The following is a 288,358-nucleotide window of genomic DNA, read 5'->3' as shown; positions in this document are numbered from 1 at the left end:
AAAGCAAAGAAACTATTAGATTTACTTATCGAGGGACATGACACATTTTTCCATAAAATATCTGAGGAAGTCTGAGGAATACCAGTATGCCCTGTCCATGTAGATATATAGAAACATTTCAGAGTATAGAAATGTTCCTGGCAACAACCCTCTTTGATGTTTGCATTTTGATAGTTTACAATAAATTCTATTTATTTGAGTTACCTTCTTATGTGGACTTCCACCTTTGAGCTAGTTCGTGACAAATAGGGGCTCATCCAGGATATTAAAAAAAAAAAATCAAGGAATTAAATTTTGGAATTCACCATTGTGACAAAGATGCTTGAGAGCTCTGCAAAAGATGTTGTTTTGTTTGTACTGGGTATTTTAATAACTTTAGTTGAGTTAATTTTTGTTAGTGTTGGAGGAAGGCAGCACCAGTCGCTATTTTGTTTGGCTTTCAAACCAAAGAATTAAATTTTAAGATTTTACATGTTGTTTTGGGTTAAATATAGCCATATTTCAACTTCCATGAGCCATGCATCTCTTTAGTGGTTGATCATATATAGGCAAGTTTGTGGCTGAAGACAATGTCTTGGGAGCATTTCCCTGGTTTACAGATGGTTCCCAGTTTTTGGTGCCAGTGGAATCAGTGCGTAAGTACCCAGCACACGTATCTGTCCAAAGACTAGGGTTGAGATTAATTTTGAATGCACTGGCAAGAACTAGGGAGCTTGGAATTTCTGGCTGTTACTGCAACACTGCATTTGTTCTGGTACATGTGTTTCTGGGTTTGCCGTATAATTTAAAGACAAAATATATGGCCAATAAAGTGGTCCCTTGTTTATCGCGGGAGTTACATTCTACAAATAACCCACAATAGGGGAAACTTTATTTTTTAGATAGATGTTTTAAGGCTGTAGAACCCCTCACTACACACTTTATACACTGTTTTCAGACAGGCATGAACGTTTTCAAAGTTCAAACCTTCATAGAAAAACAAGTCCAGTATTATAGAATGAAACCCTGTTTTCAGGGTATAATATAATATAAGGGTATAATCCAAAAAATATGGTAACTTCTACCTTCTTTTAGCATGTCCAGATGTCCAACTTTTTGTGCGATGGTTAGCATCTTCCTCTGCCTTTTTGGGTGCTTTTGGCGGTGCAAAATGTTTCATCGACATTGTTGTGTTTATTGGGGAGAAACTTACAAATATACAGTACAGCACTTCAGCATCAAACCGCTAGCGATCAAAGATTTATGTATATTTGACAAGGTGAACACATTCTGTACTGTACAGGAGACATGGCACGGAGGAGATTGATTGAAAGTGGTTTACAGCCAATCAGGATGCAGAACACAGAACTGCGTTATAGCGAGGGACCACTGTGTATCCAAAATGCTTATGATATTTGGTTAACATGGCTCAGTATGGTATAACTAATAAGTCTATGAAGATTAAGTGACCTTAATGTTAAATGGTGTTGTGATATCTGTAACTTAGAAGCTTGGCCTGGTAGTTTTGGTGTACACCACTAATTGTGCTTTGAGTTGGTTTAAGCTTTTTCGTTGCTTGGTTAACTGTTGGTGTCTTGGGAAGTTTGGGCTTGTCAGAGAGCCTTTGTTTGGAGGAGCCTTTGGCTATGCTAATTTGGCTCGTGCTCAGACTTCAATTCCAGTTTTTTGTTTAGTTGCTGGAACTTTAGCAGCTTCAATTCATTTAGCTCCACTCCACCTGGCATCAGCCCTCTTTGATGTTTGCATTTTGTTAGTTTATTTGCAGTAAATTATTTCTAGTGGATCAAAGTAAGTGACTCCCTTCTTCTCACCAACCTTGAGCCAATTCTCGGCACAGGGTAGCAATATAACACAATATGTCTGTGAAGGTTCTCAGTCATCCAGGTCATCGTAGTCAAAGGAGCTTGCAAAGAAAAGCGTCTGGACTTCTTTAAGTTGCTTGAAGACGTTTCACCTCTCATCCGAGAAGCTTCTTCAGTTCTAAGGTCAAATGGTGAAGAGTCCCAGATATAAACCTAGTGGGAGTGACCCCCCACAGAGGGACAAAAGAAGCCATCTATGTCCACTGTGAGCGACCATCTTTGAACAGAGGCGGGGGTTTACGACACCAACTCTCTGCCATCTATAATCCAGTTTTGAGATCCCTTCCCAGACGCTTTAACGCCCACTCACATCCTGGGCCATCTGACCTCAGGAATTCGCATGATAAGGTGGGGCCAGGTTTCACAATGAACACACCCGAAACTCTGGCTGATTGGGACCCACGCCCAGTTTCCCACCTTGGCTCAGGCGATTAGAGGATCATCAGGGGGTCCTTTTGTCCCTCTGTGGGGGGTCACTCCCACTAGGTTTATATCTGGGACTCTCCACCATTTGACCTTAGAACTGAAGAAGCTTCTCGGATGAGAGGTGAAACGTCTTCAAGCAACTTAAAGAAGTCCAGACGCTTTTCTTTGCAAGCTCCTTTGACAATATAACACAATATTAGTCACTAGTCAGTAAATCCTGCTGAGATAACTTGTTTGATATAGAAAAGCTATAGGGAAAACACTATTCTTCATCTAACCAGAATGTATTCAGCACTGTACAGCTGGCGATGATGAGTCACAAGCAGAGACTTTGAGTTTCAGTCTCACTGTCTTAAACTGATAATATCCCAGAGATAAAACCAAGAAGGTGGACCATGTGGAGAAAATGTAAATGTATTGTCTTGGTATTCTGTAGCAGTTTTAAGGTAGGCGGAAGTCAAGTCAACTTCAGATAATTTCACATTATGATTAATTTTATGTTAATATTACAGTCATTTAAATGCCAAAATGTAAAATACTCACAGGAGAAAAACCGAATACATTTTTGCCTCGGGTACTGTGCTGTATTTTGCAGCAACAGCAGAAAATCACACCTCTAACTTTTTAATCACCCCCTTGAGAAGCACAGTTGACCTGTGCAGTGATGTCTGCCTCTCTGAGCATGACTTCCCCAGGCCAACCTCGGGTCATCCTCTCCGCCCTGCACCCCAGAGATCTTCTTCTCAATGAGGCCCGGAGTGCTGATGGAGTCTAGAGGTGTGACCCATGAAGTGGTCTAGCCTTCCTCTCTTCAGAAACAGAGCACCTACTCTTTCTCTAATTTAGTCCTCAGAGCTTTCAGATTCAGGTGTATACAGACACACACGAACACATGCACGCACAACACACATATACGCACGCGTGTGTGCATGCAGTAGGAACTTTCTTCAAATCTTTTTGTGGCATTAAATGAACTATTTTCTTGCAATTTAGATTCAAGATGAATTTGGCAGCTTTTTAAATGTTCCTTTTATTTCCAAAACTCAAATATCTCCATAACTGAAAAGGTTCCCTGTAGTTAGTTGTATAATCATGTCTTATGAATGTAATAGCTGTGTGAACGTGGAGGACGTAGAAGAAGAAAAACAGGCTGTTTTCTCTTAGCATCTTGCTCTTGTCAGTATTCATCTCCTGCAGATGATAATGGGGTTGACTGATGTACAATATGCAGACTCACACTGGTGTTTGTGTGAGTGAACGCGCCCATCTGCAGCTGTGCTCATGCATCGCCATTACGTTTGTATCTGTAGATAAAACCAGACACACGGCTTTGTTTATTCGTGTCATTTCATGCATGTGGCTGTATGTTTACGTACCAGACCGAGCCCATTTGCATCCGCCTTTTAGAATAGAATAGCCTTTATTGTCATTGTACAGAGTGCCACTCCCTTGCTGCAAGATAAATAATAAATATAAATGTAAAATATAAAAAGTACAATAAAATAATCGCAAGTACTCAAACAATAGTAAGTACGATATATACAGGATAGAAAGATTTTACTGCCATTCAAATCATTTATTCACCTCCCGGCCTACAGCGTGGCTTCTGGCCTGCAGCTTTGTTGGTTGCACAGCCTTCCCCAGGCTTCCCCCCGCCATCACTGGCTTTTTAACATGCATGGCACACCGCTGGACTACTGCAGGCACAAAGCACTTCATCACCACAGCCTGCAGAGAGAAGCAGAGACAGACTAGAAGATAGGCTTAGGGTTCAAGAAGTCCCCTATTTGGATGGGATATCCCATAGATTACAAGCTGCATATTTCTTGCCTCAGTTTTAAACATAATTCAAGGGGTTACGGGGTAAAAAGAATGTCCTCGTGTTTTTAGATTGCTTGCAAATTATTCGGCGATGAGGTTAGGAATCCACATTATTTTAATTCAGTCGAACCAGCAGGCGTTTCTGCCCTTAAACTCCAGCCTGAGGGGATATCTTCAGCTAACAGCCTTGTGTAGTGGTTACAGTGCTGAATTCTGTCAGAGGACATCTCCGCTGAGAGAAAATGTTGAGTTGAAACAGAGGGGAGCGCAGGAGGGAGACTGTTTCCTGGTGTCAGCTCTAACTGGGCTGGGAGTATTCGAGCTTCTCTCAGGTACAATGATATCATCCCTGACTGCATGCTGTGGAAAGAAACAGTTGCACCGAGGTGTCAGCTTTAAGTGGGTAGGGGAGTTTTGTCACCCATCAGCTATCAGCATTTCACAGTGACTCCTCACTGAGGTGTTTGTCTGAGCCCTCTGAATGTGGATCCTTTCCTTCCTTCCTTTCCTTTCCTTTTGATTTCTCGTCCTTTAATCTTTATCTACTCTGCTCAGTATTTCCTTTCCTCTCCTCTCTCAGGAGAGTGAATAATCTCTTTCACTATCATGGATAATGGCTGTTCTCTATAACAGTGCTGTCTCTCCAATTCATCAGGTCTGACCTTCAGGATGCATCGTGATCAGAGCCGAAGGTAATGACACCACTCTACTCCCCGGCTCCCGTAGAGGAAAAATACCCACAGTGGTGAAAAGACCATAATCAAATCAAGTTTGCATCTGATGTGATTGTTTGATCTGATCTGATTGTTACTGCGATGATACAGACTGACAAAGTATTGGCTTTTTATTATCATTATTATTAAGAGTTATGCTTCAGTGCTACATACTCTTGAGTCTCTCATTTCATTTTCCCAAAATAATCTTTTCTGAATCTGACGCTAGTCCTTGGGAGAGGTTTGATATTCAACAAAGCGAAGGAAATTGATTTGTCTGGGGTTTGAAACTGTATTTTAAAGGGTTATACAGTGTCCCTGCAGGCACCGGGACATGGGGAGGAAAAAAAAGAAGCGGTGGCCGTGTAGCGGTGCAGGCTGATCTCCATAGAGACTTCTCTATTGTCTGTCTGCACGTCTGTTCTGCTCCCTGCCAAATCGCCGCCAAGACATAGAAGCCCGAGCAGAGTCGCTGCTTCATAAAGGACATTTTCTATCCGCTCCTGGCTCTGGGCTGCTGTTCAACCGTAGGCAGACTGCATCCTGCATGTGTGGGTAGAACAACTCTATATCATCTGTTGGTTTGAATAGACAGCTCTTTGTGGAGCAGCTTAGTGTGTGTTTGTCACAGCCCCAGCCAACACATGTTTGACAGTGATCAAATGTTTGTGGTATGTGTGGAACCTCCTACTCAAAGCAGTGAAGGGCAGCGCCGACAAATCAATAGATATCAGTTTAAAGGGATGAAAATGATGATAAATGGGTTAGGGGGGGATCAATGAGCAATGGCCTCTTGTCTCCTGGCTGCGTGCAACTTTTCTCTCGGGCTGCGCACACAGGTACATTTTAGCATTTCAGCTAAATCCTGATTAGCAGGAGTGCTAATTACACAGACAGGATTATCTGGGTCTGTAAGCAGCTGGGATTAACTGTGAGTAACTGAGTAGTTTGTCACTATGTTAGTGCACATGTCCATCTCCAGCCGTGAAGAATAATTTCTTCCCCTAGAATGATCGCTGATGCCTCAGACAGGAGTCTTCTATCTCTGAGTTAATGAAACCATCCTGACACATCATTCTCCCAACACTAACTTTTATCTCCCGTCCTCCTGCAGACTGCAGTAAAATGACCATTATTCTTTCTATGAGCACGTCTGCGTGCGTGTGTTTGTGTGTGTTTATGCCTATGGCCTATGTATGCGTGAACAGCCTTCTCTATTCATCAAAATGTCACCTGTAATGGCTGCTAAATTAACCATGTGTTTCGGGGAGCAAAGCTGGCTTGATAAATCTCTCCGTGGCAGGAGGTGTGTGTGGTCCACTCCCATCCACCTCTACACTGACCTTCCTCTAGTGGGGGGGGGGATCCTCCACTGAGGTTAGTCACAGTTAATCCAACATGTCCATAGAAGATTGGACATACAGTCACCCAACTTTCCAGCATCTAAAATCTGTTTCTATCTATTCATTCACCGAGAGTTCAACTTTTTTTTAAAAATTAAATTAATGTCTTTGAAGTAACACAAATGAATTCAGCTTTTGACTGTCCAGTTTAAAAAAAAAAAGGGTCCTATTCATAGTGATGAATCATGAATAACTTAGCTCATGGTTTTAGTTCTATGTCGCATAACTTTAATGTTTGCTCTAGTCCACCCGAGCAACCTCATTTAAGGCAAAACGTTCAGATAAAAAACCTCAAACAGCAGGTACGCAAAGCAACTTAGTCTGACATGTTGTGGATTTCACTTTTAGCTCCTAAAGAGTTGGATATTTCTCTCAGGAGGTGGTGAAGACCATAGCAAAAGATCAAGGAAACAAACTTAAGTAAGGCTGTGAGCTTTTAATTAACTTCAGTAAACTTATTCTCGCAACTCTTGGCAAGCGTAGATTGCTTTTTTTGTATTTACTTTGGCATTTAGTATTTCAAACTTTGTCCTTCATGACTGATTTCGCTTTTGTGCTTGCAATCCAATTAGATCCGAGAACACTAATCTAAGACACGTGTATGAAAAGATGCATAAAAACTACATTAATCTAACTGTTTTTTATTTTGGAAAAAGAAAAAAAAATAGATGGTCCAATCAACTGACTTTCAGATTCTGAAAATGAAGCTGAATAAGCTTGAAATGCCAATCAAACATAATTATGCTGTGTTAATAAATATAGGAAAATGTTACAGCAGAAAGTCCTTGCTGGTAGTCAGGCTTTATACACGTCCCTTGTACTGCTGAAATCCTCCACATTAGTCTGATTTGCAAATTGAAATGACACAAAGCGTTTCTTCTAACTGTGTCACAGGTTTAAAGAGTAAGAGTCTCTAGTTGCAAAGTAGTACACGCTGCAAGACAGTACAAAAGCTGAGCGAGCATCCATTGATTGCTGTACACTTGGGCCATGCTATGCCTTCTATTTGGTGCCATTTCATGATAGCACCATTCTCAAATTTTCTATGATTCTCTCTGATGGAGAACTTGTTAAATTATCAGAAAATATATTCCTCAAACTGAGATATCACGCTAAAACAATTTTGTCTCCTTGCATGACGTGTCCCTAAATGTCCCTCCTGTTACGAGACAATATCTAATAATAAGTGTTTTGAATGTACAGTCACTTACACATTTGCATTTTCCAAGAGCTAAAATGTCCCCGTCTTTACTTTGCAAATATATTTTAAGAGGGTGTTAATAAACAAGTATCACGCCAACCTCCTTGATAATCTTTTTTGAAGTAGAATTTGTTGAATTCTTTTATTGAATTTATTTATTATGAAATTTTGTTAATTTATTACCTTTATTTAACCACAAAGCTACATACAATACTGATTTCTTTAATTTAGTTAATTTTTTGAAAGCAAAACAAAGAAAAAACAACAGTTAACAGGATGGGGCTGACCTCACACCAGTGAAAGCTTGCCTCACGCTATAATAAACCAGTGGGAACATGCAATTTTGACTTGATTTCACAGCTAGGGCTTAGCAAAAAAAGTTTTAATTTACATTCATTAGATGAAACACCCCTTCTTCAACCTCATTCCCAATCATCCTTATTTCACCCTGTTTAAGAAAATCATAATCCTGCGAAGGTTTAAAAATCTCTAACACCTATTAAATGAAAACAATAACCATAATAATAAGTCACATTAAGCAGTAATAACGATTTTAGGGATTTAATTTATAATCCTTGCTTTTAATAAGACTTTTAATAATTTCTTGCAACAGGACCACCTTACTTGTACTATTACTTTCAATTTAAGCAGACTTTTACATTTTTACACATTGGTGCCTGTGTGTAATAAAATAACATATAAACTTAAATGAAATAAAAATCTTTTATTTTACATTGCTTGTACCACATGAGATGGAAAGTGTTCCAGCACTACAAAACTTTTCCTCCAGCCATAAGGACTCCATGATGTGGTCCTTATGCCTGGATGATGAAATATGAAATAGGAGGAAACATCTTTTTCGCTATTATTACTTTTTAAATTAATCATAACAAGTCTCAAAAGGATTTCCATAAGAGTAATGGGGGACAGGTAATTCAGGGAATTATTTCAAAGACTTAAAAAAAATATGTAAATAGAAAAAAAAATTGGTGCCAAATATTATAAGTAAGGCTGTGCAGCAGTAATAAAAAATGTCAAATCGGTTGAATTTTTTATAACTTCTATAAGTAAATGAACTTGAATGAAGATGTTTGGAGGCATTTAAACCACTTGTGCTAAAGAAAAAATCTGTGATTGTTTTAAAAAAAATTTTTTAAAATAAAAACTGTTTTTTATGGTTGGGGGAGGGGTGTTAATTAATAGTGTAAATAAGTAATGGCCCATTTTTATACATATGGACCTGGTGGTGGACTCAAATAGCACTAGATAGTTATTACAGTGTAATAAAGCTGTGGTGTGCAGAAATTAAACAAAAGTGGAAAAACACTAATTTAACCATAAAACATTAAAAATTAAATTAAAAATTGGCAATTTTCTTTAGTTTATCCATAATAATCCAAAATCCCAAGCTATTTCCAAAATATACATCTTACGGTTTCATCGTGGCTCAAGAGTTGGCAGTTTGTCTTGTAATCGGAAGGTTGCTGGTTCAAGCCCCGGCTCCGACAGTCTCGGCCGTTGTGTCCTTGGGCAAGACACTTCACCCGTTGCGTACTGGTGGTGGTCAGAGGGCCCGGTGGCGCCAGTGTCCGGCAGCCTCGCCTCTGTCAGTGCGCCCCAGGGTGGCTGTGGCTACAATGTAGCTTGCCATCACCAGTGTGTGAATGTGTGTGTGTGTGTGTGTGAATGGGTGGATGACTGAATGTAGAGTAAAGCGCTTTGGGGTCCATATGGACTAAGTAAAGCGCTATACAAATACAGGCCATTTACGAATAATATGGGTGAACAATAAGAAACTTACCTAACTACTTTTTGCCCCACGTTGTTATAGATTTTCCAGCACATAACAGCTGAAATTCAAGGTGTTTTGCTCAGTATTTCCCAGCTGAGGAACAGAAATGAAATGCTGAAATGGGAGTCATTAAGCCTTACATTTTTAAGGCTTAATGACTCTTTATCTTTGTAATTGCTGTTTATTTCAGGATAATTGCGAATTTCAGATTTTGCACTGCATGCTTCCCTTTCTAGTAAAACTTAATTTGAACTAAATAAGCAAAAAATAAACTCAAATTCTAACAACTGTTTGAAAACAACTGCTGAAAGTATGACTTACCTTCTGCCAATCTTACTCTGGCCCATGCACTGCCGGGGCTTTTTAGGCTGATGTTGATAGCACTTATTCCGGATGGGATAACCCTGTTCCGACTTTGCCTATTCAGTTCCGAGCTGATGCAAACTCTTTTGGTCTCCTCTGTGTGTTACATCTGTGGCTAATAGCAAGTATTAGCTTTAGTAGGCTTCCATCCTGACCCCTCAATCTACCAAACTAAAGAACCTATAGTCATTTATCTTGTACAATAAACCACAGGAATACCTCTGAAGTGGCAGATGAAAGAAACCCTAAATGACAGATTGCACCGCATTACAGACGCTATGTGGCGAACACCCACCGGTATAAACTAAATCAAAAAGCAGAACAAAATACAATTCAAATTCTGTAATGACAGTGAGGAGGAAGAAAGGATTGAAGGTATCGCACTTTAATGATTTTTGGCACTGCTTCAGAAAAATGGGGAGGATTAAAGAGAAAGAGACATAAAAGTACAGGGCCTGTAACAGAGAGGAGAAACACAACAAAAGGAGTAGTATCCCGCGGTGCAGATTGATTCCTATCAGCTGGTACATAGACAGTGACCTGCAGGGAGAGCTTATCTTGGCTCATGCTCTGTCTCTCTACATTTTGATCTGACTGCTGCAGGGTGCGGACTGGTTAGGAGGAACAGAAGAAGTGTAGTTAGCTGTGTGAATGGACGGACGGATCCGAATGATGAAGAAATAGTTTTATGAATATACTGATGCGGGAAGAAGGCGATGAATGAAAGTTGGGAAGTAAGGTTGAAGAAATGGAAAGAATATTCCGAGGGGGGCTGACAGATGGAGCGACTGTGTGTGGAGAAAGTCTTGATGGATAGGGGACAGAGTGGGGAACATCCGGGGAGAAGGACGGTTTGACGGGGAAGAGCCTCCCTCTGCAGAATAATCAGGGCATGATCAGCAGATGGGAGGGCAGGGGGAGAGGAACTGAAAGGGACAGCTGGAGAGATGGAGAAGATAATGCAGAGATAGGAAAGAGGAGGGAGAGCTGTAGAACAGAAGCATGGAGACTGGCCAGCATTTAAAAAAAAAAAAAAAGGAGAAGATGAAAAAGGCAAAGCACAGAAGCAGAGAAACAAAGCGAGTGGAAGAGCAGACCCTGACAGAGAAGAGGATGATAAAGTGTTCACTTAAACAGGCTAACACGCTCACCGCAGGGTGGAGGGACAGGCAGTCACATATATGCACACGATCAGTCAAATGGACAGAAGATGAGAGGATAAAAGGAAGACACAGAGCTGGTGCTACTACCAACTCACTGAAACTCATGTGTTTTCCCCTTTGTACGATTGTATGATTACAGCGAGGACTAATACAGCGCAATAAACTTGGAGACGAGCACGTTATGAGGCTATTTTTTCTCATTCTTTATAGTCTACTTGGATTTTCCTTTATATTAATTAGTGAAATCAGTGCTGATTCACTGAACCTGACCTTCCCTCCTAGCTCATTACTCCTTCACAAGTAGATAGAGTTCACCGTCAATTAACCAACTTTTAATGAAGAGAAGGGCTGTTGAGCAAGACCTACAACTGTTCCAGTGCTAATGTAACACGCCACTACCTTTACTGCTTTTAATGACAACCTGCGAAGCTATCATCACACAGGAATATAGTTTGGAGAAGCGAGGAATATTAGTGATGAAGGGCGCTCTTGTCACATTTTCAGGAAAGTATCATGAGAGAAAAAGCTCCGCCTTACAAGCGATAACAAATGTGCGCCCTTATATCTCAAATAGCCACATACTTGCATAATGTTAAATGACTGCTAAATATAGCTTACACTCTGTATTACAAATGCAGTGCTATGATTTTTAAGCACTTTGTGGCCCCATAAAATAGTCTGCTAAAATGCTCATTAATTGATTCATTCACATATGCACTCATAGATGGTTGCATTTGTCCTCTAATGCCAGAAGACCTTCATCCTTAAGCAATAATACACACTCACCTGACATGTTATTACCGGATTGGACAGTCTTTTGCTGTCAGAACTGCCTTAATTCTTCATGGCACAGATTCAAAAAGAGATTTTGTTGAGATTTTGGGCCATAATGACATGACACAGTTGCTGCAGATTTGTCAGATCCTGTTCCACAGCATCCCAAAGGCACTCTATTGGATTGAGATCTGGTGACTGCGAAGGCCGTTTGACTACACTGGCAGTGTTCTGACTGGCATGTTGAAGAAATCAGTTTGAGATGATTTGAGCTGTGTGACATGGCGTGTTATCCTGCTGTAAGCATCTATTAGGTAATGGTTATACTGGTCATAACAAGATGGACATGGTGGGCAATAATCCCCAGGCTGTGGCATTTCCCTGCCATCCAAATGTCATAGCAGATATTGAGACTCATTAGACCAGGCAAGAATTTTCCAGTCTTTGATTTTGGGGAGCCCTTTCAAACTCGGTCTCAGTTTCATGTTCTTAGCTGACACCCGGCGTGATCGTCTGGTGCTGGAACCCATCTGTGTGTTGTGCAGTCAGCTTTTTTGGATACTTTGCTTGTAATGAGTGACCATTTGAATTACTGTTGCTTCCTATCAGCTCAAAGCAATCTGGGCATTCTTCTCTAACCTCTTGTATTAAAATTGTATTTTTGCCCAGAGAACTGCCGCTTATTGGATATTTTCCGTTTCACTGACCATTCTCTGTAAACCACAGAGATGGTTGTAAGTGAAAACCCCTGTAGATCAGCAGTTTCTGAAATATTCAGACCAGCTTGTCTAACACCAACAACCACGTCATGTTCAAAGTCACTTAAATCTCAGTTTTTCCTATTCTGATGCTCAGTTTGAGCTTCAGCACACAGTCTTAACCTTGTCTACATGCCTAAATACACTGAGATACTGCCATGTGATTGGATGATTGGATATTTGCATGAGCAGATGAACCAGTGTACATAATAATGTGGCTGGTGAGTTGACATGTTACAGTAGACTTCAGGTATATTTTAAATATAGTGCTGTCATTACTTGAAATCTATAAAACTTGTAATCTATAGTGCAAAAAGATACATATTTACCTGATATTTATATATGTGACATTTGATCAATCATATCAGCTTTGTTGAAATTATATGCTTTTAAATTCAAATTATGGAATTATTAGTGCTCAATTTTTATTAAAAGGTGATGATAGTTCTAAAACTTGTGGTTCTGTAAATCGTGATTTACATTTGACAACGGAAATAAACAAGAACAATTCAAATACCATGACATGACAAAAAATATAAATAAAACTCCACTTTTAATGAGAAAAACACTAGTAGGCTACTTTATTTGCACAGTACTTAGCACAGATGAGCAGCTATCTGTATATTGCACATATATTCTTTGCTAACCAAGCTTGCTAGTCTAAGCTGATAACTTCACCCTCATTTCAGATTTCAACACTTCTGGCTCCAAGAAACAATCCTGGCGAGAACAATAACACTAAAGCTCGGGCTTCCAAATGGAAGCTGCAAACAAATGGGTGATGTCACTGTGGCTACCCCCATCTCTCTATGCATGAGCATGTTGACATTAGCATTTGGCTCAAAGCACTGCTGCAGCTGCAGCTGCACTCAGCAGCTAGTATGGCTTTCAGATTCATTTTTAGAAGATTTGTCAAAGTTTTAAAACTTGGATAAAAACTGAGCAGCAGTCTCTAAGTAGAAAATTAAAGTTTTCTGCACTTCTGCACCTTTAGCAGTTACTCTTACCTTTTGTGCACAATAGCTGGTTTGACCTTACTTGTCATGAAGCTTCTGCTAGAAAGTCTCAGTTCTTTAGGTGGCGTGATTTCCACAGAGTCAATTCATATGTGACCTTGTGGGTTCCTTTCATCAGTGCATCATAGCAGAAGTACTGACATGTGCCCTTCCCATGATAGCAAATAAAAGGATATCTGTGATGTGCTGACAAAAATATAAGCCTCTGTCCATGCTGGGGAGAAAGTAAAGGCCATCACCTCTTCACCCTGGAATAATAAAATTGAATAAAAGATATGGTAATGTAAAGATTTCTGTTGTGCGATTACAAAGCACGTCTCATGGCTGTTATTTGTGCACTGCTCTCCAAAGACCCCGCACCGCCTTTATGAGCACTCACCTTCTCATCAAGGGCAGACTGTTTCTTTCAGTTTTGTGCAACACTGTCGAAAGCTTGTCTGGAAATTTTCAAGGTGGCTGTGTGGGAACAGTGTTATATATTAGGAGCATTTTAAAATCTACAGATTATGCTCTGATGGCGGTGAAGTGGATAGAACCGTGGCCTTACAGAAGGAACTATCTTGGTTTTAAACATGCACTGTCCTGGGGCTATTTTGTCCAAAGTTCGCATTTTCCTTTCTCTACCTGTGTGGGTGTTAGTCATTGGTGTGCATTTATATATTTTTGATGTAATGTTTTTAATGCGGGTGTTATGCTCCTTTCTGCATGCTGGACATGCTGCTTATAACGTACAGATCAATGGAGCCTCTCACGCTGACATAAACACCAAATCCATTGCTGGTTTATTCAAATAAAGGTTAATCTAACAAGACAGGAGTGTCCAAAAATTGCAAAAAGAGATAAAGATATATTTCCTTGCAGCTTTTCAGTGGAATTCTACTATGAATGTAAACTAAGCGAGGGGGAAAGCAATTGGGTTTAAAATAAAAATGTGCAGCCCCAGATGGCTTGAAGATGGAGGCAATGGTAATTCTGTCCTTCAGAGAAGTTCACCTTTATATGCCAACACAATCAAGACTTCAGTTATAGCTGTAATAGTTTTTAATATTATCTAAGTAATCTTTTACAAGATCACTACATTTCTTTTGACAGCAGCCATGTCCAAAAATTAAACCACAGAGATACCAACCTTCTAGAAATCTGATCATCTAAAAACCTGATTGGTTAACCTTCTCGAACTGAACCTCAAGTAACACGCTGGCTGCTTATGTAAAAAATAAATCAAACACAGCTAGGCTAGTAGTTGCAGTAAGATATTTACACTTGTAGGAAAAAGCATTCCCACTGTTTTTCTCACAGCATGTATGTGCAACAATGACATTTAGTATTTTCACTACTTATTGTTGTTACTTATTGTACTTACATGTTCTACATGAAATTGCTCAAGCTGAGAGCTTGGTGGAGAATTTTCAGTGCTCTTTGTTTGTTTATCTGCCTGTTTTCAAGGTTATCTAAAAGCTACCAAGCCCTTTTAATTACGGTTCAGTGTCCTACATCCTACTTCTAGTTTTGGCAAAAGGTTTGTAAGAAATATTGATAGACTTAGACAGAAATAGTGCTTCCATCCATCGGTCCATCCATTTTCTTCTTCAGGTCCAGGTTGGCAAGTTAACTAAGAGACATAATCTCTGTAGTGTCCTGTGTCTGCCTCAGTCAGAGACACGTTTCCAAACAAGCTAATTTCCACCATTTGCAGAGATCTGACTTTTTCGGTCACTGCTCACAGTATGTGGCCACTGGTGAGGGTAGAAACATAGGTCAACCGTTAAATCCACAGCTTGGCTTTCACAGTCAGCCTCCATATCAGACAAGTACAGCCTCTGTATTACTGCAGGAGCTGTTCCAATCCACCTGTCAGTCTCCTCCTACCTTCTTCTTTAACTCATGAACAAAATCCTTGAACTGGGAGCCCAACTTCTCAACCCATAGTGGACACGCCACGCTTTTCACTTGGCACAAAACCAACCCAGTGCGAGCTGGAGGGTAGAACTGACAGAATCATATCATCTGCAAAAAGCAGAGACGAGATCCCGAGACCAACAAAGCCTCCAGCACCTTTCCATAAAACGTAGGACTTGTTATTAGGAAGGGACAAGGTGTCTAAAATGTTCCTGTCTCCTGAAAGATCTTTGGTCAAGTATTTGGATTTTACCTTTATTTTAGAAAATAAGATTTTGGATTAGATACAATGCAAGCTCTCCTGAGCAGATACAGGAGCATCACTGCATTTAACCTTTACATATCAACAAAGCATGACCATGTGTTGGCACATTGCTAGCTAAACTTAGCAGAAACACACTGCACTTTCATAACAATCAAGAACCAAAAATAACATGAGTAAGACTGAACAAGAACACTAATAATCCATTGAGTGTTTGCTTTCTCAAGTGCAAAGCTGTCCATAGTGTGAGAGACCACCCTTGAACTCCTCAGTTTGTTTTGTTATCGCTGTCTTATGAAAGAGGATGGTTAAAATGCTGTTTCATGATTTTTGGCCGACAGTTGTTTCTGTAACATTAACTGACACAAAACTGGATTTTTAAACCACAGTACAGTGACATTTCACATTTTGTTGTAAATCATTTTGAGCTTTAACCTTAAGCTTCTGGCTTCAGTGGTTTAGGCTGTAATACATTTTCAGTTTCCAAAGGTTGGGAATTTGAGACACTTTCTTGGCCTCACCACACAACTGGCTCGCTCAATAGACTTTATATAAAACATGGGCATAGCCTCAAACCAATGTAGAAGTGCTTCAAACTTATATTCTTTCTAATCTGGTTTAAATAAACCAAGATGGTAATAAACAAAAAGCTGAATTTGAGGCTCCACAATATAAGAAAACAACACCACAGCAGTAAAGCTCATCTTTTGAAGACAATCTGTTGGAGTACCAAAAAAAGATTATTACAATTTATCAGTTGAATTCAATTTATTTATATAGCACCAAATAACAACAACAACAACAACAACAACAAAAAACCTCTGGCAGAGCCAGGCTCAGGAGGGGCTGCAACCAGTTGGGGCCGAGGTGAAGTAGGCAGGACAAATGAAACATTTTGAAAGAGAGCCGGAAATTAATAATATGAATTATAAACAGAAACCTAGTAGGAGAAAAGCATTTGGTCCAGACTTCTTTATCACGGACTTCAGGTTTTTTGAGTACTTTTGTCCAAACAGTGTAGATGTCCTAGTAAATTTGTATGTATGGTTACAAATTATATATTTATTTGTATGAACATTACAGACAGGTTAAACGAGGAAAAGTACACTCAGATTTTGTTTAGGTTAAAGTCCCTAAGAATTTTTAGTGACTTATTTCCAACATATATAAGTTAAAAGAAATGTTATCCAGCTTGATCTTTTCATACTTCACTCACCGCTTCAGCTGTTGTCAGTGGAGATGGTGGATGTACTTAAATTTTGACTGGTTGACTGGTTTTGGCAAGTATTTTGTTCAAAATCCATTACCCGTGTGGTGGAGGCAGACAAGTAGAACAAGAGCAGGAGGGAAGGATGAGTGAGTCACTCAAGTACCCAAGGCATTTGCCTGGTTAAAATGTGCTCAGCTGTTTGTGGCAAAACGCATAATCTGACAGAAGTGCTAACACACATTTCATTTAATGGACACTTATCCCAAAATTCAATATGAATGCAAGCATTTATAGCACGTCGGTCCCACTGGGACACAAACCCTTGCGTTCTCACTGAACTATACAACACCAAAAGCTATGTACTTAGTGAGTGCAAGTTGACCTCCCAGCTTTGAGAAGAAGCTCTTAAGGGTTTGTTGATTTGTTTTTACTTTTTACACTAGAACTGAAGATGCTGTCAGAACATTTTAGAAAAAAAAAATTGCTCTAAAAGTGACACACGCTTTTCACTCGTAAATTACAAGGTTCATTAGAGGCTCCGCAGTACCATGTGTTTGTTTGTTTCAAAACATCGAGAATATACTTACAACAACCATCTGCTGGTGGTTAAAGATTAAATTTATACTGGTTTTCTTTTTAACCTCATTCAAAAGTATGAAGCACAGTTTCTTAGAGCTTAATCCCCCCCCTATTAAAGAGTAATGTTTTTATCTGATGCAATTCATTCTTTTGGCAAAATAGCACACAATACATAAATGATCTAAGTTATCCCCATGCAGAGCAGATGGCAGCCAGGAGGCTGTTTCTAGGTTGCGTCAGAAAACTTATCAATTTAGGTTAATTTTTAATATATATGTGTGTGTGTGTGTGTGTGTGTGTGTGTATATATATATATATATATATGTGTGTGTGTGTGTGTGTGTGTGTGTGTGTGTGTGTGTGTGTGTGTGTATATATATATGTGTGTGTGTGTGTGTATATATATATATATGTGTGTGTGTGTGTGTGTATATATATATATATATGTGTGTGTGTGTGTGTATATATATATATATGTGTGTGTGTGTGTGTGTGTATATATAAGGTTATATATATATATGTGTGTGTGTGTGTGTATATATATATATATATATATGTGTGTGTGTGTGTGTGTGTGTGTGTGTATATATATATGTGTGTGTGTGTGTGTGTGTGTGTGTGTGTGTGTGTGTGCGCGCTTATTCCGTTTCTAGAATAAATACTTTATCGAATAAGATTTGGGGTATGATGGCTTTCTCTGCCCTGCACCTGTTACACATGCGTTTTGTGTGCTCACGAAACAGAGAGCCTTACACAATCAGCTCTGCTTGAAGGGTTAGTGGAGGGCAAACTTCATCAGCATGCACGGTGGAAAAATCTGGGCGCCAAAAATTTGCTTTCTGCCTTCATTACACTCCTAACCTTGACCTTAACTCTCCATATTTGTTTTAACAATTTCCAAACTTTTGAAGCTTTGACCTTTGTAAATATTCATATGAAGAAAAAAAGTATGTATCTGAAAGCTAGTGAGAGTTACCGCGGAGGTTGGGTTGGTGGTAAGTTTGGGGGCAGAGCGCTGAAAGGCAAGGTTGTGCTTCTCCACGTTTGTTAAACTCTCCGCCTTGGTTTAAGTGTGCGCCTCCATGTGAAGACTTTTTGCCTTGAGTTTGTGTTGCTGCTGTATTATCTCTGCATGTTGGATGGGAGAGGTCACAGCTGGAGGCTAAGCTCTGCTATTCCATGTGAAGAGGCTGCTTGTTGTGGACCCCAGCTTGCTGCTCTAATGAACTCTCTCACCTGCTACAGCCTTCGCTCCGTTGTCAGAAGCTGAGGGCCAAGCTAGACCAGAACAGCATGATGTAGTGTGAAACTGCATTAAGCAAGTAATCAGCTACAGAGGCGGCAGAAGGACTGTTTTTCTCTGAAGTATTTTTTGTTGCATGTTGTAAACCGCTGAAAAGAGATGTGCTATTTTTTTTTCATCCACAGCCACTGTCCTCACCAGAAAAACAATGAAATTTCTTGTTCAAACCTTTGAAAAAAAAGTCTGTTTATGTTTCCCACAGACAAGCGGCCCCTTGCTGTTTCGTGAATAAGATTGTCCTCTCGTAGCAAAGGCGGATATTGTGTGATATTGTTTTAAAACTACAAAAGCTTTTCAGGAGGAGGTCACGCTTTTTGGGGAGCACAAAGTGTGCGGCTTCACCCCACAGGAAAATGTGCTCATATCCTGTTTCTTCAACAAAAGATTCTTTTTATCTTCAGTAACTTTAACTGTGACCATGACCTTTCTCTAACAAAGCCATTTTAATTTCCTAAACTTCTGTTCTGTTCCATTCTTCTCATATATAAAAAAATAATCCTCTGTGTTTTCTTTCTTACTTTTCTCTAAGGCACAATGTTTCTATCCACCCAGGTCTGGACCAGGAGTGAAAGCGCAGATATTCAGACATCCAGTACAGACAAAACAGTGTGAGGTCAGATGATGTGTGAAACTTAAAATGCGTTGTGATCACTGAACTGTAGGGGGGTATTAGGTGGTCAGCGGTTTTGTCTCATTAAGAAGAGGAAGAAAGAAAAAGATTCGGCTAACATCCTGTAGTGACCAGAGGACGGTGCTTTGGCCATGGGCAGAGCAAAGACTCATGGGACTGTTAAAACTCTTGCTCCACATCATAAGTTAGCATTACTGCTATTGCTTCTGCTCCTATGTTGTATTTAATGTTATTTCTGTCTTTTTTGAGGTTTAGAAAAGAGTTAAGCTTAGAAGCTTACTTAGCAGGAGGCCACTGTGGCTGAGGCTGAACACGTGATTTACCGACAGTATATTTAAAACAGCAATCCTATAGCTGCACGGTGTATGAAACATGTAGATTTGTAACTGTGAGTCAAGATTTTTTTTTTCTTCTTGTTATTTCTGTTGCACACTTAGATTAAAAGGATATGAAATCAGTGTGGCTTTGTGAGTCTGCCTTTACTGTATATTCTGCAATCATTACATATTTGACTCACTCAGCTCATTAGGCGCACTGCGTTACTCTGAGTCGTCTGGCCTGATTCAAACTCAAAACACCAATACTTCTTACAGTACAATAAATGAAATAAACATAAACAGCCAGGTACAGGTGTAGATCCACCACAGCGCCACAAGGTTTCCACACCTAGCGAATTAGCTCTAGCTGCTAATCATTAGCTTCATGGCTAATCTATATGCCTACCAATAAATGTACACTAAACACAAATAAAGGTAATTGACGGCCAGCTTTCTCACATTCTCTGCAACCCTGTGGACTTATTCTTAGACCAAGTTTAAGTTATTTACTATTTTGTATCTGCTTTCCTATCCGGTTGTTCAGTGATGACGCGACGAATCCTACTTCCGGGTCTAAAGTAGTCTGCGTTTAATATGGCTTTTGTGTTGTTAACATGTTTAATGTTATGTATTTTCTTCTATTTGATCTCAAAAAGCTCCTAAAACAGTCAGTGATCCCTGTTGACCTCCCTCGGCTTTTATTACCGCTAATCATTTATTTAAGCTCAGTTTTTAAAACCTTAGGATGTAACTACAGCCCAGCCCATGCAGCAGTATATGAATGACTAACCTCGTATTGTGGATGGATTATCTCAGTTGTTCTCCTGGCTGAAGTTTGGTCCTTTTACAGCATCCTGCCATGCGATTACATTTGTTCCTGACCACCGACAACACTCACATTAACTTTTATCGAGTGGAAAAAAAGTTAGCTTGTTTATATTATGCTAACATAGCTGTGTCGCTAGCTGTCACGTAGCACATCATTATATACCAGCTAGCCCAACTTCAGTAACCCTACAAACGTCACTGCTGTTTAGTTTTCTGTCTTCATTTATGCTGGAAGTGATAACAGAGCTGTACGTTTTAATTTGTTTCCAAAACCCCGCAGTCAGGACATGCTATATTGTATTTAGATAGAAGCTAGCGAGCTAACTCCCTGCTAACTTCTAACTCCGTGCTATGCTATTTAACTTTGGCGTGCTGTAGATTATGTAAGTTTCACTAGAACCTAAATTCCGTTTTCATGGATGCCTGGATGTTAAACTCAATTGTTACACCTGGTAGAGCAGAACGCTGATCATTTTATTAAAGATGAAAGACTTTAGACAGTTTTTCAACTCTCAGTAATGCCATAGTGATCGTTTGATATATGGACCTGCAGCGGAGTTTAGACCCAGACACGGCTAGTGACGTCAGACTGAACAACCGGATAGACTTTACTCCCACTAGAGCTGCTCATTTTAGGAGATACTCCCTCTTGTGGTGTAACGGAGGAATAGCTACTCTTCTTGTACTGTCTCATCGGTGACTCGGGCACACATTATTTTAAAACAACTGAAGAAAATAACATATTTGAACAAACATATCGTTTTAACCAAATACTCTTTTGTAAATAAAAAGTGCTGCATTTCTTGTCTTTACATTTTCCCATGTTGTGTCACAGTTTACAATAAAATTATTTTAGATGAAAATGACAAAACCTGTGATTAATAGAATAGGCTACCCTCTTTTGTGATTACTTGTTTTTTTTTTTACCTTATGCCTTTTACTGGATTATGATGGATGAACCAGGGACAGTGGTGATGCCTGACCTAGAAATAATGTGGGACAAGGGGTTTTAAGTGGGAAGGCCAATGGCCCTTTTGCCCCTACTTACAGATAGCCACAGTGTAGTGTAGAATATTTATAGCACTGCATATTGTACTAGTATGCGTAATTAACTAAACTTAATTCAAGAGACTCTGTATCATTTAAACCAGGCATGCAGTGCAATAATCTAACTCATTTATGTGTTTTTAGTGGTTTTGGACGATATTGTTCCATGGCCCTGAGGAATGAGTCTTTAGTAGAATAGAAAATAGAAAATTGTTGGCAGAACTCAGAGTTACTTAAATTTTTTATTAGTTTTTTTTTATTATTTCATTTTGAAAAATGTTTCATTTTAGTTTGGTTTTTATTAGATTTAGTCTTAGTTCAGTGTTGTAGGGACAAAATATTTGAAATTTCAGAACAGGTAGACATCCAGAGTCAAACTAAGATGCCTCCCGTTCTTAACTGTATTGTCAGATTTGACAGAATTCAGATGAAAGCCTTTTAGTTGGTATATTGATTTATTTTATTTAGTTTTGTGAGTAAACACAGTTTTTTCAGTTAGTTTAAAAATATATATATTTTTATTTAATATAGCAAATATGCAGTTAGTCGGGTAAGGTTACTTATTCTGCCCATAGGTATGAATGTGAGTGCAAATGGTTCAGTCAGTCTCTATGTGTTAGCCCTGCGACAGACTGATGACCTGTCCGGGGAGTATCCTACCCTGAAACAGAAATGTGGGCTTGACACTGAGACATAAAGGTAAACAAACAGAGACGGGGACAAGAGTGAGCCACAGAGGGAACCACAGAGAGCCTGAAAATACACAACCTAACAACTAAAATAGCCAAGGCACAGATAACTGACTAATAAGGGTCAGGAAAAGCAAAACAACCACTATAAACAGAATGGCAAACAATTACACAGAATATCAAGATTAACCAAAACTGCAAAACTAGAGAAACCTAAGAATCCCAAAACTAAAGAAAAATTAAATACTCGCACTATTAACATCACTGTTTGATGAACACTTATTTACAGACCCCAAAGTGCCACTGCGCTGAAAATTGTTAACAAACAATGTACACAGACACATATACATATATAGTGTGTTTCCTTCCAATTGATTAATGTGTCCAGGAGGCATTAGGGAATAGACATACATGCTAGAGCTGGGCGATATATCGAGTTTTTAAAACATATCGATATATTTTTATACGAGATATAAGATGTGACAATATCCTTTATATCGATATAGTCTATGTTACGTTATAATTATAGTTGTGGAGCCGCAAGTTTGCCTCTCTTTCGTCCACTTTTGTGCGTTACTCGGCCTCGCCTCTCTCCTTCACTGAAGACAACTCCCCCTCCTCCCCCATCGCTTCACGTGCAGGCAGCGACAAGACGTTAACGGAGATTTGCCGTGTCCGAGTTACTGCGCATCGCCCCATGCGTGGGGCTGGACGGCGTCAACGTGTTAACGAGCTAACCATGCTAACGAGCTAACCGCGCTAACCCTAAAATCCTTTCATTCTCTCAAAAGTTGACAGTGCGCCTTATGTATGAATTCTGGTTGTGCTTGATGGCCGCGAACCGATTTTATGTGGTACACGGCGCTCAGCAATCTGTCACAAATGTTTGAGTACGACTTTGGTAAGCTACGGAGCTGCACCGCTTGATAGATTGTCGGCACATTACGGCTACTGAGGAGCTTCGCGGAGTGATACGTACTGTGCTTCAACGTAATATTACCCTACTGTGTATAAGGACCATAAATGGCACCTGTAAGAGACGTGGTTATGAAGCGGATTTCAAACTCCAGGCTATCAGTCACACAGTAAAACTTGGGAACAGAGCAGCTGTGAAATCTGTCTGTCTTTGTTATTACGCTCAGCGTCTTTTAGTTTACATTTTGACTGCACAATTGTGAGCTCTTTGTTTAGCACAAAAACAACATTGTTTTCTTTTATTTATGGAGCATTATTATTTAATGAAAGCTCATAATTTAATTTTGAGTAATTTTTCATGTACATCTGTGCTGTATGTTAATAAAAGTGCCTGTGTGACATCTGGGACACAGCTTTGACTAAGAACTCTCTTTTTGTTCTTACTTTATGGCTTAAAAAAAATATCGAGATATATATCTTATATCGCCATCCAGCTAAAAAATATCGAGATATGAATTTATAATATATATATATATATATATATATATATATATATATATATATATATATTAGGGGTGCAACGATATTCGTATCGATATTGAACCGTTCGATACAGTGCTTTCGGTTCGGTACGCATATGTATCGAACAATACAACATTTGTAATTTATTTTATCAATTTTCCTTCTGACGATGCTGTCTGTGTTGAGCGCTCAGTGAATCTGTGTTCGACTACTCCGCCTAGGCTGCACTGTCGAGCGCAGATCCACTGAGCGCTCAACACAGACAGCATAGTCAGAAGGAAGAGCGCAGGGCAAGCTAGCGAGACAGAAGTTAAGCTCTCCTTGCAACAGGCAAGTTGAACCTCATTCAGATCTGGCGTTTGGAATTATTTTGGTTTTCATGTGACATATGACCCTGAAGGTAAGCGAGTCATGGACTAAAGTAAAACAGTATGTTGGATGTGCTACGCAATGCTTAATTACATTGGTGTGAACTAGTGTGTTAGCGCAGTTAGCTCGTTAACGTGTTGGCCGTCTAGCCCCATGCACGGAGCGATCGGCGGTAGCTCGTTAACGGAGATTTGCCGTGTTGTGGCGTTAAGGTCATTTCAACGAGATTAACCTGAAAGCACTAGTGGGAACACAACGAATATGAGTGCACATTTATGCCGACATCATCCTAGTGCAAAGACAAGTGGAAGCAGACAAAAAAAAGCAAGCATGCTACTAACTTTAGCCGAGTCATTTAGACAGCTGTTAGCACATGATTCTCCTTATGCTGCTGAGAATATAGCCCAGAAGAAGCGGATAGTATAGCTTTTATTTTGGAAAGAGCCATTTCTCTGTAATAAACTCTCTTTTCCAAAGATGAGTGATTCCTCAATCAGATACAGGGCTTGCAATATCGCTAGCCCGACGTCCCGGAGCTAGCGATTTTTTTCAGTTGGGCTACCAAAATCTATCTCTTCCCTGCCCGTCGGGCTATTGTAGGAAAAATATATGTCAATGCTTTTGCATTCTTTCAGAAATGTAGCTGGGTAATTATGTCATTGGCATCGGTGAGCCACTGTCAATATGTGACATATTGAAGTCGCGTTTGAATTTTCGCTTGTTTTTTTGCTTTCACTTTGCAATCGTGCGAACTGTGTATAGAGAGCGACAGCACTGATCTGTGAGTGATGATAATTTGTGCACCAATTCCTCTGACATCGTCTTATTAATCGTTAGCTTACTATGCAAACTATGCAAATCGAATTTCCCAGAGGAACCCACCCGAGGGATTAATAAAGTTCTATCTAATCTAAAAAACATGACAAGTGAAATCTCCCGCAGCAAGCTTAAACATGTGAGAGGTTGATCGCGCAGAGAATCGCTGAGCTTATGTGAATGCGTGTGTAAAAGCATTTCAGTTCTGCTGAGCCAAATAAGACAGGTCAGGGTGAAGAAGTGACAGCCAAAGAAAAGCTTACCACAAAACGGAGAAGTTATGATAAATCAGACTATAAGGCAAAAAGAAAGTGCAGCTTTATGGTTTCATGGACAAAAGAATTTCTGTGGCTGCAATATGACGAGCTAAATAACCAGGGCTGCACATAAGTGGTCCGCAGGTGCGCATTCGCTGTCAAAATAAAAAACACACACAAGGGTTAGGGTTAAATTTAAAAACTGTACTTTTGAGTTAAAATATATATTTATAATTTTAATAAATGACAAATTAAAAATGCATGAACATTTTTTTGTATCGAAAAAATATCGAACCGTGACACCAAAGTATCGAACCGAACCGAATCGTGAATTTTGTGTATCGTTGCACCCCTAATATATATATATATATATATATATATTAGGGGTGCAACGATACTCGTATCGATATTGAACCGTTCGATACAGTGCTTTCGGTTCGGTACACATATGTATTGAACAATACAAAATTTTTTATTTATTTTATCAACTTTTCTTCTGATGATGCTGTCTGTGTTGAGCACTCAGTGGATCTGCATTCGACTACTCCGCCTAGGCTGCACTGTCGATTGCAGATCCACTGAGCGCAGCGCAAGCTAGCAAGACAGAAGCTAAGCTCGTTGCAACATGGCAACTACCTCAGCGCTACCCGAAATTGAACCTCCCCCACCCTCATTCAGATCTGGCGTTTGGAACTATCTTGGTTTTCATGTGAAGCGTGATCCTGATGGTAAGCGCGTCATGGACAAAAGTAAAACAGTATGTTGGATGTGCCACGCAATGCTCAATTTGTGGGAACTAGTTAGCTTATTAACGTGTTGACGCCGTCCAGCCCCACGCACGGGGCAATCCGCGGTAACTTGTTAACGGAGATTTGCTGCGTTATGGCGTTAATGTCATTTTAACGAGATTAACGCTGACAGCACTAGTGGGAACACAATGAATATGACTGCACATTTATGCCGACATCATCCTAGTGCAAAGACAAGTGGAAGCAGACAAAAACAACGCATGCTACAAACTTTACCCGAGTCATTTAGACAGCTGTTAGCACATGATTCTCCTTATGGGGACCTAATATGTTTAATATGCTGCTGAGAATATAGCCCAGAAGAAGCGTATAGTATATATATAGGCGAGTGGCTCCAGCAGATCCCGGGAACAACATCGGAGATCTCTGTCCAGAAGAGCGCAGTCCTAGGAACAGCTAAGATACTGCGCAGGACCCTCAAGCTCCCAGGCCTCTAGCTTGAAGGATTGACTGCCCACAGGGGCGAGTGGGGAATTATCATAAAATATAATTTTCCCCACATAGTTTCCAATGAACAATGACATTACAATAATAGAGCACCCAATTTAATTATACTAATGTGCCAGCAGCTAAAAAACTGAATATGTTGCGCAAACAGGTGAGAGATAACACTGATGATTCTAATAGTAATGTTTTGTCACTGAATTCATTTTTGTGATCTTGTGTAATTGATTTTTACATAGTTTTTATTATATATTTCATTTGTGTTATTACGCTTTAGAATAAAGGTCTGTTTTTACTCAGGCTACGAGACAAGCGTCTGTTAGGAACTAGATATCATTGGTGGAAGAAATTGGAAACAAATACTTTTAAGGACCTGTTGGGCAGTCGTACACGATGCATAAAAATCAGAAATGGCTGACCTATTGTGGCTGATCACCCCTACATCTCCTTCTGTATCTTTATACAAGAGGCTGATTAAACCCTAACCCTAATTGACAAATAAAGTTTTCTATTCTATTCTATTCTATTCTATACCTGATTTCAACATGGACCTTAAACTTGGGCACAGAGCAACTTCTGTGTCAAAGTGACCCAGCTTTACTTGTAGAGGATCTTCACTGGTAATGAGAACTGGCTTTCTGGCTATGACCCAGGGACCAAAAAGCATGTCAATGTGCCATTCAGATAGCACATAGCACGCTGAAAAGACATAAGATTTTTGGCCACGCGTAGACAATCTTAGCTTACCGCCAGCCCTGCTCGCCACAGTTGGCTCCCTGTGACTTAGTCCTCTTTCAGAAAAATGAAATTGAAGTTAAACCGGTGCTGTTTTGACATGCTGGATTAGACCAGATCCACTGCTCATTGCAGATAAAACACAAACGGTCATACGGGGACTTCTAGGAAGCATTTAAGAACTAGCAGCAGTAGTAGAGGTATGTTTTTGTTTTTTTAATAGGCATAAACTTATAATGGTAAATGGCCTGTATTTGTATAGCGCTTTACTAGTCCCTAAGGAACCCAAAGCGCTTTACGCATCCAGTCATCCACCCATTCACACACACATTCACACACTGGTGATGGCAAGCTATATTGTAGCCACAGCCACCCTGGGGCGCACTGACAGAGGTACATCCAGATAATCTGGATCCTGGATGTAGTTGCACTTGTTCTTACTCATTGTATAATCTCAATTATAGTAGAAGAGTAATGCCATCTTCACCATTACCACGTATCACCAACATTTTCCATTATTTGAAAATGGGTGTTGGTGAAGCGAAGACTTTCATCAGTACACTACATATGAGAAGTCAGTCACAGTCAATAGGTGTCAATGAGGGGGCCAAAACTCAACCGAACCTCTCGACTATCACTCTTGTCTTTCACATATCAATAGGTGTTTGCAGCTCTGCATCAACTTTAATGAAGTCTGTCCCATTCTCTGCTCACACCTTTTAATCTTGTATTGACGTTTCTTGCCAGCCTTGTGATAATAGCTTATAAGTCACCTTTATGGAGGCAGCAAATAAAGTGGTAACTACAGCTATTGAAAGGGCGTCAGAGGCAACAGAGCCAGTAAAAGTAAGAAATATGTAATAGGATTCTCTTTATTTCTGATAGAGGAGAACTGCTTTGCAGACAACGATTGAGAGAAAATTGAGGTGAGATTGAAAGTGTTTTTGATGTCTTACTTTCCCTTCTTTGATGGGGGAGGTTGTTTTTTTTTTTTTACTTGGATCATTGTGAGTACATTCAGTCTGGCTGCTTTTTGATGGTTGGCAAGCAGGAGCTGGGGTGGAAATGCAGGTGCAGCACAATGTAGAACATCTGCATCTACGTCTCGGTGGAGAGAGAGAGAAAAAAAGAAAACAGGCATTAAAATCGAAAAGCCAAAGCAAAATGGAACGGCATCTGTCCTCTGTGTTTAATGCGGGCCGACCCCTCCATTGTGATGCAGATATGCGTCACCCCAGCAGCACCTCAGGTGATTAGCTGCACTGTATTTGTGAAAGATTGTATAAACAAACAGGTGTCCTCCACTCCCTCTGCAGCTCATTATGCCTCCGCTCATTTTGTTTTGCTTTATTTTATTGCATCTTTATCAACCGAACAGTGACTATTTTGAAGGAACAGCAGGCTTCCTGAGTGAATAACTGTGTAAATGTGTGTGTGTGTGTGGATGTGAGGCAAGAGAGCGAGGGTGCATATGTTCTGCACAGAGTGTCCTAGACATATTGGGGGCTATTTCCTAGTCTCTAATGGGGTGTGTAGAGAACAGTCTCCCTTGTGTAAAATGTGACTCAGGCAGACAGATCATGTTGCCTAATGGCAGGTGAGAGATGGAAATGCTTCACAAAAGAGGACAAAAGCAGGACATTCTGGTATGCTAATGTTAGCTTTTAACATACACGGAACAAAAAAAACATAAAAAGAGGGCTGAGACTGAGGAAAATGATGCAGAAGACAAAACAAGGTGATGTCTAATGCAACCCAGAGTGAGCTAAGGTAGAATAGAGTATTGTTAGGCGAGCAGAGCGGGGTGTTAACGGGAGATGTGGCAGATGCATTTATGAGTTTGTGTGCATTGTGTGCGCGCAAGCTCGCCTCTGAGCTTTTGTGCGAGTCATAGAGTGGGTGGCTTTGCAGCACGCCTCGAAACCTCTGCATCAGCATCTTCTCTCTAGCGACCAATTAGCTTAGACATTCAGAAAAAAAAATTCAAAATAACTTTTCTCCATTTGCATCTTTTTCATTTGCTTATCTCTCATTCAACCGGCAGCGCTCTCTCTGCCTCCTAGACTTTCTTCAGCTTCAGTGATGTCACACCTGCAAGATAATTGGATAAACTCAATTCAAAGCGAAAGCTCACGGAAACCAAGACAGTGAGGCACCATTTAACTGCTGCAGAAATGGGGCATTGCTGAATATATTCAGGAAGGAAACGCAAACACTTACCTGATACCCGATACCTCTGTGGCATTTCACCCATCCTCGTTATTTTATTTAATAATGCAAGTCATCCTGACGTTAACGTATGGGGACATGTACATCTTGTTACAACGCCCGCATAGTTCCGCTTTTTGTGTGTGTTTCTTTTTGGGTTGGAGCGTACACATGTAGATGTAAAGAAAAAGGTATAGTTGCAAGTCTACAGCACGTGCGTTAAGGAGAAAATCTCCAACCCTGCTGTCTGCGAAGACTCTGCCAGCTTTATGGATCAATTCCCTCTGATTCTGGATGAATTATTAATGCCCACATTCTGGTTTTTACTGATGGGCAAATCATTTGGGATGGATTTTTCTTGAGCTCCGAATGAATTCATCAGTTGTTTAAGGTGTCAATATTATTTCCTGATTTTGCTTCTGCAGAAAGAAGCGCTGATCCCGATCCCTAACGCGGGGACGTTGATGCTCTGACCTTGAGCAGAATGCTTACAGGGATCACACCTGCCACGCGCCACCAAGAAGCCGCGTGTACACAGCACGCTCATCTGCGGTCTGTTACATTGCTTAGCATAAATTAGCAGCTGCCAGTGTATCATGCATTTTTTTTTTTTTTTTACATGCAGGCAGTGCTGCTTCAATATGATAATTCAGGTCTGAATCCTTTAAACGGCTGCTGTGAGCACAAGTAGAGCTTAACATGGGTTATGCAGACGCCAGTTGAAGTTTCATTACTGCTTAATTAAACTTTAAATTTAATTCTGCATCTTTAGAAGCAAAATGCGAGCGCGTTCTTCCACAATTGCCCCTAAATAAGTATGCGGCAGAGTGACTTAAGAGACAAATGATATTGTTAGCTTTATGTCAAAGGTGGTGCCAATGCTGCTTTGAGACAGTGACTGACGGCTCTGTTTGTGCGAGAGCTCAGCCAGAACAGGATGAATAGAGCACAGTTAGCGTTGCCAGCTGAGATCAATAGGCTACAGTCTCAGGTAAGCACCACGGCTCACCCTATGGGTATTCCCTGAAACAATGATAAATGCGAGATGTTGCCTGCTTTGAAATGTGATATTTTTCATTTGTCGTGTTATATCACGTCATATCAGTGATTATACAGGGAAAGAAATGAGGCTAGCGTGAGACATTATTCCATTATCTCATAGAGTAATGTTTTACACAGCCTCAGTGGACCTCGATAACAGCGAGGCAATAACAACACCAGGATATTAGAAATCCATGTTTAAAGTTTTTGCACTTCAGTTCTTGTGATGAAATATCAAAGGGAACCAGCGCTCGGGCAGTGCTAGCAGCAGCTTCAAAATTGTCCCACATGATTTAATGTGTTCTGTGCAGACTTTATAAGATGCCACTGTCAGACACGCAGATGTGAGAAAGAGGGAAAGCAGGAGAAATCTCCCTGCAACATGACCGCCTGCCTGTGGTAGCAGTAAGACAACCACGCCGGTACCCAAGGGACCTATCAGCATCTGCGGTAAGAACAAATGGCTTCGCTGGCTGGTCCTGTACAGCGACCGCAGAGTGAGAGGGGCTCTGGGAATGACCTGTAAACCAAACACATCACCACATTTAGTCTGTTGCCTTATTAATCTAATCAACAGCTCATTCAGTGCTCCTCAGAGACGGCCATCAAAGCACGGCCGAGAAACCAAAAGAGACATGACATTCTGGTCTGTGAAACCTGCTCGGCAGATGAGTTTATTTTCTGATTCCAGTCTGAAACGGTCAACTTTGTTTCAGTGGAACCATGAAGGTGAATGCTGAAGTTATCCTTTGTTTGCCAATATCCCACCATGCTTGCATTTACAGTATGTTGACAGAAGCAATTCAGCGCTAAGACCTTGGAAAACCTCTCTCTGTTTAGTCCAAAAGGGAAGCTGATAAATACCCCCTCACACTGCAGTGCTTCTCTTACAGGGTGCTGCCCTAAGGATGAAAGCTACAGTCACAATACTCAGTAAGCGGTAAAGGATCCTAGACCCTTATATAATAATAATTGTTATTTCATCAGATTCACTCTGTCAAGTGTGTCGTTACAGTATGAGGTAGTTAATAGCAGGTTTCACAATCTCTACAAAAAATAATGTAAAAAATTAGGAAAAATTTGATTGTATATCCTTATTACATTATCATAAAATCGTTTTTCATGAATATCTGCTCGATTTTCTGCATTACTTAATATTAACAACCGGGATTATAACTGAGAAACAGTTATTATTACAACATTGACTAATCTGATCAACTACTTTCTTTCAATGTATTTGTTTTGTGTATAACTCATAACATTTGAACCATCTGTCTAATATTGCCAAAACAGCTCTGACCCATTGAGGCACGGGCTCCTCTAGACCTCTGAAGGTGTGCCGTGGTATCTGGCACCAAGATGATAGCAACAGATCCTTTCAGTCGAGTAAGTTGTGAGGTGTGATCTCCATGGATCAGACATGTTTGTCCCACAGATGCTGAATTGGATTGAAATCTGGGGAATTTGGAGGACAAGTCAACACCTCAAGCTTGTTGTTGTGCTCTTCAACCCATTCCTGAAACTTTTTACTTTGTGGCCGGCTGTTTTATCCTGCTGAAAGAGGCCACGGCCTTTAGGGAATAGTTTCCACGAAAGGGTGTTTATTATCTGCAATAACGCTCAGGTAGGTGGTACGTGTTAAAGTAACATCCACATAGATGGCAGGACCCAAGGTTTCCCAGGAGAACTTTACTCAAACCATCACACTGCCTCCACTGGGTTGCCTTTTTCCCATAGTGCACCTATCCCCAGGGTAAGCCATGCACGCACACCTGGCCACAGTTCTGAGGCTCACATGCTCATTGCTGGTGCTTTTGATGGACAGAGGTCAGCATGGGCACCTTGACTGGTCTGCCGCCCCATACTCAACAAACTGTGATACTCTCTGTATTCTGTAGTGATGGGTCGTTCGCGAACGAAATGGCTCTTAGAGCCGGCTCTTTGACGTGAACGGCGCGAGCCGGCTCCTTATCGCGAGCCGTCACGTGGGGTTTTTTTTTTTCTTTCTCTCACCCTCTCTCTCTCTCTCGCACTTTTTTTCGCTTCACTCTGCACTCGAGCCTTGTGCTTTACGCTGGGCAGAGGGGGGAGGGGCGGTAGTTATACTCAGTAGCACAGGAACAGAGCCAGAGGGAGAGAGAGAGAGAAAGAGAGCCAGGGACAACAACATCACATTAGAAAGGTATAGTAATCATCCACAACTATTTAACGTTGCAGATGATAAAGGATTCAGAAAGTTTATTCATGCAGGTCCATATGACAGAGAATATGCATGTTCTTCTTGTTTTAATATTATAATTTATATTTAATTGTGTTGTGGTTTGCAGTGTTGTTTTCACTTTAAATTTGTAAAAGGAAAAAGCTGAAAATTTAAATAGTTAAAAGTTGAAATGTAAATAGTTGATTTTTGTATTATATGATTTATTTATTACATTTTATGTGGAGTGAATAAATAAAAGTATATTTACGGTGGCCCCTAGAGACAAAGCACATACAAACTTCAAATCACGTACGAACTCTGAAGCATGTACAAACTCCAAAACACGTAAAAACACGTACAAACTCCAAAACACGTACAAACTCAGAAGCACATAAAAACTCAGAAGCACATAAAAACTCAAAACACGTACAAAAGACAACAGAATTGCTCCAGGATGCCAGGCGCAGTGTTGAACTTTTGTTATCTTGTGGCTACACAAGCCAGCAAGTACCAACGACCGGATTTGGTGTGTGGTAGTAACAGGTAAATGAACTTTTTTTTAAATTATTTGAATATATATGAGTGCCTGTGTATAAATACACAAACAATACACACATGCTTTCAATTGTGTAATTTAAGTGATCTAGTAGCTCTGCTTTGGAAGTTCAGTTCATGCTAGAAATGTGTTTTGGAGTTTGTACGTGTTTTGTCTCTAGGGGCCACCGCATATATTTATATATAAACATATATAAATAAAACCACTTTTTTTTTACATTAGTAATTCCTTTTATGCATAATTTTATATTATTGTTAATAATAAATAAATTAAAGCAACAAAACAACCTGAAGAGCCGGTTCGGAGCCGAAAGAGCCGGCTCTTTTTAGTGAGCCGAACCGAAAGAGCCGGATCGCTAAAAAGAGCCGGAAATCCCATCACTAGTATTCTGACAGCTTTCTCTCAGAACCTGCTGGGCAGACGAGGTTTGAGCTTGTCTGTTTGATCGAATTACCGGACCTGCTTCCAACCCTCACTCACCACATGCATCTGTTTCTTCCTTGGACCACTTTTTATAGATACTGACCGCTGCAGACCAGGAACACCCCCCAAGAGCTGGAGTTTTGGAAAGCTTTAGTTTACCTATTTTTCCTGCTTCTAACACAAACTTTGAAGAAGATTTGTTCACTTGCTCCCTAATATAACCCACCCACTAGCAGATGCCATGACGAAGAGATAAAAGTGTTATGTGCTTCAACTGCCAGTGGTCATAACGTTGTGCTTGATTGGTGTATACACACAAAAAATGTGAATAAATATATACGAGTCACTGAAGTCCAAATAAACTGTTTATAAGCATTACATTTACCCTGCTAAGCCAACAATTTAGTCTTCAAAATGATGGTGAACAAAACATGAATCTCAAATTGCTTTTTTGTTTTCAACCAACAGTCCAAAGGCCAAAGAAATTCAACCTAGTGACAGACAAATAAATTGTTCTCATCTTAGAATTAAAAAGAAAGGATGTTTTGAAGGTTCGCATTTTTAACAACATTAATGTCTGCAGTATAGGTGCAAGTGTGAGAAAATCAAATCTCTGAGCATTCGAATGCAGTTCCATCAGTTGAGCCTCCAACTTGTGTGTAAACTCAAATAAAATCGAACACTCACTGATCAGATTTACAGACAGAATATTTCTAAAAGGTTCGTACGGATGAACTGATTTATCATCTCTATCTGCGACTGGAGCAGAGCAAACAGTAATGGCATTTCCAAAAAGTCACCTCAAATGCATCATTAAGCAGAGGCAGAATAACGAAATTATCAGCTATGAATAAATAGACAATGAAGTGAGGGAGCTTGAATTCTTGAAAAATGCATGATTTTAACCTTCTGAGTCTGATTCTTATTTGGGATGCATTTTAATTTCTCCTCACTATTTGTGATTAGTTGGACCTGTTATAAGTATGGTAAATGGCCTGCATTTTTTTATAGCACTTTACTTAGTCCCTAAGGACCCCAAAGCGCTTTACGCTACATTCAGTCATTCACCCATTCACACACTGGTGATGGCAGCTACATTGTAGCCACAGCCGCCCTGGGGCGCGCAGACAGAGGCGAGGCTGCCGCACACTGGCGCCACCGGGCCCTCTGACCACCACCAGTAGGCAAACATGGGGTTAGTATCCTGCCCAAGGATATTTAGCATGCAGCCAGGAGGCAGCCTGGGATCGAAACACCGACCTTCTGATTAGTGGCTGACCTGCTCTGCCACCTGAGCTACAGCCACCCCACTTATATACCCCAAGTATATAAATTTACGAAGTTTGCAGCAGAACACCATAAGAAGTCTGTGTGAGCTGCTGTGTTTCTGTCTAGAGGCGAAACACTAAACAAAGTAAAAAATACTGCTGAGCAGAATGACGAAAAAGTAGCAGAAAAGCCAAAATCATTTCCAGATACAGTGGGGCAAAAAAGTATTTAGTCAGCCACCGATTGTGCAAGTTCCCCCACCTAAAATGATGACAGAGGTCAGTAATTTGCACCAGAGGTACACTTCAACTGTGAGAGACAGAATGTGAAAAAAAAATCCATGAATCCACATGGTAGGATTTGTAAAGAATTTATTCGTAAATCAGGGTGGAAAATAAGTATTTGGTCAATAACAAAAACACAACTCAATACTTTGTAACATAACCTTTGTTGGCAATAACAGAGGTCAAACGTTTACTATAGGTCTTTACCAGGTTTGCACACACAGTAGCTGGTATTTTGGCCCATTCCTCCATGCAGATCTTCTCGAGAGCAGTGATGTTTTGGGGCTGTCGCCGAGCAACACGGACTTTCAACTCCCGCCACAGATTTTCTATGGGGTTGAGGTCTGGAGACTGGCTAGGCCACTCCAGGACTTTCAAATGCTTCTTACGGAGCCACTCCTTTGTTGCCCGGGCGGTGTGTTTTGGATCATTGCCATGTTGGGAGACCCAGCCTCGTTTCATCTTCAAAGTTCTCACTGATGGAAGGAGGTTTTGGCTCAAAATCTCACGATACATGGCCCCATTCATTCTGTCCTTAACACAGATCAGTCGTCCTGTCCCCTTGGCAGAAAAACAGCCCCATAGCATGATGTTTCCACCCCCATGCTTCACAGTAGGTATGGTGTTCTTGGGATGCAAGTCAGTATTCGTCTTCCTCCAAACACGACGAGTTGAGTTTATACCAAAAAGTTCTACTTTGGTTTCATCTGACCACATGACATTCTCCCAATCCTCTGCTGTATCATCCATGTGCTCTCTGGCAAACTTCAGACGGGCCTGGACATGCACTGGCTTCAGCAGCGGAACACGTCTGGCACTGCGGGATTTGATTCCCTGCCGTTGTAGTGTGTTACTGATGGTGACCTTTGTTACTTTGGTCCCAGCTCTCTGCAGGTCATTCACCAGGTCCCCCCGTGTGGTTCTGGGATCTTTGCTCACCGTTCTCATGATCATTTTGACCCCACGGGATGAGATCTTGCGTGGAGCCCCAGACCGAGGGAGATTATCAGTGGTCTTGTATGTCTTCCATTTTCTGATGATTGCTCCCACAGTTGATTTTTTCACACCAAGCTGCTTGCCTATTGTAGATTCACTCTTCCCAGTCTGGTGCAGGTCTACAATACTTTTCCTGGTGTCCTTCGAAAGCTCTTTGGTCTTGGCCATGGCGGAGTTTGGAGTCTGACTGTTTGAGGCTGTGGACAAGTGTCTTTTAAACAGATGATGAGTTCAAACAGGTGCCATTCATACAGGTAACGAGTGGGGGACAGAAAAGCTTCGTACAGAAGACGTTACAGGTCTGTGAGAGCCAGAGATTTTCCTTGTTTGAGGTGACCAAATACTTATTTTCCACCCTAATTTACGAATAAATTCTTTACAAATCCTACCATGTGAATTCATGGATTTTTTTTTCACATTCTGTCTCTCACAGTTGAAGTATACCTCTGGTGCAAATTACTGACCTCTGTCATCATTTTAAGTGGGGGAACTTGCACAATCGGTGGCTGACTAAATACTTTTTTGCCCCACTGTATGAGGATGTGAACTCTCAGAAGAATTATTTTAAATCAGTCCTCAAATTCAGAGGTTCAAAACCAGTCGGACAGTTGACTGACAGATAGTTTCATGGTGAAGTGAGGCCTGTTCCCTTGATATTCCATGACAAATCAAGCCGATTAATTATTTGGATTTCATCACAATTTTTAAAATTGTATTTGGTACCATTTCACTGGAACCTTCAGTATGAGGTTCGGAGCAAGTGAGAGCAACTATCATTACACTAAGAAACCAAAACAACCCTATCAGAGAGAACAAGAACTCAAAAGTCTGGTATAGTCTTAAAAACAATAAACACACTGACTAGTTCAGTAGCACTAAAAGGCCTGAAAGACCACGGAAGAAAACTAAAGTGGATAATTGCAGTGTTATTTCCTTGGATAGGCAGAAAAAACTTCTTCACAATAACTAACCAAGTCAAACACATTCTCGAATAGGTCAATGCCAAGATCTACAGTCAAGTGATGGCTGTTTATGACAAGGTGCAAACCACCAGTTACACTCAAGAGTGAGAAGGCTTTGCTTCAAAAGTTGGGAAAACATCTTTGGACAGATTGAATGGAAGAGAAAAGTACAGCGAGGGAGAGAAACGGCTCGGGAAGATAGCACATCATCCGTGAAACATGGCCGAGGTAATGTTATGGCCTGGTCATGTATGGCTGCCAGTGATAGCAGCTCACTAATGTTTATTGATGATGCGACTGGTGATAGAAGCAGCTATGAACTATGTAATCTGTACTTTCTGCTCAGATTCAGCCAGATGCTGTAAAACTGGTCATACAGGGCTTCTCAGTGCAAATACATAATAACCCAAAGCATACTGCAAAAGATATCCTTCAACGGCCAAATCAGTCACCTGATCTCAACCCAATAGAGCATGTTTTTTTTGGGGGGGGGCTATGTCAGGAAGTGTATCCGGTATAAAAACTGCCAAATCAAACATGCTGAGCTACCCGCTGTGGTGACCCCTTGTGACAAGGGAGCAGCCAAAAGTAGCTAAATACAAAACTGAAGGCAGAAAGACCAACAAATAAGCAGCAGCTGAAGGTGGCTGCTGTGAAGGCCTGGCAGGGCATCTCTAGGGAGGAAACACAACATTTGTTCATGTCCATGGGTTCTAGACTTCAGACAGTTATTGACTGCAAAGGATTTTCATCCAATGCATAAAAAACAATTCTTGTATTTAAGAATATGTTTGTTTGTCTAGTTACTTTTGTGCCTCTTGATATAGGGACTGTGTACAAAAATAACTGTAATTCCTGAACAGTTAATGCAACACTTTGGTTTAAAGTCTTGACTCAAAGCTGAAAGTCTGCACTTCAATCAACACGTGATTAATCTAAAATCCACTGGGTTAGTGTACAGAGACAGAGAGATCATGCAGGAGGAAGCGCGGTAAGATGTAAAACATATGCAAAAACTAAAACTGAAAATCAGGTTTCTTGAGGAGAGTTTGCAACATACACATTTACCCTGAAAATGCATTTGTTTTTTCAATCAGAAGGCAACATTATATTTACTGACAATGCTTCGCCATTACTTTTGCCATTTCAATCGGTACACTTTATAATCACATATTAAAAAGAGGACACTACCTTTCTGTCGACTCGCTCTAGTGTTTGGTAAATCCTCAAATTCACCAGCTGCTTTCACGGTTTTATCCCACAACTAAATAATAGTTCTGGCTCAGGCTGTATTTACAGGGTAATGAATGGGTGCAGCTTTCGCATGCTCATACAGCAAAACAGCCAGCAGTCACTTCCAGGCCATGCTCAGACACACATACTCGCACACACATACTTGCAATCATAAACACACACCTGTGAAAGCAATGATGGGAGTTTGTCTGTTTGTGCTCGCAGGGTCATGTTTGCCTCATTTAGTCACTATTGTTGCGATGATAGAAACTGTATGCAAACTCATTTGAGAGCGGGACACACAGTCAGTTTGGATTAGGTATCTGAGCTCTCAGCGTTTGAAATTAAATTACAAAGTGACAACAGATTAAATGTCAATTTGTTGCTGAGAGACACTGCTGGAATTTGTTTGCTCCAACTTTGTAACTGTGCTTAGCTTTAAGTAATGAACTAGTTTGTTTACTGAAAAGTGAAGCAAAATTTCCATCGTTCAACTGGAAGAGAAGTGCATATCTGAAATTAGGCTAGACAGACGGACAGACAGACAGATTTTGCAAGCAGGGATTGTTCAGTTAATGAGCTAAAAGACAATGAAGGGAAACTGAGGTGGACTTTATCTACTTTGAACAGCAAGTGGCTGATAGCATAGAGTCATAAGCGACTGCAGCTCACCTGGGCCTTCCTCTATAAAAGCTGCTCCATGTTTTCATTTGCTCTCTCTCTCTTCTCCATCTACCTGACATCATCCCTCTTTGGTGTCTGTGGTTTTCTTTTTATTAAATTCTATTTTTATTTAAGTAATTATCTTGTGTGGGCTCCCCACTCGGCACTTACATAGAGCCATTGTGTGACCGTAAAGATATAGAAGTACTGATGTCGGAAACATTATAGGTATTACAGAAGTTCATATAACCTGTAAACATAATAAATGCATTAAAAAAAGAACTAAGCATGAACTTATTACACAGTAAGGCAAAACAGAATGTGAGCAAAGACGTGTAATAAATGACTCAGCGATTTCTTACTCATACATACAGTACTGCACAAAAGTCTTGAGTCAACCCACATTTCTTTATATTTTAAGAAATACGTGCAAAGATTTATTTAAATATGCAACCATACGTACGACATATGAGGAAAAACTACGGTGGCCCTGAGAGGCCAAATGGACTGCAACTTAAGAAAACACCAGCAATAAGAAAAACGCTGCAAAAGCACACAAAACACAACGGAAATAGGAAAAACGAAATAAGAAGAAAGAAAACAGAAATCGGGAAAAAAAAAAAAACATATTTCCAAAAGCACAAGGGAAGTGTTTCTGGGGAGACAATAACCCGACGGACCAGTTGCAGGAACCAATATGCTAAGAATTGCGCTGGGAGACACAAGAAGTGGAGGATCTGTCGGTTTTGTGAGGAAAGAAAAGATGAGAGGTAAGTGTGTTAGCCTAACTATTAGCCTAAAATCCGTCATCAGTATTATATGAATCATGAGATTAAAACACTTGCCTAGCATGTTTTGGTTCCTGCAACTGGTCCGTCGGGTTATTTTCTCCCCAGAAACACTTCCCTTGTGCTTTTTGGAAATCATTTTTTTCCTATTTCCGTTGTGTTTTGTGTGCTTTTGCAGTGTTTTTCTTATTGCTGGTGTTTTCTTAAGTTGCAGTTCGTTTGGCCTCTCAGGGCCACTGTAAAAAACAGAGTTGGTTCATAACAAGCCTGAAAGTCAATATTACAGCTCAAATTTACGCAAGCTTTCTTTTAATTTCTTTCAGTAGACTCCAGGCTTCATGAAGGACATTTTCTGCTTGTTTCATTGTGTTTTTCTATTCAGGTATGATTTTACTACATGGGATCATTGTCATCCTGAAAAATGGAGCAGACTCCCTCCAGATGATATTATACTGTGGATCAAAATCTAAAGGTGGTTTTGACATAGGCTGTGTCGTGTTTTACAGAAGGCTGCAGACACTTACTGTTGTACTGCTGCCCTGACTTCCTCTGCACATATTGATAACTTGAACCAAAAATGTCAAATTTGGTCTCATCACTTCATAGAACCTGTAGCCACTGATTTTCAGTCCAGTTCTTGTGATATTTGGCATACTTGAGCCTTTTCGTCCTGTTTCCGTTCATTAAAAATGGCTTCTTGGCAGCCGTTTTTCTGATGAGGCTTCGCCGAGCAGTAGATCGATCAATTGAAGCACCAGCTGCATCTCTCACTTCCTGTGTCAGGTCTTTGCTTGATTTTTTCCTGTTACTTCAGAATATGACTTTATCTGCTGAAGAAGTTTTTTTTTAGTCCTGCCACTTCTTTTGTCCTTTTTGTTTCTTCACATTCTGTAAGGACACTGTGCACACCATGCTGAGATATGCGAAGGTTTCAGGTAATAGTCATTTTTGGACTCACTTTGTTGGTGCCAAAAGACTATTTTGTGTCTGTCATACTGTGTTATGTTTGGCATTTTCATAGGCTAATCTAAAGAAATGGGAACAAATAATGTGTTTTTATTACAAGCTGCTAGTAACAAAGTGACTGAATTTAAAATTGGTCCTTTGCTGTCTGTAATGTGTAGACACAACATTGGTTCATCCCATGCCTTGTTTATGCATAAATGATTCATAGGTCAGTGTTAAGTGGCTTTACCAACAAAAACATTCCTGTGAAAATGGTCAGGTAAAATCAATGGACTGAAAATCAGTGGAAAAAGCAGCCAATTTCCAAAGAAGAACTTTAAAAGACCTTCAGAAATTTTAGACAAGTATTTTAGACAACAAAAAAAAAGAAAAATAACTAGAAAGCATGGCTCCTTCGAAACAAAAATATAAAAAATTAGGGTTGCAGTGTTGCGGACTTTATACCGGTCCATCATGATGAAAAGAGAGCTGAGTGGAAAAGCGAAGCTCTCAACTTACCAGTCGATCTACGTCCCTACCCTGACCTGTGGCTACGAGTTCTGGGCAATGACCGAAACATCAATGAGCTTTTTCTGAAGCGTTGTTGGCCTCTCCCTTAGAGTTAGGGTGAGGAGCTCAGCCGTTCAAGAGGGGCTCAGAGTACAGCTGCTACTCCTCCACATCGAAAGGAGCCGGTTGAGGTGATTTCAGGCATCAAACAAGGATGAGAAAGGCATGACCCTCTGGGAGGAGGCCCTGGGGCAGACCCAGGACACGCTGGAGAGATTATATCTCTTTGCTGGTCTGGGAACACATTGGTGCACGCCTGGATAACCCTGTGACCTCGGATGAGTGGAAGAAAATGGATGGATGGGTGACACAGTATTGTACATTATTTCTACTTTACAGTAAACAAATCACATTTAAAGACCAAAGCAACAATTTTTCTAACAACTATTGCAGCTAGAGCCTAAAGTTTAATATCATCTAAACTATATTAAATGACAATACACAGCCACATATTGCTCGATCAATCCACACACTAGTGTTGTGCTGTAAATATTTACTGCTGGTTTGTGCATTTATCCTCAGCTGCACAAAATGCACTATTTACTCTTAAGTAAATATAATTTCATAAAGAAACTGCAGAGCCAAGCTGTCTTAGGAAATTAACAGAAGAAATATGATTAGGGTTGCCAACCGTCCCTTAAAATACGGAATCGTCCCGTATTTCGAAACAAAAGTACACGTCCCGTATTGAGCTAATAAGGGACGCACTTTGTCCCGTAATACAGTGAGAATCAAAAGTAGTCTATAAATGTTTATGGAATTAACACTTTGTTTGAAAACATAATTCCCAGCCCCTCTCCTGCTTTGTGACCAATGAGCTGACAGCACACTTATGACAATTCGAGTATGACAATTCAGATTACCGCTCATCTCATTGGTCGAGGAAAGGTCGCTTGCGGAGAAAATACCGGAAGACGACAGATGACCACAACAAGAAGCATGGCCAACAGGGAAACAAACGCCGACACTGCGGTGCAAGTCTCGGACGACAGTACACCTAAAGCTGGACATACACTGTGCGATTTTCAAACTGCACGATTGACTCGCCCGATGCTCTGATGCGACCTGAGTGCTCACACTGTGCCTCCATAAAATAAAGGTTATAACAGAAAATCTGTCGCTCTCTCTCGCTTTCTCTCCCTCTCTGTCTCTCACTCACACAGACACACCACCACCATCAACTTTGCTAAATTGCTAATGAAAAACATTGATCAGGCAGCTGTGATTAAGCAGCAGTGTAAATCCAACTATTTTCACGGTTGTTGTGGTCGTGATCATTTTGTGATGCCACATCGAAAAGGCTCGGATGAGCTTTCCAAAGTTCTACAAGTTGTGCCTCCATCGCTTGTGTCCAGAACACCGTCTTTTTCACCGACGTTTATGTGTTTGCGCGTGAGCAGTGTGAGCGGCTGCGGTGACACGTCACGAGCGATTGATGATCGGGAGCTGGTCGTGAGGTGTTAATCGCTTCTCGTTACCCCACGTATACTACACGACGCACGATGAAGGCCAAAATCGGTCTGATCACCAAATCGGTCGCACGACTCAAAAATCGTCTCAAAATGGGCCAAAAATCGCACAGTGTAAGCCCAGCATTAGAGCAGCAATGTTTGTTCCCCTCAGAGAAAGGGAAGAATGGGAAAAGGAAAACACCTGGCTGGAAAAAGTTACTATGGGCATGTGCAGTGAATATCAGCGCTATGTGGCCAGAAGTGTGATAATATAACTTATTTTGTGTAATAAACAACTGCAAGGATAGATGATTACAACAAATAGATCACTAATACATAAAAGTAATACATAGATGAATAATGATGATGAGTTATGGTGCGTAATCATGGGAACAAGTGGGTTTACAAACAGGAGCAGCTGATTAGCATTAGAAAAGCTGAAATAATACCTCAACTGAAGCCAATTGTACTAAATGCACTAAATGTGCACTGTTACAAGAATATTTTTCTTTCTATTGTTTTCTATTATTTTAAGTTAAGCAGGACAGAGTGCTTTTAAAGAAAGATTTACTTATATTCTCAAAAGTTAAGCATGACAGGCTTCTGTTTAAGAAAGAGACCTGTTTTATTGTGTTAATGTTGTCATTTTGAGCTAAAAATAAATGGCTAAATGATCATTTGTTTCCCATATGGTCATATCACAAAGAATATGCATCTGCTTAAATCAACTTCAAGTCAAATGGTTAAAAAAATAATTTCACACACAAAAAAAGAGCTACCACACTGGGAAGGGTGAAGACAACTGGCCCTGGCCACGAGGTGTCCCTTATTTATTTTTCAGGGAGTTGGCAACCCTAAATGTGATGTTTCTGTAGCTCGACGGCGTGGAGCATATAAAACTGGGAAAACTGTCCAGTCACTATATGGCTTTGCAAAGTGCGAAAACTGCTGGGGGTGGGGGCTTATTTTGGACTTGTCACTGTATTTTGCACCAGAAAGCACTGTGTTGCAACTCATTAGAATGGCTCATGTCATCAAAGTGACTATCTAAACTGTTAATTACATTGAGCCAGAGGTCTAATTATGTCAGTTTTACAGCCTTTCTTACTGACAAAGACATTACCCACAGCCTACCCATACCAAACCAAGCTGAGGATGAGTTTCTCTGATGGTATTATTTCTGACTGAGGAAAACAACTGCAATTGCATATTTCTCGAGACATCTCAGACCGGTCACCATCTGTTCATACTAAAAGGAAGGGGGGGAAATTATGGGGGCAAGTTATTACGCAGCCATTTTACTGGTCACACTGGGCTGTATGTGGCAAAATGAATTTGTGTCCTACTTTAGGAGGAACAACTGAGCTTGGGGCTGCAAGAATAGCGAGCTCTGAGTGAGAAGTGAGATAGGCTAACAGATTGCTTAGGTCTTGCCGTGGGATTTATGGAAATTCTATAAAACATAAAACATGGAAGAACACCTAGAGGAAACATTTGTTTCTATGACAGTCTGCACTTTGTGTGGCTTCTGCACGTTTCCGATGACAGAGATGAACAAAGGGTCAGCGATGTGACCCAGGGTCATAGTGCTGTCCAAAAGGCCAATAATGCCTGTGACAAATGTCAGAGAATCTGGTGTTACTGTGAACCTGCATGGATTTATTGATTCCCTCTCTTTTTGTTTCTGTTCACAAAAGCTCTGACTCAAGTTTTATGCCCACTGCAAGCCATAAACATTTCCCAGAGTCAACAACATCCCTCCATTTTTTACACAGTCTCCCACCTCTTCCCTTTGTGTGACCGGCCTCTTCATTTGAGTGGATTTGTTTTGTCCCTCTTGTTTAGGCCTGGGCTAATCTCCCTCATCGGCACAGCTTTGGCCTGCTCTTTCACCCACTCTCCCTTGGAAAGACTGTTTGTAGTAAAGATTGTAATCTAACGGCTAATCTTTACGGCTTTCTCCAGGGCAGGGGCACAGAGCCTGGCCGAATGATTTGCCAGAGATGCAGAAACTTCTTTGTGAGCTGGGATTGAAGGAAAGAGATTCTACACATATTCAGATGTGGCAGCTGTCGCTGCTGGAGTTGTCAGATAGTGAGCCAGAAGGTGTGTCAGGTTGTATTTGTTTTATGATAACGCTCATTACTTATAGATTCTCATACAGTTCAGTTTTCCTTACTGTATAGAGAGCCAATTATTCAAAAACAGAAGATGTGTGTCTGAAGTGTTCCCTACTACTCTTCCTCTCTTTGCTAGTAAAGCCACATATGTCTGTCATAATGAGGCACAAGCAGTACCACCAAGCTGCCTCTCGTCACTAACACAACACAAAGAGATTTACTAATGCAGACTGTTAACACAGCCAGTTTTAAACACAGCCTGGGTTTTATACAGCACTACAGCAAGCAGTCCCTGGACGGCATGCATTATACACATCTAATTAAGTCTTCACATGTCTATAATAAACCACATTATGCCTTTGGGGGCTAGAGGGCAGGTCAGTAGCTGGCGTCGAGCTTGTGTGAGACAGCCAGTTGTCAGCACACATGTGTGCGTGCATGTCCGAGTTTGTGTTTTTTCAGAATCATGCCGATGATAGCTATTTAACTTTCACTAATTAACCCAGAATAAATCAGGACACCACAGTAAATATTTGTAGCCAAGGGAGTAGAGCGACGGAGATGCTCCTCTGCGGTGCTATCACACCACTGGTTGATGAGAAAGGACTGTGGCGGGGGTTGAGTGAAAGATGCACAGAGAAAGGGACAAACTGAGACAGAGAGACAGAGATGGAAAGAGAGCATGGCTGAGGAGGGCAGCTGGCCAGCTGTTAGTATAGTTTGATTGGCCTGTGGAGAGCTGCCTCTGTTTTTTCATGGCACCAGTAAAGTGCAGTGCTCCCAGTAGCAGGTGGCCGCTGCCCATCGCCTACCTCCCCCTGGGACAGCAGGGACAAAGATCATCAGTCGCTCCCTTGTTTTTTATTAAACACCTTCATGGTCTGCGGCTCCATAGCTACTGAGAAGGAAACAGAAAGGCTCTTTTTTCACACAGAATAATTAATCAGCACATTAAAGTCAGGAAAACTATTTTTAATGGCACAGCTACACTGCACTCGCTACTCCCCCCCCCCGTTTCTCTGACATCAAAGTCTCAGAAGACCTGATGCTACAAATCAGAGGCGCTTCAAACAGCCCACACAGATTTACACAGGTTGCTTCAGACATGGCATAAAAGTGTGGAGTAGTCGGCCTTTCCTTCACGAAGCCGGGCTTGGCAGTTGGAGGGATAAGGCTACGGTAAACCGAGGGAAAAGAACAGCCTCTGTAAGTGCTCTGAGTGCTTTCACCCCCCTCTTCCTCTCCACCCGAGCAGCTTGACAGCCAGGTCTCGGTGACCGTGTTTGTGACAATCAGGCTACCTCACATCATCACTTGGTTTAGCTGTTGCCATAGCAACGCACGGTACAGTAACACCGCCAGCCTCGGCTCGATTGTGAGCTGATACTCCTGGTGTTTGCTCTTTTCAGTGCCAGAAAACTGTATTTCCACATTGTTAGCCACACAACGCAAAGCAAACTCCAATTTCGCTCAGTGTCTCCATTTTTTTCCGTCTCTGTCTCTTGCCCCCCCTCCACCCCCACGCTCTCCTCTCTCCACTCCGTCTCTCCAGAGGGGTGTAATTCAATTCTCTGAATACACTTCAGAGAGGAGTGTGAAGACTCATTTAAGCCTCTCTAACACTTGTGAGTTTTTGTACCAAATGTTACTTATTTTCACTGGCTTTGGATCCTGGAAGGCCGTGCGTTTGTTTTTTTCTGGCTTCGTCCAGTAATTCAACTATTCTGAGGATTATTTTTCCTGGAATCTGAGATGAAATTCAAGCAAACTGCAAAATCAGTTTGGTTTCAAACTTTGCAAAATTACTCCTATTTTTTGCTGAAACAATTTTGTCTGATTTCTCATATTTTTCAGGGGTGATAAAATAATAAAAATAGCAGCACCGACCAGGATTCACTGGCGTTTATTGTAGAAAAAAGCCTAATAAATGAATGATACCACATATTAGCCTGCGCGGCTATTATCCGAGGAAAATGAATGTGAGGTTCATTCGTTAACTGCCCCTCTTTGTTATTCAGATTCACTCCATTGTGCAACTTCAGCACCGTGAAGGCAGAGCAAAGAATCAGAAGTTGTCTGGCGACAAAGGTGTTACTCAAAGGTGAGACAGACTGATGGGACAAAAGCTTTGAGAGGCATATTGTAACACTGCTCCTCCTTGGAGTGGTTATCTCCCTCCACTGTCCTTGAGCTTTTTTGAGCAAGTCAGCAGACATTCTGCCAAGCAAAGTCCATTTCTTTAGAGGTACACGTTTATATAAAAGCAAGGAAGCAATCTCTTACCGAACGGTTGTCCGTGTGTAATTAGGATTACAGTCACATTTAAATGGAGTGCTTACTTGGCTCTGTGTCGTGAGCTGTGGCAGCGAGAGCTTTTCTGCTTGTGGATATGAGCTGGCAAGAAGGTCAGGATGTGGGCTGGCAAGAAGGGCACCGTGTCACTCCCGACCTCTCGGAGGGGCTTTGCTGCGAGGGGTGGGGTGGGAAGGGGGACGATGACATGTGTCTCGCTCTGCCAAGTCCTGCTCCAGCACTGTAATAATACCCAATTATAACCTGGACTAATTGGAATGGCGTTTTGTTTTTCTTTCTGTTATTTCAGAAAGCTGACAGCAACAACTCACGGAAGGATCGATGGCGGATTACGAGGCTCATGGAGCTGCATAGAGAGGAGGGCTCAGACTGAGGCAGCAGCTCTCATTAAAGCCCAGCCTGATCTCAGCCAAGCCCTGGGAAAGGAGGGTGAAAAAGGCAGGAAAAAACAGAGGAGGGAGGAAGAAAGGGGAAAGCTGCAGGAAGAAAAAAACACAGAGAAAAGTTTACTGTCCCCTTTGGACATGGCCTCTGCTGGACTCTTATAAATGGGTATTGTTCCCCATGAAGCACACAGCGACTGTTTACAGTTTCCCATAAAGGAGGGCTTTATTCCTGCTCAGGGATGCATTGTGACAAGATAATTTGAATAGCTGAGGTCTTACCACAAAGCTATAAACATTTACGGGCAGTTGACACGGAGAATAAAGAATGAGCCACGTAACCTCTGCAAGATGCCGGCCTGACTCCTGATGACACAGCCAAAGCTCAGTCGACTACTTCCAAACTCTGCCGCCGTCCTCAACACGCTGGCAGACGGGGCGAGGAGGAGAGACAAACGCAGAGAGGAAAATGCAAACGAGCACATAAAAAGGAGCAAAAGAAAGACAGATAACTAAAGAGAGGCGATGCAGGTCTCCGACGTCCCCTTTGACTTGTTCCACAATGAAATGGCGGTGTCTTGTTTTTATGTTTTATCACAGAAGTCGACCGCGAGAGCAGACCCACGGGAGCAGCCAGACATGAGGCTGAATTCGATTAGACGGTAATCGGAGATGGACAGGCAGTGGTGCAGTCAGCGCCCGCGAGCCGAGGGGACTCCATAAGCAAACTATCCCCATGACTTTCTAGTTTAGCGATCCGTCGCGGTGGCCTTTATGAGTGTTTATAATCCACGACTTAGCTTGGTTTCGAGCTTTGTTTTAACTCTCAAAACCATCCTCTGGAGTGCGTGCAGTAATAATATCAGGACTCAGATCCATTAATGAATTACCAACCTCATCTCACTGCTGCTGCCATCTCCACGGGCTTAAGTAGGGAAACTGAGGTCTTGGGGAATTAATCACATTGGATTGCATTTTCTTTGAGGCTTTCCCATCTACACACAATCTTCCACCTCTCTGTCTATCTTTCCCGCTCTCACTGCTACAAAGTTGTGTTTCCTTTTTCCCTTTTTTCTCCTTGTGCCTTACTTGGCATTCTGTTCATTCTCCAAGATGTTTCCAGCGTAACCAATGATTAACAATTATGCCAGTGCATCTAATTAATGCCGGCTAATTACGAGGTTGAGATGCTGATGGGGAATGGGGGGTAGGACTAGGAGATTGCAGCATCAGAAATAATCAGGAGAGAAGAAGAGGCTGTAGCAAAAAGCCAAAAAAAAAAAAAAAAACAGAAGAAGATGAAGAGAGGGAGAAGATGAGTGTCTTAATTGGCGTGCTCAGTTTTTGTCTCAGGACCCTGAGCTTATTACATTAAAAAAAATTGGAAAAGTTGTGCATAAAATTGTTATACATACTCATCTAATTTATTAGCCATGTGCATCACATTAAAGAAAAAATAAAAGGGATACACAGGATGTCTGTTTTCCCACTTCTGAACTGGATGGGAATTAAGTTTAAACCACGTGAGGTCCCTGGAGTGGCGGGGAAACTCAAGCCATAATTACGTCCATAAAATTCCCACAGACAACTAATTTGCTGTTCATTTGTCAAGAGCTGGTAAACCGAAATAGCCAACGCATGCACGAAACACGCACACACACTTCGACCTTTAATATATATATAAATCACACCAACTAACGATCGCTCGCTCTTCATTTACCCTATTTCTTTTTTCCTTCTTTTACAATCCACACACCATAGACCTCTGCCCAGTTTCCCACCTCAAGCAATACTTCATTGGGAAAATAGCCAAGAAAAACGAGCTCTCTCCACGGCTCATAATGAGGCTGCACGGAGCGTTCATTAGCATAGTCAGTGTCTACGGTCCTACAGTATATCGGGGCGTTATGTTCAGTGACGTTTTTATTCCTACAACTATTCTGTAAGGGCTCCATAATACTGTCCAAGAAAGAAAACACATCATATATTAAAGGGACATGATTCCTGCTTCCTATTCAAATGAGCACATCTGAAGAGAGCAAAGATGGAAGAGGGGGGAAAAAGAAAAGGGAAAGGGGGGGGCGTGGTTGGGGAATTACCCGGAGAATAGTAATTATATTCAGAGGAACCAATTTAGAGTGCATGTTTGTTGTTTTTTATCTTTCGGCTCAGAGAAGAGGTAGGAGGCTGCGCAGCTCGGAGCGGTGACACGGGTCCTCTTCAGTCTTCCGAAGTGCATTAAACTAAATGATTGACAATGATTGAAACCACATGGAGCCTGAGGCAAATTACCGGGGGTGAGACTTCATTGTGCAGATCTGCTGCTGAGCTGCTTTCACAATTCATGTTTAGAGTGGGGTGGGGAGCTTTCTGCAAAAAAGGGATATTTGTTAGTCATACAAATGTAACATAAAGTTCAAGAGGAGGATAAAGAAACGTTTCCGCATCCTGTAAGAAAGGATGTAGCTCTCAGTGGGTTGTGAGAGGCTGAGCTAACACTGCGGCCTGCTCAAACACAATCAGAACAGCAGCAGGTGAAGTCAGGGCCAACAAGCTCGACTCCAGGGATGTTTGTCATCGAGTGTTGAACAGGGCGGGTGGCGGTGGTGGGGGAGTGGAGGGTTATGTTTAGCGCTGTCAAAGCGAGCTATTTGTGTTTGAGATGCTGCATTGAATAGCGCTTCCACCTGGCAGAACTCAGCCTGAGTGGATTTCCATCTATTTTCCAAGTCCTCACCCTTTTAGTGTCAAGGTAGGAAGCGTTAAGTTCGATGGGAATCTTAAATAATAAATCAATAGTGCGGCATTTATTTCTTTATTTTCATTCAGGAAGTTGCATCTTAGTCAATATCCTGCTTCATTCATCCTCACCTCCATCTTCCTCGCAGCATCGTCGAGCCTCGCGTGCACATCTGACCTCGTTAAGTTCAAATGAAAATGTGCAAAATAATCAGCGGCTCCCATCAAAAGCAAACAAAAAAGAGCGAGAGAGAGAAATGGGAAATTTTAGGAGTGTTTCAAGACCACCCGTGAAAAATAAACATTAAAATTCAAGGATTGCGTGCAGTCTTTTTTTTGTAAAGCCTTCTCTTTACTTAAAAGTCCATTAAGTTGTTTCAAGCTGTGAATGGTGCGCATATAAATGTGAGCAGAGACGCATATTAAACCCTTGCTTTTCATAAGTGACATTTTTGTTAACGGCAGCTTAAGACTGATTTCTTTTTGAGTTCGGAGAAGCTGAACTTTGGGCATTTAGTCGCTGGCTCTCGACAGAAGTAAATGTCCAGTTAATTAGTTTCCAGGGTGTATGGGGCATTCGCAAGCAGGAAAAAGAAAAGGGGAAAAAAGCAACTGTCAGCTGAGTGTGCTTTTCAAATTCGTATAGCAAATGCCTTGGGGTAGGGTGGCAGGAGCCAGATGTAGTTGTCTGAGGACGAATTGAAAAATTCGTCTAATATCATTCCTTTTTGGAAGCATTACATTACATAGGCATGAGGGGGTCTCTGGCAGTTCTGCTTCCAGTGAGACAAACATTTTTATCTTGCAACATCTCCTATCATGTAGGTACATTGCTGTTTAAGTTATTGTCTATGATGTAATAGCCAGATCCAGTGTAGTAAACATTAGAAGGGAATAGCTCACTGAATACTGTTGTGAAAGTCAATAGGGCTGCAATAACATAAATCAATGGCAGACAACAGCCCAAAGCTTATGCAATGTTCTACTAAATTAGGCATGTAACAATTAGAGCGGTGCATTTCTTTCCCCTCCCTCTCTCTGGTGTGACCTTTGATTAAGGTTCTGTCAGTACAGGGGTGTGAGGCCGAAGGGGTGTTGGGGGGAGTGTGTCATGCATGGCCCCGTATGATTACTTTAGATGGTGCAAGGTGAGAAATTTATGAGGCAACTTGTGTGTGACGTTCCTGTGTGCGCGTGCACGCATTTTGAGAGAGGTGGTGAGAAGAGGGTGGATTAGTGATGTGTCGCCCGGTGTCATTAAGGGGGGGCTATACAAATAATTTGATGGGTGTTTGCTGTTTACAATCCTCTGCTCTGGACGCACTTAAACTGCAGTGCCAGCTGCAGACACAGCTCCTAGTCTCCCTCAAATGTTGCTTGAGGGGGAAGCTGCTATTCTTCTCCGGAAGCCTTAAATAACGTGGTCTATAACATTTTTCATGTAGTGACCCTCTGTTCGAGTCACACGCGGAATATTTTAACACGCTAAGATGTTAAACCTTTTTACAGCACTCTCCCTGCTTATTTTTATTCCCCAGCACTGGCCAAAAATAATAAAAAATAATAAAAATCACAAAACAGTAGTGTGTCAAAACAAGCGATGAGCTCTTTGATCCCTCCGCCTGGCGTTTACAGGGGTCGTTATGGTCACTTTTTGAAGACTGTATGCAAAATGATGAGGCAGGTAAAGCACCTTCTGAGGGGAACCCTTGGTAATTGACCTTGCTGTCTTGAGCCTAGTCAGCAAGCAATAAAGAACGGTTAAATGTTAAGGCAGAAACTAAAGTGCTTGAAGGACTACACGTTCTCTGCATTAATGAAATAATAGCCCAGCTTATTTCATATTCTATGCGAAACCAAGGTCACCATTACGTGTTGTTTAATAGGCCATGTGAGGGTGAAAAGCTCTGATTTGAGTGAGCGCGTCTCTGTGTATGTTTGTGTTAGCGAGAGAGGAAAAGCGAGCGCGTGCGTGTGCGCGCGTGCGCGTGTGTGCTCATGTGTACATATCTAAGTATCTGGGAGGCTTTTTTCATGCCAGGGAGAAAATGAATATTGGAATGATTATCACTTGATTAACGATCCGGCTTAACAGGTATATGAGGTTTCTGATTTAACAATGCAGATATATCAGCTCGCTGATTAAAACTAAAATTAGAAATGCAATGACAGGGCACCTGAATGATTTAAATGAAAGTCTCTCTTGCCGGTTGGTGTCACATGCAGAGATTCATTTTTTCTTCCTCCCTCTCTTGGCCTACACTAGTTTGTTTAAACATGGTTAAATACATGCACTTAGAGTTTCAGTTTATTTGCAATCGCCTCATTTTAAAGCCTCTCTCCAGACGTAAATAAATGGGACCACCTATAGACGGGATGAATGGGAGCATGCTGCTGCCAGCCACTTACAAAGCCGGTATGTTTAACCTGTGACATCAGGGATCACTTTTAGATTTATATATGTTTCAAATCAAAATGTTTCTAATGGAGCAATTTGAGCTCTTAGCATCCAGCTGTCAAAACTCCTCAGAGCGTTCCTTGGGCCAGCCGTGACAGAAACAGAGCATGTGATTGGCCTAATTGAGATGACATTTCCCTGTCTCTATGGAGAAGGTCACCTCAGAGTCAGAGTGAGTAGGTGCTTATGTCGCTGTCTCTTTTCCTCGTCCTGCTCTACAGACAGACACATCCATCTGAAGCTATTAAAATCGTGTTGATGTGCCCTCCTACGTCCTGCTGTGATTATCATCTATTAAAGCCCAGCACCACTGAGACAGCATTCACCGTGGTGGCAGCTGGCTGACGGGCTTAACTGGGGCTCGCCGTAGGTTACACCTGCGAGTGTTAATGTGGTCAGCGGCCGTGGAGCAGAGATGAGAAAGGCAGGCAGGATCCCTGAAGGAGAACACGCAGAAGCCTGCACTGACTCTGCGACGTGTTTTGCTTTATGTTTGCAGCAGTCTCACAGGACTCCCAACAAGGAAAGCACAGATGATGAGGCTGGAATGAGTAAACACAGATTTAAATACACCTATCAAGGAGGAAGAAACACGCGGTGCATGCAAATAGTTTGGGTTTTGGCTTATTAAAGTTGAAAATAAAATCAGCAAAACATCTGACATGCCTCTGCCATGACCCTAATTACAAGGAGGTGAATAAATTAAATTTGATAAAACCACGACATGTTTAAGACTACAAATTAGCAACAGTGATAACAAATGCACAGTTATTGGGGTGCTGGAAGGAAACTTTGTTTTTAGGAACATTTTCACACTGTATTTCGTTTACTCTGTTCCAAATCAGTTTATGAATTTTGAGTGAGGGTGCTGTGTTCTGGACTAATGGAAAGATGGAGAATTTGCAGTTACATGTTATGGATAGTAGCTCTGTTGTCTCATTCCAGAATTCAAAGCCGAACAAGCAAAGTCCTCAGTCACACAGTCGATGATGAGATCTTCGATGTAAATTATGGGAGACTCCAGCAACCCACTAGCTAAGAAAGCAATCACAAGAAGATTTTCCGTGTAACCTGTTTGCAACCAACTTCATGCTAGCAAGTGGACATGGAATACACTTTTTTTCCACTTTCTTTGCAATCCAGTCTTTAAGTCCGAGTCATTAGTCGTTTCCGGATCCACACTCCGCTTCAGGTCCCAAAGTCAAACGAACACTGCGGCATCACTGAAAGCTACAAACTCTAAATTCTTTCATCTTTAATAAAATGATCAGCATTCCTGCTCTACCAGGTGTAACAATTAAGTTTAACATCCAGGCATCAATGAAAACAGAATTTATGAGTTAGAAGTTAGCAGGGAGTTAGCTTGGTAGTTTCTAAACATGGTATAGCATGTTCTGACAGAGGGATTTCTGAAAAAATTAAAACGTACAGCTCTGCCACCACTTCCAACATAAATGAAGACAGAAAACTAAATAGCAGTGACGTTTGTAGGGTTACTGAAGTTGGACTAGTTGGTATATACATGGTAGCAAGCTACACGGCTATGGTTAGCATAATATAAACACAGTGAAGCAGGAAGATGAACGCTAACTTTTTTCCATTTGATAAAAGTTAACGTGAGGGTTCCCAATGGTTAGGGACAAATGTTATTGCATGGCAGGATGTTGTAAACGGACAAACTTCAGTCAGGAGAACAACTGAGATAATCTTGGAAAAAGGCTCAGATCCATCAGGTGCAAAACCAACAGACTTTAAAGCAAATTCAGAGTTTGAGCAGTTGTCTTCCATACAATCATATTAGTATTCTGTTGCTGCTATTTGGCATTTATTATGTTGATGTCTTTTTTGTGCAATATTTTGGCAGATATGCAACTTCCATAGCCCTTCCACCCTTATTTATGATTTAGTATATTCTAGTGTACATGGTGTTCTTGGTATACATAGTGTTTTGTATATTGTCTTTTACTTTCACACCTTGTGGTCTTGTTACATAATTTCATTGTGCAAGCAACTGTAAAATGACAAAAAGTTCTAAGTCTAAGTCTGTAGTTGCATCGTAAGGTTTTAAAAACCGAGCTTTAAAATAAACAGTGGTAATAAAAACCCAGAGAAGCCGACAGTGATCACTGACTGCTTTTAGGGGCTTGTTCAGATTAAATAGAACAAGATACAAAGCATTAAAACATGTTAAAAACACAACAGCTTTAATAAACGCAGAGTAGTTTGGACCCGGAAACAGGGTTCACATGTCATCATTTAAAGACGAGAGAGGGACTGTCAGTACCCATATGGGTACTGACAGTCAGCTGCGAGTGACCTAAAAGGCCTTGAAATCCCATTTGGATGGGCTACGCTATTTAGCAGTTTTGCAGTGTTTTACATACAAATGGTTGTCTTTCTGGTTTTGTCTTTGCCTTTATGCACATGTACAAGTAGCGCAACACCAAAATAAATGAAAGAGTACTGCTAAACTTTCAATAACAGTTAATGTTGCGTCAACACTTGATAGGAACACCCCATCACACCGATGAGGCTGGGAGATCAATTTCAGCAGCTAAAATCTAAATAAATAACAAACAAGGTTCTCGTAATCTAACTTGGATTCACAGATATCCTCAGGATTTACTTTAGTTTTCAGAGGGTTTAAAAGCCAAGCACAACAAAAACTATTTCCTGACGACATCTGTAGCTCTTTTCTTTTTAACACGCGTGACAAAACAAAAATCTTCCACTCTCCACTTGTAATTTTCCAGAGCTCACAGTCAACATTTCTTCGGCTGCTTTGGGTCAAGCGAATTTGAAAACAAAGTTAATTTGAGCACAAAGTGAAATATTGACTTCAAAGGCCAGATATGGCATTTACTACCCACGAGGAGTTCACAAAAGTTTCGGAAGAAAATTCGTACTGCCTTTTTCCTCAGGCTGTATCTTTTCATCTAGACTGTTTATTGAGGGGAAATTAGTTGAAAACTGCTCATTGCCAGGATTGTAGATTGTCTGCAGTGAAATGAAAAATTGTTCTAGAAGCAGATGTTGCAGCTCTTTTGTTTTCATAAAAAACAAAACAAAAAACAAATTTTTCTAATTTCAGTGCCATGATTGCACACAAATTTGTTTTGGAGTGATGGCAAAATCAAAATTTACAAAGCTGAAATGTTCCCCAGGATTGAAACCCCTGTGATTTCGTTTTGTTTTGATTTTTTGGGGGGGAATGAGGTGTTCCTCTGATCCCAGCTCTGCTTTTTCAGAGTTCAACAATGCCCCTTCTGGTGTCCATCTTACCAGTGAAAAAGAAACATGTGAATGACTTGACAAATAATAAGTTTCTAGGATGTCTTGTCACCTCGTGAGAGCCCTAATTGTTTTGTTTTTTTCCCGCCTGTCAGACGCACCCCATGTTTGACACAGCGCTTGTCTCGGTAGTTTTGCGTCCCCTTTGTTCCATGCCTCATTGGTATGTTGCGATCAATAGAAGACAGTTCAATTTTCAAGTCTGTCACTTGGAAAAATCATTTTAAAAAAAGATAATTAATTTTAAAAATATATTGTGTCAAAGTGATTGTTTAGTTTGTCCAATTATACGTGACTCCCTACCTGTAACAGCGTCTGCTCGTTCCCTTTTATTTAACGAACACGCATCAACACACCCAAACACACTGGTTCCACTACAATATGGCACTTGATTCATTATTTCACAAGCAAGGCAGGCAGTGAGACCATCAGCCAGTGTCATGTTAGAGGGATATCAGTGCGAAAGAGAAAATTACAGCGACGTGTTCAGGTGTCCCCTCAGCCATGCGTTCAAAGCACTTCTGGGGGCTGAGGGAGAGGCAAAGTGGATGTGACAGGCTTAGATTAAATGCCAGAGATAGGGCGTTTCTCACACACGCTGTAGCCTCCTGGACAGCAGCCTAATTAGGCACTTCCATGCTCTGCCATCAGATCTTCCAAAAGAAGAAGAAGGGAAAAAAAGCCCTCTCCAGAAACACATTTGTTAATGTAACGAATATAATTTTGCAATGAAGTGCTACTCTGATGAGGAGAGATTTGTGAAAATGAATCGCTGATTCATTTTAATCCACAGCTGTGGAACTGAACCGTTAACTTATTTTTGTCATCTTCTCATGCCGATTTAAGGAGGACCGAAAGTGCAATAATTGTGAGGAAATAAACAAATGACGTGAAGTAAATGAATTTTGATACCATTAATACAATAAAAACAGGCAGTATTTTTAGTTTACTGTATTAATTGCACCCTTTTACTTTTTCATTTAACTCTGGGACTAGAGTATAATCATCTATTTTACTTATTTAATTTCAGCATTAGTTTCCCTTTTGAAAATTACTGCCTACTTTGTTCAGCTGCACAAAACAAAACATGGCAGTAACTCAGTGCATTTAGGCATTCATGCATGGTCAAGACAACCTACTGAAGTTCATATTTGACCATCAGTTTGGGGAAGAAAGGTGATTTTAAGTGACTTTGAACATAGTGTGTGTGTTCTTTTTTAGCCAGGCGGGCTGCTCTGAGTATTCCAGAATCTGCTGGGATTTATCTACACAACCATCTCTAGCATTTACAGGGAATGCCAAAAAATATCCAGTGAGCAGCAGTTCTACTGGCAAAAGTGTTGATGTCAGAGGTCCCAGGATGGCCAGACTGCTGTGATACGAAGCCACTCCATACAACCAAGGTATGCAGAAGAGCATCTCATGCACAACACATCAAACTTTGAAGCAGATGAGTTACAGCAGCAGAAGGCACAATTTACAAAGGATCACCAAACATTGCTTTTTATGAGTCTTGATTGCTGCTGTAACGTTTGGATGGTGGACTCAGAATTTGTCATAAACAACATGAAAGCAGGATCCATCCTGCCTTGGATCGACAGTTCAGGCTGTTGACACTGAAAATAGCGAGTTTTCCTGGAATGGGAGACTCACAGCCAAATGATCTGCAGCAGCTGTCTGATGCTATCATGTCAATGTGAACCAGAATCTCTGAGGAATGTTTCCAGCACCTTCTTGGATTTATGCCATGATGAATTAAGGCAGCTCTGAAGGCAAAAGGAGGTCCAACTGGTGCTAGAAGATGCACCAAATGAAGCGTCCAGAGAGTAGTTACCTCTGCCAAGGAAGTGTGTGAGTGTCTGTCTGTAAACACAGTAACTCAAAATGTTTTGCATGGATTCTGGTAAGACTTAAAAAATGTAAAAGACTTATAAACTTGGTGTAAAGTGAGGTCATGTTCATGATCCATTAAAATTTTGTTTTTGTCTACCAAAGTGTTCAAGGTCAACTGAATGATTTATTGTTGAAAATTAAAATAAAAAAGTCTTAGAAACTATTGTGTGTGGTGTGTTGTCAAGATATATAAAGTTTCATGGTCCTGGGTCATTTTTACCCATCGGTTTGAGTTTCCTGTGTTTTTTGTCATTTTTTGCATTATGCTAAGGATTATTCTAGGTTTCCTAGGTTATTCTGTTCAGTATTGTTTATTAGATTTCCCGTGTTGTTGCTCTCTGTGCCTCCCCCTGGGTGTCTGCGTTTATATTGTTGTGTGAGTTCTTGTGCCTTGTTTTCCCAGCCTGCCATGTCTGCCCTCTTTCCCTCGTGCTCCTGCGTGTTCTCTCTCTCCCTCTCCGGTCCACATCTGTGTACTTCCTGTTTTACTTTGATAGTCTCCGTCAGTGTCTGTCAAGTTGTGTTTGGTCTTCCCCTCTTATGGTTATCTGTGTCATTTGTGCTCCTCATGTGTCCACACGTCCCTGTTATCCCTCTGTGTATGTAGGTCAGCGTCTCTCTCTGTTCAGTGTTGTGTCGTCCCTTACTGTTGTGTGCGTTTCCCCGTGTTTTCCTTGTGTGTTTAGAGCTTCCTAGTTTAGTTTTGTACCATTTCCTTTGTGTCAGGAAATAAAGCTGCATTTTGAGTTCATCCACGTGTGTAGTGAGTCCTGCATTTTGGGTCCAATCTCCCGCCTGCCACACAGCGATCCATGACAGAAAGTACCATATAAAGATTTCAAATACCACGTCACATTTGACCTCTGACCTGTCTTTCAAGGTCAAAAGATTTATCTCAAGGTCAAAGTGCTAATAATTTTATTCAGTGCTATTTGAAACTAATTTTTCTTACTGCATTTGTTTGAACTGACAACATATAGGAATATAGGGAATGATATTCTAAATATCACATAACCTTGGACCTCTGACCTCTGACCTCTTCTTCAAACAAACTCAAACTTTCAGAAAATGTCTTTTATATTTAAAACTGCTTCAAATCTCACTGCCTTTGTTTACATTGACATCATTAGGAAATGATACTGGTCTATCAGGATTCTAAAAAACGCATTATCACTTGCATCCAAATACTAGGGATGAGTATCGTTTAGGTTTTATCCGATACCGGTGCCAAACCGGTACTTTTGAAACGGTGCCGGTGCTTAAACGGTGCTCAAACCGGCGCTTAAAGAATGGAGAACACAAAATTGGTCAAAAAACCTCTCATGTTCAGCTGTCTTTTTGTAAAAAGATAACAATGTTAGCCTTTTCTGCAGCTATGGGGCATATATGGTATCACTCTTGGCTGGAAGCAGTGCTTAAACAATGGAAAAAACACAAACTTTGTCCTAAACCTCTCATGTTTAACTGTTTTCCACTTTTTCTTTGGTCATTTTAGCCTTTTTGGCCAGGGTGAAGGGAGCATCTGCCATCAAACAAGAAGACAGCCGCATGTAGCTATGATGATGTTTGCTAGTTCACCTTACATGCATTAATGTAATAACGTGGTTAGCCTACTCAACGTAAATTAGACACGAACAACATTAAGCTACTGACCCAGAGAAGAACGGCTGCTGCTGCCATCATCATCCGTCATCATTTCTGCTACACTGGCAGGGCTAGGGGCCAGGACTCTACTCCTCCGGTTTTTGGGGGATGTTGGTAACTCCGGGTCTGATAACAGGCAACCCACCCGCAGTAGATGTGCTCGGTGTGAGGTCTCGCAGCAAGCTATCAAATACGGCGCATTTTTCGGCTTTTAAAAAAAACGCTATGTGTCGCCACGTGTTTCATCAGATTTGAGGTGTTACCTCCTTTGACAGTATCACAGTATCAGCTTAAAGCACTTGTTGCTGCTGAGTTTGCATCTTTTGCTGTGAAGTACAGCCAGACTTTTGACCGCTTTGCCTTGGGCATTTTTAATCTGTAGCTCTGCTCTATAAGAACGTACGTACCTGGCCCCGCCTACTATCCTCGGAAACGTAAAATGATTGGCTAGAATCTAAAGTGTATCACAGCTCAGGACAAAAAAAGCACCGAAAAAAAAAGCACCGAAATAAAGCACCGAAATGTGCGCTGCTTTTCGGTCTGGTTACTACCGTTTATGTCAGAACCGGTGCCATCATGGCACCGGATACCGTTACCCATCCCTACCAAATACTATGTCTCATTTGACCTCTGACCTCAAATTTTTATTTCCCACCTGCCTCTCTTTCAAGTTGACCCCAAAATGTATCTTCAAAGAAAGCTTTGTCGAGATAAAGAATGAATCCACATAAATACAAAATTAATTATACTTATATTATATATTCTGTTACGTAATAGTAGTATTAAAAAGCCTGCACTTTGCACCCATTTTTACTGCAGTATAAACTTCTCAAAGCAAGTTTCAAAAGGGCAAAGAAACTAAAATGAATATATACAAAATACCTTACTATTCCCTTTAAAGGAAATGATGAGTAGAGAGGGAGCTGGCCCTGAGTGAGCGCTCTCGGAGGGCTTCTTCTTTATTTCTGATTGTTTTCAGGTATTTCTCACTGATTTTGCAGATGAAGTTGCTGCAAGTGTTTTAAGGCTTCAAGTACTGGTTGATCCTTATTTCTTTGCTCCCACTCCAGTCAAGAGATGCTTAGAGAACTGAGGTGCTTACCTAATCAAGATGAAAATAATAGTTAGTCAGACATTAAGGTTTTATACATTTACTCAAGTCCATCTTTATTTTATCAGTATTTTTCATGTGTCAGAGTAAGTTATTATTTCACTGAGTCATTTTCTTTTTATTTAATAACATAGCAGTTTTGATCATCCATGCCACATTATATTACTAAAAGTATTCACTTGACCGCCCTTACATATTAACTTGAGTGACATTCCAGTCTTAATCCGTTGAATTTAACATGATGTCAGACCTCCCTGTGCAGCTTCTGGGAAGGCTTTCCACAAAGGTTGGAGTGTTTATGGAATTTTTGACCAGTCTTACCAGACAATGATGTTGGACGAGAAGACCTGTTTTGAAATTGTTATGAAATTGTCCAAAATATTTTGGTATGCTGAAGCTTTAAGAGTTCCTTTCACTAGAACTAAGGGGCAGAGCCCAACTCCTCAAAAAAAGCCCCACACCATCCACCGTCCATCAAACTTTCCACTTGGTACAATATAGTCAGACAAGTATCGTTCTCATGGCAACCGCCAAACCCAGACTCATCCATCAGATTGCCAGACAGAGATGTGTGATTCATCACTCCAGAGAATACAGCTCCACCGTCCAGTGGTGGTGTTGTTTACACCAGTGAATGCAACGCTTTCCAGCACAATTGCGCTTGGTGACACAAGGCTTGGATGCAGCTGCTCAGCGATGGAAACTAATCATAAATACTTGAACAATGTGTTTTCTGCACACTGTTCTTGAGCTAATCTGAAAGCCACATGAAGTTTGGGAGTCTGCAGAAAGTTGGTGACCTCTGTGCACTCTGCACCTCAGGATCTGCTGACCCCGCTCTGTGATTTTATGTGGGCTACTACCTCGTAGCTGCGTTGCTCATGTTATAATACCACTATCAGTAGTAGTAGTGAGAAAATTTCATGACTGAACTTGTTGAGCAGGTGGCATCCTATCACAGTGCCACGCTGGAATGCACTGAGCTCCTGAGAGCTCCCTTTCTTTCACAACTGTTTGTTGAAGCAGTCTGCATGCCTAGGTGCAGCATTCTGTACACCTGTGACCATGAAAGTGAATGGAACACCTGAATTTAGTGATCTGAATAAAGCATAGGTCTCTAAGTAAGCAGATGAACAGGTGGTCTGTGACACTCCACAAGATCAAATGGCCTCCTTTTCTATCAGTTCCTATATTTCTATGAGAACTTGTCAGTCCATATCAGAGGTCAGGTGTTTTTCCTCAGTCACAACAAACACAGATACCGTCTCCTTCTCCGATAGAGTGTTCTTCATGGATATTATCCCGTCAAGTATAGGGCAGAATTCTCTCGTCTATATCTGCTCTCATATCTGTTCATAGGCCTCAGCGTAGACATGCTGGACAGGAAATAAATCTGATTATGGAGTGCGTGGGGTAATGTTCAATAATAAAAAGTATTATTTGCCAAGATCAATGTGTGTCGCCACAGCGATAAAGTACAATGAATGGAAAGTGCTGGAAGCCTGCAGTAAATTTTGATGCGTTGTGATATTGAACACATTGTGACAACATACTGCTCGCCTGGGCTGTAAAACATCTTCCAACAGGCTGTTGAACATCCGCCCGCTACAATCTTACACACCACAACTGCCATACATCAAGCCCCGGCCACAGCATGCAAAAGGCTAAGTATGTGAGGGATTACGTGGCAGCAGAAAGGAAAATAGGACAGCTATACATATTCATTAGGAGAGAGTGGATCACATTGTGTGTGAAAATTAATGGTATGCCGCCTCCACGTGTACAAGTGTTTGTGCATGACAGGATGGAGGGTAAGTTCAATCAATCAATCAAGTGAAGTTGGACGTGACATTGACAGGAATCGTCTCAAGTCTCGAGGCTTTGAGCTCACACTGGCTTGATGACATTCACACCCACCAATGATCAACAAACCGCAATCACATCGAGTGCGACCGACATGCACTCAAAAACTTTTAGCAGCACCCCCGTCTGCCTCCCGTGGCCCCGGACTATGCAAGCCACGCTTCCCTCAAAGCTTTCACTGTTGGGCGGCTCGGGGTATTTAAGAATGTTATCTCTAATGCACAGATGTCTTAAAGGTCCCAGTGGAATAGGCCAGCAATTTTCCCTCCTAATTAAAAATTAATTAAATCGGCTGTGGCTCTAGCCAGGCATAAAGCTGAAGGCCGCAGCAACCGCCACTGGAAACGCAATCATTTATTTAACTCAATTACAGGGAACCACAGCAGGCTCCGCCGCCGCTCCTGTCACCTGGAGATTCGGGGCAGCTTTACTGACCCGACTGTCCTCTCGCACGCTCTGCAGCGGTCCAGTGCTATTTTCCCTGCCCGCCTGAGAATTCAGTGAGGAATCTGCAGCCAGATGCTGCTTGCGATTGCACCCGCATCTCTTTCCCCCCTCCACCCCACACCCCTGCTGTGATTAATATGTACATAGTCATAGAGATATCCTTTGTCACCTGTTTTACCTCCCTCATCCCCAGGGGCTGATTTGGGGTGATTGATCAGAGATTCAGACATGGGATCAATAAGGCTTTCACCTCTCTCTTGGCAAGAGCAAGGGGGCTCAGCGATGGCCCACTACGCTGTCCAATTATTCAGTAATGGAATACTGGAACCTGCCCAAGACTATTAACACAGTGGACACAGGGGATAGCAAGTAGGACTGCTAATTGTTGGGTTACATTGTAAACTGTGACAACAATGCAGTGTCCTAATTCCCCTCTTTTGTTTTTCAGCACTAACACAGAAGTGCTGGAAAAAGCACTTCTGTGTTACACCTAAATAATCCTTGGACTGCAGATATAGTTATTGCATTGTAACAGCAGCTGCTGTGACCCTTGCACTCCTTACATACTTTGTCATCTGCAGTATTGACAGTCAGGGAATTTAAGCTCACAATGGGCTTACACTAACTGTCATCTGTTCCTGACGTGAACGTGCCTAAAATGTGAATCGATCCTGGTTTAAACTGTTCATTAATTAAAGTCAACACGCCTCGTCCATGGGTAGATTCGGTTTAAGCTTCGTCCCTTTATCGAGACCTCTGAATAAAATCAACACAGATGGGAAATGTCTGGTGTTTGACCTGGCAAAGCCAAATTTGCAAATGTCATTACCAAAGGAAACAGAGAAGGAGTTGAAAGCATTTTTTTTTTGATGGGCCCCGTTTGAACAGGGATAAAGATCCTGCTCCTTAGCGTAATCTTTTCCTCGCCTTTCTTTCTCACAAATGTTTGCATCCCTGCAGATAAAAGACTTTCTGAGTCTGCCACAGCCTGGCGTGAATGTGAAAGGGGGGAGAAAAAAGCATCACATTTCTACAGATGAAGACATGTACGGCACAGCTTCTGGGTATATTGACGGCGCTTTATTGTGATCTTAAGACACCTAGCATAGTCGGACGCATCTTCTGGGTATTTCTCTGCTCGTTGGTTTGTTTGATTATTAATTAGCCTGAAGCAAATTCATGTTTTTTTTAGACATACATTTGTATGTATGAATTAGTTCTGCTACATCGGTACTCAGTGAGACGTCAGTAATCACAGCTCTAAGTGTGATGTGCTACACCCCTCCTCATTATGAGCAAATCACATTATTCTGTTCTGGTGATTAACACTGTTTACAGATTCACCCCCCCCCCCCCTTTCTCAATCAGGGTGCATTGCATGAAGACGACCTCGGAGCCCAAAAACAACTAAACATCACCTTCTACTACACTTGGCAGATTTCAACTTATCCAACTTACCTTTGAGGTTCAACACAAAACCTCCAGCAGATACAGTACTTTTTCAAATTCTCACTACTGTAATGCAATATGTTCGGGCTTTGTAGACGAGAAAGCGATGCTCCGCTGGGAATGTCAACGTTTGGATGTTTCAGTACCCGGTGTTACAGAGCTCATGATGATGTACACCAGCTCCAGACAGATACTAGCGTGTGATGTAGCTGCCTGCAGATATGCCTTTGGTTCCCTGCAAAGCAGTCTCTGGGGTTCAGGGACCTCTGGTGCACTGTGCTCCATGAGCTTTCAGCTACATATCATCATATCATCAGGGCAGCCCTTCCAGACTGCTACAATGAATCTCATATGCAAACACTGGGGGCATGTGTTTGTGCTATTCTGTGTGTATTTCTTCAAAAACAGGCATTTACAGTTTTAAATTTACTGTATTTATGCCATGTACTATTTGTATATATCAATGTGTGTGTTCATCTTGTAAACACGGTTCCAACAAATCAGTGAACACAAGCAAAAATAACTCCGCTTGTCACAAAATATGCATTACAACACGGCTAAAGCTGCCATGAATCAGTTCAATTCATTCTCTTACTTTTATCCTGTTATTTTTTTCCCCATCTCTCATGCCTACAGAAACAGCAGGGGAAAAAATAGTCATGTCACGCAGCCGGGATGTGCTATTTTCGTGGCTTTGCCAAATGATTCAGTGTGTTTCATAACCTGCTATTTTGAATGTAGCTACACACACAGATAATGTGCAGTGTTGTGGCATTGTTAATAACCAGCCGTTCAGTACAAACAGCAACACAGAATCACTTCTAGCTTTGAATCAGCGATGCCGCCACGAGCCTCAGAGACTCAGACTAGTGTGTTGTCCAGGTCTTATTTTTGGATGTCCTCAAGTTACATCTCAATTGTTAACTGGAAGTGGATGAATATGATCAGTGCTTATTTTTTTATTGGGACTGTTGTCTCAGTCTTCAATGAGGCAATGCAAACAGGTGACAGTTTAAAAAAATAGCCACATTATTGTGAAATGTCTCCGTCTGGTGTTTGGTCATAAACCAGTGGTGTTACTTTAGATCACTGGTGTCTAATGATCACAATTTGTCTCCAGTTACTTTTGCAGAAGTGGAAACTGTTGTTTACGTTTGACTTAGCACAATGGTTGGCTTATAATGAGCAATGTACTTACAGGTGAAACTACCACATATTGCATTTAAGTCCATCTTTAGCGACAATGTACACTGCCTATTTGTTAAAGCATCGTTCCAAACCCCGCGAGTCGTTTGGTGCCGGGCCGCGAGAGTTGAGGCTCGAGTGTGAAATTCATGGTTTTAGGTTTTTTATCGTTAACTCGGTTTCCCTGGGTATTTTCCTGTGTTGTAGTTGTGTGTCTTATTTTGAAATAAATATTTACGCGTTACCATAGGAACCAGAGAGCATTAAGGGGCAGAGAGGAGGATGTTACTCTCAGTGTTGTTGGCACATTTCAGGAGGACGCTGCTAATAAAGTTACACAATTACACAGTGAATTGGCGTTTATTATTATATTTACAAAATACCACAGTTTTTGTCTCGGTCATATCATTTTATTTTGTTGTATTTATCCACGACACCTTAAAGGCTGGTCCGTGAAAATATTGTCTGACATTAAACCGGTCCGTGGCGCAAAAAAGGTTGGGGACCGCTGGTTAAAGTATCAGTCGGTAATCTTTTAGCTCTATGAGTCTGACGTGACAGCCCTGCACAGAAGTCCATTTTATTTCCAGTGAGGGCTGTTACTTTTTCATTTGCATTTAAACTTTTACTTGTGGAAAGAATTAAATGTTTGAACTGGACTAACCTGTTTGCATTAAGCGTGGCATTTAAAGGAACAAAAGAGCTTTTGAAGTTGTTTTTCCTTGTTTTCTCAAAATTGAAGGTTTGCTGTTTGACCTGTTGCTTGCCTTGCTGTGCTATCATTAGCCTAAGCTAGTGGATAAAAGAAAAACACGAAAGCATATGAGAACAATGTAGCTTGCCATCACCAGTGTGTGAATGTGTGTGTGAATGGGTGGATGACTGGATATGTAAAGCGCTTTGGGGTCCTTAGGGACTAGTAAAGCGCTATATAAATACAGGCCATTTACCATTTACCAACCAGCGAGGACTTTGAAATGTACAGAAGGAGGAACTGGCAGTTAAACTCACAGCAAATTGGTGGACTCAGCTGCGAGATTGCCACCTAAGTGGGCTGTGGAGGCGCCAGAATAAAAGTTAAGGAAATTTGCGTTTGGGTGATTATTTCTTTATTGCATCAGTGCTTCTTGGGAATAAATTTTATACCATTGGAAAGCCTGTTTATTCTCTTTAAATGTTGCCAAATTTGTAAGAAAAATGCATTTGTAGGTTGAGCAGCAGAGTGGAGCGTGTGGGTTGTGCTCATAAAAAACTTGCCAAATCTTTTCTTGCAAAGCCAAACAGCTTATTCTGCTACTGACTCTTGTTTGGTGTCATTTATTGGATTGGATGAGGTCTGAAGAAACAAGACATATTAGCAATTTGTAATTAATAAAATGTGATGTAATTCAGTTGCTTTCCAACAGTACAAGATTTATTGCCAAGAAACATTGCTACAACAAAAGAATAATCAACCAAACACAAATGTTCTTACTTTTTGTGCTAAGATGAGCAAAGATAAACTCTGTGTTGGTTAGAGTGACAGGGCTGTGCAAGTAGAAAATCTGTGGTTGGAAAACCAAAGCAAATAGCTGAAAGGGTTCTCACCCCATCAGCTCTATCCTGAAAGACAAGATGCCAAAGAAGTGGATAACTTTACAGTGTTACTTTTAATTATAGGAAAAGCACAGGTGTTGCTAATTACATTAATGATAGCTGTGTTGTGTTTAAGTGCCACAGTAAGACATGGCTGTGAGCCAGCGTACACATTAATAGCCTTCAGAACTCTGAAACGGAAGCAGCTGAAAGGAATTAGGCTATCATCATCACTATTATTACTATTTTTTAAATTTAATTCGCACGTGTGCTTTTCTTAGACTGACATGCCACTTTAAGAGCCTTATAACTGAAGGACACTTGTATCTAGGCGCTTAGCTTAGCAATATCTGCTTAGTGATTTGGCAAAGTAAAAATATTTAATGCTGAATCTTTCTCTAGCTTTTGGTTAAATGCAAAAACCAAAAAAAAATCAGATTTTAATGCTTAATTATGGGGATCGTATTACCAGAAATCATAGCTCTAAGGCTTTCAAATTCCACTTTAAAACACACCAATTTTAAGTTTTTACCTGCAGTCAAAGATGAGTAATTTTATGGATTTAAACAAATAGAGCGTCAGATAAAAATAGTAATGTTTCTGCTCGTGGGATAAGCTGTGCAAATGTTGGCTCAACTGCACCTGATAACAAACTGTCATTTCATGACTTTTGGCCAAAGGGAAAGTCACGGGATTAACTAGAGAGTGGTATCCCACCAGCATTGTTTGTCATCATTGCCCTTTGAGTCTCATTGGTTCATAACTTTATTGCTGAAAGCCCTATATTGTGTAACACGGTGGCTTTTTTAGACAAAATCAATGAATAATTTCGTTGGCTTAATATTACAGGCTGTGAGTTCTAGGAGCTGAGCTGTACAAGTGGGAAATTGGTTTTGGAAATTACTCTTTTTTTTTGTATTTATGTAAATGTCAGATATCTCCTATTTAAAGTTTCGACCTTTTCTGAGAAGTAATATTCAAACAAAATGCTGTTTTTATATCTCGCACAATAGCTTTGTTACAGACCTTCATACCATATGCAGAAAATGTCTGCCTTGTATGTGTGACTTGCCTTGATATGTCACTCCACGGGGCTTTAGTGTCATAGAAGGACACAGAAACAAAACAGAAAACTCCACACGCTGAGAGTGGAGATGTTAACAGCCAAATTCAAAGAGCTCTCCATTTTCTCTGAAAGCTTCGGGGTGTGATACCGTAATTGCAAAGGTATCAGGTGTTAGCTTGAATCCAGAGGAAAGGTCAGATAGTGAATTAATAAAAAACACGCCACAGTCACTCTTGGCTTTAATAATGTCACTGTCTTAATTAACTCGCCTATCAGATGTCAGGCGGAAAATCCATCTCCACTCAGAAAAATATCTGTGAAACAGCTTAACAAGGTTAAATCAAAGTGGAGGGAAGAGTTTACAGTATTTGCGCATGTCTGCCTGTAGGCTTTTATTACACTGACAAGCTGCGTGTGAAAGTGTTAACGGAGGAGCGTTTAACGCCTTGCCAACTGATGCTCCATCACAGATCAACAACACTGTACTCTCTCACGCCTGCAGGATCATTGATGCCTTTTGGATCAGCCCCACGGTGCCTGTGCAACTTTCAAATCCGGTCCTCAACATTACCTATCGATGTCTTCAAGTTCCCATCCACTGCCACACACACACACACACACACACTACTTAAATGCAACCCAATACCCCAGACTTGCAGGTCTGACTTACCCCTTCACTTCTCCTTCCCATCAAACTTGGCATGAGGCCGCAGGGTATCCTGCACTGTACCTCACATCTTTTGGTAGCTAGAATACAGAATGTTCCATAAATATAACAGTGCTCCTTGTTTAATATGACACCCACAAACCTTAGAGACACACAGAAAGTGGAGTGAGACTGTCTTCAGTTTTCATGTGAAAGTTCACATTCAGATTGGTATCCATCACAGAGCCATCAGGGAGTCAGCTAAGTCGTGCCAAATTCCTTGTTCAGCATGAGACAATGAAGCATGCAGTCAGAGACATGAAGAACTGTAATCTGTGGCAGGAAGGAACAGTGAGGGCCTCGATATGAAGCTTTAAAATGTCATATTTATGTAAACAGCAATTACAGAGGAAGTCCAGGAAAGGGGGATTCTTTTTGAAAAGATGTCAGGGCTATGCAGGTGTGTTTTGATTTGACTTGAATGACACACAATAGGCAGCATTAGAGACTGTAGTTTGTGAAGTTGTGTTTTGAAGCCTCAGTTTAGTATTTTGTGTCTTTGTGGAGGGAGAAATATTTGAATGAAAGTGTGCAATGCTAAGTTGGCAGTTAATAGTAGCTTCGCCTGCAGCGACAGTTGCCTCAGTGGGATTTATATTGTGAGGTAAAGACCCTACAATAATACAGACAAAACCCCAACAATCAGACAACCACTTTGAGCAATGGGAAGTGAGAGTGGGGGAGCAGTGGGAATGAAAAGCTCCCTTTTAACAGGAAAAACCAGGCTCGGGGAGGAGAAGCCATCTGCCACAACTGGTTGGACGTGAGGGGAAGGAGACAGGACAAAAGAGAGACATGTATTAATAACAATGATTAAATGCAGAGTTGTGTGTAAACACGTGGAGAGTGAAGAAGAAACACTCATGAGACACTCCCAGTAGCCTAGACCTACTAACTAAGGGAGGGTTTGAGGTCACCTGATACAGCCCTAACTAAATAATTACATTTCTAAATCAGCTAAATTGGAGCACAGTTCTTTGTCATATAACTGCATTAAAAATATTTCAAAAAGCACCAACACTACAACAAGTTTAAGAGATCAGTTTAGCTCAGCTAAAGCCTAACAAGCTGCTAAACTCATTTTTGACAGGCACTACCTCTGTCTCACCCTTAAGCACAAGATGTCTTCATGGACCTTTTTTTCGACAGCATTTGGTCCTTTGTGTTTGCATTATTTCCTCCTTTTTTCCCCACTGGCTCGTGTTTAATTGTCACTTTTTGCTTGGACTGGGTTAGGTTCCCACACTGAAAACTGATTAGTCATTGGTCAAAAAAAATATGTAGAGTTATTTAAAATGTGCCACTTAAAAATAGCAACCCCGCACGCTGTAAAATGATGAGGTGGGGATGACTGATGCCATAACCCTGTGTGTCATGTAATGCTGCCAAATGACACCTTATGTGTAACTGAGACACGTCGGCAGCTTTGACAAAACGGTATAATTTGATGCCCGGGGAATGAGATGTGGCTGGACAGCTTTTGAGTACAGCCACGTGCCTGAGTAATCACCAAGGGCCAACCCGTGGAGCTGTAAAATGAAGCCAGTGTGGAAGTGGAAAAAAATTGCAGTTCCTCTAGGAGTCGATCCCCACAGACGCAAAAACATTACTGCGTTTAACAGCATGCTTAAAGCCTGGTGCAAAAGAAGATTGTTTTGAATAGTTGAATAGTTTTATCTTCATAACAACTCAAAGCTCATCCACTTGGACGATTGAGTTAGGGGGCACGACTCACCCTGGCCCTCCAGCCAGTCATGGTAGACGACCGCCCCATCCTGAGAGGGTTCTGCTGGAGGTTTCTTCCTGTTAAAAGGGAGTTTTTCTTTCCCACCCTCCACCTGCTTAATCACTTTGCATTTAATCATCATTATTAATCTCTGGCTCTCTTTTATCTTGTCTCCCTCCCCTTACCCCCAAACAGTTGTGACAAATGCCTGATCCTGGTTCTGCCTGCTTCTTCCTGTTAAAAGGGAGTTTTTCCTTCCCACTGTTGCCAAGTGCTTCCTCATTGGGGGTTGTCTGATTGCTGGGGTTTTCTCTGTATTATTGAAAGGTCTTTACCTTACAATATAAAGTATGTTAGAGTGACTGTTCTTGTACTTTGTTGCTATATAAACACAACTGAACTGAACCGAGCTCATCCACTACTTAGTAGTCAAGTAATTAAGCTGGATCCCTGCACTGTATTTGTGCTGTTGGTGCCTTTTGGAGCATTTACAGTGGATTACAAATCACAACAACAGTCACCTCAAGGCACTTTATATTGTAAGGTAGACCTTACAATAATGCATACAGAGAAAAAAAACCCAACAATCATATGACCCCCTATGACCAACCACTTTGGCAACAGTGGGAAGGAAAAACTCCCTTTTAACAGGAAGAAACCTCCGGCAGAAGCAGGCTCAGGGAGGGGCGGGGCCATCTGCTGTGATTGGTTGGGGTGAGAGAAGGAAGACAGGATAAAGACATGCTGTGGAAGAGAGACAGAGGTTAATAACCAGTATGATTCAGTGCAGAGAGGTCTTGAGTGAGAAAAGTGACTGAAGAAGAAAAAGTCAATGCATCATGGGAGTCCCTTAGCAGCCTACGTCTATTGCAGCATAACTAAGGGAGGATTCAGGGTCACCTGAAAACTGAAGGCTCTCCCTCCCATTTTACTTTTAAATATTCTAGGAGCAACAAGTAGGCCTGCAGTGTGAGAATGAAGTGCTCTAATGGGGTGATATGGTACTATAAGGTCATTAAGATAAGATGGAGCCTGATTATTTAAGACCTTGTATGTGAGGAGCAGGATTCTAGTATTTTACTAACTCACTCCTTAGCACTAATTAGCCCATATATGTGTTTACCAAAAACGTATGGTTTATGAACGGACCTTGATAAGATAGCTGATAAAAGAAGGTTCCACCCTTTCATCCATATAAGGCTTAATAAAAGCAAACAACATGACAGCAAGCAAAGCACGAGTCCACTGTTTATGATATCCACCTGTCAGAAAAAGAAGCCACACCCCCAGTCATGCAAACTTTCTCCTTACCGTGTTTCTATAGCTGTAAAACCATTTTTTTGTACCAGGCTGTGAACAGACATATTTATGTTGTAAAGGTGGACGTCTCAACATGAGCGTCCATTAATGTGGGTTGATTCAGCAAACAACAGTAACCTAAACCCTACCTCAGAGCTTCCTGCACAGCGTCTCACACCTTTTCAAGGACGCATTTATTTCTGTCCGAAAACTGCAGCGCAGCGATGCAGTCTGAGCACAGGCTTGTTATCAAAGTCTGATTCAATCCAGACATCAGAGCACAAACAACAACAACAACAAAACAAACACTGAAATCTCCCAATTTAAATTAGTTGTTCACACTGTCAGAAAATAATATGCTTACAGACTCCATCACTAAAAAGCTGCCAGAGAAAGCGTGCTTTGAGGGCATTTCGGTTCTGTAAACTGTTTTGGCTCATAGCTACCTTTGTGAGGAGGGATGAAAACATTTAAATACACACAAGCTATTTTTGTTGTTTATCTTTAATATAACAGCGCAAGAGAAAAAGAGAAAGCAACCATCCTTGGTCATGATGAGCGTCGTAAGGAGCGGAAACATGATCATTCAAAGCTGGATTGATAAGTCACTCTATTGTTGTTCGCTAACCCATTCACGTACCACAGTCTGCCTGAGAGTAATTTGGAGCCAAGGGCAGTCACAGCTGAATTCTCATTGTGATCCACTGAAATACAAAAAGGGTGCAAAACAAGTTATTGGGAGTCTGGTGATATTTGTGAGTTTAAAGCTTAAAGAACACAGACGTAAAATGTGAGTTTTTGGTCAATATGTTATTAATCTGTCTGCAAAATGTTGATCCGTGAGCAAATTTTGTTTCTTAACTCATGCTACTCTGATAGCAATCACAACTACAGAGCTTTTTTTTTCAAGGCTTCTCCTTTAATCCTGCTCTAATCACATATAGCACAGAGCAGAAATTATTAGGCATTTTTAATTATTAATTTTAATATTCTGAATGTGCTATGCCTCACCCAGATAACATTTGCTGTTTCAGAGCTGGCCCTCTCCAGAGCACCACACATGTAAGTGTGTGGGTCTGTCCTCGGTAAAAGTAAAGATGATTTACTGTGTTGTTAGAGTTTTGCCGCGATGAGATTAGATTCTTTACCACCTCTATTATCTGTATTAACTGAATGTATGCTCATAGCAATTGCTTTATCTCTTAGCAGAAATGCATTGACACTGGGACACCGTGTACCATATATATATATATATATATATATATATATATATATATATATATATATATATATAATTATTATTATTTTTTTCCCTTTTGCTTCAGTGATTACACAACGACTTAATCTAACTTTTGACGGCTCTGTCTTCTAAAATAGAAGGAAATAATGCAGGATTTGTGCTGACATGTGAAGTCGGAAGGCTATTTTTCTCTGTTGTTCACAGCTGGGTGCTAGAAGCTGAGGAAATGCTATCAATCTTCTCCTCTAAATCTCTCAGAGAAAGTGTGTTTTCTTTGAATATCAAATTATTCTCTTCCACAAAGAGAAATCTAAATGTTTGTTTTCCGAGATATTCCTTAAGCAGTCTCACTGCCGTACACAATTTGCTTTATTTTATTTTATTTTTTTCGTCCCCAGCTGCGAAGAGCTTTTCTGCAGCATTGTGGGATAATAACCTCCATCAACAGCGCACTTGAATACAAGTGAATTTAGTATGCATACTGTTATCTTTGAGTATGCTTAATTTCAGCACTTTTCCAGAATGAACGCTATGCATACTGAGTATTGGTTACAATTAGCATGTCACTTATAAAGTTGGATACAGCATATGTCTTGATTTTAGCTGCTGTATTTCAGCACCATGGACAGAGCCGCTTCTGTGGGAAGCTGTGTGGCCTGTAGGGTGAAATTCTGCTCTACAAGCCTCTGCAGGGAGCACAGGTTAACAACAGAACAGCGCCCCTAGAGCAGGTGGGGATTAAGTCAAAAAAAAATACTCAAGGACACTTAAGCAAAGTAAATGCTTCCTGTCACCGGGGCTTGAGCTTAAGCCCACTGGTTGAAAGATGGGAAAGACGTGCTGACAACTTCATTGGCTCGAGCAGAAACAGGAAGAAACCGGAGAGGGGAATTACAGTGTTTGCTGCAGATTTAAATCAACAGCACTGTAACATGCTTAAAATGTTTCTCCAGGAAACCCCAAGGACAGCACCCCTCTGACCAGTATTACCATTAATATGTTTTATCTTCGGCGCACTCTCATGTAATTACCACTCTCCCTGAAGGCAAAAACCTCCCTCCTTGGCACTACCCTTCCTTGTTTCTTTTGCCTTAATTCAGACGCACACAGCCACGCACACGCACAAATAAAGACCCCTTTTAACAGCTGGGATGCTGCCAGCCTGTGTTTGTGTTGCTGCTGATAATGTGCCACCACTATATTTGTCACCACCACCCCACTCACTCAAACACACCCAAATAGCTATGCCAGCATATGCACAATCTACCCCATGGGTACCACGCGCACACATGTGCAGTATGCAAGCACTGGCAACCTTGCGGTGCAACAATTCACACCATGTGAATGCTTAAATATAAATCATGAGAAATACACACAATCCATTGTGTGCACACTCTGGGGCCAACCGGTGTGTGAAGCAATAAAACAGAGAAAAGAGTAAATATATCGCGTGCAGCTGGAATACACTGGTCACGCTCTATCTCCTGCTCCCGCGTACCGGGCCTAATTTCACATTCAGATTTTACATTCATGTCTAATTAGGAATAGCTCTTTCTCTCTACTCATTATCGCTGTTTGACCTTTTGCTTGGGCTGTTTGAGAAACTGAGCAGTAGTCAATGAGTGGTCAGTGATAATGGCTTGTCATTTAGCTCAACACATGCTGATTAAATAAGATAGGCCCATGCGTATATACCAGCCTGTTGTTCCCAAATGGGCTTGGCTAATACGGGGCACCTCCTGTAGTCATAAAGATGCTTGGACAACAATATAGCTTCAACAAGCTGCACAAGAACAAGAAGACGCAGCGAGATCAAACAGTCCCTCTGCTTACTGGGACTTTCCCCCCTTTCAGATTTTACCCAGTCTCCCTTATGCAGGCATTCATTGGCATGAATTAATAATACCACTTCAAACAGATGCAAATTCATTGTACTGTGTCCTCTCCTGTTTTGACAAATGCTAAGGTATGTAGGCAGACTCCATCTGAATCCGCTGCTGTGATGAATTCTCCCGAGAATGTGGTGCCTATGCCAAAACTAGACTCCCGTGGCCTTTTGGACCTCTAAGTTTTATAGACACAGCATCCGCACAATGTATATTGATCCCTGAGACACTGCAAAGCGAGTGCTGCGCAATGTGTTCTTGCATTTAAATACAAGAACATCATTTAAGTGCATCTTAATTTAGCATATAAAAACAAGCAGCACACAAATATACGTGAGCGCAGACGGAGACACGCACGACACTCACACAAATGTTGGCAGCGAAGTAGGCTCGGTATGTCTTTCATAAGCTGTGTCTGTGTGTGGGCTGCTGTGGCATGCATAAAATATTATTTTCTCAACAACTCGAGGTTGTGGAGGAGTTAGTTCAGGAAGGGGTGGGAGGGAAGGCCAGGGGATATACAGTATTTGGGCAGCTGACAGCTGCGTGCGCGTACGTCTGCGTGGGAGTCTTGGAAACGGGAGTGGGAGTTACTGGCGTTTGAAATGCAATGAGGTGCTTTTGAAAGGAGCGCCTGTCACAGGTAAGCAGGGTAGCGAGTGCAAGAAGTGTACAGTGATAAAAGGAGGAGAGGAGAAGTGCCCGTGCTTTAGGGTGGCGTTCGGTATCTGAGGGCTTTTTGCACAGTCTGAGGAAAGCACTCAACGCCACACACACTTAAATACAAAAGCTGCTGAAACATACATATACACTTTGATCCTTTTGGGAACAATCCTCAGATTTTAGGGGACCAAAGTAAAAAGCTTTTTTTTTTTTAGCCTTGGTTTTGGGACCAAAGAGTGTGCGTGTGTGTGTTGAAGCTTTGTTAAGCCCAGAACAAAGACTTGATTCCATTGCTCAAGGTGATTGAGAGATGCTCTTGATGTTCTCTTCGCTTTCATGCATACTGTAAGGATAAAGATATGCCTTATAAATCAATAATTCCTGCATCACGTGCTCGGAGCCCGTCTTTGGTGCAGTGATGTCCTCCCCCTGTATCATTCTGCGTCCTCTGTAGTGCAATCTCCTCCTCGCTCTTCACTAGCTATTGAATGTCAGAGCAGTGCTGCTTAAAAATATAGCTTTCTTTTAAATCCTGCTCAGTTTATACATGTGGATTTTGAAGTGGAATTTATTAATGTCATGCCCTTTCAGGGATATGACTAATTATGAGAGAAAGGTTTGAAGGAGAATGTGTCGCCTGGGTGAGGTTATATAGCTGTTTCATCTGTCAACACTTTGAAACTGGTTCACCGTGCTCACACATTAGGGCTCTTACTGTTGTTGGTTAATCAATAGCTACCTCTCCATGCTCACTTCTTTTCTTCCCCTTTCCTTTTCTCGATGGGAAGCAGATGACAGGCTTAGGAAAGGACAGGCTTTGACGATGCTGTCAAAATGTGTGTGTTTTTCAGGACAGATTATACCACCCCCTTTTTTTCTAGAGTGCTGAAGTGCTATCGAAAAGTTTTTTTTGTCTTTAGAAGAAAAAAAAAGAAGTAATAATTGAAGATGAAAATACTGTATTCTTGCCTGTAGGTTGAAGGCTGTGGAGGTGTTAATTTGGTTGTGAATGCTTGGAGGAAATGTAAAATGAAATCTGCGAGAATTTATGGTCGTGAAGCGTATGCATCGGGAAAGGTCACAGCTCTGTCATTTAAAAGAGGAGAAAAAAAAAGATTTCAATAAATGGTTGGCTCTGTCTCCGGTGAGATACTCGAGCTGCGTATGGCTGACTGGGTGATGCTGGAGCACTGGTGGAGAACAGAGGGGAGAAAGAGTGATGGAGCACATCCCTAACACCCTTCCGGAGAAAGAATACCCCAGTTAACTCTTAACGTCCCCCGAGATCAGGCCATCCACTGCAAGGGCAGAATAATACTGTATCTCTGCTGCAGCTGGTGAGCATTGTTGACAGCACTGATCCAAGATCCCTTATTAGAGAATGAGAGAAACCCCTTCAGCAACGTCACCCTGGAGAGAGGATGGTGCTAGGCAGGGGGATTGAGAGAGAGAGAGATGAGGGTGAAATAAAGCAGAAAAATAAGAGAAATTGTAGAAAATTGAAGGAATATTTTTAGAAGACTGCACAGGAAGAGGCAACCACACTGAGGGGAAAATAAAGGAGATAATCAACAGAGAGAATTACAAACTATTGAGAGAATAATTGTTAGTTTCTAGTTGCAACGTGCAACGGCTGCCTTTTTTGGTTTCCGTGGTGGAAAGATTGATCACCGGCCAATCGAACGCAGCCCACAAGGAGCAAAGAGTTCCGAGAAGTAGAAGCTGTGTTGGCTTTGCAGTTTGCATGTATGAGACTAAGTAATGCTCAAGGAAACTGCCTCCAGCTGTGAAGTGAAGTAGTGCAGGGATACTTGGAATCCAATATCAGTGCTAAGGCTTGAAGTAGCTTTAAGGCAAGGCTGCATTATAGATCTAGCCCTTGTTTCATGACAGCATGTGAAGTGCAACGTACCCCGAGCACGCAGGTTTTAATAGATGTGTCATAGGGGATGAGCATGCTCGTAATCAAGGGGAGAGGACGGGTGGCAGGACTGCGGACAACTTCCCATTAAAGTGATTCCTGCCAGACTACCATCTTAGCATTCACACCAGTAGCGGTTGCTTTCTCTTTAGACTCTCACATCGTCTTTTATGAACCTCTAAATCCACCTCTGTGCTCGCTGTTCCTCCCTGTACACCCCAGCTGAGCTTCCATGTTTTCCAAATAGGGCAGGAATAATTAGATGAGCAAACATGGTCTTATGGAGAACAAGCTCATCTTTTTCTGTTTCGACCAACTGCATTGGTCGAAACAGTATCTGATGAGATACTGTTTAATTAGGTCGTGTCACTTTAACTATAATGCGGTGACACCAGATTCAATGCAACTGACATTACGTCTGAAATGCACTCTAACCAGCACCATACAGCTTCTGCGGCTCTAATGAGCCTTATTATCAAATAAAATGTTGTCTGACTTTGCTCCAAAAACTTTCCCCAGCATGAAGTGTATTAGATACACTGTATCATAGCTGTACGCCAGGGCTAGTTATAAAACATTACTTTCATTTTCTTTGTGTCATCCTGTCCTTAATAAGTCTCTCCTGTATAGCAAGGCCAGTCCCCCCCCCCCCCCACCCAACCACCCCCTCTCCACATCTATTATCGCTCTCCTCCATAGACAATAATGTTCAAAAAGAATCACAGTAAAACACTGTGACATTTCAAATCTCTGCAATGAGCTGGTTGTCAAGGAGATGTCTCAGTGAGATGTGTCAGGCAAAAAGAGGAAGTGCTCTTTTAAAAGAGCGTTTACCCAGCCACCGGAGGTGTAATGTGCCTGCCATTAGGACTCTGCAGGCAAATAAGGGAGTTAGAGAGACGCACTGTTCTCCACAGTGTAAGAAAGCACCTTTAGAGATCCGGGGGGAGTCCCTCTGAATCCTGATCAAAATCCATTTAGAGTCTTGCGCAGTTAAAGGGAGCATGGTCCTGTAGTGACCAGGCAGCTGCATATTGACACACTGACACACACTGGTCATTTCTGCACCAGCCAGGCACAGTTAACATCAAACGGACAAGGACCTGGAGATCTTTTCCCCTCACTGAGGTCTCCTCTTGGATAACCTCATCCCCTTGGGGGGGAGGGGTGGGTGGGGTGGGGCGGAACTGTTTAGAGCGGACTGGCCGATGAAACTGACGAAAAGTGCCAAAAACTATTGTTGATAAAAGATGCATACTGCTGTGTTGTGTTGGGGGGATATAGCAAGACAGGCTGAAAGGCGGGTAGACTGAAGCAGCTGTCAAAATGGTTGTTTGTAGCCCCGCGCGTACAGCGCTTTGGGGAAATAATAAACTGCATCATTAGAACCCCTGTCATTCACAAGTTGTTTGTAGCAGGCTGGCTGTAAATACCCACTCCAATGCATCGCACATAGAGCACAGGTCAGAATCATTAGGTGGCTAATTTAGCAAAGAAAAACACATCTTATGAGATGGTGTGCAGGTGTAATAACACACCAGGCCCACTGCAGCCATAAATTAATGCCATATTCCATCTTCTGCTTAAAAGTAATTGAAGTGAATGCTGTTGATTTTTAAGGCTTTCTTTGGGTCCTATATATTTCCTCGCAACAACATGGAGTTTATTTTATTTATACTTTTTTGTATAATTTTTATAATGGGGTTTTTTTTATGGGGGGTGGGGGTGAAATTGCACCTCTGCAGCTCTCGGGCCTGTTGCTCCATGGGACCGGATGAAAAAGCGAAACTTTTCCTCGTCTTAATGAGTCAGCATTCCAGCGCAGGACCACGGTGTGCAGCCATATGGCACCACCTGAACGAGTCTGACTAGTGATCCAGACGACCTCCTGACGCCTGCAAGTGTTTGTGTCTGTGGCCGGTCTGTGCCACACCCCCTTCTCCTCGGTGCGGTGGTATGATCCAGGGATACTGTTATAGCACCACCGAGCCTCACCAGCAACAGCATCATCGGGTTCAACTGCGGCTAAACGCACCGCGCCGGGATCCCTGTCACACCGCACAGCGGAGCTGGCTCGCGCACAGCCCCGTGCGAGGAGATCCCTTCCTCCCCGCGCAAAATCGTCTCGTCGTCCTCCATCGGCATTTCAGCGAGCATCATCAGCATCATCAGCACCGCCGCCTCGAAACCAGACCGCGGAGAGAGGGTGTCTCGTCCACATTTTTTAACCGGAGCTCAAGTCACATTTCTGCCGGTGGTGGGGAGGGGGGATAGCACACACTTCGGCTTTTGCAGGCTGCTTATAGCACGGAATCGGACTAAAGGGATGTCTTTACGTCGGGAAGGTAAGCGGCACGTTCAGTTCTGGCCTTTTTAGTGGGCTCATTAAGCGGGGGAGGGAGATCGGGCTACGGTGCTGCTTGGCTAAACGAGGCTCGGGTGCCGAGACAACGTGAGTTTCACGGGAATGGTGATTATCAGCTGTTCTGATGCGCCGTGCAGTGCTATGACCTGTGCGTGTCTGTGCGCGCGTGTGTGTGCAGTGTATGACAGAGTGAGGCAGACACGCAGAGAGGGGGAGAGTATATAAACGTGTGTGTGTGCGTGTGTATGTGAGTGTGTTTGTGTACGTGTGTGTGGTTGGGCTTTTATGAAAACCAGTGCACCTCGTTTGAAGTGTGGGGATGCAGACTTTGTGCCTGTGTGTGTGACAACCTGTCTAAATGATGACGATCCGAGTACAGTGCGCGGAGCAGCAGGCTGCCAGCTTTGTATGTGTCGTAGCCGTTTTGAACACTCACAGCCTTGAGTTGTTGGGGTTTTTTTGTTGTTGTGTTTTGCTCCACTTCTGACTCGTCCGCTTTATCTCCATCAGCAATCAGATCCAGAGGGTGTAGATCTCTCTGACGCGCCTACCCGGGCTAGACATTACCACCAGTATAGGTCCAACAGGCACCGTGACCCACTGTGTTTCTCTGTTATTTTTACATCTCTCATGTCAACTCCTAGCCCTTCTGGATGGCTGGTGAGGCAATTTCTGGCCTAAATTATTGAGCTGCGTGATATCTATTTTCCACGTTGGCGCAGTTTAAAAATGTGTGAGGGTAAATAATTAACAGGCGGCAAATGCATTTTGATAAATCATAATTATTGTGAAGGCAGCGCAAATTGCACCGAGATGGATAGGCTCTGAGAGACTTAAATTAGACCTCCTCACTTCTCCCCTTCACAGCAGATTATAAATAATTGTTTGGAGTAAACCACTCAAGGCACATTTCCAATAAATAAATAAATAAGTCATAGATAAGACAACAACAAATAAGGAAAACAAATATATGAATAATGCAGATTTCTGAGGAATTCTCCAGATATATTATTCCATTAGCTTTGAACTCTCATTCCACATCTTTTCCGATGGTATTAAATCTGGCTTTGTTTGATTGAGGGGAGGCAAAAGCATTTTAATCATAAGCTATAATTCATCAGCATCTCTAATACATGCATCTAATGCATCACCCACTACAGCCACTGTACACATCTCTCAGAGAGCTGCATTAGTGTTTGGACTGTTTCACCCATCTGGCATACCTGATTCCTGCATTATTATTTTGGAGTGTTCAAAAAAAAGAAAACAACAAAAGCAAACCAACCCGGTGTGGCTTCTGCTGCAAGCTTTGAACTGTGGGGATTTTTGTCACACGGTGTAACCCTCCCGTGTCACTGCCCTACCTGGCTTTGCTCACAACGAAGCTGTAGCTGTGCTTTATTCTTCTTCAGCTTGCACATTATTGATAGTCATGATAAAAATCAGGCACTTTGTCTCAGCTCCATGTGATTAATAGAGTGCATCTTGTACAGGAGGCTTGATAACACACATACACACATGCTCTCTTCTTCACCATATGGACGCACACTCTTTTAGTCACATTAGTCATAGGGAGATGATGTGCATGCACTGGACCAGCAGAGGTTGATGGTTGGTGCTCTGGTGTAGATTGGCTTCGCGTCGTGGTGGCGGCCTTCTTGTCATTCGCATACATGCAGATGACTTTCAGTACTTCCGCGATGATCAACAGTGATTAAGTGCATATTTTTTTTAAATGGCACACCCATAATGGCAACACCTTAACAACCACAGGACAGGCCTTTGAATTGAAATGTCACTTCAGCAATTAAATGCTGCGCACACACCACTGATAAGGCCTTCCTGTCAGTCAACCAACTCACCACACCACCCTTCAATCACTCGGATATTCCAGATTGTACATTTAAACTTGAGCTAGCACACACACACGTACACACACACACACACACACACACACACACACACACACACACACACACACACACACACACACACTCTCTCAGCAGCAGTTAGCAGTTGTCGCTGTGCTAATTATCTCCCTCAGTTGTTGCACTTTTTAATTTTCACAATTGTTGTTCTTAAGCGGGCGGTGCATATGGTGTTTTGGAAATCCAAAATAGCTGCTTAGTTCCTTGGCTTGGAGTCACATCATTATTTCAGTGCAACTTCCTGACAATTTGGGCCCCGAGTGCCGATTGTTAGGATGCTGGCATTTTGCCTCGGCTGTCAGCAGATCCCATTGTCCTGTGTCAAGAAACCACTAACAAAAAAAAAACCAAAACAAAAAAACTGTTCGCTTACTTCCAATAATTTGTGTTTTTCTGAGATTTGAGTGATATTGCATGGCCTTTGGATAGTGCAGTGCTGTGCGAGACAGCGGGGGAGTTCTTTTTGTTATCCAGCTCTGCATTATTTATGAATTTTCATTCCAGGAATGCAGTAGCCCCTGGCACTGTAATGCTCCCCTCTCCCATGGAATCGCTCACAATCTTCCCTTCTGACCCACAAGTTTGTCCACAAAACTCATTTTCTTTAATAAAATTGGGGTCATGAATTAGCGAGAGGACAATGTGAAATGCATCAGAGGTTGTTTATTATATAGAGTACAACACTCAGTGCTGCAGCCAGGCAAAATGTGGCCCGGTGGGAGTTTTTATCCCTCTCTCTCCTCTTCTTCCTCTCGCTCTCTCTCTGCATGTCCATCATATAGTAGGAATGTAATTGCTGGAAAAGCATAAAATGCGTTTGCGTTCACCACCCGGCTGATAATTTCAAAGTAAAAGCGCTCACGCCAGCCAGCTAATCAGAGTGCTAGACCCCTAGACTTGCAGACACAAACACACATATACACACACACACACATACGCAGCGTAGACACTTAGAGATGTAACCACTGTACAACTTCAAATATTTACCTTCTTGCTGCAATGCTGCTCCATCCTCAAGAGGAATTGTTTAACAAATCCTGCAGTGCTAATTAGCGTTTCCTCTATTCATTCGCCTGTGGTTGGCCTCTGCAGCAAGGAAATTGCCAGCCTGTGATTTTTTTTTTCTTTTTTTTGAAAAAAGGAAATACAAAAGCAATATAGTGCTACCAAATTACCCTATAAAAACCTCACATAGTGAGCCCATCATTTAGACTTGACAATTCAGGCACTTGGAATAAGAAAGCAGGGTTGGCACCAAAGTGATTACTGTTAAAAAAGCAGTAAATATGAAAATGGTTCAGTTGATGGCTTTGCAGACTCATTAACAGCTAATTATAAAAACAAGATTCATCAAAACAGTTGAACTCTTAGATATTTGGTCGCCATTTATTGATAAATATCACAAAATGTTACTTCAGTAAGTATCATGTATTGTATTTTTCTAGTAACTGACCATTATTAAGAATTCAGTAGTTACATATTAAGCTTTGAAGATTTTTTTTACTAGTGAGTGTGTGTGTGTCTAAACCAAAACCTGGACCGACAGCAACAGAGAAACAGATAGAAATAGTAACCAAAATCACCTTCTTTGCCAATGCTACACACACACACACACACACACACACACACACACACACACACACACACACACACACACACACACACACACACACACACACACACACACACACACGCATAGATACAGTATATGCCGGAGGCACTCTTCTTTAAAGTACTCTGCTAAGTCTCAACTGGCATCTCCAGCCCTCTGTTCTCTCTTGTCGTCTTCCATTGGGCTATGGGCAACAGTCAGGAACTATTTACAGTTCAATAACTACTCAGGTGTTATGTGAGATTTCTATGACAAAAATGCAATCACAGCCTCCCTTCACACTCCTCCACTTTCATCCTGGTCCCCCTCCTTTCAGATTTCTAGTCTGCACACAGAAGGATCAGAACCACGAGAGGCTGGCTGGTCAAGCCCACTCTACCTCTCTTTAAAATATGAGATTAATTTGTCAAGAGGTGTGTGTGTGTGTGTGAAGACCAGCGCTGATGGCGCACACCTAGACAGAAATTTGAGATAGCTGTCAGAATATTTTTAATTTCAAACCTTAGCACGTGCGCGTTAAGGTTTGAGGACCTAATTTTGCGTATTTATGTTGAATTATATTACACACAGGGATACAGCAGACAATCTTTTTCATCGCTTATTAATACATTTTCTTGCTTTTTAAAAAAAATAAATAAATATGGTTCTTAGAATTTGTAGTGATGCCTTTAAATGTCAGCCCAAGAGCCCCAAGCGCAAACATACAAAAACAACAAGTTAATGTTAGAAGGAGCCATAACCTCGCAATATGGAATATTTTTGCTTGAGTAATTACTTTTAACCCTAGCAGATAAATGTTATTTCAGTCAATCGCTGAGCTATTTCGGTGTAATTCTTTCTTTCATGACAGCATTTTATTTTCTGATATTGCTGTACTGGAACTATCATAAAAAATGACAATGCAGTATCTAATGACACACATAGAAAGCACTTCTACATGGACACGCATCCCACTGTAAAATCTTTTATTAATCCAGTCAGCAGACAACTTTAGCAGAAGAAAAATCAATTTTTGTTTCTTTCCCAATTTATTACCACATAAATTGTCCTTCACCTCCAGGTCCACATCTTGGAATTAGTGTCAAAATAATTAAGTTTAAACCAATTATATCATATCCTGCATTTGTTCACACAGAGGACAAAGGGGCAGCTGGCACTGGCTAGCTTATCGCCTGCAGACACGGGAGCCATCAGGAGAGGGTACCGGCTGAAATTGGATGCGTCAGATATGCCGAAAAACTGCGCACGATCCACCTTGAGGGTGAAGCAAACAGCCATGGTTTAGCCAAGTTACTAACTGGAGACTAAGTCGCCTTCACGTCTGCTCCATATTAGCGCACAATGAAGCTCAACAGCACGTCACACACCTACAGTTGCACCTCAAGACCGTGATTAATAACTCAATATGAATGAGTTGCATCAGTAGCTTTGTTGCATGCCCATGAAATGATTTATTTAGCACTATAAAACACAGTGATATTACACTGTAGATCTCTCCGCTAAACGAGTTCATCTATTTCCTGCTGACTGGTAAATAGCCTCATGTGTATCATCAGTAATATTCATAGCTCTACTTTCTAGATGATCATGAATTATTAACTCATAGAAAAGATGAATAGCGCCAAAATGGTGCTTGATGCATCTCTGCTGGAAGCCACATTTTGCACAATGCAATGTACAGTAGGGTACAGTACGGTTGGGTTGGGTGTGTTTTTCAGTGCCTTGCGAGGAGGTGAATTGTTTTCATTGTTCAGGTTTAATTTCAGGGAGGAGACTTGATCCACCGTGAACTCAGGGATGTATTTCAAGCGCGTGCATCATCGCACCAAATTGACTTCTGTCTGTAGAGACACATATTCTTCGCTGATTGCAAGCCAGGATGTCAAGCCAAACTGCACAAAGCAAAGTGATGTGAAAAAAAGGAAGACCAAAAAAAACAAGGCAATATGTACTCCAAGAAAACCAGAGAACGGCAGAGCTGCACAGCCATTTTTCATGCGAACCAGGCTTTGTACATCACGTTTCCGGACGTAACAATCCCGAAATCTGAAATTTTACCAGATGCTCTCGCGTGTCATCCCCACCTTGGTCTCAAAAAGGAATTGTCTGGGGGGAAAAAATCCTTATTTTGTTGTCGTTAATGTGCTCGGATGACACAGTGATTCATTTGACAGGAACCAAAATGAGAAATGCAAATTGGTGAGGAATGTGCCCACTGCAGATTTTGCCTAACAAATTTTGAGGAAGGAGAAAGAAAAAGGACTGCAGTGGAAAATAAGATGCAGGATAAATGAAAAAGCAAGGCGGAGGTTTGAGATATCGAAGGAAAAAGTGCTTCAAATGTCTCTCTGCCACTTCCTAACTGTAAATACATTTTACAGTATGTGTGCTATTGATTTCAAATTTATGTGATTTGTTTATCTGGAAATCTGCAACTCTTCTCTTTCGCTGTTACATCTCACCATGGCCTGTCTGTGCGTCTCACATATATATTATAGCCTTTAGGGCTGAATACACATTTCTAACAATCCTGCATTCATTCTTGGTGAAAGCTCGAAATTTTTATGTCTGTCTCAGAGCATGGTTAAACAGACTGTCTGCCATAACCTTGAGGCGGATTTATATGTTTATATAAATTGAACAGACGTATAGGTGGGATGTATTCAGCCCATCGCTTCTGTCTCGTCAGCTCACAAAAGAGCATTGCGAGAACGTCGGCTTGTTCCCGACTGAGTCCCGTGGTCTTTGAATAGCTGCTTCTCTCTTTGTTGAGAAGTATTTTCCTGTGTGAGGCTGCTGAATGCCATCCGTGGCCTCAGTCTCTGAGCCGCCAGGAGAATCAGAGTGAAAGTGAGGGCTGAGAAGAGATCTGAGGAGCAGCAGGAGCCCTCTGGACTTTTGCATTGGGAGTGCCGCAAAAAAAAGAAAGAAAGAAAGAAAAAGATCTCCTCTTACACGCTCCTTGGTTTTCAGAGGCTGAGAAGCATCAAATTGTAACAGCGCAGACGGAAGATTAGCCCACTTAGCATTCAGAAATCAATCTGCTGGGCTGCTCAACAGCTACTAGTACATCGTTTCAGCTGCTCCTCTGGAGGACTAATGCTCTTTACTCACTCATTTCTCCGTAATCAACAACTTCATGAGTGAGGACGCACAGGAAATACTGTCTAAATCGCAAGTCACCAAATCCAATTTCAGGAATCAATGGCATTGATTTATCAATTAATTTTGCATCCCTAATGCTGCCACTTTGCTTGGCTTTGGGTGTTGGGAGGGTTTTAGCGGTCAAATGCATTATTGAAAGAGGCTTTTTTTCCAAGCAGTGGCTGATGCAGAGAGCTTAGGTTGTCACTCATGATGTAAAGCTTTATTTGCAAAGCGAGTTAGTGCGAACAGCCTTTTAGTCCGCCGAGGAGGACAGTGACATGTATTTATCTTGCGAGAGAGGAGGAATATCAAATGTGTTGAATAAGGCTTTGCCTTGTCAGGAATATTGATTAAGTGGTTTTGGGTGGTGTCTCTTGCTCCGTGTGTGTGCGTATTTGCGGTCAAATCCCCGTGTGCCCCTTCAAGTGGATGTGAATACAGTACATGTGTGCTGTTGCATACTTGCATCATATTTTGTGTTTTCTTGTTTGCTCTCCGGCCTTCTAGGGAATCAGCAGAGGGCTTTAGATCAGAGACGGGCAGGATCGGAGCGTGAATAGAAAGAAGCAGTGGGGGAGACAAAAAAGACTATGGGCTACCTTAGTCGAGATCTGAAAGGAAGAAAAAAGTCATAACTGTAGTCAAGATATAAAAGAAAGCTTTGAAAAGTTAAAGCTTAGCTACTCCCTTGCTCTAGGCCACATTCAGAGAGCATGAATAGTGTAGGACCTTATGGATTTCTCCACACTGCTCAGGCATGAAGCGCTGATATGGGATTTGAGCCATGTCCACTATAAATAGTCAAATGGCCCAGGTTGGTCCTGACAGCTCCTGACAGCTCCTGACAAGGGCCGATCTGCTCCGTGAGCGGACGCACGCAGACTTTATTTCCTGCTTCTTGGTCATGCTCTCATTCTAACACGGGTGGGAATACAACAAGGATTTGCAGGGCTACACGTGTCACCTATACGACTTGCTTTCCACATGCAGCAGATGCATTAACCTTGGGTTATACGGTGTGCGGAATAATGAGGGCGTACGGTGAACCGGAGGCTGAATGGTGAAAGACACTGCGACGACAACACAGGAACAGCAAGCGGGGTTCGCACAATGCTGTCTTTGCTGAGAAGGCCAGTGAAGACTGTTGAGCCTCTGTGGCATGTGGGTGTTCAAGTGTGCTGTTTGTCAGCTAGCGTGAAATGCTATAAGAACTTGTAGGCGCAAGGGCACTGAGTGTGTGTGTGTGTGTCCATCTGTGGATGATTGTCAGTGTGTGTGTGCTTCAAACCCAGGAGCTAATAAAGTCTGTATGCTGAGGTTTATGTGTCCGAGCATGCGTATGTATATATATATTTATATATATTTATATGTGTGTGTGTGTGTGCTTGTGTGCTACAGTATGTGTTCTGCTGGTAAATTCGGCAGCAAGAGATTTCAGGCTTGGTCAGCTATGAAAGCACAACTACGTGACAAGAGTGCTGCTGCCGCCCACAGATAGCTAGCCCTTATCCACTAATTAAAACCCTCTATCACTCCATGTCTCACTTGGCAATCTCTCTATCCTTCAATGCTCCCCATTTTCATAGTGAAATCTCTCCATCTCTTATTATCTATCCATCACTCCCCTTATCCTTGTTCGCCGTTCATCCCTCCCTCCCTCCTCTCAGCAGGAGCCGAGGGCTCCCAGTGGGTGGTGCACTCTTTTGTTGTGTTGTGGGTGGTTTAGGTATAACAGGGTCCTGTGGGTCCTTCAGGGCCGCTCGTCATCGTCGTCCCTGTCATATGCCTGAGGAACCGTGGTGGTGCTAACGAATGGAGAAGATAGCTTTTTAAGCCCTATCCCCCCCACACGCACACACATCCTCCTCCCATCTCTCCATGCAAACAGCCACAAACACACACAGGAGGTGCACACACACACACACAGACACATACACCCTCGCTTTAGGAGAAGCGCTCTCTCTCTCTGACAGCTCACTGTTTACTCCCGTAGGACCTGTAGCCTGGATCTGCATTTGCAGCTACAGACTGTGCCTCAATTGCTTCTGATGATTAAGCCATTGTAATGGTAGACAAAATGAAAACCTGCAAACAGCGACAGGATTGTCATAACTTCACTTTGGAGCATCTGGGGCGATAAGTCTATGCTGTGGCATGAATATATTTTCTCAAGGTTCCTCATCGTCATTCCTGCGACTCGCCGGGCCTGTTTAGCGAGCAGAATTAGCTTGTCTCTGTGCAAACAAGCTTCAAGGAAACGTATAAAGGCGAGAGCTAACAAAGAAACTAGCTTCCTACTCACATGGGGTCTCCGGCCTGTTATGAAAATAAGAGCCTTCTCTGCATGTAATCCTGGAACGATACTGTATCAATAATCTGAGGACTAATATGGTTGGATGCCACTCTGCTCTCCCCGTCCTCCTTGTTTATTTACCAGTTTGAAACTCAATTTCACTGCCTCTGCCTGGCCCCAATCCTCTCTCTGCCTCATTCTCTTTTTCCATTTTGCATGCTCTCTCTTCTTTTTGCTTCATGACTTCAGCACATTCATTTGAGATTGGGAAGCGAAAATCGGTTTTGACTTGTCCTCATGGTCCTTGCCTTTTCACATGACAATCTCGACCGTGCTGTTTGTGTTATCGTCGCTGCTGTTGGACATCTGAGGGACCCCGCCCCTCCAGAGGAGACTCGGAGCGTAAATCCTTTTTAAAAGCAAGTTGTGTATGTGAGCCTCGATCACTTCTCTAAGCAGATTTTGTCCATGGCTGCACTGTTTGAATAAATAGATAGATAGGACGGAGGATCAAGTGGGTGAAGGGTCCCATTAGATATTATTGCATTTGTGTAGCCATGGATTATCACTCCCGTGTCACTGTGTGTGTGTGTGTGTGTGTGTGTGTGTGTGTGTGTGTGTGTGTGTGTGTGTGTGTGTGTGTGTGTGTGTGTGTGTGTGTGTGTGTAAGAGGGATTGATAAGAAATAGAAAAAATGGCTAGTGGCAGTGGATAAGCACTGGAAGGGGATAACAAAGCAACATGATGCTTGTGTTGTACTCAGTGTTGTCACTTTGTATTAGTTTGGTAAATAAGGAGGATGTAGTCCCCACATACTGAATCAACACTGATGCTACCTATGAATTCTGATTTGTACCATGCTGCTCAAATAAAAATGATAGATGCACTTTGAAAATGTCAAATTTCAATGGGAAAAAGTCGTGCTGGATATCTATACTGATATGGATGAGTAATGTGTTAGGAAATAAAGGATGACACGTTGTTTGATGGAAATGAAAATTATCCACCTACAGAGGGCTGAATTCAGAGAAACCCCCAAAATCAAAGTGAAAGGCTAGTCCATTTTCTTGAAATTTCATTGTAACAACTCAAAATGGTCCTCGGCAGTTTGTATGGCTCTCACATGCATCCTTGATAATGTGAGAACTCCTAATGAAATGATGGATATTGTCCTGGGGGATCTCCTCCCAGATCTGGACCAGAGCCTCACTGAGCTTCTGGACAGTTTGAAGTGCAACCTGGCAGCATCCGTGGACCAAAACAAAATTTCCCAGAAGGGTTCTACTGGATTTGCTCAGGCGAGCATGGGGGCTAGATCATTTTGATCATTTCCTTCATCCTTCAGGAATTGCCTCCAGACTCTCACCACATGAGGCAGAACACTGTCATCCACCAGGGCGAACCCAGGACCCATTGGACTGACGTAGGGTGTGATAATGAGTCCAAGCATTTCATCATGATACTTAATGGCACTCATGATGTCATTGACTAGCCTGTAGAGGTCTGCGTGTCCCACCATGGATATGCCTCTCCAGACCTTCACCGACCACCAAACCAGTTATCCCGAACGATGTTACAGGCAGTATAAAATTCTCCAAGGCTTCTCCAGACCCTTTCATATCTGTCACATGTCCTCAGGGTGAACCTGTTCTCATCTGTGGTGCCAGTGGTGGACCTGCCAATTTTGGTATTCTATGGCTAATGCCAGTCAGGCTCCACAGCACTAGAGAGTGAGCACAGGGCCCACAAGAGGACGAGTTCCTCAAGCCACTCTCATGAAGTCTGTGTCAGATTGCCTGGTCAGAGACACCAGTGATCTGCTGGAGGTCATTTTGTAGTCGGCAGCGCTCATCCTACTCCTCGTTGCACAAAGGAGCAGATACCAGTCCTGCTGATGGGTAAAGGACCCTCTACGGCCCAGTCCAGCTCTCCTATAGTAACTGTCTGTTTCCTGGAATCTCCTCCAGACTCATGAGACTGTGCCACCCTGGAGGAATTGGACTATCTTTGCAACCTTTATATGGTCCAGATATCACCTCATGTTACTAGTAGTGACACTGACACTAACACTATCAAAACTAGTGAAAAAACCGAAAAGATTAGGATAAAAAAAAAAGTCAGTGTCCTCCACCTGTAAAACCATTCCTGTTTAGCTGGTTGTTTCCTTGTCGCTCCTTTAGTCCACCTGTTGTTAAATTCATTGACACCAAAGCAGCTGAAACTGATTAACAACCCTCTCTGCTACTTAACTGATCAATGTCCCAGAAGTTTAATCAACTTGATGCTCTACTCTGATTAAAAGGTGTTCTTTACATTTTTAAGCAGTATATTTTGCTGTACAATCAAGTAGACTGTATAAAACAGGGGTCGGCAACCTGCGGCTCCTTTTAGTGCGGCTCCGCGTGGTTTGGGAAAATAAATTATTATTTTTAAGTAATTAGCTGAAGTGTATTTTATTTATGTTAGTTCTTTTTTAACTTGTAGTTCTAAATTGGAAGATTATTGTGATATTGGAATATAAAAATAAAATTATATTCTATAATTTTCTTAATCGCTCAAAATAAGCGTCACACTTGCCGTGCATTTATTGAGACTTTCAACCCCAGGTAAGACAATTCTGGATCTTCGGATCCACATCATGTCAGCAGCTCCACTGTGAACTATGTTAAAAACAAACACCGCTCACGCCTCACAGACGACAGCTTACAGTCCTGCGTAAAGATGAAAGTGACTTCGTACAGCCCTGATTTGCAGACGCTGTGCGCAGAGGTTCAGGAGCAGAAGTCCCATTGTAAACATATCACGGCAGGCCCGACGATGTTTGCATGAACATGCTTTTCAGCATCTCTCTATTGACCACTTTTCACACACGGTTGCTGTACGCATACAGCCGGTGTTAAAGCTCACAGCCCGACACATACCAACACAACAGCATAGAGACCACAGACGTTAAGGCGGCGAGGCGCGATTGCGGGTGCCGCTCAGGTGCGTCCGCCTCCCCTGCAGCGGCTCTGCAGACCACGCCCCGCCACACACATTAGGTAAAATACATATTTAGGCAGAATATTGCAAATATCTATTTTTCATTTTTCAGCAGCATAGTGCTTTTTCCCCCCAATTATTTTGGGGTCAATGCTCCAAAAGCCCAAAGGCGATATAAGGCTGGCGGCTCTCAACAGGTTTTGTTTGCTACATGGATCATTTTAGTTCAGCTGGGTGTCTTTCCTTTTGTTATATTTCTTTAAGAGTTCAAAATGTGTTAATTACATAAATAAAATGTAATTTTCTCTGTAGCACTTCATGGATTTAAGCAACACACCTTAGTTGTTCACACAAAGCATAAAGGTGAAAAAAAAACCAATATATACAGTGTTATCTTCATTTTAGATGTCAAAAAGTATTTGCGGCTCCCAGTGTTTTCTTTTGCGTGGAAATCGCGTCCAAATGGCTCTTTGGGTGTTAAAGGTTGCTGACCCCTTGTATAAAAGATGGTAGTAGTCAACAACATACCTAACGTGAAGTCTCCAACATAGCTGGTGCAATCTTGATTGACCATAATTATACAAATTATACCATCAGTGCTAAGTAAAACACAAATAAAATACTTGTACCTATCAAAACTGGAACACAAAGTTTATGGATGAGCTGTACCACACGAAGCATCCAGATGTCTGTCAAAGAGGCCACGCCCCTAACTTTAAAACCTAATAAAAAAAAAAGAAAGCATAATCCTTGATAGCTGCAGAGATGCAAAACAAATTATCGATGGGAACAAAAAAATACGATTTTTGTTCCAGACTGTAATCCCAATAATTTCCTCTTTAAGGTTCAGCATTTTTAACATTGAAGACTACGGAGATTGACTCACTTTTGGAGCCTGCTTCAAGTGAACTGTGAATTTTGGCATCTCTACTTTGGCTTCCTTTTTCAGCCTCCAGGGTTGCTGTTTGTGAAATAAAGACAGTGATTGTGGCTGCTTTTGACACACTGAAAAAGCTCAGTGTTCATTTCAAACAGATAGTGATAATGTACCTCCAGGGTCAAGGCCTATAATCTCCTTACCGATGAAAACATTAACAACCATGAAGAATGCAAAAATGAGATATTTCTGGCTGCCAGAACAGCTAAAACTAAATTCAAAGTTATACTAAATACATAGCTCCTCCTCCTAAGATGCAGGCTGCTTGATCACCTTAGCAACAGCCCATATGTTTCCCATATTGTTTGTGTCTATCTAACAAGTGAGAATAGATTTTCTATTTCTATTTTATCACTGCTTTCCATTCATAGCAGAAACACGTTTATTATGCTATTCACCGAATAATAAGAGATTCAGTGCATAAAAATATTCACCCATAATCGATTTGTGACACATATCTTATAGCTTATACGTTTTTTTACAGTCTCCCAGTCAGTCTGTCTTTGCATTTGCAATCAGACTATGATCATTTTTAGTAACTGGCAGTATGGTGATACAATGAAGCACTTAGCTTAACAAATGCACCGTGTAGTCCCGTGTTCTACAAGTGTATAAATAAATGATGAGAGATGATACAAACCTTGTAAGGATGGTCTGAAAGAATCCTATATTAAAAATTTACTCTAGCACGGAGCTAATTATAACAACATCTTTGGACCTTTTCAGAGCAATTGTGCTTTTTCTCTTGGAAGAGTTGCCAGTAGCTGAGCCAATGTGCCCACTCTGCCCCAAGGTGGTTATTCCTCAGCTGTGAATCTCGCCTGGTGTTGAGCTCAGGTGGCACATGCTGACTTGTCCTAGAGAACGCCCCTGTGTCTTGTTTGAAGCAAGCTTGGCTCTAGGAAACAATCTCCAGGTTTCAACATCAAAACCGAGAATCAACCCCCCTAATGGGCACCCTACTGTGGGCTAGAATTAGCAGGAATAACCCCCGCCAGCAGGCTTACTTCTCTAAACGCAGGAGCCTCGAAGGACGAGGTGGAGGGCGGAGAGCGTGCGAGGCAGGGGAAGAGCGGGGAGGAGGGAAAGCAGAGGTGGACCGGTACAAGAAAGAGGGAATTATACATGTCACATACAAGCGCAACTACATTTATTAAGAGCAATGTTCACTACACCATCTGTGCGAGTTCAAACGCGCGGCGGAGGAACAAGATGATGCCCCTTTGTGCCGCGTTGCAGTCTTTCATTTTTCTGTGTAAATGTAAGACAGACATAAAACGGGACAGAGAGCCTCTGTAGAGACAGACAGCAGTCAGTGCCTGAAGCAAGCTCAGAGCTCACAGGGTAATGTATACTCGCTCCTCACCGTACCAGAGAGAAGGTGACACCAGTCAATCCCGTTCTGACAGGGCAGCTGAGATAATAGCGGGCTTTGATTCCTTGCAATAACTTCTGCCAATCAAAACCAAAGGCATCATGATTGCAGAGAGAACCACAAGCATGCGTGCGAGTGAATCCGGAGAAGCTTACTGTACGCTACTGTACGGACTGAGAAGTGAGATAATTGCACAGAAAATGCTCTTGTGCACTTTAAAAGGCCCTGTTGTGCTTAAAGGGGGAAAGATGGATGCAAGCAAAGGCTAGTGGTGAGCTTTTAGGGTGGGGGTGTGTGCAAGATGAATGCGCGAGTCAGAGGTCAGTGGGTGGTCTGCATGTGTGTGTGTGTGCATGCATGGAGGGGATGAGGAGGGTGAGTGCAAGGCCAGGCTAGGGAGGCTTTCAGGTGGAATAAAAGCGTTACTGCAGTGGTAGAAAGGTCAGCTGTAAACTTGTATCAGGCGGGTGGTGATCACCCTATGCCGCAGATCTCTGAGGTATTGAGCAGGCACGCTCTAATGGCTTTGATATATGGACTACAGGACTCCCTGAAGAGGTCAATACCATAGCACTTTGTCTCTATGAGCAATGACCCTCTCAAGCTCCATTTAGAAGCTTTATAACTGCAGGAAATAGGCTGGAAAGGCCTCGAGCAGGGCACGATGAAAGAGAACTAATATGAATGAAGTATTTTCTAATCACGTCTTCTGTGCTCTAATCGTCGTCCCAATCAATCATTAGTTTGGCGGTATAAGTATATAGCGATGGACGTTATCGGAAGCAGATTTTGATGTGGTTGAAAGAAGAACAAGAGAATCGGAGCTGAATAGAGCCAAAAGAGCTGATTTATCATTACTCCATTCGGGAGGGCAATGACACTGTAAAGACTGGCTTCTAATAGCATTTCATCATTACTTCAGAATCTGGTGAGTCACAGCGTTTAATGAGAGTGAGAGACACGGCTCTCAGCGACAAATTTGTAGATTTATTCGTAGCTTGTCAATGCTCGTCTGTAAAAGAGAGATAAAGCTTAAAGTAGCGAGAGGAAAAATAGAAACCGCAACTGACAGAACACTAAGCTTTGCTTTATTTGGGCCAATTTTTTTTCAAACACGTGCGGACATAATGGCTACCATCGCGGTCCCTTCTGAGCGTATTGATTTGGAGCAACCTTTGGTGTGAAATATGAAAGAAGCCAAATGCTGTTTATGAATGTCTGCTGTAATTGGAATGAGCAGATGTTGCAATACTGTTCCACTGTGTTCAATAATAGACTTTTGCGCTATTTTTCTCCTCTGCCCCTGTCCGTTTTATCCCCTGTTTCCTTTCATTTTCCACTGCTGGCCCATTCTTCTTTCTCCCTGCTGCCCTTTTCCCTTCCTCGCTGTTTCTACCCCATTGCCCTGCGTCTCACCCGCCTCGTTTTCTTCCAGACTCTGTGCTCTGTGCTGTGGCTGTGCTGAGTGACTAAAGTGGAGCCCTGCGAGCCATGGAGGAGATGGACAGCAAACCCTACCAGCCGTTGTCTAAGGGGCGCCATGAAATGGAGATGTCCTACACCAGCTCATCCGATGAGAGTGAGGATGGGCGCACCCATCACCGCTCCTACACATCACGCGAGACCCTGCCTGACTACACACACGAGCTTCGCCTCACCCTCGGTTCACATCGGGAAAGGCAGAGCAACTACAGCCAACCCCAACAAGGTACAAGGTCACGCTTATCATGCTATCAGGGCATGCTTAGGCTGGATATAGTTACCTTGAAATATACGTCCGCGGTTGCAAAGATACTGTATGTGTACTCAAATGGATACTGGCACCAAAAGATAGGCAGACACACACACACACACACACACACACACACACACACACACACACACACACAGAGGTCTTTAAAAAGACCTCTGTGAATTACCTATTACAGTCCACAATGAGCCAGAAGGACAGTCGGAGGCAGCCAATTACCTCTTCTCCACGGAGGTGATATTTCTCTCCCACAGCTAAACTAGGTCAACCCCAAACCTCTCTGGCCTCACCTGGGGTGGAACACCACCCTTCATTACACACACACACAGATACTGTCACGGGCAGACAGAGGCACGCATACATGCACACACGCTTGCATATACGCGCGTGCACACACCCCGACATGTACACACACCCCGACACGTACACACACCCCGACACGTACACACCGAAAAATGTCTTCCCTGTTGGTGACAGGAGGAGAAATGGGCCAGCATGCGCTGTGATGGATGGCCTTTATGCAGGTCATGTGTGGTGTTAAAAGAGAAGCAGCACCTCATCGGGAGCACGCCACTGTGCAGGGTTCATGGTGATCAATAGATACTCTTTCCACTATCTCAACCTTGTGCTCCTCTGCAAGACCTACCCACCATGCTAACAAGCGACATTAGCCATTCATAACGGTTACAACTCCTGACAAGCGGCCCGCTCCAGGGATTTCATGGTTTGAATGCCACCTGCTATGGATTTTGTCGTCCTGTTTGCCCATACGGCAACCTGTCAATGGCCATTAGTCATAATGATGCTGCCTCGATATATTCCACGACACTGCGGTGTCAAAAGAGCACTTGCCTTTTTCAGCAGTTACTCGCCTTTCTGTTTCCATAACAAACAACATCCCCTGCCATCAGTGTCATATGGTAAGGTGCACGAGACCCCCCCAAAGCAGCCTTTCAAATGTCAATGGCAGCCGGTTCTGCAAAGCACATCTGTTCATCTTTGGGCCACAGAGTTATATATAGTATACCCTACCAAAGTAACCAACTGTTAAGGGGGGACATTGCCTCCAGTGACATTTTTAATGGATTATGGTGTTCGTGACAAAGATCAGCCAATTCGTTTCTCATTTAATTCCCCACCCATGTTCTTCATATTTTCCTTCATCTTTTAAGCCTCCCCATCTTGCCCTCTCCTCCCGTTCCTTCCGGTTCCTATCCTTCCTTTTCTTTTTCCCACGTGTTTCACTATCCACTAATATTACAAATTCCTCTCTCTTTCCATTTAATCCCACATCACCTCCTTTCTGTGCTGCACCTGTCTGTGCTAAGCCTGTTTACTTTGGACAGATACTGTTGATAGATGGCCAGATAGACAGCCAGGTCCCCAGCGACGTGACCATTTTACAGAGCTGAAAACGAATGACCAAAATAATTACATTTTTTTCCTCTACTAATGGATGCTAATTAATTCGTGCTTTTTCAGCATGCTGTTTAGAAAGCCAGAAATGCATCACAGTTTAAATATTTGAATTAAGTAAGAATCTGATTATTTATGAACCTTTTTCCAACTAATTCATTTCACATTCTTGCAAAATACCTTCTGATGACACCAAATAGACAAAACCAGAAGTTCTCTGTAAACTGCTCTGTACATAAACATACAAGGCTCCTGCCAACTCTTATACTAAAAAGAGCAAAAAAATAAACAAATAAATAAAAGCGCTGCGCATGATCCCAGCCGATCACACAGAGGGGCAGTGTACGTGCCCCGAGTTCATTAGGTTTACAAACATTATTGCTAAGTGTGCACAATAACAATTAAAAGTGTCTCAGACGGGTTCTCGGAGTTTCTCTCCTTTTAGAGAGACTTCAGTTAGTTAATCAAACCTAATCTGTAATTAAGAATAGATTTTAAAAAGCAAGTGGCCGTTTAGAATCCTCAATTAACCTAACCCCAATAAATGCACGTCTTTGGACTGTGGGAGGAAGCCAGAGAACCTGGAGAGAACCCACGCAAACACGGGGAGAACATGCAAAGTCCACACAGAAATACTCCGGCCACACGGCGGAGTCAAACTCAGGACCTTCTTTCTGTGAGGCAACAGTGCTACAGTCCCAACGTGGACTCTATATATGACCCCAAGTTTAATTACATATTTGATTGAAAGAGTTAGAAATACTTTTATAAATGTGCAAGCTCTTAACTCAAACAGAGAAAGAAACACAAAGCTAAAATTTGGGATCCAATTCAGGGATTTTGTACATTATATTCAGCCTACTTTCTTGTGATTGTTTTACCCAAACTGCTTGGCAAATAATGATTTTTGCTCATGACAGGTACTTATGAGATTGGAAGAAAGCACAGTAATATAAAACAGTCACATAAATAGTCCGGAGGCCTGAGCGGGTGACTGTAATGGCAGGAAATGGGAAGTTCTTCAAAGAAAAATATTGTCGCTCTAATCACTTCCACCCCCGGCCTCTTGTTTTATCATAAATACGTTTCAAAACAAAGCGGTTAGACAACTTTTCAGTTTGCAGTCAATCCGTGTTTGTTGCTACTGGGAAATGGCCAATTTGCTTCCAAATTGCCCTCTTGCAGCCAATTTGAACTAAACAGTAGTGTGGAGTGGTGACCAATCTTTGGCTGCTTTAATTCCAGCAGAACAGTATGTGAGCCAGACTTGGTCTTGACCCCATCAAACAGGCACAGCAGGACACATCGCTGGTCAATGAAGTGGTCAACAGGACTGCGGCTTTTATTGAAACGCTGCGGTTCATGTTCAGAGGACCTGACCTAACACGCGTATTAGCTGCGCTAAGTGAGAAGGAAGGGAAGTGTTTCTTTCCTCTGTTCTCAGAGGGGCCTGTGGTACCAGGCTGCTATCTATATGGATTTCAATTGATGCCCTCATTTCTTCACAATTACATCAGTTCCTTCACTTCCACTTATACATTCTAAACAGAAAACTCATGTGGTGAGAAAGAAAATTTACTCAACTGCCTCTACAGGAAAAAAAAAAGTAGCACTCAATTGAATTGAATTGAATTGAAGTGTAACCAGAGGACTAACACAGTATATCTGATGTTCTCAGATAACAGGTTGATGCTCGGGATTGGAGGGCGTTCTAATACCTGAAAGCATATGAGGCTCAATTTTTCCCTCAGTCTGAGTCAATATTAATAAGGTTTGATCTTTATCTGATCTCTTCACCCCACCAAGGAGAATATAGATGAGATCAGTGCTCTGTTTGAGCAGCAGTTCAATACATCTCGAGCTCAATAACACACATCGGGCAGCCCGAACAGGATATAGCCTCACTGCAAATGGTTAAGAAAAATTGAGGCTGGCATTTTGATTTGGACCTCTGCTAAAAAAGAAGAAGAAAAAAAAAACTTTTAATAAATGCTTGCTCAAATAACAGCCTGCCTGTTGGAATAATTTGGGAGGTGTTCGCTGTTTGGCTTGTAAATGCCTGTCTTTAGCAAACACCTGGTCAGCTTAGTCGCTGAAGCAAATAAAAAACACACGCCAGTATTAGAGGCTTTGCAGTTCTTTGGCTGTGCGTGCTCATTTTGCATGTCTCCCCTCCCTCCCTCTAGATTTAGACTTCTGTAAGGCCGGGCAGTTGAGGAGCCCAGACTTTCACATCCACCAACAGCAGCAGCAGCAGCAGCAGCATCAGCAGCATCAGGAGGAGGAAGAGGAAGTGTTGTGCTCTGGACCGACCGGGCACGTCCACAGCCACGGCTACTCCCTCGGTGTGGGTTCGGACGTGGACACGGAGCCGGAGGTGGACCCGTCTCCCGCTCACGGCCTGCAGCACATGTGGATGCGCGGCCTCAAGTCTGAGCAGAGCTCCTGCCTCACGAGCCGCGCCAACTCCGCCCTCTCTCTAACTGACACCGAGCACGACAGGAAGTCTGAGCCTGACAATGGTGAGTGGGGAAAAAACCCTCTCTTCTTACTCGTTAATGGGATTGTCCATCAGCAGTGGAGATCGGCTTGGCAGATAATTTAGTAGCACACCTTTGATGATTTTCTTTTCTACAAGCAAGGAGAATGCAGCATGTGGTGAAGTGAGATGGTGTTTCACATCCTACACTTATAGCCTCATTATAGAAAAGAGACGCAAAATAAACGCAAAAAGAAAAACAACACCTAACATTCTTCTTTTTTTTGAGATTTAAGTTACACCCCTGGTCCATTGCGTGATTGAAACTCTCAGTATTCGAACTAAAGCTAATGCTTAAGTTCCTCTTTCTTTGAAGGCTATTTGATGTGACTAAATAGAGTAAATGTACTATTGGTTATTTAGTCTCTGAAGTGAGCTCTTATTGAAGGTGAAGCTGAGGTTGACTCTGAGCTCAAGGAAAGTCCAATGATGAACATCCACAGAATATGAGTTGGAAAAAGGATTGGAGATTTTGGATTAAAGGAATTGTAGCGGTCCCATGTCTACAGTGCCTGAATGGCTGCCTGAGGGCATCTGACAACCGCCTCTGTGGGAAGACTCTAGCCTAGAAGGAAGGAGAAGTTGAGAGGCAGGCGAGGTGGGGAGGGGGTGAAGATATTGGGCCAACTAGAGAAGAGCCTGGGATGGTGCCAGCTATCTGTCTTGCGCTGCTGGGCTTGGCTGGGCTCCCTGCAGATGGAGAGTTAGTTAGAGGTGCACGCAAACAAAGACAGAGCTCTCCAACCCGTCCCCAAGGGCACTGTCTGTTTATGTGCCGCAAAAAAGGTGGAACGTATTCAGTGGCTGAGAAAAGGAAGGGTGATGGAGAAAAAGAGAGAGGGGAGAAGGAGAAGGGGCAAGCAAAAAATGCAAATGAGAGAATAGAAATGGTAATGTAATGGTATAATTAGAATGAGAATAAAAGGGAATGAGTGGTTGAGGGTAAAACAGGTGAAGGAGACGCTAGTTTCAAGTGAGTGCTAGACAAAGATGGTGAAAGACTGGGAAGACAGAGGAGAGAGCGAAAAAGGAGCTAGAAAGGTTTTGGGATGCTTGGGAATAGCTGGTGCACTGGACAGGAAGTCAGCGTCACTGAAAATGAGGGTGAGAGAGAGTGGGAATGCTTGCAGCAGTACACAGTAACCAATTTGTGATGGCTGCGTGCATATGGTCCAAAGATATTACCATTTCAGATGAGGGACTCTGTCTTTATCCGGGGTCAGAATTAAAACTGCAAAAAAAAAGAAAAGAAAAAAAGGTGGAGGCAGCTTTGAATGAAGCAGACAGCAGGGAATAAGGATGGATGAAGTCACAGACGTAAGAGGGGAGGATTAAAATGTTCAAAGTGTTGGGCTTTGCTGCTACAGTGCACCAGGAAAGCCGGTTTATGTGTGGATTTCATGTGTCACATGATGATGTAATGCATGTCCTGTGTTTCTCTCTCCAAACTTTTCTCAAGAACACGCTCTCCCCCCTTTTCACTCACACCTATGCTCCTCTGCTGCGTCCGTATCCTTTTTACTCTGCAACCTTATTCCCTCTCCACCACCGGCAGCAGCCCATTTATTCTTATCCTCTTCCTGTCCATCTCTCTCTGAGACATGGCCAGGTGTGTCCATGCGTGGCATCCTCTAATAGGAAATGTATTATGGATGTCACATTTCTCTCCATCAGCACAACAAAGTCTCACACGCCCCTCTGTTCCCGGGCGATAATGAAAGTTAGAGGCACTCGCAAAAAGATGTTGGCGTGAAGGGGCTGAAATCTAAAAGCTAACGTCCCTGCCAAAATGAAAGTGCATTTTAAGTTGGCCCGACCTTGCACTCCCTTTGTCTTCAGAGCTCACCCCCCCCAAACCTATTAATGATGTCAGCTTCAAACTGGCAGGAATCCTTTTGTTCCTGGTCTGATTGAAGCTGACAAGTCAATTTAGTCCCCGTGTGTGTGTGTGTGTGTGTGTGTGTGTGTAGGTGTGAGAAAATAGAGAGAGGGCTCGACAGATTAAGAAAGAGTAAAAGAAAAGGAGATTCAGCTTGTGTGTGAAGCCACATTTGTACAGATGTCTGTCTTTATTCTCTTTCATGTTTGCGTGTGTGTGTGGGAGGCTGTGTGGTGGGGTGTGTGTGTCCAACTGTGACACCTCCCTTGAGGAAGGCTGCAGGCATTTTCGAGCGCCAGTCAGACCTGCTGACAAACTCAGGAAAGCATCAACACCCCGAATTGACGACAGTTCATCGCAAGAACAGAGGAGATTGGCAGTAGAAAGAAAGTGTAGTTCAGCTGGAGTTCACTACTGGGAGATGCACACACACGTACACCACTTACAATACATGGACAAAAGTATGTGGACAACCAGGTGTCAGTCTAAAATTATGGGCTGCAGTATACTTTTATCTGGGAAAGCATTACATAAGACTTGGAAACCTGGAGTGGTAGTGAACACTGATTCTAAAGTAGTTCATCCCAAAAGGAGCTGGCTGGGAATGCTCTGGAGTGAGTGACCTGAAGGTGTACCAACTACAGGTTAGTGAGAAAACATGATAACAAATCATCAGAAAGACGATAGTTGTATTGCAGAATAAATGGACTGGACAGTAAAACTGACTGAAGGAGTTCAGGCTTCGGGTGGCCAGCATGCAATAAATCTTTTGACTTGAGCTTGTAAACTGTGTAAGTCTGAGTGTGACAGCTCGTGTAAGTGTAGCAAAGCTAAGAAATCCATTTCATTGTTTATGTTTTTAGGTGTATATATTAGTGCTGTCAATAGATTAAAAAAAATTAACTAACTAATCTCACAATTTTCTGTTATTAATTGCGATTAATCTCAATTACTTTATTAATAGCCTGGCTCCAATTACATTTTTTTATTCTTTATATTTTAAGTAATTATCGTTGTTCACCGAAGTCCAGTGGTCTCCGGTGAGAGCGACATTCCTTACTTGCACAAGCTTGCTGGACTGCTGAGCCCTCTGGTCCCCATACAAAGTGTGCAGTCTCGACACAATGGTTCCTCTCGAGGGCAGATTGTAACACTCATCTCCTGATGCAGCACGAATGACTTCTCTCAGTCCATCATCTTCTACTATGCTAACTGGTCGGCAGTTTTTAGCTATCCAAACAACCAAGGAATTGGTTACCTTTTCTCTCACATTTTTTGTTATTCGTCCACAAGCACCATACTCCTGAAGCGTAGACTGGCGAGGTCCCGTAGAGGTGGATTCAGTTGGGTGTTTTGCTCTCAGGTGATACGCCAGTGATGAACTGCTTCTGTGGTACTTGAATTCAGCGTTGCAAATTGTGCATCTTACTCTCGTTTTGTCCAACAAGCCATCAGGCAACTTCTTAAAGAGAAACTTTCCACCCAAAAGTCCGCCCTCGTCCATGCTTGCGTGTGTTAGCTAGTGTTAGCTAGATAGTAGCATGGTGTCACTTCTTCTTCTTCTTCTAATCATTTCTGTCAGGCCAAACGCCAGCATAGCACACTGTTGCCCCCTCCTCCAGAGGTGCTCATGAATTTAAAGGTCTTAGATTACAGGAAATTAATAAAAAAACAAAATCAGCGTTAAATTTTTTTAATGCATTAAACATTTCGCGTTGATCTTAACAATTAACGCGATAATTTTGACAGCACTAGTATATATGAATAATTTAAAATGCCATCCCTGTTGTGCTGCATGCATAAATGTGCACAAAACAAATCTTTGGCTTTGGTGATGCACATATCAGCCCTCCCTCTGTAGCTGCAGGGATTTATAATATTAATAAACCTAGAGGGAAGACTCCCACATTCAGCTGTAAGCAACAGACTAAGTCCAGTCATGCTCACTAGTTCTATTTTTGTGGACTTGAAATCAAAGTGAATCAGGCAGAACTGTGGTCAAATGAAACACACACACACACACACCTCCTTAGTCTCAGGGGCTCTGTAATTTTTATAGACTAGATTCTGCAGCTTTAGTCCCGTGTGCGGGAGAAATCCTGTTTAACCTATTACAAATATTTTTTTCCCCAAAAAGCAGAGGCTTGAGACAGATATTACATATCGGTCTGATACTGATGTAAATTACTGGATTGGATATCGGAGAGAAATAAAAAATGTAATCTGATCCATTAAATATCAAAAAAAGCACCTCACAGAACTTGTGACACTGCGTAACTCGGCCCATATCCGTAGCACGTCGGAGCAGTGTGGTCACGTGATAAAGCAGCTGTGTGTATTTGTAGCCTCGCTACCAAACCAGCATTTCATCTCCGAGGAAGTTATCCCAGAGAGAAGTAAAGCAAGTGTGTAAGTTCATCTCTGAATGTTTGTAAAGCATTCCCACGTTAAGCTTAACAACCGATATATGGAGCGACTGCCTCTTCTCTCCCTCCCTCTTCTTGCTGCTACTTCAATCATGAAACTGATCAGTGATCAGCTGATCGGCTTTTCTGTCGCTAGTCCGTCTCTCTTGTTTGTTTATCGCCCACTTTGCGCCAGAAAGAGGAAACCAGCGGCTGAACAACAGCAGCACGTTTAAGCTTGATAAGCTGTTGTTAGAATTTATTTAATATTACTTTCTACACCAGGATCTTTTTCTATGTAGCTGACGGCTGGTAACTGTGCAGGGGCGGATCTACCAAAGTTTAGCCAGGGGGGCCGATAGGGCATGAACAGGGACAAGGGGGGCACAAAGACATACTTTTCTTTCTTATTCTCATTTAAAATGTCTAGCTTTTAATAAATAATTATCTGAATCTTACACCCAAAGTTTTAATCTTATGTAAAATGTATAGAAGTCCATTGCTGTATATAGTAACTGTTAAGTCTAATATACCCTAGTAAGCTATACTACTTTTTCCTTTGGGAAGGTACCATCTGTGCAGTCTGCAATTCTGTTGAAGAAAGATGTTGAATCTATTTAATTATTGTAGAAAAATAATTTATTTCTGCGCATTTTTTTTTCCACACTGCCTCAAATTAAAGTTGATTACGTCAATTAAGCATCATAAGGTGGAGGGTGGTTCCCTTTTTCTTTTTCTTTTTGCTGGGAGTTTGCAACCCTATTAGTTAGGTTGCTTAATATTTCTGCTAAGTACTCTTTAAAATACCAGAATAGGAAGGATTGAGTAGGTTTAAGTTTATTAGATTGATCAGTATTGCTGAACTATGAAATATTTTCGGTGCAGTATATTTTTTACATACAGGTATAACAGAATAGCTTTAGTGTTATTGTTTATTTAAACTTGAGTATGAACTTATACAAAATGCAGCAATATATTAAATTATATTATTATTATTATTGATTAAAAAAACACACTATATCGGATTCATATTGGTATCGGCAGATATCCAAATTTATGATATCGGTATCGGACATAAAAAAGTGGTATCGTGCCATCTCTAGTTCAAACCTGCCATTAACTATGAAGCTTAAGCTGGAAACCCATTAGTTGATTTCTTTGAAGAGTAGAGAAACACAGAAAGAAGCTAGTCTCACCACCCAGTTGCACTTTTGTGTTTAATCCATATAAAAACAGGGATGTAAAAATATCAGTTTATTGAGAAAGATACATAGTATTTGTTTAACTGTTATTTTATGTGTAATGCTACAGTCACAAAACTGTGTTGGAGACAACAGCGCAAACTAAATTATTGCAACCGTGTTCAATGACCTCTTGATCTTGTTGGCTTTTGAAATGGTTATTTGGTGCACATAGATGACAATAAAAGAGCAAACGCAGTCAGTCTGCCATCTGTCTGCAACTGAATGGGGTTAAGGTAGCAATTACATGCAATCTGTTTGTGGTAATACGTGATTATCTGTGGTAAACTGTCAAACAATTGCAGGTTTGTTGCCGTCTGCAAACACATAAATTCACATTAAGTATTCAGATTCAGAGTCCTGGCAGAACCTCAAAGATTTGAAGCAGAACTCCTCCAAAAACAGTGAAATTGTCGCTGCAGGGCAGTGATTTAATGTGAAAATGATACAAGGTGCTCAGCAACCTTGCTGTTTTACAGGATTATAACCAAATAAAACCAGTTAGCAAACAGTTAACAGTTCACTGCAATTGTTTAGAGACAGGTTGCCTCCCGCCAGGTGACCTTGCGATTTTTTTTTTTACAAATCACCAGCAGGTTACCGCCCTTTTTTCTTCTATTGAGACTAGGGCTGCCACAAACGATTATTTTGATAGTCGACTAGTCACCGATTATTTTTGCAATTAGTCGACTAATCAGATCCATTGAACGTAAAACGTACAGCTTATTGCACCCGCATGCATCTGCTCTTATATAGATATCATTAGCTTACAGCTTGAAGTGTTTAAGGTATGTGCTAACTAAAAATAAAGACAAGATGATAGTTTATTAAAGTTTAATGAAATCTGCAGATTGTTTCGTTGGAGTTTAATAAACTCAGTCTCGTCTGCTCCTTGCTATCTAAAATATAACAGGACACTGGAGTATATTCTGGAGCATCTCACACTTCTGATAATCAGCTGTCTGCTTGACGTTTATTCAGCTGTGTAAAAACTATAACTTTATTTCTCAGCCAAACCGATTTACTCAGGAACAAATAAAATACTAAAAAAAGCCAAACAATAACATTTTTAAGTTATCTAAGTGACTTATATCACATGTGTAGCGAAAGACAGCGGTGGCTTTGAAAACTATTTGCTGGGAGTCCGGTGTTCTCACGGCGCTAGTGAGCCTTGCCCCCAGCTAGCTATCGAGCTAGTGGGTAACAGACGCCTCCGAAAACGTCCGAGCGCTTTTGAAAATATGTGGTGTCTTGATAAACTGAGCAGATATTTGAAGTTTACACAGCTACATTCTCGCCTGGAAATATGTTAAACTTTATTTTGTGACCCAAAAAGACTAATAAGAGTAATATTAAAACTAACTAGCTGCCGCCATTGTTGACAACTGCGCTGGGCCGCGCTATGAATTCTGGGACACAGCTTCTTCTTCTTCTGGGTTTAACGGCAGCTGGCATCCTTATACATGCAGTGCTGCCATCTTCTGTTTCAGTCCATTATTACACTCTTAAATCCTACTACTTATTCCTGCGTCTTTCGGGATCTTACAAAGCTTCAAACAACGCGTCGACTATTAAATTTGTCGTCAACGATTTTAATAGTCGACGTAATCGTGACTAGTCGACTAATCGTGGCAGCCCTAATTGAGACTGAACCATGAAAGGTTGCTCCTCTATTCTGTACATATGAGTAACATCTCTACTTTTTGGCAACCCCGCTGTGCTGAAATGACTTCAGAAAGTCACTGCTGCTTGCGTATAAATTGAGTAAAAAAGACCGGGTTAATAAATAGGTTTATGATGGCGAGGGTCATTGACTCTGGTGTTCAGTTACTTTGTGACGGTCAGAGGCCTATAGTAAATGCTGAGACACAGACGAGAGAGGGCTGATGAGAGAGAGGTGTCAGTCTTCTGAATTACTGCAGCGTGGAATAATAATCATAAAAACAAACATTAGCTATATAATCTGAGTTACAGCGCTGTCATATAATGAGATGCTAATTACTTGACTTGTTTTTCATCAGTTGAACAGTTTTACTCGTCACCCTCTTCTTTAGGCTTATCTTTCTCCCCGCTACTTTTGAGATTGACACATTGACGTGTATCAGACAGCCTCCTGGTTTTATATCACTGCGCGTTTCATCCATCGTCCATGAGATGAACGGGTTCCAAGGCGTCCGCAAACAGGAGTCCAGCGAAAGGCCCTATCGCTCTTTATACTAGATAACTTTCTGTGCTAAATGCAAATATCTGTGTAATTACCCGGGCCTGAGTAAGCACTTGATCCCGATTGGCTGCAGGATGTCCATTACTTTTTAAAAACTTGACAACTCCCTTAAAACTGTCTGATCGCGGCGCTAAATTAATACTCTAGAAAGGTCTGAATGTTCCCTTTCCGCCATACTCTGCAGATAATGGTTTGAAGAAAATGGGTTTTCAAATTGCCTCAAACATTTACAGTCTCCGAGTTACCAATCAGGCTTAATGAAAGCAGTGCTCTGAAAACACGGCTCAGCGTGGATGTCGTTCCCATGGGTCGAGGTAGGTTGTCCCAGATTTGCCGATCTGACCCATTGCAGACGTTGTAAACACATTAAGACAAAAAGCCAAGCGATCACAAGATGACTTTATTGTGTAATTGATTGTTAATTAATTGAACATTTGTATTCAGTGTTGGGTGTTATCTTTTGTCACTGCTTAGCAGCCTGGTATTAGATGACGTTTTCAAAGGAATCGTGTCAATAAATGAATATTAAAAGCCTTTGATCATGTGATCTAACGCCCAAACATAATCTGAACAGAAAAATGCAAGGCCCCTCCTCGTTCATTCTCACCAGACATGAATTTATTTACACTTGACAGCTTGCGGGTCTTGAATTCAATTTGCCCACACTCATTTCTCAGACAAATTTTCCCTCAAGTACTAATTTCTTTGTTGATGTGTTTAAAATACGTTTCAATTTTTTTTTTCAAACAAGGAACTGTCCAAGATGGATTGCAGAATGCCATCAATTTAATCATTTTTCCATCTCAAAAATTAGAATTTGATCCCTTTTTTAAAACAAAAAAAATCTTTGTAAATGGAAAACATTTGGGACGTGTGTCGTCGGTTAGACTAACCAATCTTTTTGGAGACTTTACAAACAAGCGTTGAAAGTCAGTTTTTTGTGACTATGAAAAGATTAATTGCTTAAGTGTGAGGCTTTTTCACGAGTGGAAAAATATTTGGCAATTGTAGCAGTAAAGCAATTTAAAAAAACAAACCACGAGACGACAGCAGTTTCACTCACACGTCTTTGTGAGAATTCAGGCATGATTTCAATGCAGCGCTTTCCATCTGCATTACAAACTTACCGCTAATTCAAAGTGCACTATAATTACTGGAGAAAGACTCTAGAAGGCAATCCTCACTAATTGTCATTTCTCTTAATATGCTCTTTTTTTCAGTAAATGAACGATAAGCAGTATTAATGTTCTCTGCCTTGAATTAGAGTGTGGAAGTTACCCTGTAACAGAGTAGATGCTGCAGGGTTTATACTTACCAACACTAAATGAGGCATATTGCCCCAAAATAGATTGCTCCTTTTTAGACCTTCAAATAAAGTCATTTAAAATATATATTTTTTTCATAGTGTGGCTGTTGTCCTTGCCTTGAAATAAGACAAGCATGAATGTTACCTTAAACATAAATGTTACAAGCCGACTATAAACTAGGTTGCTCGAGGGCCTAGGGGACTGCACAATGTCATAGAGGAGCCTCATAGCCTTTGTAAACACGGTCCATTATTTTTATAATGATGTGCCAAAGTTTTTCAGTCAAGTTTGACCAAGCTGTGTTCAAGTAAGAAATTGCGGAAGGTTAGCGAGGGCACGGAAGGCGTCTGGTGAGAGAGCGAAGTACAAAAACTGACCACACGGTTTAATGAGAGCGTGAACGGCTCGGGGAAAGACAAAGCAGGAGAGCAGAGAGTGGAGAGAGAGCCGGAGAGGCTCGCTAAGATCCATCATTAAAAAAGGCACTGGTGAGTTTTTTTTTTTCTTTGACAGTAGTCATTTGATGCGCGTTAAAGCTATGTTTGAAATACCATTCCTTACCATTTCTATGCGCTGATGGAACTCAGTGAAACAGCAACAGGTGTTAGATTTCAGATGGGATTCTGATCCGTGTGATGCAATTCTGACAATTATTAGGCAATCTGGACTTTTAATTAGATAGTGAGGGAATTACACATGGCTCGTGTAAGCTCTCTTATCCAGGGGTATCAGATAGGAGCGTTTAAGCAATGTGAACGAAATGGATTTTGTGTGTTTTCCCCCCTTCTGATCTTGCAAGACACAAATCTCCTCTTGGCAGCTCCACGACCTCGATAACCTCAGGGGAATCCAGAAATGACAATGCCCTCGGAAACTGAGATGTCTGCAGATGTGCCGGTGAAACCGCACATGTGGACACGCACGAGACACACAAGCCCCATCCCGCTCTCTCCTCCGACCTCTTTGGTGTGTTTTGTGTGCGAGTGTAAGCGCAGGTTTAAGTGGACACATCAGGCAAACAGCCACGTACTTTAACACCCTTCTTGCCTTCCAGAGGCCCAAGGGGTTTTGCAGGAATGGATTTGTCTATTAGCTCGTAAAGAACATTGCTCAGTGCCATATCGATCATCGAAGCTGTAACGTTTAGGGTCTTTAAGTTGTAGAGTTGATCTAGAGGTACATGGGCTCCCCTGGCTATTTTACCAGAGTGAGAGATGATCAACTTAACCCTGGTGTTGCGCTTGGCCAGAGGAAACGCTATAAACACATCCGCTGGAGCCAGAAAGCGTTTTTATTGAACTGCTCGTTCAGCCATCCGGGAGAGGCTGAAGAGTTACCATGAATCCGCCAGGTGCCTGTTGTAGCAGCAGTGCAGTTGTATGGTTTTCCTCTTCTTTAATGGTGGTCTCATCACGCAGTTAGCCATGCAGGCCTCTGTTCTTGACAAGCTGTCAGGATGTCGGACCCCACCCTGTTGTCCTAATGATGGACTCGTACAGCTCACTGATCCAGTGAAGGACCTGCTGGACTGTAGAGCTGGTTGATGCGGGGTTAGGGATGTGTGTTTGTGAGTGAGAGAAAATGAGACGAAGAGAAAGAAAGAGTCAGATGCGGTGGGAGAGAGAGAGAGATAATTTTCTGTTCTTTCTCCCTCACCCCCTCCTCCATCATCATCCCGCTGCCATGGCAACAGTCATCAAATCAGAACATCAGCCGTAGCTTTCATCTCAAGCTGTCCACTGGCTGCCTACAGGCTGTATACATAAAAACACTGCAATGGAAACATCAGAGTCCAGCCATTTTAATAGGCGGCTAAATTGTAGAGAATCCTGCAGTCACCTACAGAGCAGAGGAGGTGAGAGGCAGACACACTTTTTTCTCTTTTTTAAACATAAACAGTCAAATAAGCAGTCTTAAAGCCTGTTTTTAGCTCGCAGCGCTGTTGGTATTAAAATGAGAGGAGAGCGCAGTGAGTGGCACATGAATAAGCTCGCAGCAGAAAGGAACAATAGCCCCGAGAGTGTACCGAGAGATTAGTGCAAATCAGAGTGTTCTGCACTAGGGAAGAGAGGCTGAGAGGGGGTGGAGGACACAAAGGTGCCTGTACGGACACGCACACATGCACACTCGGATGCCCACACACGCTCCTGCTGTTTTTTGCGCTCTCTGTGTGTGAGGAGGTCAGTGGGCTATGTATTTTGGAGGTGTGGTAGAAAGCATGAACTGTACTGACAAGGCAGTGGTTGGATGGGAGGATGAAACAGAAAAAAGATGAAAAGAAAAAACAGAAATCAAATATTTTTGATGTCTCTTATGTCTCAAACGCTTGTATGAGCACAGACGCCCGTGTGAATGGTTAGCTCGAAAGCCTAAATGAACAATGACTGAGAAAGAGGGAGAACAAGTGAACGGGGACTTTTACGTCCTGCACAATGCCATCCTCGGTGTTGATGAACCAAACCTGTCGCTAAGCAGTCTCCTGTAATAAAAAGAAAAAAGCTCGTCTGAATAATGAACGCACAGATTCATTGTTAGTCTGACGATCAGAATCGCTATCTGAGCCTGCACGGGGATTCAAATGCCAGTCACAGCAATAACGGCGCGCCGGTTTTCCCACCATTACCAGTTGCTGCCATTTTAGTTTAACCACTTGTAGTAATGGCTGCTCCTCTGTCGCATCAGTCCTCAAACTGCCAGGGATTCTTCTGCCATAGCTGCGTCAGCGCCAGCGTTAAAGGCTGCCATCACAGTTACGGTGCCAGTAGTGAAGGCTGTTGTTACGTGGCACGATGCCCTGAGCCTGTCAGACCTCCAGGGTTTGTGCACCACCTGTCATTATCAGCGCTCGGCCCTGGCAGCTTCGGACAACTAATGGTCCGCTGGGTCTTACCCAACAATCTGCTGACCAATAGGAGTGTTGAATGGTCGGACATGCACGCGCATGCCAGGGAACACAGTGACATGAAAACACAACCTGTCTACATCTGAGGAAAAATTACTTTTATTTGTTTTCTTACTTTCTTTTTTTTAAAGTAAGGTGCGAGTTGAAGCTTAAGCCACACTGAGAAAAGTAGTGATGTATGAGTCTATTTCACTCATTCACTTCAGCCCTGGGATGGAGGAGAATTGTCTGTATGATTTATAGGATTGGATTGCAACCTTTTTCACAGACAGCTTTTAATTGAAAAAACCACAATAGGACTTTGGAAAGCCATTAATTGTTACGGTTAATTAAGGTAAACATTAAATGAAGAGATTTTTAATTGGTTTGCTCTTGATGAGGGAAGGGATCTAGGGTGACCAGAATCTGCATATGTAAATAACTGAAAACTCCTCCAGGCCTTGGCTTATTACTCGCTCCCTCGCCTTTTTTTTCTGTTGCTGTTTGTTTTCCCGTCTGTTTCTGACACTGTACCTCTTTCTGTCTGTGCACACAGTGTATGTGTGCAAACACACACACACCTTGAGGCCCTACAAAGCTGTCAGAAACACAAATGGGGCGCTTTCGTCTCGTGGCATTGATGTGATGTATGTACATGCTTAATGCTAAACTGGCGGTCCCTGAAGAGATACATTTGCTATGATGAGACATGACAGATTGGCAGAAGCCGTCACCTTCATATTTAAGACACATGGGATTACCCCCAGGCTTTAAACATGCAAAGGAGGCTGTTTTATTTTTATATATATCTGTATTTTTTAAAAGTAACTCCTTTAGAGATGTGCGTGCCGCCACAGAATGCTAGATTGACCACCAAATCAAATTTGCCACACTGTGGCAAAGATTGTACGTTTGAAAACTTTCACACATACGTCAAGAATTAGTCTGTTTTTTGGGTGGGGCGGGGCTTCTCATTTGCTTGTCCTCTAAACAGCTGCCACCTGTGCTGGGGGAGCGGGCGGTAATAGCACACCCAGTCGCTTAGCTTGATAGATCGCTCGAACACCAGATAGATAATCATGCTGTTAAATAAATCGCTTCTTAAAATGTTTTGGAATGCCTCTAAAAGCTAAAGGCATGAGCATTTTATGGGTGACTGGGGGAAAAAGAGACTGTTGGTGTCAGGGGAGGGGATGGGACTGAATTTGCATTGCGTAGTCTGCAGGTGACGGTGTGTGCGCATGTGTGTGTGCATGTGTGTGTGTGGAATGAAGCAGGCAGACAATTGGATGGCTGCTTGGTCACCCGGTCACCCTGCTGCAGTAGGAAAAGCTTCTCGTGGCCAATGCAGAGCTCTTGCCAGTGTTTTGCAAAACCTGAATGTGCTAGCGCTGTCCAAACAGATGCACAATGTCATTTAGATAGGGTTTGTATGTGTGTATATGTGTGCATATGTGGCGGGTAGGGTGAGCGTGTGCTTGTCTACGTGTGCTTCCAAGGGAGTGTTCACTTTGTATTCGTGTCTGTGTGTAAGTGTATTTTGCTCCAAACAGATGTTTTTTGTTTTTTTGTTGTTTTTCATTGTGTGTGTACGAGCAGAATCAGATCAACACCAGCCGGTGCAGTGAGTCTGGCCAATGTGGATAATATTCAGTAATTGCTGTGGCCAGTATTACACACGTACACATAACACTGAAGAGACGAGGTAAAATGAGATATGGAAAGAGCACATGCAAGCAAGCTTTTACATGAAACGTACTGAGATTTTATGCTTTGGCTGACTCTGTGCAAACAGCACATTAACTCAACATGAATCATCATGATTATAAGTAGCTTTGCTATTGCAGGAAATGGCACACAATCAATTGTATACCCCCTTTTCACTCACATTCACACCTAGTGGCAATTTGGATTATCCAATGAACCTACCCCCACAAGCTGCATGTCTTTGGACTGTGGGAGGAAGCCGGAGTACCTGGAGGGAACCCACGCAAACACGGGGAGAACATGCAAACTCCACACAGAAAGACCCCGGCCTGATGGTGGAATTGAACTCAGGACCTTCTTGCTGTGCGGCAACAGTGCTAACCACCGTGCCACCGTGCTGCCCCACGGTATACTGAATACATCCAAGAAATTAACAAACAACCATCTGTAAACGCTGATGTCTAAAGAAACACATTCTATACCTTGTTGGATCCTAACGGGATGCCTCCAGGTGGAAAGACGTATACTTTCGCTACAAAAAATGGATATTATAACACTGAATAATTGCACATATGCAACCATAGATCTCACACATCTCTCCTTTTATAGGATTTCTGTTCACATTTATCTCCCAACGAGAAACATTTGTCAATCAGAACACAAGAACATAAATCCCTAACTCCAAGAAATTCTAGAAATAAAGTACACCCAGTGAATTAATGAAAAACTGTGGGCACTGTTTGGAACTTGTGCTCAGTTTTAACTCATCACATGGCGACACTTGGTCTCCATGTGGTCTCCCTTGGCTTCACATTTTAAAACACAGTGTTCCCTTTAGCGTAATTTTCCAACATCACACACAACTGCTGTCATTTCCTAAGCCCAGTTTTTGTCCCTGAATCGAAGATGGAACGAAAAAGATAATGGCACTGATAAAGCTCCCACACAGGACACACGCTCAGTGGTCACGATATTTATATCACCTCTACACCTCCGGCTTCCTTAAAGCAAGACAAAAAGAAAGATGCATGTGTTTGGTGTCCAACGTTCTTTGGGCACCATGTCAAGGCACAAACATGAATTAAATTAAACTCAATGTTGTCTGTTGCCCAAAGGGTGACGTTGTACTTATAGTCTTTAAGACACCCAGAAGCAGCCATGCCAAATGGTAAACGGACTAGTGCTTTTCTAAGATACTTGGCAGGCGGATTGGAGAAGCCAGGGATGAACCACGGCACTTCCCACAGGTAGACTAACTCGACCTCCAGAGCTACACCCACTGCACAAGTGGTTCCAAGGATTTGAACGTAATCCCCATCTTTATGTTGCCCAGTAAGAGACTCTTCATAAAAGACTAAAAGCAAAAAAATCTGTACATTTAAAAAAAAAAGAAAAGGGAGCAACATGATTGACAGCAGCATTAATCTGCGAGGTATATGCAAGGATACATGCTGTGACTATTTTTAGTAAAGGCAGCTTTAAATGCCGAGGTACACGGTGCACACCTGTGCAAGCAATCATTAGGAAAATGAAGGCAGAAAACAAAGTAGCAATCAAATTCAAGAAAATGAGGAGGAGGAAGTGGCTGTATAGGCATATCATGAATGAGTGGACTTCATGCTAGTCAGCTGGGCTTCTGTTTGTGTACTGCAACTCTTTTTCTATGCACTTTATAATCCTGCGCTAGCAAGAGGGGTTCGTTTACTTTTTCCCTGCCAGCACTACCCGTGTTTGGATAAAGTATCCCGCATTTACACGAGCAACTCAAGTTAAAGCAGTAGATTGTATTTGTTCATAATTGCAAACGAGACGAGGATCTGACAGTATTTCAGAGGTAATCCTTGTTGTAGATTGTAAGCCATCTGGATATGTTAATGTTTGAGGCACATTTGAGGACAGATAACAATGTATAATTCATTCACCTAAGACGTTTGCGCTTGTATTTTGGTTTTAGGAGATTAAAAGACATTGCATCAAGTCTCTTTAAATATCAGTCCTAATAAAGACTTGCTACTCCAAAAGCTTCAAAGTGCCTAAATTATGATTGGAAGGCTGCTGTTTGGGGGAGGGGTTTGATTTAATTTGTTAATTGGAGGAAAATGATGAGAAGGATATAAAATGAAGCATGAAGGTGAGCATCATAAGCCACTTTCCTTTTTGTACATCTCTGTCTTTTTTGGGTGTTTTTTTTTTTAAAGACAGAGTAGATATTCTCCTCTTAAGGTCTCTTTCCGTCCCTCGAGGGTCTGGTGTTACATCCGAGGTACATTCATCTATTGTTTTTCTGTCTGTGGTGGAGTAAAAAAGGGAAAGACTGCAGCCCGGCTGGGCTGGATGCACGTACAGTTTGAGAACGCGCAAAAAATGAGTCCGGTTTGTGAGATGTGTTGAGAGATGATCACCTCGGGGGAAGTGTGAGCTGAGCCCCCTCGTAGCTGCAGAATGAGAAAGAGAGAGAGAGAGAGAGATAATGGGCTGTGCAGCCGACAATAGGTGGACACAGGCTTTTCTTCTTTTTCCTTTTTGGGTCAACACCAGAGACGGGTCGGCACACAGGCAGAGTGAGGGAAATAGATGGGAGCAGGAATGAACGAGTGCTAAATCTCGCCCCCTGGTTGCCCTCAGTCAAATCCTCGCCATTATGCTCTCTTGGCTGATTTATGTGATGCGGGTGGTGCCGCGGTATCTTTTCTTCCTCCTTTGCGAGACAGGAAACAGAGATGGCAACCATCACAAAACCAGATTTGGAACCGTATTCTTGACCTGTGCCACACAAAGGCTCCAACCCCCACCCCAAAAAAGCAACTAAATATAAATCTTAGTTTTGTCTGAATGCAATTTCTCGTTCTCAAAGCCCTCGTTTTCGTTCCTGGTGTGATCGCGATTAGGAAGGACTTACGCAAGAGCTGTTTACATGTGGACCTTCTCCGCTGAATGGATCTCCCCTGACAGCTCAGCTGAGGGGATGTAAAGAAAAAGGTGAGGGAGGAAAGTGGGTGAGACGCGCAGTTGTGTGCTACATTAACGGAATGAATGTAGGATGGTACACAATCACTTCTAATGTTTGGCTAGAGGCGTAGAGGGAAGATATGAGAGAGAAAAATCTACGGATTAATGTTCTCATGACCACTGCACGGCGAATGAGAGGCAGCTCAGTATGGTTTTGGTTTTTTTCACAGATGAAGGTCGTGATTGCGTGGATGTAACACAGGCTATAATTGCCGCTGGAATAAATATGGCTGGTTGGTGGTGCTGCAATCATCGGTTAATACTTTAATGAAGACACGATGGCTCAGAGATCAAAACGTCTCCAGCTGAGATAGCTGCTCCCGCTAATTTTACTTAAACAAGCACCGAGTAGCTCTACACTCCGGCTCGTTGAGCTAAAGTATTTCTTATGTAAAGTGGGTTCTTTCATGCCACAGTATACACTTTGTAGTTTTGGAGCAACATAAAATAAAAGTCAGGGAGTCGCAGTTGAAGTTAGACTAGATATGTTTTGTTTTGCCAACAGATGACATCTGGGGATCAACCTGCACATGGTGTTCGTTCATTTGTCAAGCCTCTTTCTCTCTCTCTTCTTCCTCTCTCCCTCCGTTTCTCAACACCTCTCAGTATCATCAGCCACAGACTCTAACCACCCGCGGCGAATGTGAATTAACAGACGGCATGCTGCTAGCAGCACCTTGCTTGCCACTGAAACAGATTCATCACACAGACCTAGATTCTGCCTCACCCCACTAATACACACATACAAGCATAAACACACTTTCACCCTAGAATAGCGCCTCACATATCATGCATCCATGGTGTAACACTCTTCGCACTTCCACACTGTACTTTGTGGTCAGGAGAACAAAAATATCGGTAACAGATTCTTCTCTGTGGCTTCCTTCAGGATGATGCAAAGCCTTTTAGCTCGCCGTGGTTGCAGGTTAGCGGCAGATGAAATGCTCCCCTGTATTTTCCTGCTCAAAGCCTGGTCTACACTTTAAATACATCCCCTCTCATTTCTCCTCAATTGACACATTTATATGAGTGGGAGTTGCTTGAAAATCAATCTCCATCGGAAGTTGAAAGGGAGAGCGAGGCAGGTTTGCCCACAGGTCAGAGGTGCATTGTGGGATATTGACTAGTCCTCGGTGCTGCAGTAGGCGCAGTGAGAAAACACATCTACACGGATATTATTGACAAAGGCAGCACAACCCTGCACCTCTGTAAAGATGACAGGAACTTTATTATCCTCTGAGAGGAAATTCGCTTTCGCAGTCGATACATGAAAACACGAAACGCACTCAAATGGAGGCATACAGGAGGGGTTCGTCTTTTCACTGAAAAGCATATTTCTTTACCACAAAAAGCACTCACGACACTCATCCGCCATAAACAAGTTTCTGACGGTTAAAGATTGAAATGTGGTTCCAGGCTGGTTTAAAGTAAGAGCAGCATTTTCCAATATATGTATCGCATGATGTATACGAGTCATACAATTATTAATGAGTACTCTGTAGTTTGACAGTGGTTTAAAAGCACTGCCTGTGCTTTGTCGGTGTCTCTCAGCTGTGGACCTTGAAAGCACTTGCCCAAAGACATGGCAGCATTGCTTCTGGCTTGGCTGAACATGCCATCAAGCATAACTGACAGTGTTTGTGGGTGGGAAGCCAGTGCGGGATCATGTTCTTGTCAGCAACAACAACCGCCCCGTGGGGTCACCTGTATGATGGCAATGGGCTCTAAAGCAAGAAAAACTTCTTACAAAAGAGAAGCAAATAGTTTGTCTACTCCCTCCCAAGGTCAGCAGTTGCAGGGACTGTAACGTAGGGGGGGTAAGTGTCCGTTGAAAAGGGCTATCATGCAGATTTTATAGATGTTTAGCTAGCGTGATGTTTATGGTGGCCCTGAGGGGTCAAATGCACCGTGACTAAAGGAAACACCAGCGAGTATAAAAATGCTGCCAAAGGAGACACAACAGAATCAAAGCTGAATAAGGCACAACGGAAGTACAATAAAATGAAACCTCACAACAACATAAAGGAAGCATCTTTGGGGAAATATTAATGTGACAGAACAGCTGCGGAAGTCAAACCAAACCATACAAAGGACTGAAACACACTTAAAGGAAGTGGGGGATTCATTGGAGCACATGTCACATGATTCACATAATACTGTAGATAAAGGTTAGCTGTTTACGGTTAGCTTGTCACTTTGCGGTTAGCTTGTCACCTAAAAACACTTCTGTTGTGTTTTGTGAGTTTTATCGGTCTTTCGTTGTGTTTTGTGTGCTTTTACAACATTTTTCTATTTCCCGGTGTTTTCTTATGTTCCAGTGCATTTGACCTTTTCACTGAAAACGTAGATATTTTTTTCTTAAAGGTCTTTGCAATCACCTGGCTCCACAATTGTACCTTTGAAGTTAAAAATGGTTCTGTCCAAGGTAGCTTCTCTTGGACTCAACTTTTCTGATTGTGGAGAACAGCCACTAGAAAATGTGACAAAAAACAACAAGGTATGTGTGAATGTTGGCCAAAATCCACTCAAAGAAAAAAATACTGGCGCATTATTAAACCAGAAGACATAAACTTTCTTCTTTTGCTTGGTAAAGAATGATTTGTTCTGCTTAGCTTATCTTGAGGTATTAATTATATTCCAGTGAGAACAAAAGTGAATAGAATAGAGACCATGACATAAAGGGCATCTAAAGTTCAGCCAAATCAAGCATTAATAAAAAGCTTCATTGGCTTAATTATTTATTTGTTAGTACTGCTATAAATCCTGAAAATTTAATGTAGGCTCTTTTTTGCTCGTGCATATCAGAAACAGAGTACAGCTACAGCCTCAGAAGCATTATCTATCTCTTTGCAAGTACTAGATGATATAGAGACAAAATCAACAAGTCTTTGTGAATATCAAATTCGTTATTTCTTCTTATTTTTACATCAAATGATCATTTAAAAAGTCGATGGTGTTCAAGAAAACTCGATTTTGCGCAGCTGAGCAAAGTCGAGGTGGACATTAAAAAAACAGAGCATTTTATTTCTTCTTTGTAATTTTCCCTTGTGTAGGATCTGAAACTAAGATTGATAGAACTACGTAGCTTACATAGGCAGGATTAATAGAATGATTAATCCTATCAGGACTTCAAGGCCACAATGCACAGATATGTAATTGCTTGTGAAAGGGCACAAAGCTTCTGATAGCTTCTGCATATGTGCAGCCTATCAGGAGGTGGGTGAAACACTGGTTGAGGGGGTGTTCGAGTTGTTTGGAATAATATAAATTACAGTAGAGCTAGTCCGCTAGTTCTACATTCCCCTGGAAATACTGACGTTTCAGGTTTGTTAGGCTTCTGAAAGAAGCTTGTCATTTCACATTAAAGTAGCCCAACATTGCTGCTTTTATGGATCTCCTCCTCACCGGACAAAGAAATTATATATTTATGTAAAGATTTAAGATGGAAGGAAGACAAGGTCTACTCTTACCACATTACCTTCTATGTGTGTGTGTCTATTTAAATACTCGTGTGCTCTTGTGAGTGTGTGTTTGTCCCTAGCCGATACAAAGTATTTCCATTATAAGGCATATGCCATCCTGCGTTATGGTGGGAAGAGATGCTGGCTCTTACTGTGACTGTCACATCTATAGAGGAGAAGGGAAGGGGATATTTCCTGTTTAGATGCCACCAATTTCCTCTTCATGCATGGCGCGCACGCACATGCAACGCACACACGCACACAACTGATAGATTTATTATAGCGTGTCAGGAAAGTGCAGGCTTCACATTTCAGCAAAATGGACCCATTTGGCGGGCAAACTGCTGCATACACCCCTCTCCCCCCCGAACCCTCCGTTACCTCTCCCCCCCACCCAGTCGGTGTGCCAGTCCGCTCAGCCGAATCCATAACGGCACCGAATACATGTTTCTGTCACAAGCTTCGCGTCAGCCTTTTTTTTTTCTTTTTTCTTTAACACGAGCAGGAGAAATGAGGGAAGAACGGGTCATTCTGACAGTAGGAATCACTCTGTGTGGATCTTAAATGTTTTACCGCCTTAATGGGACTCCAGAAATAGATGCAGCGCTAATGTCCTCTGACGCTAGGAAAAAAGAAGGGGAAGAATGTGTCTATGCTAAGTGTGTGTGCTGGGAAGTTTGTGTGCATGTTCATGTGTGTCTGCAGAGGCCGGTCTGCACGATTCAAATGGGCTCAAGTGAGGGATTCACGCATGCAAATGAAGCCACTTAAATCTGGGTCCTTTCCCCTCTATCTCAAAGGACACCCTTTTCTCTATTTAGAGCACCACTTTGACATCAGTCCTACGGAGGCAAGGCCCTTATGGGGCTTTGGTCTTAAGTGGTGCACTATAGAATATAAGGAATCATCCAGATTTGCCTTATGTAATCTCTCATCCTTGGAGATATCCACAGCAAATCTTCAACAAGCACCTTGCTTGATGCAGACACTCAGCGTAACTTATCGCCCAGCTTGAGCATTAAGCATTACCTTTTGAAGACGTGTTCAATATCGTGGGATTCCTGGCATTCGTTGCTTCCAGACAGCATTTGCTGCTTTAGAACAGTTAACCATCTCCCAGCATGGTTCCTCCTCTCCAGACAGACTCTGACTTAGAATATTGATCTCTCTCCTAGCTGTATCCTTACCCCCTCAGACGATCCATACTAAATGTATTAGCTGTGGAGAGAGCTACAATGTCCTCTGCAGCTAATCATATTTAGAGAGCGGTATCTTTAAAGAAGCAGCCCGTTTTTGTGGGGCCAGAGTGAAATGTTCAAACCAGAGGATTCTGCTGCAATGTGCAACATCAAAAGATGGGCTTCAAGGCTGGCGTATTAGAAGACCACTTAGGTTCATCACGAGAGATTAAGGCGTGGGCTGACACATGCTAATGCACGTATGTTCGTGCATTATGGTGGGGGGGGGGGGTCATTTTGACTTGTTCGCGATTTATCGTAATTTCTCGCCTCTCTCACCAGTCGCACGCGCCCTCTCGCACACGCACACACTGTTCGTTTCGCACCACGGCAGGCATCATACGGGAGAGCAGCGCTGATTGTTGAGTGGGGCAATCAAAGGCTTTGATGCTAATCAGAGCTCTCTGTCCTGCCAGTTTGGAATGATGCTGGAAATATACAATAAAGAAAGGCTTTTATAGCAGATGCCCGACGCCTGGCTGATGTGATTGCTCTCTACCTCATTCACTGGGTAGCAGGGGATAGAAATCAGACTTGAGCTGAGGGATAGAGCTGTATACTGGCTCGTGTGAGCTCCTAATGCAGTGCCACATGTAATGAGCTTTGGATTTGGGCCCCCATCATGCATAGAGTTTTTCCACCTAATCTGCTAAATACTTTGTGAACCGTTCATTACATTTGTTTGGGTTGATTTCCATGCTGCTACTTGTGCAGAGATGACAGTAGTACTTTGTTTGGCGGGATCTCCTGTAAAGCGCTCTGATAACACCTGTGCTGCTTGATGCAGCAACTGTATTCCTGGCACTCATCTCCTCTCTCGGTGGGGGGGCTGCCGGTGATGTGTGTTTTTCTAACTGCCGATTTCTCTGTACGTGCTCGGAGCGCTTCCGTGTTCATCTCTTGCCTGTCTCAGCTCTTGCCAGAACCTTTTTGGACATATGTGCTTTAGCTTTTCGATTTTTTTCTTCTTTTTCCCTGTGTGCCTGCGTGTGCGACTGCTTGTGTGCGTGTGTTTAAGAGAGAAAGAGAGACAGAGAGAGCAAGTAAAAGAGGGAGTTTTGACAGTCCGTCTCCATTATGGGGTTTGGGGTTTGTTTGTTTTGTTTTTTTTTGTTTTTTTGCTTTGTTTTTTTTTTCTTTTTTGGGAGTCTGTGTATGTACTTGCGAGTGTGCGTGTAACCTCTCCTTGTTGGTTGACAGACTGTTGTTCAGCCTTCTGACAGACAGTTCCATTAAATCATGCTGCAGTAGTAACCTGCAGTGACAGGACACCATTGCCTCCCTGGGATTCCTCCATCAGGGTTCCTCATGCGCTTAACGAGGAAGTAAACATGCTAAATTGTCTGCTGGAAGATGAAGTGGAGAGGCTGTCTCAATCCCGGATGTCACATGCGACACCCACGCACGTTACTTACCTTGCTTAAATCACACAAGGTTTCTGATTGCTCCTGCCTTAACATTAGCTTATGCGAACACAGGTAACTAATGTTAAATTCTGCATGCTGCCACAACAGCAGGAGACTGTGTGGGCCTGCAGAGTGATGGACCTGCAAACACTTGTGAAAGACTTAATTGTGGTCACAATGGTTAAAAAGAATAATAATGAAAAAAAAGCATGGTGAGGCATAATGCTGCAAAATACTGTCCGCCTACAGTTTTGCAATAAAAATAGACGAGCAGTAATATTTTGCATTGGTTTAACAAACAGACATTTGTCTGTTTGTTAAACCACAGCTGCTCTGACAGCCTTAAAGAAACAGTGTTGTGGTTTTTGTGGCCAATGGTTCTGCAGTCAATTATTTTCAAGTGCACAGTAGGAGTAGCTGTGCCGTAGTTCCTGGAAGGTCATGCAATAATAAATGCAGCTGCCTTTGATGACTTGTCTAATAAACGAGCGCAGTATTTGGAGATGCTGTTTGTTGTTGCGACTCTTCCTGCAGATTGAGGCAGAGGCTGCCCGCGAGCTGCCTGGTGAGAAAACGCTGAGTGGATTTTGAAGAGGTGTTGAGTGCAGGGGATGATGGCTCCGCTTGTTCCTTTTAAGGTTATTTTAAGCTGCAGACCTGCAGGGTGTGTGTGTGTGTGTGTGTATGCAATGTGTGTCAGGGTTGTGTTTTAATTAGAGAGACAGGAGTGTGTCCTTGGGCTGCCGCAGAGGGTCAGGAGAACCTGGTAGTCTGGGAGAGCGGTGGCTGGGACAAGTCTGGCAGGCCTGCTAAACACCCATTACCCGGCCGTGTAGACGTGCTCGAGAGTGCACGCTCGCGCCCACACCTGTACACACGGGTGCACACGCAGACGCGCATCTTGGCGCCATTCCTCTTGGCCAGCGATACCATGGTAACTGAGCAGCCCGTGCCTCCATGTGTTCCGCGGCCTTCTCGTGTCTCTGAAAGCAAAATTACCACTGGCACTGCTCTCAGGAGATGGAGGGAGGCGGGCGGATCGAGAAGGGCCACGGGAGGTGGAGTGGAAGGAGCAGGGGGAAGGTTGAAAAGGTGCTGAGGGGATTTGAAATAGGAAAAGGTTGAGAGGGGAGCGGAAGGATGCATCTGACATTTATGTTCCCGACCGACAAAAAATGCCACTTGAGGCTGGCATCTCTCTTTCATTCTCTGCTGCTCTCTCTAGCCTCCCTCTGACTCTTGCCTATACCTTGGCTATTCCTCCCACCTCCCATCGGTCACCTCTCCTCTCAGTTCCCTACATCAACCTCTTCTCACTTTAATATCTGTACTATATGACCCCTGGCTTTTATCCAGGCATTTCTTCATCTCCCTCCAGTCATTTCCATATCACAGGCCCCCACCCATGCCACATCACGCCCATCTTTCGTCAGCCTCCCTCTTTGATTCTTTGCTTTTGAATCTTTAGCCTGCCCTCTTTCTCCTCCCATACCTTTATTTGCATCTCCTCCTTTTCTCTCTTTTTCTCCATAGCTAATCCCCCCCCCACATCCTTCCCCACACACCTCTGGTGTTCGTAGCCTTGGTTCCAGGCGATGATGGGGCTCATACAGCCTCCCAGATGAGGCAATAGCTAATGGCTGTTGAATAATGCATGGCAGGCAGGATTTAGAGAGCCCAGTCTATTAGCCTGACCAAATACTCTGGGCTTTTATTAAAGACCAACACTTACAATTACAAACTACATTAAGGCCCAGGTCCTGTCTGAGCTCAGCCTCTCCTATTCATCGCTGTCTTCGGAGTCACAGCTAAGGCAGAATATTATCTTTGCTTTTTAAGATTTTTATTGCCTCGGAGCACCTGACCCTTTTAGAAGGGATCACAGACTGTCTTTTCTGGATGCTGTCTTTTTGTGCATTATTGTGTCATAGGTTAGTGGCCCTTTTAGTCACAGCTGTGGACAGGAAAAGAGATGGGCGAGGCGAAGGGCACAAGTGCCGCATTTTCACTGCTTGTGCTTGGTACAATCACGGCAGGCTGAATCATACATGTACTTTTTAAATGTTTCTCCCACTGTTTGGTTTTATGGCTGTGTTGTTGAGTTGGTGATAGTTGGTGTGGGGTTGTGTATGTATGCACGCGTGAAATATGTTGCCATTTATGCGTTTTGTAAACCTGCATTGTGCCCCTGTGCTCCACCGCTGGCTGCACAAGTGTCACCAGAATTTAGTTTTCCCTGTGTTTTCTGTGGTGACTGCAGATGAGGCTCCCTTGCATATCATTCCACATGATTATACATGAATGATAATGGCTGCTAATAGCGCTAAGTGTCTGGAAGTGTGTGTCCTGTAAGTGGTTTCTGAATAGTCATAAAGTGCAGTTAGCTAATGGCTATGTAAACATCCTTCTAACTGGAGAAGTGTAAGTGCATACGTAGCTGTCTCGCCGTAATAGTGTATTGACTTATCTTTTAATTTTCAGACTGCTATGCATGGTTTCATCTTGCATTTGCATTCTACGCACTGACACGTCTGCATATTTTTGACGGGTTTGCAGAGCCAGGTGCTTGGGTGTCATAGTTTGTTGAGATATTTTCACCATGTGACCGTAGTCACAGGACCAGTGGTCACTGGGCTACTGCTGTCTTTTATGCTCGAGGGCTCGTGTTTTTTTTAATACACTGACAGGTCTTTAATCATTTTATTCTGGAAACCAGGGACTATTCAGGCTATGACAGATACCAGAGTAGATAACATGAGGGATGATGGATTGATGTCAATCCGTTCATCCCTGAAAGTCAGCCGCAAACCCTTGATCCGTCTACACATCTTCCTCCGCTGTCCCTCGTCTGTCACATGTCTGGAGAGCTAAGTGATTATATGTGTGACCAAGGATCACATAAAAAGCTTGTATTTAATTGGTGTCCAACAAAAAAATCGACCACTTGAGCTACCTCTTCTCTTCCGTGTGTGTTTGTCTCTCTCTCTCACTTGCTGATGTTTATTTAATCTGATCTCCTGGCTGACCCTGCAACCAGCGAGTGCACTATATAATAGATGCCCTAAATGTCACCGGCTTTAAAGCATGCTCCTCGAGTAACAAGCACAAGCTCATGAGGTTTTTTTCACATGTGCATTTTCGATTCATTCGTACATTTATGTATGAATATGTGATAATGAACCAATTAATTCAATATTGAGCCATAATATATATCCATCCATTTTATATTCCTCTTTTACAATTCAGGGTTGTGGGGGCTGCAGCCTATCCCAGCTGTCATAGGGCGAGAGGCGTATTACACCCTGGACAGGTAGCCAGTCTATCGCAGGGCTAACATGAGAGATGAGATTTAACTGATAAAATGTATAATTTTTGCAGTAGGCATCAACTCATCTCAAAAAGGTTGGGTTGGGGTGCCATATTTCAGAAATGCTGCTGTTTTCTTTGGGCAAAAGATCCTTCAAAATACATCGAGGCAAACTGGAAAACTGTTCTGTGGTCGGCTTCTGAAAATATTCAAAAGCCTGCATCTTTGTTGTCATCAGTGTGGGTACATCAGTGCCTATGGAACTGGCAGCTTGTACATCTGGAAAGGCACCATCAGGCACCATCATCACCCATCCAGATGATTTATTTTACAGGGAAGGCCTTGCATATGTCTCTCAGACAGTGCATCTATTACAGCAACATGGCTTTTTAGTAAAAGGGTCTGGGTCCTGAACTGACCTGCCTCCAGTCAGGACCTTTTTCCAACTGAAATTATTTGATGAAATAAAAGATAAAATAAAGAGGCACAACTGTTGATCAGGCAGAATGCTATACCTGACAGGTATGGGACAACATTTCTCTCAAAAGTCCAGCGGGTGGTCTCTTCAGTTCCCAGATGTTTACAGACTGCAGTTAAAAAGAGAAGGGATGCACAGATGTGTTGCTGTCATCAAATTTAAAATCTGTCTGCTGTTACGTTCTATTGTAACTGCATATTGTTTACACACCGACTCAACTTTTTGGGGTTGGGCATATAAAGTATATCAGCAACCGTTAGCTCTAGCTCCATCTCCACTAGAGTATATTTGATTAGATTAGCCTTTACAGTCGTCCCTCGCTATAATGCGGTTCACCTTTTGCGGCCTCGCTGTTTTGCAGATTTTTTTGGGTGCAGTTTTGCATGCTTTTTTCCCCCCTTGCAGCGCATTGTGTTCTGCGTCCTGATTGGCTGTAGACCATTGTCAATCGATCTCGTGCCGTGTCCTCTCCTGTAAAGTACAGAATTTGTTCAGCTTGTCAAATTTACATAAATCTTTGATCACTAGCAGCGTGACTCTAAAGTGCTGTACTGTATGTTTGTAAGTTTTTCCCCAACAAACACAACAGTGCAGACGAAACGTCGTCACCTGCAGGTGCCTTTGGTTTCATTATGTAATACTGGGCTTATTTTTCTACGAAGGTTTGAACTGTAAGTGTTTAAACAAGAGAGACAAGCGTGAAAATGTCCATGCTTGTGTGAGAAAAGTCTATAAAGTGTGTTTTGAGAGGTTTTACAGGCTTAAAACATAATAATTGTAATAAAATACAGTTGGCTACTTTGCGGATTTCACCTATCGCGGGTTATTTTTAGAACGTAAATCCCGCGATAAACAAGGGACCGCTGTATTGTCTCTCTTATGAAAAATTCATCTTGGAAAAATGAGAGAACACATCACAGTCCATCCATCATATTCCTCTTATACCTATCTGAGTTACAGTCTGGTATAAACTGTACCTTCTTCCTGAGGGCATCAACTCATTCTCTAATCTGAGTCATGTCTTTGTGCCTTTTGGAGTATTTTCAATTAAACTGTCTGCCCTGCTGTGAGGTACAGCCTGTCCAAGAGGTTTGGGCTCCAGTTTTGTCAAATGAAAATCTAGTAGTTATATATAAGTTACAAGCCTGAATTAATATTTATCTGTGTCTTTGCATTGCACTCATGAGGTTTATTTATGCACTTGTTAAATAAGCTTTCTGGCATTACGTGGTAATTGATGCACTTTGCTGCCCTTAAAACTGGTCACTTCTTGGTCCAAAAGACCAACATGGCAGCAGCCCAAACACTATGACTGAGATTCACTTTAAAAATCACGGCGGTAAAGCGTGTATGTTCATCTTTTATATACAGTGCTTGCTCAGTATACAGCTAAAGATGCAGCAATAGATATACTCCTAGCATAACAACAACAAAAACAGGCTACATAGAACTGCAGCCTGTATTATCATAAATATATTACGATCATTTTGTATCTGAGAGAGATGCACAGCCCTTTACCTTAAAAAGAAAAATTGAAGCTTTCAACAAAGAAGTGTTTTTATTTTCCGCCTTGGTTGAATGTCTGGGTACAAGAGGGTCACTAAATATCTTGTTTTCCTCTTCACCTATCAAAGCAGCTCCTTGAGTTCAACCAGTGAGTAGAGGGCGACAGCAGCCAGAATAAAAAGGAGTCACGTCCCCAGAAGAAAGAAAGCATAAGGGAGGATCGCTTAGAAGTGTTTACAGCAAAGGAGGGAGATGTGATTGGAAGGTGGGCATGAAGAAGGTATTACAGATATTCTGGTTGTATCTCTTAAGCTTTATATTGATATAGACATTAACAAACGACTCAGAAATGTGTGTGCGTGTGTGTGTGTGTGTGTTCTCTGTGGGCATCTGTTAAGACAGCAGAGGACTGCGGGGTCTTATCTTCGTTAACGGTATCCCTCTGTCTCTCTGGAGGCATACAGGGAGCAGAGGGCAACTGCAGTCTGATGTGGGGCATCTGTTCCCACATTTGTTAAGTTTCTCCTGGTGTGTGCGTGTGTGTGTGCGTGCGTGCACAAGTGTGTGTGACAGAACGATTTCAAAAGAGAGGCAGACAGATAGAAAGTGGTGGAAGAACGTGAAAGCGTATGCATGTGCATGCGCCGTGATTGGTGTGATAGGTGCGGTCGGTGGAGCGGAACGGTAAGATGTTGCTGCAATAGAGGGCAAGTGCTGACTTGTCATTGGTCTGTGTTAATCCTGACCCGGGCCGTCGGCCGCTCTCACCTCATTGACCGCAAGATGGCCACCAGACTAGTCTGCAGGTGGTGCTGAAGACACGTCTCTTTCCTCTTATTCTTTCTGTCTCTCGTCTGCTCTCCCGTTGTATCTGTATCTCACTCCACCATCTATTACACCGTCTAGTCGGAATACCAAGCAGCCCCTGGTTCCATCTGCTCCTGTTCCTCTTCCTATATTCAAACAGACCTGTCCTCTTGTGCAGAGTGCACATATGCGTGGACCTCTCTCTGTGCTTTCCATACTTTAATCTCAGTGGGGACATTACATGCATAATCTACTCTATAATAAGACTCTAGTTGGCCCTGGAAGTCTGGTTAAGATAGAAAGGGAGATGTGTTAATTAGGCTCATTTACTGCACTGGTTAGTAAAGAGCAGGACCCCTTCACAGACGACCTGCTTCTCCTTGAGAGAAGCTGCAGAGTTACTGATCAAAGTTTCGCATTGGAAACCGCTGGGAATCTGCAGGTGAGCTACGCTGGTACTGGTGAGCATCTCTAAGTCCAGAGCAACGCTGGTGGATGTTTTGGGAATAGGAATTATTGACTGGAGCAGCATGGTATGGAAATAGTGTCTCTGGTGTGCCATCATAGAGATGGAAAGCTTATAGTGCCCTGATTTATGACTGCTGTGGAGAATTGAGTGCTTCATAAAGATTTGCCGCTGGCTGAGATGGAGTAATCAGTGAAGTGATCTGACTTTGGTGCATTACAATCCCAACGAGTTGTAAAGTCGGTGACAATGCCCCGACTTTGTCTGTCGCACAATGCATGTGGAAGGAGTTACGGTCTAGCTGTGGCCCTCTGTCAAGGTCATATGGATTAGAAATGATTGGGTTTCCAATACTCTACTGGGGAGTTCTGCATGATGAATCATCACTCCGTTCCAAATCGACACCAATTAAGAAGGGTTTGTTTATTCCGCTGTGGGACATGCAGGGGATGTTCGCTTGGAACGCACAATTTCACTTTCTCTTTTCATAAGCAACACTGTGCTGTTTGTAGGGATTAGTATAATGTGTGCGCGCGCCTGTGTTGCGTATGTGGATTTGTATCTGTGTGTGCTTCCCCACGCACGGTGGGGTTCATATTTGTTTCATGCCTGCGGATTCGCATTTTATTTACACACCCGTGCACGTCTGTTTCTGCGTGCGGACACGTTGGCACGTGCATGTCCACAGTCGTGTCACTCAGTGTTTACCATGTAGCCTGCCTCTGTTTGTGCCAGTAACTTCATGTCTGTAAGGCGTGCTATATGAAAAGTGAGGTTGTGGAGCCCATTGCCGGAGCCAGTGAATTCATTTGCATTCATTCCACTGCCTGTCTCTCCTCAGAGCCCATTCTAATTACCAGCAGCTCAGGTCTACTACAACACTGCGCATACTCTCTCACTCTCTCAGTAAAAAAATGGATTGCTGGTGGTGCATTCGTGTAGCTTTGATACCACTCTCTCTTTCGCCTGCCAGGAATCTCTTAATGTTGGTTTGTTTGCTGTCAAGCCCAGGCACTTTCTCCTGTTTTACTGTCAGAGGAAATACAGCGTATGCATGTGTGTGCAGGTGAAACTCCTCCTCTATGTACACGCTGTGTGCATGCTGTGATTGTTTTGGGGTTGAGGGAGATGCCGTGTGTCTCGATGTATAGAAGAGAGGGTGAGGGGGATGGAGCGAGACAATGGTAAGGCTTGTAAAAGATTAATGAACTCACTAATCACCGTAATGGCCGCTGTGAGTCTCAAACACCTTTGCCACACCCTTTTCTTGCTGGTGCAAATTTCTACCAAGACTTAGAACTCACATGACATCATGCAGCCGAGCACGCTCCAAATCTCTGTCAGACTCTAATGTGCATGCTTACGACGGATTTAGACATAACGTAGAAGGCCAACGCTGTTACCAGCAGTCATGCTTTTGCATGCTGTTTAATGTGTTAATTACCATGTGGTCATGTCCTAATGTGTTATATGCAGTACCATCCACGATAGAAACAAATAAATGCTGGAACATTTTTCTGTCGTCTTTTTTTTTATAGGTTCTTTTTTTTTTTTTCAAATAGTTGGAAATGCATGGTCTAAGTTACGGCATAGTTTTTGGTGTACGTTACGGTGTAGGTTTTGGTATAGTCTCTGTGTAGGTTAGCGTATATGCTATGGCATAGCTTGTGGGGCAGGTTACTGTGTACGTAGGCTATGGCGTAGTTTACAGTGTAGGTTATTAGGTTGTGGCTTTGTTTGCTGTGTAGTTATTTGTGGCTGAGTGGTTATGGTATAGTTTATGTTATGATAGATGTTATGGCATAGGTTGCAATGTAGGCTACAGTGTAGGTTATGGTGCAGATTATGGCGCAGGTTATGGTGTAGGTTATGGTATAGTTTACAGTTCACAGTAACCTATAGTGTAGGTTATGCTACAGTTTTCGGTGTAGGTTTTATGGGGTTTATAATGATGACATGGTTATGTTATGGTGTAAACTATGGTACTATGGTATATGTTATGGCATCGTTTACTATGTAGATTTTGGCAGAGTTATGGAATCGTTTTGGCCCATAACACAGGTTACTTTGTAAGTTAACATGTAGGTTATGGTTTATGTTACTGGGGTATTTTATGGTATAGGTCAGGGGTCAGCAACCTTTAACACCCAAAGAGCCATTTGGACGCGATTTCCACGCAAAAGAAAACACTGGGAGCCGCAAATACTTTTTGACATCTAAAATGAAGATAACACTGTATATATTGTTTTTTTTACATTTATGCTTTGTGTGAACAACTAAGGTGTGTTGCTTATGAAATCCATGAAGTGCTACAGAGAAAATTACATTTTATTTATGTAATTAACACATTTTGAACTCTTAAAGAAATATAACAAAAGGAAAGACACCCAGCTGAACTAAAATGATCCATGTAGCAAACAAAAACTGTTGAGAGCCGCCAGCCTTATATTGCCTTTGGGCTTTTGGAGCATTGACCTGACTTTTAAAAAAATAATTGGGGGGGAAAAAGCACTATGCTGCTGAAAAATGAAAAATAGATATTTGCAATATTCTGCCTAAATATGTATTTTACCTAGTTAATGTGTGTGGTGGGGCGTGGTCTGCAGAGCCGCTGCAGGGGAGGCGGACGCACCTTAGCGGCACCCGCAATCGCACCTCGCCACCTTAACGTCTGTGCTCTCTATGCTGTTGTGTTGGTATGTGTCGGGCTGTGAGCTTTAACACCGGCTGTATGCGTACAGCAACCGTGTGTGAAAAGTGGTCAATAGAGAGATGCTGAAAAGCATGTTCATGCAAACATCATCGGGCCTGCCGTGATGTGTTTACAATGGGACTTCTGCTCCTGAACCTCTGCGCACAGCGTCTGCAAATCGGCGCTGTACGAAGTCACTTTCATCTTTACGCAGGACTGTAAGCTGTCGTCTGTGAGGCGTGAGCGGTGTTTGTGTTTAACATAGTTCACGGTGGAGCTGCTGACATAATGTGGATCCGAAGATCCAGAATTGTCTTACCTGGGGTTGAAAGTCTTGATAAATGCACGGCGTTTCGGCGGGTACACCGGCTTCCGCAAGTGTGACGCTTATTTTGAGCGATCAAAAAAAATAATAGAATATAATTTTATTTTTATATTCCAATATCACAATAATCTTCCAATTTAGAACTACAAGTTAAAAAAGAACTAACTTAAATAAAATACACTTCAGCTAATTACTTAAAAAAAATAATTTATTTTCCCAAACCACGCGGAGCCGCACTAAAAGGAGCCGCAAGTTGCCGACCCCTGGTATAGGTTATGGTATAATTTACTGTGTAGTTTACTGTGTAGGTGTAGGTGTAGGCTATGGCATGGTTATGGTGTAGGTTATGGTATATTCTACAGTTTAGGTTATGATATATGTTATGGCATAGGTTACAGTGTAGGTTGTGGCATAGTTTATGGTGTAAGGTGCAGCTTTATGGGGTTTATAGTGATGATATGGTTATGTTATGGAGTCATTTATAGTGTAAGCTATGGTATATGTTATGGCATAGTTTATGGTGCAGATTACTGTGTACGTAGGTTTTAGCATAGTTTACATTGCAGATCACTTTGTAAGTTATCATGTTGGTTATGGTCAGAGGTGGAAAGAGTACTAAAATATTTTACTCAAGTAAAAGTACTATTACTTTGCTGAAATTTTACTCAAGTACAAGTAAAATTACCTGTCTAAAAATGTACTCAAATAAAAGTAAAAAGTAGCTAATTTAAAATGTACTCAGAGTAAAAGTTACATAGTTACTTTTCTATCAGCAGGAGGACAGCCGCTTCTGAGTAGTGCAAAAAAAGACAGTGGGATATAAATCTCAAAGTAATTCTTTTTTAGTGAAAAGAAAAACTTTACAAATTAAAGTGCAGTGGCAGTTAAACTGCAAGTCTATACATGAAAATGGATAATGGTCACCAAACCAAACTGTCAGGTATCACAGTGTTTTCAATACAAAACCATATCATTCTTTCACATGAGAATGTGTTCTAAACTGTCAAATAAGAGAACAAGTACTGAACTGAACGGCAGCCGCTTTAAAAATGTTTTTTAATTTTTTTAACTTGGCCCTGCCCTACTGTACCTCTAGATTAAAGTTCCTTTGTATCCATGCTAGAGTGTTACTCTCTGAACTTCCTGTTAATTTTGAGGAGCAGTTGATTTTCAAAGTTAGTAGAGTTCATCCTTGCTCACTTTGCAGTGAACAGTAGTCCAGCACAGCTAAAGAGACGCTCGAAGGCAGCTGAGGCAGGCAGGCCAGTGTTAAGTTTGAGAGAAAGTTTTTTGACGTCCCTAATAAGACATCAATGCATTACATAGCTACCGCTGGTAAATTATACCAATATACCTCGTGGGGTTTTTTTTATTGGACAGTAACAGGCTAGTTAACGGGAGGTTGCAAGTGCTAATTAATAAGTAACAGAAGTCAGCTGTCTTTGACTAATCTAAGGTAAGAGAGCGCTCTGTTATTCTTTTGCCTGCAGTATGAACATATGTGGGTTAAGTAAGAAACTAGCTGCTTCTGTCTTTAATTTAACTATTTTTTTAAATAAATTATTATTATTAACAAACAGGAAAAACGTAGGTAAACACATTTTCTTTTTGCAATATACCAACCCAGTAAAAAAAATGTAAGTTGCGTGGACAACAACGTGCCCGATTACAGCAAGTTGCTAGTACCAACCAACGTTATCTGTGTTCTTCACAGATGTCTTAACTTAATGTGATTAATTTGAACACAGCCTTTTTGCTACCATAACGGTACGAGTTGTATTTAACTTACCTCTACATGCTTGCGCAGGTTTGATGTGGAATTTTTAAAAGCTGCTAACTCGGTCTCTCTGGGCAAACACAGCTTACACTGCATAATAAAGCTGTTGCCTTTCTTGCACTTGAAGCCGAAATGGTCCCTTAAATACGGCCAGGGGTTCACATCCGTTTCTTCGAGTTCAGGGTCAGCAGAATTCGACGGGGTTTCTTTTTTCACTGGATCCGTAACACCGATGTCAGACTCCATCTTTAACGTGACCTTAGCGCCAATTTGTTCTACTACCCATCATTCCCTGCAGTATTTCCGAAGCGCAATGTTTTTATTTTTATTTTTAACTTACTCAGTAACGGGTGTGATTGAAAACGTAGCGAACTACAATACTTTTTAAAAAATATACTTAAGTAAAAGTAAAATTACAGACTTGAAAAATGACTTTAAAAAGTACAAATACACAAAAAAACTACTCAATTACAGTAACGCAAGTAAATGTAATTTGTTACTTTCCACCTCTGGTTATGGTATATGTTACTGGGGTAGTTTATGGTATAGGTTATGGTGTAATTTACTGTGTGGGTTTCTGTGTAGGTTATTGTATACAGTATGTTATGGTGTAGTTTATGGTTTTAAGAGGTTTCAGAGGGGTTTAAAGTGACAACATACATGGTGCAGATTTAACACAGAAGAATGAATCCCCTATCATGAGTGTATAGATGGATGAATGGCATGACACACACACACACACACACACACACACACACACACACACACACACACACACACACACACACACACACACACACAGAAATACCTGTACTGCTTAATGGCAGTGGTGATACTGACTGGGCACCCTGCTGCAGTCACAAGGTCAGGAAGGATCAGGACACTGCTGTGCTCTCTGGACAGATGAGCTGAGCTCAGCTAGCTTTTTCTTTTCCTTTTTTTTCCCACTATAAGCCACTTTCAGAGAAACCTGCTCTGGCCTCTTTTGCCTCTTCTGGCAAAACAGCCAACATTGATTAAGATCAAAAAAAGTTTGGTCAGGCAACTCCTGTCTGCAAAACATCAGCTGATTAATTAGGACTTTTAAGCAAATCATTTAAATTGGAGCTCACTCTACTGAAAATGTAATTTGAGCGCAGGCCCCTGCAGTGAAGTGTTTGAGTGATGGTAAGCCTCTTGCTGTAGCACTGAGGAGCTCGACTCAGGAGGTTTCATGCCTTCTCTTGGGAAACGCTACTTTCAGAATCACCTGCAGCCTAAACACGAGTTTGTGCCGGAGTTGTTTTTGGAGATGGGGGTACAAATAAGCAATTACACAGCTATGCATATCCACTTCTGCATGCTTGCATCCACGCACCTCCCAGCTCCTACGCACACAGAGTTCTCTGATATGAAAAAGTCAGATGATGCATTGCTGCTAATTATCAGCCTCTGTATGAGAATCGACTGGGTTCCATAAGAAAGGGGAAAGCTCTTAGAGCACTCTGCTTCTTCATTTGTATTTTCTTGCTTTAATTGGACAACATGATTGTGTCACTTTGTTAAATGGAAATCCCACCGTTTATCCCTGCGTCTGCAGAGATGAATCAATGGCTGTTTTTATTCTAATTGCTGTCTCCGAGCCCACTGTCATCAATGTAATTATCAGTGTTTCTGCTGCCATCGCTGCTGTTTTCATCATCATTGTTATCGCTGTTATTACTGATGCTATCGGCATTATCTTTGTTATTTCCATCGCCACCAGCGCCGCTATCGGTAACATCATTTTCTTCAACATCATCATCGTCCTCATGATCATTAGCAATATTAGTCCCCGTTGTCAAACGTTCGCTATCATTGTTATTGATATTGTGATCCCTCTTGCCAACTTCGTCAGCATCTGGCTGATGAAAGGAGTTATTGGAACTTATAATGTCTGATGAGATAATGCGTTATCTGCGATTCAGAAGACAGAGACAAGTTATTGCAGCGAGTCCGATGGTCAGTTAGGGCAAGATCCTTTCTCATTATTGCAAAAAAAGAAGAACAAGAACCAGTTAGTTCTAATTTCAGTTGTCTGACCTTTTTATAGGGTTAATTATTTATTTCATTGAAGCACAGCAGCGGAATAAACTTTGTGGCAATTTAATGCAAGTCAATTAAGAAGGAAGATAGATGAAAAGTTATCCTGGGGGAAATTATTAATCTGTTATTTTTAGAGTGGGGTGGGTGATGTGTGTTTTTTTTGGTTTTTTAGCTGGGCTGGTGTTAAATGTTCTCTAAAAATGGTCACATTCATCTGTTTGTCAGGCAGGCTAGGTGTTGTTGAGGTCAGGCTCTATGGATTTTATATTGCTTCCCTGGAATAAGTGAAATTAACTCTATGCTAGAGGGCTAGACACAATAATGAAGAGAAGGGGGAGTGAGAGCAAACACGGGGAATGAAGAAGAGGAGAAAACCTCCTGAAATTTAGGCTTCAATATTTTTGCGGCTCCTGTTTTTCTGGTCTGCTTCACATCAAATGTGGTGTGGTCTCTTTTTATTAAAGGAGCTATATGTTTTGGATTTTCTGCTTCCACACTTGACTGTATGGAAATTAGTAGAGTGGGGAAGGTCTGAAAACCTATATTTAATTTCATAAAAAGTAAACAAGGTGATTATTTTTTGTTTGAACCTCTACTCTGACTTTGAAAGAAATTGCAGCCCACCCCTAATACACCAAACACTGAGCTACACAATTTTAATAAGTACTGCTAGAAAACTGAGCATAATTACAGTGACTGAATGAGTGAATGGAAGAGTGCGTACTTGTGCTGTGGTGAGGTGTTCCTCATCCATCTACAAGTGCTATACTGTTGGGTTTTTTATGGACACTTTTCCATTTTCCTCTTAGATTAGTGAAACCTGCACACAGTACAATAACATGAGTCAGATGAGCCACATTCACGTTCCTTCATCAGATTATCACACAAGCCCTAAAAGTAGAAAAAGAGAAGCTAGTTTGAGACATTTGAGAAAATACCATTAAAATTTGTCACTTTCAGATATTGCACATCTGTTAGGGCTGTTATGGGCACCTTTGCTTTTGGTAATAACGGCAGCTAAATGTTTCCAGCACCTGTTGATCAGTTCTGTGGAAATTTATCTTATTCCTCTGTAGAGAAGAGCTTCAACTGTGGGATTTTATTGGTTTTCCTCACGTGCATTATTTGCTTCAGGCCATTCCACGATATATCTGATGGATCAGGGTCAGGAGTGAGTTGCAAATTTTGCGTGTTTTGGTTATTTTCCCACTGTCCTCCGAGGTTCAGGTCACAGGCAGACATCGGTACATGTTGCTGGTATGACTGGAGCTTAATTGCTCCATTAACAATGACTCAGATGACTCAGATGAGATAAGATCCGTCCAATATGCTTATAGGGTTGTTCAAATAAATCAATACTAAGATCCTGCAGATTACTATTGGATTAGTAATTTCCAACAGTATTAGGGTCTTCTAATATGTTGAACATCACATCATATGGACACAGGCTTCACCTTAGCAGCAGAAGTAGCTAAAGTTCACAAAACTTAACAGTTTCCTGTCAATAACACTAAACAGTTACCATAAATGTTAACCTGCCCTGCTCACAAGTTAACGTTAGCTGATGACTGCATTAGCCATCTGCTAAATCATCATTAAGGTAGTGGCTAGCTGCTAATGATAAAACGCTAATGTTAATGTGGAAGCTATAGTAAACATTAGCGGTGCCCATCTGTAACATTAATAGGCAATATTCATTTAACGGGACAAAACACAATTATCTGTGTCTAAACGGTGTCATGTTTCTCTTAAAGGTCCACAGTGAAGCTGGGGACAGTGTAACAGTAGCAGCCTATCTCACTATGTTTGATCTGCAAATACATAAAAAAAAAATACTTACAGTAAGATCTACATGTAAGATCGACATTTTAAGATTCTTTTAGGTAGTAGTACTCGTACCGGTTACTGCTATAGATCTTACAGTTACTGTATTTCAACAACCTTGAAAACAGAGTTTGTATTTTCCCATTCTTTATTTTTAAAAAAGCCTTTTGTCTTTTTCCCCCCAGCAGTACTGAAAATGGTATTGAGTATTTTCCTGGGTATCAGTATCACGTTTGAAATTCTAGTGTCGTGACAGCCCTGCGTGCTTATGCTTTGTCCATGTAATCCTTAGCAAACTGCAGATGGGCAGCAGTGTTATTTTTGGAGAGCAGCGCTTTCTCCCTGCAGTGCTGCCATCCACACTATTGTACTCCAGCGTTCTCCTGAAGGGGGACTCATGAACATTAACATTAACCAGTGAGAGAACGGCCTTGAGTTTCTATCTGGGCTCCTTTGTGACTTCTCAGACCGTTGCATGCCTCCCTTTTTTGGTTAACCGCTGCTGTGGAGGGTAACATTGGTCACGAATTGCCTTCATTTGCAAACAGTCTGTCTCTTTAGAGATGGCTCGCTAACCTTTTCCAACCCATTATAAATATCAGTGACGCTTTTTCAGATCTCCTCAGAAATCTCCAATTTTTATCCAATGATTCATTTTCTCAAAAGTGTTGTGAAGATCAGTCTTTCATAGATAAAAACGTCATGCCATTGACTGAAATTACCTGACTCCAATTTCACCTTGAGATCAGCCCCTAATGGCAAATTCCAGACTACAGAAGTGCGTAAAACTATAAAAGGATTCACAAACACTCGAGCAGTGCTGCAAAGCCCTGATACGTAATCTTGAACTGTTGCTCACTCCACGCAGGCAAAGAAACCCCCTTTTCATGCCTCGTCTTTTTATTGTTTAACTTTTCCTCTGCCCATTACCACAACAGTTCCATGTACTGTTAGCGCTGAACATCTTTCAGGCTAATCAAGAAAGAACGTAGATAATCTCAATGAGCATAACAAGCCTTCATTTACAAGATTATTTTACTCAAGTTATTCATTTCTGCGCTCAGTCAAACAGTTTTATGCCCATTTGTTAATATCCCTTCAAGAGAGAATTGCGCCATCATGACAGCTAGCTCATTACGCACCGGTGCTATTACTCAGTGTATGCATGCTTGAGTCATGTTTTACTATGTTCTCCTCTCATTTCATTAGTAGGACTTGGCTTTAAATGCCCAAATTATCATAAATACTTAATTACCGTGCTATTTTGGGTTCATCTCACCTCCAGTAATGCATTTTTAATACCTGGCCCCAATACCTGTTACCTGTTACATATCCCAGTAAATCCCCCCAGATCTGCCTTCTACTTGCTATAAAACTCTTTTTCCTCATATCTCGCTTATGTAACCAAAAGCTGATGATTCCAGGAAAATATCTCATAAGCGACTTTCTAAAAGTATCTTTTCTGGAGGCCTAAGTCCCAGAGGAACCCCGGGGCAGAGGATGTTCTACACTGTCATGAATGTCATCGAGAGCCTCGGTCTGCTCCCCGCAGACTCGATTTGATGTTTCTGAACTCCTGGCCAAATATTACACGGCCTCTGCCCTACATTTCCAGTCCTATTTGGGTTGCTTTTACTTCTTAACAAAATATCACAGCTTGCATGTTTAATGTGACTTTGTTTGAATGAAGGAGAGAGGAGGACTCTTTTCCTGCCATTTGCTTGATTGTGTGAGGAAAAGTTTTCGGATCTTTGGAAGCGCAGACCCAAAGCTGCCTTTACTAAGCCTTCTAAAGCACCATCTGGCAGCCAGGGCCCCTGTGTCACCCTACTCACCAAGATTACATTCTCCTCTGGCCCTCTATCCCTGTCCTCTCTCCTCCTCTCCTGTCCACTTTATATTCTTTTCCTCTTTCCTTTGCCAGAAAACACAAATGTAGCCGAATGAGGGTTTTTTGTGTGTGACTGCAAAGCCTGGGCTGTTGTAGCCTAGGTTTTCTAAAATGAATAATGCACTGGCAATCAGTTGAGACTTAACAGGCAGAAATAATTTGCATGTATTATTTTAGTTTCAATATAATTGTGACCCATTTGGGCTGAAAAGAATTTCTCATTAAATTTGTTCCTAATATAAAAAACACTTGCCTGCTTGAATCCAAAGATTGTTGGCAGCCCACTGTGGTACAAATCTATTAATGGTTTCACCTGTTTGAATTTATATGCATTGTTTAATTTGTGGTGTCATATTTGCAGAAAATCACAGCAACGCAGATTCTGATATCACCTCATAATGATGTCGCACATAGAAATGAGTACATGGCATCATCAGATTGTGAAGAACTAAAGCTGTTAACATCCAGCATAAATGTATGTACTTATGTGATGTGCAAAAATCTTTATTTTTTTTATATTAGGAGAAGACTTTCTCATTAATATTTTAAAAAATGATCTTGAGCAGTAGTTCGCCAGGCTTTCTGGAGATCTTTCTCCAGCTGCTTTTGTTTGCTCATTTTCAGTCCAGTCCTTGTATGTAATTAAAAATTATTATAATTCAGGCACTGTTGCAAAAACAAGCACATCATTTGTTCCCAAATCTTAAGCTGACTCTATGAAAAATGCCAAAGATAACACAGTTTGGCAGGCATAAAATACTGTTTTTCATCAACAAGGTAATTCCCAGAGAGCTATTAGCTGACAACGTGGACTATGTTGGACAACTGGAAGCTAAAAAAGGTGTTAGGTCTAAAAAAATCTACAGAAAATGAACAGTATCTGAAAGTCATGTCCTTAAGAAACTGGGGGGGGATCCATGAAAGACCTGACGCAGAACCTGTGAGATGCATCGGACCCTTCAGTTTGCCACATCCTTATCAGAAGTTGTCTGAGTGGAAGGGTGGCTGTTAAGAAGCCATTCTTAAGGAAGAGAAACAGGGAGAAAAGGCTGAGGCATGGCAAATTACACAAGAGCTGGGCTGAAAATCAGTGGCCCAGACCTGAGCATCGTTGAAGCGGTGTGGGATCATCTTGACAGAGAACCAGTCAATATCCAAAATATTGAATGGAATGTCCTTCAAAAAGTCTGGAAAACTATGCCTGAAGAGTACCTGAAACTTGAACACATCACAAGTGACGTGTTGAAGAATAAAGGTGGCCATTCCAACTACTGACTTTCATACTTGTTAGAATTACACAAACTCTATTGTTGCCTTATATACATGTGTGTTTGCACGTTTCAATACATTTCCTGGCATAAGACTTTTTCACAGTACTGTATAGTGTGTTCTTAGACATCTAACTGACCAGCAGTTAGTTATTATTATGTATTATTTAATAAATAACATTTGCTTTAGTCAACTGAATTAAAAAAGAACTGCATCTTTTGTAATTCAGTATCACTTTTATCTGGCATTTGTCATGTGAAGCAGAATCAGTCACCTTTGAAGAGAAGTGTTCAAATTTTCTTCACAATTTCTCAATGCCTCGTCGTGTCCTTAGGTGCCACATTCTCAATGAAGTTGACAGTTGACAATGAAGTTAAGTCCCACTTAAGTTTGAAGTCTCAAGCTAATTCACAACCCTAAGTGCGATTTGAGTACAAGTTGCCAACTCAAGTGCCCAGTGCTGGCTGGGAATGCACTTCATGTGGGGTTTTTTTTCTCTTTTTTCCTTTAAACATTTAAAAATATTACAATTGCTAAAAACATCTACCTTCAGTATTTAGAGCTGTGAAAGCAGGGGAATCTGGCAGGACTCAAAGGACTCTAACTTACTGATGAATCAGGTCCTGCTAAAAACTGAAGCGCCACTTTAAAAATCCTGCAGCATTACAGCGGCGCACTACAGTGGAGCCCTCACTTTTCCCTAAGCGTGTAATTTTTAATACTCAGGGGTGGTACAGTCAAAAATAACTTCCATTTTCCACATGCATTAGTTTAGACTAAACAGCACCTTCAGGTGATGGCACAAATGCATTTCCTGTCATTTTACTGGGCCCTACATTGTCAGATTGAGCACAGCCTGGCTGTCTGATGAGATCATCGAGTGATGTATTATAGTAATACCAAGCAGATGTATATGCTACAATATCATATTGTCTCAGGAGGCAAATTAATTCTCTGGCTTCACACAAAAACAGTTTGAAATGTGGAAGAAGTCTAAATCTCTCGCATCCAGTTAATGCACATTTTCAGCTGCTGCCATGAACTGCATAAGATGTGGAAAAAATCACATCTTTTAATGTGTTAGTATAAAATGCAAAGCCCATAAAGAGTAACGCCACATAAGGGAATAGAGTCGAGCCTCCTTAATTGTCTCAGTGAAACGGTAAAAGGAACGTATTGCGCGAGAAACGGCGCTTCGTGAAAATCAAGAGCAAATTTTATTATTCAGAAACACATGCTAACTATTACATGCTCTGCATTTGTGCTGTGACAGTTCAGGCATTTTGGGAGATCAATAACCAGCAATGTGTCACAGAGGATGAAAAACCTGTCACGTCTTCAAAGAGCGATTCGACAGCACTCACACACTTATTATGGCGATATTTTTGTCAGATATGTATATATATCTGACAAAAACATGTGCATGCCCACATCCAAACAGTGGTTGCTAAAACAAATAAATCTTGAAAAATGCCGTTAGACCTGGACAGATGGCACTGTGGCAATATTTTAAGGAAATGATTACAGGAGCTGTTTTTGTCTCGCCATTATCATTGTTACATTTCTGCCGCGACGTACATATATCTTATAAATATGAAACTTTCAAACGTACGAGTAATAATGTGATGCTTCAGTGGATATGACATAGCTTACTGGCTCACATATCTGCACAGAAGGCAGCAGTAATTTTGAGGAGATCAAAGCACCAACGTGATATCGGTGCCTGTGCACACATTTTTCTTATTCTGAAAATATTAACAATAAACCACTGCTCTATGTAACGCTGTGAGATGTTTTTCAGGTGGAACGGTAACAGAGCTACATATTTCCGGAAACATGCCGGTGATAGAAAGCACAAAAAAAAGATTAATATTTTACTTTTCTCAGTGTTCATCTGCCAAGAGTCAATAAAATGTGTTTTGCGGTATTATCTGTGTAATACTTACACTTGAATAGGGAGGGCTGAGGTAATCTCCCAGTTGGACTACACTTCCAGATACTAAATTATTGCTGACATTTTGGCAGCAAATACAATTGAGGTCCGAGAATTCTGGCGGGCAAACTCTTTACCCTCTGGTTTGAGGCTAATGTTACATTCATTGTCAATACAGCTGGACAGAGTCGGTCTTTTGGGACGGAGGATTTGCCTCGTTCGTGGAACCATGCTGCAACCGTATGGCACGAGCTGTCCCCCCTAAACAGTGCTAGCTGTCGTCCCAGCTGATGCACATTCATGAATTCACGCAGCCTGTTACACACGCATGGGCGCATGCACGTATGGAAATGCATGCAAAGCAGCTTTATCTGAAGCCATACCCATACGTTAAGCTGACATGTGCGCGCGCATTGCATTTAATAAAACTGTAATTAGCCTGCTCAGTTATAGAAGACAGGCAGGAATGCGGAAGAAAGCAGCATGGAGGAAGAGATGGGGAGAGGGAGAGTTATAGTGAAAGAGAATGATAAATGATGGCTTGAGAGCGCTCTCCCTAGACCCCGGGGTTAGCAGTGTGAGGGAGTTACAGCTGGCTAGCTCATTCCGTCCAGCCGCAGATCTCATAATAAACATCACATGGGTAGTTTGGGCTGGCGGGTGCAGATTAAGCCGGAGCTGTTAGCTCTTTAAAGACTGCTCAATGTTGCAGCCAGCCAAGAACCTATTTATAGGGCAGCTGGAAGTGTATCAAAGCAGGTAGGCAGGAAGGTGCAGGACAGAGATGGTTTTCAAGCTGATTTATGGCTCTCAATCAGTGTAATAACAATAAACTGTCAACTAACACGCCACGTTTATTTGTAATTTATGGTACTGTGCTCCTAATAAACCTCTGTTTATTTCTCCCCTGTCCATCCCTCCCCCTCGTCCCGGGCCTTCTGTTGTGTCTATCCTACGCAGAGCTTCCCAGCAGTCCGGGCGGCCAGTTCACGTTCCGTCCGCTGCCCCCACCTCCGCCGCCGCCCCACTCCTGCACTTGCGCCCGCCCGGCACCTTACACTCAAGTCAGCCTACAGAGGAAGACCATGCCAACTCGGTGCCAAGCCAGCCAGGGCGGCCAGGGGGCAGACACCAGCTCGAGCGCAGACCAGGCCCAGCTTCACAACAGCTGGGTGCTCAACAGCAACATCCCCCTAGAGACCAGGTAAGGGAATGCTTTTTTTTCTGGAGTTATTTTTAGCGCGGGCAAACACAGGGCTGCGCTCCAAAAAGCTTTCAGTCCAGACTGGATGTCATTTTGTAATGAAATTCTTCAAGTGAAAATATCTTCAAGGCAAACCGCCCTCCCTCAGCATAATGTCACTTGATTAAAGACATTTCTTTAATCTCACAAATGAGGTTCATTAGATTAAAGAAAATTCTTTCATCAGGACTGTGACTTGGCAGACTTTCACAAACTTCTTCGAAAAAAATCAGAGTGTAATGATTAAGAATGAATGCTGGACTAAAGGATTTGTTAGGATGGGCATGTTTTGCACATGTTTGGAGGAATAAGTGGAACACCACGCAGGCCTCTGGGGTATTATTAAAGGACTTCCATCAAAGTAATCATGAAGCTTATTTGGAATTGTTTTTGTTCTCCTACCACACACACCACCGCATTTACTAGGGGACCTGCGTTTGTGTAAAAACAATCCAAAATGAAAGCAGAAATCCTCTTTTCAGGAACACATTGTAATTTCACTTTCAGCTTTAGTACCCCGAGAAATTGTTTTTCTGCCAAAATACTCGGAGACAAGCCACTGGAAGTCGGTCCCATCAAACAGAATTAAGCATACGCTTACCGCATAGGTATTAATTGATCAGAGAATTATTTAGGAGATCCTCATTTGTGCGGCTGCTTTTGAGAAGAAGGAGAACCAAGGTGGAAAAGAATATGTTTGCATGTGTAATGAGCGGCTGGGCGCGGGATTCTGGTATATTATGCGCGAGGATGAGATTGGCAGGCTGCCACACCAGAAGAAGGGATTTTAATAAGTTATGCATTAGGCCATAATTAGATCTTACCTCATTTAAAGGGAAGGAAGAATAAAATTAGATTCAGTGACAATTTAAATTAATCATTGGCTAGACATGAGTATCAATGTAAAGGCTTGTCAGGAGCGCATTGTAATTACATTACTTATCAGTGAGCGTGTGAGCGCGCGTTAAATGAAAACTCACCACAAACAAAAAAATTCGGATCGTTCAAACAATATTTGATGAGCTCAAAGAACTTTTCTCCCAAAGTGAGATGTGATTATAAAAACACAATTTCCGCAGTGACTCACTATATTGGATGGTGACTTTTTTTTCTTTTTTTTGGTAAGAATACATTTTGCGCGTTTGGGACTTTCTAGTCAAATATGTTTTATTTGATAGTGCGCTATTAGTTCTGAACCATAAAATGTAATCATATTCATAGTCAATAGAATAGCGTCCCTGCGTAACATAATTCAGATAATATTGGCTCTTTTCTATCTAGTTTTTGAAGAGAGAGCCCACAAAAAAAGATCCAACTCTTCACTGCTTAACTGTTTTGAGTTTGGATTTAATATTCAAGCTCTCCTCTCTCCTCTCTCACATTCTCAGATACACTGCTAATCTAATGATTTCATATTTCTGCTTTTACCCTGGCAGCGCTATCGGCTCGATCTCCAGATTAAAGATTAATCAAGTATTTACAAACTTGACACGGGGGCTTATGCTGACAGAATTCTAAGTGATGCTGTGACCTTAATAAAAATGGCAAAACATGGATAACATCTCTTGTTGTCAAGTGTGCTTCCATTTTCCTCGACTTGCGCACTTGATGAATCAGTATTCAAATGTATTGACATTGCGTCAGCTGAGATTAAGATTGTTTGAAGTGTGCATAGATTTTCCTTTTCAGCTGCACATCCGTTATGTTTCTGGAGAGGCCAGCTTGTGTAAGTGGAGGCTTGCGGATATGGATATTCAATCTATCTGACTGGCTCTCGCTGTGGGTGTGTTAAGGGGTACAAATGTTGGGACTGTAATAAATTGACTTGTGCCCTGCCTTCTCTCCTTCCTCTTATTGATAGGACGTGAGTGTACGTAAGTCACACACTGTGGGTGTGCACCAACACTGTGAAATCAGCTTCTGCATCGCACACCGCACATTGCCATGCACCTGTGAAAAAAGTCCTCCACCTACACAGGCAGACACACAGACAAAGACACACACTTATCCAGGTAGAGACAGCCCCTGGGCCTAGACTCCGACCTCCTGGAGAGCGGGAACTCTCATTTTCTTCCTGTCTCGGGGGAAATCTGCCCTCTGATATGAATTCAGAGCTTCCTGGGCGTCGCCCCTAGATATTGTCTGAGAAGATCAAAGGCGGAGGAGCCAGGAAGAACAGTGAAGCATTTTAAAAGCACCGAACAAGAAGAATAGAGTTCCACTTGCGTTGACAAATGCAATTTCTTCAGCTGGATTCTGATCCCTTTCGCTCTAATCCACCTTCGGCAGAGCAATAAAAGTGCCGCGGTCTTCTCGACCCGTGCGTTGGCCTCGAAAGTGTGAAAATGCTGTATTTGACATCTTTTTTGTGCGTGTTTGTCTTGCGCGCCATTCTTCGAGTCGAGCTATGTGTCTCTCTCTATTTGTGTGGCTGTGTGTTTCTCGGGTTTATCTCTGGCCTTTCAGAGTTGAACTGCCATTGACCCGTAGGTGTGTAGCTGCTCTGTGCGCAGTCTCCTGTGTCCTCAATCTAGCTCACAGTCTTCAGCAGATGCTGGATGAGAAAGGAAAGGAGGCAGACAGTGAAGGATGGATGTCATCTGTCAGGCACTGGGCCACAATGGAGACACACAGAGAGAGAAACACAAAACAGGCATGGGTTTAAGATGACTGAGGCAATGCTTCCTCACATGCAGCACAAAAACCATAAATAACACAAGTTTACTGACAATATAAATATAAAAACAATATATAAATAAAATGTGTTGACATGTGTTCGTGTGACACGTGTTTCGTATTTAATAGTTATCCCACTGTTTTTCCCATGTTGGTGAGGATTAACTTTGCAACTGACCAATCACTTGTTGTGATGTCATAGCTTTGCAGTGTGGAGAAAAAAACATCTTCTGGAATATGGTAGGCATTTCAAGTATTTTCTTTATGTAGTTATACAATGTAATAAATATGTTATCAAGTTGGGTTTACAAATTTGGCTTTCTCTTAATAGTTGAGCCATATTCCTGACTAATTCTATTACTTAGCTAATTAGCTACAAATTTAGCATTAGTCATATTCTTTGCTAATGCTAACGGCTCAGTTAGCATTAGCAAAGATTATGGCTAAACTATTAAGACACAGCACACATTTTCCATAAAATTGGATGTTTGGACTGAACATTATTAGTTATTTACAGACTATTTTGGTATGTATATGTAATATACATACACAAATATATGTATATGTAATAAGCAAATTTCCCACATGTGGGACTAATAAAGGTTATCTGTTATTTTATCTTATATGATAGATACCTGAGGGTTGTAAATATACTCATCTAAAGCAGTAGAATATCATATTAGTTAATTGCATATAATAAAATGTACATCAGAAGCAATGATCCAAGGAGTAATACATGGAATTAGGCAATAAATCAATAACAGGAGAATACAAACATTAATTGAACTTGGAAAAAAAAAGCAATCTAAGGCCAATGTAAGTCCTAGAGAAAAATCCATTAAAAATCTTGCACTGGGGCTCCACTTGTCCTTTTTCTTGACTGCTTTGATGCTGCAACAGCTGTGGCCACAGACTTGACGTTTGGCCGGTCGTATGTCCTCCCATCTGCCGCTTTGTTATGAACACAATATCTATTGGAGGTACTCACAAGAATGTTTTTGAGTCTGGTACAAATGCTCACCAAGTTCTCAAGGCTGAACTGACTGTGTTTTGAGAGATCAAAAGTCAAGGTCACCATCAACTCACATCCAGCGTGTCCTCTTGAATGCGAACACCTGGAAGACATATGTTGTTCTCCTGTTTTACTTTTCAATAAAGCTTATAGTTCTCAGTTGAAATTCAAAGTCCTTCATGGAGAAGTCCACTGTCGCCCCAGTTTTCTTGTTTTTAAGTAAAATGCGCCTGCAGGGCAGGATAACAGTTAAATGGATAAAGGAGATTGATGTAGTTTAGCCATGTGTGAGGACAGCGTTAGAGTCTGGAGTCCAGCGATGTTGTCAGTCTGTTGTCTGGCACCACTTTAATGGCCTGTCTTGTGAGGTCCCTTTAGAGACTGGTGTCCTGCCGGCAGCCTGTGACCTCGCACCTTTTACTGCATGGACAGAATAACACTCTGGCGAACTGCACATATCCCCCAACATATCGCACCAACAGCCAATATTAACCCCTGGAGAGCACACAGTAATCTGGAGCAATAATGCTGTCTGTGAATTGCAGGAGCTCAGAGATATTTTCTTGTTGTTTTCTTTGTTTGCTTGGAAAAACACACACACACACACACACACACACACACACACACACACACACACACACACTGCAGAGAATAAGACAATGACTCATAGCTGTTTTCTCTTTCTGATGCTGTCTCATAGCCATCCTTTGTTTCCCACCACCAGCAGTCTTTATTCATTTTTTTGATGGGATCCAGTACGGCCAGATCAAGCTGGAATCGCTTATAATTGCTTTACCCAGATCTACTTTTCCACGTTGCATAATTTCCATTCCCTGCTTCTCATCTGACACCATCCAACCTTCGCCCCCCATTATCCAAACACAATATAGATGAAATGCTACTTAGATTAATTGCCCCACAGCTTAGTTTCCTATCATCAGTGGCAATCTAACACACTCTTTTTCATAATGAGAATAAACCTCATCGTCGTTTAACGAATACAGCCGTATAACTTAAGTAGTCGCTTTGATGAGTCAAAAAAGGAATAGGTAAGTCCTTGATCCTTGGCTGCCAGGGCTGTTTCATTCTCTTTCATATCAGTGCTGCTCTGCATTACAGTAGTGGCTCATAACGTTGCACCAGAGAGAGATACTTGGTCATATATGCCCTTTTTCAGCCTGTCAGCCTATACTTTATCTATAATGTGCTACAAGTGTATTACATAGCTGTTTCTTGCATGCAGTACATTCCAATACTGTCCGTTGTCTGATTGTTATAATGCAGTAACTGTGAATAATGTATGTGGTATACATTTGCCACAAAAATTGCCTGCTTTCCAGAACACATTATAAATTACAAGTAGAATCCTAGCGCTTAGGGACTTCCTCAGACTACTCTTCTTCCTTGGATTTGGTTCCTGTATTAATTTTTGATGATGCTTTTCTTGGAAGTTTAACAGATTGCTTAGATTACAGGCACACAAATGGAGACAAACACGTAAGATATTAACAGTTTAGCTGAATTTCTTTTGCACAGCACTAAGTGCTTATTCTGGACAGGTTCAAAAAAGGACTGAGTGTTCATGCATGGGCAAAGTGGAACAGTCTGTCCTCTCTGTGATATGTGAAACCCGAGTCTGTATTCATCATTCAAAAAATAGTGGGAGATAGGGTCTCTTCTAAAGTCCCCCACCTTGGGGGCTCTTTAAATGAGCTTCAGTCAGGCGTGCATCAGCGTGAGACTGAAATCCACCGAGTACAGATTTGCATGAATAGAATCAGAATATGATACTAGATACCTGAGAAAAATGATGTCTGCACTGTGCTAATTGGTGAAGCGTTGAAGCACTGTCCTAGATAGGCCTGCATGGTTACTGTGATTGTTTCCAGCTGTGTACTGTAATCTGCTTTAGAAAAGCACCAACAGCGGTCCCAGAGGTAGGAGTTACTTTGCAGAGCGCCGAATGCAGAACAGCTCCTCGCTTGTAAGATTAGGGCAGCAATTAATACAGCGCTTGCTTAACCTGTCGCCTTGAAGAGCAACGGTCCAGTCATAGCTTAACTGTAGCTCTGCTTAGCAGAACTTTCAAGCTTTCTCCACTTGAATAGGTGATGTGTGAGGTACTGTAATTGGGGTGAAAAATACAGTATTTAAAAGCTACATGTTATAATAGTTTCATTCAGAATGTGTCTTAAAGTTTCAACTGAGAAAAGTCCAGATTTTCTTTTCTTTTACTATCAGTATGCTGTAGATCTCTGGTTTTAGCTTAAAAAACAGGCTGTTTGAGTTTCTGTAGCTTTAAATGCACTACACTCTTCATTCAATGGCAGAGAGGAGCAGCATATAGGTGGCCACATGACAGATCAGCAAGTCTTGTTTCAAATTATACAAGATCAGGATTTTAACAGGGGACTGGCAACGGTTTGGAAGTGACTGCTGGGTAACATCTAGGCTTCTTCCCTCATCTGATAACTGAAAAAAGCCTTACTGGAAAGTTAGCTTTATTAATAGATTATATTTGAAATCAGACGGTGGGAGAAATGCAAAGAGATGGATGGTCTGAAAGGAGCCTGTAGCTAGCACAAAAAGATAATTGTACAGTTTTCAGATTGGTATTACATGGTAATGTCAGCCATATTAGACACAACATGTAAATGGTAAATGGCCTGTATTTGTTTAGCGCTTTACTTAGTCCCTAAGGACCCCAAAGCGCTTTACACTACATTCAGTCATTCACACATTCACACACAGGTGATTGCAAGCTACATTGTAGCCACAGCTGCCCTGGGGCGCACTGACAGAGGCGAGCACTAAACATGTATGTTTGTTTCATGTTGTTGGATGTTGTCATTGTAAATAAAAAGAAATGATGATCCTTTAGTTCTGTATGTATGAATCCATCCAGGCTTCTTAATCTGGCTCAGCTATTTGCGATAAAATAAATGGTCATTTGGTTTCACTAGTTTTGGCATTTTGTGTCATTTTCAGTAATTATCAAATTGTTGTACTTCATCAAATGCAAAAAAAACAAAATCCTCTAATAAAAAAGAACCCAAAAACCAAACTTGTCAAAAAACCTTTTTTTTAACAAGTAAAAATTCTGGTTTTGAACCAACTACCAGAGCCAATGTTAGCTTAATTAGCTGGCTACAGTTGATTAAAATGAGTAATAGCTATCAGGTCAACTGCCATAATTAGCAGTTCCTGGCGAAAAATGAAAAGCATGATTTGTTTGCTTCTGGCTGGGGCCTAAAAGCCATTTTTTCCATGAACAAAAAAAAAAAATAGAATTTAGAGTAGTAATGTCCCGGTGTTATAACTGAAAATTGCACATGAGACCGCGAGAAAGCATAGCAACAGTAACTGAGGAAGGTAACGGTAAACTGCATTTTGCAATAACACCTTTTATGTATGTTTCTCCTGCAGACACTTCCTGTTCAAGCAGGGGTCTGGTTCATCAGCTCTGCTGTCAGGGGCGGGGCAGGGATACCCCCTGACCTCTGGGACCGTGTACTCCCCTCCACCTCGGCCTCTGCCGCGCAGCAGCGTGACCAGACCACTGTTTACCTTCAACAAGCCTCACCGCTGCTGCAACTGGAAGTGCACAGCCTTGTCTGCGTCACTCCTCACTCTCACCCTGGCCCTGCTGCTCACTTACGTCATCGGTGAGTTGCCGTCACGCACCCAGCCCGTGTCATGAATGAGAAGCACGAAGAGTTCTGAGTTTAGTGGAAAATTTACATTTTCAAAAGGGATTGTTAGAGGAGTTGGAAAATTGTGGGACTTGCCAAGAGAGTGCCTAATTAAATCATAAAAGGAAGCAATAAAAATACAGAAACAAACTGTAGCCTTCTAACAGGGAACCTTACGCATGCACAATGTTTCTGTATTCAAAGGGTAATATAAATATAGGAACTTAAATAAAAGGAAAGAAAAAAAGAAAGGGCGATCGATATGGGATCAAAGCAGGCCTGCTGAAATTTTTGCTCTTACTTTGAAGCAGTATTGCATTGTCTTCACTCCGAAGGATATTCTAAATTGTAAATTAGCTGTTCTGGACCAAAGCTCACAAAACTAATATTTGAGGAATCCACACATGCAGTGACTTATTTGATGTTTTTCACACAGTCTCTCTCCCACACTCACACATACACACAGCTACACAAAGTTGCACAACCTTATTAAACTTCTCCCTTGGTGATTTTATTATATTAATCAATCCAGGTTTGTCTAAGCTTAGCACCTAATTGCCTGCACCTTTTCTTCTTTTTTTTTTTTACTGTTTACATATTTGTCGATTGTTTTTCCCCTTTAATGATTAATTAATTTGATTTTTCATTCGCTAAAAGCAAAGACTTCCTATTTAACCCCCACATTTTATTTCGGATTAATCACAACTTTGTAAATGTCATTACTGCACTTTGTTTTGGTTATTTTTCATCCCTTTTGTTTTGTATCGTTTTCACTATTAAACCAAGATAACCTAAAATTAATAAGCTCAACACTGGCTGCTGAACTATTGCCTGCATTTTAGTACGCTGCACAAAGTACTAGTTCACAGATTTAACATATAAACTGTGCCTATATGTCCCCTCAAGACCATTAAGGTCTGCTCCTCAATCACTCCTGATCATCCTGCGGTTGAAGCTTATTTCAAAAGGAGCTTGTGTCTTTGATGCTGTTGCAGCAAAACTCCCCAATGACCTCAGACATGAACATGAACTGTGACTGTTTTTAAGTCTAAGCTAAAGGCTTAGATAAGCTTTTCTGTCAAGCTTATGGAAACTGTTGATTGGTAGCTGTTGGACTGTTTCATGTAAATATTGTGAATGTGTCTAGCATACATTTTTTGGGAATCTGTTTATTCGGTTTTAGTTTTAGTGTAAAAGTGCAACTTTTTGGTTTTAAATGTGCTACAAAAATAACATTTACTTACTTACACATGAAATATTAAATACGGTGTGCTATTATAGATTAAACTAGACAACAGCAAGAGTTAAGCTATAAGTAGCAATAAGCAACAACCTATTTGAAATAACTATTAATATAAAAGTTCTTACATTTTGTCTTCTTGCATTAAATTTTATATTTTAGTCTCATCTTAAATTAGTTAAATTACATAAATTGTATTATTGTTTAGCGCCCAAAAACATGGCTGATTGCGTTTCATCAAGTCTTCTGTTAGTTACAAAGGAAATAATGTGACTCTACTCTGCACTACCATGTGAAAATTAATGTTTGCCAAATAAAAGTTCAACAGTAATTGCATCTGTGTGACGCTAAATGGAAATACGGGATCAGACTCAGTTCTGGAGAGGAATAAAAGTTGGAGAATTTAATAAATCAATAATCAACTTAGATGGGAAGGTGTAAAAATAGTGAAGTTAATAATTGAATTGTATTGTCACCGCAGGGCGTTTATTGGTCATACCTTTAATTGTAACGGAGTGCTGTTAAACTGCAGTTTTGTTAATTTTCCTTGTGCAAAGGATTTAAATGTTCTCATGAAAGCAGATCAAGTTCAGTTTTTATGACTGAAGCTATCTTTGCAGTAATTAGAGTCTTAAAAACTGGAAAGTTGTTGAGTAGGTCTGTGGTCTGGAAGATCATTAGCAGAGTTTGTCAAAGTCAAACACCAAATTTAATCATCGATCCCCTCCAATTGCTTCATCTCCCTGCTTAGCCTCAACCTTGGCCGGGCCCTCGACCGCAGCACATCGGCTCCCCTCCGCTGCCCCAAGTGCAGATATCCCAACCCTCCACCCAGCTAGTTCATTTCCCTCCTGTGGTGGTGCTCAAGGTCACGCTGGAGCAGGGCGGGGGGTTTGCATTAATCACACACACACACGCACACACACACACACACACACACACACACACACACACACACACACACACACACACACACACACACACACACATCACAGACAGACATCACACATACACAAGCGAATCCACGCAGATTAATCCCCAGGCTGAACCATGCTATTCCATTAATGTCCCAGCCCCGGTAATTAGTGCATTAGTGAGGAGTGTGAGTGATGACTCGGAGACGACATCACCTTTTAATTGGTGTCATGCTCCACTCCTGTTTGGCAGTGATTGATCTCCGTGTTGACGTCACCATGGCAACCGCACCAAGACGTATGGGATGTAAGCACAGATGATATGTTAGCCTGTAAATCAAAGGCATTCAAATTGCAAGATTAAAGTGGTCATGGACTTAATGTCTTTGTCTAGGGGGAGAGGTTGAGACACAGGCCACAGGATGATTAGGTTCTCTCATTACATAATGATTCAGTAATTTTAATGAATTAATTAACAGCCACTGACAGGAAGAGGGGAAGAAAAAAAATGTCCCAGTGCACTTTCTCATCTTCATCGAAATACTCGCCGTGCTGACTTTTGCCCGTTTATTGATTTCAAATCGCTTCTTCTCATTATCATAATATAATCCAGAATGAAATGAGTTCACTCTGCTTTGAAAATGAGGTCATGTTTGTCTTTAGTTTAGCTTTTCACAATATGATCAGTGCCTGCCGTATCCAGTATCCAGTTGTCAGACTTATGTTATATCTATTTATTAGTTTTACATGTTGAACATGTTTCTCAGCTAAATTATTTTTACCTTTTTCACTCACTAAATGCAGAAACTATCTCTGACAGCCAACAGAAACAATGTGGATAACTGATGAGTCATTTAGGTGAATTGAAGTCAAGCGAGATGTCAAACATACTGACAGTCTTTGCTTTTCTTCCGGTTTTATGTAGGTTGACTTGAAAAACTAACATTTACTTATTTTGCTTTATTTTTCCAATTCATTCATTTACTTGTTTTGGCTCTTCAAACCTTTTGCGGATTAATAAGAAGGTAGATTCATGGATGCCCCACATAGTTTTTCTTTTCCTTATCCTGCAGTAGGTAAAATGTTGTGTGTATATCTTCTGCAGTTTTATTCCGCAGACACTGCTGATTATTTGCAGGATATGAACATGACATATTCCTTTACAGGCATGCCAAGCTGGAGCCTAACATTTCAGAGCGTTGGAGAGGGTTCCTCCCCTCGGTGGAAATCGTTTTAACGCAGCTGTCAGTTTTGGCTCAATCTTCGTCTTTTTTTCATGACTCTCGGCCAAACCTTACACTGCTTTCCACAGTGCTTCGACGTGTAACTAAGCTTGTAACTGATCCCGCGTGCTCTGTGAGGACGCGGAGTGGACGAGCGGTTTAACGGTCAGCGCCGTCCTGCCAGCGGTTTCTTAACAGCTGGGAAGCCGTTCCTAACACCCTTCGAAAACCATCGTCTTTATTGTCTAAAGCTCTGTGTGTAAGTTATGTGACTTTGTTTATTAATTTGAAGCAAAGTAACCCACCAAATAATGAAGCAATAATATTGTATTTCAAATTAAGAATTCCAATTAGCACAACAATAGGACGATGCATGATTGCGGAGATAATGCTGTGCCTAAGTGATTGCGGTGTGTGCCCCCTGTTGTGATTAGCTAAGGCAGCCATCCTCTCTTCCTTTACTGCCCTCTCTCCTCTCCTCCCATACCCCCTGGTGTTGCAGGGGCTGCGAATAGCTTTGTTAATTTGTTTATCCCCCAACGCGCCCCTCCCTCCCCAAGTCATAGCTTGTTATTAAGCACAACACGGCCATCAGATATGAGAGGCAGGCATTATGATAGTGAAAGGGGCATTTAAGGAGAGATAGAGGACAGATTAAGATTGCATCTGTAATCTTGAAGAATATTGCTACTGACAACACTACCCGTAACTCATTTTTCTATTTTGAGCCTCATTTAAGCCTGCGTTAAAAAAGAAGAAGAAGAAGGAAAAAAAAACTACCTACCATTGCTTTATCATGCTGTCAGAAAAAGCTAATTAGAGTATTTTCTGCATTAATGAATGTCTTGCTGTTTTAAATGGTTACAATCCTCAGTTGCTCAATCAAATATGAGAGAGGGTGGGATGTTTCACTTGTGAATGATAATCATCTCTATGGCAACAGGGAGAAGCTTCTGATTCAGGTGAAATGAGCAAGTCAGCAGCACCCTGCAATCAAATAATCACCTTCAAAAAACATTTGGTCCCACAGACACACACACAGACACACGCATGCATGCACAAAGACACAGCGTGCACTTTCAGCTATGATCGTCTTTGTGGTTCTGCTGTGCAGTGTGTGTCGCTTTGGGGCTTTTGGTTCCATAAAGAGCCAAATGACTTGTTAGTGGCTTTAAGTTTATTACATTTATGTCTTTTTTTCCTTTGCGCAAATCTACTTTCACAGTTTGATGGCAAATCCGAGCATCTGCCCTTAAACGTTGCATATTAATCAGAGAGGTCAAACACAGTGCAGTTTCCAACTGTGCTTAAAAGAAAAAACATGTGTTTATTAGAGCTAATGATTATTTCCATTAAGATAAAGCCACAGATTATTGTCTTAATTTGATTTTCCAGAGCCTAAGGTAATGCCTTCCAGTGAATGGCTTCTTCCAAATCTCCAAATATATTCTGCTCACAGGAATAAAAGGCAAAGTAGCACACCAGTCTCGGAGGCTGGAACAAGCAAATGTTTGGCAGCTGTGCTTGAAAACTTCTCATGATTAATCAGTTCTCCGTTGTCAGCTCCAATGTTTATGTACACGGTGCTGAAATTGTTTTTCACTTCAGTTAAAGTTGACAACAAAATGAACTGATAACGTTTTTTTTTTTATTTGTAAAGATTAATGAAATTCATGTTTTGGTTTCGTATTCCTAAATGTGATAAATTGGTGATTTAAATCATTTTTCTGTTGCACAAAACAAGCAATTTCACACTCTAGACACTCTGATAAATCAATTGCTATCAGAAAATCAACAGATACATTTATAATTTTTTTTTTAAAAAGTATCTTAATTTTATGTATAATATAACACATGGTATGTTTGACAGCTTCAAACTGAGGCAGGGCTTTTAGGTTCTTTCCTCTCAATGTGGATTTCTCCTCTAAATGTCCTAGCAGGCCTGTCTGTCTCAAAGCTCCGAGCTGATTACAGCTTATCATAAATGAAGTGCTTGTTCTATGTTGTTGACCTCCCTGGCTTCCAAGTTGGGCAACTGCAAATGTGATTTGAGGAGAACATTATGCAACAAAAACAGTGGAGGAAATTGTCTTGATTAACAGTCCTGTGCAAAAGTCTCAAGCCAGTCCTCATTTCTTTACCTGCCCATTTTCAGAGCAATGTTGTTTTTTTGGTTTTTGTTATGCTTTGCGAACACTGACCCACGAATCATTAAAGCATAAAAAACTAAATCAGGGGATAAACCACTGCTGTATCTACATTTAACAGACAGACAGACTTTGTTAGGAGCAGACTGACATAAAATCCCCTTTTTTCCCCCAGGATAACACAGTGGTGCAGGCATAAACAATTTTTTGCACCAACAAGTTGATTCCCAGAGAGCTATTAGATGAAAACTTTGGCATGGTGTGCAGTGCGTCCTTAAAAAAACTAGGGAAACCGGACAAGTGGAGGACAAAAGACAACGTGGCAGACTTAAAGGGCTATCTTGAGCAAAGGAACAGTATGTGAAAGTCATGTCCTTAAGAAACAGGGGGAAAAAATCCAGCAAAGACCTGACAGAGGAGCTGAAAGATGCATCTGGCCCTTCAGTTGATCCATCTACTGTTCAGTGAAGCCTCATCAGTAATGGTCTCAGTGGCATTGTTGTTGTGAAGAAGCTGTTCTTGAGGAAGGGAAACAGGGAGAAAAGGCTGTTGTAGCCAAATTACACAAGAACTGGACTAAAAATCAGTGTCTGATGGAGTCATGAATCTAGATTTTACTTTATTTAGTTGTCAATTTGTATGGAAAAGGTCAGGAGAGAGGTACAGCAGCGAGTGTCTACAGCCATCTGTAAAACACAGTGGAGGCTGTGTCATTATTTGGGGCTGAATTTCAGTCAGTTGTGTTGAGGTTTGAGTTATGAACACAGAAACTACAGTCAGATTTTCATCCATCACACAATACCATCTGGTAATGGGAACGCTATCAGTGATGGACTGGCCTCCCCAGATACCAGACCTCAACAGTATTAAAGCAGTGTGAGATCATTTTGACAGAGAATGTAGCAAAATGCAGCTGACATCCAAAAAAGAGCTTTGAATATCATTCAGTAAGCCTCCATTTATCAATATAATCATTTTCTTGGCTGTTTCCTGTCAAAAACCTTTTAAAAACAGATAAAAGACACAAATCTGCATTTGTATTATTCTAATTCTTTGTTCATAGCAATTATCTCCAAATTTTAGATATATGCAGATCAGAGTTCATAAACTGAAATGAAATCAAAGCTAGAATTTGTCAAAAAAGTCTAATGTGTTGTCTGCTGCTGTTTTTATATACAATGCCTAAAAATGTAGCAGCTGATGTTACAATCAAGGCGAAATAATTTTTACTCTTCATCTGCTTTCACAGTGTGACAGAAGACGTTAGGGTATAGACACTGCAGTTACCGACTGCTGTCACGATTGCTGAGCTAATGTGAGCCAAACAAAGAGCGTCTACTGGCTATGAATGATTTACAAATCATGTCTGAGATCATTAACCAATAATCTAATATCTAGCTTATCTAGGAAGACTAAGAAAAACCTTCGTACAAAACAAACAAATCTCCATTACAGTTTCCAGCCTATCTGATACAAGCCCCACAAACCTACCAGTGGGGCTTGTTATATTTTTTTTTAAAACACATAAATCCATATCGATGTTTAACCCCAGAAAAGTGAAACGTTTGACAAACACAGATTTATTTGTATCAAAATGACTCATTTAGTACAAATGTTGTAACAGACATTTAAAAGAAGTGACTATTAATTATAAATCATTCATAATTTTTAATGAACTTTCATCAGTCCTGTGTTCCAGTGGAACATTGTGTTACGTGAAGTAATGTTTTTATAATTAGAAAACCAAAACAATCCCAATTATGCAAAAAACTGTTGCACTGATTAAGGAAGCAATAAATTTGGTTATTTGAGTGTGTGTAGCAACAGCCTCTGTGGGTTTGATTGTAGCCTGAAAATGGCCATAAAAAAGAAAACAACAGAAAAACAACAACAACTTTGTTTCGAAACTCGTCAGAATAATCGTTCTGTAAAAAAACGAGGGCTATACCTCGTGGGGAAAATGCCATAAAAAACATTAGGTTGTAGCCTGCTACCTTCACAGAACAGCACCAGCTGGTCTTAAAATGAATAAAAGAAATGTGAGCAAGAGGACAAGTACATAAGGGTCTGTAGTTTCAGAAGGGGTAACCGCACATAGGAGCTGGCAGCTGTATTAATTGGCACCAGTCTCAAAATGACCAGTTAGGAGGCAACTCCAGCATGCTTACCTTTGAGGCAGAGATGTTGTACATGTGACTGACCACTGAATAGAAACTATTAGGATGGGTGAAAGAGAACCAGTGTTGGATATAAGAACATATGAGGGAGGTGTCCAGATTAAAAATAAGAACATTTGTAGGATCAAGTAAGATGTTGGAGGAGTGCTCATTAGGGTTGTTTGGGTGGTGCTAAGCGGGAGTGTTCTGGAAGATAACTGAGAAGTTGAACCAAGAAGGCTAATACTCTATTTTCCAACCCCGTGCCATGCCCTGTGGACGTCTATCAGTCACAGCCAGTTCCCTCGTAAACAGGTCAATGACCTCTCAACCGCATCCCAACTGCAAAAGCATCAACCACGCTTAATGCGTACACAGTAATGAACATGATGCAGAGTAGAAACGAACACAATCTCATTTGCCTTTAGAACCTGATTGATCCCATCTCTGTGTAGGGAATAATTAATAGTTGTGAATAATGATGATGTTACCTCTGTTGTACCGACTATGTAAATGTGCATGACTCTCTCGCTTTGAAGACGCTCGTGGATGGATCCTGCTGCCGTCTGATGCCGCAGCTATTAAATAAACTCCGCAGACGGGCACAGCTCAAAGCAACAAACACAACTTCAGCTCTTGATAATGTTTTATCGAAGCACTTTTATTACACTTTCTAGACATGCGAGCGAGTCTCTCACCACTCACTGGTATGACTTTTTTACGGACATTTCAGTTTGTAATAGATGTGAAATTGCGGAGCAAAGTGAATGAGGCAAGAAATGCGGAAAAAGCCTGCTGTTCAGACCTGGAAGAAAAAAAAATAATGTTAAATTTTACAAGTTTTTTTTTTTTGTCGTAAAGGCTTTCTTATTTAGCATGAGATTAGTTTGGGCAGCATGAAAGCGCGACACAGACGTTGAAAGAGTTTGACGCCTGCCAGAAGCATGAGAATTGGCCATTGTGCAAAAAGTCAAGGTTGATTTTTTTTCTCCTCTTGGTGAATTTTATTCTCCCCACCTAAAGCCACTTGGACCCTTTACATCGTCAGACCCCACAGCTTGAGCCCCAGTAAGCCTGTGCTTTAAAACAGTGGTGGCTCCGTACTTTCTAAGAGCTGATCAGAAACAAAGTCAGGTGGTCTCTGCCTGTGATGGAGTGGCTAGCACAATCTCTCTAACTCTCAACCCTGTTGAGCTGTTTGGGGAGACAGCATGACCGTGTGATATGTGAGAAGTGTCCAACTGCCTGTCAAACCGGTTCGTGGGAAGCACTTCAGGAAACATTAGGTGAATACCAAAGATTTGCAAAGTTCTATCTGCTGACACGTGACTTCGTTTGATAACAAAAACACATTTTTAAGGACAAAATTTCTATTTTATTTTATTTTATTCCAACCTTGTCATCGTGTTCAGTATAATTCTTTGTCACCTTGCATAAAAGTTAGATTTTTCAAATAAAAACATTTTGAGTGACTTCAAACCTACATAAAGGATTTCTTGTAACGTCCCAGACATTGGTGACAGACTAAAAGTGGCTGTTATAGGAGCTAGAGCACTTGCAGTGCTTTAATAAATTACCTTATGTCTGGTCAAAAAGTTCCTGTGGTGTTTTTAAAATGTAGAAAAGTAACAAAGCTAGTGACAAAGTATGTAACAGAAATAGAGTCAGAATCTTTATTTTCATCGCACAAAAGGTACAGCGAAAATGAATGCAGCCCCATTCAGAGTGCATGAATAACATTGTGTGTGCTTTTATCGTTACTGATTGCACAGTTATTCAGAAGTATAGAGTTGGAGGTAGATCTAGGCTGAATATACAGAAACTATATAAAGTGTAGTGAATATGTAAAAGTTAGACTGAATGGATGTGCATGGGACCTTTAGGCCTCTCCTGCCTATCCATCCATTTTCTTCTACTTATTGAGTCATAAGGGGTCACACGGGGTGGCTATCCCAGCTGTCACAGGACATGAGGCAGGGTACTGCCTGGACAGGCCACCAATCAGGACTAACACATAGAGACAAACCACCACTCCCACTCAAAGTCACACCTATGGCCAGTTTCTGATCACCAACCCCAAGCATCTCCTTGGAATGTGGGAGGAAGATGGTTTACCAGGAAATACTCACATAAATACATTCAACCTAAACCTTCTTGCTGTGAAGTAACGGTGCTGACCAGCACACCACTTGTGATTCCTGAAAGTTGAATATTATTTGGAAGTGTTTAGACATGATAGTTCCTATCACAGACACGGTTTCTCAGAGACTGAAAAGAGAAAGGCTTTCCCAGCTTGGACACAATGCTTGGTAGCTTTGTTCTTTTTCAACACTAGTGCTCTGGGCTCTCGTTTAACTTGTCACAGTTTAATAGCGAACATAGCAAACACAGAAACGTGAACAAAGGACTTCACTTTGGTATGGAGCTGAGAAAACATGAAAACTGGTATTGCTAGTGAAGAAAATATGTAGCATTCCTTGCTTTACCTAAGATATTTTCTCCTGTTGTGACAACAAGGCCCTCTTCTTCCTACCAACAGCCAAACACAGGGCCTGCATGTTGCACAGTTAACTGGTATGAACGGTAATAGAAGTGAACTTATTAAGAAATGTTTAATTTTACTAGTTAATACTAAAATATTGAAAGTCCATGGCCTGATTTTCAGCATACATATAGAAAGGACAAAGAAGCAAAGACTTTGAATAAATCCATCTACAAGACATAAATAAAAGGATGGTCCAAGTCTAAATGGGAAGAGCTCCACTGTGCTGATTCACTCGGCTGAGGGTCTCCTACTTTTATTCCATCTGAACTGAACCCTATATGCAATCAGACAGCACAGTCTTCCAGCCACTGCGCAGCATGCTGTGCTAAGCAGTCAGTGCAAAAATGCTTCATGGATTTTGAACCTTCAGTGACATGAGCTACTGAAATAATCGGCAGATGGACAAAAGCTGGGGAAAAAAACACCACAAGACTGTGGAGGCAGTACTAATGAGGTCTTTTTAAAAATACTGCATTGCAATGCATTCGTTAGCTTACAGAAACTAGTGTGTAGCAGTAATGACCTCAATAGAGTGAGCAGTTTGCATGAAGAGGTTTGCAGTCTGTTCTGATAGCAGGTGGTGGGCAGTAGGCCAGAGATTGTGTATAGAGGTAACGTTAGAGGGTCAGCTCAGTCTGGTGATGGCTGTCGGGACGAAGCCGTTGAGGTGCTGAGTTGGCGTAGCTCTAATGAAATGTTACCTTCCCCCGAAGGAAAGCTTCTGAACAGGTGGTTGCCTGTTTGTCTGGGATCAGCGGCGATCCTCTTCATTGTGTGGCTCTGTCATGGAGGGCAACTGGCAACCAATTATCTACTCAGCAATGCTGAGTAGGTAAGATTGGCTGCTACAGCTTGTTTCCAGTAGTGCCGGGAAAGTAGAATCCTTTCTATTCGGAGTGTTCCGGCTGAGAGCGGTTAAGGTGGACACAAAAAACGCTGTCACACACATAGCGACTCAATCACAGTACAGCAGCTAACGCAGAGGTGCTCTGTGCTGATGTTGGCTTTATCCTTTTTGCCCCGACAGATGTTTTCAAGCATATTTATCTCAGATTTACAGGACAGTCACTTTACTGTATATGCTGTGAGCTAATGACTCATTAGTTAATTAAAAAGTATGTATTTATTCAGATTTTGAAGAGTAAAAACATTATTTTTTTTAGCACAAATACATGTATTCATACAATTTGCTGTATTTTAGCCATGCATTTCAGTTATTTATTTATTTCTAGGCATACAGAACGATGCATAAATAATGGTGTGTAACTGGCAGCACATTTGTAGATCCTTCTCATTTCTCTCTTTGCTTTGCAATTAATGGGACCAAAGTCTGCTTGCTTACTACAGTCTATCGTGCTCGGTGTTCTTTTGTGTGAATGGAGACCAATTCAGGCTGAATATTGGTTTAAACTGTATTATTGCTTAAATAATGATCCTTAAATACTCGTCCTTGACGAGTCCAAACGTGTGTGTGTGTGTTTGTATGTGCAAGACGGTGCATGTGTGACTTTGTAATTGGATTCTGTGTGTTTCCGTGCATGTGAGCACGCGCCTCACCTCCAGCTTCTTTCAGCCAGCTGCTTCATGCCTCATTGGGGTTTGTATTGATTGTTCCAGTTTCTCTTTGTTTTCAGTCCTCTATTTTGGTCGTCTGATGCAGCTCTAAGAAACCCGCTGGCCTTTGCTAAAACTGCCCTAACAGCTACAGGAGCCTTTGGTAAAATTGCTTTAAATGGGTAGACAGACTGTGGTCAGAAAGCTCTGAATGGTGAGAGAGCCCTTTGGTAAAATGTCTCCAGAAGGTCAGAGAAGCTGCAACAAAATAGCCTCAATAGCTCCAACGGTACACTGGGCGAGTTCACACACGTGCACGGTAGGCACCGCGCGGCAACTCACACACACGCATTTCCTTATCTTCCCGATCCTCTCTATCACACACACAAATGTAGGCATGCACCCACGCTCCAAACCAGCAGAGATGGAGCTCGTATATGACCGGCGGTGCTGCGTCGCTGTTTGTCTGCAGCATTTCAGCATTTCAGCTGTAGATGGTGGCTGCCAGAGGGAAATGTAACATGGCGGCAATCCCCTGCTCATTGAGTAATATCCTGCCCGCCGTAACATTACTCAGCTTTCAGTAAGAGACCAGATCAGTGAGACAGCTAGTGGGAGACAGATGGAGAGAGATGGGGGGACTCTGACAGAAAGAGAGAGGAGGCGTGATGGGAAATGAAAGAACAACAGAGAAATGCGTGAAGAAGAAAGCTGTGATCTGTTGGACTTGGTGTACTGTCGCAACCATGACTAACTAGATAAGTGTGACAGCGAGTTTTACTGGTAAATAAACACCGGCGTGTACAGCAAATCTCATCATTGAAGACGCGTGAAGTGTGTCACCACCTCCGCTCTTCGTTTATCCTTCTTTCCGTCATTTCATCCCTTTATCCGAGCGAGACGTCCCATTTCAGATTAGCAAGGTCAAACCAATGATGAGTCCTGAGGTTTATACCGGTTAAAAAATTGCGGCAATGAGCCTCTGCTCATGCTCTCTCACACACCCACGAAAGACAGTCCGTCATGCATGCAAAAAGCACACAGTTAAACAGTCTTGACAGTGGCATTAGTAGCTTTCAAGGAGTTTGTGGAGGGGAGTAAGAAAAACACTTTAGCACCTCTCTTCTGTCAGAGTGAAGCGAGGGTCGACAGGCGAAAATGCGGCAGGGCACGCGGACCCCCGGGCTCTTAGTCTCTACTCTAACGTTGACTTAGACACAGATTTGTTTTATTGGCTCTGAAGTCCCTCTCCTTCACTCTCCTTCACACTTGTTTTTTCCCCATTTGTCTCTCCTCTTTTTTACTCCCCCCCCTGCCTCTCTTTCTCCCATCCCTCAGAAGTCTTGGCTTAGCTAGAGGCTGACACAGCCATGCAGAACTTGGATGAGCAATTGCCTTTACTGTACATGCTAAACTACGCACTAAATCGAATGACTGATGTGCTTGAAAGTGTTTGCTGCTGGGCAAAGCTGGCTGTAGTCTTTGGTTGTCAGACAGAATATAGTCGGCGGTTAGCCATGTCTACGAGCGAAAAAGGACTTGGCAATCAGGCCAGGATGTGTTTCCACTTGTGTGAGGGTATTGATAAATCATTTTTAACTGACTGCAGTGCTACCTTGGCTGTAATGCTTATCGATAAGGCAGTATATTCACAGTCAATCACCCCCATTGTGCCCCACAGCTCTGCCCAGGACTGATACAAATACTTGATAACGATATCTGGTTTACTTCAGTGGTTAAAGAGGAATGAACAAATGCATGCTCACATGCACATCTCCCACTTTCTCCCACCACAAGTGTGAAATCTAATCGTCATAGGAGCACACAATCATTTTTTATCTAATCTGGAGACACATACATGCCTGACAACAAGAGCGAATGCTGCATGCTAGCATTGTCGCCATGTCGACCACCTGAAATGGTTTGTCTCCTATGTAATCTGTACATCTTTGCGTTTTAGCCGCTAATGTGAGAAAGCTTATGATGCTGCTGCTATCTCAGCAAGCCTCACTTTGCTACTAAATTTCCACCAGCTTGAATTCTTCTCTGTTCTCTCATTTCTCTCCACGGTAGTTTAAGAAAACCTGAAAAAGCCACATCAAGTACCTCCTTCTTTTAATAGTGAACTGTCTGTTTCTCGCTCCCTCCACCCCACGCTCTTCTCTTCAGCTTTCCTCATCCTCCGCACACATCTCGGCGGGGTAGCCGACAGCGAGGGTACAGCACAGAACCCCCCTCACAGCGGTACCGTCCTATTACCTCTGGCAGTCATCTCACTGTCACACTGATCAATGATTCATGTGTGCGCGCGCCTCAGCCTGTTAGCTCACTGCACTGCTGCTCATCGCTGGCACTGTGCTGCTGCCGACGCCGCTGCTCCTTCACCAGTTATAATGACTGGACTAACTCAGAGTCCTCTCACTAACGTGTGCCTTCGCCAAAGCACAAGAGAGAAAGATGGACGCTGAGAGGGATGGATAGACAGGCAGGAGGAAAAGGGAGCGAGAATGAAGGGTCAGGCTGAGCACATGCTGCTCGCATAACTGGCTGCACACTGTGTGGAAGTGAGTCTGTGAGAGCGTCTCTGTATTTTAAATGGAAAGAGGTGCCGGTGTCTCTCTAGATGAAATTCTTGCCACTCAGTAGCCATCTTTGAAATGTCTCCAGGCAGTTATGTGGACTAACAAGTTCAGATTCCTGTGGGGGGGTGGTTCTATTATATAAATACTTTTACAACAGTGGATGAGTATGTTACACATGGCCAGAGTCTGAAATCATGAGGTCAGTATATCTGTACATGTATTCCTCATGATTTGAAAGCACAGGCTTCGGCTCTCTGTTCAGTTTTTTTCTACTCTTGGCTCTACATAGTTTAAACTCCAGTGCATTTCCTAAATATGCTACAGACACTGCTCTGCTGCATTTTAGCTCAGCAGCACTTCCCATCCTTTTGTTTCTAAGAGGCAGGAAATCAGAAGAAACTCAGTCAAAGGGAGAATCTGCACAAAGGGAAAGGAGTTAAACAGGCAGTGAATTAATGGACTGAACTGATGCCTTGTTTAAAACAAATAAGAAATGTATGGGGCTAAGCTAAGCTAAGCTAATTAGCAGCTAGCTGTACCTGCATATTTACTGTACATATTGCCCTGCCAAGAAAGCAAGCTTATTTTCTAAAACATCAAGTGAAGGTTTAAATGTTCTACATGGTTTTGTGGGAAAAATTATTTTCTATTAAGTTATTTCTCCTTTTGATCTAATAAAGAAATGCGAACAATAAAAATATCAAGGTGTCACAAAGGGCCTATATTAAACACTCCGTTACTCTGTTTATCCAACATTGTTTGAGGGGGTTGTAGTTGACTTTTTTCTTATATTTCCTCAGGAGACTGCATGTCCTTTTATCATCACAGATAAGAACTAACACCACAGTTCATTTGACGATATAATCCAGATTCTCCAAGGTCTCTGTGATTTTCTAGAGTGTAGGATAGCGTAACCCAGGACGACAGGACATCTCTATGACGACTGTGCCAGTATCGTTTGTGTGTCCAAAAACGATATTAATTTGTCTGTGAGTCAGGGGTCTGACAGAATAAATGTTAAGGTCAAGAATAAACCTTCATGCTCAGCAGTTGCTCATCTTTTTTCATGTCTCTTTGGCACTGAATAACCTGCAGCAATTGAAACCTTGTAACCTCTACATGCCTAATAGATAGACATATATTAAACTCCCATTCCTGTCCACATTATGGGCTCTATGAATGCTCAGTTTTAAATGCCCGGAATTCATTTGCTTAAATGACAAACCAACAAATATGTCCTCACTGGTATTAATATTACTGTTTGGACATTAGATCCTCAAAAGTACAAGAGCATATGCTCAAACGCTCACTCTTCCATCATCTCCTCATCACACTCAGAGGTCCTTGTTCCCTTCTTGCTCCGGTGTGTTTGCGTGTGCATGCATGCTGTGCAACTCTAGATGCTAAGTGTTCAAGCAAAAGGTCAACAGCCATAAAGTAAGAGAGAGAGAGACAGAGAATGGGGGGAGGGCTGATGAGGAGGAGCAGGAGAAGTGGGGTCTGAGGGTGTTTTGAGGAGAGATGGAGTGGTGACGAGGAGAAGGTAGGAGAGCCGGTGAGGACTGTCGCTGCAGAGTCATAACTGTAGTGGGTAATACTTGGCCAGCAGAGGTGTGGGGGACACCAGACAAACATGGAGAGCAAGAAAAGCAATTCAGATGAGAGGAAGCGAGGAGAGAATGGAGTCTGAGAGACTTAATGGTGGAAATGCCAAATGTATCAGTTTGGGAATAACTTGTCATCCCTCACTGAGCACTCTTACAGACTAATTTATGAAACTATGATAGGTTGTTCCACTCCACTCCACTGCCAAATATAATGCCATACAAACTGTGACGAGGAATACAAACCTACATTTTTAGGTGTGGTATGATATTTTATGGTGTATTTTAAGAGAAAGATAATTGCCGTGGTCGAAAGGAAATTTCAGCGGCGCTCTTGCTAATTCTGTCAGTGTCAAATACGTGTGATTTTGACCACCTTCACTGTGTGTGTGCTTTTTTCATGAGTTTCTTTCTACCTGCTTCCGTTCTCCTCCCACCTGTCTGCTAAGGATGCAGTACGGGCAGTACCAGACAACCGAAAGGATTTTGCTGGAAGCTAAATCCATGAAATTAAATGTACAAGGAAGATCATTTGGGTTACTGTTTGACATCCTTTTTTCCAGCATCAAAATGAATCATCACAGGTACTTTCACAGCAAGGTGTTTATGCGAAAAATCCCCCACGTCGCCTTTTTTTAAAAAAGAAAAAGAAAACAAGAGATGTTTAAAAATGACTGACTCGTACTCACACTGACGTGAGGAGCTTGTGCGTGTCCATGTCTGGTCTCGTCACAGACTGACAGTTCAATTAGTTTGAGCTAAATGATGCATGACGTCTCCCTCATGGCCCTGGTAATCGTCAGTGTTCTGCTTTGAAGAGCTCATATTGTGCATGAGTAGATAGCTAAACCAATAGTGGCTAGTGCTAGTCAAAAGTAGAAATGTATGATTTGCTGATCCCCGTAGATGCCAGAGTGAGGCATGGGACCCTGTTGGCTTCAACTCTCAGAGCTCATCATAGATTTGCTGGTATTTTTCAGAGAAAACAGTTTTATTTCCCCGCCTCGCACCCCTCTCCTCTGTGCTTCCTCAAAGGAAAGTAGCAGCAAATGGCTTTGAACTATTTGGAGTTTTAATTAGGTATCCTTCATCAGGAGGGGGTGGAGTGTGGGCGACTGTGGAGGCGTGTGCATGCATGCATGTATGCACAGATGAGAAAAGTGTGAGTCTGCGCCGTACCTGTGTGATTGTGTTGGTTGCGCCGTATAATTGTGGATTTGTTTTTCTAAGCAGCCATTTTACGCGAGCGTTATCAAGCTCGTGTCAAGTGCTTTTTCTGGGTGTCGGCAATCAGCAGACAGAGGACAGACAGTGAAGATGTTTGAAGTCCTTAGAAGTTCCCTACCTTGATCTGCATGCAGCAGCCATCCTCTGACTGCCACCAGCACATAGTAACTTTTTGATTTAAGTCTTTGCTTTTGTTTGATGTTCCAAATGTGTCAGAGGAGGGGAGAAAAAAAACTGCAATGATTTATTTCATTTGCTTTGTTCTTCCTATCAGCAAAGGCACATTACCTTTTTAGATTCTTTTAAAGAAATTAAAAAAAAAAATTAAAACACTGCTCAAGTATAAGCCTGAATGAATGGAACCTCGTGATTGGTCAGAACACAGCTGAATGTTTTACTCAACACTTTACTGACAACACTCGCAAAAAACTAATTCATTTCCTTAATGGGCGTGTGTTAGTTGTTTTTATTTAACAGCATGTTGGTTTCCCGTCCTAGTAAACAATTTTATGAGTGGGAGGGGGGAATCCAGTATTCTCTCTCATACCCTTTGTTGTTTAAAAGGCCCATATGGATTGTGAATCGGCAGCAGCTTTCAAAGCATCATTAGTCATGCATAAAAGCCTGTGTTAGCGCTTTAATACTAGCCCTGGGCTCAGACTCACAAGATCTGCCTTAATTGCCCACCACTGCCACGTTCTGTGTTGGTGTGCACATGTGCCATGTGCGCAGGCATGCACGCATGTGTGCGTGACAGTTTGTCTTCTCTGCGTGTTTTCTAATTGTCCTTTGCTTTGCCGGACGCTAATAAGCACATAAAGCGAGTGAGTGCTCTAAGATGGGCATTAAAAAAAGGATTCAGACACACCCCTCTTGCATGTTTTGAATAATGATCTCCTCTGTCTGTTTTCTTTTCTTTACCCTTGGCTGCCAATCTGCGTGTGTGTGTGTGTGTGTAGCGGTCCACCTGTTAGGTTTGACCTGGCATCTGCGTCACGGTGAGAGCCAGCTGTATGAGAATGGCCTGAGCTCAGCAGACCATCAACAAGAGGACCGCAGCAAAACCAGACCGACGAGCTCCGTCCACCTGCTGGACACGCTCAACCCTGAAAACACACACAGTGGTGACAGAGGTGAGCTGACACGCACACAGTGTACACTGTAATAACAGATGTTCTGCACTCAGCCACTGACAGGATCTGCCCGTTAGTAACAACAAAACAAATGTAATACAGCAGCTTGAAAAATTTGTATTAAATGTATTGACTAAAAACATAAGTGATGACTTCGAGTGCTTCACTTCATTTTTCTTTATCTGTGCCTGGCTGTTTTCTTTTTCTTTCTATCGACATTTTTGCAAGCAAAAAGGCAAGGAAAGCATTTTTGACTATTTCATTAAGCATGCCCAATAAGAGCGTATTTTGACAAATCGGAATTATTTTCGGGGCCTTCATATTTCAGGTTTCCATGGAAAACCACCCCTTCAGAGTTGCTCTGGACTTACCTTCATGTCAGTCTTTAACCAGACTTATGCGATGTTAGTCAGCTGGGACTTTTCATTTTGACAATGTTTTTAAAAACTGTCTGCGTTGTAGCTTCGAAGTTCTGCAGACTTTTGCAGAGAGCTCCTCATCTTTGCTTTAGGTTGTCAGCTCAAGGCTACAAGCCTTTACATGTGTAACACACCCGACTCATCAAATGGATTATGAGTAATGTACATGCCAAATTTTGAGACAGGAGAGGAATGTGTTAAAAAATTATGGACATGAAGTTGTCTTTGGATAACTGTTGAATCTTTGCCTAAATCCTGGAGAGCGCTCTTGACGGGCTGCAGAGACATAAATGAGTTTTTCTTCTTCATGCAGACTTCTTCATGCTGTTTGCCATTTTTTTACTTTTGCTGGGTGCACCTGGTTTTCTGGAAGGAGGCCAGCTGTTGGTTTTGATGGTACCTGTGATAGTGCTCTGATAGATTTGTGCTTTTGTGCGAGTCCTGGTATTATGTCCTTCATTTGCATGGCTCCACTCTACTCCTCATATTATCACCTCTGCATAAATGGCAACTTTCAGTCAACTTTCAGCCACATGGCAGCTCTTTTAGGCATGAATTATTGATCAAAAAAATGAGACACATCTGCCCACTTAGTGTCCCGGTTACTTTTGGACCACGGCAAATTGTGCACCATAGCTTAAGAGGATTCTAGTTGTTTCTCTTCGATGATGCTGTGAACCACAGCTGAGACTTCAATTAGGATCCATTAACTTCTGCAAACTAAACATATTGAACAATGACATGTAATGTTTTAATCACACTTTTACAAACACCATACACATAAGCCAAAGATTAAGCCTGTCATGTTGTGTTGCTGCAGAGGCTAAAACGAGTACAAAGAGTTGCTGAAGAGTGAAAACTGAAGATGCACCAAACACATACACCAAACACATGCACTTATATTCGGATCTTCAGGTACAGGTCTACAAATTTCAATCAGCTTCTAGTGCATTAAGTCCCTGGCTTCGTAAATAACACTCTTCCCACAACTAATGATCCAATACAATAGAGAGACATTAGTCCAGAGATAAGCCTTACTCTGATTACTCATTTTTTAGAAAGGCTAGGAAACTGGTTAATCGCGTTTTCTTTTTCCTGCTACGTGACTGGAATTGCTTTTCTCCACTCTGCCTTCTCCCAACTAGCCAGAGGAATTACTAACACCAGTTTAACCCCACGATATGGGACATTAATTGTGAGCGTCTCAGGTCATGAAGTCAGACAGGACAGAGCAACCTTCATGGTTGGTGTGATTCTGATGGATATTACATCGGAGGCTGTCGGAGCCCACGTTCAGCGCTTACACAGAAAACGTGCGAGGCAAAACTGCAACTCGCTGCAATTTAGGCAACCTGGGACATCCCTGAAGCAACTATTCTTGATGAATCCTCACATTCGGAGGATTAGCGCTCTCATCAGTATCTAAATCCTCCAATAGAGCACGCAGGGGTCGTGGAATTCACTTCTGAGTGTTGCGTCACAACAATCTATTGTTTCAGCTCTTATTGCTTTATATGCGCCGTGAAAGCTGGGAAATCAAAATGGGCAAAGCTAAGCTGTTGATGCAGGGGGCTCAGATTAATAAAATTGGCACGGTGGAGGTGGTCCCCAGGCAGAGGAGGGCCAGGGAGATTAGAGATTAGGCTGTAATCCAGTGTGGCAGATTATCACGCTCATCCTGCTGCACCCATCACCTCTCACACCAAGAGACCACACAATCCCCTAGATTACACCGCGAACGATGGCGAGGGAAGGAATGGAAAGGATAGAGAGAGATAAGGGGGCAAGGGACGGATACACGATGAAGCTAAAAAAGAATTGCTGTCATTAAAGTAGCAAATTCCTTAAACATCTTAGAAGAAGCTTTCACAACTTGTCTGCAAACCACCAAAAAAAAAGGAAACTCAAAGAACAACAAGATGCAAAATGTTCAGTTTTTTTAATTCGGAATAAATTGTCTTAGCCTAACACGCTGCTATAAACACAAGGAACACAAGTAACAGTGGGAGCATGAAGATAGCTGAGGCGGCTGATTGGAGGATAGTCATCAGTTTCTGCTTGTTTTGATATAAACTGATGACACAGTAGGGAGAGATGAAACGAGCTTGGCGGAATGATTGGAAGGTAGTAATCTTCTTGTATTGTCGTTCATGTATTTTTAGTGTTGTTGTTTTTCTGTCAACTTCAATGCCATAAAGATGATTTGTTGGCTCCACTCCGAAATCAGAATCCGGAGCCGCAAGACTTCTAATCCACCTTATGAGGCGGCCCGCGCCACCGTGCTTGATGCTAATTGACATGTTGTGTCATGCGCATATGGCTAGCGTCTCGTCAAGCCGCGCGTGCTGTTTTATATTCTTCACGCTATCTCTCCTGCAGTTTCCAGAGATCACCAGCAGCCCCTCTAAGCCGACCACACATAAAAGCTTCTCTAATTAGTATTACAGTAATTGCCACTCGCCCCATGATACCCAACCTCGCGCTGATGTGCATGCATGAATGTGTGCTCACAAACACACCGCCTTTCCCTTATCTCTTCTCTGTTTTTATATCAAACAAGCGAGGGTAAGGGCATTTAGAGATGGCCATCTCACACACACACACACACACACACACACACACACACACACACACACACACACACACACAACTCTTCTGGCGTACATGAAAGCAGATGTGCCCAGAACAGAATTTTTTTGTCGGTGGAATCCCTTCCTTAATGAAGTACATCAGAGTTTGAGAGTAATATTTCACTCAATGTGCAACGTCGGATGTATTAACGATATGAAATGATACAAAGTGACATACAGTAGAGCGGCGCGTTGCCTCATTATAATGTGGAGATGATGAAATATGGAGCTTGTGGAATGCCATCTGAGCCTATGTGATGATTGTATAAACTCCTGAGTTAGTGCCGAATTGTTTTCACTCTGCCTGATGGTGTGGTTGGAAAATTGTGTGTAGATGGATGAAATGTGACAGAGACAGAGAGAAGGGCTCTTAAAGAGCACATCAATATTCTAGACTGCGTGCAGAGAGAGTGGAGGGAAGTGAGGCCGAGCAGTCCGCATGTGTCCACAAGAGTAAGAAAGTGTGTTGATGTTGCGCGCGGGTGCGAGCAGAGCGAATGTGTGTGGCGCAGAGGTGAGCGCGTGCGCGTGTGTGCAAATGCTTATGGACTGGTCCCTGTTACACTGGTCTCATTGATTTTCTCACGCTGGGATACAGTCTCAGGATGTAACACATGCGCACACGCCCACGTTCACACAGACACACACGCAGAGAGAGTATGGATCACTTAGTGAACCCCCTGCTTGAGCGCCTCAAGTTGAGAAAGCCTAACAGCAGCGGCATGTCTGTCTGTTAGGCGGCCGGCATTCAAAACATCTCATCCAGAAATATCGGAGGAAATGAAACATAATTTCAAACTACAGCCAGTGTTTACAGTATACATGTCACGTTTTGTCAAGAGCAGGAACTTTTGACATTTGAGTAGTATGTGCCACAGGCTCTGACATCAATTGTAAAACAAACAATAAAATAAACTCAAAGCTGGTCAAAAGGTGGTCAAACAAGAACTTTATTCAACTGTTTCCATTTGATACTGGTGCACTGTACAAAAGTATTGAGCCACCCATCAAGTCATTATATTTTGATTTTTAAATTTTTGTTTGCTATTGCTCAAGGCGTCTAGAGGAATAGTTCTCCATGCTTTGTGAAGGTCCTTTAAAGCTTTTCTTTGGACATTGGCTGCTTTTTTACTTATTTTCAGTTCAGTTTTGTTTGTTAAGCTACTTTGTTACTGGCAGCCTGTTGCAAAAACAACACATTTCCTTATTTTTCTATGAAAACTGACAGAATAAAAAAGTTTGGCATACAATAGTGTGCAGTGTGCCCTTAAAAATGAGGAAACTTGGCAACTGGAGGACAAACGAATAAAAGAAATGATAGTGTAAAAAAACATCTGTAGCAGATGAACGGTATGTGAAATCGATATCCTAAAGAAATAGAAAAAATCCAGCAAAGACCTAATACAGGACCTGAGAGATCTGGCACTTCAGTTAATACTACTGTTCACTAAAGCCTCATCAGAAATGGTCTCAGTAGAAGGGTGGCTGTCAAGAAGCCTTTCTTCAGGATGAGAAACAGAGAGAAAAGTATGCCGAATTACACAGGAACTGGACTGAATCAGTGCCAACAGGTCTGATGGAGTCATGAATCCAGAGTAGTTTTGGTTTAAATAATCATCAGTATGGAGGAGGTCAGATGTCATGTGGTGGAGGCTCTGTCATGGTTTGGGGCTGTGTTTTAGCCAGTGGTGTTGGGGATATTTAAAAATTGATGGAATTGTGAATGTCGAAAAAGTACTGTCGCCATGATACAGCATGCGGTATAGTGGAAAGTTTTATTTTTCAGTGTGACGCCAAAAACACTGCCAATGCAGCAAAAGCATACCTGGATAGAAAAACACAATCAGTCATGGATTGGCCTCCCCAGAGCTCAGACTCATTATTGAAGCAGTGTGGGATCATCTTTGTAGAGAACAAAATGCAGCCAACATCCAAAGAAGAGCTTTGAATTTCCTTCAAGAAGCCTGAAGAACTATTCCTTAAGACTGCTTAAAGAAATAACAAGAAAGCTGCCTAAGAGAGTTTATTATGAATTAAGCAATCTCTGTATGTATGCACCTATTTCCCACCATCCCAGCAAAATATAAAGAAATTAGGGGTGGCTTGAGACTTTTGCACAGTCCTGTTAATGCAGTTATTAATGCGTTTAATTAGCAGCTTCCTTGCAGATTAAAATTACATTACATGCCACATGCCACAGTGAATTGTTAAACCAACCAACAATATCATATTCCTGACTCAGAATGTGCCTTTGGGGAACGTCTCCTCACACAAACATGATGAGTCTGCTTTCACTGAAGTGAATGAGTCTTGTACCTTAGTTGACAGAAACATGAGTATTTTCCTGTTGTTTCTGACCACATTTTGATTATGCTTGTCAGTTAAATCCCTAACAACAATACTGGTTTAAAAATAGATCATTTGAGCACAGTGCTGGAGTTTTGTTTCTTTTTTTCTTTGGCTTTTGTTGGAACAAACCTTCGAGTTCCTCTGCGCAGGAAAAACTGGGAAGATACAATTTTAAAAAGCAGTTAAAGTAGCTTTGCCTTGATTTTTTCCTACATTCAAACACTATTTACATATGCATCAGCATTAACAATCTAATAGCATAGCATGATATAAGCACATTTGTTAAGGAAATACATATTTTTATTAAGCAGGTAAAAATATCTCTTCACGTATCTTTATTAGTAGTTTATTAGTAAAATTTTGGAAAACATATTAGATACAAATATTTCATAAAAATGACAAAGTGATGTACCAAAGTGTAAAAAACACTACAGAGAAGGAAGCCTGTTTTGTTACACAAAGTTGCATCGACCTTGTGCTCTACTTTTTTGGACATAAATATCCAAGAGGGGTAATTTAAGATACTTACAAGTAATTTTCAAAATGCATCACAGTAGTTAAGCCTCTAGACCTGCACCCAGACTACACAGGTAAAGCTTGAAGAAAAATAATCTGTAGGTACTTTATCCACGTTCCAATTGACACAACACATATTACATGTGTAACAATGCATGTGTCGTGCAGTGGGTGCGTTGGCTAAGGGCCAGATGTGTCTGTCACACACGTAGCCTGGGGTCTGATGGTAGAAGGTGAGGAAGAGAGCGTAATGGAAGGGCCTAAGGCCAAGAGCATTATCTTCTCCTGACTCTGACTGACACTCATTAGGCTGCACAGTGGAGAGAGGCGGCTGAAAGCTTATTAAGCCACCTGCTCAAAAGGCCCTTAATTGAATCCAAGTAATTATAGAGACCTTGCCCATTGTGATATTTTTATTCATCCTGCGGCAAACTCAATCTCTCTTGCATTTGGAACGCTATTAATGTTGTCTGCACCAATATGTGTGAGATTCAGACACAGACCTACGCATCAGTATTGACGTGCGCACACACACACACACACACACACACACACACACACACACACACACACACACACACACACACACACACACACACACACACACACACACACACACACAATTCCAGTCCCCTCAGACGTGTCCCGTCACCAAGACCCTGGCTGCACTTTTTAGTCTGTTCTCTGCTTCATTAGAATCTGAGGGATAATAAAATTAATTGCAAAGACAGTTTAGTTCCTTTGAAAATAGATTACAGGTGTAATTGTTTTACCTGAATAACCCGTAGGCAAGAGAAATTAATTAGACCTTGTGTCCCAAGTCCTAATGTAGTTCCGTTCCTTCATTGGCCTGGTGCACCCACACGCACACACTCAGAGACACACAGCACATTCAGATGGATGGGCAGGCAAACTCACACTAACTTTTGGAAGCACGTGCTTTGCAAAGACGGGGGTGAAGGAGGACAATGTGGAGATGTTAGCGAGTCATTAGAAATGGGAAAGGTTAAGAGTTCAATTGTAAAGCCGTCCTGATCCAGATGTCCTGCGGCCTGGGAACATTTTCAAGGGCTAATTTAGCAGAAAATATTGCATTGTGTACATGTGTTTCCATATTGTGTGCGACTAGTGTCAGTGGGGGCATTAGAAGCACGATGTGTACAACCAGTATAATTGGCTGAGGCAGCATCATCATTATTATAATGCTCTCTATGTTGGTTATGTCAGACTGACCCACTACCAATTCATCATTCCCATCAAGGCCATGTTGATGGTAGACATGAATGAGCAATGCAACGCTTTTATCTGCCCTTTAAACAGGCTCAACATTTTCAAATATTCCAATTTTTTTCTTCCCCTGCCAACTAATGATAAAAGGAGGCTTATGCGACGCTGTTGTATTTTTACTCTTATTCCAAGCCGCCGATAGCAAGTGTGAATTTCAAGCTGCTTTTCTGTTATTAAAGCCACGAGATAGCAAGGTGCGAAGGAATTTTTGCCTCCCAGTTTGCATATCATCTTGTTTAAGCTTGTATTCTTTATGTCTGCCAGATAGGAATAAACACAGATTTGCTGTTTTGAAAGATCTTTTCAAAGAGTGGGCTCAGGTTTTGTGCTGAGACACACGGCTGGAACACACTGATTGACAGAAGTAATCTGAGCGGCTCTAGGAGCCCCCGGTCACCATGTGAGCCGTCTGGTTTCTGTGGGACTCCCAAAAATGCCTCGATCCTCTCCCCTGGTTTTACTGGAGCTGCAGTATTATTCTCTACGTGCTGAGACAGACGGAGAGAGGGAGGGAGGGAGAGAGAGATGCAAGGAGGGTTTTTCTTCTTTCTTGCATCAGCAGTTGTAACTCGACACAGCCAACTCGTCAATGAGCATGGTCCTCTCATATGTGCTCCCCCCTCCCTCCCTTTTACATCTCCCCTGCTTCCCCCATCTCCCTACCACCCTTCCTTGTGGCTGACCTGAGTGCCGCTTTCTGTCCCCTTGTTGCATCACACTTGGAGAAGCACTGTACAGTAATTAGCGTCAGTCCTGCTCATCTGCCCGCCAGCCTGCCAGTCAGCCTGCTTGTGCGCCTGCCTGCCTGCCAGTGTTCCGCCAACTGCCATGCCCTATTCATGTCCTATTCATGTAGTGCTGAATAAAAGACTGCTTTCCTCGGGACATCCATCCCTCTGCTGGCCTTTATATTTTTGTGGCGAGGCGCAGAAGTGAGGATTAGCATTAAAAGGAATAGACTGCTGAGGTAGACTCGGCAGGAATGCATGAATGCATACTTTAGTTCGGCCAAGCTGCTTTTGTTCGGTTTGGTAGAGATTTTAGTGCGGGAACAATTTATGCCTCATACAGACACCTGTCTGTGAGTGTGTGTGTGGGTTGGTTCTTTTTTTGCTTTTGCTTTTACTTTCATTCAAAAATCTTTTTGAACTGTTTTTGTTCTCGTCCCAATCTCATCGTTTTGTCCCTTTTTTTCCCTCTCGTCGCACTGGTTAAGCGCGTTACCGAATTAATCACTTTATTATTTCTTTTCAAGTGTTGCCTAAATGAGATAGAAGGGTAGAAAGAGATGATGTATGATCTTTTGGCATTCATTTGCACAATTTTTAAAATTCACTGAAATTCAAGTATTCACTGTGTGTGATTTGACGAGTGAGCTGTGAATGTCTTTTAGTCTTGGCTCTAAGATATTTGTCTCGCGTTAAGGTTCAAAGCTGACCCTTTCCACAATCTCGCTGCTACAGATGGCCTGCCAAAGTGTTGGCATCGTCACGTCCACTAACCAACCAGATAGGAATGCAGTATTAGATAACACACACTGATCAACTTTGACACTGGCACACTGGCACAAATTGTAAAGGAGAAAAAAAAAAACACCAAAAGAAATGGAATGAATGGAGGTAAAATGTGGAAAATGAAGTGTTTGGAATTCCAGCAATGAGTCGTGGCGGCAGAAGCCACGTTTGTATGATGTGTCTCCAGATGTTATTATGACTCCGTTAGGCATGGAAAGAAACAGCCGGGGAATTGTGACCGTTCATTGTGGCCTAAGATTCTGTAAGTTTCATCAATTGTGCGGTCCGCATAACTCAACTTGATGTCGTACCTAAGTTTATTTGATCTATGTTGGCTTGAGATTGCTGAAATCTCCCAGTCTGCAGGTGCCACAGCTATACTAGAGATGCATGCACAGTAGTGCTTTGAGCAAGAAATGCATTGCTTAGGCATTTTCAACATACTGCAAACTTGTTGTCTTTGCTTTATAGAAAAGGGAAACGACTTGTCCAGGTAGTACCTGTCACCCTGTGATGACCCTTAGTAGGAGATGGATAGACGGATGGATGCACCTTTTGTCTAACATTTGTGTGCAGATATCCGGCTGTGTAGTTGGAGCAGGGTAGCATGTTTGCTGATTAACCCAAGGCGAACTGACCTGGTGACGAGAGTAGAGAAGAAAAGTTGATGTGACATTTCAAGCAAAACCACAAATGTCAGCTTCATGGCGTGATAAGCTGGAAAGACAAAACGATCATCAGACCCAGAATTTTTCTCCGATCGTCATGAATATCTGTGTGAAACTTAACAGCTGTAGGTACTGAGAGGTCTGCAATAAAGAGCTGGAATGACCAACGGACTAATAAATATTCCCATCGCTTTAGCTTCTGCTAGCATAGCAAGATGAGTACCTCCGCCTCCCTCGCTCTGACAGTACGTGTGATATATGTCGGCTGGCCTGCAGGCATGTATGGTGTCGCCATAATGGAGTGGTAAAGCAGCAGGCATTATGGATTGAGAGCGAGCCGGCTCGTCCATGAATCTGCCCCTAACTGTTCTTCTGCCTTTGTGGCCGTAACGATCGGCTGGCTTCCCTCTGTCACCATATTTCCTCCATCTTAGTTTAGAAGCAGAGATATATCTCTACATAAAGGCTGACACACAGAGGGCTGGAGAGCCTTGCCTGCTCCCCAACACAAAAGACTTGGGCCTGGTGGTTGATAAAGGCTTATGGAGAGAAGAGGAGCTGATGGCCAGGGGACTGTTGGAAAGACCTATTCTCTTCACAGACAAAGACACACTCTCACTCAAGACACTATCTGTGTGACGCTGTTTGTGAATGCGTGCATGTGCCCTCCTCACTTTTTCTCATCCTTCGCTCTCTCTCGTTCTCTCTCTTCTTTCACACTAACACACACACACACACACACACACAGACTTTCTTTCTTGTTAGAAGATGCTAATATAGCACACGACAAAGCCCCAGTAGACAGCTCTCAGACAAAACACTTCCTTTTTAAAGCAGTTCATCTTTATGCAGAGTCTATCCAAAGGCCTGCCAAAGCATGGTCTCTTGAAAAGCAGGATTTTCACCACCGCTCAGTCATTCCTGACATCTATTCAGTCTCGCTTCATTAGTGCAGCGGCTGATCACGCTGATGTTTGAGGACATCAGGTTGGTTATTAATTGCTCCCTCTGATACTGAATACGACAGCCTGTCCGCCTTGATAAATCTGCAGCGTGTGTCTTTAGCGGCCTCACCTGTGTGATTTTTTTAATTTTTTTATTTTTTTGCCTACAGAAAAGTGGGTGCGAGGCCGGGCCATCGACCGTGGCGAGGTCGACATCGGGACTCAGCAGAGCCAGGCAATCCCGCCGGGACTTTTTTGGAGGTTTCATATAACTGTGCACCATCCGACCTACATCAAGTTCAATCTTTCTCTTTCACACAACGCACTGCTGGGGGTCTATGGGCGCAGGAACATACCGCCTACACACACTCAGGTAAAGAAGGCCCCATGTCGTAGCGTGCTGTTCACCAGATGGGCATGTTTGCTTCAGCTGCTACAGATCCCATCCACGCTAATGCACCTATTTCTCTCCACTTTGTCCTTGCATCTACACTGAGGCAATATTCAGCGGTGGGGAGTGTTAAGCACTTATTTGAACACGATTACATTATATTCTTTGATCCAGAACTCCTGATACTCCAGGATGCTCTAGACACACACGACACACAATGCTTTTTTTTATATTTAAACATGAGAAATTATTTTAGTTTGAAAGTCTTTTTAAAAACTTCTATTGTGATACACTGGCTGTCTTTTTTGTGCATTTCCTCTAAAACCACATCTCTTTATTTATCAACATCTTTGTTCTTCCCAATCTCAAACTTTGTCAGTGTGCTCATTCAGCCAGACAGAGCATTACAGCAAGCACATTTTCATCCCATCTGACAGCTGGAATAGGTTTTGTTTTGGTTTTTTGGATTCGCTGTTACTTTGTCTCCATTTTGATGTCTCTGGATTTCTTGTCCTAAAAGAGGTGGAAGTTGCATTTTGTTCTTTTCAGTACAAACGCCGATTTGTGTGGAGACAGATGTCCATAAACTGCTTTTATTCATGTTTTGTGAGGCAAATGTGTTAGAACAAACAAAAACAGTTAAATCGATAACTGACTGCAGCAGAGCATGAATTCGCTGTCTGCCTGTTTAACAGGTAGCATTCATGAACCATGAACCAAAAAAAATCACTGCTTTAAACTTGTTCTGACAACACAAAGAGAAAAAAATGTAAATCAGATCAATTAAATTGTGAGTTCAGCTGTATTGAAACACAGTGTTAGAGTTGCTGATGGAAAACTGATGTTTTTTTCTTCTCTAGACTCGTGCGTGTTTTTCTCATACTGAATATGATGCTAATTTTCCAGCTAAGAAAACAAACAAAACATGAGGACAAAGCAATTCTCCCCACATGGACACGTGTCTTTCTAAAACGGCGCACGGGCACCCTAAAAAGTACGGATGCACTCGGTTTTTCGTGAAGAAAACGCTGATGTTAGCGTCTCGTATCGTGCAAAGTGTAGAACAGCATTGTGCCATTCAAGACGCACAGATACAGACAAAAATACAACACACACTGAGTCATCTGCTTTTTAACATCAGTGCGCCCCTGCTCTCGCCTGCATGAAGAGGTCTAATTAGCTGTTTTTGACACTAGTGTGACACACAGCCCTCAGGGGAAATAAGACTCAGCGAGTGCTTGCTAGTTCAAGGAGGTTTGAGGATGGATAGGAGGGGAGGGAGAGAGAGGAGATGAGAGTGGTGGGGGAAGTTAAAGAGGGAGAGAAAGAAGCACGAAAAGGTTAAGACAGATGAAATAATAGTCTGCTCCACTGAAAACCTGGGTGGTAAAGTGTGCCCATGCTATTAGCAGCATGTCAAGTTTTTGAGCCAGCTGCTGTGGAACACGTCTGGTAGAAAAGGGAGATGCGGCTGAAAAAAAGCATTCCTCCTTTCCTTTGGCCTCTGGATTCACATTTGATATGCGCATCATGAATTCTACTCCCCAATTTCTTGTATCCACCCAGTTTTCTAATAGCATTCACGCAGCTAGCCCAACAACAGCCACACGCCACTGCACAAGGTTTGCCTCGCTCATTTCTGTTGGCTTTATGTAGCTTTTGCGAATTCCCATGTTGTTTTTGTTGCTGTTGTTTCCTTCAGACTGGTTGATAATGCTGTTTCCTGGTTGTGTTGTATTCAGTTTGACTTTGTAAAACTGCTGGATGGGAAGGCCCTGCCCAGGTCCTTGACTGATCCCGTCTCAGCTGCCAAAGCTCCCAAAGGCCTGCTACTGAGCGGCCTCCAAGAAACAGGCTTCATCGAGTACATGGACCCCGGCACCTGGCACCTGGCTCTCTACAACGACGGCCGCAACCTGGAGCAGGTGTTACTCCACAGCACTCCCATAGGTGAGAAGGATTAGCTTTTTTTCTTCTGTATTTGTCTTGCTTTACATGTGTTCCTCTGATAACGTCTCAGGGCTGCTTCACTCTCTCGTTCTGTCTTCCTTTTTATCTGCGGATATGCAGACATGTAAGGACATGGTCAAGAGTGGTGTGAAACTCATTGACATTTGAAGGGAACTTTTCCTATTATGCGAGTGAGTTTGGCATGGCAGAGACAGCCGTTAGAAAGGGGAGGACAGCTCCTGTAGTAATGACAGGGCTTGCTAACTGCAGCTCATTGCTATGACACACACGGATGGCAGTGTAAATTGAAGGATGTGAATAATGCAAGAGTATGTGGCTGAATATAGACAAGTGGATAATTACCAGGGCAGTTTCTTCACTCCCACTTTGCCCAGTAGTCCTTAAGAGAATACAGTGTTGAAATAACCAAAAAAAAAAGTGTTGGGAAATGTAGTAGCACAGTAATGCCATGGAGCAACTTGGTAATTTCCATGTTAATACACTCACACGCATATCGTGAGCGACCCTCCATGAAAAAAAAGTCTATATTTTGGGATGTTTTTCCTCGCGCGTCTCTTATGACGAGGTTTTCCTATTATTCAGGAAATGATCAGGAACATTATGCGTGGCTGACGTGATGCTTTTAGGCTAAATATGTATCAACAACCCCTTCAAAACCCAAGTTGCAAGCCAATCAGTAAACAGCTCCACAGAGGCAAAACATTGTACTGAAGACATCTTTCATCGTCATATTGACAGAGTCTTTTTTACAATGACTGACAGCGTGCGACAGCTAAACACAGATTTTATTTCAGAGCTGTCAAACATTTGTTGACACGTGTGCTGTCTGTAAAGTCTGGAATAGACCAGACTTTCTGTTTTTTTCCCCAGTCACATATTTCGTGATAAACAGGAACCAGGAAGAATTTTTGTTGCCTCTCTTTAGTAATCAAAAACAAACAGAGGAACAACAGATGGCCTTAGTCTACCGGCCTTTAGTTTGCCGAGGTTGTTCAAAACAATTAATCGAGCGATACAGCTTGAAAGGCAAAAATAATATTAATGGATTGGGGTCAAAGATCATTTTACTGCCTATTTACACATCTGAAAGAAGTTACGGCGGGACACCGCTTACTTTCAGAGGCAGAAGATGAAAGCCGCCCAGCCACTGTGCGGTAAATCCTAATAAGGGACACAATATAGTGTAGACCGAGAATTGAACCTTGATGATGAGGAGAGGAGGGAGAATTGAGATGATCTCTGTCGGGAAACTGAGCTTTTCCGCAGCCAGTGGTAACTGGATACATCGAAGAAACGAGAGAGAATAAATAAGCGAAAAGCGACCGTGAAAATAAATAAATAAAGTAAGATGAAATCAATAGAGTGTGGAGTATGACAAGAAGTAAAAATATGAGCACAAAGATGATAGGACAATACCTGAAATGGGGCTGATTGCGGTTTTTGAAAAAAAAAATTGCTTGTTGCTTTGGGATGTAAAACATGATTGCAAGAGTAATGAGACGTGGGGCTACCTGAGAGAGAGAAAACCCTGTCATGGATGTTCACAGTAGTCATTATCTTGGGGGGGAAACAAAAGATGAAAAGAAGAAAGAATCAAGTTGGGTTCGATCGTTTAAAATCACATGTGTTGTCAGCGGATAACTGACCTTTGTCGTTCGGAAGATATTTTGTTCTGTCATCCTTTCACGGGCCATCTCACACGCACACACACAAGCAGAACACAGTCATATCGTACTTGCTTGCAGCTAAAAATTGTCTGCATAAATTCTGATATAGATTCTGTAATGCATGTCGATGTGTGCGTACAGTATCTTGGTGATTCTATGGTATATAAATGGATGCCATAAAAAAATACTGAAAAGGTACACGCTGATTTCAAAATAGATGCCATTATGAGAGTCAGATTGCATTTTCAAACATATTCTCTGCTGTAAAAAATGCCGGCAGATGCGGATAAAGCTCCTTTTTTCCTGTTCCGCTGATACCGACGTTTACATGTAGGCCACTTTGCCAGCACCGTCTTCTTTTTAAATCTGCTTAGGGAGAGAGTGCTGCTCCCTGCAGGGCTGTTAATTATACATAATTGCTTATTCACCTGCCATCACACGTGTGCTTGAATATTGCCTCTTTAAAACAATGGCCATAAGAAAAAGGAAAAAAAATCTGGGAAAGTTTCCTTCATAACTTTTAATAAAAAAGAGGATAAACAAAACTGGTGGTTGGCTAGAGGCTGGATACTTCTAGTTAGCTGAGCAGCCATTTCATCTTTTTTTTTCATAAATTCATAAAGCCCAAGGGTCATAAAGCATGGCTGAATCTTTACGGGCTCATAAAGTACAATTGGAATGCTTATTTGACCAATCAGATCACTTGGCTGGAAGCACCCATTTTATAATAGCATTTAACTTCAATAACTTATGGCATGAGTGATTTCTAACTGGCCAGGGTTTAGTCAGTGGAAAGAAGAGAGTGGGCGTCTCATGAATGCCCACACACGTGCACACTCACACACATACACGCTGTAACAAATAGAGGCATAGCTTTCTTATGCATTACCTCTTAATTGCACGGAGAGTTTTATGTTTGAGACATGAAAAGATACAGAGCTTATATCATTGCTGCAACCCTGCAGCCTTGTGAGAGATCTGACGGATCGCTCGCCTGCGCCCGATTCAAAAGCAACTCGGTGACCTTGCAGATGAGTTTTTGTTCATTACATGTGTCAGGTGCCACAGTCAATATTGGAATTTGTGCATAGGAGGCTCTTTTTTTTCTTCCCCCGAGCGTGAGAAAGAGAAACATTTGTGATTTCTCCCGACTGTGTGGGAGAGAAGATGATTGCCACTCCTTCTCTCCATCAGTGTGACGATGACAGGTGATGGAGGTGAAAATGACTTTGGTTTCTGTAGTGATGCGCTGCTGTGGAGGATAACGCTGCGCTGCCGGCTACTGGCAGGGCCTGTCTCATTAGCATGTGTCACACGCGCCTCAAGGCGGGTGTCACATAATAACTTTGTGTGCATGTGTTTGTAAGCGTGTGTGTGCGTGAGCCGTGCCACTGAAGGATTTGTCATCCATGCTCCCTGAGCAGAGCGAGCCAGGGGACTGCAGCGGTTTGACTCTGGAGTCGATCCCTGTTCAGAGGAGAGCGAGCAGGACGGCGCAGGGTCAAATAAAGGATGACATCCTCGACACTCATTTTAATTACTTTATCTAGCTTAGATGGAGCTCGCCTGCCACGAGACAACCTGCAGCATGGTTCAAATCCCCAGCTCTGCCAGCTGCTGATTCTTCTTCACCAGAAACTTGTGTCTTGAGCAGAGCTGAGAGCGAGGCTCCTGTAATGCTCTAAAATCATGAAAGCGCGCTCCGTTTTTATCTCCCCTATCTGCTCGGGCCCGGAGAATGAGCTCTGACATGATGGACGTATCAATAAGAGAAAAAGGGAGAAGAGTAAAAAAGAAGTTTTTCCTTTTGAAGTCTGATTGTGGATTACGATGAAATGCACATAGCCTACAGAGGGATAGGATGAAACGCACACATCCAGATGAGACAATGCTCTAGTAGAAACAAGCATCACATTGATCTTTTGCAATGCCCAGAGTGCATCTACTGTAGCGACGCGCCATTGTATATTCTCCACTTACTCGTGCACTCACAATGTCAGATTTTATGTTGTTCCAGTCTCGTTCCAAACTGCGGCCCGTGTAAACAGTTTGTTGATTAAGCCTTGATGTGTGTAAATTTGCGTACCGCGTGTTTCCAACCTGTAATGCAGTATAATGTGCTTAGTGCTACTGAGTGTAAGTGAGTGCTTGGCCGTTCCCCAGAGAGTGATAGCAGCTGGATCAGACTAATCTAATATAGCCCCTGTGTCTGGGGAGCCATCCATTGCTTATCAGATCTCTCATTCAATAACAGTGAGCCATGTCAGCTTATGGAGTTACATGCAGAATATTTTCAAGTTCTTGTATTATTTTCTGGCTTTTAATGTTCTGATGTGTGTGTTTGTTTGTGCGCGTGGGTATGCAGACTCAATGGACGGCTGCTCCACAGACTGTAACGGAAATGGAGAGTGTGTCGCTGGACACTGCCACTGCTTTGCTGGATTCTTGGGTCCTGACTGTGCCAAAGGTAAGAAATATCTATCTGTCTGTCTGTCTGTCTGTCTAATTTCAGTAAAAGAGCAAGTTTAAAAGAAATGCGTCTTTCATATTTTCCAGCCTCCCAACACAGTCTGGAGGGACTTTTTGTAGCCCTGAGCCTGTTCACTTCTGCTGAAAATGTTTCTAAAAGTTGTCACAAATGTGTAATTCACTTATATATATATATATATATTTGTATAAAGATTTAGTGATGTTCCAAAACAGCTACAAAGTCATTTTTACTTTGCAAGTCCTGACATTTTTGCACGGTACTATTTCATCATGCGGATGAATACACACATATATGCAGGGTTTTTCCAAGCACAAAATGGGCTTTTGCTGTTCTCATGCTGTCTTCACATGAGTGTGTGATATCTTACTAAACAATGCTGTTTCCAGTCTGTGGAGTTTTCTGTGATTTTATGGCCAACAACCACACATTTGTGTAAAAGTCTTCTGTAGATTTTATATTATTATATTATTTCTGTATATTTTGCTTTTGAGGGGGAAGACTTTCTGAAGTTTTTTCATAGTTTTTAGACATCGGCTGCTTTTTCATTCATTTTCAGTCCTGTCCTTGTACCTGACCATTTTGTTAAGCTACTTAACAATGACCGACAAGTCATTCAAGCATAAAACAGCCCCCGAACTCAAGAGATGAACCAGTGTTGTGTCTCCACAGAAGACACAGTATCTGTCTGTTTGTTATTAGCAAAAACACATGATTTGGTTCCTTTTCTGTAGTTGGATCTCTAAAAATGCCAAAGATAACACAATGAGACAGGGGAAAAAATGCCATTTTTGCACCAAGGTGATTCCCGGGGATTTATTAGCTGGAGGCTTGACATGGTGCAGTTTGTAAACTGTAAACTGGACAATTTTCTTCAAAAAAGCACAGAAAAAGAAGTGGCAGACCAAAGAACATATCGGATGGACAACATCTGAAAGTCTTGTCCTTAAGTAATAGAAAAAGAATTCAGCAAAGACCAGGACTGAGAGCTGTATCTGACCCTTCTTGGGGGGTTTCAGCCAGTGATGTTGGACAGCTTGTCAAGTTTATGTAATTATGAATGCAGAAAAGTACAGTTAGATTTTGATCCACGATGCAGTGCCGTCTGAAAAAAGCTTGCAGTGGCAGAATGCAGCTGTAGCTTTTATTCTGATATATAATTAATAATTAATACTAGTATAATAAATTTCAACGCTTTCTTCTTTTTGAAGCAAGAGTTAAGTAAATAATTGTTTTAGTTACTTCAGTAAGAGCTACCTTGTCAGTGGCTACTGGGTGAATTAGAGTACAATAGTGTAGATGGGGAGTGAACAGGCTCCGGTTTGCACAGATTTGCTCTAAACCTTCACGTTTCCTCCAACGTTGTTTCTCAATAAACACCTTCCCCGTAGCTCAGTGAGCACCACCCTTAATTTCTGATAAACTGTGACATGTCTGCATGAAGTCGTACATCGTATCAAGTCGGTGAAGACATCAGCAGCTGAACTCTTTTGGCTAGTCTTCATTACTGACCGGATCTTGTTTGCTCCCGTTTGCTCTACCTCCCTCCCTCTGCATCTCCACGGACAGATGCTCTATTTCCTCTCCCTCTCTCTCTCCCTCTTCTGCATTCTCCCCAAGAGTCAGTCTTTGTAAAAATTATTGTAGTTGAATCTGTCTCATTGTGTCGAAACAGGTGATATGATATCACTTCCTATGATTTATTTACGCTCATCATTTATTCATACGCTCCTGCCGTCTTTGCTCATTTGCTTGTGCTGTAATATCCTCTGCTCGAAAAAGTTAGACAGCAAGTTTTAGCACGAGCCGTAAAATGTGAAGTGTGATTTTATTACCGTGTGGCACAGAGCGTTCGATTTTACAACGGATCAAACAAACACGGGACACACGAGGCCCTCATTGCAAATTATTCGAGAGAAAAAGGCAATGGCTATGGATCATCTTTTTAATGCATTTGAACTTCCCGAGCTCTGACTGCGAGCGTGACTTCTATTCTACCTGTCATTACATTAGCCACACAGCTCTCCATCTCTGCATGGAGATAGCGCTGCCTCATTCTTTAAATCCCTAATGCTCTCTTTCCTAATCTTCGTTTTCACGATTGTTTTCACGGCCCGTTCAGAATGAGTGAGGTGACGTTGGGAGGATTTTCTACAATTCCTGGGTTGCCGTGGTAGCCAGGCTCAGGTGGTGCTTGAGTAAATTGAAACAGCGTGAGGGATAAGCTGGAGTGTGTGCGCGTGTGTACAGGTGTGTGTGTGTGTGTGCGTGAGGGAGAGAGAGAGAGGAAAAGACAGGGAGACAGAGGCTGCTTGAGGATTTGCTGAATCTGCGCACTACTGAGATAAGAGAGCGTAGCCCCACTCACGGTAGGTTACCACGGTCTTCCAGCTAATATACTGCAGCACTGTGTGTGTGTTTGTGCATAGGTGTACTACAGAATATGTGAGTGTAATCTGTGTTTGTCCTGTTGCAGATTCATGCCCCGTGTTGTGCAGCGGTAACGGCATGTATGAGAAAGGAAGGTGCGTGTGCCTGGAAGGGTGGAAGGGGGCAGAGTGCAACGTGGAGGAAGGTCAGTGCATCGATCCCACCTGCTCCAACCACGGCACCTGCATCCAGGGCATCTGCATATGCAGTCCGGCCTACAAGGGTGTTAATTGTGAACAAGGTAAGAACTGTTGTTTACACTGCTAAAAAGAAGAAGAAGAAAGGGCTCCACTTGCACACAAATGACTTTCCTCTTTTTATTAAAAGCAAGAATTGAATTTAACACCACCCTAATCAATATTTTTATATTGAGCAAGGATCAAATGACTTTGTGTGATACTAAAGGGATCCCACAGACTGACGGACCATGAGAGTCTCTGCAGAGCATTTTACCCTCGTCAGTTTTCACTTTTACATCCCCAAATTGCAAATTTCCTTTCCCGGATGAACTTCATACAGCCTTTGTCCTCGCCCACACTGCAGCTGGAGCAGCCAGCTGTTTTTTACCTGCTGCACCACATGGCAGGCAGACAAAGTTAGAAACATGATAGTGAACTTAATTTTGTTGCGTCTCCTGCCCTGACCCCATCGGGCTGCAGCAGAAGGATGCCCCTCGCTGGTTCTTCCTGTTATAAGAGAGTTTTTCTTCTCACTGTCACTGAGCTTGCTCGTAGCAGGTCATCAGATTGTTGGGGCTTACTCTATATAATTGCAGAGTCCTTAACTTTCACTATAAAACACCTTGAGGTGACAGTTGTTGTGATTTAGCACAATATAATAATTTTATAAATGGCTCACATCTTTTAAAAATCAACATTTTTGTAACCTGAAGTCAGACCTGAACCGTGAATTAGTGACTATTTTGTTTCCATCTTCATCTTCTGAACATTTTTTCCCAGTTGGGAAAATCACATTGAAAAATACTTATTCTTCTTTTATCCTTTCTTTTCCTTTTATTTCAACAAACCAAAGTAAGAATCTCGTGAAATGTAAGCAAATGTCAACAATGTTATTGAGAGATCAAACTGTAAAGCACGATGAGAAGTCTAGCTTTAGAACTTCAAAACACGTTCATGCGGCTCGGAAAGACCAAGAAAAAAAGAAATGTTGTTGAACAGTAACTATTTGTAACACTGGCAAAGTAAATAATGTCTTAGACATTCAAATACTGTCTGAGAGTGTCGCATTCACAAAGAGACAGTCTGAACAAAAGCTGATGGAGACGTAAACACCTTTACTAATGCTACAACTACTGCTCTACTACCACTACTAATAATATTTATGTTAATAGGAAAATTGCAGACATTTAATTCTAAACATGTAGACTAAAGCTTTAGCTGTTTTGACATAATATATTTTAATAAGTGACCTTTTCACTTTTCAAACCAGAAGACAAAACGAGTTTCAAACATTATAGAATCGTGACCACATTTCACTTTTTAATGTTTCACATAATAAACCCACATTCAAGAAAAACCTCCTTCCAAATATCCCAGTTTTGGCTTATCTAAAAACTGTAGCAGCAGACAGGTCCGATGGTCCTTGTCATACATGCATCTTTCAGGACAGACTGCTCAGGCCTTGCTTTTTCTTTTTCTCCTTCTTTTTTTCTCTTTTGAAACAATCATCACACCTCCAGGCTAAATGTGTTTCCTCATAAAGAGAAATGGGGGGTGTGGCAGTAAACAGATTGAAGATACTCAGCATGCAAATGTCAGTTTAGTATCATTGTGATTCTGTGTATAATATACGCAGAGTGGCAAGAAAGAATTTGGCCTGTGCGCGTTTCATGGAGAGGGTAAGAACATCTATTCAGACTGACTTAAGCAGGAAAAACGGTCACTAAACCTTCGCTATCGGTTAGGCTTTCCTGGAAGCAACAAATGGCATTCTCGGCATAGCAGGAAAAAGACCTGTAAGCAAAGGAAGTAAAAAACAATGACAGTACAATTGATTCGAGTCTCAGGTAGTTAAGGCAGCTTGCAGCTGTGGAGTAAAACAAGCCTTGGGCGTTTGCCACATCCCCTTCATTGTAAAACCATCCAATAAATTACCAAAAAACAAACAAAGCTGCAATATTTGAAAACAATTATGACGTTACACCTGACAGAAACACCGATGGCACAGCTGTCCTAAAGACCTCCGCTGCTGCCTTCTCTGTCTCGGCCTGCAGAGACTGAATCACGTGTTTGACCTTGAGCGGCGAAGCTGAGCTGAGCCGAGTTTAGCCGAACTTTGCTGAGCTTTGGCTCGGTGCTCAGGGCTGTAATTACACACACTAACACAGCGTAGCATGGACCACCGTGACACACATACACACACACACACAGCCGCACACCAACCAACCCATTTCACCCCTTATCAAAGCCTCGGCTCTAAGTGTCCTATGAAGTGTAATGTTGTGGAACAGATACAGGGATTGTATCTGGGGTGGTTAACTCCTGGATGGGATGCAAAGAACACTGCTTTCATACTCGGTGAACTGATAATTATAACGAGACAGGCTCTCGCCGCCCCCCCTCCCCTTCGCTCCTTCCTTTCACCTCTGACTCAGCCGTGCTTTTATATTCCACCCTCCCCTCCGTCCGCAGTGGACTGTGTAGACCCTCAGTGCGGCGGGCACGGCGTGTGCGTGCGTGGGGAGTGTGTGTGCTCGGCGGGCTGGGCGGGAGTGAGCTGCGATGACCCGCTGCCAGCCTGTCAGGAGCAGTGTTCGGGACATGGCACCTATCTCCCAGAGTCAGACACCTGCACCTGCCAGCCCAACTGGACGGGACCAGACTGCTACACCGGTAAGAGCTGAGGATTATTGTTCACACACAGGAAAAAAGAAAACAACCAAAACAAAAAAAAAAACACTGAAAATTGAAAGTGCACATCGCTAGGTTGCCAGTGTTCTGGTAGCACGCATGGTCTTGCCAGATACTATTTTCTGGGGATTTGATAGACATGAGAGAAATGTGGATTGGAGCCACACTGTGAGCTGTGTGTATGCGCCTCTACATGCGTGTGTGTTCGCATGGGCGTTTTGTGCACTCACTCTTCATGCTAGTCGTAAATGAGATTTCCTCTCATGAATCTTTGAGTGCAGCAGCTATGCCGCAACACACATGCTCATGCGCGTACAAATACACAGGCGCTCGGACGCTCGCATTCCCTTTTAGCTAAATGAGGAAAGAAAATTACAGTGAGAAAAATGTGTTCTTTAAAAGACTTCTTTTCTCATTTTTGCTGCAAGGCCTGTTAGAGATCGCAACTCTGAGGAGCATTCAGCTTGGCATTTAAAAGCTCGCCAACATTTATAACATACCTGAGCACAACATGTTAGTTAGTGAGTGTTTGTTAAATATAAAAAGCCTTGATAGATCTGAAAGGACTTTTATTCTGCTTGCTTGCAAAGACAGCAATTCTTTACCGATTATGAAGGAAAAAGACTAGAACAAGGCGAGCCAAGCAAGTCTACTGTGGTGTCTAAACATAGGTTACAGCGTGGCGTGGAACACAGTGGGGGGGAAAAAGAAGTTTCCTCATCCTTGCAGTGTGAGCTGACAGAGAGGAAAATAGCCATTTTAAGGTTGGCTTTTCTCTGGTTCCACCAGACTAACTTAATGCTGGCGTTGGGAAGAATCCTCCTTGCCATGCACACCGATGATTTGCAAGCAATTGGCATTAGCACCTGCTTTCAGGTGTGTGCATGCCTTATTATAGTGATATAGCCCATGATAATGATAGACCGTGGCTGAATATCTGAGATATGAGCGGCCTCCCTCTACCTGCCGGGCTTTTAATCAAAAGGACCCAGCAATTCTATGTCCTGGTCTTGTTGAGGCATAGCTAAGTTAATGTAATTCTAATAGAGAGCCTAAAAAAACCTCTCCAACTTTAATCCACTTTTTCCTCCCTCTCCATGCTATGTATATTTAAATTGAAATAACTTTTTACTGCAGCTGGATAAGTAGTCTTTGTGTGCCTCCAGCACTTTGCTCTCTTTACTGATGGATGAGGCTTTGCCTCTGCAGAGGGAGAGAGCGAGGGAGAGCTGGATGCAGAGGCGAAGTACAGAGAAAAGGAAATAGACAAAAACAGGAGGAAAGAATTTTAAATGCACGTTGCAAGACAGAGGGGAAGAAAGTTACGGAGAAAAGAGAAAGTTAACAGAGAAGATGATGGAAAATGAAGAAAGAGGAAAAAGAGGTATTAACATACCCAACATATCTGATCAAAATGTCAGAAAAGAATAATAGAGCCGAATTGAAATCCCTGTAGTTTAAATATGCGGTGCAAATACGAATCATTTGGCTGTTATGAGTGTATTCACTCTTCTCCTCCTTCAGGGAGCTCAGCTATTAGAGGTGGGAAGATTGTGTATTGTGAGAACGTAGACTCTTTAGTCTCTGAGGTTATCTTTTTCTATCGCTTGTTATTTTTTTTCTCACCTGTATCCAATGGCTCACCCCCAACTCTTTGAAACTTCTTTCTGCTCTCTGCGTCCCCGGTGCCTCTTTTACATTTTTCCCCTCTTCCACCGCTCAATTCCTCCATCTGTTCCACTCCCTCTCATTCCCTTCCCCTCTCACACTTAAATGCTTTTTTTTCTCACGCATATCTCCACCCACCTGTTCGGCAGAGCTGTGCCCGGTGCCATGTGGCAGCCACGGCGTTTGCTCAGAAGGCCAGTGCCAGTGCGAGGAGGGTTGGATTGGCGCTGCGTGCGACCAGAGAGCATGCCATCCTCGCTGCGAAGAGCACGGCCAGTGCCACGATGGGACCTGCGTGTGCCAACCTGGCTGGGAGGGAGAGCACTGTAACATTGGTGAGCGGTGCCCAAGTCCACGTGGGAGTGTTCGGTTGTCTTGTGATATTTTGATGAGTATGATTAATGCGTTTACAAAAAAAAGAGGTGTTGTTGTTGTTCTTTGGATGTTTTCCATTTACAATCATTCTGGTTTTACGCAATTCTCACTTATTTGTTCCCGCAGTTACTCATGATTTGGATGTCGTAGTGAAAGGTAATTTATTTTTACTCAGGTGATAAATTTCACATTGTGCTCCTCCAGCGTCCTCACAAGCGCTAAAACTCTGTGTCTGTGTGCACGAACACGTGGGACACACCTTTTCAGATGGCTGCCCGGGGTTGTGCAGCGGGCACGGGCGCTGTACCCTGGAGCAGAGCGGCTGGCGTTGCGTCTGCCAGGCTGGATGGAGTGGGCCTGGATGCAGCGTTGTCATGGAAACTGACTGCAGTGATGGAACAGACAACGACGGAGGTGAAATTCTACCATCTTCTGTCATTTTCCATCTCTTTACCTCTTTCTTTTCTGTCTTTCGGGCAGATTGTCCCTTCTACCCTGTTACTTCTTGTTCAGTTTCCATCTAAACAAAAAAAGAAAAAAATCAGCCTCATTGTTCCTCCCCTTCATCGCACTGTGCTGTCCCAGTCCTGCTGAGACTCCCGAAGAGTCCTGCTGGACATTATTATACTGAATACGTATTTGTGTTTGTGTGTATGCCTCTTCATTTTGTGCGAGAGTGTGTCTGTCTGCTTTTCCTCTTATCACAGCTAAATGTCTAATATGCATACCACCTGCTAGGATAAAAGGCACTCAGAGAAAATTTCCCAAGTCCAAATACAGCAAACCATGCATAATAGATTTCTGCTTCTTTTTTGCTTATGGTTGTCAGGTGTCTGGTGGCAGGTGAGAGGTTTGTGTCTCAAGGCCATGTAGTTGTGTTTTCCTAGCTGAAGAAAGGAACATTTCAGCGATGGCAGGATCTCTACTCATTACAATCATTCCGTCGCCATATCGGTCCCATCTGCAGCTCTTTTACAAAATAAAAAAGGTAGTTGTAAGGATGTAGTGCACTATTGCATTGCTTTCAACTGTGCCCATTCACTTTGAAACTCTATCAAATATCCATTATGGGCATGGCTGTTAAGCCGGGGATGTAATCCATCATTGCAAACAAGGTAGTGTTGCTTTTGTTTGGAGGAAAACCCTTTTTCCCTTTTTTTTGTTTGTGGCTCCAAGTTTTTTGATTAGAGTTGTTTGAATCAGCCACAGGAAACCACAAACACATACATATTTTCTCTGGTTTCTGGTTGCACAGGTTTCTTTTTAGGTAGCTACAAAGCAACTCTTTTTTTCCGTCTCCACATTGTTTACACAAACTGCATGATTGACTCAGCGACACTTCACAAAATCGGCGCTGATGGCTGTTCAGCACATGAATTACAGGTCCTTATTTTGGATTATAACGTCAGAGCCCGGGCAATAAAAAATGTTTTGTAGACTGTAAAATAAGGGCTGAATAGAGGAAAGGAGTCCTAGCAGGACTGTGCCTTGGCAGCGGTGTGGTTATGCTTCAGTATTGTATCGATGGATTATGTCTTTTTGTTCGGTCTATTTTTGTGTGTGCGTGTGTTCATTTGTGGTTTTTAAGGAATAAAGGACTGTTGTAGTGATGAATAGCATTAACTGTTTATTCAGTCACACATTTCTTCATTTAATGGTGCACTTTCACCATTTTTTTACATAAATGTCAGCATACTGCTTAAGGGAATACTATCCACCCTGGGAAAAATACAGTGTCTTCTGTGGTACTGAGGGAGTTTTGTCAGATCTGTAAGAAATGATGACATCAGGAGTTATCTCAGCTAGCTACAAAGTTAGATAAAACAAAGTATTAGAATTTGAAGACATAAGATTAACTTATCGAGCTAGTCTTGGAGCTTTTCCCGGCTTAAGTTTGGGTAGACACTGAGTGCATTGGCAGGCCATCACGGGGCTATATGTTAAGGTTGAAACAATTAAGTATCTGCTGTTATAAGGAGATCTGACATCCTGGATTCTTGTTGTCTGACACTCTGACAGCCTCGTGTCTGGTTTTCTGGCATGATGCTGGAAGGAGCCAGCCAGCAAACACTCCAGGAAGTCACTGCCCTGCCAAGAAATAGTTTGACCCACAACCTGCCCTGCCATCCCCATAAAACTGCAAACTGTTGTTATGGTTTTTGTTTGGATGAGGAAAGAAAATATGATTTTTAATTTGTAATCTTTAAAGCTGCTTATTGGTTTTAATACCTTTGAACAAAGCCAGCTCGACTGTTTTCCTGATGCATCCACTTTTAGGCTAATCAGTTGCTGGCAGTAAACATATTCTGAACAGAGTGGTATCTAGATTTTCTCATCTGACTCTCAGCGAGAAATTACATTTTCTAAAATTTCAAACTGTTCCTGTAAAACCAGGGTTTTAAACATAAGGCCTGTGGCCCGGAATCAACCCTGCAAAGACTCCAATCCTACACGCTTTGGGAAACGTGAAGGACATTTGGTACCTACTGCGTTCTCATAAGTTTTACAACTACACCAAAATTATTAAATAACAGATGAGCAATCACATGTTAGAAAAGCTTCAGGTTTTTTCCTCTATCTGCACATATTTCTGTCAGGTTCACAGTAAAGAAAAAGAAAAAGAGGACATTTTCTATTAATTAATTAAAAAAACTGTTTTATACTGTAATTACAGGACAGTATGGGCAGTGAGCTACCAGAACTTCTCTGCAATTTTACACATTTAATTTTTAAAATTTAAGCCCAAAGAATTGTACTGACAGATTTCTTTAATTTACTACTGCAGAATTACTTAATGCTAACATAGAAAAACTGAGATGCATTATTAATTTGCACTTCATTTTCTTATATTGAGATCTTAGGGATTAAATGTGCAGTTAAACTTCTTTGCACCCACAGAAAAGGGAGTTTCACTGGTCCGTCCCACTTAAGATCAAAGTGGGCTGAATGTATCTCACAATGTAAAATTAGTTTGATTCCTTGATGTAAAAGACACTGTTCCCAGCACTTCACTTCTTTCACCTTGTGTCAGGTTACAGCTTTAGTCCAGAATGGATTCAATTCATTTTTCAGCTGTAAATCTTTTTCTTTGAGATTCTTGTAAATTTATAAAAACAAAAATATGACATGTACATAAGTACTCACAGCCTTTGCTCCCTACTTCGGTGAAGCACCTTCAGCAGCACCTTATACCCTCTTTTCAAGTCTGATGCCGCAAGCTTGGCAAACCTATTTTTGGGCAGTTTCACTCATTCTTCTTTGTAAAACCTCTCAAGCTCCGTCAGTCTGGATGGAGAGCGACACTCGAGGAGGTTCACAGAGCGGTCCCAAAGCTGGTTCTTTGTTATCTTGGCTGTGTACTCCAGAGCACTCTGGAGCAGATTATCATCAGGGATGTCTCTGTATGTTGCTTCATTCATCTTTCACTCGACCCTGACTAGACTAACAGTTCCTGCTGCCCCACAGCATAATGCTGCCACCACCGTGCTTCCTATAGGGATGTCATTGTCCATATGAGAAGCGGTGCCTGGGTTCCTCCAGACATGATGTCTTGCATTCAGGTCAAAGAGTTCAATTTTTGTTTTATTAGAGCAGAAAATTTTATTTCTCATTGTCTGGGAGTCCTTCAGGTGACTTCTGGTAAACTCCAGGTGGGCTGTCATGAGCCTTTTACTGAGTGGCTTTCCTCTGGCCACTCTATCATGCAGGTCTGATTGTTAAAGTGCTGCAGAAAAGGTTGGCTTCCCGTCTCCATAGATCAACACTGATGTTCTGTCAAAGCGAACATTGGATCACTTTCTCAGTCACTCATGTTTGCCAGGCGGCTCTTCAAGAAGTCCCGGTGGTTCCCATTTACAGCTGAGGATTTATGAAGTCCACTGTGCTCATTGGGACTTTCAATGCTGCAGGAGTTTTTCTGTACCTTCCCCAGATCTGTGCCTCAATACTGTTCTATCTCAGAGGTCTGTAGACAGTTTCTTGGACTTCATGGCTTGGTTTGAGTTTAGCACAGGTGGACTGAGTGATCGGTCAAGTGGTCAAAACATCTGACAGATGATTGGTGGAAACAAGATGCACCTGAGCTCAATTTTCAATGTAACGGAAAAGACTGTGAATATTTATGCACATGTTAAATTTTAATTTGTTTTTATTTTGAATGAATTTTAAGCTGAAATTTAGCTGTTGCTAAGTTGGCTCTTTTTTCTTTGGGGCAGGTAACCATATCATAATGGCAACGAGTTGTGATGAGGTATCAGCTAGCAGCTAATTAGCACTAAGTAACACACCAAAATATCAAAATTTCCCTGAGCAAACTTCTTGGTCTGTTTGTACAATTATTAGCACATTTTTGTAGAAGGCTGTAAACATGCTTTTTTCTGCTTTGAAGTCGGACATTTTAACAAGGGAGACTATTTGCTTTTGGAGCCAGCCTCAATTTGAGGGACTGCAGATTTTGGCACGTTCGTGTCGCCTTCATTTTCCAGCTCCTTGGGGTGCAGTTTGAGCTCATCCCACATGAGACTAAAAGACAGGATTTGATTTAATATATTTTTTTCTTTGTGAAAGAGTAGGTTAAGTAGAGGTTGATGTAGCGAACAGATGGAAGCCAGACAAAAAAAAGATGCAGTGAATACACTCTATGGCAGTATATGCAAAATGGGATCACTGTAAACATACTGCATTAAAATACCATATGAATATTAATCTTCAAATGTCTAAATGTCTGTACTGAAGGTGTGAAAGTGTTCACTTTACTTGTGCTTATGCCAAAGAAGTGCTTGCTGACAACGCCTTATGCAGTCGGTTCCTACTTCTCTTACCTTGCAGTACTTCCATCTCTCTGCGCAGCTTTTCAAATGCCATAATTTCCAGCCGCACAATTCAGCCATCGCTCTTAATTGGCAGATATATGGTAGGCTCTCATAGCCTTCTCTCGACGCAATCTTTTTGTCTCTGAAGATAGACAGAGATGGAATGATGCTATCACAAGTAATCAGAGAATAAAGAAGAACGTTGAAGAGAGAGTTTCAATTATTCTGCCTGGATGGGAGCGAAGAAAAAAATGTATTGTGCTTTCTGTTGAAGAAAAAAATAGAAAAAGAGCATTTATTCTGCACATCTGAGCAGTAAAATCACATGCACATACATATTTATATGTATTACACGTGTTCCAAATTTCCATTTTTACTGCTCGTCTTTGTGCGCAGCGTTTAAGAGCCGCGCCTCCCTAATAAGCTACAAACTTGTCTGTTCCTTGAATGATATTTCAAATTCAATTAATAATGTGCTTTCAAGTTCAGATAGTGAATCTTATGGAATTCAGCCATTGTACTGAGTTATCTTTGCAGGGGGAGGTTATAATAGAATATTGTTGGCCTTTAGCTCCCTGCTCTGTGGTCAGATGCATTTAAATGTCAGCACTGTTTCCTGCCTTTTCAGAAACAGGCTTGAAATAGGAAACACAAATGCCAGCCTGGGTCCTATTACCTGCCGCCCTGCTTTGTATCCGTGGCTCATTGTTTATGCCAGCCTTTTATGGATCACATTCAAATAATGCTGGCGATTCAAGTCTGATTTATAGCAATAGATGCTATAATTGTACTCTGATGGCCCCTAATAAATTTCATTTGATTGATTCTTGTGATAACGATGATGCATGCATAGTTCGTTATTGCAGATCGCATTACTCCGAAAGAGTTTCTCACTGGCCGGCACTGCAAGAATCATTTATTTGATATTATGTCTGAGGTTTTATTGGGTCTGCTTCTAGTCTTTTACTGAAGGTGCATAGAGTACCTTGGCCTTGGTCCTCTTAACCTTATAGCCACTTACAAATATTAAAGCCTGTGTTAATTATGCATTCTAAGGTGAAGTAGTAAATTTAATTCCCCTCTAAACCACCTCTTCTGTGGTGCTTGTTTGAAAATGCGTGCCTTTTTGCTACTGTTGGTCTTCTCTTTTGTACAATTTTAACCTCCTGTGCGTTTCAGATGGCCTGTTGGACTGCGTAGATCCCGATTGCTGCGAGCAGCTGAGCTGTGGCTCTGACCCCCTGTGCCAGGGTTCGGCCGACCCGTTGGCCCTGCTGCAGCAGGGCTCGCTTCCCCTCACCACACCCCATTCTCCCACCAGCACGCACACTCACAGCTTCTACCACCGCATCCGCTTCCTTCTTGGCAAGGCGGCCACACACACTCTCCCTGGAGATGTGCCCTTTGATACCAGGTATGCGCTTATTTACTCTTTGTGCCGTATTCTTATATGTAGTCTAGTATTTGTGTTTGCGCATCCATGCTCTCGAGTTGTTCGACTGCACGGTGCGCTGAAAGACCTCAGGAGTAGACGATGGACAAATACATCCATTTTAATGACTTGCAACGTCCACTGGATGTCATTTGTTTAATGAGGATTTGTGTTTGCATGTGAATGGGGCATGTCGTGTGTTCAAGCGCCTGCACGTACATCTGTTACCCTGAAGATCGGCAGTCACACGACAGCACATTGTTCCTTCTTCCAGGATCCGTGTCAGAATCCAGCTACAGAGTGTTTGTTTGGTACATATTAATGCTTTATGTGTCATTCAGTTACACCAGTCGTAAAGGTGTCACCATAAATTTTTCAGCACCCTCTGACTGCTGTCTAAGAGCGCAAATCCATCTCAGCGACATTATGATGACCTAGAAAATTTGGTTTGGAAAACAAAAGGGGATACCACTCTGAAAAATGGCAAAGTGCTTCTTTTTTTCCCCGACCCGTTGGTTCACTTGTAGAATAAACAAATAAATTAATTATGTGGCATTTTTTTCTGAGGGGAAATCGATTGCAGCTTTCAGGACAGGAGTAACAAACGGGACTACGCAGTCACCCGGAGAACACCTCACCATCCTTCATTTATCCTTTTTTCCGGAGTAACAGATTGACTCCATCGTGAATGTGTGCGTACGTGTGTGCGTGTGCAACGCATGTGTCGGCCTAAATCTGTCTTTATTGCACCGGGGCAGCTGTTAGTCCAGGTTCAAGCAGTGTAATCTATTCTTTACCTGCAAAATCAAGATGAATATTTTCAAATGGGAGAGATGCTTCTCATCATTTAGGGCCTTTTTAAAGAACAACCTGGCCTGCTTTGTTTTTTTCTTGGTTTTTTTGCTGCAGGTAGCGCTGTCACTGTAATATAAAAATGATGTGGAAGTTTTGGTCTCTTTATGACAAGGTGTTGAAAGGTTTTACTGTGGGTGAAGCTATATTTGTGATCCTTGTATCCTGGCAGTCTCTGGCAGACTTTTTTCTGTGCTGAAGAATGGAATTGTACTGAGAAGAATAAACTCAGCTGCTTTTTTATTCGCACAAGGTCATCTGGCAAGTGCATCACAATGTGCCTCTCTCTTCAAACAGTGATTATGTTCTCCATCACTGTAAACCTGTCATCTCTCCCTCTCTTTGTTTATCTCCATCTCTTTTTTCCCTCTCCCTCTCTCTCTCTCGTCTTTGTTTTGGCAGTCGGGTAGCTGTGATCCGAGGTAGCGTTGTGCTGCAGGATGGCTCTCCTCTCGTTGGAGTCAACATCTCTTTTCCGCAGCACCCCGAGTATGGTTACACCATAAGTAGGCAGGATGGAAGGTACAAATTTAGGCACAAGAGACACACAAAAAACTACATTTCTAATTCCTTTTCTCCTCCAAACTTAGTTGCTCCTCATTTCTCTCCAGCTTTGACCTGGTGACCTTGGGCGCCATGTCTATGACCTTGATGTTCCAGCGTCCACCCTTCCTCCCTCAAACACGAACCATCTGGTCCCCAAATAACAACTTCCTGGTTCTAGATCAGGTGACAATGTCCAGGGAGGAACCTCAAGCTCCTAAATGTGACATCAGGAGCGTTCTGAGTCCCTATCCTCTCGTCCTGCCCTACCCACTTTCCAGATACACCGCATCGTGTGCAGAGAAGGGGCCAGCCATACCTGAGCTACAGGTAAAATCCCTGTTGACAGACGTAATCACTGTTCTCAAACACAAGCCCACGACTATGGTAGCTATGTGATGGTGCTGATTTCCTGATATCTTTTCTCACCTAATTAACTGAACATAATTGCCTGGATTTAGTCATAAAGAAATAAAAATAGCAAGAGTAACGAAGCATTTAATGTGTGCGTGTGAGTGTCAGCGAGAATGAAGCTTACATAAACTTTGTAACAGCTCAGCAACAAACCAACCTGGCCTCACACGATTGAGACAAACAGGATTGTGCAAATTTAGCTCGATTCATATTTGCATCATGCAAACACCAAATGAACAAAATGCAAATGTGTGCTACATCCATACACTTCCCCACCACAAAAGCAAATTAAGTACCTGAAAATCAGATGTGAAGGTCATTCAGGTGGTTACATATTTACTTCACAATGTAGCGCCAAAGATTGGTTTTTTTGTTGTTCACAGAGAGCAGGACCTCACCCTGTGACTTTTTTTTCTCTCTCACTACATTTGTTTTTTGTGGTTTTTTGGTAGATTAAAAGCACAAAGCACATTATTCCTTTTCGCTCTCGCTTGAAAATATCATCATTCAAGGCCACAGATACACTATCTGCACTTTGTATCAACAGAACATCAAAACGAATGAAGGGACATTTTTTATCTTAGCTTAGCTCACACAAGCATCGGGTAAATAAATGGAAAGAACAGCACTGACAGTTCGTACATGTAACATGTTCATTGACTATAGTGAACACAGGCAGCTGGTTAAATGAAAAACTTTATGAATAGAGTAATACAGTATATACTGGATATACAGTGCTGTGCAAAAGTCTTGGGTCACCCCTCATTTACCTATATCTTACTAGGAAAACCGGAAATGCATCCAGCAACTTACTGAAACATGTGCAAGCATACTTGTCGGTGTATGTTTGTATTATCTTTGACGTTTGCTTCCAAGAAGCCAGGCTATCAAGAAGTCATTCGTACAGAAAGGGTAAAGAATGCTGAAATACACAAGAACTGGACTAAAGATTGGCCTACAGGCTCTACCATGGTGGCTGTGGGGCTGCATTTTAGCCAGTGGTGTTGGAGATATTTAAAAATTGATGGGATTATCAACAGAAAACAACCTTCAGATTTTTATTCGCCGTGGAATACCCTATAGAAGATGTCTGAGCTTCATTTTTCAGCACGAGAACAATCCCGAACACACTAGCAGTGCAGTAAAAGCATATCTAGGTAGAAAACACCTACATAATGGAACACTATCCATCATGGATTGGCCTCCCCAGAGCCCAGATAACAATATTATTGACACAGTGTGGGATCACCTTGACAGAGAACAGCTCAAAAGTCAGCCAGCATCCAAAGATGAATGTTTTTTGTTTGTTTATTAAGTCACTGACCTATAAAACACCGAGGCACAGACAGCACAACCAATTTTAAATGGTAGCTTTTAGTCCTTTGTTACTGTCATGTGAAAACTGATGGAATTATGAACGCGGAAAAGTGCCATCAGATTTTTATCCACCATCTGGCAAGCATCAGCTGGTACGGATCAACATGACAGTGATGCCAAACACACTTCCAGTGCAGTAAAACCATATTCGGATGGAAAAACACAACATCAGTCATGGATTGGCCTCCCCTGGGCCCAGATCTCAGTATTATTGACACAGTGTAGGATCGTCTTGACAGAGAACAGAACAAAAGGCAGCAACATCCAGAGAAGAGCTTTAAATGTCCTTCAAGAAGCCTGGAGAAGAAATGACAAGAAAGCATTGGTTTTTGCCTTATATACTATATTCAGTTCAGTTCAGTTCATTTTTATTTCAAACATTTCAAACATGTGCCTTCACAATCATTACAAAATATCATTCCATTATTTGTTTGAAAAGGAGTAGGCTGAAGTATTTACTTATTTGTCCCTACCCCCTCAAGTAATATATTTAATGCATATAATTGCATGTTTCAATAAATCACTGCACTTACTTCCCATTTTCCATCCATGACTCAAGACTTTAATACTTTTTCTATTTTCTACAGATATCATTGTGGTGCAGACTTCATTTCATGTATTAAAAAAGATAAGAAAACATTGACACGTACTCTGTGTACTTACTGCACCCTACTGTGCAGCTATTTTCTTCTGTACCTGCCAATAACACTTATTACTCTAGCTCATTATACAAATACAAAGTCATGATAAAACACCTTTCTTTCCTATATTACTCTGTCACTCTCTTTCATTTCTCATTTATGCTCTCACCATCACCTGTATTTCTCACTCTGCTCCTCTGCTTATTCTCCCCAGGCAGTGCAGGAAGACGTTTCAATCCCAGGAGCCTTTGTGAAGCTGAGCTACTTGAGCACTCGTGCTGCTGGCTACCTCTCTCTCCTGCGAATCCTCCTCACTCCTCCCTCCCCATCATCCCCTGTCTCCCCGCTGGGCGGTCTGTCCAAGGTTCATGTCCGCGCCTCTGTCCAAGGGAGGTTATACCAGCGGTGGTATCCTGCCGGGCCTGGTCTGGTCCACAGGCTGGTCTGGAACAAGACAGATGTTTATGGTCAGGAGGTCTGGGGTCTCACTTATGCAACTGGTAGGTAAAATATGAAATTATTCATTAATGTCTTTTTTCACATTTGGCAACAAACATTTAACTTTCATGCCAAATACCACAAAAGAAAGAAGGTAAGATAACTTGTGGATCAAGAAAAGGACTACAAACTATTGATTTGTTCTTAGCCATGGGAGAGTCTGTTAAAAGCACAGATAAAAATCCAACTCATCCCAGATAAATTAAAACCAGCAGCAGTCCTGAGTGCCATGCGAAAGGCGTCTACCTGGGGAAACATAATAACAAAATGAATGATAATATTATGATAGGCCTCCTGCATAGTAAACATAATGATGCCATCAGTCCATAATAATTTTCGCATTCAAAAATAATCATAATAATCTGTGTGTGTGTGTGTGTGTGTGTGTGTGTGTGTGTGTGTGTGTGTGTGTGTGTGTGTGTGTGTGTGTGTGTGTGTGTGTGTGTGTGTGTGTGTGTGTGTGTGTGAAAGAGCAAGAGCAGGAGATTAAAAAAGGCCTATTTTTCAGCCCATTAAAGTTTTAAGTGTTGAGTTTGATCTCCTATGATTGGGTTTGGTGAACATATTGAAATGAATGTTTCAGCACTTTACTTATTTGCGCTCTTTCATAGCTTCATGATAGGATCACACCATCTCATGTTCATAAGGCAGGGCCAGACTATTTTTGTTTAGTGTATTTTTGTTTCCACTAAACATTAAATGAACTAATAAATAGCGGGGTTAATGCAGAAGCCTTGAGAGCTTGAATAAAAGGACCTCTGGATTGGAGAAACCAGCCTCCATAAATGCATGGCACAATGGCACAACACTGAGCTGTAAATGTGCACCTAAAAGACAAATGACGCTCTGTCAAGGATGATGATGCTCACATTTTGGACAGGGAAGACAGATGGTTTGAGAGAGGACTGAAGGAGGTCATCTATGTGAACAACAGTCATTGAACAGAGGGGATGCTCTACAACACCAAAAGACCCTGCAATAACGGGAAAAAACCCCCAAACAATCAGATGACCCCCTATGAGGGAGCACTTGGCGTCAGTGAGAAGGAAAATCTGAGTTTTAACAACTTTAAATCTCAGCAGAACCAAGATCAGGGACGGGCAGGCATCTGCCGCAAGGGGTTGGGGATGAGGGGAGGGAAACAGGACAATAGACAAACTGTGGAAGACAGCAGAGATTAATAATAACCAGTGATTGGATGCAGTGTGTGTATTAACTCATAAAGAATGAAAAAAGATGAGTGAAGAAGAAACACACATGATCAGTAGTAGGTCAACGACTCCCAGGACCCCCTCCAAAGGGAACAACCCCCACTAGGGGGTAAATGGATGGGACTCTCCACCTTTGATTTTAGAAGTGAAGATGCCTGTTGAATCAGAGTCTTCACAAACTTGAAGAAGTCCAGTGGGCTTCTTCTTTTTTTCAAGCTCTGAAGACGATCACGACCTTGATGAATGCGAGCCTACACAGATGGTTAATCCAGTTTGTGGTTTGGGAGTTGCTTTTTATTACTTTTTATTAATAAAAGTATTGGCAGTTTAACTTTTCCCATCCACTTTATATTTCTAGCCACACTTTAACACTGCGCTTTATTCTGTCTACCTTGGAGCTTTATCTGAAACACACAGTCACACACCGATGGGTGCTTTTGGGATATTTTTGGTTTTAGCATTTTGTCGAAGGACACTTTAGCATGCAGACCTTCCACTTACCTTCCAAGCCCTAGCCGCAAAGTAATTACAAATAAAACTGTTTTTCACCAAGAAAAGAAAATGTAGCGCAACACAACTTCTCCAAAAAAAACCCCACAGTTTGTTGCTTGGTTTTACAGCTTTGTTTAAGCTAAACCACATTAATTAGTGAGCTTTGGAGGCATATTTTTAGGCGAGCTTTGTGAACATTGGACGGAGCCAGGGTAGCTCTTTCCCCTTGTGTTCCCCTCGCTCCAGTTAATTCACAGATATGAGAGGGCTATCAATCTTTTTTCGTCCAACTCTGGACAAGGAAACAAACAAGCCTGCCCACAGAGATATTTAACTATTTCTACAAGCAAAGCTCCCGTTAGCTTAGTATAAATCAAATCTGAGGGACTCAGAGAAATGTTTTTTTTCCTCTTTCAGACAGGATGCAGGCCAGATGAATAAAACCCTTTGAAAGACAGAAAAACAGATTTTCTTTTATCATCGTCCCTGTTAACTCTTAGGTCTGCGAGGGAGCGTTTCAGCACTGCGGTTTGCACAAAAGCCTGATTGGAAGTCATTGTGTAAATGATTGACCATTCAGTGGGTAATCACCCAACTGTTAATAGACAATGTCCTGCTACGAAATTACAGATGGGAGATTTCAGTGTTTGATTTAAACTTTTTAACAGTAGTTCAACAACTGCCGATTCACTGCAGCACACCAAAGGGTTTCCTATAAGTGAAATATCATTATGAAATTAAGAACATATCGTGAATGCGGTGAGAAGGGAAACATTTTCTTCTTTTTCCCTGTCCTGCCTGACAGCGTAGCAATCGGAATTGTTGACTGAAAGGCAAAAAAATGCCAAAATTTATTAGAATTACTTATTTATTTTGGGTTATTACAACCAAAGAAAGTGGAGTTGGGGAGAAAGTTAAGAGAAGAAGAGGAAGCGAGAGAGAGAAACGCTGAGAATCTGCTTCAACACCTGTTGCGGTAAAGAAAACAGCAGAGAAACCACAGCAACTAACAACATATGCATAAATAATAGTGTTACTGAACAGCACTTAGCTTGACTCTGTCCAAGGTCCCTGAAACCTGAAATGGCGCTGACAGCAAAGAAGAGTAGAGATGTAAGGAGAGGGAGGAGCAGAAAGACGGAAGGCTACAAATACTCTGCAGAGATATTTTCAGCTATGACAGGGAGATAGCCCCTTTGGACGCGTTTGACGGCGCTGGTTCTGTGGGATAAAATAAAAAAAAAGTAAAAAGCACATAAATACAAATCTGTGTGCTGAAGGTTTTCATTACCTTCTGTCTCCTTTTCCCCAGTGTCTTCTCTCACCTGTGTGAAAAACAGATTTACAGGATGTGAAACTGTTACTGTTATTGCTCTCTAGGTTCATTATGGCAAAAAACAGCCCTTTGTAAGATGCCATCGAGGCTTAAACCATTGAACTTTCTGCTATCTATGTCCGTGGCTTCCTCTTTGTGGAAGAGTGTGCGTAAACAGTGCAGCAGCAAGATAGAGCTTTCCATAAGCACTGAGATCAGGCTTACCAGACTCTTTGTCCACCAGAGTGTAGGGCCTCATACCAAGATTGCATCTTTCTGTCCCCAGGCCTTCTTTTCCCCTCGTGATCCCTCCCCCTCCTCTTATCTGTTCGAGCGGCATTTCATCTGCTCCGGCTCTCTCGTGATCTTTCACCTCTTCACGGCTCACATGATCCCTGTTTTTATTTACCCTGCTTTGCTAAACCACTTCACCCTTCTTGCCCCCTTTCCCTCGCCTCCCTCTTCCTCTACCCAGGCGGGTGATTTCCTGTGTTTCCTGTCCTGTCCTGATCTCCCTTTCGCTTTTCTTCCCTCCTTGTTATTTCCTCCATTCCCTGTGATCTCCCCGGTTACCTCGCTCCTGTTTTCCTCTGCCCTTCATTGTTTTTGTCTTCTCTACCCATGTTCTCCCCTGATCCTCCCCTCTCTATAGTTCCTCGTGCTATGTTGGTGCAAAGACACAGACGAGCGTGGTCTCTCGCGCACACACACGCATCCTGCGGTACGTCTGTGCATGCACACACACCCATGTGCCACAGAGAGCAAGAGAAAGGGAGATCATGCTCTGTTTGCTGGGGTGAACACATTGCCTGAGGCTTCGGCAGTGGGGAATGAAAGCTTTCACCTGTGAGATATTGAGTGTGCATTTATGGACTATAGTGTGCATCTGTATTGTTTGCGAGCGAGTGTGTGTTCTCGCGCTGAGGCTTGTATCGTTTCTTGTAATATAGCTAGAGTAATATTCGGTTGTGAAGCAGTTCTCCAAACACTGACACTTTCCCTTTGAGATTGTTTCGCCTGTTTTGTCCTGGAAAAAGCTTTGTTCTTCATATTAAGTCAGTTTTATTGTAGGTTTGTTTTTTTTAAAAAGAAAACAGAAAAATGTTCCTATTTACAGAAATGTATTCATGGCAACTTTTAATACATTTTACAAAGGCTGGAATGCTTTCCAGGTTGTCAAACAGGCTTTTGAAGAGGAAATGCAATGTACCTTCAAGGGTCAAAACACGCACAATGCAAATATGTGTGCTTTGGGGTTTTTAAGAAAGGTTTTTTTGTGAAGAATATATGTAGCTTTGCATTTTCCGATCCCTCTCACTTCTCTTTCTGTCCTTTAAGCCTGACCTTAAACCTAAGATTAAAAGCCTAACTGAGCTTAAGGCAGATAAAATTGAAACAAATGGACTTTTTGGATGAAACCAAAGCGAGAGTTCCTAGGCTCTAAGAACTTTTGTCCAGCACTATAAGGTTTCTTTTTCTCTTCCATGATCTCCAGTGCCCCAAATTACAGATTATTTTCTCTCCCCAATCACCATATCGATCGTTCCCTCCGACTCTGAGATTTAAGTCAGCCCCGTGTGTCTGCTGAGAGTTTCTCTCCGCGTTACTGGGAATCTCCTGAGTTTCTGCATAATGCGAGCGCCCCTACTTACGTATTCCGGAATCTCATCTGATCTTTATGCTGACTTTGCCGCATGGTTTCCCTTGAGCGCCCGTCAGTTCACAGGCATGTTGGTCTACAGTGAAGTTAAAAGAGATCAGTGCCAACAGTGATTGACAGCGACAACTGTTCTTCTCCAGCTTTTGTGTTGATGTGTCAACCTAACCTTACTCTACAGTATATCATTATATTCATTTAAGAACACTGTATCATCTTAAAATGTGCTCTGTACTGAACCCGTGCAGCTTCAAAGCATCTTGTGGTTAAGTAAGGAAGATGGAACGGCCTTTTCTTTCGTGTTTGCTTGGCTACAGCAGCGAGGTACCTAATACAGTATTGCCGATCAGAGCAGTTTAACACTGAATATGATATTCTTGTATGATTTACCATAATCATACTGATAATAGGGGATTATCAACTAATGCTAGCACTGGCTATCAGGCACGTCCATAATTCAATGTGATTTTAATTTGACTGCTTATTTTGGCTAATATAATAAAGGTGTGCTAATACATCTGTGCTGCATCCATGCAACGTCATGAAATGTGTAAGACAACCAAACACTAAACAAAATTAAAAGGAATCCAACTGCCATTTAGATAGTTACCTAAAGTGTAATAGAGTGGCATTTATGTAATGCTGTTTCAGTCTTACTCACCTCTCAAGCTAAATTTAACCATGCATTCATACAGCACTATACACTTCTCATATCCATGACCAATTTAGAATCACCAGTTAGCCAAACATGCTAATGTTTGGACTGTGGGAGGAAGCCAGAGCGCTCAGATGAAACACATGCAGGCATAATGGTTAGCCCACATTTACCTCAGTTACCTAGCAGACCTTCTCTGCATGTATAGGCCCAAGAGATCACTCCGATCCTCTAACCAACTGCCCTTAGTGCAACAAAGACCCCGACGAAAGACTACAGGGCACCGAGCTTTTGCAATTGCCGCACGCAAAGTCTGGAATAATCTTCCTGTCGATGTTCGCATGTCAGATTCCATTCAATCGTTTAACTCATGCTTAAAAACTCACCTGTTCCATCTAGTTTTTGAAGCAAATCAGTTTGGACTTCCATCTGGTCTGCATTTGTGCAATGTAACTGTAAATATCACTGTAACTGTAACTATAATTGTTTTTAATTGTTTTTAACTGTTTTTGTTGCCTTTCGTTGTAATCTGCTTTGCTGCCTTGTGTGAAGCACTTTGATGGACACTGTCCTTTTTAAATGTGCTTTAGAAGTAAAATATTGATTGATTGACAGTCTCACAGAAACAAGGTTCCAAATTAGAGCCCAGGCTGTGGGGTTTGCATGTTCTCTCTGCACATGTGTGGATTTATTCAGGGTACTTTGGCATGCATGTTAGGTTAATTGGTGTTTCTTAATTGACACTGTACTCTGTGTCAGACTCAAAGCGTGCTACATAATGCTACAGTCACACTACGTAAAACAGTGCTGCATCCAAAACTGCAAGAAGATAGAGTCGGTCTGCCATCAGTCTGGGTCACGTTGGCAATAACATATGATTAGTTTGTCACATTAGTGAAACTAATTGCGATAAATCAGGGAAAATCACAAACCTCTTGCCATCTGCATCAGAGGTATAGAGCTAAACTTGTCTGCCAGCGGTAGAGTGGCCACTTGGAAAGACTAGGATATTTTTCATTGGGTCCTTCTGGCCGGACACAGCAAAATCCACACATAAGGCATGACTCTCTGAGCCACAGACTCAGCCAGGCTTACAAAAAAGGGAAAACTTACAATTTACACATGTATAAACATACAAAAACACACAGCTTGGTCATTTTGTAATGACCAACGTTTTACAAAGGGCAGTGCAAATTTGTGGCTTAAAAATCACAGTGTAAGCACAGGTTTTACACACGTTTCTCTCTTAAAACATTTTGGCAGTTCAGATAAATGAGAGGAGGCTGACGGAGAATCGATATGTTTACGATATATGAGGATGAACTCTTTCTGACAGACATTGCTGGGGACCTGAGGACTGAAACACAAGTAGAGTCCGGGATTAATCCAGAGAAAACTATTGCTCCATAGAAACCGGAAATCCGTGTGTAACAACTGATATGCACCATGTGCAGAAGGACAAAAAAACATTATTTCCCATCTGATCCCGAGCTGTCTGTGTGAAGATACTGTTACTAAGCCAGGTGTGTAAATGTGCACATCCTTCTGGGTGTTTCTGCAGGCTGTGTGAAACTGTAGGTCCTTATTAAAGTCAGTGTTATGTACAGGCATGTGGTATTATATACCAGTAGATTATATGACATTATGTGATGAAGGGAAGTTAAAGAAAGAAACCTGAGAGTTGGTCTGGTTGCGCACTGCTGAGATGCAGACATGCAGAGAGTTGTTTTCATTGTGTACTGATCATGGTGTAGAAATGCAGCTAAAAGCCTGGAAACATAATAAAGTATTTTGATTCTGATTGTGCAATACAAAGATGTATGTTTGTATGCATCTTGCATTAGAATTGTACTTCCTCCTCCTCCAGCTTCAGTAATTATTGCCGAGCAGGAATATGTGGGGCTCGGTTGTAAACACTCAGAGTGAGGACTGAGTAAAGAGTGCCAGGACAGTGCCAAAGTTTTGGCGCTGCACTCAGAGGTTTGAGCCATCCACTCCACACTCCTTCTGATAACATCTCCCCCTCTAATTCCAAGTAAATGAGCACTCCTCTCAGCAAGGTGCAAAGTAAGACATGTGCAGCTTGCAGTAAATTGCCTGCCACAAGTCTTAATAACTCACATTTGTGTGATTTATTATGTTGTGTCCTCACTCGGAGAAATAAATGGTGGAGCAAAAGAACTTCACTGATTACGTGCTGGCAATCTGCATTTACAGATTGAACGGTGAGTATTTGCAAACATTCTGCAATCTGTCTGAGAGCGACTGCAGTCAGCACGGTAGTCGCAAGGATTTTGTCGTCCTATTTTTGCTGTAGTGTGAGCCATGCTTAAATAAAAGTGCACAATAAATTGATTATGAGAGAACCATTTTACAGTTTCTGATTCAGCAACCGCATATTTCTGCAAATACTTTTACAGGTGGTCTTGTTTATCATAGGACATCGTACAGCTAGGAGCTATTTTCAGAGTGACTATAGGCATACAGCGACTGGAATGTGTGAGAGAAAAGGCAGCAGAAAGTTGCCATTAAAATTGTAATAAAGCACTTGCTTAATTAGGTAAATGTATTGCTTGTGTGTTTATTTTTTCCACCTCTAATGACTCATGTGCATGGGCTTCTTTCCTTCGGTGTGTGCAAGCACGCCTGATTACACACTGCAGAATGACATGTATGTAAGTATGTTTGCGTGTTTACTTTGAAAGCTCCTGCAGCTTGGTCACCTGCTGCCTTTAAACATATTCCAAGTGGCAAATTAGTGCCGAAACATATTTAATCCTGCCAAGCCAAAAAAGAAAAAGAAAATCTGTTGATAGTTGTTAGTTGTAGTGGGAAGCTGCACAGCGTATCATTACAACTAAGAGGCCAAGCAGCTAATTCTAGGGCTCCTTCATGAAGCCGTACTCCTCCTGATTACGCCCCCACTCCTCACTGATGTCTCTCAAACACAAACACTGATGAGGTCTCCCTACAGGCCTTTTATCTATCTCACCACTCGATACAATATAGCTTTGAAAAAGATATGGGGAAACTTGTGTGTGCTTTGCCTTGTTTTCAGGCTTTGTTCAGATACAAGCGCGTGCAGTCATTCTGCGCCACGTGGTGCAGCGTTAAGCACAGCCGGTCTGCAGCACATAGGAATTGCACGCTACTGCTTAATGTTAAGCTCTCGATGTGTGCACGTGTTTCTGTTCCAGTGGCAGTCGGCTATGAGTATGAAGTGTGTCCCGGTGTTATCCACTGGGAAAGAAGGACCGCTCTGATGCAGGGATTTGAACTGGTCCCCTCTGATCTTGGAGGATGGTCTCTGGACAAACACCATGCCCTTAACATTCGCAGCGGTGAGTTTGTCCGCTTGTTTTTGGTGCTTGGAGGCTGGCTGCGTTTTTAAAGCCACAAAATGAATTGGAGAAACTTGAATTCAATTCCAATTAGTTTTTTCTTTTATGAAAGAAAAAACTGATGTTTTTTGCTTTCTTTCTTTGACATTGAAATAAATAAGAACCACCGTGTGACTTCTTTTAAGTTATGTGTTGATAGTCTGGACAGACTACATGAAATGATACAGAGCTTAGAAGTCCAAGATGTCCTTGAAGTAAGGACATCAAAACACTGTAGTGTGGGTGACTCAGCTACAATGTGCCGTTATTGCCATTAAAGCTGCTCAGAAAGTGGTTTGAGATGTATCAAATTTGAATTTTCTCACACAAAAAATCTTAATTTGTTACTTGTTAAGAGTTAGGCACACAGAAGATGGTCCAGATTTAAATGAGTCCAAAAAGTCAGACTGACAAAATTTTGGTCGGTGCAACAGAGTGAAAAACATCGCCCTGTCCCAAAACTCTTTTACTCCCTTAAATCTGGCGTGATGAGTTCAAAGGAAAACAAAAAAGACAGACCCCAAGTCTGACATGTGAAAGAACTGAAACTATTCCTACTTGTCATTGCATTCATAAATGATTTCAGCAACATTAGCATGCACCCACTGATGGGAAGTACACTTAAAGGGCCTTTCATGTCACCTTTGCATTCCTCTCTCCCCAGGAATCCTTCACAAAGGGAATGGAGAAAACGTCTTCCTGTCCCAGCAGCCCCCTGTTATCAGCACCGTGATGGGGAACGGCTTCTATCGGAGCGTCCCGTGCGGCCCGAGCTGCAGCGGCGCGGCTCGGGACATGATGCTGTTTGCCCCCGTGGCGCTGGCTAGCGGCCCCGACGGCTCTCTCTACGTGGGGGACTTTAACTTCATTCGCAGGGTCCACCCAGACGGATACACCAGAACCATACTGGAACTCAAGTGAGAGCAATGATCTTGTTGGGTGTGCTCGTGATAAGACCGCTTTTGGTAGGGATCTCTCGCAGTAGGAAGCAGTGGGATTTGGCGCATCGGATTCACTCGAGCACAATGTGAAATAAAAAATTAGCTCAGCTGATACGGGTTAGCATGGCATTAGCTGCGGATGGGATCTGCAGCTGCAATCTATTTGATCTCGGTGGAATTCTTTCTGAAGTTCGTCTTCATGCAGAAGGAGGAGCGTGTGAGGTTTAGAGATCACAGACTCTAATCTACCTCTTTAGGATGCGAGAGAAGCTGAAAGTCTCTGCTGAGAGACAAAGATACGTTTTTTTCCGTCTTCTTTTTTTTTCCTCTGGATTATGACGATGATATCTCCTACTGTGCTGCAGGCATTACATTCTCTCATTTCTGTATTTTTTCAAGCGTTGACTCTCAATGGGATTGCACAGTCATTTGTCCTGTAGAGTGTTCTCCTTATGTATCTTTACTCTCATTCACTGTTTTTATTCTATGGCTGACTAATATTTCTGGTTCAGGCAGAGGTTTCCTCTGGGAGGAAACACCCCCAACCCGCCAAAAACGGCTTCTTGTTTAGGTTAATATTAAATGTGAAACAATACAACTGTCTAAAGCAACCCCAATTTCACTTTATGGGGAGAAAATTTAGCAGCCTATGAAATTCTGAGAGCCTCTCGTTAGCCTCATAAATAATTGTTTTTACTTTCTCTTCTCTCCCCTTTTGAAATGCTCCTTTATGGCTTGTTATCAGGAACCGGGATACCAGACACAGGTGAGAAGTGGTGATTTACACCTCCTTTATATACCTGCACAAATGTGTGTCGAGGGAATAGACAGTTGCAAAACGCCCCGCAGAGCTTTAACTTTGTTTGTTTGCCTCCTTTTAAATTGCATTGACCCAGCTTCACCTGGAACACGCATGCGGGTTCTGCACACGCTACGAACGCAGTTAGATCTATGAATGTCTCATTTAAATTTCACTTGGTGATATTAAAATTTGTATGCTGGACCGCAGCCAAAATGTCAAGGATTTCATTTTTTTTAGAGGATTACTGAAAGTCTGTTTGGTGGATGCCTCGGTTCATTCATTTCCCGAGCCAGACCAAAAGGCCCGAGGCCGGGAGTGGCCTCAACGTCGCCCCGGTCTCAAGCCTCTGTGATGCTGTGAGCTGTTTGACAGAAGATTAGACAGATGTTATAGGGTTTCTGTGTGTGCACGTGTGTTGTGATGTTTGCATCTGTGCGTGCACCACTATCGTGGGTTGTATCGAGCCGATTGTGTGCGTATGCGTGTTTGTGCTTGTGGGTATTTGTGGAAGAGCAAGAGAGGGTTCATCCAATTTCAAAAACCCTGACTATTTTTCACGATACTGTGCCAAAATCTGAAACCGTGCAGAACTGATAATATGATTGTGATGTACTTTGTGGGTGGGTAGGAACAAATGTCAAAAATATATATAATATATAAATATGCAAACCGTTGGTAATTTTCTACTGTAAAGCCATGTAGCCAGTGCTTCTCATCTGGAGCCGCTTTACCTCAGTGGGGTACTTCTGCGTTTGGCATGTGGAGAGATTGTTGAGTAGCTCCAGAAATTTAAATAAAAAGAAACAGGAGAAGCAGACAAGCTGGCACAAGTGAGGTAGAGAAGGAAAGGAGGCAGTGGAGGTGTGTTGCCTTGAGATCGGCCAATCTGCTGGGATTGTAGCTGAACTCAACTTTGTGACCCACCTGAATTTACAGTATGCTCTGTTAAGCTGAAATAGATGCCAAAAAATGAATAAATAGCTGTCTTTGTTAGGCATTTAGCCATAAGTAGCTGAATTTCAGACTGCTTAAAAATAATAGCTGAAGAAGAAAGCTTAATGTGTAATGGATAAACGGTCTTAGATGATTAAAGTACTTGGGCTATTGTTATAGCATAAATGCAGATTTTTAAAAAAAATCAGCTAAAACTTTGCTTGAAAGAATCCACTAATATATATTATTAACAGAAAATTTGATCCCAGCCTGAAATAAATTCAAATGAACGCATTTACAAGATCATGGGTTGTGTTAGTGAAGGAGTATTTGAGTAAATCTGGCTAGCGTGTCAGATAAAACGCAATAACGAGATTTGGAGCCTATACTGCACGAGCTGGATTCTTCTGAAGGCACTTCGGGTGGTGTTTCCTTACCCTGGAGGCTTCTCTTTTAGCTTCTGCTCCCTTCTTTTCCTCCACAGCAGCTTTTTACTGTTAGCAGCATGTTAGAGTTTCTCCTTTATTCTGTGCTATTGTTCTCCCAAGTCAAATACATTAATTATTCATCCATATTCAGCTTTCAAAGCTTTTCACTATGCATTCTTCCCAGCAAAGTGCCGATCAGCCAAAAGGGCTTCAAAACAAGGTGCTCTCTGAGGGGAAGACGGTATGGGAAGTGCTCAACATGAAACCACCGTCTATTCTTTCCCCCCCTTTAAGAGTCGGTGCGAGGAGTTAAGCAAATAGGGGAGGAAGTCCTCGACAGTATTATCTGAGAGCCCAGACGGTCGATTTAGGAACAGCTAGATCACTGTGTCTATCAACTCTGATCACTGTTTTGTTATTGCGTGCGGTGGGAATGAGCAAGGCTGGAGTGGGATTGTTTGTGCTCCGGTTGTTATTGTTTATTTTCCTTCCACTGGAGGAAAGCATTTGGAGCTATGAGCATCTAATTGAGGAAAAGATAGGTGAAGCGATTTGTAATCAGTTATATACAGCACGCGATGCTCACGCTAGCTTCAAGAGGCCCGGCAAATACGATGCACCGTACGCCGAGCAGTGGCACATTTTGAAACTCGGTGAATATAACTCTCTTAGGATCGAGTTTAAATTATGTATGTGCAGTTCAGCGCTGAGCTCTGTAAACAGTTATGCACTTAATGGACTAGATGACTGACAGCAAGCCTGCCGTTGTTGCTGTTTTTGTTTTTTTCTCTCTTCTGGGCATTGAGAAGGTTCAGTAAGGAAGTATTCTTCTTTAAAAGAAAAGGATATTTAGGGTACAAAGGCTGTCCAAAGCAAACTGGAAATCATAAGGACACGCTGGCTACAAAAAAAAGAAGAAATGAAAAGGGTTGCGAGCGTGATAACAGAAATATTTGTTTTGACATTGTATTTTTCCTCGCAGGACATTTTTTTTATTGAATAGCTGCCGAAGAAAGGAGGAAAAAAGAAACCTTTAACAGGGTGTCTTCAAGTTTAATTGGCAGGAAGCCTTTGACCAGACCCAGCTGACATTGGATTTCACGCTACAAAAGTAATTGCCTGGAACTCAGTTAGTTACAGTGTTCAAAGTGTAAAATTTAAATTCCCTCTCACTTTTTTGATCACTGTGTTCAAGTCTTAATAATAATGCAACACAATACAACACAATAGCATGACAGTATCAAAGGTTTTATGTAATTAATGAACTGTGGACTATATGTGGAGAAACAAGTCACATCTTGCCTGCACAGCTGCTTGCCCACACTGTTGGAATTCATCCGACACAAAGGACAGTATGCAGCTTGCAGGAAGCGTAAGGGCGAATAAAGTCAGTTGTGCAAATGTTTGGCTCAGGCTTTGAGGAGTAAAGGACAATTTCTTATAAGCAGTAGGACATGCACATGACACCGCACGGAGGTATTTCTTCCTGTGCAACATGCTGTCTATTTGAGACTCTCAGTGAATCAGTTCCAAGGCTTTTGTCCACTTTTCATCAAGCAACAATAACAACAACAATAACAACGGGCAGTTGTTTGTCCCCATGACTCATTCAGCTGAGGTCAGATTTACCTGGGTTTAATTTTGGACCTTTGTTGCACTCCTTGTTATTGTTCCCTCTTATTTTCTGTTGGGTCAGAGCTTTTTTTTTGATGCCGTACTGCGGTCCATTGAAAGGCCATGAAGTTTACAGAAAAGATGATCCTGTATATACTAGAGTAGCTTTAAGTTGATTAGGCTTCTGGGATATTGATCTGGTCGGTTTAGTAGCAGAGGGGGTTGTTAATCAGTTTCAGCTGCTGTGGTTGATGAAATTAACAACAGGTGCACTAGAGGAGCAACAAGGAGACAACCCCCAAAACAGGAATGGTTTTATACATGTTTCCCATGTCAGTACTCATCTGACGGGTTTTTCTCTAGTTTTGCATTTGAATAGTGTCTGTGTCACCACTGGTAGCATGAGGTGATACCTGGACACTACAGATGTTGCGCAGGTAGTCCAACTCCAGCAGGATGGCACAAAGGTTTGCAGTGTCTCCCTTCAGGGCCGTAGAAGGTCTTTTACCCACTGGTTTTCCCAAGTAGGAACAGGATGAGCACCCCCAGAGCTACAAACTCACCTCCAGTGAGCGAGTCTGGCTAAACAATCAGAAAAAGACTTCATGAGGGTGAAATGAGGGACCAACGCCCTCTAGTGGGTCCTGTGCTTACTGGTTGGCACTGTGGAGCTCGATTGAAATTTGCCATAGAATACCAGAATTGGCAGGTCCACCACTGGTGCTCTGTGCTGTCCCCAGGTTCACCCTGAGTGTGTGTGACAGACATGAAAGGGTCTGGAGAAGCAGTGGAGACATTATGCTGCCTATAACATAGTTTAGCATGATGGTGGGGGGGTCAGTGATGGTCTGGGGAGGCATATCCATGCAGAGACACACAGACTTCTGCAGGCTAGTCAGTGATGCCATTAGCTATCAGGAAGAACTCCTTTGACTTATTGTCAGATTCTACACTGGTTCAGTGGGTCCTGGCTTCTTCCTGGTGCACAATGATGACTGGTCTCATGTGGTGAGAGTATGCAGGCCGTTCCTGGAGGATGAAGGAATTGACTACCCCCATGCTCGCGTGACCTAAATCTAATAGAACACCTCTGTTTCAGTCCATCTGAAGCAGCCAGGAGCTTGGTGATGCCCTGGTCCAGATCTTGGAGGAGATCCCCCCTGACACGATCCATCGTCTCATTAAGAGCATGTCTCTGTGTTGTCAGGCTCGAATTACAAGCACCTGGCACCCATACAAACTACTGAGTACCATTTTGAGTTGCTGCAATGAAAGTTCATCAAAATGAACTATTTATTAAATAGCACAACAACAGTCACCTCGAAGCCTCACCACATCATTTTTTCACTTCGCTTTTTGGGCTGTCTTTGAATTGAGCCCTCTGTAGATTGATGATTTTCATTCCCATCGAACAATGTGACATCCATCCATTCCTACCACATTACCCAGTTCATATCAGTTTTTCCCCCATTGAACTCTGATGTGTTTTCAAAATGTTCCTTTAATTGTTTTAAGCAGTCTGTTTGACATCAGGTGAAATCAAAAGCAAAGATACATACAGGCATAAAATTACAGCTGACGAGTCATTTTCACATTATTGTTTTTGTAACCAAAGTGTCTCAACTCAAAAACATCATACAACGACGCAGCTGTTGGAAAGATTTCCACATGCAAGGATTATGCTGTTCTCCTCCTTATGCAGCCTGCGCATACATTTATACATAAGGCTTCTTATTGCTCCCTGACACGTGGATACAATTCTGCTGACAAATATATATATGTGACACTATAAAATGATAGCAAAAACATCCTTGTGGCTTTATTGTAGGCAGTTGTAGGTTTGCTGTTTTTATACTTAGTATTATACAGGCGTGCCATTGAAAACAGGAAAAACAGGCACTGACATCGGCTCTTCTTTACTTCCTTATCAATGAAAGCCAGTTTAAGTTAGCGTAACTGGTGTGGCCCAGCGGCCCAGAGCATGTCACCTCAGTGAAGGAAGAATTAATACATTTCATACTGGAGTTGTTGCTAAAGGGTTTTTTAAAATGGCCTGTGCAAAGTTATTGTAAATTATTGTTAAGTCATTAAAATAAGTACATTTTTTATTTGCTGTCATAAATTTTTATTACAAGTGTCCATCCGCTCATTGGATGGCTCAGTGGTTGTCTTTTAGGCCAGCACACCCTCTTTACTGAACCCAAATCCCAAAAATACAGACTAATTAAAATCCCTGAATGTTAATAGTGGGACTACCTAATAGTGTGACTACTACTTATTTATTATAAATTCATTATATTTTATATTCAGTTATTTTTATTAGTAATGTTAACATTGTTTGATATCCTGGGGGAAAAAAGCAATTTTATTGCCAAATAACTGATTTAATTTAGCTGGAATATTGTTTGACATATGGAAAGAAATTATTTCAACAGTTAGAAATTTTACATTCAAATTTTAATTACATCCTGTTATTGATCACGAGCAGCAGCATAACCAACCATGCCAAACAAGAAGCATTTAATTGTTCCAGATCACAGAAGCAAGGGAAAAAAGTCAGAAGCAGCAACAACAACAACAAAAAAAGAACCCCAGAAGGATTTAAGCTTAACTTTCAAAGCAAATAAGCTAAATTGCTTTAAAGTTGGCGTGAGCCCTGTGCCTGGTGGTTCTTTGCCAGCTTTTTTCTTTTTTCTTTCACTGCGGGTTGCAGAGAAGTTAGTTTTATCCATAGTGCGCCTGAGGCCATCGAGTCCAAGCGATTGCTGTACTTGGACTGCATGTAGAGGAGCTGGCCGAATCTCTGCTCAACGAGATATGTTGTTTGGACAGCAAGAAGAAACAGGCCAGTCGTCTTCCAAAGAACACAGGGCATGCTGACCTTACAGTTCCTTTTATTCACACATTCAAAGGATTTTAGCAAGAACTTTCAGACTGAGCAGCAGTGCAAGCTTGCCGGGCTCAACTGGAACTACGGCAGGCTGCTGACCGAGCTTGTCAGGGGTCTTAGTTTTGGTTTTAGACCAGTGCTATCAGTTTTGTTTTGGGTTTTTTTTGTATTTGTAAATCAGGATCCTGCATCACAGGATGGTGGGAGGTGAAAACCCACACAGTCACAGGAAGAAGCCAAAAGCAAGCCACGAGTGCGAGCCACTTCACCGCCGTGCTGCCCCATCGTTGGTTTCTTCATTCTTATAAGCAGTTCAACCGGATTTTATATGAGGAAAGTACTTTGGTGCTGTTATTGCACTGAACACAGACGTGCGAGTTGTCTGAGAGGATAAGGCCGACGCCCCTGTGACCACAGCTGCTAGTGTTATTAGGAGTTGATTCGTGGGGCTGTAGGCAACCTCCCTGTGTGAGGCTGCAAGAGGAATGCCCAAATTGACCAGAAGAAAAGTTTCACTGATTTAAAAAAAAAGAAAGAAAGAAAAAGGGGAAACTTCAAAACAGAGACAAATTCCAAGAGCTTTCTAAATGATTGTAAGCTCTATTGAAGAAGGCAAAGGGAGGTCCAGCTTTTGGAAGTCAAACATAAAAAAGCCAAACTGGTGTTTAGTTAACTCTGTGAGGTCGACTTTACTCTAGCCCTATTTTTTATTTTGGGAGGATGGGGGATGTTCGTTTGCTCTTCTGAGTTTCCTATTCTTCTCTTTTTAAAAAAAAAAAAAAATAGGCATAGCATTAGAGCATAGCATTAGAGCTAGGGTCGATTAGACCTCAGATAACAGCAAAAAGGGATTCTTGTCCCTCATAAACACGAAGCAATAATTGTAAGTATAATCAAAGGTTTATTAACCAAATTCCAAGAGCTTTCTAAATGATTGTAACGTTAAATGTAACATTTTACATTACACATTTGTTACAAAATTACAAGTAATTAAGTCCATAATGGAATTATACGAATGTATTTACATGAAATTAAATGGTACTGGTTACATGGTTACATACATGTAATCAGATTACTTAAAATCAACATTTTGAGCATGATTTTTTTTTTTTTTTTTTTTGAGTGCAGGGTTGTAAAATTAAAAAGTGCTGGGAGACTCGCTGTAATGCTGCGAGAACGTCCTTTGAACACATCAAACTAATTACGAGCTTTTTGATACGGCGCATGAGTTCAGTGTTCAGAAGAAAAAAAACGCCGCATTTAAGATGTACTCGCACAAGGTATGACTGCTGTAGCATGATTGTTGTGTGTGTGTCCCCAAAAACCCCTGCTGATTGACTCTCGCATTACTCTTTCCCTCTCTCGCTCTTTCTTTTCGATCACACGTGCTTTCAAATCGTGCTCCTTCAACTGACATTTTAGTCATTCTGTGACTCAATTAGGGAAGGGGTGACACGTTGTCCTCGCACTAGCTTGTTAATTACTTAAGAAAATGTTCACAAAGACATCTGTTGTTGAGAAAGCGTTAGAAATCCATGCGCAGCGTGCGCAAGTCCAAATGAGCTGCACCCAGGTCCAATTCTTCAAGCGAGCCGGGAAAGAGTTTGCTTAATCGCTAATCAGACAAACTGGACTTGGGGGCAAAGGAGCCTGATGCGACGCCTCCTGTAGCTGTGTTTTAGAATCAGCCTGCTTTGCTGGCATTTTAGGCATTTTAGAGCGAGACGCGCTGCCTGGTGTCAGAGAGCTGCGTTTCAGTCGGAGGTCGCGGCTCCTCCGACAGGATGAGAGCCCAAAACACACGTTTAAAAGCACCCAAGAAACACGGGGCCATTTGAAGTGGTCAGCTGTGTAATCTTAATCCAACTGAATATTTATGGAAAGAACTGAGACGCACTGTTGGGATAAAAGCAGCCATAAACCTGAAGGAAGTGCAGTCGTTTTTAGTGAAGTTTTAGAAAATTCAGAGAAGGGCATTTGTTCTACAAACAATAAAAATCATGTCGGGTAAAAGGAAAATATCAGTTTTATTTTTAAGCAAACAAGGTCTCTGATTAGGATGTAAGAGTCATGTAAGTTCAGTTTTACATCATCAGTGTTTTTACGCCTTGTTATTGTTTCTGTGGACAGATCCGCACTAAAAGGAGGAATTACTTATCTCGATGCAGTGTTACGTCTCCGCGAATTTAGTCTGCAGTCTGTTCATTACAAGGATAATGTGTAGCTCGTTACAAAAGAGAGTTATCTCTGGATACAGTGGTGCCACTTTCCTTTTAAACGGGATTTCTGTCCTTATAAAAAAGGGTTTACAGTAGCTCAGGAGGACTTTGTACTGTTTTTCTCAACAGTCTAACTAAATCCACTGGTTGTTTGTTCTTATGCTCTGAAAGGACCCATGTAAATGCTTTTGAAACAAGAGTAAGGAGTGGTTCCATCTGTTCAGCTTTCACTTCATTTTACCGTAGGTAAGCTGTGGCATCTTTACTGCTAGCTTACAGCAGGAAAAAACATCATGATTTGGGTTAAAATCCACTTTCTACAATGATAAATGCATATGTGAAAGCTCCACTCTGGCCCCAAATGTAAAGAAAAAAAAACATGCTGTGCAACATGTTGACATTTTGAATTCATAAGCATATTAAGAATGTCCCTAACATACACAATGCTAAAAATAAGATTATCACTCAGGACTATTCTTCAGCTGCAGTGGCTGTGGCCATCTGTACTATGTAAATTAGAAGGTATTAATCTTGTTGCTTCGGCAGTGTCGCAAATTTACTCCAGGAGTCTCACAGTAATGCTATTCACTGGGATGACCTAATTGCCTCTAAATACCTATATTTCAAGTGACGGTGTTGTCTAGGCAGGAGTATGGAGGTGTAATATAATTTTGCAAAACTAGGCTAGTGTCTCAGTCAATGTCACTTTGAACTGCAGTGTAATAAATACAACACCAGACAAGCAAGAAACAAAAGAAAGTAGCATGTACAGTTTCACTGTACAACCTGTTTCAACTAACTTTGTCCACCTTGTCTCACTAGCACCAGCCCTGCCCACAAGTACTATCTGGCCATGGACCCGAGGGGGGAAGTTCTGTATGTGTCTGACACCAGCAGTCGCAGAGTTTACAGGGTGAGGAACCTCGGGCAGCCAAAAGATCCATCTCGCAATCTGGAGGTAGTTGCTGGGACGGGGGAGCAGTGTCTACCTTTTGACCAGAGCCACTGTGGAGAGGGCAGGAAGGCCACGGAAGCTGCACTCAATAACCCTCGAGGTAGGACAGCCTTCAGCCCTCCAGGTGAATATTTACAGATCTGTTGGTCGGTACACACGGATCAGTTTGGCAATATGTGGTGCATTTAGCTGGAGTCGTTGCCTTTGGCTAGAAAAACAGCCGTAAATATCAGGATTTTGATATTGGCGCGGCTTGTTACGCACCCACATTTTATGCGGACTGATTGTGCTTCAGCACATCTCACCGTTCAGTTTCATTCCAGTGCCTTAACTATCAGGATTGAGATCATTATAGGACACAAAGCTTCTATGACAATCTCAAAACGCCACACTGATAACATTGGAACAGTGATACTCTGTGTGCTTTAAACATCTTTGGTTCAATATCCATGTGAGCGAGTGATAGCATCTTTTTAAAATCATAATATTGATAAAAAGGCCTTAGATACTTTATCATGCTTTCATTACTATACTGATAAATCCATTTCAGTCGGATGCTTTTTCACAATATATTGAGTTATTGATTATTTAGATATTATATATTAAGTATGAGTGATGCTGCAGAGCTAAAAAAAAACTATAAAAGCATGTATGCTTAAGAAGAGAGCGTGGTGAGCTCTTGTTATGGAAAGTAAGTGACTCTCAAATCATTGTACCAGCAGGAAGCTGCAGCCACAGTGAAGTGCATGCAAACGGGGCTGATTAACTCACTGAAAACAGCCACAGAACGTTGAAAATTCAGTGTAACAACGATCCCAATGTTGTGCACCGCTGCCTCAGAAAAAGGTCATAAAGACCCGGTTCATGCCATGTTATTATGGTTTCTTTCTGCCTTTCCTCATCACTGTAGAGCTGGCCGGGACAGTAAAGGCTAATTACAAGCTACGAGCACGGCTGGAGTAAAGACAGTGCGGCTATGGGAAGATAACCTGTGCACACATGTAGCAGTGAGCAAGGAAAGAGAGATAGCCCTTTACAAATCTTTACAAATGAATGCAAGCTGCACAGCCAGTGTTAAACATATTCAGTATTATGGACATGGCCATTTGGTTATTGTTTTCTTTATAAATTATTTTTCCCTGCATTTTGTGTACAGGATACATTTTTGGATTTAATGTGCACAGTGAGCTCATGTTCTGTTTGTCAGACGAAGGATAATTATAGTGCAAAGTGATTAACATGACTCTTTAAATTATCCCGCCGACTTCAGAGCACGTTTCAGTCGGGTGTATACTTATTATAATGAAGCGAAAATTAGCCGTGCACCTATTGCAGGAATGACTCATGTTATGTTTTGACCAAAGTGACATTTAAAGCTTTGTTTCTCATATGATTTGTTGAATTAGCACGTGCACCACATGCCCTCAAATATTTAGATAATCCCATGGCATTAAAATTATGTTTAATTGGTTCAAAGCTCCAACTGTTCACTGCCACAAAACACCCCATCACAGTCTCACCAGCAGCCCAGCTACACGGATAGATTGATGGATTCATGCTGGTTGTGCTTTTTCACCACCCTGCCGTCATTATTTTTTATTTTTTTTATGTAAATTGATTTAACCAGGCACCACTATTATATAATGCAGTTGTTATATAGCTCCTGCCATTCATTTGTACGGTGCTAAAACTTGAAAGTTGCCTTTTAAAGTCTTTACCTAATTTACCCTAAAAAATAACAGTAATACTGTTATTTTGCTGGATTAAAAGCAGACTGTCTGCCAGGGTACAGCTAGACCTTTTCCACAGCAGACACTTTGCCATGGCACAGTAGGACCAGCACCGGTGTGACTAATAAACTAATAATCATGGCTGCAGTCCATTGAGGTGCTCTAGTTTCAGGCTCTGGTATTATGTATGCTGACTCACTGTCAGGGCTTACACTTCAATGGAATAAGGCCATTGTTAATGCTGTTCGCTGCACCTGTGCTTTTCTTGCTTTAACAACTCCAAATGTCTCTGTGGTTCAAAACACCCCACAATGTAATGACTGGAAATGGAAAGGGGAAAAAAAAATCTATTCTTCATTCCACGGACTTGTCCACAAAGCCTAATTTAGACGAATTACCAGAAAATATGTCATGAGGATGTGACTTAGAGCATGCTTTCCATCATTTTTTTTGTGCTGACTGCTCACGGTAACACAGTGCACCCTCGAAGCTGCAGTCGGCACACAAACACATGTACTTACTTAGGTTTCAGGTCGGGTTGTGTTCATGGACATTTACTTTGTGTAAGCACCATTTTTTCACCTTTTCTTTTTAAAAAGAAACCATTAAGTTGATGAATTAAGCATAGCCTAAGTAAACTTAAACGTAAACCCAAATTACTATCACACCTGCAAACAAGTTGAAAAAAGAAATCAGGTGTAGGGATACAAACATGTGTGAGAAGTGTGTAAAAATCTTGAGCCACCCCTCGTTTCTTTATATCTTGCTTGTGATGAGCCACAGATAGCAAACTATAAAGCCTTACAGGGTGACTCAAGACTTTTGCACAGTACTGTGTCTTGCATTAAACTTGTATATGTTTAGTTTGAGTGCAAATGTGTGGCAGTATTATGATAAATCAATCAAACATCGATAAGTTTGAATCATGAATTCATTAGAAAGTAAAAAATAAAAGTTTCCAACCTTGAAACGCCAAGTTTATCATACATGACTTTTTAAGACCTCTACATCATCAGGGGGATTTTTATTTTTCATAAACAACATGTTTACAATCAGACACATGCTGTGCTCATACATGCAAATTTATATTATCAGAAGGTTGAACAAACACCTTTTACAAGGTTAGATTATAAACTATAATAACAGAAAGTTACAAAATTGTAACAAATTTTAGCATTCAATAGATTGTTTATGTGCATTAAATTAAGCAACTTACGAAATGATTAACTTATCTGCGTTTGATTCTCGGCTTTTAGGGAGAATGTTGGCAGTCGTGTCCTTGTATTTCACACAATATGTGTTTCAGATGGTCTCCTTTTGAATATACTTCAGATATTCGCTGCAGAAAATTCTACGCATTATAAACTGAAAGCCTAAATTTACCTATCTCCAAATTGTCCTGGTCTACTCCCTAAAATATTCAGTTTCAAATCCTTCTCTTTATGCACACTGTGGCTGTGGTAACAGTCATAAATTCCTGTGACGCAGAAGCGCTGTACTCTTCTGTCTCTTCTGTAGATTGATTAAATCGCCACGTTATTTTGCTCGTTTCTGGCTACAAGAGAAATATTTTTATCTTGTTCCTAGGGCAAGGGAAGTTTGATCTTTGTTAAAATGACAATAATAGTTCAACTAATAGGGTAAGCATGGCTTCCCCTGGCTTACAGGGGGAGAAAGCACTTGTAGGCATAAACTTAAACCAGAATATGCCTGTCATATTAAGCGTTTCTAATGCACAGAAGTCTGCAGATTTAGTTTTTCATTCCCTCCTAGCTTTAGCCGGGTTCAAGCAATTTAAATTAATGCACATACATTTCAGACATTAAGCCCGGGGTGTTGATTTGAATTGGTTAATCGTTCTGCCCTCACTTATTAGCTGACAGGAGTGGATTCCAGCTTTTCCTGCTATTGTCTGCCATTGCACGACTACATTTTAATTCCTTTTGTTCTGTCCTGGCTGTGAGCTGTAGCAAATTTAACTGGTCTTGTCTGACTTTTGTCATCAACCCACAGAATACCTGGGGTTAGGGATTTTTTTTTTTTTCTTTTCTTTTGGTCCCTTACACTCATAGCAGTTTGGACAATAGTGGTGAGAGAAACAGTCTTCGTCTATAAAGCGGTGCTGAATGTGTTTATTGTATATAGTGCTGCAAAATGTGTTCCAAAAGAAGAACGACAACAGATGGTGTGACCTCCGCAGGCTGATATAACCTCAATATCATAGCGACAGAAGCCTAAATGTGCAGAGAAACTGCAGCAAGTTCTCAGAGATTCTCACAACAGCTTATCTGTGTGTGTAAGAATCTGAGCTGTTTTAAAAACACAGAGAAGCAAACACAGACTACTGATTTAATTTATTTTTCTGTTAATGTTCATCTGCGTCTTCACATTGCAGAGATCCATATTTTTGCAAGCGTATGTTGACAATTCATCTCAATTTAGCCGTCCTTCACACCCACACGTTATATCGTTTATTCTGTGATGTACTGTGCACCGTGACTGTATGCACAGACAAAGGGTGATGCAAATATAACTGCACAAGTACAGCTCCAGGTTGCCTACTGACTAATGCTACAGTTTGCAGTAAAGCTCGAGCGCTCGTATGCAGAAAAAGCTGCAGTTCACTTTATTTGGTCAGTGACTCTGAACTCAGAGCGGATTAAAATCAAATGTCATATGCTACATCAGTTGTCCTCCAGGATGTCACACTACAAAGGTTAAAATGGCAGATTTTTTGTTCCTGCCTTCCAGCGTTCAGTCTCCAAGTGTCACGGGAGATTTTTTAGCCACAGGCCTGTCACTCAGGCTACACCCACAGTCCTGCAAGGCCTGTTCTGTCAGTCATACTCAGCGTGCGCCTGCGACGCCGTCCGACGTCGGAGGCAGACAGCCGGTCGATACAGAGCGCAATAAATAAACGTAGTGTGCCTCCGTTCTTTAAATGTCACTAAACACAGGGAAGCTCCAGGTTTGATGGGGGATGTTTGATTTTAATTTCCTCCATCTTCTGGAGTTCATTCAGATATATAAAAGCGACGAGAGGAGGAAAAAAGAGAAACAAGAAGATGATAAGCGAAAAAGATCGCGGTTGACTCGTACTACCATTTGACACGTGATCTGTGGCCTACTGCTCTGTGTATACGCGCTACTTACACCTTAGAACATGCCATATCTCTGCCTTCGTGCAGTAATAGAATATTCTGTCCCAAGACTCCTCTTGTTCACTCAGGGTGCGGTAATTTATACTGACTCATTGGAGTTCACAGAGTCTCTTCTGTGGCTATTGTGCTCCTACTAACCAGCTCTTATAAAGGATCTAGAGATTTCTGCCTGGAGCCCCTCGGTTCGCTGTCATCTATCTGCCACAGCCCACACTCCCCTCCTCCCATCACCCTCTCTCCAATGGTAATGAGTGGTAGACTTCACAGAGAAATAGCTGTCCCCTTCTTTTTTGAAGTTGTGTCTCTGTGATTCTCCAGCATTGATCTCGCCTCTCGTCCTCTGGTGAGCTCCTCGCTCCAAATTAGCACCTTCCTCTTTTTTCCTTACTTCTTCCATCTGTTTTTCTCCCCCCCACCACCAATCGCGTCGATGAATCACCCCCGTGCCCCGGTGTTCAAATAGCAGCGGTAGGCCTGCTGCGACACATAATATTGTTGCAGCACGGCAAAACAGTTGTTAAACAGTAATCCATAATTTTAATTTAGCTGACAGCGTTGCGATGTTGCAGAGCGTTCTCGCTTATAGTCCCCCCCTCACTCCGCCCCACAATAACCTAAGCTACAGGGATTATCGTGTGTCCTTCAAACATTCACTTATGAATACAAGATCTGGGGCATTGTTTGGAGCTGGCTGCACATTTGCTTCTGCAGTCAATTAGCTTGGTAAATAAAAGGCCTTGCTCCATTTAGGATGGATCCCATGTCTGACATGAAAGAGGCGTCAATCCCTCAGGAACAGGAACAGCCTTGGCTCACATTTTAGACTAATTCCGTTCACAGCGTAAAGGGGTCCCTTTTTTTGTTTGTTTGTTTTTTTAAGCAATCGTCCAATAAAAGACACACATATGTAAAAATAGCAGAGTGTTCTGTTTCTTTCATGTGTTGGTTTGGACAGAGGACTTCAGAGGGAGTCCGGTGATTGAAGGTTTAGTTGTTGGCGGCTGCAGTGTGCAGGTCTTATCTTTAATTTGTTGACTGGTCCCAGGCAGCAGAGCTGACATCCACAGAGAGAGGTGTGCGCGTCTATGCGCGTGCACGTGGTGGTGGGAGCACTTGCATTGTCAGTCTCTCTTTCTGACCCACAGGGGGCAGACTAATGCCCTTATCAGAAGCTGACATGCTGCCACCACATTTCTCCCTGTGCCCTGTCGGCCCGCTCTCTCTCCCCTCCCCTTTTTTCTTTTCTCTTCTCCACTGCTTTCATTCAGTCCCTTTCTTTGCAACTCTCTCTCTCTCTCTCTCTCTCTCCCCCTCACACTGACAGACACATTTGTCCCCCATCTCACTCGGCAACACAGCTGCGAGGCACGCCATCGGTGATGAGATAGCGGGGCCTGGTTGCCGAATGAAGCTGTGGGGTTTAAACTGGTTGCGGTTATTTGCATGTTGAACAGCCTGGGTGTGTTTAAAAAAAAAAAAAAAAAAAAGAAAAAGCGTCAGAGCCACGGGTTAATACGCTTCACGTGGCACAGAGCTGCTCAGAGACCACGACAGCCAGGCTTTCATGCTGTACAGTAGCTGTCTTGGCTGGTGGTTGACATATAAGCAGCTTAGGTGAATGAATATCTTCACACACTGGGTGCTGGTCTCATTAACAGAAATAGCTGGAAACGCAGCAGCGCGCGCAGGATCACTTCCCAGTTTGTTTCAGCAGCGGTGAATCAAACGGTGCTTCGCTGTCAGCCAGGCCGCACTCAAACCATTAACTCAGCAAACACTGGTCCCCTGCCTCTGCTCAGGCAATGATGCCTTATGAGTGGTACTGTCCTTTAACTGCACCGCTCTAATCGCTGCGGCCTGCGTTCCACTTTTCTTAAATCTGCTGCTTCCCAAAACTGTGTTAGCGAGAGGCAGTGAGGGAAGTTCTGAGGTCTCCTACGGCTGCGAGGCTGGTCTGTGCCAGCTGCTCCGCGTTATAGCAGCGGAATGAAAATGCCATTGTTATTCTATCAAGTAAATACAGGCCCAGTACTGCCGATACCAACGCTGAAACTAATAACATGTCACAGTAACAGTGTGTCGTGATTTATGAGACGAATAATAATCAATTAGCAAATTCTAAACACATTTTAATGACCTGTAGAATACTGTAATTGTTACTTTCCGCATTAATTAGTTAATGCAACAAAACACAACTTTTAGCTTTTCATGTATTATGAAACTCTGTTTTTTGTCCGTCTCTAAAGCACTTTGGGTCGACTTCTGTTGTTCTAACTTGCTTCAGGCTATAAACAAAACAGATCTCACAATCAACAGGAAAAGGTTCTGACATTTTTCATAGTTCATGTTTAGGGATATTGTTTCTTTTCTAACAAAATAACTTATTTAACATGGCTATAGACAGGCTCAGAGTATATTCAATTAAAATAATACATTCTGTTATTTGAATGTCTGAATATAGTCTATAGATACTCAAATCTGCTAAAGTAACAGCTATGATGACCAACAGCACTTAATGATAAAGAGACCAGAGTAGGGAGGAGGGGGTGGAGTAAAGTGTAGCTGCACGAGATGAGCAGTGTTTGTGGAGACACGTCTCCTGTTCTGCTGAACTTAGAGGATGGAAACAAACTAAAGTATTGATCCGGTTATGCTAATGTACATCCGAACACCAATACCAGCACTGCATTGATACTATAAATTAGATTGATCCACTGCTACTGCTATAGAAGTAGATAGATTGAAATATTATTATTGTTGGTATTGGTATCGGATCAACACTAGCATGATAGGAACGATACTTTCGTATGTTTCCAACCTCAAAGTTCAGCATGTAGGACACTGAATCGTGTTAAATAAATAATTTTTGTGGGAAAGAAAAAGATATACCTCAAACATGCACTGTGAAAAATGTCTGAAGCTTTTTCTGCTGGCTGTCACGTCTGTTTTATTTATAGCCTACAGCACATTTAAACAACAGAAGCCGACCCAAGTGCTTCAGAGACAGGCGTATTTACCTTCCAGGTCTCCAAAAAAAGCCCAGTTTCAAATACACAAAAAGTTTGTGTTAACTAATTATTGTGAGAAGCAAAATTCACAGTGATTTCATGAATGATGATTCACCTGGCATAGTGCTGGTGTTGGTATGGACCTGCGTTTACTTGGTGTAATTACTGGGTACTGGACTGATACCAAAATTTGCCGTATCACACAGCACTAAAGTGAAGTCCTACGGCAGGGTAGCTGATCTGTGCCGGCTGCTCTGTGTTATGACGCCGGAATGAAAATGCCATTGTTATTCTACCTCTGGCTCCCATAGCATTTAGTGCAGAGAGACAGTTGCACCTCGCAAAACAGGAGAGCGGATTAAATTGATAGAGAAACAGAGGGAGCTCAGGACCGAGGGAGGAGGAGAGTTAAAGATAAAGCGAGTGCAGCCGAGAATGAAAAATAATATGACATTAATAGAGAAAAATTGAAAATGGAGAGAACCAGAGAATGCATGAAATGGATGAGGAGAGAAATAGAGCGAGAGTGGACTGAGTGTTTCGCATCCAAATCCGACAGCATGCAGCAGTCCCACTCCTCATCTGCATATTAAACTGGCCCTGTGGCTGCTTTCCCGCTCAGTGGGTCAACTATCATTGTTTTTGTTGGTTTAAACAGAGCGCTGTTTCACAAAAACAAGGGCATATGATAAGTCACACTGCGTTTTTTGAACTCAAAGATTCGGTTCGTGTGTGAGCACGTGCACGTGCGCGCACAGCCTGCCCCCGTGTTTCCTTTCGCATTGACCGAGCTTTTGTCTTTGCCCCTGGACATTCCTGCATTAATGATACACACATGAATTAATCACACAGCAAGGCAAACAGCAGCATACTCTATGATAATGCAAAATAGAGGAGACGCCATTGGGTCATGCTAGTTCTACCGCAGCTCGTTTTCACACTGCAGCATCCATGATAATTAGGAGAGCGGCGGCGGTTTTGTCGAGGCAGAAATGCATCGTTGAGCAGCCACGATATGAAACTGTGCCAGAGACTCATTTTCTCTCAGAAATAATGCTAAGAATATAGCTGCCAGCGGCAAATCTGGAGGGCCAAGCAAAAGAGCGTGAGGCAAGGCACATAGCAACGCAGGTACATCAGGACTTTTTCAGCAGGTGAGCCAAGTTTGACATAGCTGGGGAAAGAATTGCAGACACATGGCCCGTGTCATGTCTGCATTTTTACTGCTGACTTTGTCGCTGTATGAAACAGTGACAGGCCCTGCTCGACTGCATCGCATTAAAAGATAACTCTGGGTAAATAATGCATGCAGCCTCACTTTATGCCGCGTGTTTTTCTGAAAATTTCCAGCTGACCCACTGCCACAAGTCACACTAGGCTCTTTCCAGATGGTCTAATGAAACACTTGACAATAAAAAAAACACTAGAGCTCTGATGCTGAATGTTCTTTCAGTCACAGCTAAACAGCTTGGGTTTTTATGAACATATACACAGAGAGAGAAAGTCAGTTTTTTAGTTTTCTGTCAGTGCTTTTCAAATAGGCTTTAACTGCTGATCTGGTAATACTGGTGACCAACACGTTGTCATCAGTTTAAGTGGGAATCAGTTTTGCACCAGTTATAAGAGCTGAAGTGCTTTGGACTGCACTGGACTGCTAATAATACACAACTGTTAATAATGTAATCTAGAAACTGTAAAACTGCCACTTTCAGAAACTGTAAGTTCTGTTTGTCTGTGGTCAAGAGAACGCCGCTGCTCTGCACTGTCAAACAAATGTCAAACTTTCTGTTTGGGTTTGTCTTTCTGGGACTCAAGTCCCACAGGGGGCATCCTGGCTTTGTGACAAGGTCACGCTACTTTGGCGTTGTCATTATTTATGAGAGGTAAAGACGTTGCTTGTCAGGAATTGTTGACATATGTCATTTAAGCATCTGAGCAATGTTTTCATGCTTTTGCACTGGTGACAGCTGTGGCCAGAACTGCTGCATTTAAGGACTTGTCTGTCTGCTCTCATGAAAGTGATATTTTTGGTGCGTCTTTAGGGAATTTAAGTGAGTTTTTCGGGATTCTTCTAATATGGTAGAAATATTTACGTGTAAAAAATCCACCCTGGCCTAAGAAAAAGTACATAGTTCACAATAACTGTTAGCTAATCACGACAGGATGTTACACAAATGTCAGATGGCATGAAAGATGAAGTGATGTTCAGATTTCAAAGGTGAAAGGTCAAATTCACTCTGTAGCGTTTGGAGAAAAGACACTCTTCTGGCCCTTCCTCGCCAACATCACTCAGATACTGGACTGATGTTAGTAATCTTAGGGATTCACCGCGAAATCTGTACTGTAGATAAAAGCATTTATGTTTTAGAAGCTGCAGAACTCCATATTTGGAGGATTTTCTGCTTTCGTTGGTTCAACATTGTGTTTTGTTCAGAATTAGCCTTATGTATAAAACTTACAGGGATGTTAACTCCAGCCTGACTGGCTGGCTGAGGCTTGCAACCAGTCCTAGACTTTCTGGTGAAGAATGCTTTGAGTTTGATTAGACAGCTCTTTTCAGCTCCTTTCAGACAGAATGAGGACTTAGCTGTCAGTCAACAAAAATAAGTTCAACAAAACTCCAAACTGTGGATTTTTCAGTTTATTATATTTGCTAAAGTACATTCGCCTGGACCTCTGCTGGCCTTCTGTACAGTCCTAAAGAGAACACTTTTCAATAGATGCATGCTACAGCATCCACAATGTGTTATTCTGCATGAGTAATAGCAAGTAATGTGAAATGAGTCTGATTTTTAAAATTATGATTGGACAAAGTCATTTACTGAAACAGCTTTCTTTGCTGCCTTACAATAAATGCAGATGGATTTTGTATGTAAAGTGACCTTGGGTTTCTTGACAGGTGCTAATTCTGATTTAATATTCTGATTTTTATTATAAACCCTTTGGAAGATTTTAAAATTTTTCAGTCAGGTACTTTAATTCATAGTGTGCCAAAAACATTTTGGAGCTTCAGAAATCCCTTACAGGGGAGAATATATATACTCCTCTGTCGTCACACACATAAGGACTTGAGTGGGATCCCATTCTTAATCTATAGGTTTTAGTATAATGTTGGCCCACCCTTTGCATCTATAACAGCTTCAGCTCTTCTGGGGAGACTTTATGCAAGTTTTAGGAGTGTTTATGGGATTTTTTTTGACCATTTTCCCAGAAGCTCATTTGTCAGGCACTGATGTTGGAAGAGATGCCCTGGCTCGCAGTTGTTGCTCTAATTCATCCCAAAGGTGTTGTGTCAGGCTGAGGTCAGGACTCTGTGCAGGCCAGTCAAGTTCTTCTACACCAAACTCACTCATCTATGTTTGTATTGATCTTGCTTTGTGCACTAATGAGCAGTCATGTTGGAACAGGAAGGGGCCATCCCCAAACTGTTCCCACAAAGTTGGGAGCATGATGCTTGGAGCATGATGCTTGGTGATGTTGCTTGGTGATGTTGCTTGGTGATGTTGCAGCTGCTCGGCCATGGAAACCCATTCCATGAAGCTCACTGATCTTGCGCTAATCTGAAGGTATCGTGAAGTTTGAAGGGCTATAGTGACTGACTCTGCAGAAAGTTTTCGACTTCTGAGCACTATGAGCCTCAGCATCTGCTGACCGCACTCTGTGATTTATGTGGCCTAGATGAGTTGCTGTTGTTCCCAATTACTCCCACTATGTTATAATTCCATTAACAGTTGACTGTGGAATATTTAGTAGTGAGGAAATTTGCCTGGTGCACAGGTGGCATCCTATCACAGTACCATCCTGGAATTCACTCAGCTCCTGAAAGCGACCCGTTCGTTAACAAATGTTTGTAGAAGCGCTCTGCATGACTAGGTGCTGGATTTTTTATGGGTTTATATGGGATTTGGATGGGTGGGTGAATACTTTTGGCAGTTTGGTGTAAAACCGGTTGGATTTAGTTGTTGACTAACACATAGAATAGAGCATTCCACACAATATATTTTATTTATTGCCATAAATGGTCCCCGACAGTGACACATTACACCTTTAACATTTCTAGCAAACTTTTTTGCTGACCCATTGACTCAGGGTTTCAGAGACCTGGTAGTCCTCAGATCTAAGAGTATTAAAACATGAGATGGAATTCATCTAATGGTAGTAGAGGGATGGTCAGTTGAACTTTATTTTTTAGCTGAATCAGATAGATGAATCAGGCTTATCTGGGATTACTTGGAAGAACAGGGACTGCTTTCAAAAATTATTCGTGCTACATTCTGATAAGGTCAGGGTCAGCGGAAAACTGATATTCTGAGAAGAAATTGTCTGCTGTCAAGGTATACACAGGACAAAAGAAAGTACGATTATACACTAACAACAAGGCTCTGCCTTTACAATGCCTCCTATTCAAGCAATAAATAGGTGGTACGCTATAGAGACTGACAGCTACCTTGTTTGTAGTCGGAGTGTGTAGAGTAGCTTCAGAGAGATTACTGAAGCTCACTGTGTGTGTAATGAAGCGCAGAGTCAATAAGACATGCAGGCTTAAGGCCAAGGGCTGAGCCTTTGCGCCAAAGGTGCAACATGTGTGCCAGTCAGCAAACTTGTATATGCTCGTTTTTGATTGACAGGCCGCTGGTCGCCGGACCGTCTGTGTTTCCGATTCTGAAGGGACAGGCAGTTAGTTATGGAAGCCTCGTTAAAGGTATGTCAGGCTGACAACGTCAGTGTGATCATGGGAAATGTGACACACGTGTCCCTTTAACTGGTCGGGATGGCCACTGCTGGCAGCTGGCCTGTCAACCTCCACTGGGAGCTTGGCACACTGACAGGAGGAGTGGAGCTTTGCTACCGCGGAGGAATAAATTGCATTTACTTGAGGTGAAAGCCCAAAATACGGGCGATACACACAGATGGACGCATTTGTCTCGGTCACGGGGGTGGAGGGAGTTCTGATGAGAGGGGAGAGAAAGTAAACTCGTGCTTGCTGTTAGCCAGTCAGTTCTTTAGACGTACTGGGCAGAAAGATGAAAAAGCGGAGCGATGGTAGCGGACGTACTTGCACATAGCAGTTTAGCTGAATCTCCCTGTGTGAGAGTGGGGGTCAGCAGCTGTTAAAGGGGTGGAAAAACAGAGCCAGTAATTGTTCACACCTGGGCACTATTATCACCTGCAGCTCTCCAAGAGTCCATTTGTCACATCTCAACCCGAGGATGTGCTCACACAGTTGTTTGGGAAAACGATGAGGCAAAATCTTAGATGGCTGTGATAGAGACTACACTGGTGCTGCCTCTGGCTAGGACACTGGGATGTCTTTGTACGTGGGATACTTTGTTTGGGTGGAAGCTGCATAGATTTGCACTCTATAGTAGTTTTCTGCCGCTCTTCCGTTTGCTTTTTTTCAGATGTCAGAACATTTGTTCCTCCCATCTGATCCCACTTCCTGTTTTTTGTTGCTGTTTTTTCTTTTTTGTTGTTGCCATTTTCATGGCATCATGCAATATTGCCACGATGGCGTGTTTGGTAAAAGAGCGCCTATTGATAGACCTTCTTGTGTTTTGTTTGATGTTCTAAACAGTGCGACATAATCTGCAAGACACTCGCACAGATCCCAAACCCCTCAGCCTTTCATGGAGCTTTCTAGTCCAAAGCATTTCAATTGCTTTTTATAATTGAGTTTGTCTTCCGCTTCTGTGATTGCTTTGGATCTCTCTTTTGCTATCAAACAAGGCAATTACCACCGAATCGCATATTTTTCTGAAAAAGAAAAGGGAAAAAATGTTTATTTGCATGAATATTAGCATGCAACTAATTCAAAATCTCCTTTCAGGTCTCTGCGTGCGAGAATTCCTCGCCTCGCCATACATGTGTAGTTGGGAACTATACCAGCTCAAAATAAAGGAGAACGCTATCAATAATTAATTAATGCGGGTTAATATGTTAACAAACTTATAGTGGTTGGTAATTAGATGAGCCACAGTGTCTGATTCAGACTTAATTACTAAGCCACTGTCTGTTCTGTGGGGCTTCAATGAATAATTAATTACAAGAAGCATGAATTATTTCTGCTTACCAAAGATCCACAAGAAATACACGCCTCTGCTATTTGGTATTGATCGATAGAACGTGTTTGATTGGGGAAATAGGAGCAACTATAGCACAGCAGTTAGGAGATGAGCATGTCATAGATTATAGAGCCGTTTGCTGCAGAAGGTGCAGGATCGGGGACTGATTGCAGCACTAGCAAAATGTGTACAGCACAACTTTTTCTTCTTTGCACAGGTGTGCAATCAAACATTGTGTGAAATGAACACATTTGGACTCACACATATACCACAGAGTGCACAGAGGCGTTTCACAATTCTGAAATTGAATGAGGCGGTTTATTTTCCCTCCTTTAGTGCACATGGGCGACCCAAGTGTCTTGATGAAAGTTGTGCGTGCGTGTGTGTATCTGCAGACGCTCTGATTTACCCGCTCTATATTTGCATATGCACAATGTGATTAACTGCCAAGCCTTATCTTTTCCGCCTAGCTTCTTCATTGCATGCATTGCGCGCACACAAACACTCACACACCCACAAGCTGCCGCGAACATGTGCACACATTCACACTTTTATGTACCGGCAGCGTTGTGTGTTTTCAAGGAGAAATGGTGAAGGTGAGGTGCAAACCACACAGCAAGCTAAAGACTCTGAGACAGTCTGTTATTCAGCTTCACTCACAATTGGACTGCAGCAGTTAGTGAACCCTGCAGGCTTTCCCCAGCTAATGTGGTTGACTTTATTTATGGCCAGTGTGCCTCGCTTGGGCCAGTCGTGCAGGTGAAACTGTCTATCGCTCTGCATTCAGTTGTCAGTCACATACAGTTACTTTGTACAGAAATGCCACGGGCCATAATCAGCTCCAGCTCGCATCATTTACTGTAGATGTTGTAATAATATGTCAGTCCATGTCATTAACACTCACTGGGCCTGGGGGATACGGGAGGGCAGATTGAATGGCTTACACCTCGGGCTGCTGGCACCCTGTGTGTGTGTGTGTGTGTGTGTGTGTGTGTGTGTGTGTGTGTGTGTTCCTCTCCCCCGTGTGTTGTGCTGTGATTGTGTGGGTGCGTCAGAGTTTTCATATATAAACGAAACTGTGCAAATTATGCTTTCTTCTCCTGTTTACCACATCCCGTTACATTGTGTTTCTTCTGTACATGTACGTGCTGGTTAACTGCCTGTCAGACACTGATGTGTGTGTGATTTTACGTTTCTTCTCTCTTTCGTCTATAGCAGCACCTCTTTTGGCAGCTTTGCTGTCAATGTTTGAAAGGTGAAAGTACTGTTAAGGAAAACTTGAATAGCACCATAAGGCTGACTTCCTGTGCTCTCGAGTGCTCAGGTCTTAGCAGTCACTGTGCACCACACACACACACACACACACACACACACACACACACACACACACACACACACACACACACACACACACACACACACACACACACACACACCACATCCTGATGTTACTGTAAGCCTGTAGTGTTGTCTCCGAGTGCTACTAAATAAGATATATAATCCACAACTTGTGTTCTAATGACCGTATTACACATTATCTTCTTTCTCACCTTACACCTTTCCTCACCTCTCCCTCGCTCTTTGCTCAGAGAACTCCTGGTGGCATCCTCTCTTCAAATAGCTGTAATCAACACTGATGTTCTCTAAGACCCCTCTCTTCAAGGCATTAATCAGATTGGATTGTACTGCATTGCCACAGGGGGCCGTTAGAACTGATATTCTTTTGACAAGGACACAGAACAAAGAGATTCTTTGATTGAGAGTGATTGGACTGTAATGGTTAATTGGAGCAATTCCTCATCACGACCTCTGTCTTATTACCACCCTTCTTCTCTTTCCCACCTCTTTTGGCACTGTCTGTCTTTTTCCCCCCTCTTTGGCTGCATTTTCGTCTTAAATCTGAGCTGCATGTGAATAGCGTCACTGTATCATCCTCCCCTTCCCTCCACTCCCTCTTCCCTCTGTTTTTTCCAAGGTCACCGCAACTCAGTCTAATTCACTTTTCTTTGATGATAAAATCCTGTCCCAACTTTAGCCAAATGTCCGTTTCCCCGTGGAGTTGAGATTTATCTCAATTACTTCTCCACCGGTGTGTCTGCCAGCTTCTAAACATGAGTATCAGAGTGCCAGGTTCACCCAGGGAGAAACAGTAAATCTTTTGATGTCTTCTGAGTATCCATTGGCTATACGGCGGGGCTGTAAATTCCCTTAAAGCAGCACACAGCTTTATAAAAGACAGCAGGAAATCCAGTCCCTGACAAGGAGAATGTGGACTAATCTACCACCTTTTCAATAAATACGGCAAAATGCTTTTAAATAACACATAAACTGGTGTAAATCCTGTCACCAATGTCGAGCAATAACAGTAATATTTCTTTATTTTCGTACTTGTGTGTGAATGAATAAGACTTTGTTTACTGTTAATGGTAGTTTGGCATCTATTTAGAACCTGTTTGTATAAATATGTGATATGCCGATCCCGAGTATGCGTAATAAGGATGTCATAATACAGGAAAAAAACTAGCGGGAAGTGGGAATTTAGGCTGGAAGTCTGTGAGACCAAGGCGGGCAAAGAAAGAATAATATCCAGGGACAGAGGGAGAGAACAGAAATCAGTATTGAGGGAGAGTCCTGGCTGACTCGTCATGTCCTTGTGCAGGATTTATGAGCTCTAAGATCAGGGACAGGTTTAGCGAGAAAGTGCTAGGAGGAGGAATGGATGGGAAAGTGAAAGGAAAGTAGGAGGAATACGAGGATGGTGTTACAGCAGGGAGAAAGTGCCAAATTTCAGGCCTAAGTGGGCTCAGACTGCACTGTGGGTTGAGACGTCCCTCTTGCATAATAGCAGGTGACAGGAGGAAGAATGGCAAGGCCAAGAGGAAGAGATGGAAGAATAAAAAATGGGCTGAATAGAGAGAAGATGAAAAAAAAAAACAGAGCCTAAACATTATCCAAGCGCCAGAGGTCAGTGATTTGATTAACACCTGCGAGATACAGGGCAAGACACAGAGAGCGCGACAGCAAACAGAAAGCAAAGGACAAGAAAAAAGCAAAGAGAGGAGGGGGAAAGAGAGAGTGGAGGAAGATCAGGTTAGGGAGGATGGAGAGCTGGGGAAATGCAAGACGAGGAGTGGAAAGGTGTTGCCGAGGAGGGCTGAGGCTGTGTGGGTGCTGTAATCTGTTTGTGTCAGAGAAATGATGAAGGGGCCAGGAGGGAGAGCTCTGCAGTTCACCTTCTGGCCCCTGGAGGAAACACACTGACCCTGGCCCTCCCCCTTTGCCCACCTCCCTTTTCCACCACCACTCCACCTGCGCGATTTATGACTCACAGGGTCGGTCCAGGGTTGCTCGGTCTGAGGACATTTGTGAATCTAGTTGCGGCGGCAGTGCATCACTTTTTTTAGTGCGCGTCTACGTGCGTGTGCGCGCGTTGAACACAAAGCATGTGTAAAGAAAGATATTGTATGTCAAGGAGGATGAGACATTAGAGCTACCCGGGGAAAGGGCAGTAATGATTTTTATCCTGGGCTCTCAGAGCGAACAGAGGCACATCTCGAAATAATCCAGCGTGACAGAGTTTGGAAGGAGAAAGACTGACAGAACTAGAAAAGATGACTGAATGATGGGGGAGTAGTTGTACTGCATACTGATGATTTCACTCCACTGCCCAATTTAATCACGATAAGCTGAATGTCTCAGTGAGCCCATTAAATCTTAAAAACAAAACAACAACAAAAAAACAACTTGAAACAATTATCTTCTGTTCCAGGAAATTTCCACTGTGTTCTGACATTTTTTAAAGCTGAACTAATCAATATTCTTTAGATATGAAAGAAATGATTCAGTGACTCTGTGTTCCTGTCAAAGGGGTCACTTTTAGTAAGGAAGCCACACATAACTCCCCTCAGCTCCACAGTGTGTTTTAGCATATTTTGTTTATCTTATGACTTTGCAACTTTTTAATGTTTTGGTTCACAAAACTACACTCATCATTTCTGGCTTGAACAGGCAATGGATAGAGCTCTGAGAAGTCGTTATGTACAACATGCTGCTTTACCTTCATATTCAGGGGTCACCATCTTGGCTAGAAGGTCCAATTATCAGTCATCAGATGAAGAATATGTGATGCCAGTGCTAGCTAATTAGCTTAGAGCAGCATTTTTTGTGGCATTGATGTCACGCTACAGTCATAGCAGGTAAAAAACAGCGCAAACAGAATTGTTGTGAACTTTGTTTTTCCCTTTAAGGACTGGGACCAGGCTTGTGACCATTCACAGTCAGTGGCTGTCTTCAAACCAACTCTGACGCATCAACACGCTGATAAAACAACAATCAGGCAGAATCAGTCTGCCATCAGTCTCCTATTAGTTTGCAAATGAATGGGGACATGTTGGTCATGACTGTTTGTGATAATATGCTGATTAACTGTGAAAACACTATTGCAAAAATCTCATCTGCATACACAGAAATTCACATGAACTACTTACTTTCAGAGTCCAGCCAGAACATCAAACAGAAAATCAGAAACGTATCCACAAATAGTGACATAGTTGCTGCAGAGATTTAACTACAAAATGGCATAGCTAGCTTTCATATGGGAATATAATCAGAATATAATCAGAATACAACCAGTTGGCGATTACCTGAGTCAGTTCCCCTATTCCAAGGAGATGCGTCACAGACATTTAGAAATTGACATCCTGAGTCAGGCTGCAACCAGGTCATGCGTTCAAAAGTGTCGCCCAGAGGTTGAGGGTGTTGCACACTCGCAGTCGGTTGCCGAACACAAAAACAGTCCTGTTTTTACTCTAGTGTGTCTGGGTCATTTCATGTGTTGTGCCGTTATTTGGTATTTATTTATGTTAAAATGTCATCTTCACTATTTCATAATAAATATGTTGTCAGAGGATAAAGTTTTGCAGCACGGTCAGTTCCATTAAGTGCAGAATTTGCCGTGTTAGATTGGTCACAACAGTGTCGAAATTACAGCACGCTGCTAGCAATTACTCGTTCTTTTACCTAGTAAAATTACACAGCAGTTACATAGTGTACTTCATGGAAACATACTAGTGGTAATATTCAAAGTGAGACAGCAATAAAGGACAAAGTTAGCAACTAGGAGGTTTACACATAATATTTATCTGCTAAAAAGTCAGATATTTCCCTTATGGGGGGAAAAAAGAGAGCTGAGTCAACTATGAACTTGGATTCAACCAATGACTCCATTTTTTCTATATCCTTGTGTGGTTAAAGAGATGAAATGTTAAAGACAAAATTAAGGAACAGAATCTGCTTATAAGACTCTATGTTGTCATGCTATTTAATGCTTTCTACTGTTTTATAGTCTACTATATTTCAACCGCTTAGTTCTGTCATTGATTGGAAATGCAATAAGTAGGTTTTGTCTCCATGAAGTCCTTGGAGGCCAGTGTGAGATGAAATTATATACACAGCGCATAAACATGTTGTGACTTAATGATGCAGAATAAAAAATAAAAATCATTCGTAAATGGCACACATGCGCTGGAGATGGCAGGTAGAAATGCTAAAAAAATGGCTTATTGTCACAGATGCTAAGTGAAAGCAATCGAGTGAGATTGGTGTAGTAAGAGGTGAGGGCTGAGTAGTGGAGTATTATTGAATCAAAGGCCTATTCTCGGTATGAAGATGAGGCGGGGATGAAGGTTGCTCCTCATCCATAACAGATGATTCATAGGCTGCCCTGACCTTTAATACCTGGACTTACCTCTTTTCCTTTCTCTGCTGCAGAACTCCACTGCATGGAGAGTTCAAGTATATGCTGTTAATAGCAAACAGCGCTGGCAAAGCTTGCGTCCCAGAGCACTCTGCAAATACAAGTGCGCATGTATGCACATGCGGGCATGTGCACGTGTGTTTGAAGTGTGGATGCTCATTTATAAAGCACATTTGCAGAAGCATCAAATGTCAAAAGTTCACTGCGGCACCCTGCTCACATCTAATGTGACAAATAACTTCTTCCTCCAGTTGCATTGTTCTAATCCCTTTAGTGGGCTCTGGAATGGAAATATAATTACATTTCTGTGGTGCAGTGCCTTTGATAAGACAGCCACTTGCTGAGCTGAATGTCTAACTGAGTTGGATGCCTCTCCCAAGCCCTCTCCTCTCTCCACTCTACTTCTCTCCCCTTACTCATCTCCCCTCTTCCTTTCTCTCCTTTAGGTTTTCTCGTTTTCCCTTTTCATTCTCTCACCCCCCGCTCGCTTCTCTCTGTCATCTCCAAAAGCTCATTCTGTCTCTCTCTCACCCGCCTAGGTATTGCTGTGGATAAAGGAGGAGTTGTCTACTTCGTTGATGGCACCACCATTCAGAAGATTAATGAGAGGGGTTTGCTCTCCACTGTGATTGGTTCAAACGGACTGATGTCGACGCAGCCGCTAAGCTGCGATTCACGCATGGACATCGGCCAGGTGAGTTAATAATGCGGCAGAGTTTCGATGACCAGCGGAAAGCAGATTTGCTGTGAATGCTGTTGTTTTAATAATCTGTAGAAAAATAAGCCTGCTTATTAAACAGCAGTATACACTGCAAAGCTTCTTCTACTGAGAACCTTTATCATTTCTTCAAGGTATGTGTGCTTGTGTGTGAAGGAGAGACCAAAGACTGCATAGGTTTGATCTGGCAGCCTTCAGATCACACTGCTAACTTATATCAGGCCTATTAGAGCAAAGGATGAATTATAGATGAGCTACTGGCTCTATAGAGGGATCTCTGCCCACACATAGGGATGTGAGCGCCTGTGTATGTGTGTGTGAATATCAATGTTCAAGCCAGGTGAATTCCCAGAGGGGATATTATGTGTCGTTAAAGGGGCCCGTGCTGCCTCCTGGCTCTTCTCGTTGTTTGTTACTCATTGTTCAGATCATGTCAAATTCATTCTTTGTTGAATTAAAAAACAAAACAAAAAAACAATGTGTGACCTCAATGTGTCATCTTTGCTCATCATCTCTTGGCTGTTGTAGCACTTTGTCTACATTCAACTTAGCTTTCTCCTGAAAGTACAAGCTACCAAGCTAGGCTATCATTTCTGAACTTCTCAGTTTGATAGTTTAGCTCACTAAATCTGCAAGGATACAGATTATTAATACTGGAAATGATTGCTCTTCCTTGTCCTTTATGTTAATGCTATTCCAGCACTGCAGAGTCATCTGCCACTCACCTACACAGCTCAAAAAATTCATTACAGACAGCTAACATTAGCGAGGCACGCTAATGTTAGCTGTCTGTAATGAATGGGTTTTATTGTGTTGATTACAAAAAACGGGATGAGTACACAGAGCTACGTCACTGTGTGTTTTAAACCAAAAAGAACTGCTGAACTCCTTGATGGTGTCAAATAAGGCCTAACAATGTTATCTCCCCAGCTGGTTTCAGGTATAGTCAAGTACTCCAAAGTGCAGTTTTGACATCCTCAAGGGTGTCTCCCGCTTTAGCCCTGTGACACCTGCTTTCAGGCTCTGCCTCACACTGTCACGCTGCTCACAGTAATGTCAGGCCAAATAAGAGAAAGCCTCAAAGCCTCTCTTTTCTGGAAAAAAAAAGGCGTAAACAGGCTTTCTCTGCACACAGGACAACATCTGAATATGAGGCTTTTTTTGCATTTCAGCCACAAGCACAAAAGACATTTTTCAGTGCAGTTCTGTGTAGTTCAATAGTTTCAAAATAACATAATTCAATAAATAATTGAAAAAGAAGGGGAGGCGTTGAAAATGTTTATCTCAAATATTTTCAGAGAATCGGGAGAAATAGAAATGGGACAAAATCAAAAACTGAGTGGCCGTGATCTTTGGGTTTCCAGGCAGTACGCTAAAAAACACAAATGTGATTTGGGAGAAGAATTCACAGCTCAGGAACAGTTTTTGTTGCTGCCTCCATGATTCAACATCCACTGATGTGATGTGACCAATCAGAATCTGAACTTCTAGAGAAGCGAGGGTTCCTCCAATGATTATCATTGTACAGACAAGTGCACATAACATAGGGGCAGCAGGTTTTGAAGCAATGTATGTTGTCATAGTAATGACATTACAACAACAGTGCATTAAAGAAATCCAGGTGCTAGACTAGAGTGCCTGCAGTGTCAAATCCAACACCCAAGTGGAAATATGTGGAGTATTCTAAGGCCACAGACTGTTCAGCATGTGAAATCCTATATTCAGCAAGAACAGGTAAACACTTTGCTTTCAAAACTGCAGCAACTGATCTCCAAACAAAGAGAGGTGATGCAACACAGTGGGAAGCATGTCCCTACTGCTGTATCTACTTCACTGATATGTTATAAACAATGTTACACTTTACAACATCTCCCAATGTTTTTAGCAACTAGATACTCTAAAATTAAATAAATAAATAAATAAATTTTGTACCTTTTACCTTTTGTTGATAAGACTTTTTTTCCTGCAGTACTTGTCTCTCATCAGTACGTATGGTGAGCAGTGTATCATAGCAACACACTAAATCCATCTCCTACCATTGGTGCTTATAAGCAGAGATACTGCATTGCTCAAATCTCTGGTAATAATATTGGCTTTCTGTTTAAGAGATGTGGAAATGCAAGCTGAAGCTCTCTTAATATATACAAATGAAAAACACAAAGAACTTGGATTTCAGCTCTGTGTGCAGGTCAGCTTCTCGAAGCAATCGCCTGCCGTCACAGCAAAGTTCAATATCGTGTGCAGCAGGGATTTGATGCATGGGACACCGTGAGTCCTGCTTGATGAATCTCTCTATCTTTAAAAATGGAATTTCAGAGTCAACCTTCTAGTCTCTCATTTGACAGGGCCTATAATTGGACATGTCAGTGGCAATTTAACATGATCCATTTATTTACCAATCCGTCCTCGGAGTCATCAATCACCTCATCCTTCAGACGCACCGCGTCGTCTCTGCAGCGGTCACGGGCGCCTGCGAGTGAGATGGACAGTCATGTGGGTGGCTGTGCGCTGGTGTAGGTTTGCCTGCCTTTGACCCCCACAGTGTTAGCGGACAGGGTGTGCTATTTGAGCAGGCAGCGATCACGGTTATTGGATGACATTTGGAACAGTGCCGAAGCGAGCCAGTGTGAGTCTTGAATAAACACAGGGAAGGCTCCCTGCCCGCTACTGACCTTTGCATGAGCAGGGAGGGTCAGGAGGCCTAATACTATGTTATTAAGGAGATGTTATTTGTATCACCTGTAACTGGCTCTTGTGGGCAGCTGCCACCAAGGACTTCTTTGCTCTTTTGTTCTCGCTTTTTTTTTTCTTCACAGAAATATACAATAAGTGTTTGTCATTCCTCAGGTGCGGCTAGAGTGGCCAACAGACCTGGCCATTAACCCACTGGACAACTCCCTGTACATCCTTGACAACAACATCGTCCTGCAGGTAGAGAAATACGCACGAAACAAAGCAGAGGCTTGCAAGAGAGGGAAATATACGCCTGCTTCTCATTCATTCATCTGCTTTCTTATGAGACATTGGGACTATATGTAGCAGTGGAAGAGAGGGTAATAAAATATTTTTCACAAATTGCAGTGCTGTCACTTTAGGTGCATTTAGAGTGAGTGAGGCTGCTAACATAAAAGAAAGCAAAAAAAAAGCACCTTGTTAAAAAAATAACATGCTATCACAGGTCTCTGCAGGAGTTGTTTTTAAGAAAATGTCACTCAACTTTTTTCTCCGAAATTAATGAATTGCCTGTTTGAGCATGTTCAAAAGTAATGAGTCAGGAGATGAGGCAGGCGATGTTTGATACACCGGATCAAAACCAAAGCAATTCAACAGAGTGGCTGACTCTGTTGAATTGATGTAAGTGTCTGTATTGTGCCTCTCTCTTTTATAACAGATAATACGTTGTGGTGTATTTCCTTAGGTGTCAGAAAGTCTGCAGGTGCGGATTGTAGCAGGACGTCCCATCCACTGCCAGGTTCCAGGTATTGACCATCACTTGGTGAGCCGGGCAGCTGTGCGCGCCACCTTGGAGGCAGCTAAGGCCATCGCCCTGTCCCACCTGGGCACGCTGTACATTGCTGAGACTGATGAGAGGCGAATCAACCGCATCCAGCAGGTCACTAAAAAGACTTTTGAGGGCACCTGTTAATGATGCATTTATCGCAGTTCTCATGTTGCAAATTTATACTGAAGTTGCAAAAGACCATACTTATCCAGAGTGTTAATATACTGCTCAAAAAATGAAAGGAACACTTTGTAATCAGAGTAGAGCATCAAGATGATTAAACTTCTGGGACATTGATCTGGTCAGTTAAGTAGCCGAGGGGGTTGTTAATCAGTTTCAGCTGCTTTAGTGTTGATGAAATTAACAACAGGTGCACTAGAGGAGCAACAAATCAGAAATACTTTTAGAGGTGGAGGCCACTGACATTTATTCCCTTCTCATCTTTTCTGGCTTTTTTTCACTACATTTGTATTTGGCTAGTGTCAGTGTCGCTGCTCATATTCCTCCAGGATGACACATCAATAGGTTTGCTGTGGCTCCCAGCATAGCATCAAGACCATAGAGGAGATTTCAGGAGAGCTGGTCAGGGCTGTAGAAGGTCCTCAACATGTCAGCAAGACCCGAATCTGCTCCTTTGTGAAAAGAGGAACAGGATGGAAAACGACCTCCAGAAGGCCACTGGTGTGAATGTCTCTGACCAAAACATCAGAAACAGACTTGGTCCTTTAGTGAGCCCTGTGCTCACAGTCCAGCACCTTGGACCCTGACTGGCATTTGCCATTGAGTACCAGGATTGGCTGGTCCACCACTGGTGGTCTGTGCTTTTCACAGATGAGAACAGCTTCACCCTGACAGACATGTAAGGGTCTCTACAGACTAGGCATTGGCATCCTCACTGCCATTAGGTGTCAGAATGAAATCCTAGGACCTACTATCAGACCCTGCACTGGTGCAGTGAGTCTTGGGATCCTCCTGGTGCACAACAATGGCCTCATGTGGCAAGAGTATTCAGGCAGTTCCTGGAGGCTGAAGGAATTGATACCATTGAATGACCCCCTTGCTCGCCTGACCTAAATTGAGTAGAGCACCTCTGAGATATTATGTTTTAGTCCATCTGACACTGCACCTCAGACTGTCGAGGAGCTCGGTGATGCCCTGGCCCAGATATGAGACGAGATCCCCCAGGACACCATCCATCGTTTCATTAGGTGCCCTGATGTTGTCAGGCATGCATACAAGCACGTGGGGTCATACAAGCTACAAACTAGAACCATTTGAAATGTAAGCAAAATGGACTAGCCTGCAGCATCATTTTTTCACTTTGATTTTCACGTGTCTTTGAATTCAACCCCTCTGTAGGTTGAGCATTTTCATTTCCATCAAAGGATGTGACATCTTTTCATTCCTAACACATTAACCAGTCCATATCCAGGCTTTTTCCCCATTGATATCTCATGTTTTTGAGCAGTGTATATTCCTCCATATTACCCTGACATTTCAATGCACGCCTCTTGTCTCTTCGCATGAACGTTTTCCACGTCTCTGATGGAAATAACAACAGGAAAAAAGAAACAGCTCAGCTAGAGCTGACACTGGCAATCCATCTGGCCTTATGACACTAATTTACCTTCACACTTGTTGCATCATGAGTCCCACTGTGAACAGGTTGTTTGCCTAACAGATGCTACGCAGCAAGGTAGTGCGTCGAGTCTGTGTCTAGGACGTAGATGCTCAAAATCAAAGGCATTCAAAAAATAATCAAGAAGTACGGTTTCAGTTTTAGAGAAAAAAGAAGTATATATAGTATATTACTTTTTTCTGTCCATTTGCTCCATTAGGTAGCAGCATGTTGTCATAGCACTGCAGCATTTTGGAACCAACAGCACAAAGGTAGTGCCTGCTGGACTCAATCAATAGCACCTTTGTGGTGTGCAGCAACACGCTGGGTCCATGTGGAGGCAGACAGGAACATATAATACCTCAAATGCCTTTTTATTGGGTACCGACCAGCCATGTTGCAATGGGCAATGAAAAGACCTTTTTTTTTTTTTTTTTTTTAAACTGCGTTTGACACACCTATTTTATGTTTGGCATTTTTAGGCTCCTATTTATCAAGCGTCTCAGTTGGACTCAGACAGGAATGGATCCATCCATGTTTGTTAAGGTTTCCACACTTATTCAGCAACAGGTGCCAGACTGACAGTGAATGACACCGCTTTGTAACAACGAGCCGTAAAGTAAAATTAATGATCATTTGTTTAGATGTGTGTGATGACGAGTTGGGATTATCTCAGCAGTTTGTGATGTGCAATCAATCAGTGCATTAAGAAACAAAGAACAGCCAGGCAAATACAATGTGATGCAGGAGAAATGAAATACAGAACACTTCAGGTAAGTTCGCTGCACACAGATACACCTGACATGATGTTTTAAGCTGATTTTAAAAATGATGCGTGAATTAAGTGCTCGGTTTCACTTTCAATGGTTCGCACCAGCTTGTACTGTTTAGCCAGCAAGTCTTTTTTTAGTGTAATAAGCTCTATTAAATGTGAACGTGCCTTGGCCTTCATACTAAGTATTTAGGCGATGACTTGGCACCGCCTGCGGTCTGCGCTCATGGTCCAGGCACGTCTTCCCATCACATAGACTCAGAACATTTGGCCAGGACATCAAGGACCACACATGCATAACCAATATGTGCTTTTTAAAATTTTTATTTTGCATAAGTTGCTGTGTTATTCGTTATATCACACTGGAGCATTACAATCAAACTCATTACATGCCACATTTGCTCCGTTGTGCCCGTCTTTATCTGCTTTAAATTAAGGGCAATTTGCAACAACTTTTTATTTTCTGTTTATTTTGGACATGTTTAAAGATGAAGCATTTGTTGTACTGTGAAGAGGAAACAAGCTGTTTTTTCCCTGTGTGAGTAGAACAGTTTGCATGGCGAAACGAATTACACCTTACGTTTCAGAACATAATAAGCACGAGATAAAACATAATCTTGTTCTGAGAAGGCTGAGATGAAGAACAGCACATGATCTGTTTCACCATGTCACTGTTTGTTTACCGAAAGTCAAAATGCAGAAGCATTGTGTGAAAAACCTAAACACACCGCGTGATTCAGTACCCTGTAAAACCGCCTGTGGCAGTAATAAATGGAATTAACTGTTTTCTCGACGACCTTATCAGTCTCTCGCTTCGTTGTGGAGGAATTTTGGCTCTCGCGTCTTTACAGCGTCGCTTCAGTTCATTGAGGTTTGTGGTTCGTTTCTGCACAGCTCTCTTCAGAGCCTGCCACAGCATTTCAGTCAGTTTGAGGTGTAGACTTTGACTGGGCCAAGGCAACGTTTTGGTTCTTTTCTTTGTCAGTGTTTCTGTTGTGCTTTTGATCATCGTTCTGATGCTTTACCCAATTACTGCCAGGCTTTAGGTGTCAGACAGATGGCTTCTAGAATACGTTGGCACTCTACTTTGGGCTCAACGATTGCAAGGTGCAAGACAAGCTCAAATCATCACCCCTCCACCACCGTGCTTGACGGTTGATATGAGGTGTTTGTGCTTATATGTTGAGTTTGGTTTTTGCTAAATTTGCGCTGTGCATCGTGGACAAACAGCTCCAATTTGTTCTTTATTGTCCAAAGGACATTGTTTTGTCTTGCGGTTCGTTCAGATGCAGCTTTTCAAATATGAATCATGCTGCCATCTTATTTTTAGAGAGAAGAGGGTCTCCCCTGACATCCTTCCATACTTTTTCAGTCTATTTCTAATTGTGCTGTCATGAACTTTAACATTTAGCTTGCTGATTTAGGTCTGTGGACTCTAAGATGTAGATTTTGAGTGTTTTTATGGTTTCTCTGAGCAATGCATAGACTGACCTTAGGGCGAATTTGCTGGGACTTCCACTCTTGTGAAGATTAGCAGCTGTCTTGAATGTTTTCCCTTTGTGACTCTTTCTATCTGATTGATGGGAAACAACGGGTTGTTCTTCCTCCAGACCAGCAAACTGCCAAAGCTTCTGCTTTCATAGAGGTGCTCACACTTGCTGATGATAAATGAACAAAGTGAATTTGATTAGCAGCACATGGCTGCTACTTACCCTCTAATTCTTATTGAAGCTGTGCGTAAACGTGTACTGTTTCCTCACTCACTGCTTCTAAATTTGGCTTAAATTAACACTGACATAATATATTGTGTTGTTATTGTGGTTGTATCTACCTGCTTTTATTATGTCCTGATCCGTAAAACCTTAGATTCGAGTATTTTATAGGTCAAGGTGATGAAATTCTGCTTCTAACCTAAAATTAGGAGTAAGGTTTTCTCTACTCTCAGATGATGGATGAATGGAGATTTTGGAAAGTAGTTTTGTGGGAATTGTGCTTATTTACTTGTTTTTTTTCCCAGACACTGGAAACATGGGGTTTTCTGGGTTTGGCAATGCAAACAAACGAGCTGCAGTAGGGAACGGCTTTATAATAAACACCTCAGATAAACTTTCCCCGTGGAATCATAAAGTTGATAAAAGCAAGTCTTCATCAAACATATCATCTTTGACAATTATCTTCCAACAATGCACGGTCCTCTCGGGCTAGTTAAGCAGCATCGGCCTCCCAAGATTAATCAAAATCAAGCTGTTGTTGCAACAGTTTTCACCTCCATTTGCAGCTCGCCTCCCCATCAGGACAATCAGCTTAATTTGTTTGGAGAGCGAGACTTAATGTTCCAAAGATCTGTCAATCAGTCAGCAAGGGAATAGTGTCATACATCGAAGATGCATAATGCCTTTGTTTGTCTAAACTTCACGGAGAGGCACCAAAGATATCATCGGTGATGTTTTTGGCTAAAGGAACAGCGGATACACGCAAAGTGATATTGTAACTCAGCGCAGGTTTTTATATGAAATGCCATCATTATCTTATTTGCCAGAGAGACGAGACATTACAAAGGCTGTTGTGGAACATTACCTTCTGTTTAACAGTGGCCTCCTGCAGCACATTGTGACATGTCGCTTTTTGAAAACTCCACAGGTGTCAACCAACGGCGAGATATCGATTATCTCCGGAGCCCCCACGGACTGCGATTGCAAGATAGACCCCAACTGCGACTGCTTCTCTGGTGGGTCACCAGGCACACATACGCACACTTGTTATGTGAGGAGTGCAGGATTAAGTAATGTGAACGTATTAGATTATGCTTAATAGGATTAGAGCGCTACAACACATGCAAAAGCATTTGAGAATTAATTCTGGTGGCATCATATTCGGCCTGCTTCAGAAGTAGTTTTAGAGGAAACAAAAACTGGAGCATTGTGAAGCTCGGAGGATTTGATTTAGTCTGTATATCTTGATATTGAGTGGGTAAATCTGGCTGCCCCGTGCGTCCCTGCTGGACAATAATTTGATTAGCACTTTCCCTCCCCGACTTATTAAAGTCAGCTGGAATCTTAGTGTCTAGGAAGAGCCGCTTCGACTCTCCTTGAAAAACAATAAAAAATATGACAATGACTTTTATATAAATGATGACAATACCCAGGAAAGAAAAGACCGCCTATAACATCAGGCTGGAGAATTAAGAGAACGACTTGACTGTGAGCGTTTGTGTGTTGGCTAAACAGAAAGTGGATTCTTGTGTGTGTGTGTGGGTCGATGTATTTATATTTGTATTCATAGGAAGGCTTCTTCTTTGTGGAGACCTCCAGCTAAATTCAGTAGCAACCAGCTCAGGAGAAACCTTTCAAATCCATTCAAATTACAGCTGGTGAAAGAAAATGCTCACTTCCACACGCCGAATGTTTTAACTGGTTGCTGTATCATGGTTGGGCACCTGAAATGCAATAAAAGGAAGAGGAAAAGGACCCAACAAATAAGCAGATGTTCTTTTGACAGTTAGGCCGTGCTTTCATTGTAAGTGTCAGCGGATGTGATTTTATCATTTAATTCTGCTCATAAAAATCAGTCTCTTTTCTATTCAAAATGGAGGGAAGTGTCTCTCCCATGCCACAAGCCAATGGGCTGTAACCATCCCTATTCCTTGAGTTGTACTTTGCATATTTTCAATCATGTCTCGCTGTTAACAGATGATTACTCTCTTCAGAGGCTTTCCGTTTCCATCCCTTCGCCGTAAACACTCACACGGTGTCTTTGAACGCGGACACGTATGCGAGCGCACACCCGCCGATACTAACGGATGCGAGCCCGTGCGCAGTCGCCCACAAAAGCATACACACATAATGCGCATGCTGTCGCGAGATAAACTGCCACCCTGCTGTCTGCACAGACCCATCAGAGGCCCCGGGCCTACTGCTGACAGCATCTAAAGGGCTTCACCCAGCTGTTATCCTGCTGTGCAACCAAAGACATGATAAGACCGAGGTCACTATCAAGGTGGTCATATCCACTCCACTGGGAAGTTACCATATCCCAATAGGTCCACGTCCTGAGCCAAACTGATAACCGTTTAAGCGGCACCATGGGATCCTCGTATTTTGCCAACCTGCGTGTGGACTGGTTGTGACTTCTCGCTTTCGCTGGAGAACGAATTGTATTTCTCAGTGTGGTTAGAACTGATGCTGCTTTGAATTATGCTATTTTGTTGATAAAGAGCTTTTCCTGTCCTTACCGAAATGACAAGTTCCCGTTTTTCCTATCAGGAGACGGAGGCTACGCCCGTGATGCTCGTCTCAAAGCCCCGTCCTCTCTGGCAGTGGCTCCCAATGGCACCCTGTATATTGCTGATCTGGGCAATATCCGGATCAGAGCTGTAAGCCCCAACCAGCCCCAGCCCAGCCCAGCCGGACTGGTGGAAATCAGCTCACCTCTGGACCAGGAGCTCTATCTCTTTAGCCAGGTTCTTATCACAATGCCTAATGTGTGTATTTGCATGTAAAATATTTGGATACCAGCGAATTGTCTTTTTAATTCATAATTTATTAGCAAATTTAACAGACTGACTAACTCAAGTGTTTACTTGGATTTGCACATTGCTAAATTAAAACGGATTAAGCCACGCAAGCTCATTTGTACACACAAATTAGTCTGAGATAATTAGTTATTAATTATTGACACACAGTAACTGCTAGTTGGGCCTGTTAGGAAGGTAGATAACTGAACCAGCTAACAAAGCTAGCATTAGCTTTCTAATATGACCCATTTAGAGAAAAATAAAGAATAAATGCGGTAAACTGGCTAAACTTTAATAACTTGGGATGAGTTTGGATTGCATTTCACAAAAATAATATTCCTCACTTCCAAGTCTCGTTCTAATAGCTTTGAATGATTGAATGATCAAATAATGTCAGCTAGGTTAGCCTAATCCAATCAGGGTGTTTACTGGCTCAGAGTGGGCTTTTGTGGGTGACTAAGCACGACAGTAAGCATGATAGATGCACACAAGATAGTGAGCCTATTGCCTTATGTTGCAGAAATCTGGCCTTTCCTGTTATTTCTGATCATTTAATAAACAAAACGGTTCATTCTGCCTGAGAAAATGAAACTCTTATTTCAAAAAATTATTTTAAAATTTCATACAGACAACAGTTACATATTACATATTCTAAGCTCTAAAATGAACATGTTTCTTCATCTTTAAATATATAATTTAAAGAAATAAACCCCATAATTTACAGTAGTTATGGTTAATGTGTGTGTACCTTTCTGTTTATATATACTTCATTGTTTTTGGAATCATTTTGTTTTATTGATGCAACAAAATTAGCAAATCACTAGTCTGAGAGTACAGAGTACCTAATAGTTTCTAAATTTACAGGTTTTGTCATTTGCAGAAGCTGAATCCTCAACAGTGTCTCTCTCTCCCTCTGATAGAATGGTTCCCACCTGTACACCAAACACCTGATCACAGGTCACTACCTGTACAACTTCTCTTACGGCACAGACGGCCAGTTGTCGGGTGTGATGAGCCGCGACGGCCGCAGCCTCCAGGTGAGGAGGGATGCTCACGGAGTGCCTCTCTGGCTGGCTCTACCTGGCGGACAGGTGTACTGGCTGTCCCTTAGCAACAGTGGCACGCTGAGGAAGGTGTCCGCCCAAGGCCACGACATCGCCCACATCACTTACCATGGCAACACAGGTCTCCTAGCAACCAAAAGTGATGAGAACAGTTGGACCACTGTGTATGAGTGAGTTTGTGGTTTATTTATAAAGCTTATCTGCTTATTGCGATCTTCTTTCTGTCTGTCCCCGCTCTTTCTCTCTTCTCCTTCCTTCCTTCCTGTTCTCGCTTTGTTGCTTGACTCTGAATGTTTGAGCTAACACTGCATTGCATGAATGTGTATTCATATGACAAGGTTTACGTTAGGGGTATGAAATATGAGTGCCATCTGGTGGTCACTTCTGCATCAACAAAGCTGGAGAAGGCCTGGGGTGGGATTGGGCGGTGTGACTGTTTTTTTCTTTCTTCTTTTTAGTCTTTGCTTAAAGTGACTGATTAGCTGAAGGACGTCTGCTGCAACTCTTTGAACACATGCGTGTTTAGTATTGCACATATAGTACAGGCAGAAAAACACATCTGTCTGAATTATTCACCACTGCCTAGTCGGTCTCTGTCTCAGATTCCACAGCTGGATAATTACACATATAAATCATAGTTGACACTCACTGCGAGCTCATGCTAGCGCACGGGAGCATGCATATGTGTGCCTGCGTGCTTTTTGCGGGCTTGGTTGTGGTCATTTGCCTGCGAGCGATGGATTTCTGCGCGTGTTTGTGCGTGTGTGTGCGCGCGTCTGTGTGTATTTGTTTGCTTATTGCCTTTGTGTTTATTCTCCAAGGTACAACAGCGAGGGTCGAGTGACCAACATCACCTTACCGACGGCGGAGGTGAGCGGTTTCCATGGCAACCTGGAGCGCTGGTCTCGGGTGGAGGTTGAAGCGTCCAACCGTGAGAACTTTGTCACCAGCACAAACTTGTCTGCCAGCGACACCATTTACATGTTCAGACAAGGTGCAGCATCACAATGAGTTCTGCGCTTTTGCCTTTTAAATTTCTTGCATCTACCCTCAGCTTCTATAACCAGCAACTAGCCACAAGGCTATTTATGAGTCATGTGAAGAGGCACTAAACCATACACCACATACTATGTAGAGGGCAGGGCGTAAGGTTACAGCGATGTTTAAACATTTATGCCGGCAAACGTGGCTGTTATTCTGGTTTAAGTCAGAAACTCTGACCTGCGTTTCTCTCATTCTTCATCGCTGGAGATTCACAGCTTTAAGTAAGCATTTATCCGCTTTTATAAATAGTTTCACATACAGATCTGATGCGACCTCTTTACATAACCGGACGAATGGGCAGCGGGGGGGAGAAAAAATGCTGTTTATTTACACAAAACATGCTACATTTGACTGACTCGTGAAATGCCTTAACAACTGCTGGGGCAAAGCAGAAAAAAAATGGAAAAGAGGGCAGAGATGAGAAGAGGAGAAAATGAGAGTGGAGTGAAGAAGCCACTCATGGGAGCAGTTTCTTCTCATGTCATCCCTTTAATTGCTTTCTTGCAGTTGTCACACTGACAGGACTGCAGGGAGGGAAAATCTGCGCCAACTCGCACGCGCTCAGTCACACACGCGCGCACAAACACATGCATGTACGCCACGCTACAGTGTGACAGAGCTGCCAGGGAAAAAAGTTGAAATGACCCACTATTTTTCGAGCACCACCTCTTTCTCCGCCGCCCACAATTTCACCGTGTCCTCGCCTGCCTCTGAGGCAACAATAACCATATGTACAGAATAGGTTTTTTTACGGCGGCGGAGGGAATAGAAGTTACTATTCGGTTTATTAGCCGCGTTAAGTTTTATGGTTAAAATATAGTTTTATGGTTATTTTCACCCCTCTTTTTCTAAATTTTTGTATTAATTGTGTTTTAAACATGAGACAAAGCCATCTTGGCATGTGTGAAAGTGTGTGGAAGCCTGACTCTGAGCAGGGCAGAAATGAAAGAGCAGTTTCTCAGAATGCTTTGCAATGTGTGAAAAGCTGCTATACCCCACCTTCCTCTCCTTCTTTCTCTCTCTGTCCTCTCTTTCTCCTTTCATTGCCCCCCCTCTCTCTCTCACTCTCTCATTATCTGTCTCCTGCGTTCCTCCTTTCTAAAGATGTAATAGCTGATGCAGTACAATGCTAATGTTGCAGAGAGCTTTAAAAAAAACACTCAGCACAGTGATTGAAGCAATTAATTCAAATAAAACGCACACACAAAGAGCCAGACAATCGCATTCATGCAGCCCGCTTCTCACAGATTTCCTCTCAAGGCTGATTTTTTTTCTTCTTTTTGACACACAATGACTGATGTTTTCTTCACACTTCTTTTTTCTCATCTGTTGTTGCATATTTGCATCTCTGTGCACTTGTGGTTTTTTTGTGTGTGTGTCTGACCCACCCACGACAAACGGTCGACCCTCGACACCCACCCTCCCCCCCTTCCACATCCCCACAATTCACACTTACGCTTGCACTTTCCCACTCCAGATCACTCTCAGAGCTCGTACAGAGTCAGCGCCGACGGGTCATTTCTGGTGACGCTGGCCAGCGGAATGGAGCTGTCGCTAAGCACCGAGCCCCTCCTCCCGGGGGGCGTCGGGGGTGGAGTCAGTCCCACGGCCAGCCGCTGCAACATCAGCTTGCCTGGAGACCACGCCCCGAGCCTGATAGAGTGGAGGCAGAGGAAGGAGCAGAGCAAGACTAACTACAGCACTTACGAACGCAGGCTCAGGGTAAAACACTAAATCATCAGCCTGTTATTACGCCAACTGTGATAATATATAAAACACAATCCTGCGGCATCAGTGCTGCACAAAGGCATTGGGAATTAACAAGAGGATGCACGCAACTAGCCGAATATCCCAGAATCCCATATGAATGGATCAAATAAGCAGCCCGGCAACATTTTAGGAGTACGCAGGGTTAAGCTGTGCAATTTGACATTAACCAGGGGGACAAAAAGTGTCACTTTTAAGTGCTAAGAGTTGTGCAATCCGGTAGATTTTGAGCGATTGATGATGTCAGCGGAGGTGATAATAGGTCAAATGACTCGTAACCTGTTAGCTGTACTTTCCACACGCACAGGCTGCAACACCTCTGCAGTGGTGATGAAAGCACAAACAGGAGATTTCCTGAGAAAAGGGCATTTATGTTACGTGCAGCAATTAATTAGCATTCCCCGGGAAACGGTTCTCTCACTTGTTCGCCAGGCAGCTTATTGTTTATAAATGCAGACCAGGGTTTGCTGGAAATGTCACAATTAATTCATCTGGACTAATGAAATCTTTGCTGCTCTCAGACATGCCACTTCATTCATATATTTGCATGTCTGCGGCTTCAATCACCATTTATGATGATTTTAATGCTGTTAAAAAAAAGCTTCTGTTTGTGTTCTTGTCACTAGCTGACATTTTACTGCTTTGCTTTCCAGGCACATAACAGGAACCTGCTGTCCATAGACTTTGATCAAAGCACCAGAGTTGGGAAGATATACGATGACCACAGGAAGTTCACCCTCCACATTCAGTATGACCAGCTGGGCCGGCCTGTCGTGTGGTCACCCAGCAGCAAATACACTGAAGTAAACATCAGTTATTCAGGTGGAGGACTGCTTTCAGCCATCCACCGCGGAGAATGGTCCGAGCAGCTGGAGTACGAGAGCGACAGGGTGACGTCCAGAGCCTGGGTCAACGGCAAGATCTGGAGCTACACGTACGCAGACAGAGTGAGTAGAAAGTTTGAAGCGAACGTGACAGACAGCTTGTGATGAGGTCCTGCTGAGATTTGTTTTCAGGGCTCCTGTCGCCGTTTTCTTCTTGCCTTTGCTGCTTGCAGAAATCTAACACATCTTCTCCACTTACGTTTCCTTCTTGGTGCAGCTCTCCGAAACCGGCGCTGAGATTAAAGGCAAACCAAAAAAAAGCGTCTCAGTTGTGGGAAACGAAAGTAAAGAAGTGAAAGCATATTAAAATCAGTAACAGGTGCTATATTACCAAGTATCTTTTTAATGTGTTTCCCTCAGTTTGAGGGGCTTTCCATTTAGGCTATGAACATCAGTTTGCAGAGCGAATATTAGATCTGCCATAAGTTTAATGGTTGGGCAGACCTTTTAAACTTGGCCTTGTGTCTTCACGACTGCAACAGCGCGCACAGTTGAGAGATGTAAAGGCAGACGGTGTGTTCTTTCTGATCGATTGCATAACTCCAGCATGTTTCAAGGTTCGGCAAATAGATTTTCTCAAAAGAAAACAGCAGTGAAGTCTTTGCAGTAAACACTCGTCGTCTTCTGGCAAATGTTTAGAAGTTATATTCGCTATAAGGAATTTTTCTAGTCAAAGAAACTCAAACAGTGTGTGTGACTAAGCTGAGAGCTACCAGAAGGTATAATTTCCGCTCTTGAAATTAATTGAAATATTTAATGACATGATATTCAGTCTGAAATATATTTAGTGTCAAGGATTTTGGTCTAAGACAAAATTAGAGTGAAAATGAGCTTATATTACAGAACCATCTAGAAATTAATACCACCTTCATGTATTATTAACACATTAATATCATACCTTACAGTTGAATAAAGACATTAAAGAGAACATTGTTTTAGTGCAGCTGAAACTGTGTGAATAGCTACGCAGATTTTTAAGGGGGGGGGGAGCAGCGGTAAACAAAAACGCTGCTGTCTGAAAACCAATTATGGTTTTTCTTTTTTCTCGTTTTGTTTTTTCGACACGTACGTCTGATAATTAAATAGCTTTCAGTGAATAACTGAAGCGGTCTCAAACTAAAACCAAGGTTGCTTTTGAAGAGCCGATTTTTTTTATTTATTGAGGAGAAAGTTTTAACCCAGTGACATTGGAATTTAAAAAGAGAGAGTGCAAAAGACAGAAAACGAGAAAGCCGTGAAACCACAGAGATGCAGTGTGTTCGAACTGTCTGTGAATATCTCTGTGTGTTCTTACAGTCCATCATGCTGCTCCTGCACAGCCAGCGGCGCTACGTCTTTGAATACGACCAAACGGATCGTCTGGTCGCGGTGACCATGCCCAGCATGGTGAAGCACACCCTGCAGTCGCTGCTGTCCATCGGCTACTACAGGAACATATACGCCCCGCCCGACAGCCAAGCCTCCTTCATCCAGGACTACACCCTGGACGGGCGCCTGATGAGGACTCAGTACTTGGGAACTGGGCGCAGAGTCATCTACAGGTGTGGCACATCGCTGTTTTAGCTCCGTACAAAGACATAACACTGATCGTCTTGATGAAGGTGATATAATTAAAGCGCAATCTTAAAATTTAAAAGCCCAATTACGCCAACTCTAGCGGACACTTGAATGCACGCCACACATCCATCCATCCTTGCGAAATCACACCGATTGGACCGATTAAAGGTCACACCTTTTTTTATCGTCGCACTTTGTCAGACAAACTGATCTGATTTTGATGAAAGTCGGAGGACTGATTCAGGCAGCGTTCTGGCATTTAACATTTTTAATACTCGTTGCCTGGATGAGGATACTGTAATAAATGGTCCCATTTTCAAGATTTGAAAGGCTGTAAGTGCCGCAGCAGCTGGTCTGCTTCTGATGAAATGTTGAAGGATGGTGCAACTTAGCGACCCAAAGGGATCCGTGTATTATTAATGTGGCATAGCATGTTTACTTACATTGAAGATTAAATGCAGTGTGCTTTAAAAAGAAGGTACTTTTATTTTAACATAACTTACTTATCGATCATCTATTCAAAAATGTGTTTCTTTCCCCCGTCAGGTATACAGCTGCGGCTCGCCTCTCGGAGGTGGTTTATGACTCCACCCTGGTGACCTTCACTTATGACGAGGCCTCTGGAACAGTCAAGACCATTCATCTCACCCACAATGGCTTCATAAGCTCCATACGATACAGGCAGACAGGTACGTACATGTGCTCAAAGCAGCCAACAGAAGCACATTTTAGATATTCACAACGTGCAAAAGGATCATAAATCAATCCTGTGAGCAAAATTTTAAAGTCTATATAAGTGATTGTGCACGGCGTGCCAGATTTGAGGAGTGATGTCAAATTCAGTAGTCTGGCTTTGAGTCAGACGTCGTGCTATTTCATCTGTGACTGATGCAGCCACAGTTAGAAGTTTCAGTAGGGCAAGGTATGTTCAAGTGGAATAGACTGTGGTCTACCACAGCTGTAAATTCAAGACCACCCCCCGGGCTCTTACCCACGTCGTCTCTTCCCCACCTCCGCAAAAAGGCTTCCTGATCAAAGCAAACAAATGAATGTTTGAATGCAAAATTATATGCGGTGAGCTAGGTGTGGACATACTGCATTTGTTGTTGCATGCCTGAACACTAAAAGTAGCACTTTGCTGGGTTCATATTCGCTCTCATAGAGGAGGCAGGAAATCAAAAAACCATAGCTGAACTTAATACAACTAAACAATACTTTCAGTGCTGAAGGAGAAAATGAGTGAGACAAGACGTTTTCTAAAAGGCGGCGCTATCGACGATGGCACGCCATCGCTGCAGCTGCAGATATAGCATGTTAGGATACAGCCATTGTTAATACAGTTGAGCAGTCCCCTTAAGTTCCATAGTCGGTCCAGGGTCATGGAAAGTGCTCTCATCTCTGCTGCCGGTTCACTTCCCATAGCTTTGTGATTGGCTCGCCACCATCAGTTGTCACTAATCTGCGCGGCGCAGCTGTGTGTGTGTGTGTTTATCGCTTTGCCCTCACTGTGAATAGACTCTCACCTTCCTTTAACTGATCTCATTTCAGCAGAACAAACGGAGCCTTGGAGAGAGGAGAGATAGTGGTAATTGTCCCTTGAGAGGAGACAAGGAAAAGTGTGGCACCGGAAAAAGAAAGATGGGGATATAGAGTGGTGGGCGAGGGAAGGGAAAAGGAACAGAAAGGGAGAAGGGGGAACGATGACAGCTGGGGGGAAATGACAGCTAGAAGAGCGAGATGAACAGACTGCAAGTTCCCCAGGGCTGCAGAAAAGCCTCCACCTCGCTCTCAGTACTTCTGCCATTTTCCCATTAGCGAAGGTTTAGAATCAACATTCCACAGAAAATAAAAATAGAAAGATGTAACACTGATCCAGCTCTCTACAGTCTCCAAAGCTAGGCACTTAGTCATTTTAACTGCAATCAGAGTCATCTCAAATAGCAGCGTAATGGTGTTTCATTAGCAGGCCCTTTTTTTCCAAACAGAGGCCTGGCTGCAGAAGCTCGGAGCAGATGTGATGAATGGTGTTGTTAAAGTTGATGCTCTGACATTAAGCAGCACATTGGCCCATCATGGCTATTGTCTTTAGATTTCATTATCTCTCCATATTAAAGGTCACCACAGGAAATACCATAGAGGTGTGGGGATAGTTAAGATGGAATGGATTGCGCAGTGTGTGTCTCTGTTAATGACGGCGAATTAGGCCTTGATTTGAATTAATTAGGCAGGGTTATGCGGGCGGTGTGACATCCACTTGTAAGGGCTATATGTGTGCTGTGTGTACACTTCATGTCCCTGTATATTTCTGTAAACGCTGTTAAGGGGGTTCTAATGTAAATCTGCTCCGGTTCCTCTGCGTAGGTCCCCTGACAAGTCGGCAGATTTTCCGCTTCAGCGAAGAAGGCTTGGTCAACGCCAGATTTGACTACAGCTACAACAACTTTCGAGTCACTAGCATGCAGGCCGTCATCAATGAGACCCCTCTGCCCATTGACCTGTACCGCTATGTTGATGTGTCGGGGCGGGTCGAGCAGTTTGGCAAGTTCAGCGTCATCTTCTACGACCTCAACCAGGTAGGAAGTCACACCAGTTATCTTACTCGGTAGTGGAAATGTGGACGTTTTAAAGCTGCACCAATCAGCTGTTTCTGCTTTTAAAAAATAATCACATGACTGTGGAATATAAAATCTGACTCTGCAGCTCAGCTCAGTGGCGCCTTTCAGCGTCTTTCACCTCATTGTTTTGGCCTGCGTTTTAGTCGACTTCGTTTCCGGTCAGTCAGCTGGTTTTACTTGTCTATCAAATCTAGCCTTGACAACACTGGCAGGCAACTAGTAACTAGTAACTAGTAACTAAACAGTCAGATATTTCACATGGGTGTCTGTGAACATCCAAACAGACCCAAAAGAGAGTGAAATAATCAAACTTGTCCAATTTGTTACAATTTTGTTTCCAGAGTGTGCTGCATGTGTAAACAAGCAACCTTTTAGCCCATGAGTTTGGTGTGACACTTTCATGGACTCTTATGGAGTCAATATGTGTTTAGGTGATCACCACCCATCTGATGAAGCACACCAAGGTATTCAACTCCTACGGCCAGGTGGTGGAGGTTCAATATGAAATCCTCAAGTCCATCGCCTACTGGATGACCATTCAGTACGACTCGTCCGGACGTACAACCACCTGCGACATCAGAGTGGGCGTGGACAGCAATGTGACCCGTTACACTTACGAGTATGATGCAGACAGCCAGCTGCAAAGCGCCTCAGTCAACGAGCGGCCTCAGTGGCGTTATAGTTACGACCTCAATGGGAACATTAATCTACTTAGCCACGGAACCAGTGCAAGGTATGTTAGCACACAAACCCATATACTGTACAGAAAGCATTGAATATAAAAGAAATTGCCTGTTTGTTATTAATAAATCGATAATTCAGATCAGCTCAGAAATCTTTATTATCCATTGCAAAGCAGTGGATAAATATCTTAAGCACGGCTCTCAGAGGAAACCAATAAAATAGCAAAATAAGACATTGTTTATTTATAAACACACACGTGTAAATAATTGTCATATAGCAGTATTGACAGTATTGGCTCTGGCTGCAGGGACATTCTAGCAGTGGTCTGATAGGAGGAGTTGGAATGAGTGGGTGTGAGAGGCATGCATGATAGTGCTGACTTTACATTTAACTGCTTCGGTGTGGAGATCTATCACAGTCGACAGTGACGGTGATGTTGTTTAACCGTTTAATGACTCATAACAGTTTTGATTTGTTTTACGCTGAAGGAAAGGTGTTCGAGGATGTGATGTCTGTAGGTGAGAACCGAGTCAATGAGAGACTTGCAGGCAATTTTTGTTTACATTAAACGATAGTTATGGAACTGGAAACTGTTTCTCAACCCATCAACTGTAACCTTTGTTATGTCACCTTTGTTACGCTGTCTAATCGGGGATATCTGTTGTCATTAACACCTTCTTTGTTATGCACGGAGATCTTGCTGGTGCTTCCCCGCTGCCTCCAGTTTTTCACATTTGCTCATGAGTTTGCAGAAAGGCCACAGAACAGAACCTGAGTGACAGATGAGACTGAGCGCAGACAGACCGGGTGAACTATTAAACGGCTGAGACAAACTTTTGCACAGATTTGGCACCAGAATCCCGGTTACATTGTGGTTACATTTGTTGCATACTAACATGATTTTTTGAGCAGTTGTCAACAAAACTGATGCACAGTTGTAGTTGTGTACAGCATGCGGTAAATATCACTCAGGGTCTGATGTTTGTTTTCAGGCTCACGCCGCTGCGCTACGACCAGAGGGACCGCATCACGCATCTCGGCGAGCTGCAGTACGGCGTGGACGACGACGGCTTCCTCCGCCAGCGAGCAAACGACCTGTTCGACTACAATTCCAACGGCCTGCTGACCTGCGTCTTCAACCGCGTGACCGAGCGCACCGTGTGGTACCGCTACGACGGACTGGGCCGCCGCGTGGCCACCAAGAGCAGCCAGGGCGAGCAGCTGCAGTTCTTTTATGCCGATCTGTCACACCCTACCAGGGTCAGCCACTTGTACAACCACAGCAGCAATCTGATCACGTCGCTGTACTATGACCTCCAGGGTCACCTTATCGCCATGGAGCTGAGCAGCGGAGAGGAGTACTATGTAGCCTGCGACAGCGTGGGGAGCCCGAGGGCAGTTTTCTCTAGCAAGGGGCGGCTCGTCAAAGAGATTCTCTACACTCCCTACGGAGAGGTTTACCAGGACACCAACCCAGACTTCCAGCTTGTCATCGGCTTCCACGGAGGCTTGTACGATCCTTTCACGAGACTCGTCCACCTGGGAAGGCAGGACTATGACACGCTAGCGGGCCGATGGACTTCACCGAATCACGAACTGTGGGGGGAGCTGAGCAAGGAGCCGAAGCCTTTTAACCTGTACGCGTTCAAAAACAACTGCCCGGTCGGGAGGGTGGAGGAGGTGACGCAGTTTACAACAGGTGAGCGTCACACATGCGCAGACACACTCACGCACACTGCTGCCAAGTCAAAAGCAAATCACTGACTGACTGACAGAAACTAAGTGATACAGAAAGATAGATCACTCAGTGACACCTACTCCTACACGCGCACCTACAGGGGAAACATCTGCCATAAAGAATGAGTGAATGGGCCACATTGCTAACCACAGGTGTGCTGGGTGTCAGAGACGTGAAGCTGTGACAGACAGGATTTACTGGCAACAGAAAGGACAGCCATGCCTCTGATCACATTGTTCTTTAACACAGCCGGTTCTGTTTTCTTCCCTCTGCCTGTCAAGAACATACTGTTTCCCCGAGAGACAAAATAGAAACTGAAACGAGGGAAAGAGATGGGATAGGAGAGTAGAAGATGAATACAGGATGTCAGCGGGGGCGTCTGTCCTTCTGCTTAATAGAACATTCATTTGGCCTGTCACGTTTCCCTGCAGCGGGATTGTTTGTTACACAAGGAGTGTGTTTGTGGGACACGCGCGCACACCAGCAGACACGTCTCTGCCGCACGCTGCACTCATGCATTGTGTGGTTTCCCATACGAGGTGTTGTTTTCCCTGCCCTCGTGACTGTCTGTTTGCTTTGCAGTATACACATTAAATTCTAAACTTTCTCCTGTGCAATTTTCTCTCTTCCTGTCCAGACATCGGTAGCTGGCTGCAGCTGTTTGGCTTTCAACTTCATAACGTGGTCCCCGGTTTCCCAAAGCCTGAGGTGGGAAGAATGGAACAAACATACGAACTGATGAAGGCGCCGACCAAGATGCAGGACTGGGACTCCAGCAAGGTGAGCATCACACTGCTGCTAGATTCTTTCATATCTAACACTGTGTGCCTGTGGTAATGCTTTGTATATTTAAACTATATGTATAACATTTTTTCAAATGTACTAGGGTCTGACTGCGAAACAATATTTTTCATAAAGATATGTCACACATATGTATATATATACATATGTGTGTGTTTGTGTGAGACATAGCCTATGTCAGTGCTTGTGATTAACACTTTCATAATTAGTCATTTATCTCATTCGTTTAACACTTTGGGTCTTCATGTGAGATCAGACCGAGAGTCCTCCGCAGAAGCATGAAAACTCAAATTACCTGCTAATTATCTGCCATTTTTATGACCTTAGTGATTCTTCCTAATCGGCTATATGGATGAAAATCAACACTGAGTTGATTATTATGAGAATATTCTCCAGAATGAGTACGAGTAATGAAATGATTAGTTGATTTATTAATTAGTTCATAGACTGATTGTCGTTAAGGTAAATTGGCATGAGCGTTTGAGGGTCCCAGTGTCTCTGTTTTATAGCGTTGTGCACAGCGTGGTAAGGCCACAGCCACCCTGCAGTGTGTTCAAACCTTGCGGGTTTAAAGCTGGGCCACGTTCTTCCTGTTCATGCATGTCTTTACTTCTGCAGTCCAAACACACGCATGTTGTGGGTTTTAAGCTGGTTGATGTAAATGGGCGTTTTGTCTTCCTGTCAGAGACATGTAGGACGTAGCTCTAACACATTAAAATTTTTCTTACATCCACCAAGGACTTCAAGGTCAACTTAATGAGAAAATCCTTATAAGATAGAAACTATTATTCTTAAAAATGTAAGAATAATGGTGTGATGGGTATTCTCAACATATGTTTCCTACTGCTGTTGTTTTTATTGACACCATATCGTCATATAAGAAAAGATATGGGGGGATTTTAAATATCACCGACCTTTTGTTCAAGATCAGATAAGGTCAAACTTTGATAAAAGGTCTTATCTTCAAAACTGTGACTAAAATATTGGCTTTGGTTGTATTGGCAACAGTAAGGAAATTATATTGATTATGGGTAGATTCTAAATATAATGTTAATTAATTATTTAATTCATTACTCATCCCACTTTTAAGTTCCATATCTGCTTTTCTTTCATGTTGATACCAAAATGTGTTACATCTGTAAAAAACATTTTTTAGAATTATATTATATTATATTATATTATGAGTTCAGCTTATTCATGTCCAGTTATTTACATTAGTACTTTAGTATCCATGACCTGCTCCTACATAATGTTTGTGTAATCCGAGTAGCCTTATCTGACTTTCTTTGCTGATGTCTAATAGACATTATCAGTAGTGTTAAAGGCACTCTAGTGCTCGGGCAGCTAGCCAGTATGAAGCTACTGCCTATAGCACCGTCTGTCACATGTTGTCTGTGTGATGACACATCAGTGCACATTTCTTTAAAATTGTAAATTTCTGTAAAATGACGATACGTTTTCACTCTGACCAGAACATGATGTCATACTTTTTGAGAATAGTGTGTTAATTTTGTCCTGTACATTACAGCAACAATCCATAACCCTTTATTAAATTTTTTATTTTATTTTTTTAATAAATGTGTGATCAAATAAATTTTTTTCATTACTAAATATTAAAAAGGAATTTACTGAACAATAAAATGTAATAAGAAATAATAATAAATATACTCCAAAGTATGTGAAGTATATTAAAGTAGTTTTCAACACAACATATAAAATAAAAAGCACTTTGCACTTGTTTTTACTGCATTTCCAAACTTCCTAAAGTCGGTTTAAAAGCAGCCACGCAAACTGCAAATAAAATATGATGCTATTTTTTTAAAAGTTGCCCAGACAGTGATGTGTCTTGGTGGAGGTTTGCCTCTCAAAGTGCTTCATGTTTTCTACGTGTCTAAATATCTAGTGTGGATCGTGTGTTTCTGTACGTCATGCAGAACGCTGTAATAAATGAGTCCGTCTGTTTTTTTCTAGTTGGTTTTGGGAATCCAGTGCGAGCTGCGGCGCCAGCTGAGGAGTTTCATCTCCCTGGAGAGGTTACCTCTGGTCTCTGAGCCCGTGGGCTCCACCTGCCACCGACCGGCGCACCCCCCTCCCTTTGGCTCCCGGCCCTCCATCCTCGGCCCCAGCATCCGCTTTGCAGTCTCTCACGGCCGAGTGAGCGCGGAGGTCATTGGAGTGGCCAGCGAGGACAGCCGCCGAGTCGCGGCCATCTTGAACGGCGCCATCCACCTCACTGGGATGAGCTTCACCGTGCACGGCTGCGACACCCACCACTTCCTCCAGTCGCGGCCGATCGAGGAAGACCTCGCCCTGGGGCTGGGAGTCGGGGGCCGCGTCCTGGAGAGCGGCGTGAACGTGAGCGTGTCTCAAATGAGCGCGACGGTGAACGGCAGGACTCGGCGTTTTGCCGACATCACTCTCCAGCAGGGGTCTCTGTGCCTGTGCGTGCGGTACGGTGGGAGCGAGGAGGAGGAGAGGGCGCGGGTGAGGGAGGAGGCGAGGAAGAGAGCAGTGGAGGGAGCTTGGGAGAAGGAGAGAAGGAGGGTGGAAGCGGGAGACGCCGGGAGCAGAGCGTGGAGCGAGGTTGAGAAGCAGCAGCTGCTGTCTGGGGGACGCGTTCAGGGTTACGACGGCTACTACTCCCTGCCTATAGAGCAGCAGCCGGAGCTGTCTGACTGCCCCTCCAACATCCACTTTATGACACTGAGCGAGGTGGGGGGCAGGTAACAGAGACACACGAGCGGCCCCCCACCCCACCAAAGACTGCCTGTTTCTACTCTACTCTGATTTGTTCTACTGTTTCTATACTGTATCGGGGGGAAAAAAAAGAAGACGACATCAGAGAAGAAGAAGAAGAGCGAATGTGTGGGGAAAAAAAACAAAAAACTTCCAAATGCCTTTAATTGTGACAAAATGATGGTATTTTATTATTATCGTCCAGTTTCTCCAATTTCTAACAGTGGCACAAGCAGTGTGGTTTGGCTGTGGCTTTGCTTTTTTGTATCTCTGATCAACCCGACCGACTCGCCGACCGACCGACTCGCCGACCGACCGACTGCCATTCGCTGTTTCAACACTGTTCATCATTTTCTGGACTCTGCTCAACATCACGGCACTGTAGGGAAGAAGACTTTTAGGATTTTGCCAGTGAATAATCCTCTTCGTGACTCGAATCGAGAGCTCTTCGGTTTGCCATTTGAGTTCCTACATGGTTTACCTCGGATATACTATCGTTTACATATTGTGTAAGAGAGGCCTTGTCGACTCTGACACTTCCCCCCTTTAGAGAAGGAAAGCTCTTGTGGTTTTCCGCCTCTGGTGTGCTCCAACAGTAGTTTGTATGAGTGTGTATACTTAAAAATCAAGAATGTATATAGCCAGTGCTTTCTCACACTGAAAAAAAGAAGTGCTCAACTGGAAGTTCTGTTGTTCATAAGTGTCAGTATTGTTAATCAATAGAAAAACAGTTACATTTTTGCAAAGAATTATACATGGCTATAGTAAATATTCTCGCTGAAAAATCTGACTTTATTGGGTTACAAAGCTGATTAAAGTTATTATGTGTGAATTACCAAAATCGCTGGCTGGGATTTCATAGACGTTGTTACTTATTATTTCTGCCCCTCTCCTCCGCTCGCTCTCGTTCACGTCGTCTCCGCGCCTCCCCGCCACACATTTGTTGTGCTCTCTTTGTTCTTGTTTCTGGGAGTTTGTAACTTTTCAAATCTGTGCTGTCATTATCACCCATCATTATGGCTCGAACCGAGATATGCACGAGAAAACCTGCGTCGTCTGTCAGAGGAGAGGGAGCAGAAGAAGAAGAAGAAAGGGGAGGAGGGGAGAAAGAGGGAAAGAAAAAAAGAAAAGCACAGAGGAAAGGGAAAAAGAAATGTGACAGCTGAGGCTCAGCGAGTGGGTGGTGAGTGCAGAAGGGGCAGGACCTGGAGTTGGCTGAGCTGTTCTCTCCAGCTTGTCTCCTCTCATTAGGAAATGCCAATCAGACTACATGTGAACCACTTCCAAGCCTCTCCCCACAAAAAAAAGTTTAAAAAAGAAAGTAAAGAACTTTTTTTTTCTCTTTAAATGTTGCTAATCCACCTCCCTGTCCGTCTGCCTCCCCCATCGCCTCCCCCCCACACACACACACACACTCGCCTCCCGCCGTCGCTCCACCATCTGCCCACCATTAATTGTTTGTGTTTCCTCTCCCGTGCCGCGGATGACAGACACACACACACAATGCATATGTTCTGACTGTGAGCAGGTGATATACATTCCCGACTAGCACTCTGCCGATCGGCCGCGATGCACCTTCCCTTCGAAACCATATGCTCCGTTAGATACTGTCCAACCTCATCTCCGCGGTGAAAAGATGGAGGGTCCGGTTGCTAGGAGACCGCTGCACTGAAGAATTGTCTGCGCTGAATGGATGCTCTCCTCTTTCAGCTCCGCTTTCTCTCTCATTTTTTTTTCATCATGTAATGCCAATCAGACGAGTGAATGATGGACCCACACACACGCATGCACACACACCAGTAGTCAGCATTCTCTCTGTGGAAATCAGCACTCCAATATGTCAAATTGAATTTTTTTCTCTCGTCCCCCCCCCCCCCTTTCCCCTCAGCATTATGTCAAACGCAGGCTCGGGTGTGTACAGCTGTGTGTGCATGACCTTATTTAAAAGAGTTTATTTCAGCCAATATCATTTATTTTCTTTGCCGCTCACACAACTCTATTGCATTAAGAAAACAGAGCACAATATTTGTTGTCAGCTTATGTATGCGGTAATGGATATTAATGGTTCTGCAGCTGAATCTTTTACATCCCAGAAAGTTAAGAGGGGAGGAGAGAGGGGGGGTTGCACTTTCTGTGCTGCATATGCAAAAAAAAAAAAAGTAGAAGGAGGCTGAGATCTGAGTCACTGCTGGAGCCTAAATGAGCTCAATGTAGCAAATAGGGGGGGGGGGGGAATGACATTTACTTGATGCACATTATGCAAAAAACGCAAACAGCAGGAATGGTGCCCTGGCAGTATTTCTGCTTAGAAATGAGGTCAGTGGTGCAGCTTAGGGTTCGCCCCTAACCAAAAGCTTGTCGCACCTCCTTCTTGTTCCTGTTTTTCTGTCCCTGTGCAGCATGTGGCATCCGCTGCTGGAAGTAAGGGTTCGGGCTGCTCTCCGTCGTCGACGGGCTATTACAGGGCTCCTCTGTGTGTGTCTGCGCCCGTCTCTGAGCGGTGACAGGGTAAAGCAGAGGCATGGCAATTCCTTGTCCAGGCTTCTGGAAAGCTGCTATCAAATTCTTGATTTGCCGGAAATATCGTTTCTGCACACCAGGAGTGGTCTGAAACATGAGAGAGAGAGAGAGAAGAAGTAGAAGTGCAGAGAATTCAGAGCATTTCCCCATCTCCACATCAAAACCCCAGTGGGGAGATGAAGAGGACGGGACAGAGCCGCCTTGAAATGAGCTCTCGCAGATTTTACCTTATAAAAAGACATCAGATACGCTGCCAGTGGAGGCAGTAATACAAGTGCGTCTCGGGGATGGACTGGGGATGGTGTCAATTATACATTTTTTGCATATCTGGATTCAGTAATCCAAAGTAAAAGGACAGATAAATAAATAAGACGAGGCAGAAGAGATAAAATATATATAAGAGCTGTAAAAAAAAACAAAAAAAAAAACACGTGCTGTGGAAGGGAGGGAAACATACTGATGATATACTCAAGGAGTTTAAAAGCTACACTGGGAATATACGGGATGCAATTACCTATGAAAACATCCTCTCCTGTGGGTATTTTAGATAGTTTTTAAGTCAATAAAAAGCATTATTTTAGGATTAATGCACCACAAGATGCTTTAACAGTCCAGTAATCTCAAGAGCCTTATTTGTAACAGAGAAGCACTGAAATAAAACTTAGAAAACACACACAAATATCTTTTAAAGAAATGATGATAGCTTAGTAAAGTCATTTTTCTCTCTCACAGGGAGCTTTGCATCATTTCTAATTGAAAACGTTCTCATCTTTCTCTTTTTCTATTCTTTCCACCCCCTCCCTGCACTTGTTTGTTTGCCCACAGCTGTCACTCCAGCGTTTAATATTCCTAAACCACTACAGCGCTATAATTTTGTCAAGTAAGGCCTTTAAAAAAAATACATTATGTGTTTTCATTCGGCCCCATCAATCAAACTGCAAATAAATAAATAAGTACAACGGTGAAAACGGTTTTCTTTCGATATGTTTTTTTTTTTAAGAAAAAAACATATCATTTAATCAAATGTGGGGAGCTCTCCCGCCCAGCACAGCACTTTGGATGTTTCCTGTCTCCGGCCACAAGTGTTACCTCTGCTCCCGAGAATATTTCATTAGAGTGATTGATATTGCGCATGAATAATGGAAACTGTTATCGAGCTTGTAGGGAAATTCTTGTAATTCAAGCCTCCACACCGAAACCCAAACATGCACACACACGCACACCGCTCTCCTTCAATCCCTCAATCCATCCCCATCTGCTCGCCTGACGGCATCAGTGAGAATGAGCGAGGTTAAAATGTCGCTACGAGAGCGTCGCGCTCAGTCGGAGATAGACGCGGCCTTCAGATGTCTCTATACATTCCCAATCCCGGGGTGTTCGCCACCCCTCGGCGCTCAATTACACATCCCATCAGAAATGCTGTCAAATGCAATATCCCCCCCCCCCCCCCCCCGTCTCTGGAGTATATGCTGATGCTGTGGCATCTTCAAAATTTGAGGTGGGGGTTGGTGGGAGATGGATTTCACTGGGTGTTATTGCTAAAGCAGAAGCGTACCCATTTCTCAGTGCTGTCACTCCTCAAAAAAACGAAACACATGTTTGTGCCTCCGCAGCTTGTTGAATTACAACCAGCACCAAAACTACTTCTAAACCAATAAGCGAGGCAGATGTGTGCAGCTGCTTCTGCGAACTTTTCTGGGGAGGGGATGGAGTGAAAAGAGGCACAGCACAGACTAAAGAGCGAGTCGCAGGATGAAAAAAGAAATCTTAATAGTAAAATGTCTTACCTCTGCTGCCCATGAGCCTGCATCATCTCTGTGGATTCTATATGTGTAGACGTAGCCTTGGCATCTGCATACAAACAGAAACATGGGTTTGTATTTCAGTGTTTCTTCTTACTGTCACTATCACTTCTCCTTTTGGGAATCTTTATTTGATGCTTATTAAGAGACCACAGTTACTTATTACTCAGCCGGTTGCCGTATTGCCTTTCTCTCTAAACGTGAGGGGATCGATAATCTCTATAACTGCACAAAATAGGATTTTGTATGTGTTGATGTGATTATGAGGTCTCAGCCTAGAGAAGTAGAACAAAAGCAGATGTTGCACTTTTTTCTTTGATTGTACTCACAGCACACACAGGCAGTAGACACCCTCCACGGTGTCACTGTTGCGGACTAGGTAGCACCCGTCTCGGCCGTCCTGGCCCAGCCGCCTTTCTCCCTCGTCCTTGCCGATGGGTCCGTGATAGACGGGCAGGTTTTCCATCACAGTTATTCCCCCAGATGCTCTTTTTCTTCTGCTCCCAAAGTGTCTCTTTCCCCACTTTACCTTTTTTCCCCTCTTTACTACAGGAAAGCTTTTTCTTGCCTTTGCTGCATATGCTCTGGACTGGGAGCACAGGTAAGGCAAGCTGTCTAGCCTCTCCTTCGATCCCCGCTTCTCACCGGTTCAAATATCTGCTCAGGGAGCCTGAGCTTTGGCGTACGAGCTCTCTGATTTCTCCACACTTGTTTACCTACAGTGATAGCAGCTCTCTCACTAACCTCTAACCTTTCTGGGTTGGCTCTTACAGTCTTCCTCTTTCTTTATACCACGCACACATGTGAGCACGCACACACACGCACAAGTAAAGTGTGGGTTTGTCTATCTCTCAGGAAATGATTCTATTTTTTCTTTCTTTTTTGACAGGAAATAACATAAAAGATTCTAACAGAACATTTCCACAACAGAAGAAAGCACAACAGAGGGATAAAGTGAAGCAATCTCGCCCTTTTTCACATAGGAAAAACGTATGCTGTGATGATGCACTAACGCGCACTGTTTCCAGTCTCAATTTGGTTTCTTGTCAGCAGAAGTTTGCTCAGACTCTATGGCTCTGAAACAACTTCTATGAATTGTGTGGCACAATATGTAGGCAGTCATGGAAGTTGTGCTCAGATCCTTAATTATACATGCTTGTTAAAAAAAAACATGTAGAATATATCAGAATGATTTAAAATTCCTAATTAAGTTTTTAAAAACAGTTTGAAAAATAATAAATGAAATCAATAATACGCAACAAAATTGATTTAACAAATGAAAATAGCACAGCTGTTCTTTTAAAAGTTTCAAGCTTGTTTTTACACATTTAGACGATTTATTAAAAATGGCAACAACTATTTTAATTTCTCAAATCTTTGCTGTTTTTAGTGTAATTGTGAAATTTGTTGGAATGTCAGATAAATTTGTCAACATAACTGATGCCTAGTTACATTGTGTATACACTCACCAGCCACTTTATTAAGTACACCTGCTCATTTAGGGATTTTAAGCATGAAGAATATGTCAAGACAACCTCTAAAATTTAAACACTTCAAAATGGGAAAGAAAGTTGATTTAAATGACTTTGCATGTGGGGTGATTGTTGGTGTCAGAGGCTGATCTGAGCGTTTCTGCTGATCTAAGATGGGCTACCACAGCATAAGACCACAGCTTCCATTACCTTATCTGATGAGTCTCTATTTCTGCTGCAGCATTCAGACAGTAGGGTAAGAATTTGGCATAAACTACATGACGCAAAGACTCCATCCTGCCTTGTATCAGTGGTTTAGGCTGCTGGTGGTGTAATGGTGTGGGAAGTATTTTCTTTGGCACACTTTGGTCCCCTCAGTACCACCTGAGCATCATTTCAACACCTCAGCCGACTTCAGTGTTGTTGCTGACCATGTCCATCTGTTTGTGACCACAGTGCACCCAAGCAGGATAACATCTCACAAAAATTAAAGGTTTCTTGATTATGACAGTGAGCTCAGATCTGCATCACAGCGGTCCACCAACAAATCTCCAGTAACTGTGTGATGTCAAGCCAATATGGACCAAAATCTCTGAGAAATGTTTCCAGCACCTCGTTGAATTAAGGCAGTTTTAAAGGAAAAAGTGGTCCAACGTGGTACTAACAAAGGATACCTGATAAAGAGGCCAGTGACTATATTACTGCAAAAAGTGGAACTATAAAGTAGTTCAAAATAATAACTACATACAGCTCACAGCAGTGAACTGCAGCTATTCTCACTTATTTTCACTAGTTTGTTTTATAAATGTTTTTAAATGCATATCCAAGTTTCCTGAGACCAGGAGCTGTAACCTCCTCAGAATATTTCTTTTTAACTGCCACCTCAACTTGCTCAAGATTCAAATGACAATATTTCAAGATTAGATTCGCTGTGACGTTTTTTTCCAAAAAGCCTTCCACCTACAAGTTTATGTGACATGATGTGTTAAAACCTCAGCTCATTTCGGCGTTGACAGTTTTAATAAAGGGGCAGATTCGTCCTATTTTCCCACCACTGGCCTGCCTCCCTTTGATGCGTGGCAAAAAAAAATCTCAGCAATTCTTATTATTTCTCTACTTTAACTTGTAATGGAACACATAAAGAGGAGACAAGAAAAGAAAGAAAAGTCTAATTTGCACTTGGGTGCTCAGCTGAATTAAACTGATATGTCAGAGGAAGACATTTTAAAGCAGATAAAGGAAGGGAGAAAAAAAACCCGAAGCAATGTGCTTCTCGGTATTTCTCAGCATGCATTTTCTCATCACATGTCCACACATCTCCTCAGCCACATATCTCTTAGTCTGTCTTCTGCTTAAACGTGTGTTCAAAGACACTCCCACCTGCTCTGTAGAAGAGCGAGGAATCAGCTAATGAAGCTGCGCGTACAACAAACTCATCCAGCAATCTGTCCCATCAGTAGGAAAGTTCTGTTGTGTCAAATTAAGAGTCTGGTGATTAAAATATTCAATGTTTACTGCGGTGACATTACCACAGGAAACGTCAATTTGCTGATAGCACGGCGTCTGGTACTCTGAGCTCATCTGTCATGTTCAGATGTAGGCTTTTTTATTTGCAGGACTGAATGCTGTTCTTGACCGCATGGTGTCCTTCACATCACCAAAAAGCTTCTGCAAGAAAAAACCCTTCAGAAAGGTTACCCATGTGACTCTGGCATTCAGCGTATTCTCCAAGTGGGTGGCTCTCTTTAATGCGGCTTTTGTCGCGGGTGTCTGTTTTTATACATTCAGAAGTGTAGCCTACATGAGTCATCAGTCTGTGTCAGAGCCATTTTTCCCTCGGCTCAGAAAGATCATGAGCAGTGGGACTTTGGGCCTTTGACTGGGTTAGCAGCCAATGGCATCTCTTTCAATGATTCTGCAGCATTTTAGCGCCACCCAGTGGCAAAAAGCAGGAAATATTCATGTATTTCAAGTAGACTGAAGAAGTTTTCCTCACTTTATTTATTAGCAGCCCCCCCCCCCCCCCCCAAAAAAACCCCATTCAAGATAGAAAAGAAGAATTTACCATTTATTCATAATAAAGCCTTTCAGTGATTATTAATTTAGCTTTCCTGCTTGTAAAAATTCCTTGCAACCACCAGTCCGGAACAAAATTACTCCATGTTGTATTGGCTCTCAGCTCACAGAGAGACAGCCCAGGGTCAATGCAGAATGCAGCAAATCTATACTGGACACAAATAGCAGGCAGAGATATATCATTGATCAGCTGCAGGCTCCCTCAACCAACACAAGCGGCTGGACTGGAATGCATCATAAGGATATTAGTATGAGATTATGATATCTGGCCTTGATATGTGTGGAATTTGTGTGAGGTTTTCTGGAAGGGGAGACTGGATGTCCATCTGCCAGGCTGACAGTAATCTCAGCTCTCATATTCCCAGGTGGGGAAAGCTCGGAGTCACAGCTGTTAGAGGGTAAGACTGGGGAAAAGGAACATTTGAAATCTCTAGTAAATTGATCGGGTTTCACAAAACGGAAGGCATAGTCATTTTGGAGAACTGTATCAAGCAAAGGAAGTGGCATATGGAAAGTGGTTTTTGCTTTATTTCTTTTCCCAATACATACAGATAAATGTCAAGTACACATGATACTTTGGTCCCCCCAAAAGAGGAAAAGTAGATCCTTTTGTGAAATTAATGTATTTGTTTTTAGCTTGTTTTCCTTTACAAAAAACAAAAAACAATTTAATATAAAATATTATTATACAATGAGATATTTCCTTTTAGAAAAATATAGGATATAACATTTGTATAAGAACAAACCACACTTAAAAAGCATACTATTAAATTAATGCTAGCTAGTGAGATGTCTAGAGCTAGCATAGGCTAACGCTAAATTATCAACTAGACTTTTAAATAATGTGGTCTGATTACCCAACATAGAAACACAGCAACACAATGTAGTTTCTTATATTTCATAGTAATTTGGGCTAGAGGAACATAAAAACTAAAGCAATGCTTAAAAGTCTTAAATTAGCATAGATGTAGCTTGCACTGCTTATAGCTAACAGATTTTTTTTTATTCTGCGAGGCTATAAAACAAGCTGTGAATAAATCATCTTTATATACAGCAACTATGGACAGAGATATGATCATTTGTTTAGATTTGTGTTTATATCCAGATGGTGAATTCACATGCAGTATTTGTTATGTTTTAGCTTTGTTTGTAGTTTCTAGCAACTCCAGGGGGAATATCTTCTTCATTAGCTGCTAATTGTGCCACTCTGTTCAGTTGCTAGGCATAAACTGTGTCTGTCAGCTGTTTGGTTCTTATCAGGCACTGTACATTAAGTTTTGACAATGTTGTTTTTCCAAAATGATTCCCGCTGCAGCCAGAAATGACATCATGTGAGTGACTCACAAGAGATGCTTGATGACTGTCCAAATCAAGTGTGGAAAAAATGTTTTATCTACAGTTATTTTTTGTAAAGCAGAAATGACCTCTGCTAGAATTTGACTTAGTTTTAGTAACAGCTCTGTCTCACACAGCCACGCTCATTGGTGTTCAGCAGTTATCACTGAGGGGATGAGAAAGTCTCCTTGCTGGAGTCAGGGCTGGGAATTGGGGCAGGTACGCAGAGCCAGAGGGCTCCACAATCGCCAAGTCTTTGAGGTCACTGAGTTTTCGAGAGAAGGAGCTCAGCCTGGTGCTGAAGGAGCCCCTCTTCTGGCTGTGTTCTTCCCCTCGGGCCTTTAAACAAGCACACAGGCCCTTGCATAAGCCTCCTAGACGGCCACGGAAATGGTTCCCAATGAAGCAGTAGAGCACAGGGTTGATGGCCGAGTTGGAGAAACCCAGGCAGAGTGTGAGAGGGGTGAGGTTTTGGATGCTCCAGCTTACCCAGCAGCTGTCCAACCAGCCTTCACTATAGAGCACATCCAAAAAGGTCACGCAGTGGAAGGGGAACCAGCAGAGGAAAAATGCCAGAACCACTGCAGCTACTGTCCACAATACCCTTTCAAGCCCCCTACCCTCCAGGGGTCTGGCCCCACTTGACCTGGGATTCACAGAAGGGGTGGGGGGTCTCTCCGGTTTACTATAGCCCTCGTGGGACTGTAGTGATTTAAAGGATGACATGCTGTGTGGGTGAGACAGATTCTGCATTCTTACCAACCCCGTATCAACCAACAAATGTCTACCAATAGCACAGTAGCAACAAGAGATGACAAGGAGTGGTAGAAGAAAGGCCAGAACAATCTTTATCCAGACCAGGGTCCGATACCAGGTATGATCAGGATATAAAATTGCACAGGCCTCCACACCAAGCACATCCAGGTAGTAGGTCTCCCTCAGAGCTAAGGTAGGGCCTGAGCAAGCACATGCCAGAACCCACACAAGGATGCAGATGAACCGGGCCCGCTTGGCGTCTCGTGCACTTTGGGAACGGAGTGGATGCACAATGGCCAGGTAGCGGTCTATGCTCATGCATGTGATAAAGAAGATAGACGCGTAGAGGTTGAGGTTGTGGAGAGCGCCGCAGATTTTGCAGGCTACTCGACCGAAGGGCCAGTTGTAGCCCTGGGAGTAGTAGACGGCCCACAGCGGGAGCGACAACAGGAACAGCAGGTCGGACACGCAGAGGTTCAGCATGAAGGTGTTAGCTACTGTTCTCCTTGAGGCACTACCATGTGCCAGGACGCACACTGCCAAGGTGTTGGCTATGGTTCCCAGCACACAGATCACACTGTAGACGGTGGGGATGACTGTGGTCATGGGCACAGGAGGCCAGTCCGAGCAGAGGGGAGCAGAGGGAGTCGGGGAGGTGTTCACAAAAAGCTCCGTCGTCGAATAGAGGGAAGAGGTGGAGTTGAAAAGGGAGAGGTCATTTGGGATTGCCATCATGGAACTGGATGTACCGTTGCCTCACACAGTTTAACTTCCCTCCTTTGAGTTTTCCAAGGTCAGCTGGAAATAATGCAAAACAAGAGCGCATTTAAAATTCAGCTGCCTTTTATGGACAAAGTTTCTCTACACAGGCATCTTTATTTGGTGCGAGCCTTTATTAGGTGTCTTACTTGATATCTAATCAAAGCAAAAATACATTACGCCATACTTGATACACTGTAATCCAGTGGCTGTAATCCAGTTTTATTGGAATACTGTAAAAAAACATCTTTCTCCAATTAAAGATTACATTTTTGAAACAATCATGAATTAATTTGAAAAAGTTTTAAAAGTGTTAAAAAGACTAAAAACTAATCTTGCAACAAGTGAAAGCACTACTAACTGCATAAATAAATCAAATTCAAAGCAAGCCATCATTCGTACATGGAAAATGATCTCATCGACTACGCTGATTCCAATAAAAAATGATTCTGACGGTTGAAGTTGTGATAGAAAACAGACAGAAAACTCTCGCTCTTAGACTAGTAAAGCCATTTATGATTTCTTTACCTGATGTAATTGAGCGTCCAGTCCAAACAGTCTAGCTCTTTTTCAAAGCTTCTTTTGGCTAAAATCCATGTCTTGACAATTTCTCCTCGACCCCTTTAAAAGAAATCTGCACAGCTGAAGACCCCGGACTGTATCATGCTCATGAGTTGGACCGCCTGTGTGTGTGTGGAGCAAACAACCTCCAGACTCTGAGAAACCAGATGACGTTGGGGGTCTTATAGGCCCCGGGAGTCTCTTGACGATTGCACAACAGGGAAGTTGCTGTACGTCACACACCTTCATCACTACCAAGGGGCTGGACTGTAACTGGACATAAGCCAGCCTGCACAGAAGGAGAAGAACAGAAAGACATAAACTTGCTCTGTTTCTTTTTTTCCCTGTATCCTTTCTTTATCCCTCCCCGCCCTCCCTCCAGGAACTTCCACCAGAAACTAACAAAATCAAATCAAGATGTATGTTGTAGTAAAACTTTGTCTCCAGTGACTGCAGCCACAAGGCAGCGTGTCATACCTGACCGTAATAAATGGGACGCTGGTGTGTTCTGTATTTCAAACTTACAGCTCTAGCTGCCCCCGACGGGGCCTCTGACCCCAGAAAGAGAGGCTCTGTTAATTAGCAGAGCCTCGCACTTTGTGTCATATTGGTCCTGCTGGCGGTCAGATAAGCCATGGGAAATATTTACTCCATTTGAGCGGAAGTCAAACCAGCTCCTGGGCCAGAGAGAAAAAAGGGAGGGGGGAGAGAAGATGGATGTGGAGGAAGATCAGCAGGAACTGCGGGGAGTGAAGAAGAAGATGCGAAGGCAGAAGGGAGAGAAAGACAAGGGAAGGGAAGGAGAGAAAGCGGAGATTCCCTCCAGTGGTTTTTTATTAAGGCATCTGGTGAAAGTTAATGAGGGATGCGTGCAAAGCTCCGACACTGATTACATCACAGCTCCTTTGATCAGCACGTTTGCACCTATGCTGCACTACGTGTAGATGCGGGTGCACTCAGCCCGGCGTGCGTTCATCGACGCCAGCGCACTTGGATCTGTTTACATGTGCGCGCACTCTGCTCCATTGAGCATCTATCAGGACGTGATGTTTTCTAATGGCTGCGGGAAAGCTGACAGCGAAGATGAAGGATGAAGGCGAGACAGAAAGCAGAAGATTTTGAAGGCCGCAAAATGAGGAGGTTCGCCGTGGCGTGCTTGCAGGATATGAACTGGGAACGTGCTGCAAAGCGCAAAATTATTAAAATGCGATAGCTTTTGCTTCTCCAGAACGGAAACTTTGTCATGTACTGGCATGCTGGGTATACACAGTTGTTCTCATACTCAGACATGTCATATTTTCATGAGGACCCTCGCAGATAATAACACATTCCTCAGCTCCATTAGATGAACCTTAAAAACCACGTTTTACATGACATACGACCCTTTAAGGCATCCTGTCCTAAAGGTCACTAAAGCTTTAAATCAACAGTCCTCTCAGAGACAGGAATGCAAACACACACACACAGAGATCGACAGAAGCCAAGCCTTAGTCATGACATGCAACAACTAAAAACAGAAATTTATGCTTTCACGCTGGCCAACAGAAATACCAGATGACAGAGAAAGCAGAGCTATGTCTGTGCCTCACCAGTTCCACCATAACAGAGTGATGAACCTCTCCTTACGTCTCATCAGAAGATATTGTTCTTTTTACTCTACTAGACTTAGTTTTAGCTAAAACAACTACACAGAAACTCTTTGCCATATGTATGCAGAGTTTCATTGATAGGTGCTCTTACTAAACAGTGACAGCCAATATCCTTAATGTGGTCGTCTCAAACCATAGCTGTGGCTGTGGGCACAGGAACCCCACCCACCTGCTTTTCAAACCTAATATTTGTGACAGGCAAAGAAGGGTGGTGTTAAAGGGGGAGGATGCAATTGCACTTTAATGTAAGCTTAAATATGGCTATATAATATGGCTCCAGACTCAGGACATAATTCCCCTGTAATTACATGGAATTTCAATTATTTTAGTTATAATTACAAAGTCATTTACATATAAACACACTAGACTAAGGCGACAAGTCTGGCTTATAGAGGAAACAAAGTCACTACTATACAGTTAGTACTGATTAACTTCCTGGTAATTTAGGGGAAAAACAATCTTGCACTGTGTGCTGTGCTTTTGTTGTGCAGGCTGTAGTACAGAGTGACTTAACCATCTTTATTTTTTCACATCATTATTTAACATTTATTACACTGATGGGCATGCTATACTTAAAATTACTTACAGTAAAATGGGTGTCTAGGCCCAGAAGTACAGCATACCTAAGATAAGAAGAACTTTATTTATCCCGAGGGAAATTCTTTTGTCGTACACAGAGACAGAGCAACAGAGGAATAAGATATACAATATATACAATAAAAATATTAGTACACAGTAATATACAGTAGGATAATGCAAAATATGATATCCAATAACTCTAATGAAGTAACAATATAACTATATCCTGAAAAATAAATAGCTTAGCTATCAGTGCAGGTGATTATATAAGATGGAAAAATATTGTTTCTTTCACCACTAAATTACCAGGATTACACAGTATTTACAAGTATTTTCACACTACTTAAATTTACTGCAAGTATAATTAATTTCTCTTAACATCAAAGCAACAGAAAACAGCTGTTTTACAGTAAGCCATGTCATCGCACGTCCATCCATCCATTCACTTCCACGTATCCTTTTCAGGGTCGCCAGCGCCCCGCTATCCCAGCTGTCTTAGGGCGAGAGGCGGGGTTCACCCTGAACAGGTCGCCAGTCTGTCGCAGGGCTAACACATAGACAGAGACAACCATTCTAATCTAACCAAGCTAATTTAGTCTGGTGCATTTTAACGTTCTGCTATTAGGCCTCCACGGCCAGTGTGATTATACTGTTGCAGCTTTATAAACACAAATAAGCTTAAAAAGTTATTTGAACCTTCACAGTTATCAAGATAATTGCATTTTGTACAGTTATTATGACGGACCTGGTTTGATCTCTGTTGTGCTTTAGCGCTAAACAGATTGAAAACACTGTGAGGCTGTAAGTAGGTTAAGAGGAATTTCAATTTTAATTCTGGTGGAAGGCCTGTGCGGCGGATTGTGAGCAAGACGACGAGATGGAGGATGATGGAAGTGAAGCGAGAGGAAAAGGAAGGTCGCCCTGAAGGTAACAGGAAGGACAGAGGGTGCTCGACAAGTGCTACAAAACTGACAGTGGAGCTTTTTTATGTCACTGGAATCATAAATATTAAAATAAAAATGAGGAAAATAGTCTTAAGCTTTATACTCCAAGCAGACTGCAGGATGTTGGGAAATGAGTTTAAATATGAGATTTCAAACAATAAACAATGACCTTTGTAGATAGTTGTGTGCGGTTGTCGGCTCAATTAATTGCCAAAAAATATTTAAAAACCAGAAGATATGTGAGAAATATGGCTCAAGAAGTGATGGTGGCTCACAGACACTGATTAGTTCTGTGCTACACCCCTGACCGCTACACCGCTGAAAAATGTTCAAAAATCAAAATAATTGTCTTGCTCAATCACACACACACACACACACACACACACACACACACACACACACACACACACACACACACACAGAATGTTTTCTTTGACCTTTGTCAACAATTGGAAAGGCAATCACACAACATCCTATCTGCAGACAATCAATTAAAGCGGCTCACGGTGAATTCACTCTTCAAGGCGGTGATTGCACGTTAAAACGAGGCAGCGTCTGCTGCACGCTCAAAAATCCCCAAATCATGCATTCACTCGGGCTGAGTGAGACCGAGCATGTATGGGAGAGCGGGAGGCTGTGTGTGTCTGCACAGTCAGGCACCAGATAAGGAGAGCAACGGAGCAGAGGGCATCAAACCTCGGCTCACCTCGCAAACTACTGCTGGACATCACTCTCCCAGCTAATTATTTTCTTTCACAGTTCATTTTATCCTGGATTAAAAGCACGACATTTAATTCATTATTATTATTATTATCATCATTATTATTCCACTGGCGTAGTTTGCCAGGTTTTTTCTGCTTTCTGTTTCCTTGGCGCTCATTAAATAAAATGCTATTAACAGCTGTAAAGAAAAAGGAAAAAAAAAAAACTACAGCTGATATCAGCAGCCTGAAAAACGTGCCAAACTCTGCTAAAACCAGTTTGTTGCTCTTCAGCGGGCTAAATTGCTACCATCTGATTTAATCCCACACTTGCAGGAAAAACATGTACTGCGAACACATGCTGGCTTGCATAATCAGAAGAGGAAGTTGTGCTTCAGTAAACATGCACAGCTTCCATTACTCTTGTGTTTATGGTTTTTTGCTGATAAATGTGATATGTGTTTATTTGCTGGTGGTGGAGGCGGTGGGGAGGTGTCCCTTGCTGAACAGACCCTGAGAAGATAACCACCACAAACCATAACCCCCATAAAGTCCTCTGTGGAAAATCCAGCTCATGGGGGTGAAAGGTGAGAGGTCAGGGTTGCAGTCCCCCCCCCCCATTTCCTCTCTGCTGGTCAAAAAATCAGATCTGAGCGCACTCTGGCCTACATGCCAGAGTCCAGTCTTCTTATTAATTCTCAAAACATGGCTGTAGCCGCTGTTCGTGTGGGATGCTGTGAGGAAAGGGGACCCTATATGTGAAGGGGACCCTTGAGGGAAGCCAGATGAAGCTATACTTAGTCACATCTGTGTGTGTGTGTGTGTGTGTGTGTGTGTGTGTGTGTGTGTGCGCGCGCGCTGGGGGGCACAGCTTATGGCAACAAGATGTCCATCCTTCCCTAACAAGCTGTGAGAAGAAAGGATTTCTCTGATTTACACGATTCCCAACTCTTTCTGGTCACTTCTATTTTGAACTGAATCAATATGTTCCATATGGGTTTTTTATTATTATTGATGCTGCTGGTCGCTAGTTGTTCCTGGAGGAACTGTCAGACTTATTTATATATTTAAAAAAAAAAATACAGACTCCCTCCAGTCAGTAAGTCTCTGGCTCCCGTGACTCAAAGCAGCAGCACAAGCTGTTGCTTTGATGCCACACGAAGCCAGGTTCCCGTATGTGCGCCCTTCTCCATATATTCCAGAAAGAAAAACGTGCAAGTACGGACATCTTGTGACTCGCACTACATACACACAGGCAGAGAGGATCCCAAGGGTCATGACTCTGGACAGACTCGTGCAGAGTTTATGAGGTCCGGGGGTCCAGCTCCAGTTCCTCTAAGGGGCCGTAAGAGCCTATAAAGATGTGAACAGATACCTCAGCCCCTCTTTACAAATACAGAAATAAGCAAAAAGATGTGGCACCGGGAATGCTGTTTTTTTTGTGTATGTGTGTGTAAACGTGACACAGGTGATTTAAAGCAGCCTACAACAGCCGGTGTGGCTTATCTGCTGTAACTGCAGTTACTGGATTTCTAACAAAGGGAGGAAAGGAAAAGGGGGCAACAAAAAAGCTGTATCTCAGCCGGACAAGCAAAACCATCCACTAATGGAGAACTGGGAGTATTCTGCCTGGGAGTAAATGTAACATAAGATTAAACATAAAAATGTGCACCAACAATACCAATATCATCTCCAACAATACCAAGACCAGAGGAAACAACTGTTTGCAGGACTGGAAACGAAGAGACAGGGTTGAACCTAAATGTGCTAAATCAGGGCTTAAATGATCGATAATAGCAATAAATGTAAATGACAACTGAAATATCCAAAAGTAGAATAATAACATGAAAAAAAGAGAGATCTTATGACTTTGCAGTGCTAGCCTTAGTTATCCAGCTCTTTGCAGCTTTTTCTAATTACAGTAAAGCCTATGGCAGACCAAATAAATCAATAATTAAAAACATACAGTACCTCAGGGTGCTTCAGTGCCCGAACAATAAAAACACTAAAGTGCATATAAAACAGTTAATGGTGAAAACAAAGGTGTCAGCCACACAGGGAGAGCACACAAAGCATCGTGATCGGAGCGCGGGGGGGTCAGCCTGCAGTCTGCACAGCTGCTGGCCAGGAGCCTATTTATTCATTTGTGATTTCGCACCTGATTGGCTGCTGGCTCCTGCTCGGCTGTTAATATTCTCGAGCTAAACACACACACGCAAGCACACAAACAAAAATCACTTTTCAGAGAACACAAGGCATTAATGCACGCTTGCTGTTCAAACTGCTCGGCATAATCATTCCCATGAATAATAATTGCTCGGGTGCTGTGCTTACATTATGATTTTATTGCAACTTTGAAAACACCATTGAAACTTTTGGTTTCTGTAAAGCATCGATCAGTAGAGATGAGCTTTTAGATTATATGACCCAGTGTCTGACTTGTTACAACTTGATTTGATTCAATGGCTGACATGTGGCTGTAAGGAGCCACACAGGTCTGTTACTGTAAATCATAGGACACGTAAACACCAAAACATTAAAAATGTAAATGTGGTTCTGGAGGAAAAGTCAGGGCTCATTATCTCTTCTTAGTGGGTGTGAAAGAATTGCAGTACATTTCATGCATGTCAACGTGCTGATTGTTATCAGGAACCCAAATAACTTGCGTGATATTTACACATGTGGAAAATGTGAAGGTGTGATGACAGTTTTGTTCTAGTCAAAACATGTTTACTCTGCTGAACGAGCAGAAGTGTTAGTCGAAACCGTCCCCTCTCACATGGCCGTCCCTCCCTGAGCCTGGTGCTGCTGGAGGTCTCTCCTGTTTAATGGGAGTTTTTCCTTCCCACTGTTGCCAAGTGCTTGCTTATGGGAAGTCATCTGATCGTTGGGGTTTTCTATTATTGTAGGGCAGGGGTGGGGGAACTCCAGGCCTCAGGGGCCAGTGTCCTGCAGGTTTTAGATGTGTCCTTGATCCAACACAGCTGATCTAAATGGCTAAATTACCTCCTCAACATGTCTTGAAGTTCTCCAGAGGCCTGCTAATGAACTAATCGTCAGATTCAGGTGTGTTGACCCAGGGTGAGATCTAAAACCTGCAGGACACCGGCCCTTGAGGCCTGGAGTTCCTCACCCCTGACTTTTAAATATAAATCTAAGAGTACTCAATCTTCATAATGTTTTTGATATATGGATTATAATTAATTATTTCTACAAACTGTAACAAAGCTTATTATGAAAATCCGTTGATACAGATTTGCACGTACTAAATGTGCCCTTCAATGTAAGATACTTTGAACAGAGCTGCGAGTGTGCACCATATGGGTTTTTGCACAAGTTGTTGTTTCT

General features: G+C 42.3%; 3 protein-coding genes and 1 long non-coding RNA gene across 6 annotated transcripts; 1 reads left to right on the top strand and 3 right to left on the bottom strand.

Moving 5' to 3' along the window:
- Positions 1–2,772: 2,772 nt before the first annotated feature.
- LOC145431075 (uncharacterized) lies at positions 2,773–11,176 on the bottom strand. Of its 2 annotated transcripts, XR_013911432.1 has the most exons (5): positions 9,540–11,176; positions 9,228–9,311; positions 3,873–4,016; positions 3,665–3,740; positions 2,773–3,592 (listed from the first exon to the last, which is right to left on the bottom strand). It is a non-coding gene; the product is annotated as an uncharacterized LOC145431075 (long non-coding RNA). The 2 variants fall into 2 exon arrangements; XR_013911431.1 differs by having other exon boundaries at positions 2,773–3,740; positions 9,540–11,174.
- Positions 11,177–79,055: 67,879 nt separating this feature from the next.
- Positions 79,056–270,697, top strand: tenm1 (teneurin transmembrane protein 1). Of its 2 annotated transcripts, none has more exons than XM_026188289.2 (38): positions 79,056–79,836; positions 95,566–95,838; positions 99,483–99,818; positions 143,893–144,136; positions 151,290–151,528; positions 169,707–169,880; positions 180,378–180,580; positions 182,341–182,548; positions 186,602–186,703; positions 189,201–189,395; positions 191,806–192,006; positions 193,842–194,027; positions 194,194–194,223; positions 194,335–194,481; positions 200,058–200,292; positions 201,565–201,684; positions 201,774–202,035; positions 204,352–204,637; positions 213,163–213,306; positions 214,010–214,262; positions 215,032–215,052; positions 223,995–224,227; positions 244,383–244,537; positions 247,409–247,492; positions 247,980–248,174; positions 253,094–253,181; positions 254,716–254,912; positions 255,887–256,200; positions 256,852–257,024; positions 258,552–258,796; positions 259,495–259,788; positions 261,022–261,266; positions 261,829–261,971; positions 263,644–263,855; positions 264,329–264,630; positions 265,574–266,280; positions 266,957–267,099; positions 269,092–270,697. In XM_026188289.2, the coding sequence occupies exons 2-38, from the start codon at positions 95,622–95,624 to the stop codon at positions 269,845–269,847; spliced, it is 8,289 nt and encodes a 2,762-aa protein (XP_026044074.2). In that variant the 5' UTR covers positions 79,056–79,836; positions 95,566–95,621; the 3' UTR covers positions 269,848–270,697. The 2 variants fall into 2 exon arrangements, with proteins under 2 accessions (XP_026044074.2, XP_080143724.1); XM_080287598.1 differs by having other exon boundaries at positions 244,290–244,537.
- A 1,109-nt stretch (positions 270,698–271,806) lies between these two features.
- On the bottom strand, positions 271,807–274,960 carry sh2d1ab (SH2 domain containing 1A duplicate b). Its single transcript, XM_026188301.2, has 3 exons — positions 274,508–274,960; positions 274,164–274,227; positions 271,807–272,463 (listed from the first exon to the last, which is right to left on the bottom strand). Exons 1-3 carry the CDS (start codon positions 274,642–274,644, stop codon positions 272,200–272,202), a joined length of 465 nt encoding a protein of 154 aa, XP_026044086.1. The 5' UTR covers positions 274,645–274,960; the 3' UTR covers positions 271,807–272,199.
- Positions 274,961–278,232: 3,272 nt separating this feature from the next.
- LOC113034006 (type-2 angiotensin II receptor-like) lies at positions 278,233–281,314 on the bottom strand. Its single transcript, XM_026188278.2, has 2 exons — positions 281,105–281,314; positions 278,233–280,615 (listed from the first exon to the last, which is right to left on the bottom strand). Exon 2 carries the CDS (start codon positions 280,550–280,552, stop codon positions 279,215–279,217), a length of 1,338 nt encoding a protein of 445 aa, XP_026044063.1. The 5' UTR covers positions 280,553–280,615; positions 281,105–281,314; the 3' UTR covers positions 278,233–279,214.
- Between the last annotated feature and the right edge of the window lie 7,044 nt (positions 281,315–288,358).

Source organism: Astatotilapia calliptera, chromosome 2, assembly GCF_964374335.1.
Source record: "Astatotilapia calliptera chromosome 2, fAstCal68.1, whole genome shotgun sequence".
NCBI classification, from domain to species: Eukaryota; Metazoa; Chordata; class Actinopteri; order Cichliformes; family Cichlidae; genus Astatotilapia; species Astatotilapia calliptera.
Note: the sequence above shows the minus strand (reverse complement) of the source record. Positions and strands in the feature narration are given on the sequence as shown.

Excerpts from the sequence above, each read along its gene's own strand:
- tenm1 (XM_080287598.1), top strand. The coding sequence starts at position 95,622 with ATGGAGGAGATGGACAGCAAACCCTACCAGCCGTTGTCTAAGGGGCGC. Across the intron at positions 201,685-201,773 it reads ATAAGTAGGCAGGATGGAAG|CTTTGACCTGGTGACCTTGG; the intron begins GTACAAATTTAG and ends ATTTCTCTCCAG. Across the intron at positions 261,267-261,828 it reads GGGCGCAGAGTCATCTACAG|GTATACAGCTGCGGCTCGCC; the intron begins GTGTGGCACATC and ends TTCCCCCGTCAG.
- sh2d1ab (XM_026188301.2), bottom strand. The coding sequence starts at position 274,644 with ATGGAAAACCTGCCCGTCTATCACGGACCCATCGGCAAGGACGAGGGA. Across the intron at positions 274,228-274,507 it reads GTCTACTGCCTGTGTGTGCT|ATGCCAAGGCTACGTCTACA; the intron begins GTGAGTACAATC and ends GTTTGTATGCAG. Across the intron at positions 272,464-274,163 it reads CAGGCTCATGGGCAGCAGAG|ACCACTCCTGGTGTGCAGAA; the intron begins GTAAGACATTTT and ends CTCATGTTTCAG.
- LOC113034006 (XM_026188278.2), bottom strand. The coding sequence starts at position 280,552 with ATGATGGCAATCCCAAATGACCTCTCCCTTTTCAACTCCACCTCTTCC.